At 47.8% G+C, this 279,826-nt stretch overlaps 11 protein-coding genes, 1 long non-coding RNA gene, 1 other non-coding gene and 2 pseudogenes across 28 annotated transcripts; 6 read left to right on the forward strand and 9 right to left on the reverse strand.

The window, feature by feature from the left end:
* Positions 1–2,908: 2,908 nt before the first annotated feature.
* On the forward strand, positions 2,909–18,209 carry NLRX1 (NLR family member X1). 6 transcript variants are annotated; one of them, XM_003819999.6, is made up of 10 exons: positions 2,909–3,495; positions 5,541–5,658; positions 6,537–6,606; positions 7,084–7,172; positions 7,681–8,300; positions 8,655–9,476; positions 13,892–14,487; positions 15,377–15,463; positions 16,300–16,551; positions 17,311–18,209. In XM_003819999.6, the coding sequence occupies exons 2-10, from the start codon at positions 5,589–5,591 to the stop codon at positions 17,630–17,632; spliced, it is 2,928 nt and encodes a 975-aa protein (XP_003820047.2). In that variant the 5' UTR covers positions 2,909–3,495; positions 5,541–5,588; the 3' UTR covers positions 17,633–18,209. The 6 variants fall into 6 exon arrangements, with proteins under 6 accessions (XP_003820047.2, XP_008971665.2, XP_003820045.2 ...); XM_008973417.6 differs by having other exon boundaries at positions 2,909–3,235; XM_003819997.5 differs by having other exon boundaries at positions 2,909–3,114.
* Positions 18,210–18,726: 517 nt separating this feature from the next.
* Positions 18,727–23,678, forward strand: NHERF4 (NHERF family PDZ scaffold protein 4). The gene is made up of 7 exons (XM_055094988.2): positions 18,727–20,863; positions 21,444–21,633; positions 21,737–21,873; positions 22,113–22,317; positions 22,528–22,724; positions 22,813–23,040; positions 23,178–23,678. Exons 1-7 carry the CDS (start codon positions 20,321–20,323, stop codon positions 23,406–23,408), a joined length of 1,731 nt encoding a protein of 576 aa, XP_054950963.2. The 5' UTR covers positions 18,727–20,320; the 3' UTR covers positions 23,409–23,678.
* Positions 23,679–23,864: 186 nt separating this feature from the next.
* DRC12 (dynein regulatory complex subunit 12 homolog) lies at positions 23,865–30,205 on the reverse strand. 4 transcript variants are annotated; one of them, XM_034933883.3, is made up of 7 exons: positions 30,085–30,205; positions 29,710–29,785; positions 29,209–29,280; positions 28,037–28,156; positions 27,422–27,514; positions 24,880–25,010; positions 23,865–24,617 (listed from the first exon to the last, which is right to left on the reverse strand). In XM_034933883.3, exons 2-7 carry the CDS (start codon positions 29,771–29,773, stop codon positions 24,477–24,479), a joined length of 621 nt encoding a protein of 206 aa, XP_034789774.1. In that variant the 5' UTR covers positions 29,774–29,785; positions 30,085–30,205; the 3' UTR covers positions 23,865–24,476. The 4 variants fall into 4 exon arrangements, with proteins under 4 accessions (XP_034789774.1, XP_054950961.1, XP_008971657.1 ...); XM_055094986.2 differs by having other exon boundaries at positions 23,954–24,622; positions 29,710–29,780; positions 30,085–30,114; XM_008973409.5 differs by having other exon boundaries at positions 23,959–24,622; positions 30,085–30,195.
* A 10,059-nt stretch (positions 30,206–40,264) lies between these two features.
* On the forward strand, positions 40,265–144,784 carry CBL (Cbl proto-oncogene). Its single transcript, XM_003819995.5, has 16 exons — positions 40,265–40,892; positions 67,366–67,613; positions 106,507–106,653; positions 108,640–108,796; positions 109,605–109,726; positions 110,766–110,903; positions 112,535–112,622; positions 112,944–113,075; positions 113,288–113,491; positions 119,736–119,867; positions 119,956–120,333; positions 122,618–122,712; positions 133,557–133,673; positions 134,024–134,121; positions 134,989–135,171; positions 136,129–144,784. Exons 1-16 carry the CDS (start codon positions 40,698–40,700, stop codon positions 136,413–136,415), a joined length of 2,721 nt encoding a protein of 906 aa, XP_003820043.3. The 5' UTR covers positions 40,265–40,697; the 3' UTR covers positions 136,416–144,784.
* Positions 124,349–124,464, reverse strand: LOC112441231 (U6 spliceosomal RNA; annotated as a pseudogene).
* Positions 144,785–145,162: 378 nt separating the features above from the next.
* On the reverse strand, positions 145,163–153,822 carry MCAM (melanoma cell adhesion molecule). 5 transcript variants are annotated; one of them, XR_004665267.3, is made up of 17 exons: positions 153,669–153,822; positions 151,777–151,901; positions 151,471–151,678; positions 151,317–151,387; positions 151,127–151,214; positions 149,400–149,579; positions 149,156–149,277; positions 148,895–149,057; positions 148,676–148,794; positions 148,432–148,573; positions 148,154–148,275; positions 147,904–148,045; positions 147,714–147,809; positions 147,380–147,527; positions 146,973–147,090; positions 146,246–146,535; positions 145,163–146,109 (listed from the first exon to the last, which is right to left on the reverse strand). XR_004665267.3 is itself a non-coding variant. In XM_063608838.1 (16 exons), exons 1-16 carry the CDS (start codon positions 153,733–153,735, stop codon positions 146,506–146,508), a joined length of 1,917 nt encoding a protein of 638 aa, XP_063464908.1. In that variant the 5' UTR covers positions 153,736–153,822; the 3' UTR covers positions 145,163–146,505. The 5 variants fall into 5 exon arrangements, 4 of the variants coding, with proteins under 4 accessions (XP_063464908.1, XP_034789775.2, XP_034789777.2 ...); XM_063608838.1 differs by having other exon boundaries at positions 145,163–146,535; positions 147,714–147,785; XM_034933884.3 differs by having other exon boundaries at positions 145,163–146,535.
* Positions 153,823–154,350: 528 nt separating this feature from the next.
* LOC134731260 (uncharacterized) lies at positions 154,351–160,358 on the reverse strand. 2 transcript variants are annotated; one of them, XM_063608839.1, is made up of 3 exons: positions 157,726–160,358; positions 157,205–157,332; positions 154,351–154,549 (listed from the first exon to the last, which is right to left on the reverse strand). In XM_063608839.1, exons 1-3 carry the CDS (start codon positions 158,258–158,260, stop codon positions 154,535–154,537), a joined length of 678 nt encoding a protein of 225 aa, XP_063464909.1. In that variant the 5' UTR covers positions 158,261–160,358; the 3' UTR covers positions 154,351–154,534. The 2 variants fall into 2 exon arrangements, with proteins under 2 accessions (XP_063464909.1, XP_063464910.1); XM_063608840.1 differs by lacking the exon at positions 157,205–157,332.
* Positions 159,957–160,073, reverse strand: LOC112441324 (small nucleolar RNA ACA64). Its single transcript, XR_003029253.1, has one exon. It is a non-coding gene; the product is annotated as a small nucleolar RNA ACA64 (small nucleolar RNA).
* A 10,795-nt stretch (positions 160,359–171,153) lies between the features above and the next one.
* Positions 171,154–173,963, forward strand: RNF26 (ring finger protein 26). The gene has a single exon (XM_003819994.5). The coding sequence runs from the start codon at positions 171,776–171,778 to the stop codon at positions 173,075–173,077; it is 1,302 nt and encodes a 433-aa protein (XP_003820042.3). The 5' UTR covers positions 171,154–171,775; the 3' UTR covers positions 173,078–173,963.
* A 1,624-nt stretch (positions 173,964–175,587) lies between these two features.
* C1QTNF5 (C1q and TNF related 5) lies at positions 175,588–177,043 on the reverse strand. The gene is made up of 2 exons (XM_055094990.3): positions 176,830–177,043; positions 175,588–176,494 (listed from the first exon to the last, which is right to left on the reverse strand). Exons 1-2 carry the CDS (start codon positions 177,041–177,043, stop codon positions 175,977–175,979), a joined length of 732 nt encoding a protein of 243 aa, XP_054950965.1. The 3' UTR covers positions 175,588–175,976.
* On the reverse strand, positions 175,588–183,219 carry MFRP (membrane frizzled-related protein). Its single transcript, XM_003819993.6, has 14 exons — positions 183,106–183,219; positions 182,918–183,020; positions 182,692–182,805; positions 182,419–182,574; positions 182,065–182,278; positions 181,519–181,649; positions 181,277–181,402; positions 180,960–181,036; positions 180,461–180,609; positions 179,518–179,648; positions 179,241–179,372; positions 178,502–178,629; positions 177,341–178,417; positions 175,588–177,086 (listed from the first exon to the last, which is right to left on the reverse strand). The coding sequence occupies exons 1-13, from the start codon at positions 183,157–183,159 to the stop codon at positions 178,193–178,195; spliced, it is 1,740 nt and encodes a 579-aa protein (XP_003820041.4). The 5' UTR covers positions 183,160–183,219; the 3' UTR covers positions 175,588–177,086; positions 177,341–178,192.
* Positions 183,220–192,345: 9,126 nt separating this feature from the next.
* On the reverse strand, positions 192,346–219,033 carry USP2 (ubiquitin specific peptidase 2). 3 transcript variants are annotated; one of them, XM_003819990.6, is made up of 13 exons: positions 218,599–219,033; positions 209,830–210,644; positions 197,320–197,370; positions 196,673–196,796; positions 196,367–196,478; positions 196,160–196,270; positions 195,909–195,973; positions 195,287–195,390; positions 195,119–195,199; positions 194,895–194,973; positions 194,621–194,728; positions 194,325–194,445; positions 192,346–194,059 (listed from the first exon to the last, which is right to left on the reverse strand). In XM_003819990.6, the coding sequence occupies exons 2-13, from the start codon at positions 210,601–210,603 to the stop codon at positions 193,972–193,974; spliced, it is 1,818 nt and encodes a 605-aa protein (XP_003820038.1). In that variant the 5' UTR covers positions 210,604–210,644; positions 218,599–219,033; the 3' UTR covers positions 192,346–193,971. The 3 variants fall into 3 exon arrangements, with proteins under 3 accessions (XP_003820038.1, XP_008971654.1, XP_008971655.1); XM_008973406.5 differs by lacking the exon at positions 218,599–219,033 and adding an exon at positions 213,342–214,076; XM_008973407.4 differs by lacking the exons at positions 209,830–210,644; positions 218,599–219,033 and adding an exon at positions 200,969–201,355.
* Positions 201,453–209,818, forward strand: LOC129393419 (uncharacterized). Its single transcript, XR_008620276.2, has 3 exons — positions 201,453–201,650; positions 202,678–202,795; positions 208,564–209,818. It is a non-coding gene; the product is annotated as an uncharacterized LOC129393419 (long non-coding RNA).
* Positions 219,034–227,367: 8,334 nt separating the features above from the next.
* On the forward strand, positions 227,368–235,612 carry LOC129393447 (hippocampus abundant transcript-like protein 1; annotated as a pseudogene).
* Positions 235,613–249,151: 13,539 nt separating this feature from the next.
* THY1 (Thy-1 cell surface antigen) lies at positions 249,152–254,639 on the reverse strand. Its single transcript, XM_003819991.5, has 4 exons — positions 254,095–254,639; positions 251,852–251,912; positions 251,034–251,369; positions 249,152–250,498 (listed from the first exon to the last, which is right to left on the reverse strand). Exons 2-4 carry the CDS (start codon positions 251,886–251,888, stop codon positions 250,386–250,388), a joined length of 486 nt encoding a protein of 161 aa, XP_003820039.1. The 5' UTR covers positions 251,889–251,912; positions 254,095–254,639; the 3' UTR covers positions 249,152–250,385.
* Positions 254,640–279,826: the final 25,187 nt, after the last annotated feature.

Raw genomic sequence — 279,826 nt, forward strand, 5'->3', positions numbered from 1 at the left:
CAAAGTGCTGAAGACCAGAGTTGACTAAGACAGTTGTCCACGCAATAATTCTTTTTTTTTTTGAGATAGGGTCTTGCTCTGTCACCCATGCTAGAGTACAGGGTGCAATCATGGCTTACTGCAGCCTCAACTTCCTGGGCTCAAGCGATCCTCCCATCTCAGCCTCTAGAGTAGCTGGGACCGCAGGTGCGTGCCACCATGCCTAGCTAATTTTTTTAAAATTATTTTTGTGGAGTCAGGGTTTTATTATGTTGCCCAAGCTGGTCTCAAACTCCTGGGCTCAAGTGATCCTTCTGCCTTAGCCTCCCAAAGTGCTGGGATTACAGGTGTGAGCAACCACACCCCGGCCTCATGCTATAATTTTTTTTTTTTTTTTTAGACAGAGTCTCATTCTGTAGCCAAGGCTGGAGTGTGCAGTGGCATGATCGTGGCTCACTGCAACCTTTGCTTCCTGGGTTCAAGCGATTCTCCTGCCTCAGCCTCCTGAGTAGCTGGGACTACAGGTGCCTGCCACCACGCCTGGCTAATTTTTTTGTATTTTTAGTAGAGACGGGGTTTCACCACGTTGGTCAGGCTGGTCTCGAACTACTGACCTCAGGTGATCCACCCACCTCGGCCTCCCAAAGTGCTGGGATTATAGGGTGAGCCACTGCACCGCATCCTAGGTCAGACAGCAGAGGACATGCCCACGGCATGACTCACAGTACTTCTGTCTGCAAGAGGCCAGTCAAAGTATATGTTATTAATAAAACCTACATGGTTGTCGTACCCATGGGGAAGGTGACAGGGGAGGAAAACAGATTGCTCTGAGCTGTGTCCAGGAACTGCTGCCAGGTGACTGCCTTGCATGGCTAGGTAAGTGGAATGAAGCTAGAGGAGATTACCAGGCCCAAACTGTCACCCATGAGACTACATTCATGGGGTTCCTATACTTCCCCTCCCACATCCTATTCTACTCCCCTTGAAGAACCTCTTTTAAAATGCAAATGTGTTGTTCACCCTGCTGCTGGGATGCCCTGCCTTTCCTTTCTCTGATTTATTTATTTATTGAGACAGGGTCTCTCTCTGTTGCCCAGGTTGGAGTGCAGTGGTGCAATCTTGGCTCACTGCAACCTCCACCTCCCAGGTTCAAGCAATTCTCCTGCTTCAGTCTCCTGAGTAGCTGCGATTATGGGCATGTGCCACCATGCCCAGCTAATTTTTTGTGCTTTTGTTTTTATTTTTGAGACACGGTTTTGCTTTATCTCCCAGGCTAGAGTGCAGTGGCATGATCTCGGCTCACTGCAACCTCTGCCTCCCAAGTTCAAGCAATTCTTGTGCCTCAGCCTTCTGAGTAGCTGGTACTACAGGCCCATGCCACCACGTCTGGTTGATTTTTTTTTTTTTTTTTTTTGATACAGAGTCTTGCTCTGTCTCCCAGGCTGGAGTGCAGTGGCATGATCTTGGCTCACGGCAACCTCCGCCTCCTGGATTCAAGCGATTCTCCTGCCTAAGCCTCCTGTGTAGCTGGGACTGCAGGCATGCACCACCCAGCCCGGCTAATTTTTGTATTTTTAGTAGAGATGAGGTTTCACCACGTTGCCTAGGTTGGTCGTGAACTTCTGAGCTCAGGCAATCCGCCTGCCTTGGCCTCCCAAAGTGCTAGGATTACAGGCATGAGCCACCATGCCTGGCCAATTTTTGTTATTTTTAGTAGAGACGGGGGTTTCACCATGTTGGCCATGGTGACCAGTTTGAGCTGGTCCCAAACTCCTGGCCTCAGGAGATCTGCCCTCACCCCCAGCCTTCCAAAGTGCTGAGATTACAGGTGTGAGCCACCGCGGCTGGTCCTCTGATTTATTTTTTCAGATCCAGTACAAATGTTACCTCCTCTGCATTCCCTTTTCCAGACTCTCCTAATGCCTTGCCTCTGCCACTGAAGTACATCATTTGTTTGTCTGTTTTTTATATTTTTATTTTCTATTTTCATTTTAAATAGAGACAGGGTCTCACTATGTCACCCAGGCTGGTCTCAAACTCCTGGTCTCAAGTGATCCTCCTGCCTCGGCCTTGAAGTACATCATTTGTAAATGTGGTAGTTGGTTCCATTAAAGTGAGGTGCCTGCCTTGCTGTGGTTGGCAGCCCAGGGCCTAGTGCTGGACCTGGCTTGTGGGGGTGAGGTGCTCAGTACTACCCAATACCACAGTACAACGAATGAACAGATGTCTAAATGAAACATCCACATTGTTTTCAGTAAGTCCTCTTCCCAGCCCTGCCCTGGAGAGCCTCTCTGTGGGTGCCCTAGTGCACAGCTCTGTTGTGTGAACATCGTACACTCATGCTTGCATACGAAGGCGTGCCCTGGCTGTGGGTGGTGGGTGGCTCCTCCTTCTGGGCTACGTGAGCCCAGGGTGTGGAAGTGTGTGGAAGTGTAGGGATAAGGGTGGGGGCTTTGGGAACTGGGAAGCCCCAGGGCTAGGCCATGAATGGGTGTCAGACCCGAAGAGCAGGTTGGGGTGCAAGCTGTTCTTCAGCCCCCATTCTTCCTTCTTTCTTAACCAAGGTTACCAGCGGCCACACACATAGGTCTGGGCTCTGAAGAGGACCGGATACATAAGGCAGAACCCAAGGAAGCCTTAGGCTCAGGTCTCTGCCTGAAGGTAGGCTGGGGAGGCGGAGAGGGACAGAGGGAAGAATCCCCTGGACACCGCGCCTCAGGGAGGCCCAGGGGTAAGGTAGGAAGACTCAGGCCCGGGATTTTGTTCTGGCTCATCCACTTCCTAACTGAATCAACCTGCACAAGTCATTTCACCCTTCTGAGCATCAGTTTCTTCATCTGTAAAATGGGCCTAACAAGCAGCCCAGCCTGGGAGGTGGTTAGTGAGGTCACTGGATGTCACTGGCGCTTGGGAACCTGCAGAGGGCAGTACTAGCGGCAGTGCCCGCGGGGATGGAGGCAGGGAGGCGGGGCGATGGCGGGACGGGTGGCGCCGGAGTTCCAGCCCTGCGCCTGCTCCGGGGCACCGGGCCCCTCTCGCTGATCCCCTCGTCCCAGGACCCCGCAGGCCCGAGTGCCTGGGCTCGTCCTCTTTCGCGCCCGCTGCCAGGTGCCAGGGCCGCGCAGGCGGGCGGAGGTGGGCAGGAAGCGCCACGCCGAGGAGCCGGGGACTCTGGGAGCTAGCGGGAGACGCCGGCGTCCGCCCAGCCGACCCCTCTGGGCCGCGGCCGACGGCTCCCGGAACTGGGCAGCCGCGGGTAAAGGCCTAGCGGGCTTGATAACCCCTGCGCCCTGGCTGGGAGGCCGCGCTGAGCGGGGGGCAGGGCGGGCCGGGGGAGGAGGCTGTGCAAGGGCCGCGGGGAGATCCCGGCCGAGAACGAGAGGGACGGAGCTGGGCGCTGAATGGCGGGCGTTCTGGCAAGTCTCCCCCTGCGTTCCCGAGGCCACCCGAAAGTAGGAGAGCTGTTTGGGACCCAGTTTGGTGGAGGAGCTCTGGACCTGTAGGAACACCGCCCCTGTACGTTTCCTGCAGTTCCCCCTCCTTTTCTCATTGCCCTGGAGACCTGGGTGATCACCGGAGAACTGCCCTCGGCCCCGCAAGTCCCGTCTTGACTCAGTGGCGCTAGATCCGAGGTTAAACCGGAACCTAGGCTTTCTCAGGCTTCTGGAGCCCTCTCTTAACCCTTCCGCAGCCCCTGGGACGGGCCAGCACCCAGCCAGCTCCTCCGCTGGTTGGCCGTGCTAAGGCAGGTGGCCCAATGCAGCCAGTTCTCCTTAAGCGTACCCTGCCCAAGAAGCCCCGATCTCAGTGGAGGAGACCAGGTGCCAAATAGGGGCACATTCCATTTAAGTGAGTTCAGAGGCCTCAGAAAAGACTTCCCAGGGACGGAGACTTTTGAGCAGGATCTTAAAAGATTGGTTGGGGCCCGAATGGTGGCTCGCGCCTGCAGTCCCCGCACTTTGGGAGGCCAAGGCGGGCGGATCACTTGAGCCCAGGAGTTCGAGACCACCCTGGGCAACAATGGTGAAAACCCCGTCTCTACAAAAACCAAAAGCAAAAATTAGCCAGGTGTGGTGGCACACCACTTTAGTCCTAGCTACTCAGGAGGCTGAAGCAGGAGGATGGCTTGAGCCCAGGAGGTAGAGGTTGCTGTGAGCTGAGATCGTACCACTGCACTCCAGCCTGGGCAACAGAGCGAGAGACCCTGTCTCAGGAAAAAAAAAAAAAAAAAAAAAAAAGATTGGTTGGGACTCTAACAGAGGAGAAAGGTCATTCCAAACTGAGAAGAGTGTATGAACAAATTTAGGGCAGCAAGAGCAAGAATCCAGTGAGCCTGGGGTATAAGGTACAGGCTGGGACAAACTCAGAAAAATAGCTTGTGGGAGCCCAGTGTTTGGACTCTATAAGTAACCTCGGACTTTTCGGGAGGTGCTTGGTGCTTGGGGTGAGGGATTAGAATGGGATGAGACTGAAGGCAGAAAGGCTGGTGAGAAGATCGGGTCCAATAAATGCTGGTCGGGGCAGCAACTGGCTGGCAAAGCAGTGGGGAGGAATTGCTAGGACTCTTCACACTGCCTAAAGGAGCAAGGGAAGAAAGATTTGAAGACAGAGGTCACGTTTCTAATGTAAGGCGTGGGTGGGAAGATTTGCAGCAAGGTAAATGACAAGAGGAGGGGAATGATGAGTTCAGTTTTACATGGGAGAAGTTTGAAGCAGTGGCAGGTTGTCCATCTGGAGATGTCAAGTGAGAAGTTCATTCATTTATTTATTATTTATGTCAGCCTCAAAGGCTGCTTACATAAAAGTCACAGAGAACATAAAATGATAAAGCCATTAAAACTCAGCTAAAAGGATCTGATATCTGCGGAAGAAAGGCAGAGTGGGGTGGATAATTATTACTGGAAAATCTAGGCACAGAAAAGCCACTGAAAATGAACACAGGACTCCTATCTGAGCTTGCTGGTGGCCAAGAAGGAAAAAGGACACCTAAATAAAGCAGTTTACCAGGGTGGAACTCAGGGAAAGGTGTTCGTGAAGCTTCAGGGGAGAGGCAAGACGTGGTAGGAAGGCCAGGTGTGATGGCTTACACTTGTAATCCCAGCACTTTGCAAGGCCAAGGCAGGCAGATTACCTGAGGTCAGAAGTTCGAGACCAGCTTAACCAACATGGTAAACCCCCTCTCTACTAAAAATACAAAAATTAGCCCAGTGTGGTGGTGGGCGCCTGTAATCCCAGCTACTTGGGAGGCTGAGGCAGGAGAATCGCTTGAGCCCGGGAGGCATAGGCTTCAATGAGCCACAATCATGCCTGGGCAACAGAGGGGCACTCCATCTCAAAAAAGAAAAAAGAAAAAAAAGGTGGTAGGAGATAAAATGGGATTCCTCAAGCTGGAGTTTGGGAGAGGGATGAGAGCTGAAAACCAGGCCAGGGCTTCAGCAGGGCCAACATTTGAGGAAGGGCTGATCCTCTCCTGGGAGGAAGGTCCCTCCTTGGCTGGAATGGGGTTAGGGGTGCAGGGGAGGAGTGGTGGCAGTGATCCATTCATACCATTCTTCTTGCAGGACAGAAGTCGGTCCTAGGCCCCCCAGGCTCTGACCTTCTTTCCCAGGATGAGGTGGGGCCACCATTTGCCCAGGGCCTCTTGGGGCTCTGGTTTTAGAAGAGCACTCCAGCGACCAGGTGAGCAGGAAGCAGGGGTTTCTGTTTTTACCTCTTTCTTGCTTTCCAGGGTCCACATGATGCCTCCAAGACAGCAGGGATCCAGATACCAGGTGCACTAGTCTCAGCTCCATGGTTCTCTAGCTGTTGACCTTGAGCATGTCGCTTCACCTTCCTCAGCTGCCTTTTTCCCATCCTAAAATAAGGGAGTTGGACTTGGCCCGGTGCGGTGGCTCATGCCTGTAATCCTAGCACTTTGGGAGGCCGAGGCAGGCGGATCACAAGATCAGGAGTTTGAGACCAGCTTGGCAACATGGTGAAACCCTGTCTCTATTAAAACTACAAAAAAAAATTAGCCAGGCGTAGTGGTGCACACCTGTAATCCCAGCTAGTTGGGAGGCTGAGGCAGGAGAATCATTTGAACCAGGAGGCAGAAGTTGCAGTGAGCTGAGATCGCACCATTGCACTCCAGCCTGGACAATAGAGTAACACTCTGTCTCAAAAAAAAAAAGAGAGTTGGACTAGATCATCTTCGAGAGTCTCTTGTAGCTACATAAGTCTAGGAACTTGTCTGATTTTACTTTACATACAACAGAGATTTACTGAGTGCCTGCCATACCGCAGACCTGGTGTTAAGTTCTAAGTAAATAATTGTGAACAAAAACAGACATAAGGGGGACAAAAAAATTTTAAAACACCCAAATGTGATCCCTCTCATGGAGGAGAGAGGAATGAATGTTAATCGAATAATCACACAATGAAATATAAAATTGCAAAATAACTGCTGCAAAGGGGCAGTACATGCTGCTATGAGAGCAAATACTGGGGGATTTGATGTAGACATGGGTTCTGTGTATTGCATGGGATCTGCAGATGCTATTTCTTCCTTCTCTCTGTAGATGATCGTATCCCCTTCCTGATCCACTGGAGTTGGCCCCTTCAAGGGGAGCGTCCCTTTGGGCCCCCTAGGTGAGGCCTGGGTGTCATACCTTAGGACTAGTCTGGGCACAACAGAGCAGACTGGGAAGGGTCAGGACTTGGGGCTAGCTTGATCTCTTGGGGACCTTGGGGAGGGGCTTGGTCCTTTGGGGGTGGGAGGATACAGTGGCAGCTCCAAGGCGTGAGAGGAAGTTGGCTTAGATCATCTGTGGTAGAAGGCATAGTAGTCAGTGGAGGGACGACGCTGTGGGAAGTGGGTGGAGCCTCACATGGCCAGCCTGAGTTCCAGGCGGGCAGTCAGCAGTGGGGTCTGGAGGGCTAGGGCTAAGGCCTCAGCACCTGGGAAGGGTGTGAAAGTCAGACAAGCCTCTAAACTTGGGGGTCCAGTGTGGGGCCTGTATCTCAGGAAACCAGAAGTCTAGCAGTGGAGATAGGCTTGGACCCAGAGCCTGTGAAGGGGCTGATCCAAGATACAAGTCCCAGCTCATCCCCTCTCCTTGTTCCCAGGGCCTTTATACGCCACCACGGAAGCTCAGTAGATAGCGCTCCCCCATCCGGGAGGCATGGACGGCTGTTCCCCAGCGCCTCTGCAACTGGTAAAGGGACTGGCTGGGACCCTGGTCGGGGGTGTGGTGGGCAGACGGGGCTGGAAGGAGAAGCAGGGTGAGGGAGGCATAGAGGATCCACTGCCATCTTCCATCGGTGGTCCCTCCTCCTCTCTGTCCCTCCCTCCCATCCGTCTATGTATCCCTTCCTGCAATACTCTTGCAATGCACACTTATATGTACAAAGCACTAGGAGAGCCATACCATCCCTATGCTCAACAAAGTTGGGTCAAGCAGGTTAAGACGGCACATAGGTCACTGTGAAACCAGTTGGTCCAGGCTCAGCATTACTTGTCCAGTGGCTTCCCACTTTCTGACATAGGGGTTCCAGACTTTCTGGACAGTCTATATTTTCTCAGGGAGTCTTGTGTGCCCACCATTGTGGGCCCCAGCATCTATGCCGTGATGTCCCAGCCTGACCTCACCACCGCCCTGATTGGCCCTAAGCTACATCTCCAGGCCCCTTTCCCTGACACATTTCCCTTATCTTCCCACTCAGAAGCTATACAGCGGCACCGCCGGAACCTGGCTGAGTGGTTCAGCCGGCTGCCCAGGGAGGAGCGCCAGTTTGGCCCGACCTTTGCCCTTGACACGGTCCACGTTGACCCTGTGATCCGCGAGAGTACCCCTGATGAGCTACTTCGCCCACCCGCGGAGCTGGCCCTGGAGCATCAGCCACCCCAGGCCGGGCTCCCCCCACTGGCCCTGTCTCAGCTCTTTAACCCGGATGCCTGTGGGCGCCGGGTGCAGACAGTGGTGCTGTATGGGACAGTGGGCACAGGCAAGAGCACGCTGGTGCGCAAGATGGTTCTGGACTGGTGTTACGGGCGGCTGCCGGCCTTCGAGCTGCTCATCCCCTTCTCCTGTGAGGACCTGTCATCCCTGGGCCGTGCCCCAGCCTCCCTGTGCCAACTTGTGGCCCAGCGCTACACGCCCCTGAAGGAGGTTCTGCCCTTGATGGCTGCTGCTGGGTCCCACCTCCTCTTTGTGCTCCATGGCTTAGAGCATCTCAACCTTGACTTCCGGCTGGCAGGCACGGGACTTTGTAGTGACCCGGAGGAACCGCAGGAACCAGCTGCTATCATCGTCAACCTGCTGCGCAAATACATGCTGCCTCAGGTGGGTGGCCCTTTACCCCAGGTTATCACTGCTGCCCGTTTGCTCGCCCCCTAGGTCCTGGGTTACTTTAACTCCTGGTCCCTTCACTTCCCAGTGGTGTGACCCTGAGCAGGTCAGTAACTTCCCCAGCCTTCTGTTCCTTTCTTTTTGAGTTGCTCTGATCAAATGGGGTACTGCATATAATATTAGCACAGCGGCCTGGATCACAGCAGGTGTTCAGTAATTGCTAGTTATAACTGTTATCCTCATCAATGTCTTCATCCTTGGACACTCCGTCTTCAGGGGTCCCCTGGGAATAGAGGCAGTCAACAGGACACTAAGGTCTTTCTTAACTCTCAACCATGCTCTTCCCAGGCCAGCATTCTGGTGACCACTCGGCCCTCTGCCATTGGCCGTATCCCCAGCAAGTACGTGGGCCGCTATGGTGAGATCTGCGGTTTCTCTGATACCAACCTGCAGAAGCTCTACTTCCAGCTCCGCCTCAACCAGCCGGACTGCGGGTATGCCGTTGGCGGTTCAGGTGTCTCTGCCACACCAGCTCAGCGTGACCACCTGGTGCAGATGCTCTCCCGGAACCTGGAGGGGCACCACCAGATAGCCGCTGCCTGCTTCCTGCCATCCTATTGCTGGCTCGTTTGTGCCACCTTGCACTTCCTGCATGCCCCCACGCCTGCTGGGCAGACCCTTACAAGCATCTATACCAGCTTCCTGCGCCTCAATTTCAGCGGGGAAACCCTGGACAGCACTGACCCCTCCAATTTGTCCCTGATGGCCTATGCAGCCCGAACCATGGGCAAATTGGCCTATGAGGGGGTGTCCTCCCGCAAGACCTACTTCTCTGAAGAGGATGTCTGTGGCTGCCTGGAGGCTGGCATCAGGACGGAGGAGGAGTTTCAGCTGCTGCACATCTTCCGCCGGGATGCCCTGAGGTTTTTCCTGGCCCCATGTGTGGAGCCAGGGCGTGCAGGCACCTTCGTGTTCACCGTGCCCGCCATGCAGGAATACCTGGCTGCCCTCTACATTGTGCTGGGTTTGCGCAAGACGACCCTGCAAAAGGTGGGCAAGGAAGTGGCTGAGCTCGTGGGCCGTGTTGGGGAGGACGTCAGCCTGGTACTGGGCATCATGGCCAAGCTGCTGCCTCTGCGGGCTCTGCCTCTGCTCTTCAACCTGATCAAGGTAATATCCCGATCAAGGTAACCCCCCAACCTGCTCCTTCCCTCCCCAGCACCCCAAGCCGCCCATGCCCCCACATGGTTCCCTGTTCACCCCTTGCTCCTCTCCCAGCAGGAAACTGCTGCTTCCTGCAAAGGTATGAATCTTCTCCCTGGATCTGGTTTCAGCTCTGGGCATTTTGGCTTTTAGTGGGATTACAGAGAGAGAAGCCACAAGGCTGGGGAAGGCTTGGTGGCTGGGGAAGGGAATCTGGGGACATGGGGACTTTAATAATAATGCTACATGGATTCCTAAAAATGGTTTCCTTTTTGTGTCTTTCCTCCTAGGAGGCAGGCCTATCCTCTGCTTTGCAGGTCCAGAAACTTGATTGTGTCTGTTCCTCCAGAGGTGATTAGGCTCTGAGAGTGATGACTCATCCTAACTAAATCACCAGAGACGGGTTTATAAAGCAGATGCCATTTTATTCATTTATACTAGGAAGATAAATGGCATTGGTAATTGGCTTAGGGGAGTCATCATGAGGGCAGGTCCACTCCAGAAACCAAATTACAGACCTGAGGACTGTGCTGTGAGTGGCACAGCTGAGCGAGGTCTTTGAGGGCTGGAAGGAGCCACTCTGTGTGATGTGTGCCAGGCGCGTTATCAGTGTTCATCCTTTTGTTTTTCACATCACTCCTGGAAAGGAAATACTATTATGATCCCTTTTATAGATGAATAAACTGAGGCTCAGAGAGGTAAAGTAACTTGTCCGAGATCACTCAAATAGTAAGTTTAAAAGCCCAGGGCTTTGTGATTCTGAATCCTGTGCTCTTTCTGCCAAACTATACTGGTGCATTACGGATATGTCTGTCGAGCTGTGGGACTTTGCTAGGTAACCTTTGTTTTCTCTAGGAATGTTTCAGCAACCCATTTTGAGGAGGCAGAGTGCTGGTTAGTGCTGGCAGAATTTCAACACTTTTTAAAAATTTAAATGTATTTTTATTTTTATTTTTTGAGACAGAGTCTTACTCTGTTGCCCAGGCCTAGAGTGCAGTGGTGCAATCATAGCTCACTGCAGCTTCGACCTTCTGGGCTCAAGCAATCCTCCCACAACTTCACTGAGTAGCTGGGGCCTCAGGCATGTGCCACCAACCCCAGCTAATTTTTAAAATTTTAATTTTGTAGCCGGGTGCAGTGGCTCACGCCTGTAATCCCAGCACTTTGGGAGGCGAGGCAGGTGGATCACCTGAGGTCAGGAGTTTGAGACCAACCTGGCCAACATGGTTAACCAAGCGTGGTGCCGGGTGCCTGTAATCCCAACTACTTGGGAGGCTGAGACGGGAGAATTGCTTGAGCCTGGGAGGCAGAGGTTGCAGTGAGCCAAGATTGCGCCACTGCACTCCAGCCTGAGCAACAGAGACTCCCTCTCAAAAATAAAAAAATAATAATAACAAAATTAAATTAAATTAAAAAATAAAAAAATTTGAATTTTGTAGAGATGGGGTCTCACTAGTGATCCTCTCACTTTGGCCTCCCAAAGTGCTGGGCTACAGGTGTGAACCACTGTGCCCAGCCAACCTTATTTTTATAGGCACCAAAGCATAAGGGCTAAGAACAGGGATTTGGTAACTCAGCTATTTGAGTTCAAATCCAGGCTCTGCTACTTATTAGCTGTGAGACTTTGGACAGGTTACTTAGTTCTGTGCCTCAGATTCCTTATCTGTGAAATGGAGATAATACTAGAACTTATATCACTGGCCTAATATGAAGATGAAATGAACTCATCCTCAGGGTCTAGGACATGGTAAGTGCTATTTAATTGTTTTTTGTTTGTTTGTTTTTTTGAGATGGAGTCTCGCTCTGTCGCCCAGGCTGGAGTGCAGTGGCACCGTCTCTGCTCACTGCAACCTCCACCTCCTGGATTTAAGTGATTCTCCCAGCTCAGCCTCCCAAGTAGCTGGGACTACAGGCACCTGCCACCATGCCCGGCTTATTTTTGTATTTTTAGTAGAGACAGGGTTTCTCCATGTTGGCCAGACTGGTCTTGAACTCCTGACCTCAGGTGATCCACCCACCTCAGCCTCCCAAAGTGCTGGGATTACAGGAGTGAGCCACCACACCCGGCCTATGCTGTTTAATTGTTTGTCACACATAGAAACAGACTTCGTTCGAGACCAGCCTGGCCAACATGGTGAAACCCCATCTCTACTAAAAATACAAAAATTAGCTGGGTGTGGTGGCACGTGTCTGTAATCCCAGCTACTCGGGAGGCTGAGGCAGGAGAATCTCTTGAGCCCAGGAAGTGGAGGTTGCAGTGAGCTGAGATCGCGCCACTGTACTCCAGCCTGGGTGACAGAGCGAGACTCTGTCTCACAAAAAAAAAAAAAGAAAAAAGAAAGAAACAAAGAAACAGGCTCGGGCAGCCCACCCCTTCTCACACCATCACCTCCGACAGGAGGTCACAGCTGCTGCTGAGGCCACCCCCGCCTTGAGGATGTGCCTGCCGGACCTGAGTTGCAACGAGAGGCTGCAGTCTCCCGAGGGGATTCAGAAAGCCCCCAGTTATTGAAAACCCAGCAGACTTGTCAGCCCTGCACCCCCAAGCCCTCTTGGAGGGAGGGTTGCCCTGGCAGAGCACTGAGCCCAGCTGTTTATTCACCAATCTGTGGATTCAGCTTCACAGGGTGACATATTCTGTCACAGGTTGGTGTTGGAGAAGGGGCACTATCACCTTTATGAGAGTAACCTTACATATAAACATGAAAACAAGCCAGGTGCAGTGGAGCACACTTGTACTCACAGCTGTCAGGAGGCCAAGGCAGGAGGATCGCTTGAGCCTAAGAGTTAAAGGCTACAGTGAGCTATGATCACACCACTGCACTCCAGCCTAGGTGACACAGCAAGACTCTGTCTCTAAACAAATAAAAATTAAAACATTAAAAAGTAAAAAAAACCCCAGATGTTAAAGGACGTGCCACAAAACAACGTCATGGTTTGTTGCCAGAGGAATGACCCTTCTTCCCTTTCAGAACCATTGCAGGGATGGGGGAAGATATCACAAACCCCCAACATTTATTTCTTTGTCAGATATTTGAGTGCCTGCTGTGTGCCAGGCAATGTGTTAGAATCTGAGGAAATGTCAGTTAACAAAACTACAGGTCTCTGCCCTTTCTGATCTAGTCTGAGCTCCTCTCCCAGAAGGAAACTGCTACTTCCTGCACAGTTTGAGCACAAAAATATCAATGTAACCATATAAGGAAAAATTACGGCAAATGCCTGGGAAGAAGGAGCCCCAGATGCCATGAAAGTGTATAGTGGGGGAACTGGTCTGCGGGGTCAGGAGAGCCTCTTTGTGGAAGGGCATGTCGTCTGACCCTTGTAGCATTAGCCAAAGGAAGAAGTTGGGGGAGGGGAAATGCCCCAGGAAAAGGCAGCACCCTGGAGGTTTTTTTTTTTTTTTTTCTCTTGAGACAGGGTCTTGCTCTGTTGCCCAGGCTGGAGTTCAGTGGTGTGATCTCAGCTCACTGCATCCCCGACCTCCAGTGCTCAAGGGACTACAGGCACATGCCACCATGCCTGGCTAATTTATTTTTAATTAAGAAAATTTTTTAAATAGAGATGGCGTCTTGCTACATTGCCCAGGCTGGTCTAGAACTCCTGGGCTCAAGTGATCCCCCCACCTCGGCCTCCCTAAGTGCTGGGATTATGGGCATGAGCCACTGCACCCGGCCTATGGAGGCTTTGAAGGAGGAAAAACCTTGGCACTGTTAAGATGAAAAAAGCCGAAAGGGCAGGAGCATAGCGAGTGGGGCCAAGAGGCTTGTGATGAAGGCATCGTAGTCGGCAGGGCCCAGATCACACAGGCCCTTAAAGCAGTAGGAACTGCATGTTGAAGATGGTGATGTATTTGTGATACCTAGCCCGGTCCCAAACTAAGTGTGTAATACATGCTAATTCCTTCTCACCACCTCCTGGGTTTGAAAATGTATCAGGGTGTTTGGGAAAGAGAAAGAAGTTCCTAATGTCTGCAGCACGTGAGACAGGTGTTGAGAGATGACCCTGGAAAGGTCAAATTAGGGCCAAATTATGAAAAGTTTTGGGCCAGGTGCAGTGGCTTATACCTATAATCCTAGCACTTTGGGGGGCCTAGGCTAGGGAGCCCAGGAGTTCAAGACCAGCTTAGGTGACACAGCAAGACCCCATCTCTAGTTTTAAGAAATGTTTCATATTCCAGGCTAAATGTTTGGAGTTTGCCACATAGGCAGTAGGGAGCCATGGAAGGTGTTGCAGCAGGGGAGTAGCATGATCAGACAAATTATGCTAAGTTCAAGGGGAGATCACAGGGCTGGAGCAGTCATGGGGGTGTACCTTAAGCTGAACCTTGAAGGCTGAACAGGCACATGGAAGGCCACAGTGACCCTCCCCTGCTTCTTTTTCAGGTGGTTCCACGAGTGTTTGGGCGCATGGTGGGTAAGAGCCGGGAGGCGGTGGCTCAGGCCATGGTGCTGGAGATGTTTCGAGAGGAGGACTACTACAACGATGATGTTCTGGACCAGATGGGCGCCAGTATCCTGGGCGTGGAGGGCCCCCGGCGCCACCCAGATGAGCCCCCTGAGGATGAAGTCTTCGAGCTCTTCCCCATGTTCATGGGGGGGCTTCTCTCTGCCCACAACCGAGCCGTGCTAGCTCAGCTTGGCTGCCCCATCAAGAACCTGGATGCCCTGGAGAATGCCCAGGCCATCAAGAAGAAGCTGGGCAAGCTGGGCCGGCAGGTGCTGCCCCCCTCAGAGCTCCTTGACCACCTCTTCTTCCACTATGAGTTCCAGAACCAGCGCTTCTCCGCTGAGGTGCTCAGCTCCCTGCGTCAGCTCAACCTGGCAGGTGTGCGCATGACACCCGTCAAGTGCACAGTGGTGGCGGCTGTGCTGGGCAGCGGAAGGCATGCCCTGGATGAGGTGAACTTGGCCTCCTGCCAGCTAGATCCTGCTGGGCTGCGCACACTCCTGCCTGTCTTCCTGCGTGCCCGGAAGCTGGGGTGAGGACCTATCCTCATGCACAGGCATGAAGAGGGAAGAGGGTTGGAGGTGAAGAAGTGGGAAAAGAAAGTGCCAGGGAAACCAGAGGTACCGATGAGTGACCAGAAGGTGGGATGAAGAAGTCTAGTTTAGGAGCCGGGAGCAGTGGCTCACACCTGTAATCCCAGCACTTTGGGAGCCCGAGGCGGGCGTATCACCTGAGGTCAGGAGTTCGAGACCAGCCTCAACATGGAGAAACCCTGTCTCTACTAAAAATACAAAATTAGCCAGGCATGGTGGTGCATGCCTGTAATCCCAGCTACTTGGGAGGCTGAGGCAGGAGAATTGCTTGAACCTGGGAGGCGGAGGTTGCGGTGAGCCGAGATCATGCCATCGCACTCCAGCCTGGGCAACAACAGCGAAACTCCGTCTCAAAAAAAAAAAAAAAAAAAAAAAGAAGTCTAGTTTGGGTGGAGGTGACAGGAGCAACAGAAGGGAGGAGCCAGGCATGGTGGCTCCTGCCTGTAATCCCACTGCTTTGGGAGGCCAAGGCAGAAGCATCACTTGAGCCTAACAGTCTGAGACCATCCTGGGCAACATAGCAAGACCCTGTCTCTACAAAAAATTAAAAAAATTAGGTGTGGTGGCACGTAGCTATCATCCCAGCTACTCGGGAGGCTGAGGTGGGAGGATTGCTTGAGCCCAGGAGTCTGAGCCTGCAGTGAGTTGTGATCATGCCATTGTGCTCCAACCTGGGCAACAGAGTGAGACCCTGTCTCTCAAAAAAGGGGAAGCAGGTATAGATTCCCAGAGGCAGGCTGATGAAAAAAAGGCATGGTAGATGGACAGACTGCCTGCTAAATTCCCTCCCTGGTCTCTCACCTCCCCTCTGGCCACCTTCTGCTCCAGCTTGCAACTCAACAGCCTGGGCCTTGAGGCCTGCAAGGACCTCCGAGACCTGTTGCTGCATGACCAGTGCCAAATTACCACACTGCGGTGAGTGACCTGGGAGTGGGGCATCCCGGTGGCCAGCTAAGGTCAAGAGTGAGCTCCCTGCTTCCTGACATACTTGGCACAGACCCACCCAAGGGATAGTAAATGGAGGAGAGTCTAGGCCCTGACCTGTCCCCTCCATTTCCCCCAGGTCCACTGCAAGCAGCAGGGCAGCAGGGAAACATGCCACCTGTAATGGGTGCTAAGAAACCTCTCACGTGGCTAAAATCAGCCTGGGGGAGGTGGGGAGAGAGGGTGGAATAATACCTAGGCCGGTTGCCTGGTAACAGTGCCACTGATCCCCTTCCAGGATTTTTCCTGCAGCCTCCCAAGGAGGACCCTAATGCTGGGCACTCAGTAGACACCCCTTAAGTGTTGACTGATATGTGGGGAACCTGAGCGCCTGGGTTCCAAGTTTCTGATTGGTGTAAGGGGAGGCAAATGAGGAGAGAAAAAGGAAGAGCAGGGAGAAGGATAGGGGAGTCAGAGGGGAGGGAGAAGCAGAGGCTGTGGAGCGGGTGAAAAAGGCAGAAGAAGGGAAACAGAAATGGTGAAAAGGAAGGGAATAGATACGAAGGGAGTCAGGGGAAGAGGGAAGGAAAGGCCAGCTCCCCTACTCTGACTCCTCTGCCAGGTGCCACACCCCCTATTGCTCCAGCCTTTCTCCTGGGCCTGCATTTCTATGTCCGGGTTCCTCTTGCCCCATGCAGGGCCCTCTTTGGCCCAAGTCCTGACACCCAGCACAGGGCTGCCCCATCAAGGCTGCCAATACCACCCCCAACCTTGCCTCCCCCTCCTCTCAATGAGCCCTCATAACCTTGGGTGGCACGTGGCTGTAGGCTGTCCAACAACCCACTGACGGCGGCAGGTGTTGCCGTGCTAATGGAGGGGCTGGCAGGAAACACCTCAGTGACGCACCTGTCCCTGCTGCACACGGGCCTTGGGGACGAAGGCCTGGAGCTGCTGGCTGCCCAGCTGGACCGCAACCAGCAGCTGCAGGAGCTGAACGTGGCTTACAACGGTGCTGGTGACACAGCGGCCCTGGCCCTGGCCAGAGCTGCCCGGGAGCATCCTTCCCTGGAACTGCTACAGTGAGTCCTGTCCCTGGTCCCATTGCCCCCAGCCCTTCAGACTACTTCCCTCTCTCGACTGTGCTCCTCCAATCCTAGGGAGTGCTTCTGAGCCTGGGGCTGGTGCCTGTCCTCTATTCCTGGTTTCTGACTGATCCTTGTCAACCTAGCTCTCAGCCAACCCACCCCCTCTGTGACTGGCGCTTAAACTGCACCAATTCCCTACCACCATTTCTCCTAAAGGCCTACTGTCTCTGGTCCCACTGAATTCTAGTATCAGGGTCGGCTGTGGTGGCTCACGTCTGTAATCCCAGCACTTCGGGGGGCCAAGGTGGGCACATCACCTGAGGTCAGGAGTTCAAGACCAGTCTGGCCAACATGGTGAAACCCCGTTTCTACTAAAAATACAAAAATTATCTGGGTGTGGTGGTGCGCACCTGTAATCCCAGCTACTTGGGAGGCTGAGGCAGGAGAATCACCTGAACCCGGCAGGTAGAGGTTGCAGTAAGCTGAGATCATGCCACTGCACTCCAGCCTGGGTGACAGAGCAAGACTCCATCTCAAAAAAAACAAAAACAAAAACAAACAAAAAAAGAATTTTAGTATTAGTCCCTGCCTCCCACTGGCCAGCAGCCTCCACCTCTGGCTCATTGCAGTTACCTGATCGCACTCTGCAGCCAGAAGATGAGTTGTGAGGCCCCCTGACTTTCCGTCCATCTACCCTCGGGCCCTCCTTCTCAGAGCTCTACTGAATGGCATCGACTTTCTCTCTCCTGCCAGCCTCTACTTCAATGAGCTGAGCTCAGAGGGCCGCCAGGTCTTGCGAGACTTGGGGGGTGCTGCTGAAGGTGGTGCCCGGGTGGTGGTGTCACTGACAGAGGGGACGGCGGTGTCGGAATACTGGTCAGTGATCCTCAGTGAAGTCCAGCGGAACCTCAATAGCTGGGATCGGGCCCGGGTTCAGCGACACCTTGAGCTCCTACTGCGGGATCTGGAAGATAGCCGGGGTGCCACCCTTAATCCTTGGCGCAAGGCCCAGCTGCTGCGAGTGGAGGGCGAGGTCAGGGCCCTCCTGGAGCAGCTGGGAGGCTCTGGAAGCTGAGACACTGGCGGCAGGCACCTAGCTATGTGACCACTGGCCCTAAACCTTTTCCCTCTGTGGCCTCCTGGCTTGCACTGCTCCCTCTAGAAAGATTCCTTCAGGTCTGGAGGCAGAGGAATGGGCACAGCTGAGCCAGTTGCCCTCCTAGGGCATGTTTGACCAGGACTGAGTCTGGAATCTCCAAGTTAAAGATGGTGAATCAATGCTTCGGGCTTGGAGATGGAACATGCCTCCTCTCCATTCAGCTAGAAGGACCAAAGCATGTGGCATTTGGATGGCCAGAGTGCCCTGAAGCACCACTACCAACCTTGCCTCCCCCTCCTCTCAAAGAGCCTCTGATTGTGCCACCAAGGGGCTCACATCTTATGTCTGCCATGCCAGGGGTGTCGCCATCCAGATGTGTTGGAAGCTTCCCCTCCTGCCTTATGCTCACCTGTGGACACCGAGGATGCCCTCACATTGGTGCTTTCTCCTCATCCTCATGCCCCCTTTGCCACAATGGTATGATGGCTTGGTAGCCCCTCGAGGCAGATGCACCTGACTTGCTGCTATTAAAAAGCCGTGTGCCTTCTACCAATTGTGGCCTCTTCTTTACTGCCTGGTGCTTCCAAGAAAGGGCACTGTTCTTGGTCTTTTTGGTTAAATTACCAACCATGATCTATTGCAAGTGGTTCTTGGGCACTAGGTTCAGAGGCAGTGGAGGCTGGAAGGGCCCATGAACAAGATATTGGCATGGGGGTTGGCCATGCTGGGCTGTATTAGTCCAATCTGACGCTGCTAATAAAGACATACCCAAGACAGGGTAAGTAATTTATAAAGGAGGCCGGGCATGGTGACTCACGCCCGTAATCCCAGCACTTTGGGAGGCCGAGGTGAGCGGATCACCTGAGGTCAGGAGTTTGAGACCAGCCTGACCGACATGGATAAACCTCGTCTCTACTAAAAATACAAAATTAGCTGGGTGTGGTGGCACATGCTTGTAATCCCAGCTACTCGAGAGGCTGAAGCAAGAGAATTGCTTGAACCCAGGAGGTGGAGGTTGCCGTGAGCCGAGATAGTGCCACTGCACTCCAGCCTGGAGAACAAGAGTGAAACTCTGTCAAAAAAAAAAAATTATAAACGAAAGATGTTTAATTGACTCACAGTTCCACATAGCTGGGGAGGCCTCACAATCGTGGCAGAAGGCAAATGAGGAGCAAAGTCACATCTTACATGGCAGCAGGCAAGAGAGTGGGTGCCGGGGAACTCCCCTTTATAAAACCATCAAATCTCATGAGACTTATTCACTATCATGAAAACAGCACGGGAAAACCTGCCCCTGTGATTTAATTACCTCCCACCGGGTACCTCCCATGACACGAGGGAGTTATGGGAGCTGCAATTCAAGATGAGATTTGGGTAGGGACACAGCCAAACCATACTATGGGCCATAGAATTATCACCCTTTTCACACTTACCCCCCAGGCTTGGAGTTAGTGACCAGCAATCTGCCTTTCTCTGCACAGAGGGGCAACTGGGTCAGATTCAGGGTCTCCAGAAAAAGTTGGGGCCCAGGGATAGATTCAGGAGGAACCCACACAGTTTTCCAGAGGATAAGACTCTCAGCGGGGCACGGTGGCTCACGCCTGTAATCCCGCACTTTGGGAGGCCGATGAGGGCAGATCACCTGAGGTGGGGAGTTTGAGACCAGCCTGACTAATATGGAGAAACCCCATCTCTACTAAAAATAAAAAATTAGCCAGGTGTGGTGGTGCATGCCTGTAATCCCAGCTACTCGGGAGGCTGAGGCAGGAGAATTGCTTGAACCTGGGAGGCAGAGGTTGTGATGAGCCAAGATCATGCCATTGCACTCCAGCCTGGGCAACAAGAGCTAAACTCCGTCTCAAAAAAAAAAAGACTCTCACTCCCGTTAACCATTACCCCACTGCTTCCACAGCGTCTTCAAGGAGGCGGGACCTGGGAGGGGATGGGTGGGAGGATCAGTGGCTGTGATGAACCTTGTCCCTACCCCGGGCACTGGGTTGCTGATCCAGCTATGGAGAAAGCCGCAGGTAGGAGGCCAGGAGAAATCCTCTGCAGGGGACTTTGGGACAGGCAGGGGGCCGACTTGGAGGCTGAAGCTTTGGGACCAGGGCACATTTGATTTTGGGGCTTGGAGCCCTGAGGCAGGTAAACAAGTCAGGAGAAAAGTAATGAGTTGATATGTCTGTCTTCCTGGTCCACACCCTGTACTGATATGCTCAGATTTATGTGCCAAAGACTTGGGGGGAGAGAAAGGGAGGGGACCGCACAATAGTCCTGTGTGTATGGCAGTGAGAAGAGAAGACCCCTTTGGAGCAGAAAGGAAGGGGCATGCCCTGAGTTTGGGGGTTCCCCTGAGTCCTTTTAGTTTATGCCAATGGAAGAGGCACATCTGGGGAGAAGAATGTGACTCTCCTCCTCTCACCCACTTCTTTGCCCAGTAGATCTGCAGGACACAGACTCGTTAACTCTGTAAGTGCCACGAGGATTGGGGCAAGGGGAGGAAAGAATTGGAGGCAGGGAAGCGCTTCACTGCCATTAGCACCTAAAGGAGATCCTGGGACCCAAGTCCAGCTGCCAGCTTGTACCTGCTTCCCCTGCCTCCTTGCAGGAAGTTTAAGTTTAACCCGAAGCTGGGCATTGATAATCCCGTCCTCTCCCTGGCCGATGACCACGACCCCTATGGTAACTCCCTCACCCCCTGGCAACCATTCCCTTTCCCTGGAGGCACCACGGCTCCACACGGCCTCCGATCTCCTTGGTAACCACTCACTCGGTCTCCCTCTGATGACAGCCTTGGTTGGGAGTAGAGATAGGAGGGACCGGGCATTTTCTCCTGTCCCAGTCCCTCTGCCCACGAACCCCACCACCCAACACCCAACCAGGCAGAAACTGCCCAGCACCCTATCAGGACACAGGGTCTGCCAGGCACACGGCGAACCTGTACTTGGGCTGTGCCCTCTCCTCCCCCTTTTCTGCTGCCCACCTCACCCTCCAGATCCCTGGAGCCTGGAGCGGCCTCGCTTCTGTTTACTGAGCAAAGAGGAGGGCAAGAGTTTTGGCTTCCACCTGCAGCAGGAGCTGGGCAGGGCTGGGCATGTGGTGTGCAGGGTGGACCCAGGCACCTCTGCCCAGCGCCAGGGTCTTCAGGAAGGAGACAGGATCCTGGCGGTGAACAATGATGTTGTGGAACATGAAGACTATGCGGTGGTAAGGCTGTGGTCCAGGAGAGCATGCTAGCACCTTAGAAAGAGAAGCGGGTTGCTCAGTCCCCTGGGCAGTATGGCAGCAGGGCACAAGCCTCACTCCCCCACACCCCAGGATTTAGAAGTGCCCAAGTCAGAGGGGTAGGGAAAGCATCTAGAAAGCCGATTCCCGCTGGGCGCAGTGGCTCACGCCTGTAATCCCAGCACTTTGAGAGGCCGAGGCGGGTGGATCACCCAAGGTCAGGAGTTCAAGACCAGCCTGGCCAACATGGCAAGACCCTGTCTCTACTAAAAATACAGAAATTAGCTGGGCGTGGTGGCAGGCGCCTGTAATCCCAGCTACTCGGGAGGGCTGAGGCAGGAGAATCACTTGAACCTGGGAGGCGGAGGTTGCGGTGAGCTGAGATCACACCATTGCACTCCAACCTGGGCGACAAGAGCAAAACTCCGTCTCAAAAAAAAAAAAAGAAAAAGAAAAAGAAAAAAAGCCGATTCCCTTGGCAAAAAAATGTGGATTCCAGGGAGGTCCTGGGGGTTGGCAAGAGGGTCTAGACCAAACCCACGCCCACGTGCCCTCTGTCCAGGTGGTACGCCGCATCCGGGCCAGCAGCCCTCGGGTATTGCTGACAGTATTGGCACGGCATGCACATGACGTGGCCCGAGCTCAGCTGGGAGAAGATGCCCACCTCTGTCCCACCCTAGGCCCAGGGGTCCGGCCCCGGCTGTGCCACATAGTGAAAGATGAGGGTGGTTTTGGCTTCAGTGTCACCCATGGTGAGCCCAGAGGGTGCGAGGGGGCGGCAAGGATGAGGGATCTCAGCCCCTGTTCAGGGCAGGCAGGAAACAGACTGGACCTTGCTTTTTTTTTAATTTCTAGGCAATCAGGGTCCTTTCTGGTTGGTGCTAAGTACTGGAGGAGCAGCTGAGCGGGCAGGGGTGCCCCCCGGGGCCCGGCTGCTGGAAGTGAATGGGGTCAGCGTGGAGAAGTTCACTCACAACCAACTCACCAGGAAGGTGTGACTGCCTGTCTCCCACTCTCCTCCCCCAATCCGGGCCTGGGCCCCACCTCGGGAAGACGCCTCCTTCCCCATGCGCCTAACCTCCTTATCTGGTCTCCTACCTTTATCACCATCCTCCCCCTCTACAGTTTGTGCCAGGCTCCACTTAGTGCCTGGGAGGAGGGGCTGTGGGGGGAGCATACCTCTTCTCTCCCTGCCCAGGTGTTATACTGATGCCCTGCTGGGTCCCCACAGCTTTGGCAGAGTGGACAGCAGGTGACCTTGCTGGTGGCAGGGCCAGAGGTGGAAGAACAGTGTCGCCAGCTGGGATTGCCCCTGGCTGCACCCCTGGCAGAGGGCTGGGCACTGCCCACCAAGCCCCGCTGCCTGCACCTGGAGAAAGGGCCCCAGGGTTTTGGGTTCCTGCTCCGGGAGGAAAAGGGCCTTGACGGTCGCCCTGGTGAGTGGGAGCCCTGGGGGCGGTGGGGGAAGGTGGGCCTTGGGGTGGGCACACAAGCATATATACACCTTTCAGTGCACCGAAGAGGTGTCCCTGTCTGAGCTCTGGCCCTGGGCCGCCTCTTCCCGTTCACTCTGGGGTCAGTCCCCTGGTGTGTACACAGTGGCCTAGCATAGCTGGAGAGGAGCAGTGAGGATGTCTATGCCCCAGGACAGTTCCTGTGGGAGGTGGACCCGGGACTGCCAGCCAAGAAGGCTGGGATGCAGGCTGGGGACCGGCTGGTGGCTGTGGCTGGGGAGAGCGTGGAGGGGCTGGGCCATGAGGAGACGGTGTCCAGGATCCAGGCGCAGGGCTCCTGTGTCTCCCTCACTGTCGTCGACCCTGAGGCGGACCGCTTCTTCAGCATGGTGCGTGCTGAGGGGCAGGGGCTAGGGTTGGGGCAGGAGTGGGGCAGGGCTTGGGTCCAACAGATTTGCTCTACCTGCCACCTGCCAGGTTCGCCTATCCCCACTCCTCTTCTTGGAGAACACAGAGGCTCCCGCCTCGCCCCAGGGCAGCAGCTCAGCCTCACTGGTTGAGACAGAGGACCCTTCACTTGAAGACACAAGCGTGCCTTCTGTCCCTCTTGGCTCCCGACAGTGCTTCCTGTACCCTGGGCCTGGTGGCAGCTATGGCTTCCGACTCAGTTGTGTGGCCAGTGGGCCTCGTCTCTTCATCTCCCAGGTGACTGATGCCCCATGGATCTTGAATCCCTTCGATCCTTTGCTGCCTGATCGGTCTTCCTCTGCTTCCCTCCCAGAGCCTAAAGCCAGCAAACTTTCCCCCGGTGTCCCCTGTTCTGCATGCCCCCACAACACCAGGTGACTCCAGGAGGCTCAGCTGCCCGGGCTGGGCTGCAAGTGGGAGATGTGATTCTGGAAGTGAACGGGTATCCTGTTGGGGGACGGAATGACCTGGAGAGGCTTCAGCAGCTGCCTGAGGCTGAGCCACCCCTCTGCCTGAAGCTGGCAGCCAGGTCTCTGCGGGGCTTGGAAGCCTGGATTCCCCCTGGGGCTGTAGAGGTGAGGAAGAAGAAACAGATGGGACTGTGAGTAGCTACAGAAGGGCAGGGAGGAGTGAGAAAGAAGGGCAGAGTGGGCGAGGTACAAGGTGAAGCCGTGTGGGGTATGCAGGTTGGGACTTCAGGTCGTGGTAGGTGGGGACAGAAGGACTCGTGAAATAAACCCCATTCCTGGGCATTCCAGTGCAGGGCGGGGCAAGAAAAAGGAACTCTTCTGGGTCCCACCTGGAATGACCTTCTACCTCCTCTCTCTGTATAGGACTGGGCTCTGGCCTCGGATCTGCTGTAGAGCACCCCTGCTTGGTACAGACATACTCAGGGGCTACTGTATCTTCACTCTCCAGCCCGAGGTGGTGAAGGCAGGATGCTCTCTCTAAGCCAGACCAGAGGGACTCAGACACCACCGATCACAGGCTGGCCCAGGTGCTCCCTCCCTTCCTGCAGGCCCACCTGCCAGCAGAGGGTGTGGTTGGAGGCCTCAGACAGGTCCCTGAAGGAGTCTGAGGCTCCAGAGGATGTCATATGGGAGTTTTGGAGAGCTGTGTCCCAAGGATGAAGGTGTGGCTGTGGGTCTGGCTAGGATTGAAGCCATCTGGACCTTTTCTAGATATGACTCCAGGACCCTTGAGTGTAATGCAAAAATTTGGAGACCAGCTATGCCTGCCCTCTGTGGGTGCCTTAGCATTGCGGGAGGGTGGTGCTTGGTCACCGTTGCATTTGTTATAGAAATGGCCGTTCCCCATAAATCTGACTGCCTGTGTTTGTGTTGGTGGGGGTAAGGGGCAGTGGTGTGAAGGGACCAAAAGGGCCTCAGGCTCAAGGGGTGGGATGTGGCTCCTGCAGGAGAGAGGTTGAGACCTGGTCAAATTTCTTTCCTATCAATCACTGAATCTCAGGGATAATGGGTCAACCCAGAACTGAGATGTCTGTATGACAGCCACTCCTAAAATCAACAACAACAACAAAAACAAAAAAAGAAGAAAACTAAATAAAAATAAAAATAAGATCCACTTCTCTCTGCCAAACGGCCGGAGCCCACAGCTCTATTGAGTTCTACATCAAGACACTTTATTGCTGCGGCCTCAGAGAACACTAGAGACTAGGGGCTGGTGGCCTCAAAGATCCAGGGGGGGTGAGTCCAAACTGGCGTAGCTGCTCCTTGTGCCTGGCGTGAAGTCTCAGTGCTGCCCCATCCCACTGCGGCTTGATGGCTCTCAGCTTGGCCAAGAGCCTGTCCAGACTGTCCTGCAGACATCAATATTTCAGACCCCAGAAAGAGAGAGAGGGAAGGAGTGAGTGCTGTCCCAGGTTGGTTCATAAGCTTTCCTTGCCCAGTAGACATGGTCATATCCCCTCTGTCTGCCCTCAGGATAGAGCAGGGCTCCCTTGGAGATGCTCCTTCTCCTTAACCCTGGGTTGTCAGTCATCATACGAGCTGGGGTTTGTGGGCACGGGGGAGTCCTGGGTACTGGGATGGCTGGGATCCAGGGGGTGGTGCTTACGTGTAAGATTTCCTCATACTTCGCCTCCATGTCTGCCATGTGGGCCCGAAGCTGAGCCAGGGCCTGGTCCCGCTCTCCGAGAGCTTGTTCAGCCTCTTCCCGGGCAGCTGCAGCCTCCCTTTGGCATGCCTCTGGGGGCAGGCAGGATGAAAGAGAGCAGGATGGTGACACTCTATCCTTGACCAGTCTCTCCAAAGGTATCTGGAAAGGAGACCTCAAATGGGCTCGTTCCAGACTCCCCCAACATCACCAACTTTCCCGCAGTCCCTATAAAAGCTGAAGCTCCACTGAGGTATAGCAGAGAGTGGTGGGCTTGAGATAGAAGGCTCCAAAGTCGGATTACTACCTAGGTGACCACATGCATGTCTCTTTCTGAGCCTCGGTGTCTTCATCTTTTTTTTTTTTTTTAGACGGAGTCTCACTCTGTCGCCAGGCTGGAGTGCAGTGGTGCGATCTCAGCTCACTGCAACTGCCGCCTCCTGGGTTCAAGCAATTCTCCTGCCTCAGCCTCCCGAGTAGCTGGGATTACAGGCACATGCCACCATGCCCAGCTAATCTTCGAATTTTTAGTAGAGATGGGGTTTCACCATGTTGGCCAGGATGGTCCCTATCTCTTGACCTTGTGATCCGCCCGCCTCGGCCTCCCAAAGTGGTGGGATTACAAGCGTGAGCCACTGTGGCTGGCTGGTGTCTTCATCTTTAAAGAGAGAATGACACATCCCTCAGGGGCATGCTGTGACCTTTAAACATGATAAATGGATGACAAAGCACCTAGCTAGTATACAGGAGGTGCTCAGTAAACATTGATTCATTGGCCGGGTGCGGTGGCTCACGCCTGTAATCCTAGCACTTTGGGAGGCCGAGGAGGGCAGATTACCTGAGGTCAGGAGTCCGAAACGAGCCCGGCCAACATGGTGAATCTCCATCTCTACTAAAAATACAAAAATTAGCCGGGCATGGTGGTGCACACCTGTAATCCCAGCTACTCGGGAGGCTGAGGCAGGAGAATTGCTTGAACGTGGGAGATGGAGGTTGCAGTGAGCCGAGATTGTGCCATTGCACTCCAGAATGAGCGACCAGAGTGAAACTCCGTCTCAAAACAAAAAACAAAAAACAAAAAAATCCCCAAAACAACAACAGCAAAAACAAAAACAATTGAGTCATTGATTGACTTGGAATTTGAGGCAAAGCAAAGATTAGGAAAGGAACAAAAAAATCCCCAAAACAACAACAGCAAAAACAAAAACAATTGAGTCATTGATTGACTTGGAATTTGAGGCAAAGCAAAGATTAGGAAAGGAACCCAGAGTCTGAATGACAGATAAGCAGCTCCTGGCCATCTATAGCTAAACCGAAGGCCTTTTTTTTTTTTTTTTTTTTTAGTTGGAATCTTACTCTGTTGCTGAGGTTGGAGTGCAGTGGTGCAATCTCGGCTCACTGCAGCCTCTGCCTCCTGGGTTCAAGTGATTTTCCTGACTCAGCCTCCCAAGTAGCTGAGATTACAGGCACACGCCACCATGCTCAGCTAATTTTTGTAATTTTAGTAGAGATGGCATTTCACCATATTGGCCAGGCTTGTCTCAAACTCCTGGCCTCAAGCAATTCTCTCGCCTTGGCCTCCCAAAGTGCTGGGATTACAGGGGTGAGCCACTGCACCCGGTTGAAGGCATTTTTAAGGTATGAAAACTTTGAGACCAAAATTGTGAAAGAGCTCATGTGTCACGCTGAGATATTTCAACATTATTTTGTAAGCAAGAGACAAGAGAAGAGAAGCAAAGGCTTCCTGGTTTTAAAAAATATTTTTGCTTATTAGGAGTGTTTATTCATTTATTTGGTGAACAGTTATTTAGGATCTACCAGATGCTAGGTCTTGAAGATACAGAAGTAAATAAGTCAAACATTTTCCCTTAGTTTCATTGTAGAAATCAGCTAAACTAAAAGGGAATATGTTTTGCTCACAAGAGACATGGCAGTGGTGAGGAGTTAGGGCTGGACTTGAGAGGAGGAAATGGGGTGTGAGGCCTACATCTTCTTTTTTATTTTTATTTATTTTTTTGAGACAGAGTCTTGCTCTGTCGCCCCGGCTGGAGTGCAATGGTGTGATCTCGGCTCACTGCAACCTCTGCCTCCTGGGTTCAAGCGATTCTCCTGCCTCAGCCTCCCGAGTAGCTGGGATTACAGGTGTGCGCCACCACATCCGGCTAATTTTTATATTTTTAGTAGAGACGGGGTTTTGCCATTTGGCCAGGCTGTTCCTGAACTCCTGACCTCAGGTGATCCACCCGCCTTGGCCTCCCAAAGTGCTGGGATTACAGGCCTGAGCCACCACGCCTGGAGCCTCCTCTTTACTTACAGCAGAGATTTTTGGTATCCCGAACCCTCTGCTGCAGTCCTCAGTGGTGGAGGGTCAGTGAAAGTGGGGAAAGTGATCCAAGAGCCCAGACGGCAGCTTTCTGGAGCAGAGACTTTGAAGTCTACCCCTTCATGCTGGCCCTTGCTGCAACGCTTGGAGAGAAGGGGCTTGGAGGGTGGGGAAACCTACCTAGCTGCCCCCGAAGGCCTTTGACTTCTTCCTCCAGCTGCTTGCTGCGGGTTTGCATATCCTCCTGCAGGGCATGGCACTGGCGACTCATCTCTGGGGTGGGGGCAGTGGGCCACCAGGGACCCAGGTTGGAGATGGAGGGATGGAGAAAGGAAATGAAGTTGTGGGTGGGGAAGACTCTACTTGGTCTAGTGGAACAGGAGCACAAAGGCCTTCTTGGTTCTTTTTGTGATTCTGAGAAGCTGCAGACCATGAAAACCTGAGGAAGGGACAGGAAGCCCGACCTACCTCCTCCAGTCCAGCTTTGGATGGGGATGCTAGCCCTTCTCCCCTCCCATGGGCTGATTGAGATGATGGCTATGACTGCATGTGTATCCTACACAGCATCAAGCACATGGCACCAGGCATCCTGGAAGGCCCCTGCCTGGGATCCCAGGAACCTACCTGCCTTTGGTTCCTGCAGGATCCTTCCTGATTTGTACTCTTCGGGAAAGACCAAGACCAGGCCTGGCAGTTGGAAGCCCTCCTTGTTTCCCTTCCTTGCATCAACTGACCCTGTTGGTTGTTCTCCTCCAAGCCCCTGTCTCCTGCCCACCTGCTTAACCAACCACACACCTGCATATATGGCCTTCCCTTCACTTCGGGCCCCTTCCAGCTCAGCCTCCACCCCTTGCAGCCTCTGCCTCAGCTGGTCTTCGGAAGCCTTGGCTCGACGGGCTTCATCCCTCCGTAGAGCTGTGAGCAGTCCCAGAGCCGCCGTCAGGACTGGCTGGGTCCCACTAAATCAGCCCCCATGAACTTGATGGACTTTGCCCACCTCTAGAAATCTGGTGGTGGGGTGTCCAGCCTCTTACTCTCTCTCTGGGTTTTGTTGTTTTTGTTTTTTATCCCTAGAGTCTCACAGGCTCCTCATTATTAAGAAGTAAAAACTCCCTCTATGTTCTGGCTATAAAAAATAGCTTTTCGGATAGCCTGGCATGGTGGCTCATGCCTGTAATCCCAATATTTTGGGAGGCTTAGGTGGGAGAATTGCTTGAGGCCAGGAGTTTGAGACCTGCCTGGACAACAGAGTGAGACCTTGTCTCTATAAAATAAATAGGGCCAGGCGCGGTGGCTCACGCCTGTAATCCCAGCACTTTGGGAGGCCAAGGCTGGTGGCACACAAGGTCAAGAGTTCGAGACCAGCCTGGCCAACATGGTGAAAACCCGTCTCTACTAAGAATACAAAAATTAGCCAGGTGTGGTGGCCGCGTGCCTGTAATCCCAGCTACTCGGGAGGCTGAGGCAGGAGAATCGCTTGAACCTGGGAGGCAGAGGTTGCAGTGAGCCGAGATCGCACCACTGCACTCCAGCCTGGGCGACAGAGCACAAGACTCTGTCTCAAAAAAAAAAAAAAAAAAAAAAAAAAAAAGAAAATAAATAAATAAAGTAGCCAGGCATGGTGGTGTGCACCTGTAATACCAGCTACTCGGGAGGCTGAGGCGGGAAGATTGTTGGGGCCCAGGAGTTAGAGATTACAGTGGACTATGACCATACCACTGCACTCCAGCCTGGGCAATAGAGCAAAATTCTGTCAAAAAAAACCAAACCAAAACAAACAAACAAAAAAACACCTTCCTTATCAACTCTCACTGCCCACCCCTCCCTCATCATCTTTTTCCACTAGGGGATGGTTAGGGTCAACTTAACCCCCCACCATACCTCCAACTCTCCAATCCCCCAGGATACAGAAATGCCCCATTTCACTTCCCCTGTTGCCCACCCATGTCAGCTTCTACCCTCCTTACCCAACTGGTCTCGGAGCAGCTCCTTCTCCAGCACCACCAGCCTGTGCCTGGACTCGGCCTCCACATCTGCACCTGCCGTGGCAAGTGGCAGAGCCTCAGCTCTTCATGATCTCAGCATTCCTCACTCTGCTCGCATCCTCACCCCACACCCTGCACTTTTGCCACAGCAGACCTGAGGACCACTAAGTGAGGTATCCACAGTGGCAGAGTCTACTGAAGACAGCACCGTGTCCTCACTGACCAGCACATAACAGATATGCAAAATACACATGACAAATATATTAGGAAGGCACAGAGCTAGATGGGGCTTAAAGGAGAGCGTGGGTGACCATTTCCCCACTTCCTCAGCTCCCTGGATCTGGCTGTGAGGACATGAAAGAGGTATGTCAAGAGAGCTCCATCCTGTCCTGCAGAAGGCTGAATTCTCTCTGGAGGAGCTCTGCGTGGTCTTCATGGCAGAACATGGAGAAGCAGGGGGCACCTCCACCCACCATGACTCACCCCAGTTCTTTTTCTTCTTCTGTGCCCCAGATTTCTTCCCTTTTTCTTTGTTTTTAGGTGGCATCTCCTTGCTGTCCTGGGAGAAGGAGGGGACCTTATGTTTAGGTCTGGACACAGGGATGCTTTCCTGAGCTTTAGACTGAACCAGGAGACTCTCCTGAGTCCAAATCTGTCTCTCATATCCTTCAGAAAAGTCAGTTCACAGTCTCTTTGGAACCTCAGACAGGGTTGGGGTCAGTGGGGAGGATGGAGTTTTTTCTCTCAACCAGGCTGACTCTGTACAGAAGTCATTCCTTGCAACTCTCTTTTAGAGAAACGAAATCCCTGTACCTGCTCCCCTCCCTCTTCCCATCATCCTCAACCCTCACTTCCTACCTGTAGGATCCTCTCCTGCCAGCGTTGGGGCTCCCCGTGGAGTGACCCACTCGTGGGGAGTGGCAGAGAGAAGGCCCAACTAGCGAGGAGCCTGAGGCGGGGCCTGGGTCCTGGGAGCCAATCCTTGGTGGCAAATTTCTCTTGAGGGCAGGGCTGAGGGCTGGGAGGTTGGGTTTCAGGAGGCTGTATGTTGTCCAGGCAACTGGGAAACATGGAGTTCACAGGAAGGTGGAATGGGCTAAATCAGTTCACAAAGTTTAAAATATCAAGGTCTCAAAGGGTCAGTTCTTTCCTTATCCCAAAATCCTAAGTATAGTTAGAAAAGAAAGGGCTTTGGAGGTCGATTAGTTATGATTCATTGCCATGTAGACATGGCCTGCAATTTGGAGACTTCCAAATTCAGATGTACACATCTGAGATAATATGTGGTGCTGATACAGAGGAAAAGGACTGACAGTAGCCATGTTGGACAACTGACATCCCGAGGTCCCACCAGCAAAATGACATTAGTAGGCTTAAAACTGAAGATCTAAGCTGGGGCGGTGGCTCATGCCTATAATCCCAGCATTTTGAGAAGCTGAGGCAGGAGGATTACTTGAGGCCAGGAGTTCGAGACCAGCCTGGACAACACAGTGAGACCTCATTTCTACAAAAAAATTAAAAAATTAGCCTGGTGTGGTGGTGCACACCTGTAGTCTCAGCTACTTGGGAGGCTGAAGCAGGAGAATCACTTGAGCCTGGGAGGTTGAGGCAGCAGTGAGCTATGATTGCACCACTGCACTCCAGCCTGGATGACAGAGGGAGACCCTGTCTCAAACAAACAAAACTCCCAGACCACCGAAGATCCTCTTCAGTACACTGTAGAATGAGGGTAATAAGTGCAGGAATAGGTAGTCCAGGGAGTTTCCCACTTCAGAGAAATGAGACGCAGAGGAATAGTGGACCCATGGACTCTAGGGTACTGACCTAGAGGGATGCAAGTGTGGAGGAAAGAGCTCAGGTTAGAGACAAGACATGTGAGTTTGAGTCCCAACTGTGGATATGTAAACTGAGGCGAGCCATTTGACTTTGCTCAGCATCAGTTTCCTGATCTTTAATTGTTTGATTTTGCAGCTCTTGAAAAGCCTGTGTTTTAGCTGCGTGTTTACATGGCTATCTTCTCTCCTAGTGACTTAATCTATTGCTACATTTCCCCATTCCCTTGTGTGGTTGATTTTCAGACAGGTGTTGAGACATTGCTTTGTGAGGCTCCCTGTAGCATAGAGTTGGTTGGGGCTCCCTCTAGTGGACTTGTTTGACCTTCTCCTGAGTTTCCTACATTTTTGCTTTTAAATTATTTACTGGGCAACAGTGGGGGTGACTCCCTTTGGGGATACTTCTTAGTGTCCTGTTTGAGCCAGGAGTGGCTGGAAGAATTAACATTGGGGAGAGAGTATGATGGGTGGCCCTCCCTTGTCAGGCAGCCCTCACTTTCCCTCCAGCTCTGTGCTATCCTTGAGGCTTGCCATTTATCTGCCACTTGGATCTCTGGGCACCATACTGGTTAGAGTGAAAATAGCAAAAACTTCAGGACTTTTCTCCTTTTGGATTAGGGGACCTGCAGACCCTTTCTTTTCTTTAGGTTTCTTTTTTTTTTTTTTCCGTGTCTCTCTCTGTCACCTAGGCTGGAGTGCGGTGGCATGATCACCGCTCACTACAGCCTCAGTCTCCCTGGGCTCTGGTGATCTTCCCACCTCAACTTCCTGAGTAGCTGGGACTACAGGCGCATGCCACCACACCTGGCCAATTTTTGTATTTTTTGTAGAGATGGGGTTTTACCATGTTGTCCAGCAGGGTCTCAAACTCCTGGCCTCAAGCGATCCGCCTGCCTCGGCCTCCCAAGGTTCTTGGATTACAGGCGTGAGCCACTGCACCAGCCTATCTTTTTTTTTTTTTTTTTCTTCAGACAGAGTCTCGCTCTTGTTGCCCAGGCTGGAGTACAGTGACGTGATCTCGGCTCACTGCAACCTCCACCTCCCAGGTTCAAGCAATTCTCTGCCTCAGCCTCCCAAGTAGCTGGGAATACAGATGCCCACCACCACGCCTGGCTAATTTTTGTATTTTTAGTAGAGATGGGGGTTCACCATCTTGGCCAGGCTGGTCTTGAACTCCTGATCTCATGATCCACCCGCCTCAGCCTCCCAAAGTGCTGGGATTACAGGCGTGAGCCACTGTGCCCGGCCTTCTTTCTTTAGGTACTTCTCTTCATCTCTGTCACCCTCAATATTTTTGGTCCATTGCCTATTGTCAGGAGCAGATCTGTAGAAATAGCCACAAGAGGCTGGGCGCGGTGACTCACGTCTGTAATCCCAGCACTTTGGGAGGCTGAGGCAGGCAGATCATGAGGTCAGGAGTTCGAGACCAGCCTGGCCAACATTATTAAACCCTGTCTCTACTAAAAAATACAAAAATTAGCTGGGCATGGTGGCACGTGCCTGTAATCCCAGCTACTGGGGAGGCTGAGGCAGCAGAATCGCTTGAACCCAGGAGGAGGAGGTTGCAGTAAACAGAGATTGCGCTACTGCACTTCAGCCTGGGCAGCAGAGCAAGACTCCATCTCAAAAAAAAAAAAAAAAGCCACAAGATCTGGAATTGAAAAGTCCTTCTTCTGGGTAGTGGGTAACTTCAGGCAGAGGCTGGTTCATGCTTGTCACCTTGGTGGCTGCACGGCACTTACATGAACTTCCGGGCATTTTACAGAGCAAAGAGAAGAGCCAGTCTTGACTTCCCAAGTGCTTCCAGCTCCTGTAACTCAGAGTCAACTAATCTTGTGGACATCTCCCAAATCTGGAGGATATTTTTCTTCTAATCTTTTATTTATTTATTTTTGAAGCCAGTGGAATTTAGTAGTGGGCACCTGTATACCAACTTTAGTGACTATAAACCAAAAATAAAATTCTAAGCCTGCCAGCCATCTGAGTGGACCCCTCCTCTAGGCCAAGGGCTTTCCAAAGTGAACCTGAAGAACTAGTTCAGGCTGTGATGGGAAGGGGGAGCCGGACATGCCTCAACATACCCTCCTCCCTTTTAGAATTATTGATAGAACACACTCTTTAAATCTGATAAGAAACATTTACAGGCCTGGTGGCTCATGCCTGTAATTTCAGCACTTTGGGAGGCTGAGGCGGGCAGATCATTTGAGGCCAGAAGGTTGAGACCAGCCTGGGCAATGTGGTGAAACCCCATCTACACAAAAAATACAAAAGTTAGCCCAGTTTGGTGGTGTGCATATGTAGTCCCAGCTACTTGGGAGGCGGAGGTGGGAGGATCACCTGAGCCTGGGAAGGTTGAGGTTGCAGTGAGCCATGATCACGTGACTGCACTCCAGTCTGGGAAATGCAGTGCATCCTGTCTCAAAAAATAAAAAGAGAAAAGATAAGAAGAAAAAATATTTACAATCAATTCTCTCTGAGGCCTGCTACCTGGACGCTTCATCTACATGATAAAACCTTGGTCTCTTGCCGGGCACGGTGGCTCACTCCTGTAATCCCAACACTTTGGGAGGCCAAGGCAGGCGGATTCACCTGAGGTCAGGAGTTTGAGACCAGCCTGCCCAACGTGGCGAAACCCTGTCTCTACCAAAAATACAAAAAATTAGCCGGGTGTGGAGGTGGGTGCCTGTAATCCCAGCTACTTGGGAGGCTGAGGCAGGAGAATCGCTTGAACCCGGGAGGTGGAGGTTGTGGTGAGCCGAGATTGCGCCACTGCACTCCAGCCTGGGCAACAAGAGCAAAACTCTGTCAAAAAAACAACAAAAAAACAAAAACAAAAAACCCTTGGTCTCTGCAACCCCTTATTGTAACCCAGACATTCCTTTCTATTGATTCCAGGTCTTTAGATAATAACTCTTTCAAGCAATTGTCAATTGGAAAATCTTTGAATCCACGTATGACCTGGAACCCTAACTCTAACCCTAATTCTCTTGCCCGCTTCTTCGCTTCCAGTTGTCCTGCCTTTCTAGACTGAACCAATGTACATCTTACATATATTGATTGATGTCTTATGTTTTCTTAAAATTTATATATAAAGCAAGCCAGTGCAGTGGCTCACGCCTGTCATCCCAGCACTTTGGGAGGCCAAGGCAGGTGGATCACCTGAGGTCAGGAGTTCAAGATCAGCCTAGCCAACATGGTGAAACCCTGTCTCTACTAAAAATGCAAAAAATTAGCCAAGCATTGTGGTGGGTGCCCATAATCCCAGCTACTTGGAAGGCTGAGGCAGTAGAATCTCTTGAACCCGGGAGGCGGAGGTTGCAGTGAGCCGAGATCGCGCCATTGCACTCCAGCCTGGGCAACAAGAGTGAAATTCTGTCTGAAAAAAAAATGTATAAAGCCAAATTGTAGCTTGTTCACCTTCGGCACTTGTTCTCAGGATCTCTTGAGAGTTGTGTCACGGGCCATTGGTCACTCATATTTGGCTCAGAATAAATCTCTTCAAATATTTTACAGAGTTTGACTCTTTTCTTTGACATGACACTAATGTTAATAAGTTCTGATAACCCAGTACCATCAGACCAGCTTCTTCTAATCTTGAGCATGTTTTTCATTTATTCTCCCTCCACCACCTCCTTCTCCTGTGCTGTAGTGCAGTGGGGGTACCTGTCCCTGTCCTCCTCACCTAGAAGCCTGTTTGGGAGGTTTTTCTTTCTTTCTTTTTTTTCTTTTTGAGACAGAGTCTCGCTCTGTGGCCCAGGCTGGAGTGCAGTGGCGCGATCTCGGCTCACTGCAGCCTCAATCTCCTTGGCTCAGGTGATCCTCCCACCTCAGCATGGCGGGACTACAGACGCACACACTGCTCCCAGCTGGGAGTACAGTAGCTGGGACTACAGACGCACACACTGCTCCCAGCTAATTTTTGTTTGTTTGTTGTTGTTGTTGTTTGAGATGGAGTCTCACTCTTGTTGCCCAGGCTGGAGTGCAGTGGCGTGATCTTGGCTCGCTGCAACCTCCACCTCCCAGGTTCAAGCGATTCTCCTGCCTCAGCTTCCCCAAGTAGCTGGGACTACAGGTGCTTGCCACCACGCCTGGCTAATTTTTGTATTTTTAGGAGAGACAGGGTTTTGCCATGTTGGCCAGGCTGGTCTCAAACTACTGACCTCAGGTGATCTGCTTGCCTCAGCCTCCCAAAGTGTTGGGATTACAGGCGTGAGCCACTGCGACCGGCCTATTTGTTTTTTTGAGACAGTCTCACTCTTTTGCCCTGGAGTGCAGTGGTGCGATCTCAGCTCACCGCAACCTCCGCCTCCCGGGTTCAAGAGATTCTTGTGCCTCAGTCTCCAGAGTAGCTAGGATTACAGACATGTGCCACCACATTCAGCTAATTTTTGTGTTTTTGGTAGAGATGGGGTTTCACCATGTTGCCCAGGCTGGTCTCGAACTCCCAACCTCAGGTGATCTGCTCGCTTTGGTCTCCAAGTGTCAGGGGTGTGTGAACCAGAGCAACTCCACCTTGAAGAGGAGCTGGGTAAAATGAGGCTGAGAACTACTGGGCTGTATTCCCAGAAGGTTAAGGCATTCTAAGTCACAGGATGAGATAGGAGGTTGGCACAAGATACAGATCATAAAGACCTTGCTGATAAAACAGGTTGCAGTAGAGGAGCTGGCCAAAACCCACCAAAACCAAGATGGCGATGAGAGTGACCTCTGGTCGTCCTCGCTGCTGCACTCCCACCAGCGTCATCACAGTTTACAAATGCCATGGCAACATCAGGAAGTTACGCTGTATGGTGTAAAAAGGGGAGGCATGAATAATCCACCCCTTGTTTAGCATATCATCAACAAATAACCATAAAAATGGTTATGTCTATGGAGTCACCATCCTTTTATTCCAACACTTTCCTAATAAGCTTGTTTTCACCTTACTCTATGGAGTTGCCCTGAATTCTTTCTTGTGCGAGATCCAAGAACCCTCTCTTGGGATCTGGATCAGGACCCCTTTCCTGTAACAAAAGTGCTGGGAATGCAGGCATGAGCCACTGTGCCCAGCAAATTTTTGTATTTTTTATAGAGACAGGGTTTTGCTATGTTGCCCATCCTGGTCTCGAACTCCTGGGCTCAAGCAATCCATCTGCCTCAGCCTCCCGAAGTGCTGGAACTACAGGCAGGAGCTACCTTGCTTGGTCTGGGAACTTTTTTCCCATGGAATGATTACTGTCCCCATTATACTTGTTAACATAAAGGAAAAAACTGGCACAAATTTAAGTAGAGAGTTTACTTGGACCAATTTTGAGGACAGCAATCCAGGAGCATAGATTCAAGTTGCCCTGGACAATAGGCTCAGATTATCAGATTAATAGCAGTTACAAACGTGTGTGGGTTTTTTTTTTTTTTTTTTTTTTTGAGATGGCGTTTCACTCTTGTTGCCCAGGCTGGAGTGCAGTGGCGCGATCTTGGCTCACTGCAACCTCTGCCTCCTGATTCAAGTGATTCTCCCACCTCAGCCTCCCGAGTAGCTGAGATTACAGGCGCCCACCACCACGTCCGGCTAATTTTTTGTATTTGTAATAGAGTCAGCATTTCGCCATCTTGGCGAGGCTGGTCTTGAACTCCTGATCTTGTGATCCGCCTCCCAAAGTGCTGAGATTACAGGCCTGGCCAACAAGTGTGTTTTTAAAGGAAAAAAGAGGCCAGGTGTGGTGGCTCATGCCTGTAATCTTAGCACTTTGGGAGGCCCAGGCAGGAGGATAGCTTGAGGCCAGGAATTTAAGATCAGCATGGGCAACTTGAGACCACCACCACCCCACCGAAAATAAATAAATAAATAAATAAATAGAAGAGGCAGTTCCTAAACTGTTTGCCAATCACTTACATTAACACAGCATAAGGTATTTGATTGGCTGTACGTTGTTCTTTGTGTCACAGATTCCACGAACAGGAAGATAATGGGTGAGGCAGCTAGTCGGGGACCAAATGCCTTTAAACCATTGCCCCCAGGCATGGGTCGGGGATTTGTGACTGAAGTCCCATACTCATGTCTCCCTGGGCCTGATAATTTTGCATACCTCACATAGTTCAGACTGCTTTAAGCTATTTTTCTTTTCTCATCCTGATGCATAGAATGATATTAGAATAGAGATTGCAGAATACAAGCAACTATACCTCAGAAGAGAATATAGTTTCCAAATACGTTCAGTCAATGGACTTTCCTTTTTTTGTTTTGAGATGGAGTCTCGCTCTGTGCCCAGGCTGAAGTGGAGTGGTGCGATCTCGGATCACTGCAACCTCTGCCTCCCAGGTTCAAGGCATTCTCCTGTCTCAGCTTCCAGAGTAGCTGGGATTACAGGTGCCCACCACCACGCCTGGTTAATTTTTGTATTTTAGTAGAGACGGGGTTTCGCCACGTTGGTCAGGTTGGTCTCAAACCCCTGACCTCAGTTGATCCGCCCGCCTCGGCCTCCCAAAGTGTTGGGATTACAGGCGTGAGCCACTGTGCCCGGCCCAGTCAATGGACTTTCAGGTGCAGAATGAGGATGTGGTTTGGGGTGAAGGTGAAGTGGGATAAGAAAAAGGCTACATGTTACACGATGTGATGCAGGATGAACCAACTCTAGCATAATCCAGAATGGGAATGACATTGTGATCAACGGTCCAATCCCCTCTCTTGCACATTTTCTAAAGCAAGCGAAATAAAAATTGTGGCAGGGCACGGTGGCTCATGCCTATAGTCCTAGCACTTTGGGAGGCCGAGGTGGGTGGATTGCCTGAGCTCAGGAGTTTGAGACCAGCCTGAGCAACACAGTGAAACCCTGTCTCTATTAAAATACAAAAAATTAGCTGGGCATGGTCTCAGCTACTCAGGAGGCTGAGGCAGGAGAATGGCTTGAACCCGAAGGTGGAGGTTGCAGTGAGCCAAGATTGCACCACTGTACTCCAGCCTGGGTGACAGAGCGAGACTCTGTTTCAAAGAAAAAAAAAAGGTAAAAAAAAGGGTAATCTTCCTTTTCTTATTAACTTTATTTATTTATTTGTTTACTTATGTTTTTGAGACAGAGTTTCACTCTTGTCGCCCAGCCTGGAGTGCAGTGGCACAATCTGGGCTCACTGCAACCTCTGGCTCCTGGGTTCAAGCGATTCTCCTGCCTCAGCCTCCTGAGTAGCTGGGATTACAGGCGTGCGCCACCACACCCAGCTATTTTTTTTGTATTTTTAGTAGAGATGGGGTCTCACCATGTTGGCTAAGGATGGTCTCGATCTCCTGACCTCGTGTCCCACCTGCCTCGGCCTCCCAAAGTGCTGGGATTACGGGCGTGAGCCACCACGCCCGGCCTCATTTTTTTATTTTTAGTAAAGACAAGATTTCACCATGTTGGCCAAGCTGGTCTCCAACTCCTGACCTGAGGTGATCCGCCTCCCTCGGCCTCACAAAGTGCTGGGATTACAGGTGTGAGCCACTGTGCTGGGCCGAATGGATTGGATTTTAAAGCATACTTCAGGCAGACGGAATAAGGGAATAGTCTGAGTAACGGTGATGAAAAAAGAAAGAATTGGCCAGGTGCGGTGGCTCACACCCATGATCTCAGCACTTTGGGAGGCCGAGGAGGGCAGATCCCCTCAGGTCAGGAGTTGGAGACCAGCTTGGCCAACATGGTGAAATCTCGTCTTTACTAAAAATACAAAAATTAGTCAGGTGTGGTGGCGGGCACTTGTAATCCCAGCTACTCGGGGGGCAGAGGTTGCAGTGAGCCAAGATTGTGCCACTGCACTCCAGCCTGGGTGACAGATTCTGTCTCAAAATAAAATAAATAAATAAATAAAAAAGAAATAATTGTATTTGATGACTTGGTGAGTCAGCTAGCATAAGACATGTGTACCAGGGAGTAGTATAAAACTACAAGGTTGTTTAGCTTGGAGTTAGAGCAACTTGTCAATTTTATTCCCGAGGCAATGGGAAGTGTTTAAAGTTTTTTTGTGATGCTGTCTGAACTATACTTTAGGAAGCCTATGGTGGCAGGATGAATTGAAGGCACAGGAAAAGGTTTCAATATTCAATAGTCCAGGGAAAAGAAACGGAGGACCTGCAACTAGGTGTTGGCACTAAGGATGGAGCTTTGCCTAGATTTTCCCTTTGTAGATTCTTCTCTTCCTGGATGGAAACTGATAAAAGGAAATTCTTCTGATAGTAAATTATAATGTTGACTCCAAAATCAATTCTAGATAAAGGCGATTAAATTGCAAACCCAGGATGCCTGTCTGAATGGTCCCTGCATTCAAAGATATTTTCCCCTTTACAGGAGCACCGGATAAATTTAACTCCCTAATCTGTCAAGGGCTTTGTGGAAGAGCCTGGAGGGGGATCGAAGGCGGAACTGATACTGACACACCTGGGTCTGCAAACTCCCAAAACCGAGGCTCAGAATTAGTAAATTAGGGCAGGGCACTTCCCTCTTTGGAAGGGAAGTTCCTATTTTCAAAGTTCTTCCAACGGAACTTTTACATTAGAGAAGTGTAACTGACTGAGAAGTGGAAGTGACCAGGAACAGCATTTCTGTTCCCTGGGCGGGAGAGAGAACCCCCTCGGGCAGAGCCAGCAGCAGGTCAGCTTCTGAGGGGGCCCTCATGCTGGCGGCGCCGACCTGTGGTGCAATGCTCTGAGTAGGAGAATCTTAAATACATGTTTGAGATTCAATTCCCAGAAACGTAACTAGTCTTCACAAGCCAAAAAAATAAAAATAAAAAATAAAAAAAGGAAGTGATTTCTTTTCAAGAGGTCAAAGGGCCTGGAAGAAGAGCTCCTGGCTTGAGTGTCTCAAGCCTTTCTGGGGCCTAATCCGGCTGGAATGGGCCGCAGCATTCATATTCCTGTCCTTGGTCGTGTCTTAATGAAGAATTGAAAATAATAAGGGGTGGAGAAATAACTTTCCTTTTTCTCCCACCATCCTCCCACAGTGTAAATAAACATACAACTCTAAGCTCGATTTCCTCATTTGTCAGGCGTGGGGAAAGACTTGACATCAGGACTCTTCCATTCCATCGCCACCTGTCTTAATTTAAACATTCCCATGACCCACCCCAGAAGCGCCAACCTCCCGCCCACAAGGAGCATGGAAGTCTTGGTTTCTGGCTACTGCGCAGACTCCACCTTGGACCTACTCCCCAACCCCCCGCCGCTCCTTTCCCCGTTTCTCCAGCAGAGGGCGCAGGCCCAAAGGTTCCGCCGGCCCCGCCCCAGCCTGGCCCCGCCCCGCCCCGGCGTAGGGGCGGGGGAGACGGGCACAGAAACCTGGCCGCGGCTTTTCGGGAGCTGTGGGCACGCGAGCTGCTCGAAGCCGGTGGCCCGGGGATCGTCGCTGCCCAGTCCGGCCGCGGCCGGCCGCTTCCCCGAGCTTTCCAGTAAGCCGGTCCGCCTCCGGGACGCGCCCCGCCCGCCCCTGGCTCGCGCGCTCTGAAGGGGCGCGTCCCGCGCACTCCCGGCGCCGCCCACTCCCCTCCCCACGGCCGCTCCTCCCTCCGCCCGGATAGCCGGCGGCGGCGGCGGCGGCGGCCGGGAGAGGCCCCTCCTTCACGCCCTGCTTCTCTCCCTCGCTCGCAGTCGAGCCGAGCCGGCGGACCCGCCTGGGCTCCGACCCTGCCCAGGCCATGGCCGGCAACGTGAAGAAGAGCTCTGGGGCCGGGGGCGGCAGCGGCTCCGGGGGCTCGGGTTCGGGTGGCCTGATTGGGCTCATGAAGGACGCCTTCCAGCCGCACCACCACCACCACCACCACCTCAGCCCCCACCCGCCGGGGACGGTGGACAAGAAGATGGTGGAGAAGTGCTGGAAGCTCATGGACAAGGTGAAAGGCCAGCTGAGCGCCCGCTGTTGCAGGGTGGGCGTGGGCGGAGGGCCGCGGGGAGGGGAACGAGCGGACGGAGGAAGCGGGGGAGGGGACGGGTCTGGTGAAGCCGGGGAGGCGCGGAGCCGGGGTGACCGGCCGGGGGCGTGGGGGCAGGGACGAGGCCGGGAGGGTGGGGGGCGGCGTGGGGGAGGGGCTGCCGTTGGGAGTCGGGGAACGCTGGGGTGCCGCGTTTGGGGTAGCCAGGCAAAGATGGAGTGGGGGCTGGGGCGAAGGTTAACTGGGAAGTCAGTGGGGCGGAAGTATAATGAGGGGTGCGGAGTTTGGGGCTCTGTGCAGGGTGTAGGGATGTAGGTCACGGAATTGGCCTGGGAGGTTAGCAGGGCGGGGGTGAGGAAGAGTCAGGTACCGGCTGGGGCTCTTGGCTGGGTGAGATCTGACTAGGGAATTAGGTTCATGGGCTCTGATTGAGGAACCTGGCTGGGGTCAGGACAGCTCTCAGGGAAGCTGTGCTCTGGGCGAGAGTATAGTCCTTTGTCATTAAGATGTAACACGAAGATAAAAGACATATTGATGTTTAAGTGAGGCAAGGAAAGAACCTTCCTCCACATCTAGCGCCGGCTCAAGTTTTTTGTTACCCTCAGAAACACTGGATGTGATCCATTGCTGGTGCTGAGATATGCACTGATTAAACCACAAGTTCTGGTTAGAACTATTATCTTCTGAAAGATGGACTGGCTGAGCCTGTTAAGCAGCAGCAGATTCTGACTTCTTAATAACTTCCTCCCTACTACACCACTTGAGCTGGGTTCTTTTTTTCTGGTAACGGTTCTGACTCCTTATTACAGGTCCTGACTTTAAACTTGTTCGTTGAGCTTCTTTGATTACGCTTTTTTGTTTGTTTGCTTTTTGCAAGTGCGAACAAAAATAACTCCCTTATATTTAGCCACTAAGTTTGTCATTTGGGAGAATTTTACTTCCTTATAGTTGTGTCTATATGATGAAATGTAGTTAGTCTCAAGTATTTAACTGTTTAAGCAGTCGGACGCTTTGTTAGAATTCAATACGTTTTCTTGGTATTTTTCATATTCTTTAATTAATTACTTTGACAAAATTCATATTGCGTATGAAAAGTGATTAGAAGTATCTGGCACGTTTTAAGAGAATGGTGTTATTTCCTCCAGGGTAAAATTTGGTTTTCTTTGGTTCCTCCCTGGGCCTCGGTTCCTCTTCTGTAAAGTTCTTCATGGGTTGTTTTGGACTAGAAACCGCTAATAAAATGATTATGAAGCACTTAGCCAACGTAATGTGCAATTTAAATGCTTAATAAGTCCTGTGTGTGAATTAACACTCCCGTAGTGCATGCCAGTGGTTTCATAGCCACCTTTTTAGGGCTGGCTTTTCTCATGTTAAATAATTGGTATTGTAATTAATGACACAGGTATTCGTGTGTTGATTATATTGGTGGTGGTGTACTAATTTTATTATTAGAAATTATAATAAAATCCTTACAGAAAGTTTAGGTGTGTAAAGGAAACTTTAAATGTGTCGACTCCTTTAAAAAAAACACATCGAAGATATTCAAATGCTAAAGTTTGTTAGTTTGCTTTTTAGGGATTTATCGTTAAGGACTAAAAAATTTACTCTGGCATAGAAAAAATACTTTTCTAATGAGTGTCTCGTATCAGACATGTGGGTGCAGTACAATCAAAATTGTTGATTAGTGGCCTCTACTTAAGAATAATCTGTTTACTAAAGAGTTTCTGTATTCTGTATTATTATTATTTTTTTTGAGACGGAGTTTTTCGCTCTTGTTACCCAGGCTGGAGTGCATGGTGCGATCTCGACTCGCTGCAACCTCCGCCTCCTGGGTTCAAGACATTCTCGTGCCTCAGCCTCCTGAGTAGCTGGGATTACAGGTGCGCGCCACCACGCCCAGCTAATTTTTTGTATTTTTAGTAGAGACGGGGTTTCATCATGTTGACCAGGCTCGTCTCGAACTCCTGACCTCAGGTGATCCATGCGCCACGGCCTCCCAAAGTGCTGGGATTACAGGCGTGAGCCACTGGGCCTGGCCCTGTATTCTTAAAGAATAAGAGTATTCTGTATTCTTATTAAAGTGTTTCTATAAATACAGAGTAAGTTATAGATAGTCCTATTCTACAAGGTAGCCCAAATAAAATCCTCAAGTCTTACTCCTTCATCTATTTAAAGTATGTGTATTGAATTTTGATTTATTCTGCAGAATGTTTAATTATTTGGGAAGAATAAAGAGGACTCAAAGTTTAGACTCAAATTGCTTTTCAGGTTTGATAGTTTCACGGAAAGTAGGCTTCTAGCTTTTCCATTCCAGTGTAGGGAGAGGGATGTTTTATTTTTGTATTACTTGCCTCGGAAGTTGATTTTAATACTGTCTGTTCCCCTCTTATCACGTATTTCTAGTTGCTCTGAAAACGTAGTACTTTCTAATGTGTTACTCTGATACGTTTATACTGCTTTCCAGATTTTCTGAATACCTCTGTGATGTTACTAGATTGCACCATCTCTTTTACCCTTGATGTTTTGAGCATAAGGTGTCCTCTTTTTTCACTTTATTTTTATTGTTGAAAGTCTTAAATGTGTCACCACACCTTGACTTCATGTGCTATAAGTGGTGAAGAACCTACTGTCAAATCCACAGATGTCCCACACATTTAATTCTTTTTAACAAAATTTCTGGGCCTGGCCCCGTGGCTCACGCCTGTAATCCCAGCACTTTGGGAGGCCGAGGTGGGCGGCTCACTTGAGGTCAGGAGCTCCAGACCAGCTCTGCCAACATGGTGAAATGCTGCCTCTACTAAAAAATACAAAAATTAGCTGGGCGTGGTGGCAGACGCCTGTAATCCCAGCTACTTGGGAGGCTGGGACAGGAGAATCCCTTGAACCTGGGGCAGAGGTTGCAGTGAGCCAAGATCGCACCACTGCACTCTAGCTTGAGCGACAGAGCGAGACTCCGTCTCAAAAAAAAAAAAGTCTGTTTAATTCTTTTAAATGACACACATTTAGTTCTAAGTCACCATCTCATACCTGCTTTATCTTTGTTGTTGAAGCTGGATGAATATTATTCCAGCCAACTCTTAATCAGTTTATTGAATTAGCACTGGGAGCTGTTAGTCTCTTTCCTTCCCCCAATGGTGGATATATACAGATGGAAAAAGTTGGCATAAGTCATGGGTTCTGGTTAACATAGGCCCGATTTACTAATCCATTATGGAACTTAAACTTAACTGTTGGAAAAATGTTTGTGCTAGAATGCTTGTTATTAAACAAAAGTTAGACAGAGCCACTGGTTTTCTTTTTGCCACCCCAGGATATTGTAATAAACATGTGCATAAATACTTGTATGTGAAGTGGCTTGTAAGCCAAAAGACAATTAGGCAGGGAGGAGAGGAGTGGGAAGTGGAGAGAAAAGAGAAAAAGTCACCTAAATTGGCCTTAAATGTATGCCGGGCTCACACCTGTAATCCCAACACTTTGGGAGGATGAGGTAGGCAGATCATTTGATCCCAGCTTCAGCCCAGGAATTCCAGACCAGCCTGGGCAACATGTCGAAACTCTGTCTCTACAAAAAATACACATATTAGCCAGGCGTGGTGGTGCCTTCCTCTAAGCTCGAGCTGCTTGGGAGGATCACTTGAGCCTGGGAGATAGAGGCTGCAATGAGCTGTTGAGTGAGCCACTGCACTCCAGCCTCGGCAACAGAGTGACACCCTGTTTCAAAAACAAATAAATTGCTTTAAATGTAAATTTAAAAGTATCAAAGTGTTTAATTTAGTAAGAGACTTTATTTATTTATTTATTTGCTCTGTCACCCAGGCTGGAATGCAGTGGCATGATCTTGGCTCACTGTTTCCTCTACCTCCCAGGTTCAAATGATTTTCGTGCCTCAGCCACCAAGTAGCTGGGATTATAGGCATGCGTCACCACACCTGGCTAATTTTTCTTTTCTTTTTTTTTTTTTTTTTTTTTTTTTACTAGAGACGGATTTTCACCATGTTGGCCAGGCTGCTCTCGAACTCCTGGCCTCAATTGATCTGCCCACCTCAGCCTCCCAAAGTGCTGAGGTGGGATAACAGGCATGAGCCACCGCGCCTGGCTCAATTTAGTAAGAGACTTTAAATTCCATTATGAAATAGAACAGAGGTTGGCAAACTTTTTCTGTAAAGGGAGGTTTCAGGGCCACTGTAAATGCAGTAATCCTCCATTATTCTAGGGGATATGTTCAAGACACCCAGTGGATGCCTGAAAACCCCCAATAGTACTGAACCGTTTACATATACTATGTTTTTCCTATACATACCTACCTATGATAAAGCTTAATTTATAAATTAGGCACAGTGAGAGATTAACAACAACAATAATGAAATAGTACAATTACAAAATACACTGTAGTAAAAGTTATATAAATGTAGTCTTCCAAAATATCTTATTGTAGGCTGGGCGCAGTGGCTCATGCCTGTAATCCCAGCACTTTGGGAGGCCGAGGCAAGCGGATCATCTGAGGTCAGGAGTTCAAGACCAGCCTGGCCAAAAAGGTGAAACCCTGTCTCTACTAAAAATACAAAAATTAGCCGGGCATGGTGGTGGGTGCCTGTAATCCCAGCTACTTGAGAGGCTGAGGCAGGAGAATCGCTTGAACCTGGGAGGCGGAGGTTGCAGTGAGCTGAGACTGCTCCATTGCACTCCAGCCTGGGCAACAAGAGTGAAACTCTGTTTCAAAAACAACAACAAAAAATCTTATTGTATGGTACTGCAGGTAATGGAAACCTCAGATACGGGGAGATACTGTAATTTAGACTTTGCTGGGCACACACTAAGTCTCATGTTCTTTGTTGTTATTGTTACAACTCTTTTTATTTTTTATTTTTTGAGGTAGAGGCTCCGTCTGTTGCCCAGGCTGGAGTGCAATGGCATCTCGGCTCACTGCAACCTCTGCCTCCTGGGTTCAAGCAATTCTCTTGCCTTAGCCTCCCAAGTAGCTGGGATTACAGGTGCCCACCAGCACACCCAGCTAATTTTTGTATTTTTAGTAGAGATGAGGTTTTGCCATGTTGGCTAGGCTGGTCTCGAACTCCTGACCTCAAGTGATCTGCCTGCCTCAGCTTCCAAAAGTACTGGAACTAAAAGCATGAGCCACTGTGCCCGGTTGTTGTTGTTACGACTCTTTAAAAATGTGAAAGCCACAAAAAAAGGATGCGGGTGATTAATTTGCCCACTCCTGAAGTAGAGCATCTATTTTAGGTTTGAATTTTATTTTTATTTTATTTTTTATTATTTTTGAGATGGAGTTCCACTGTTGTTGCCCAGACTGGAGTGCAATGGCATGATCTCGGCTCACCGCAGCCCCTGCCTCCCAGATTCAAGTGATTCTCCTGCCTCAGCTTCCCCAGTAGCTGGGATTACGGGCATGTGCCACCATGCCTGGCTAATTTTGTATTTTTAGTAGAGATGGGGTTTCTCCATGTTGGGCAGGCTGGTCTCGAACTCCTGACCTCAGGTGATCTGCCTGCCTCGGTCTTCCAAAGTGAGCCACCGCGCCCAGCCTTTATTTTTAATTAGCTTATATAATTGAAACATTAAGGTATTGGTGATTTTTAAATGGAGTATAATTTATTAGAAAAATACATTTAAAATCATGAGCTTAAAAAAATTACATTTTTTTGAATTAAAAAAAATATTTTATTGGCCGGGTGTGTGGTGGCTCATGCTTATAATCCCAGCACTTTGGGAGGCTGAGGTGGGTGGATCACCTGAGGTCAGGAGTTCGAGACTAGCCTGACCAACATGGAGAAACCCTGTCTCTACTAAAAATACAAAAAATTAGCTGGGTGTGGTGGTGCATCCCTATAATCCCAGCTACTCGGGAGGCTGAGGCAGGAGAATCGCTTGAACCCGGGAAGCGGAGGCTGCGGTGAGCCGAGATCGCACCATTGCATGCCAGCCTGGGCAAGAAGAGCAAAACTCTGTCTCAAAATAAATGAATGAATGAATGAATAAATAAATAAATAAATAAATTTTATTTTTATTCATTATTATTAACTAGTAGTATTTTTTAAAATAGAGACAGGGTCAGGCTGGGCACAGTGGCTCACGCCTGTAATCCCAGCACTTTGGGAGGCTGAGGCTGGGGGATCACCTGAGGTCAGCAGTTTGAGACCAGCCTGGCCAACATGGTGAAGCCCAGTCTCTACCAGAATACCAAAATTAGCTGAGCATGATGGCGGGTGCCTGTCCTGGCTACAGGAGGCAGAGGTTGCAGTGAGCCAAGATCGTGCTACTGACCTCCAGCCTGGGTGACAGAGCAAAACTCCGTCTCAAAAAAAAAGAAAAAAAAAAAAAATAGAGACGGAATCTGACAGTGTTGCCCAGGCTGGTCTCAAACTCTTGAGCTCAAATAATTCTCCCACCCCAGCCTTCCACAGTGTTGGGATTACAGGCTTGAGCCACTGCACCCAGCCAAGAAAGTATTTTTAAAAGATGATTATTTCCTTCCTTCTAACTTTTCCTGCCTTACCCTATCTACCTTGCCTTCCCTGTGCCTCCTAAAAGCACCTTAGGAAACTTCCTGTATTTTGGAAGTGAGATACACTTAGAATTTGCAAATTAGTATATAGCATTTAATTGGACTACTACTTCACTCCCTCCCTTCCTTCTTACCTTCCTGTGTTTGCGTACACAAGCATAGTGGTAGGTATTAAGTTGTCACACTCTAGGAGATTACATTATAAATGGTATATAAGTGATGTGACTATAGGAGAAATATGTCTGAAGTGATGAGGATCTCTTAAGTTTAAACATCTTTCTTCTGTGTGTGAAATGTGTCAATATTTTTTCTGTATTGATCTTAACCTCTCAGGATTGTAAAGTCCTTGAGGGTAGCACCTGTAACCTGCTTATCTCCTGCAATATCCAGTTATGGAGCCTTCTGTAATAGTAGATACTTTGTAAGTTTTTTGGTTTTGTTTTTTTTAAAAAGGGATTTATTTATTTATTTTTTAGTACACTTGGAAGAGGGCCAAGCGGGTGACTTGAGACCAAGTGCCTATTTTTATTTTTATTTATTTTTTACTTAAGAGACAGAGTCTTGCTCTGATACCCAGGCTGGAGTGCAGTGTCACAATCATAGCTCACTGCATCCTTAAGCGTCTGGGCTCGAGCCATCCTCCCGCTTTGGCCTTCCAAAGTGCTGGGATTATAGTCACAAGCCACTGCACCCAGCTAGTAGTTGGCTTTGTGTGCCCCCAAGGAATAACTGCATGGAAGAGGTATGGAGGGGGGCATCCATCTTTTCTTTTCTTTTTTTTTTTTTTGAGACGGAGTCTCGCTCTGTTGCCCCAGGCTGGAGTGCAGTTGCGTAGTCTTGGCTCACTGCAACCTCCACCTCCTGGATTCACGCAATTTTGTTGCCTCAGCCTCCTCAGTAGCTGGGACTACAGGTGTGTGCTACCACAGCTGGCTAATTTTTGTATTTTTAGTAGAGACAGGGTTTCACTATGTTGGCCAGGTTGGTCTCAAACTCCTGACCTTGTGATCTGCTCTCCTTGGCCTCCCAGAGTGCTGGGATTACAGGCATGAGCCACCGTGCCCGGCCGGGGGCATCTGTCTTAATTACATTAAACTTATTTATTTTTTGCAGTAGCCCGTTGGTATCATCCCTGTTTTATATATGAAGACATTTAGGCTCAGAATGGTTAAGTAACTTAGTTAATGGTGGAACCTGACTTGGAATGGTGGATTACCCACTTTCCTAAAATTTAGTTCTTCCATACACTACCTTCTCAGGTATACAACAAAGTGTCAGTCACAAAAGCCATTTATTTAGAAAGTGACCTGTTCAGGTCACCTGCTGTATAGACCTCTGACTTATACAGCATTTCCCCCCATTGGAGGGAAGTAGACATTCTCTGTTTTATTATTATTATTTAATTTTTAATTTTATTTATTTATTTATTTTGAGACGGAGTCTTGCTCCGTCGCCCAGGCTGGAATGCAGTGGTGCGATCTCGGCTCACTGCAAGCTCCACCTCCCAGGTTCATGCCATTCTCCTGCCTCAGCCTCCCGAGTAGCTGGGACTACAGGTGCCCACCACCACAGCCAGCTAATTTTTTGTATTTTTAATAGAGACAGGGTTTCACCGTGTTAGCCAGGATGGTCTCGATCTCCTGACCTTGTGATCCGCCTGCCTCAGCCTCCTAAAGTGCTGAGATTACAGGCGTGAGCCACTGCACTCAGTCCTGGCCGGCTAGTTCTTGTGTTTTTTGTAGAGATGGGGTTTCATCATATTGGTCAGGCTTTCCTCAAACGCTTGACCTCAGGTGATCCGCCTGCCTCGGCCTCCTAGAGTGCTGGGATTACAGGCATGAGCCACCCCGCCCGGACTTTTTTTTTTTTTTTTTTAAAGTCAGAGTCTCGCTCTGTCACCCAGGCTGGCGTACAGTCTCGGCTCAATGCAATGAGTGGCGTGATCTCACCTCTGCCTCCCGGGTTCAAGCAATTCTAGTGCCTCAGCCTCCTAGGTAGTTGGGATTACAGGCGTGTGCCACCACACCGGTTAATTTTTGTACTTTTGGTAGAGATGGGGTTTTACCATGTTGACCAGGCTGGTCTCGAACTTCTGGCCTCAAGTGACTCGCCCACTGCGACCTCCCAAAGTACTGGGATTACAGGTGTGAGCCACCGTGCCCGGCCAGTAGACATTCTCTTGAATGATACTAAGATAGTGTTTAACTAGTATTATTCAATAAAATATCTGTTGTCTACTTAAAGGTTGGTGTTTCTTCAAATTATGTGTGCTGGTTACTTTGTGTGGTGATCATAGAGGCTTTTGTATACTTTTCCAGTTATACTTAATTTATGTTGTCCACTTCATTTTTTATTTTTTTCTGATCAGATAGTTCAGATTGTAGTTCACTTTTTAGCTTCAGTTTATTAACATCTCTGTCTCTCGCCCATTAGAGCTCCTTAGGACCAAGGCTTTGTCTTAACATAGTCCCTCATTTTCTGTCTAATTAATTGAGGGGATCCGGTAGGGAATTTTTTTTTTTTTTTTTTTTTTAGCGAGTGCTCATTAAGGTAACATTTACTAAAAGAGGTTTTACCTTATAAAGGTAGTATTATAATTATTGTAAAACATGATTTGTGTTTTATGTCTATGAAAAGCTCACCCAAAGGATGTAAGATTCTTCATAATTCCTTAATGTAAAACATGAGACGGTTGAGTATTTCATGTAATCAGCAATAGGATTTTGAAAGGCATATAGAATAAAAGTAGAGTTAGACCAGGGAAGAAGATTGTATGCTCTCTCTGTTTTGTGAGTTTGGTTGAAGTTTTTGCTGACTCTTGCTATAGGAAAAACCTATTTTTAATATGTTTTCAGCCAGCAGTATACATATAATGAACCTGATAAATCATGGTCAAATTGGTCCTGGAGTCTTCGTCTTCAGCAGAGTTCAATGTTGTATTCAAACATACAATAATATTTATACTGTGATAAGTAATTTCCCTAATGATTAACCTAGAGTGCTAAGAGCAAAATGGACTAAACATTCGTTTGAAAACAGCCTAAATTTTTGTTTTTTTTTTTTTTGAGGTTGCGTCTTGCTATGTTGCCCAGGCTGACCAACATGGTGAGCTTCGTCTCTACTAAAAATACAAAAATTAGCTGGGCTTGGTGGTGCATGCCTGTAATCCCAGCTCCTCGGGAGGCTGAGGCACAAGAATTGCTTGAACTTGGGAGATAGAGGCTACAGTGAGCTGAGTTTGTGTCACTGCACTCCAGCCTGAGCGACAGAGCTAGACTCTGTCTCAAAAAAGAAAAAAAAAAATTTGTTAGAAGAGGGGCATTTAACAAGTCACTATGAAATATTTTCATGATTAGCAAATTTTGTGCTGGAAGAAAATAGGTGGGAGTAGGCAACCACCTGGAAGCCAGCGTCAGCTTTGTCCCCACAGTGCTCCTTCCTGCAGCAGTTTCCGCAAGGAGGGAGAGGGGGTGCTAATGATGGCACTGGTGGTGCACATCCACTGGGGATCCCAGCACTGGGGAGATGTGATGCCACTATCATAGATGCACCTGTGGTTCTCTCACGAGAAATAAGCAGCCCCTCTGGGTCCCCTCTCTGCTGTCTTTGGAATGGCTAGTGAGTCGTGTGTAACAGCCTCCACTGCCTGGGCACCTTCTCACAACCACCACTGTTTGCTGCCTTCCCTGTGGCTTGGATCTGCCATGGAGGAAGGACTAAAATGAGGCCAATTCATTGGTGCTTCATTGAGTGGGGATGGGATCCTAACTCCTGCCCTCCTCCTATCTTGGATTTATTGTAACTTATTTATTTATTTATTTATTTATTTATTTATTTATTTTTTGAGATGGAGTCTTGCTCTGTCGCCAGGCTGGAGTGCAGTGGTGCAATCTCGGCTTACTGCAACCTCCGCCTCCCGGGTTCAAGTGATTGTCCTGCCTCAGTCTCCCTTGTAGCTGGGACTACAGGTGCCCGCCACCATGCCCAGCTAATTTTTGTATTTTCAGTAGAGATGGGGTTTCACCATGTTGGCCAGGATGGTCTCGATCTCTTGACCTTGTGATCTGCCTGCCTCGGCCTCCCAAAGTGCTGGGATTACAGGCTTGAGCCACTGCGACCAGCCTCTTGGACTTATTTTAAACAGCAGCACATAACTGTAGCAATCTTTGAGAAAACCAAATACAATTTATGAATCATAAAAGATACAGAACGAAATGTAAAAGTCTCCTTTTACCCCCATACCCCCAAATAACTACCCTCCCAAGAGGTATCTACTGTGTGTAGTTTGGGGTCCATTCCCTCCCATCTCCCTACCTGTCTTATCCTCGGTTACTCCGAGAAGGTTGGAGAAATAGCATTGATTGCCCTGGAATTATTTATATACTTAAGCAAGTCGTTGACTTTTCAGCATGTCATCATGTTAAGACTGACAACTAAGAACTAATAATTTGTTATATTGTAGAGCAGTTTACAATTTTACATCTGCAGATAAGTTCAATCTCAAAATAATGTGTCTTATTACAGTTAAACTGAGATTCAGATAGATTAAGCAAGCTACTTAAGTCACCTAGCTCGTATCTTTTTTTCTGAGACACAGTTTCACTCTTGTTGCCCAGGCTGGAGTGCAGTGGTGCAGTATTGGCTCACTGCAGCCTCCACCTCTTAGGTTCAAGCAGTTCTCCTGCTCAGCCTCCCGAGTAGCTGGGGTTACAGGCATGTACCACAGGCCCGGCTAATTTTGTGTTTTTAGTAGATGGGGTTTCTCCATGTTGATCAGGTTGGTCTCGAACTCCTAACCTCAGGTGATCTGCCTGCCTCGGCCTCCCAAAGTGCTGGGATTACAGGCGTGAGCTACCATGTGCAGCCCATATTTTTGTTTTTTATGTGGATCTTGAACTGATGTTCAGACTGTGTCAAGTGATTTCTTATAAACCAGTACTTCTCAGATTTTATCATGAATTCAGATCAATTCAGGGGATCTTGTTAAAATACTGACTTTGAATAGGTCTGGAGTAGGGCCTGAGAGATTTTGCATTCCTAATCAGCTCTCAGGAGATGTCATTGCAGCAGGCCCAGGTACCAGACTTGATATAGGAAGGCTGTATGCCACAGTTGCTTTTATTTTGGATAAGCTTGGCGGATTTTTTTTTTTTAAATAAATGGAAGTTGGGCATCTTATTTAAGATTTTAATTATGATGTTCTTCAACTATGAAGGTAATACTTACTTTAAAATATAAATTTTTGGCTGGGTGTGGTGGCTCACACCTGTAATCCCAGCACTTTGAGAGGCCGAGGCAGGAAGATTGCTTGAAGCCAAGAGTTCAAGACCAGCCTAGTCAATGTAGTTAGAACCCCATCTCTACAAAATAAAAAATAAAAAAATTAGTTGGGCAAGGTGGTGAGTTCCTTTAGTCCCAGATACTCAGGAGGCTGAGGTGGGAAGATCACCCAGGAGTTTGAGGCTGCAGTGAGCTGTGATCCTGCTACTGTGCATCAGCCTGGGCAACAGAGTGAGACCCCGTCTCTAAATAAAGGAAAGGAAAAAGGAAAAGAAACAGCTGATTCTTAGTTACCTCAAGTGAAAATTATGTTGACACTTTTCCACAGTCCCACTTAACATAAATGTAGTAGTTGCTGGGGAGTTAAAGATGACCCGGCACTCACACTTACAATTTGTGTGATACAACTGAAGGTACGTAGAGGGCTCTGGGAACCCTCTATGCTATAGAGTCACTGGGGCTCATGAGGCAAACCGTTGATCTCTGAGGAGACAAAAAGGGAATGGGGAGGAACTTGAGACCAGTCAGTCAGGCTCTTCTGTAATACCCTCATCCACAATTGTGTCTTAATTAGTGTATGGCATCTAAAAGTGATACTAAAACATTTACAGTAGTCCCTTCATATCCATAGTTTCGCTTCCTGCTGTTTCAGTTACCTGTGGTCTGAAAATATTAAATGGAAAATTCCAGAAATAATCCATAAGTTTTAAATTGTATGCTGTTCTGAGTAATGAGGTGAAATCTTGCAATCTTATGCTGCTTCTGTCCTGGGCATGAATCATCCCTTTATGCAGTGTAGATACATACTGTGGATATAGTAGTGTATCTACACCGTCTACACTACCCACCGGTTAGTCACCTAGTAGTCATCTTGATTCTTAGATCAACTGTTGGCAGTCTTGCAGTGCCTGTATTTGAGTCACCCTTATTTTACTTAATGACCCCCAAAGCATAAGAGTAATGATGTCGGCATTTTAAATATCCAAAGAAAAGCCAGAAAATGCCTTCTTTAAGTGAACAGGTGAAAGTTGTTAAGAAAAGAAAAAACTCATATTCCAAGGTTACTAAGATGTACAGTAAGAATGAATCTTCTACTCATGAAATTCTGAAGAAAGGTCTGGGCTCAATGGCTCATGCCTGTAATCCCAGAACTTTGGGAGGCTAAGGTGGGTGTATCACTTGTGTCCAGGAGTTCGAGACCACCCTGGGCATGTGGTGAAACCCTTCTTTATTTTTAAAAAGAATTTTGAAGAAGCAAAAAGAAATTTATACTAGGGCCAGGCGTGGTGGCTTACACCTGTAATCTCAGCACTGAGGGAGGCTGAGGCTGGTGGATCACTTGAGGTCAGAAGTTGGAGACCAGCCTGGCCAACATGGTGATACCCTGTCTCTACTAAAAAATACAAAAATTAGCCAGGTATGGAGGCGGGCTCCTGTAATCCCATCTACGTGGGAGGAGGCTAAGGAGAATTGCTTGAACCCAGGAGGCAGAGGTGGCAGTGAGCCGAGATAATGTCATTGCACTCCAGCCTGGGCACAGAGTGAGACTCTGTCTCAAAAAAAAAAAAAAAAAAAAGAAAGAAAAAAAAAAGAAAGAAATCATACTAGGCTTGCTGCTGTCATACTTCATGGCCCTGGTATATGATAAGTGCTTCATTAAGATGGAGAAGGTGTTAAATTTGTAGATGGAAGACATGCACAGAAACGTTTTCTGATTGGTGCAATTGGGTTTGGTATTATCCTTGGTTTGAGGCAACCACTGAGGGTCTTGGAATGCATCCCCCTAAGATAAAGGGGGACCACTGTAATCTCTAGTTCATGCTAAGTATTTGGTTTGAAGTTGCATCGATAACTCTGGACAAAGAACCATTTTTGCCTTTTTTTTTTTTTTTTTTTTTTTTTGAGACAGAGTCTTACTCTGTCGTCCAGGATGGAGTGCAGTGGTGCGATTTCAGCTCACTGCAACCTCTGCCTCCTGGGTTCAAGTGATTCTCCTGCCTCAGCCTCCCAAGTAGCTGGGATTATAGGTGGGCACCACCACGCCTGACTATTTTTTTTTTTTTTTTTTGAGACGGAGTCTTGCTCTGTCACCCAGGCTGTAGTGCAGTGGCGCAATCTCGGCTCACTGCAACCTCCGCCTCCTGGGTTCAAGCCATTCTCCTGCCTCAGCCACCCGAGTAGCTGGGATTACAGGCGTGCGCCACCACGCCCGGCTAATTTTTGTATTTTTAGTAGAGACGGGGTTTCACCATGTTGGCCAGGCTGGTCTCGAACTCCTGACCTTGTGACCTTGTGATCCACCCACCTTGGCCTCCCAAAGCATAGGGATTACAGGCGTGAGCCACTGCACCCGGCCATGCCTGGCTAATTTTTGTATATTTAGTAGAGATGGGGTTTCACCATGTTGGGCAGGCTGGTCTTGAACTCCTGACCTCAGGTGATCCGCCCGCCTCAGCCTCCCAAAATGTTGGTATTACAGGCGTGAGCCACTGCACCCGGCCCATTTTTGCCTTTTAAAAGTAGAACTGGCTGGGTGCAGTGGCTCATTCCTGTAATCCCAGCATTTTGAGAGATTATGGTGGGAGAATCACTTGAGGTCAGGAATTTAAGACCAGCCTGGATAACATAGCAAGACCCTGTGTCTAAAAAAATATTAGCCAGGTGTGACACATGCCTGTAGTCCCAGCTACTGGGGAGGCTGAGGGAGGAGCATCACTTGAGCCTAGCAGGTTGAGGCTGAAGTGAGCTGTGATGACGCCACTGCACTCCAATGTGGGCGACAGAGCGAGACCCTGTTTCAAAAAAATAAAAATAAAATCCATATGTAAAAACTGCATGGTTAAGCTGTCAGAACATACATTGTATTGAATGTATTTTTTCTGCAGTTGATGTGGTAAGTGAAAGTAATGAGATTGGTAATGAATTATAAGTGGCATGGTGTTTTTAATAAATGCTGTTGGGTGGTATTTGAGAAGTATTCTGTAGTAACTACAATTCAAGAACCTGAATGGAGTTTTGAGAAATCAAAAATTGAGAATAATAATTACAAGTAAGGCGTTTTTCAAATTATTGTCTAATGATGGGGCTATTGTCTAGTGATGACACTTTTTTTTTTTTCCTATGATCAGTTGACTTTAAAATATGTTTGTTAAAAAAAAGTATAGGTGGCCGGACGCAGCAGCTTACGCCTGTAATCCCAGCACTTTGGGAGGCTGGGGTGGGCGATCATTTGAGGCCAGGAGTTCGAGACCAGCTTGTTCAACATGTGAAACCCCGTCTCTACTAAAAATACAAAAATTAGCCGGGCATGGTAGTGCGCGCCTGTAGTCTCTGCTACTTGGGAGACTGAGGCAGAGAATTGCTTGAACCTGGGAGGTGGAGGCTGCAGTGAGCTGACATCACACCACTGCATTCCAGCCTGGGTGACAGAGTGAGACTCCATCTCAGAAAAAAAAAAAAAGTATAGGTTTCCGGCTGGGCACCGTGGCACATCCTGTAATGCCAGCACTTTGCGAGGTTGAGGTGGGCGGATTGCTTGAGCCTAGGAGTTCAAGACCAGTCTAGGCAACATAGTGAGACCCCATCTCTATTTTTATTTAAAAATTAAACCAAAAACAAAAAAGGATAGGTTTCTGATTTGTCTTTGAAAAACAGTCATGAGTTTTCGTTTAAAAAAGCTTCACTATAAGCTGGGCACAGTGGCTCACGTCTATAATCCCAGCACTTTGGGAGGCCAAGGCGGATGGATCGCGAGGTCAGGAATTCGAGACCAGCCTGACCAATATGGTGAAACCCCCCCTCTACTAAAAATACAAAAAAATTAGCCAGGCGTGGTGGCGCATGCCTGTAATTTCGGTTACTCGGGAGGCTGAGGCAGGAGAATTGCTTGAACCCGGGAGGCGGAGGTTGCAGTGAGCCAAGTCGCGCCACTGCACTCCAGCCTGGGTGACAGAGAGAAACTCCGTCTCAAAAAAAAAAAAAAAAAAGCTTCACTATATATTTATACCTGTTAAACTTCTTCAAGTTTCTGAGATGGAGTTTTTAAAATTTGAAGCTTTAAGATACTTTAGAAATAAATTGATCTAACTCTTTCATTTACAGAGACAGAAATTGAGACCCGGAAGGGCAAATAACTTGCTTGAGGTTGTATAGCCAGTTAATGTCAGTCACCAGACTAGAGCCCAGGTCTCTGGACTTGTGCTCTAGTATCCTCCTCTCTTCTTGACAGGAGGTTAATATTCATCCTTTTAAATTATAATGACATTTTACATGTATAGCTCCACATATCGAATACTTGTTTTTGTAGCATAAAACTATTCATTTTTAACATGGGAAAACATTGAAAATGAGAAATGCTTGTATCAATAAGTTGGAGTCTTTAGAGATTAAAAATATTTAAGTTATTTTAGTCTTACATGTGTATGGTTTTCTGCCTAATTAGAAACGCAGATTCCTTAGTGTTAGAAAAGATTCTGTATTCACAACAGCATTAGGCTTAGGCATTGTTGTTCTCTATAACTTTTTGCTCTTTAAAAGTTTAGCAATTTTCAAGCATAGTTTTATTCCTCTTTATTGTGATCATAACACTTTCCAAATTTTTTCTATTGACCATTGAGTCTTGGCAGAAGCAAAGGGAGGAGCTAGGCCAGTGAGAAAGCTATTATGAATGGAGTGCATGGCAGCTGTACAAGGATACTGTTGGTTTCCCGGAGCTAAGCACGTTTCTTTTTAACATTGTTCTGAGTGATGCTGTAAATGTACAGGCAGAAGTAAACAAAAGGCAGCCATTTTTGCCACTGCAGGATTTGGAATGCAAAATAAAGTTAGCCAAATGGAGGACAGACTAAGCAGGAAAATATTTGTATCTTTTAGAAATTTTTTGGTGAATTTTTGTTTTTTGGTTCATGTTTGTTTTTTGAAGGTTAACTGTGACTGCCAGTTTAAAATTCACTAAATAATATAGGCAGATTGTTTGGGTTTTTGATGTTTGTTAACTATTGACTTGAATTATTCACACAGGGCCTTTAGGAACCATTTTTAAAAAGAGGTTATACATAATAAGGACTTTTTTTCCTTTCCAAAGAATATTAATATCGAGAGTATCAAGAGCATGGCCAGGTGTGGTGGCTCTTGCCTGTATATAATCCCAGCATTTTGGGATGCCAGGAGGCAGGATCACTTGAGGCCAGGAGTTTGAGACCAGCCTGGGTAACATAGTGAGGCCCTATCGCTGCAAAAAATAGTTTAAAAAATTATCCAGGTGTGGTGGCGTGTACCTGTAGTCCCGGCTACTTGGGAGGTCTAGTTGGGAATGTCTCTTGAGTCCAGGAGTTCAAAGCATTTGAGTTATGATCATGCCACTGTGCTCCAGCCTGGGTGACAGAGCAAACCACCCCACACCCTTCTTTTTTTTTAAAGAGACAGATTTTGCCATCTTGCCCAGCTGGTCTCAAACTCCTAGGTTCAAGCCATCCTCCTGTCTCAGCCTTTCAAAGTGCTGGGATTACAGACATGAGCCACCATGCCTGGCCTTTTTAAAATTTTTGGTTTTTATTTTATTTTACTTTATTTTATTTTGTTTTGTTTTATATTTTATTTTGAATTATGTTATTTTATGTTATGTTATTTTATTTTAAGACAGAGTCTCGCTCTGTCACCCACGCTGGAGTGCAGTGGCCTGATCTCCGCTCACTGCAAACTCCATCTCCCAGGTTCAAGCAATTCTCCTGTCTCAGCCTCCCAAGTAGCTGGGACTACAGGCGCCCGCCACCACGCCCGGCTAAACTTTTTTTATTATTATTTATTTATTTTATTATTTATTTATTTTGAGACAGCGTCTCTCTCTCTATTGCCAGGCTGGAGTGCAGTGGCGTGATCTCAGCTCATTGCAACCTCTGCCTCCCAGGTTCAAGTGATCTCCTGTCTCAGCCTCCCGAGTAGCTGGGATTACAGGCACGTGCCACCACACTCAGCTAATTTTTGTATTTTTTGTAGAGATGGGGTTTCACCATGTTGGCCAGGCTGATCTCGATCTCCTGACCTCGTGATCTGCCCACTGCAGCCTCCCGAAGTGCTGGGATTACAGGTGTGAGCCAATGCCCCTGGCAATTTTTTTTTGAGACTCTATCTCTTAAAAGATGAAGAAAAAAGAGTAGACCTACCTGTATATTCTTTGAGGTCTGTGTTAGTGTTCCATAGTTGAAGACTTAAGAGTTAGTGCAGTGCTGATTTCCCTGGTCATGATGATTCATTTTCAAAAGATCTTGAGAAAACCAGACATTTAGTATACAAATGAACTTTAAGAGGTTACATGCTAAAGAAGGACAAATAACACTTGTGGAGGGGACATGGTACTAGTTTAAAAATACTAATTCATGAAATGTTTTGGAAACATTTTGTGGTACATTGTGAGGGCTGATACATTGTCATGAACATTTATTGATTGCATATGATACAGGTTTTAGTTTAGTTTTTTGTTGTTGTTGAAGGGATGTGCGGTTGACCCTAGAACAGCTAGGAGGTTAGGGGCACAGACCACCCCACGTCCCATCCACCTCAGTCCCTGTCCCCCTCATTACCTCCAGCCACTGCCCCCCATTGAAAGTCACACATAACTTTTGACTCCCTGCCAAAAGTTAACCAGTAATAGCCTACTGTTGACCAGAAGCCTTGCTGATAACATAAAACAGCTTATTAACATGTTATTTTGTACATACATGTATTATATCATGTGTTCTTACAATAAAGTAAGCCAGATTAAAGAAAACATTATTTTTTGTATTTTTTGTTTGTTTGAGATGGAGTCTCGCTCTGTCGCCAGGCTGGAGTGCAGTGGCATGACCTTGGCTCACTGCAACCTCTGCCTCCCGGGTTCAAGCGATTCTCCTGCGTCAGCCTCCTGAGTAGCTGGGACTACAGAAGAAAACATTGAAAAAATCATAAGGAGGATGAAATATTTACGATTCATTAAGTGGAAGTGGATCTTCATCCTCTTTGTCTTCATGTTGAGTAGGAGGAGGAGGGGTTGGCTGCTGTCTCGGGTGGCAGAGATGGAATAAATAGAAGAGGTGGAGCAGGAGGCAAGGGGGCAGGCACACTTGGTATAACTTTTATTGAAAAAGAACTTCGTATAAGCAGACCCACGCTTTCAAACCCATGTTGTTGAAAGGTCAACTGTATACCTTTTTTTCAGAGATATTAGGCAAGTACTCCGTTTTATCCTAAACTCTTTGGGGTGTGTGTGTGTGTGTGTGTGTGTGTGTGTGTGTGCGCGCGCGCGCGCTTGTATGTATGCATGTATTTATTTATTTATTTGAGACAGAGTCTTGCTCTGTTGCCCAGGCTATGAGTGCAGTGGCGTGATCTCGGCTCACTGCAACCTCCACCTCCTGGGTTCATGCAATTCTCCTGTCTCAGCCTCCCGCGTAGCTGGGACTACGGGTGCATGCCACCACGCCTGGCTAATTTTTGTATTTTTAGTAGAAACGGGGTTTCATCATGTTGGTCAGGCTGGTCTCCAACTCCTGACGTCAGGTGATTCTCCCGCCTTGGCCTCCCAAAGTGCTGGGGTTACAGGTGTGAGCTACTGTGCCTGGCCTTATGTTTTGTTTTTGTTTTGAGACAGGGTCTCATTCTGTCCTACAGGCTGGAGTGTGGTGATGCAGTCTTGGTTCATTGCAGCCTCAGCCTCCTAGGCTCAATTGATCTTTTCACCTCAGCATCCCAAGTAGTTGGGACTACAGGCATGTGCACCACATCCAGTTAATTTTTTGTATTTTTTGTAGAGATAGGGTTTTGCCATGTTGTCCAGGCTAGTCTTGAACTCCTAGGCTCAAGCGATCTGCCCACCTCAGCGTCAGCTTCAGCTCCCAAAGTTCTGGGATTACAGATGTAAGACACCGTATCCAGCCAATATAAATATTTTCTTTTCTTTTCTTTTTTTTTTGAGACAGAGTTTCGTTCTTGTTGCCCATGCTAGAGTGCAAAGGTGCTACCTCAGCTCGCTGCAACCTCCGCCTCCCGGGTTCAACTGATTCTTCTGCCTCAGCCTCCCGAGTAGCTAGGATTACCGGCCTGTGCCACCACGCTTGGCTAATTTTTTGTGTTTTTAGTAGAGACGGGGTTTCACCATGTCGGCCAGGCTGGTCTCAAACTCCTGACCTCAGGTAATCCACCTGCCTTGGCCTCCCAAAGTGCTGGGATTACAGGCATGAGCCACCGCATCTGGCCTAAATATTTTCATTGGGAGCTGTACTTGGTACTTGGTTTGAACCTTTGAAGGGCTGGATTCTGTAGCTTTTGCAGATTGTTGGTCACCCAATTCTTGTGTTACCTGCTGCTGCCTTTTCTCTATTTCTTGGTTACCAGAGACCATGCAGGACTGGGAAAGTAGTTGTGTTATGGGCCCAAATGATAGGACTAATGCTACCAGGTTCTGGGAATCATCAAAGGGTGATATGAGGTCCACTATTCTGTCTTTAGTAGGTAATTCTTGCCTCCCCTGCATATAAGCCACTCAGATGGTGTGGAAATGAGAAGGGGAGCTAACATTTATTGAATGTGATTTTTTTGGAAACTGTGCAATCCTTTTATGCAAATTTTATTATGAGGCATTATCTTTGATTTTGTGGTTAAAAGAACTAAGGCTCAGAGGTTAAGAAATTTACTCAAATGACTGAAACAGGACATTTTTTTTTTTTGAGATGGGGTCTGTGGCATGTCTCAGCTCACTGCAACCTCCTCCTTCTGGGTTCAAGCAATTCTCTTGCCTCAGCCTCCTGAGTAGCTGGGACTCCAGGTGTGTGCCACCATGCCTGGCTGATTTTCGCATTTTTCATAGAGATGGAGTTTCACCATGTTGGCCAGGCTGGTCTTGAACTCCTGACCTCAAGTGATCTGCCTACCTCAGCCTCCCAAAGTGCTGGGATTACAGGCATGAGCCACCACGCCCCGCCTGAAGCAAGACATTTTGATATGGCTATTTGATTCAATCTGGTCAAAATACTAAAACGTTATTTAGTCCTTTAAAAATTTAATTGAAAAGTTAAAAGCTTATAGCTTAGGCTTTAGCATAATGTCTCTTTGGTGACTACCTGTTCCACAAATCTCTCTCATTACCTTCTCCACCTTGTTCACTATGCTTTAATCTCACTGACCTTTCTATTCTTCAAACAAATCTCAACCACTTACCACTTTAAGACCATTGAAGTACAATGGTTTGATGGTACGGTGGTTTGATTTGGGATTTTTCGACTTTATGATGGTGCAAAAGTGATAGCTATTCAGTGGAAACTGCGCTTTGAATATCCATATAACCATTCTGCCATTCTGTTTTCACTTTTAGTACAGTATTCAATAAATTACATGAGTTATTCAGCACTTTATAATAAAGTAGGCTTTGTGTTAAGATGATTTTGCCCAACTCTAGGCTACTGTGTTATGAACATGTTTAGGTAGGCTAGCTAAGCTATGATGTTTGGTAGGCTAAGTATATTAAATATACTATTGACTTATGATACCTTCAACTTAGGATAGGTTTATTGGAATGTAACTCCATTGTAAATTGAGGAACATCTGTAGTTGTTCGCTCTTTTTGGGCTACTCTTCTGCTGTAGCTGGCTTTTTTCTCTAATTTCAACTCTTAGCCTCAATGTCGCATCAGAAAAGCTTTATCTACTAGTCACCCAGCACTTTCTTATCATATTAGCCTATTTTAATTCTATAGCGAACCTTATAATTTTCTTTTCTTTTCTTTTTTTTTTATGACGGAGTTTTGCTCTTGTTGCCCAGGCTGGAGTGCAATGGTGCGATCTTGGCTCAACGCAACCTCTGCCTCCCGGGTTCAAGCAATTCTGCCTCAGCCTCCCAAGTAGCTGGGATTACAGGCATGGGCCACCACGCCTGGCTAATTTTGTATTTTTATTCCAGACAGGATTTCTCCATGTTGGTCAGGCTGGTCTCGAACTCCTGACCTCAGGTGATCCACCTGCCTTGGCCTCCCAAAGTGCTGGGATTACAGGCGTGAGCCACCGCGCCCCGCAAACCTTATAATTTTCTTGTTGAATTCATTTTTATTGTTTTATTGCTTGATTCTTCTCACATTCAGATACCTTGTCTTTTTACTTCTGTGTCCCTGTGCCTGACACATATTTGTTGAATGAATATGTTGAGAAAAATAAAAACTGGTACAACCTTTAACTTACAGCCTCCATATGTACAAATTGGTCTCTGTCTGAACCTATGCTCACTCTTTTTTTTTTTTCCTATTCTAGGAGGCGTCTTCTTCTTTTAAAATATATGTATTTTAATGTATTCTCTTTTTTTTTTGAGATAGAGTCTCATTCCGTTGCCCAGGCTAGAATATGGTGGTGTGATCTTGGCTGACTGCAACCTCTGCCTCAAGCGGCCCTCCCACCTCAGCCTCCTGAGTGACTGGGACCACAGGTGCCCACCACCATGCCTACTTAATTTTTTTTTATATGTTTTTGTAGAGATGGGGTTTCGCAATGTTGTCCAGGCTGAATTTTAATTTTTTAGAAATAGACACAAAGCATTTTGGGAGGTCGAGGCGGGCGGATCACCAGAGTTCAGGAGTTTGAGACCAGCCTGGCCAACATGGTGAAACCCTGTCTCTACTAAAAATACAAAAATTAGCCGGGCATGGTGGCGCATGCCAGTAATCCCAGCTACTTGGGAGGCTGAGCCAGAAGAATCACTTGAACCTGGGAAGCGGAGGTTGCAGTGAGCTGAGATCGCACCATTGCACTCCAGCCTGGGCGACAAGAGCAAAACTCCATCTCCAAAAAAAAAAAAAAGGAAATAGGGACAAGGTCTTGCCATGTGGCCCAGGCTGGAGTGCAGTGGCTGTTCACAGGCATGATCATAGTACACTGCAGCCTCAGACTCTTGGACTCACTCAAGCAATCCTTCTGCTTCAACCTCTGGAGTAGCTGAGACTTACACCCATACCACCACCACTCCTAGCTAATTCCTTCTCTCTCTCTCTCTTTTTTTTTTTTTGGAGACGTGGTTTCGCTCTTGTCCCCCAGGCTGGAGTGCAGTGGCGTGGTCTTGGCTCACTGCAACCTTTGCTTCCCGGGTTCAAGTGATTCTCCTCCCTCAGCCTCCCAAGTAGCCGGGATTACAGGTGCCTGCCACCACGCCTGGCTAATTTTTTTTGTATTTTTTAGTAGAGACAGGGTTTCACCATGTTGGCCAGTTGTCACTTACCTCCTTTTCTCTTCTGGATCTTTCTTAATATAAAGCATGTTTAGTTTTCAGTTTTTGCTAGATCTTAATCTCTAGTTACAGTGTCAGTCTTCCCCACTTCCTTCCACAGACTAACATAGGAAACTACAATTTTAATATTTTTGTTGTGAAATGTAGTCTGTTTATAAATACCTGACTTACTTTTGGAATGTAGCACTTGTAAACTGGGAACTGTCTGTATTTGTTTTATTAATATGAGTTATTAACTCTGTTGTACTTAGAATATAGTTATCTTCCGAGGTGGAGTCTTTTTTCCCTGGCCATGTTCTTCCCTTTTGACTTGAACACTTGATAAGAATGAAGAGCTTTCTAAAATGCCGTGAAAATATTCATGAACCAAATGTTTTTGTTGATTCAGCTTGTCTTTGTTTGCTAGGCTTATATATGGGGCTAGCTGGATGTGGTGGCATGAGCCTTTAATCCCGGCTATTCAGGCAGCTTAGGCAGGAGGGTTGCTTGAATCCAGGAGTTCGAGGTTGTGGTGAGCTATGATTGAGCTCCAGCCTGAGTGACAGAGTGAGTCTTTTTCTCAAAAACAACAACAACAACAACAACAAAACAAAAACTTAAGAAAACAAGAGTTCAAAAAATGTTGTATTGAGAATGACGTATTTAGTTTTACAATTTTCATATTATCATTTGAAGAGTTGTGTTTTGTTTTTTTTTTCTTGAGACCAGAATCTTGCTGTGGCCCAGGCTGGAGTGCAGTGGCATGGTCTTGGCTCACTGCAACTTCCACCTCCTGGGTTCAAGTGATTCTCCTGCCTCAGCCTCCCGAGTAGCTGGAATTACAGGCATGTGCCACCATGTCCGGCTAATTTTTGAAGAATTCTTGATCATTAGTCATTAAACAGGAATTTATCCTAAGGAAATAATCTGATGTATAGAAGAATGAAATATCCAAGCATGTTCATCACTGTGATGTTGCAGTAGTAAAGACTTGAAAACAAAAGAAATGTTAAAGTTGGGGGGAGATGGTTAAGATATGTTATTGTCTATCCATAGACTAGAATTATTTAAATATCTCAAAAAAGTTTATAATGAGCTTTCGGCGACGCAAGAAAATAGGTTTTTTTTTTTTTTTTTGAGATGGAGTCTTGCTCTGTCACCCAGGCTGGAGTGCAGTGGCGCGATCTCGGCTCACTGCAAGCTCCGCCTCCTGGGTTCACACCATTCTCCTGCCTCAGCCTCTCCGAGTAGCTGGGACTACAGGCGCCCGCCACCACGCCCGGCTAATTTTTACTATTTTTAGTAGAGACGGGGTTTCACCGTGGTCTCGATCTCCTGACCTCGTGATCCGCCCGCCTCAGCCTCCCCAAGTGCTGGGATTACAAGCGTGAGCCACCACGCCCGGCCTGAAAATAGGTATTTTTAAATGTGAAATAAAAACGAGAATGTTAGGCTTATGCTTCCATTAATGTTAGCTTAGGTTGTTTTGAACCAAATATACTGCTAATAGCAAGAAAAGTTAGAAGACATAGAGTTGTTATCAAGACAGTGAGAAATTATGCCAAATTTGGGAAGTTGAGGAGAGCTGTGAGAAATTTATTTTCATGTAATGTGTAGGGGATCTAGTTTTATTTTTTCTCATATGGATAACAAAGTTTTCAATAGTTTTTCTCTTGTATTCTTGATTTGTAATGTCACCGCTGATACTGAATTTCCTTATGTGCATGTGTGAGTCTGTTTCTGGACTTTCTGTTCCACTAGTTTGTCCACAGAAAAGTCCATGTAAATAGAAAGCACAAACAAGTTGTTAGGAATAAATCCAAATTTATTTGTATGACAAACACAAAATGGACTAAACTTACCAGTTAGAAAACAATGATTGTTACATTGGACTTTTAAATTCTATCTATATGATCTTTAAAAGAAACACTTAAAACATAACTCAGGAAAGTTGAAAGTGAAAGATGGTACAAAGAATTGCCAGGCAAATTCTGAGAGTCCAAATGTAGGACTCTCAGCTCTATGCTTTACTGGGTCCAAGGCCTCTCTGTTCCTGTTCCTCAAGCGGTTGTTAAAACTCAAACCCCAGGTTGGGTGCGGTGGCTCATGCCTGTAATCCCAGCACTTTGGAAGGCTGAGGCTGGCAGATCACCTAAGGTCAGGCATTCGAGACCAGCCTGGCCAACATGGCGAAACCCCATCTCTACTAAAAATATGAAAATTAGCTGGGTGTGATGGTGGCCGCCTGTAATCCCAGCTACTTGGGAGGCTGAATGAGATAGGAGAATTGCTTGAACCTGGGAGGTGGCAGCTGCAGTGAGCTGAGATTGCACCATTGCACTCTAGCCTGGGCAAAAAGAGCAAAACTCCATCTCAAAAACAAAAAACAAACAAAGGGCCTGTAATCCCAGCAAAGTGCTGTAATCCCAGCACTTTGGGAGGCTGAGGCCAGTGGATCATGAGGTCAGGAGTTCAAGACCAGGCTGACCAACATGGAGAAACCCTGTCTCTACCAAAAATACAAAATTAGCTGGGCATGGTAGTGCATGCCTATAATCCCAGCTACTCAGGAGGCTGAGGCAGGAGAATCGCTTGAACCCGGGAGGCGGAGGTTGCGGTGAGCCAAGATCACACCATGACACTCTAGCCTGGGCAACAAGAGTGAAACTCTGTCTCAAAAAACAAACAAACAAACAAAGCTCAAGACCCTAGAGTACAGAGATTTACCTCCCAGGGCAGTCATGTCCTTTATTTCTGTCCCTGGGAATTTTCTTTAGTTTATTATAGGGGTCAGGCTGGACACAGTGGCTCATGGCTATAATCCCAGCGTTTTGGGAGGCTGAGGCAGGTGGCATCGTTTGAGCTCAGGAGTTTGGGACTAGCCTGGGCAACATGTCTCTACAAAAAAAACAACAACAATTAGCTGGGTGTGGTTATGCATGGCCGTAGTCCCAGCTACCCAGGAGGCTGAAGTGGGAGGATCACCTGAATCTGGGGGTTTGAGGCTGCACTGAGTCGTGGTTGCTCCACTCCACTCCAACCGTGAGACCCTAAAAAATAAATAAATAAATAAAAATATTGTGGGGATCAGCAGTATATTTAAAAGTAATTTGCCATATTTCATCTAGCATGTCTTAGGGATTTATGTGGATGTTTTCCCCTAGTTGTTTGTTCTGTGTGTTATCTGTACCATTAGTCTCTCAAACGGATTTAAAAACACATTCTTCTGGGGGACCACTAAAAATTTTAAAATGGTTGCCTGTGGGCAATGGGGTTATGGATCTGCTTCTTATATTCTCATGTATTTTTCATATTTTGCAAAAGAGCACATATTTCATAACTTTCTTAAACTTAAAAAAGGGAGCTGTCCTTAAAATTCTCCAAGTAATAGCCCTTCTTTTTCATTTGTTGCAGGTGGTGCGGTTGTGTCAGAACCCAAAGCTGGCGCTAAAGAATAGCCCACCTTATATCTTAGACCTGCTACCAGATACCTACCAGCATCTCCGTACTATCTTGTCAAGATATGAGGGGAAGATGGAGACACTTGGAGAAAATGAGTATTTTAGGGTGTTTATGGAGAATTTGATGAAGAAAACTAAGCAAACCATAAGCCTCTTCAAGGAGGGAAAAGAAAGAATGTATGAGGAGAATTCTCAGCCTAGGTAATGGAGAAATACTACACAAATAATTATGCAGGTCTGTGACTGCCTGAATGGGTAACACATAGAAGTAGTTGAGTTGGTTTTAATTTTATGTTAGTAGGAATGGAAAGTTGACATTTGATTTAAAGGTATAGTTTATATAAAAGGTTGCCATGGATGACATTGTACTATCCCTAACTCTGATTGATTTGCTTACCTCTGAAAAATCATTTACTGATAGTAATGAAAATGAGTTGGAGGCAGTAGGTCCTTTGGAGAACCTGAAGATCATGAAAGTTTGTGGGCAGGTGGGAGTTTGGAAGAAAGAAGATTGGGGTTAAGTGGAGTTTGGGAGTAAATAAGAGGCCGATCTTGCCAAAAGCTGTAGCATATTAGGTAAATTTATATGTGGGATAATAGGGGAAAAAGCCACTAGTTTAACTTTTTAAAACATGAAGCAAAGTGAAATGACATTTTCTTTATAGGTAAAAGTAACTTTTCAAATAAAATAGGTAGAGGTGAATGCAGTTAATTCAATAAATATTTGAAGGACCACTGTGTATTCTTTTGTATTAATTTTATTATTATTATTTTTTTGAGACAGAGTCTGGCTCTGTCGCCCAGGCTGGAGTGCAGTGGTGCGATCTCAGCCTCCAGGTTCAAGTGATTCTCCTGTCTCAGCCTCCTGACTAGCTGGGATTATAGATGTGCACCACCATGCCTGACTAATTTTTGTGTTTTTAGTAGAGATGGGGTTTCACCATGTTGGCCAGGCTGGTCTCGAACTCCTGACTTCAGGTGATCTGCCCGCTTTGGCCTCACAAGGTGCTGGGATTACAGATGTGAGCCATCGCGCCTGGCCCTCTTTTGTATTAATTAAATACCAGAAACTATAGGCTATCCTGCATATTGTTAGCTTAGCTGTCGTAAATTACATACTGGGAGAGAAATAAGTTAACTGTATGTGTGGATGTAATTGTGTTTTATTTTGTTCAATTTGAACTAAATATTAACTCATCTAGAATGAGTAATAAAATAATTCCACTAGAATTTTTTAGTGAGTAAATTATTCTTGAGTAGTGACTTGAATTAGAAGGAACAGTATTTCTGAAGTCATCTGGTTACCATGCATGACTCTAGCAGTAACATACTAAATGGTGTCCTTGTTGTCTACCTTTCCTTTGGGCCTGTTGGCCTAGATTCTGGCAACCCTAGCTTTCAATTAAAATTTTATGCACATGATTATCCATATTACCGTTATTGCAACAAATTACTCAGGTGTAGTCTGAGTAATGGACTCAAAATGTCCATCTTTTCTTTCTTTCTTTCTTTGTTTTGTTTTGTTTTGTTTTGTTTGAGACGGAGTCTTGCTGTTGTCACCCAGGCTGGAGTGCAGTGGTGTGATCTTGGCTCACCGCAACCTCCGCCTCTTGGGTTCAAGTGATTCTCCTGTCTCAGCCTCCTTAGTAGCTGGGATTACAAGCATGCACCGCTGCGCCCGGCTAATTTTTGTATTTTTAGTAGAGATGGTGTTTTGCCATGTTGGCAAGCTGGTGTCGAACTCCTGACCTCAGGGGATCTGCCTGCCTCAGCCTCCCAAAGTGTTGGGATTACAGTTGAGAGCCACTTCAGCTGGCCTGTCCATCTTTTCTTAAAAAGATTCTGGTGAGTGAATTCAATCCGTAAGAGCCTTTGTAACTTCTGGTTTATTTGGAAGTGAACTTTATTCCTTTTAAATATTCAGATTTTGTAACTTTTGTTAAAACCTCGACTGTATGGACCTTTTAGCTAACTAGTCATTTTGTATTGTATTGCTGAGTTTCTAAAAAATAATTTTAATTCATGAGGTACCAAAACTTAAAAATTTTGTTTACCATGTACTGTGAACTAGGTTCTGGTTCTAGGAGGTGAAAAGGAAAGTTAAGCATTCAAATTTGAGGTAATATGACAAATGCATTAATAGAGATATGTACAAAATTCTCTTGGGAGCCGGGCACAGTGACATGCACCTGTAATTCTAGCTACTCAGAAGACTGAGGTGGGAGGATTATTTCAGCACAAGAAATTGAGACCAGCCTGGGCAACACAGCGAGACCTCTTCTTAAAATAAATGAAACATTTAAAAAGTGCTGTGCGAATACAGTTTTGTCCAGTGGCATTAGAGAAGGTGGCATAGAGGACTTGTAATTTGAATTAGAGTTTGAAGGATAAATAGGAATTTTCTAGGCAGAGAAGTCAAGAAAAGTCTTTTAACACAGTGGCATGAAAATGGAGGCTCTGGTATGTTTAAAATGAGAAGTTTGGTTTGGTTAGAATTGTGGGAGACAGATATGCTGGAAAGACGGGTTGAAGTCAGATTGTAAAGGGCTGTTTTTTGACCTCTAGACTTTCTCTTATAGATGATAGGCTGTCATAGAACAGGTTTATTTTAAAGAGCATTTCTTTTTTCTATTTTTTTTCTTTTTTTTGAGATGGAGTCTCACTCTGTTGCCCAGGTTGGAGTGCAAAGGAGTGATATTGGCTCACTGCAAACTCTGCCTCCCGCATTCAAACAATTCTCTTGCCTCAGCCTCCCGAGTAGCTGGGATTACAGGTGTGTGCATCATGCTGGGCTGATTTTTTTGTATTTTTAGTAGTGACAGGGTTTCACCATATTGGCTTGGCTGGTCTCAAACTCCTGGCCTCAAGTGATCCGCCCGCCTTGGCCTCTATTTTATATGTATTCTCACAATAAAGTGTGCTAGAGAAAAGAAAATGTTACTAAAATCATAAGGAAGATAAAACATTTATTATTCAGTAAGTGGAAATGGATCCTCATAAAGGTCTTCATCCTCATTGTCTTCAGGTTGAATAGGCTGAGGAGGAGGAGTAGGAAGAGGAGGGGTTGGCTGCTGTCTTGGTACTGAAAATTCCAGTACTGGTTTTTCTGTGGTAGAGGCAGAATAGGTGGAGGAGGTGGAAGGGGAGGCAGGAGAGGCAGGCACACTTGGTGTGACTTATATTGAAAAAAAAGTCTGTGTATAAGTGAATCCACACAGTTAAACCCATGTTGTTAAGGCTCAACTATATCTAATTTGCCGTTACCAAATGACTTCAGTACGTGTTGACAAGTTCTTTTGCCTCTTTTTAAACCTCACTGTCAGTGTGCCTGTCTGTATCAATTTTATTCCCCCTAACATGAGGCTTTTAATATTTTATGGATTTGATTTGTACAAATTATATGTAAAATGAGAGTAAACAGATTTCAAGTGAGAATCAAGGAGTTCATTTTTTCAATCAACTTTCTCAGGTTGAAAGGGTTTTTGTAAATAGGGAAAAATATATAGGCTTTTTGCGAATGATCTTTGTGGTCTTTTTGATTACTTAGAGGTTTTTTTTTTCCTATTCAGTTTTTAAATTGAGATATAATTCACATACCATAAAATTTGCCCTTTTAAAGTACAATTTAGTGGTTTTTAGTGTATTCGCAAAGTCAGGCAACCATCACCCCTCTGTAATTCCAGAACATTTTCACCCCCCAACAGGAAACCCCACTCCCATTAGCAGTCACTCTTTGTTCCTCTCTCTGGATCTCCCCTGGCGCTTGGTAATCACTAATACCTGCTTTCTGTCTGTGTGAATTTGCCTGCTCTGGACGTTTCGTGTTAAGTGGAATCACATAACGGTGGCCTTTTGTGGTTTTTTTTTTTGTGTCTTCTTTCACTTAGAATGTTTTTACAATTCACCCATATTGTAGAATGTATTGGTATCTCATTCCTTTTTATGGCTAAATCATATTTCAATGTATGGATATACCATATTTTGTTTATGATATTTTTGTCATTTCTACTTTTTGGCTACTACTGAATAATGTTGCTATGATTATTTATGTGCCAGTTTTTGTATGGCTATAGCCATATAAACATATATACATATATGTTTTCACTTCTTTTGAGTATATATATATATATACCCATAGGAGTGGAATTGCTGAGTCATATGGTAATTCTGTGTTCAACTTTTGAGTAACCTCCAAACTATTTCCACAGTAGCTGTACCATTTTTCTTTCCCCTAGCGATGTATGTGGGTTCTGATTTTTTGCTAACAGTTGCTATTGACTTTTTTTATTACAGCTATTCTACTAGGGGTAAAGTGGTGTCTTGAGGTTTTGAAATGCATGTGAATACTTTTTCATGTGCCTCTTGGATGTTTGTATATAGTTGTCCCCCTTTATCCTCAGTTTAACCTTCCTTGGATTCAGTTACTGGCAGTCAACCATGGTTTGAAAATATTAAATGGAAAATTCTAGAAATAATTCATAAATTTTGAATTGCATGCCCTTCAGAGTAGTGTGATGTAATTTTGCAACGTTCTACTTTATCCCAGCTGGGATGCAAAGCATCCCTTTGTACAGCATCTCCATGCTGTATACACTAGCACCTGTTAGTCACCTAGTAGCTATCTTAGTTATCAGATTGAGAAAACATAATATACACAGGGTTCAGTACTATCTGTGGTTTCAGGCATCTGCACATCTTGGAATGCAAAGGGGGACTATTATATCTTCTTTGGAGAAACATCTATTCAAATCCTTTGCCCATTTTAAAGTTGCATTGTTTGTCTTTTCATTGTTGAGTTGTAAGATTTTCCTTCATATTCTGGATGCTAGACCAGATACATGATTTGCAAAACTTTACTCCCATTCTGTGGGTCATCTTTTCACTTTCTTAACAGTATTCCTTGAATCACAGAAGTTTTTAATTATGGTGAAGACCAATATTTATTTGGTTTTTGTACTTTTAAGAAATTATTGCCTAATTCAAGGTCATGAGGCCTGTTTTTTCCTATTTTATAGTTTTACCTCTTGTATTTAGGTCTTTGATCCATTTTTGAGTTAATTTTTGTATATGGTATGAGGTAGAGGTCCAACTTGATTCTCTTGCATGTGGATATCCCTTTGTCTCAGCACCATCTGTTGAAAAGTCTGTCCTTTTTAATTGCATGGACTTGTTGCCATTTTAGGAAGGAAGTAAGTTGACCATAAGTGTAAGGGTTTATTTCTGGACTCTCAATTTCATTTCATTAATCTACATATCTATCTTAATGCTAGTACCACACCATCTTGATTACTGTAGCTTTGTACTAAAGCTTTGGAATCAAGAAGTGTGAGTTCCTCAGCTTTGTTTTTCAAGATTGTTTTGGCTGCTATTCTGGGTTCATTGTATTTCTTTTTTTTGAGATGAAGTCTCACTCTGTCACCCAGGCTGGAGTGCAGTGGCGCCATCTTGGCTCACTGCAACCTCTTCTTGCCAGGTTCAAGCGAGTCTCCTGCCTCAGCCTCCTGAGTAGCTGGGATTACAGGTGCGCACCAACAATCCCAGCTAATTTTTGCATTTTTACTAGAGACGGGGTTTCACCATGTTGGTCAGGCTGGTCTTGAACTCCTGACCTCAAGTGATCTGCCCACTGCAGCCTCCCAAAATGCTGGCAGGTGTGAGCCACTGTGCCCAGCCTCCCTTGAATTTCTGCATGAATTTAGAATCAGCCTGTCAATTTGATCCCAAATACAATTTTTTTTTTTTTTTTAATAGATAGAGTCTTGCTCCGTCACCCAGGCTGGAGTACAGTGGCATGACCTTGGCTCTGCCTCCCGGGTTCAAGCGATTCTCCTGCCTCAGCCTCCTGAGTAGCTGGGATTACAGACATGCACCACAACCCCTGGCTAAGTTTTCTATTTTTAGTAGGGATGGGGCTTTACCATGTTGGCCAGGCTGGTCTCGAACTCCTGGCCTCATGTGACCCGCCCGCCTCGGCCTCCCAAAGTGCTGGGATTACAGGAGTGAGCCACTGTGCCCGACCCCTAAATACAATGTTTTCTTATCAAAAAGAGCAGCAGGGGCTGGGTGTGGTGGTTCACACCTGTAACGCCAGCACTTTGGGAGGCCAAGGTAGGTGGATCACCTGAGATCAGGAGTTTGAGACCAGCCTGGCCAGTGTGGTGAAATCCCGTCTCTACTAAAAATACAAAAAATTAGCCAGGCGTGCTGGCGAGTACCTCTAATTTCAGCTACTCTGGAGGCTGAGGCAGGAGAATCTCTTGAACCCAGGAGGTGGAGGATGCAGTGAGCCGAGATCAAGCCACTGCACTCCAGGCTGGGCAACGGAGCGAGAGTTCATCTCAAATAAACAAGAGCAGCAGGAATTTTGGTAGATATTGTATTAGATCTGCCGATCATTTTGGGGATTACTGCCATCTTAACAATACTGTTTTCCGCTACATGAATACTGGATATATTTCCACTTATATTTTTATTCATTTTTGTTGTTGTTGTTTTAGACAGAGTCTCACTCTGTTGTTGCCCAGGCTGGAGTACAGTGACTCAATCTCAGCTCACTGCAACCTTCACCTCCCAAGCTCAGGTGATCCTCCCACCTCAGTCTCCCTAGTAGCTGGGACCACAGGTGCGCACCATCATGCCTGGCTAATTTTTGTATTTTTTTGTAGACACAAGGTTTTGTCGTGTTGCCCATGCCGGTCTCAAACTCCTGGGCTCAAGCAATCTGCCCATCTCTGCCTCACAAAGTGCTGGGATTATAGGCATGAGCCACCTTGCCTGGCCTTACTTATATCTTCTTTAATGTATTTCAGTAATGTTTTGTAGTTTTCAGTGTTCAAGTTTTTTGCCTTCTTAGTTAAGTTTATTCCTATTTTGTTCATTTTGATGCTATTGTAAATGGAATTGTTAATTTTAGGTTCATATATAGAAACATAGTTGACTTCTGTATGTTGATCTGGTACTCCACAACTTTGCAGAACTTACTTATTGGCTCTAGTAGCTTTTTAGTAGGTTCCTTAGGCTTTCCTAGATACCAGATCATGTCACATGCAATTAGAGGTAGTTTTACTTCTTCCTTTTCTTTCTGCATGCATTTTATCTCGTTTTCTTGCCTAATTATTCTTGGCTATGTTGAATAGGAATATCAGGAGTGGCCATCTTTGTCTTTTTGGTATTGAGGAGGAAAATGTTCAGCCTTTCACCATTGAGTATATTAGCTGTGAGATTTTTGTAAAGGCTTTTCATCAGGTTAAAGATGAAAAGCCTTACATGTCTTGTTTTTCAGTTTTTGGTTGTTTTTTTTTTTTTTTGCTTTTTTGTTTTATCATAAACAGATGTTAGAGACCTTTTATGTTTCATTCGTGGTTTTTCTTTTTTTGATAGGTGAGTTGTGGACAGCTGAGTGCTAGTTAAATATAGTACATAGAAAGAATCTTGAAAAGAAAACTAGTTTGAATAAGCCAAAGTAGAAACTTGTTGACTCATAAAATTCTAGAAAAAATGAGTATCTTAAATTGCACTAAAGAGGCTGGGCATGGTGGCTCACGCCTGTAATGCCAGCACTTTGGGAGGCTGAGGTGGGCAGATCACTTGAGGTCAGGAGTTGGAGACCATCCTGGCCAACATAGTGAAACCCCATATCTACTAAAAAATTCAAAACAATTAGCTGGACATGGTGGCATATACCTGTAATCCCAGCTGCTTGGGAGGCTAAGGCACGAGAATCGCTTGAACTCGGTTGGTGGAGGTTTGCAGTGAGCTGAGATCATGCCCCTGCACTCCAGCCTGGGTGACAGGGTGAGACTGTTACCAATTAAAAAAAAAAAGAAAAAAAAAGAAAGAAAAAGAAAAATTGCACTAAAGGCAAGAATGCAGGTAAGCCTCAGGAACAACTGAAACCAGGATTGAAATGTTGCCAGGACTCTGTCTGTTCTCTTTGATTCTTCTGGTGTTACTTCCATACTCAGTGCAGATTAATGCGTAAATTGCAGAAAAGTTTGGTCTCTATTACACCCAAGTTTTATATCTTAAGAGTTTCTGCTGTAGCAGAAGATCTGACTCTTAGTTCCAGTTTTCACTTTGGCTTGGTATAGAGCATTTGATTGTCCCTGGACCAACCTCTGGAAGGAGAGGTTAAGTACTGGGATTAGTACAGCAGAGGCCAGTTGCAGACCTCTAGACTAATCGACTGTGGCTTGGGAGACATATGTATTCCTTCATAGCCATGTGCATGGGGGAGTTTGTTCCTAGTTTTTTGGGTGTTGAGGAGCCAGTCTCTTAAATCTTCTCTATAAGAGTGTACATAATTGGCTGGGTGCAGTAGCTCATGCCTGTAATGCCAGCACTTGGGGTGGCTGAGGTGGGTGGATCACCTGAGGTCAGGAGTTCAAGACCAGCCTGGCCAACATAGTGAAACCCCGTCTCTACTAAAAGTACAAAAATAAGCCAGGTGTGGTAGCGGGCACCTGTAATCCCAGCTCCTCGGGAGGCTGAGGCAGGAGAATCACTTGAACCTGGGAGGTGGAGGTTGCAGAGCCGAGATTGTGCCACTGCACTCTAGCCTGGGCGACAGAGTTAGATTCCATCTCAAAAATAAAAAATAAAAAAGAATGTACATAATTCTATCTATTATTGTATAGTATTGTTGCTTCATGATTTTATTTTAGTTATTATTAGCTGATTTAAGTTCTCCAAAGATAAATTTGCCCTCATTTTTCTTAGACTTTATAAAAAATTAATTAAGTAAAACCATAAGCCTCTGTTTTGCCTTTGATCTTTCTGGGTTTTGCACCTGTTTTCATTTGTGTACAGGAAGTTACAGTAGAAGCCGAATGGGATTATACAGTGCAGTTAATTTTAAAAACTTGATTGTATTCATTGTGCAAGTAGGATTAAGCTTTTCTAATGTAATTCTGCCTTCTTAGAGGTAGGAAAAGGAAAAAAAATTAGTATTGAGTATTTTGTCTATGGTAGGCACTGCTCCTGAATAGTACATAGTCCCTTCTTTTCATGAAGCTTATAAGCTTATATTATCTCTTTTTCCATTAGTTTCCAAAGCATAACCTCCATATTATCATCCGGTGGAACAGTATTTAACAAGCTAGACAAAAGTGTTTGTGCAGCTATAATCTTTTCCTAGCACCCTGAAAATAGGTTTTCAATAAGTGTGCCAAATTCTTCTGGTAGGTAATGGCAGCTTAGATCTTTGTGTTCAGGAATTTGGGCTTGGCGGGAAGAGATTTTCACTTAGGTTAAAAATGTCCTTGCATTTAGGAAAGGGACAGCAACATGGGTCCTGAAAAAGATTTTCAGTCCATGAGAGAGACAATGATGGCTTGGACCAAAGTGGTGGGTGTAGAGATGGAAAGAAGTGGGCAGAATTTGATGTATTTTAAAGCTAACATAACAGGACTTGCTAATGAATTGGATAGATTTCTAGTTTGAGCAACTGGGTAGATAGTGCAATGGGAAGCCACTGAACTTTTGAACAGGTGAAGGATGTGATCCACTTGTATTTTACAGTGATAGTATTGGCTGCTGTCTGGAAAATAGGTAAGGTCTTGTGGCAATGATGGAAATAGATGGATAGGTTACTAAGTTAGTATTCTAGGCCATGTTAGATTGATGAGACTAGGGAGGAGGAATTTAAAGTGAAGAGAGGTGGGCAAATAAGAAATAGATTGGGGCTAGGCATGGTGTAATTCCTGTAATCCCAGTGATTTGGGAGACTAAGACAGGAGGATCAGTGGAGGCCAAGAGTTTAAGACCAGCCTGAAACTGGGCACAGTGGCTCACGATTGTAATCCCAGCACTTTGGGAGGCCAAGGCGGTGGATCACCTGAGGTCAGGAGTTCGAGACCAGCGTGAACATGGTGAAACCCCCTCCCTTCTAAAAATACAAAATCAGCTGGGCATGGTGGTGGGTACCTGTAATCCAAGCTACTCAGGAGGCTGAAGCAGGAGAATTACTTGAACCCAGGAGGCGGAGGTTGCAGTGAGCCAAGATTGCACCACTGCACTCCAGCCTGAGTGACAGAGTGAGACTCCATCTCAAAAAAAAAAAAAAAAAAAAAAAAATACCAGCACGGCACCATAGAGAGACCCTGACCCTGTCTCTACAAAAAATTTAAAAAAGAAAAATTGGCTGGGTGTGGTGGCATGCATACCTGAAGTCCCAGCTACTCAGGAGGCAGTTGAGGTGGGGAGGATCACTTGAGCCGCTGCACTATAGCCTTGGTGACTGAATAAGGCCCTGACTCTTTTAAAAAAAAAAAAAAAAAAAAAAAACCAGTTTGCTAGGCCTAAAATAATTGTTTCTTTTGGCTTGCAAAAGTGGCAAAAATGGCAAATCTACTTTTTTTTACTTTTTTAAAAAAAATTTTTCTCACAAATCTATTTATGATGAGTATTCCAAAAGAGGTTGCAGGGACATGGGTATTGCCATACCAGGTTGCATTAGGGGTGAAATTGGTTTAACCTTTCTGGGGTGGTGGTTATATCAAAAGATTTAGAATTTTCAGCCAGGCGTGGTGGCTCATGCCTGTAATCCCAGCACTTTGGGAGGCTGAGGCAGGCAGATTACCTGAGGTCAGGAGTTCGAGAACAGTCTGGCCAATGTAGTGAAACCTCGTCTCTACTAAAAATACAAAAATTAGCTGTGTGTGGCGGTGCACGCCTGTAATCCCAGCTACTTGGGAAGCTGAGGCAGCAGAATCGCTAGAATCCAGGAGGTGGAAGTTGCAGTGAGCCGAGATCATGCCAGTGCACTCCAGCCTGGACGACAGAGCAAGACTCAATCTCAAAAAGAAGATAAGATTTAGAATTTTGCTTAATAAGTTCACTGGTAGGATATTTATTTATTTATTTATTTTTAAAGAGAGATTGGTCTGTGTTTTCCAGGCTGGTCTCAAGTGATATGCCCGCTTCACCCTCCCAAAGTGCTGGGATTATAGGCATGAGCCACTGCGCCCAGCCTACTGTTAGGAATTTATCAAAAAGAATTGATCAAGGATGTGAGACTCCGTCTCAAAAAAAAATTTTTTTTTTTTTGGCTGATGAAGAGTAATGATATGACAATATGTTAAATAGGCTATAGAATTGTATGTTTAATAGTATTCCATTTTTGTAGAAAGTATTTTAAAATACAAAAACAACACCTAGAAAGAATGATACCAAAATAACAACGGTAAGTATTAGAATTAGAGGTGGTTTAAATTTTCTACAATGAATATGCAATTGATCAAAAAACTTTTTTTTTTTTCTTTTGGGAGGCAGGGTCTCTTGTCACCCAGGCAGGAATGCAGAGGTGTGATCACAGCTCATTGCAGCCTCAGCCTCCCAGGTTCGAGCAATTCTCTTGCCTTAGCCTCCTGAGTAGCTGTGACTACAGGTGTGTACCACCATGCCTGGCTCGCTTTTAAATTTTTTGTGGACATCGGGTCTCACTGTGTTTCCCAGGCTGGTCTCAAACTCCTGTGCTTAAGTGATCCTTTTGCCTTGGCCTCCCAAAGTGTTGGGATTACAGGTATGAGCCACTACTCCTGATCTCAGATTCTTTTTAAAAGAAGAAAAAAAATGTGGTAACTTCTTAGGTAACAGCACGGATTCACAAGAACAGTTCTGAAAATTTTCCCTTTTGCTGTAGTAATATGATCGCTAGATTATGGTGAAGCTCAGTGAACCTAGCTAGAGAGAGTGCAAAGTTCCTAGCTAGAAAGACTGGAAAACTGGGTTAGAATGAACAAGGTGAAGTTTATGAAGGTGAAAAGTCACAGTTAGTTCTCAGCATCATCCTGTACAAGGTAATAGTGCTTGTAGAGCAGTAGATCATAAATTACTATGGTTTGTTTAATTATGAAAACCTGATAATCAGATCATCTGTTTTCTTAGAAATTCTAATGTAGTGGTAGGTTATATTAGTGCTTCAAACATGGTTTGCTTTTTATTTTTAATTAATTTTTTTTTTTTTTGAGATAAGGTCTCACTCTGCCGTGCAGGCTGGAGTGCAGTGGCACAATCTTGGCTCACCGCAGCCTCAACCTCCAGGGCTCATGTGATTCTCCCACCTCAGCCTCCTGAGTAGCTGGAACAGGTGCATGCTACCATGCCCGGCTAATTTTTTTTTTTTTTTTTTTGAGACGGAGTCTCGCTCTGTCGCCCAGCCTGGAGTGCAGTGGCGTGATCTCAGCTCACTGCAAGCTCCGCCTCCCGGGTTCATGCCATTCTCCTGCCTCAACCTCCCGAGTAGCTGAATTTTTGTATTTTTTGTAGAGATGGGATTTTGCCATATTGCCTAGGCTGGTCTTGAACTCCTGAGTTCAAGCAATCCGCCCCACCTTACCTTACCATAGTGCTGGGATTATAGGTGTGAGCCAGCATGGTTGGCCTGTTTATTTTTGTGAGACAGGGTCTTGCTTTGTCACACAAGACTGGAGTCCAGTGACATAATCATAGCTTACTGCTGCCTCTTCCAGGATCATCAATTTACCTGCTTCAGCCTCCTAAGTAGCTGGGACTACAGGCACACACCCCAAGTAGCTGGGACTACAGGCACACACCACCATGCCTGGGTAGTTTTTTAATCTTTTGTAGAGATGGGGTCCCACTTTGTTGCCCAGGCTGGTCTTGAATGCCTGGCCTCAAGTGATTCTCCCACCTTGGACTCCGAAAGTGCTGGGATTACAGGTGTGAGCCACCTTGCCCGACCAGTTTTGTTTTTTTTTTTAAACCAGATATCTACCTGCTTGTCTAGAGCTTTTTTTTTATTAATGCAGTTTTTCTCTCAGCCTTTTGGTTTGAGGACCCCTTTACATTCTAAAAATTTTTTGAGGACCTCAAAGAGCTTTTGTATATATGGGTCATATCGATCAACATTTACCATATTTGATACTAAAACTGAGAGATTTAAAAATATTTAGGTTTTTAACCTTTAAACACTTAACAATAATAAGCCTATTACATGTTAACATAAAAAATTTTAATGGACCAGGTGCAGTGGCTCATGCCTGTAATCCCAGCACTTTGGGAGACCGAGGCGGGTGGATCACTTGAGGTCAGGAGTTCGAGACCAGCCTGGCCAACATGGTGAAACCCCATCTCTACTAAAAATACAAAAATTACCCGGGCATGGTGGTGGGTACCTGTAATCCCAGCTACTCGGGAGGCTGAGGCAAGAGAATCACTTGAACCTGGGAGGTGGAGGTTGCAGTGAGCTGAGATCGTGCCATTGCGCTCCAGCCTGGGTGCCAAGAGCAAAACTCCGTCTCAAAAAACAAACAAAAAAGAAATAGAGACAAGGTTTTGCTCAACCTTCTTCATAACTGGGACTATAGGTCTGTGTCACCATGCCTGGCTAATTTTTAAATTTTTTTGTAGAGATGGGATCTCACTATGTTGCCTGGGCTGGAATTTCTGTTGTTATAAATTAACCAGTCTTTGGTATTTTGTTAATAGCAGCCCAAGCAAACTAAGACAGACGCATTCTTTTACATTTTTTGCAAATCTTTTTTTTTTTTTTTTTTTTTTGAGATGGAATCTCTCTTTGTCACCAGGCTGGAGTGCAGCGGCGCGATCTCAGCTCACTGCAGCCTCTGCCTCCTGGGTTCAAGGAATTCTTCTGCCTCAGTCTCCCAAGTAGCTGGGACTACAGGCGTGCGCCACCATGCCCAGCTAATTTTTGTACTTGTAGTAGAGACAGGGTTTCACTGTGTTGGCCAGGATAGTCTTGATCTCTTGACCTTGTGATCCGCCTGCCTCGGCCTCTCAAAGTGCTGGGATTACAGGTGCGAACCACTGCGCCCGGCCTTACAAATCTTTTAAATACATAGTTTAAGAGAATACGGCTGGAGTTTCATATCTGCTGCATTCAGTGTGTTACAGTGTGATATTTTGGTTGAAGTTTATGAAGAAAATTCAGCTACCCACAAATATGTAGTTGGAAAGGGGAGGGGTATTCATACTTTACCAAAACTGAATGAGTGTTAGTTTCTTTTTTCTTTTGAGATGGAGTCTTGCTCTGTTGCCCAGGCTGGAGTGCAATGGCACAATCTCAGCTCACCGCAACCTCCGCCTCCCGGGTTCAAGCAATTCTCCTGCCTCAGCCTCCCGAGTAGCTGGGACTACAGATGTGTGCCACCACACCTGGCTAATTTTTGTATTTTTAGTAGAGATGGGATTTCACCATGTTGGCCAGGCTGGTCTTGAACTCCTGACCTCAAGTGATCCACCCACTTCGGCCTCCCAAAGTGTTGGGATTACAGGTGTGAGCCAATGTGCCCAGGCGAGTATTAGTTTCTTAAAAGGTTAGTTGCAGTGTGCAACTGCTTCAATTAACATTTTGTACTTTAAGATTCATGCTATCTTGTAATTGGAATGATTGTTTTACTCGTGCATGATTTCGTAACACACATTGGTCACTTGGAAAATATTGATTCACTAGGTTATAGAGATTTTTCCATATATTGATATATCATATATCAAAACATTAAATTCATTAATTAAATCTCATTAGAAAAGTTTGGTATTGGGAAGTTGTTGCTTATGGTTGTGGATAGAAGTTTGAAAAATGAAATTTTGCTTAAAAGCTTGAGTTTCATTATTGACAATGAAAACTGCCAGTTTATCATCAGGTGATAGGGCACTTCATTTTGGAGAAACACTCTGCCAATTATGCAAGTCTGAATAGCCATAGTTAGTCTATTCATCATTCTTTCAAGTAAAAATGACGTTCCATACCGTACATGAAAACACAGTTAATAACTTGATGGCGAAAGACTGAAAGCCTTCCTTTTAAGATCAGGAAGCAGACAAGATAGCCTACTTTTGCCACATCTCATCAACGTGGTACTAGACGTTCCAGCCAGGGCAATTAGGCAAGAAAAAGAAAAGAAGCCTAATTACTCTGCTGCAACTTCTAAGAAAAGATAGGAAAAAGAGCCATTTCCATTTGCATGTGACATAATTCTGTATGTAGAAAATTCTAAAGAATCCATTAAGAAAACACTAAAGCCAATAAATGAGTTCTGCAAAGTTGCAGGACACAAGATCAATATACAGAAATCAATTGCCGGGTGTGGTGGCTCACACCTGTGATCCCAGCACTATGGGAGGCCGAGGCAGACGGATCGCTTGAGGTCAAGAGTTCAAGACTAGCCTGGCCAACATGGTGAAACCCTGTCTCTACTAAAAATACAAAAATTAGCTGGGTGTGGTGACGGGGGCCTGTAATCCCAGCTATTTGGGAGGCTAAGGCAGGAGAATTGCTTGAAACTCGGCAGGCAGGGGTTGCAGTGAGTCGAGATCATGCCACTGTACTTCAACTTGGGTGACAGAGCAAGGGTCCGTCTCAAATAAAAATTATAGTTTTATACATAAGGAATGAACAATCCAAAAATAAAATTAAGAAAATTCCATTTGCAGTAGTATCAAAAATAATAAAATACTTAGGAATAAAATTAAGGAGGCAAAAGACTTGTACACTGGAAACTACAAAACGTTGCTGAAAGAAACTAAAGAAGACCTAAATAAATGGAGAGACATTCTGTGTTCATGGATTATAACTTAGAATTGTTAAGGTTGCAGTATTCCCCAAGTTGATACACAGTCATTGCAATACCTATCAAAATTCCAGTAGCACTTTTTTCAGAAGTTGACTAGTGGATTCTAGAAGTCATAAAAAATCTCAAGGGACCTCAAATAGCCAAAACAATCTTGAACAAGAATAAAGTTGGAAGACTTGTACTTCTGATTTCAAAGCTTTACTGCAAAGCTGCAATAATCAAAACATTGTGGTACTGGTATAAGGATAGACATACAGACCAGTAGACTAGAATTAAGAGCCCAGAAATAAACCCTCATACATATGGTCAATCGATACTTTTTGACAAGCTTCTCAATGGAGAAACAACAGTCTTTTCAACAAATGGTGCTGGGAAAAGAACTTCAAAAGAATGAAGTTGGATCCTTTCCTTATGTTGCATATAAAAATCCTGCAGAAGGATGGGCCAAAAAAATGAAAACAAACAACCCTCAAAATGTATCAAAGACCTAAATTTAAGAACTAAAATACAAAATTTGTAGAAGAAACATAAGTGAAAATCTTCATGAATCTTGGATTAGGCAATGATTTCTTAAGTATGACACCAAAAGCATAAAGATAGATAAATCGGACTTCATGAAAATTAAGAACTTTGTTCATCAAAGGACATATTAAGGAAGTGAAAAGGCAGCACACAGAATGGGTCAAAATATTTACAAGTTATGTATTTGATAAGGGATCAACATCCAGAACATGTAAAGAACTGCAAAACAACAACAAAACAAACCAATTCAAAAATGCTCAAAAGTTTTGAATAGATTTTTCTTCAGAGAAGATATACAGCTGTCCAATAAGCTCATGAAAGAATGCTCAACATCATTAAATCATTAAGGAAATGCAAATCAAAACCACAATGAGATACCACTTCACAGCTGTTAGATGGATATTATTTTAAGAATAAAACCCTCATGCATTGGTGATAGGAATAGAAAATGGTACAGCCACTGTGGGAAACAGTTTGGCAGTTCTTTAGAAAGCTGAACATAGAATTACCATAGGATCTAGCAGTTCTTCTAGGTACTTACCCCAAAGAATTGAAAGCAAGGACTTGAACAGATATTTGTACACCCATGTTCATAGCAGCAGTTTTCACAACAGCCAAAAAGTAGAAGCAGTTCAAGTGTTCAGCAGATGAGTGGGTGAAGCAAATGTGTTATAGCCATATGGTGGAATATTATTCACTCATAAAAAATGAAATTTTCGACTGGGCGTGGAGGTTCATGCCTGTAATCCCAGCACTTTGGGAGGCCAAGCAGGGCAGAACACTTGAAGTCAGGAGTTTGAGACCAGCCTGGCCAACATGGTAAAACCCCATCTCTACTGAAATACAAAAATTAGCTGGGCATGGTGGCACACCCCTGTAATCCCAGCTAGTTGGGAGGCTGAGGCAGGAGAACCGCTTGAACCCAGGAAGCAGAGTTCACAGTGAGGTGAGACGCCACTGCACTCCAGCGTGGGTGACAGAGTGAGACTCGGTCTCAAAAAAAAAAAAAAAATGCTGTCGGCACATTATAGAGAATTGAAATCAAATAACAAAAGGGAAAGGAAAGTGACTAATATTGCTATTATTTTGGTACAGTTTCTTTCTTTCTTTTTTTTTTAATTGAGACAGGGTCTCCCTTTATCTCCCAGGTGGTATGATCATGACTCACTGCAGTCTCGACCTCCTGGGCTCAAGTATCGATCCTCCCACCTCAGCTTCCCAAGTTGCTGAGAATACAGGCACACACTACCATACAGACTAACTTATTTTTTTGTACAGATAGAGCCTCATTATGTTGCCCAGGCTGGTCTCAAACTCCTGGGCTCAAGTGATCCTCCTACCTTACTCAGCTTCCTAGAGTGCTGGGATTTTAGATGTGAGCCACTGTGCCTGGCTTTTGTCTGCTAATTCTGTCATCTTTGTCACTCATAGATTTAATTCTATTGGTTTATTTTTATCCTCAGTAAGAGTCATATTTTTCTGCTTCAGTCCATGCTGGGCAATTTTTGAGTGGATGCCAGACATCGTTAATTTTACCTTGTTCTACGCTGGATTCTTTTATATTATAAATACTCCTAAGCTGTGTTCTGCGACACAGCTATGTTACATGGAATAGTTTGATCCTTTTAAACCTTGTGAGGCAGGACCAAAATGACCTTTAATCTAGGGTAAATTTCCCCTGATGTCCATTGAATTGTAAGATTTTTTTCCTCTCTTGTCCTTGTGTGAGATCTAGGGATTATTCCCTCTACCCCTTTCAGGTGGTTCTTTCCCTAGCTTCAGGTATTTTCCTGTGTTGATCAGTGCTTAGCTGAAGACTTAGAAGGTCCCCTCTGTAGCTCTTCAAAGCTGGGCTTTCTCTATGCATCTCTCTCCTCTCTTGTATTTTGCACTGTGAACTCCAGATGCCTTGGCTTTCCCAGGCCCCAAATTCTGTCTTCTCAACCCAGAGTGACCGTCAAGTCTGCCTGAATTCCCTTTCTAGTGCTGAGACATGAAAACTCTCCAGGCAGTGAGTTAGATCAATCACAGGGCTTGCCTTATTTGTTTTCCTTTTTCAGGGGGTCCCTGTCCTCTATTTCCTGGTGTCCAGTTTGTGAAAATTATTTCAGGTGCACCAGCTCATGTCTGTAATCTCAGCACTTTCAGAGGCTGGAGGTGGGTGGATTCCTTGAGGCCAGGAGTTTGAGACCAGCCTGGCCAACATGGTAAAACCCCGTCTCTACTAAAAATACAAAAATTAGCCGGGTGTGGAGGTGCGCGCCTGTAATTCCAGCTACTCAAGGGGCTGAGGCAGGAGTATCACTTGAACTTGGGAGGCAAAGGTTACAGCTAGCCAAGATCACACCACTGCACTATAGCCTGGGTAACAGAGCAAGACTCTGTCTCAAAAATAAAAAATTATTTTAAATATTTTGTCTAATTTTTTTAGTTCTTTCAGGTGAGAGAGTAAATCCAGTCCTTGTAGTTCCATCTTGGATGAAAGAAGTTGTCCCAGTCTAAAATTTAATTTGGGGTACTTCCAAATTCTGGTGCAATTAGTATTTATCATGTGCTTGCTGTGTGCCTGATATATTCAAAACTCAACCTATCCTTCTTCCCTTACTCCCTACCTCACTATACACGTTAGTTGAGCACTTTCTCTGTGTCAGGTATTCTGTATTCATTGTGGAGCTAAATAACCTGGTCTTTGCCTTTATGTAAGGACAGTATTTTTCTCTTTAGAGTTGTGGACACCGAGGCTCAGAGAGTTAGATTAACATACGTTTACCAGCCTCTCTTCCTTAGAAACACACAATGGTTCAACCCAAAAAAAAGACGAGATAAGTCTGCCTTTACCCAAGGTTTCCAAAATGTTAATGAGCAGTTCTGTTTTGTTTGAATGTAAAGGAATGGTGACTGTTTCATTTCATATTACAGAAGTGATTCTTTGGAGGCCATACTTCAAACATCATATAAAGTAGTAAACTACATAAATTTAAGAGAAGTTACACATGTCTTAATAACCTAATAACCATGCCTTTTGGACACAAAAATATTCAGTAGTGTGATTTACAGCAGGATTATATGTTCACATAACAAGAGAATTTCACTCCTGAAATTTCTAATGGAGCATAGGCTAGATGATGCAGAGAGGGGAATTACAAAGAAACCCTCCTGCACCCACCCCCAAGAATCAGTGATAACTTTTATAAAACTAGGGTATTATAGAGAAGTAGGCTGTGAATGTCAAGTAGAAAGTGCAGAAGCTTTTTCCAATCACTTTAATATTGCCAACCAAGACTTGCTCTAAAACCATAATACTTGTGAAGTCTACAACTGCATTTAAATTAGGACATCTTAAAGAACAAGCCCCAAAACTGGCTACAAGAACGCCTTTCCTGCCAGGCTTTAGTATACAAAGCCAGCAAATGCCTGCTAGAGATACCTAGTAGTGTGAAAATGTTAGCAGCATTGTAAACTTCAGTCCTGGCAGCTTAGTTTTTTTTACTCTTATTTGTAATGATTTGAATTTAATAATACATTTTCTTCAGAAAGCTTAAATCCTAAGAGTTAAATTTGTTACAGAAATGGAAAAAAAAAACACCTTTTGTTAACATTTTTCTTTTCTCTCTTTCCGTAAACCCTCCCCCTACTCCATTTACATGCAGAACACTCATCTGGTCTAGTGTCTAATATATCTAGGTGGTTGAAATCCAAGTTAAGTATTTAGATTTAGTGTTTCTTAACTTGTTTCCTTATATTTATGGTATTTTTTTCAGGGTATTTACATTTAAAATAATCAGTTGAATATTTTCTTTCTGAAGTTGAACCAGATAATAGTGATTCCTTTCCTCCTGTTCTTTTACTTCATTGAGTATGATTAAAAAGCCACTTAGGGAAAGAAAATCTTCCATTGTGCTTTCTGTTAAATAGCAATCTAAGTGCTATTGACATTAACCATTGTGCAGGGCTTTTTAGGCCTATATATGACTAAATATTAGATACTCTTAAAATCACTAGATTGAGGCCAGGCGCGGTGGCTCACGCCTATAATCCCAGCACTTTGGGAGGCCGAGGCGGGTGGATCACCTGAGGTCAGGAGTTCGAGACCAGCCTGGCCAACATGGTGAAACCCCATCTCTACCAAAAATACAAAAAAAAACACAAACAAACAAACAAAAAAACTTAGCTGGGTGTGGTGGTGGGTGCCTGTAATCTCAGCTACTTGGGAGGCTGAGGCAGGAGAATTGCTTTAACACAAGAGGCGGAGGTTGCAGTCAGCCGAGGTCATGCCATTGCACTCCAGCCTGAGCAGTAAAAGTGAAACTCCATCTCAAGAAAAAAAAAAAAAAGATTAAAAAAAAATAAAATCACTAGGTTGAGGTTTTATAAATTATCTTCCTTGCAGATCCTAAATGATTAACATATTGTTGGTAGCATAGTTTCTTAGTCATTTTACCAGTTGGCACACTTACGTGTCAGTAGATACAAAGTGTTTAGCAGTGAGATGAAGGCAGTGTAGAATAAGGTTACATGCACATATCATGGAGCTGGAAACAAGTTACTTTTAAAAACTCAGATTTCTCATTTTAAGTGTTCTCATAGTTTAATCATTTCAAAGTATAAACATGTATCAAAACATCACATTGTACCCCATGAATATAGACAATTATTTGTCATTTGAAAAAAAATTTTTTTAAAGTATTCTCATAAGATTGTTACAAAGTACTTAGAATAATGCCTGGTTCACAGAAAACAGGACATGGTATTTGATTAAAAGAAAATTAGAGCCATGCACGGTGGCATATGCCTGTAGTCCCAGTTATTCAGGAGGCTGAGATGGGAGGATCACTTGAGCCCAGGAGTTCAATCCAGCCTGCTCAATATAGCAAGACCTCATCTCAAAAAAAAAAAAAAAAAAGTCATTGATGAAAAATTATGTAAAGGAGAAAGTGTTAATAAAAGTCACCCAGGCTGGACGATGTGGCTCACGCCTGTAATCCCAGCACATTGGGAGGCCAAGGCTGGAGGATTGTCTGAGCCCAGGAGTTTGAGACCAGCCTGGGCAACATAGGAAGACCTCATCGCTACTAATAATAAATAAGGCCGGGTGTGGTAGCTCACGCCTGTAACCCCAGCACTTTGGGAGGCCGAGACAGGTGGGTCACCTGAGGTCAGGAGTTCAAGACCAGCCTGGCCAACATGGTGAAACCCCGTCTCTACTAAAAATACAAAATTAGCTGGGTGTGGTGGTGCATGCCTGTAATCTCACCTACTCGGGAGGCTGAGGCAGGAGAATTGCTTGAACCTGGGAGGTGGAAGTTGCAGTGAACCAAGATCGTACCATTGCACTTCAGCCTGGGCAATAGGAGTTAAACTCTGTCTTAATAATAATAATAATAATAAAATTATCTGGGTGTGGTGGCGCATACCTGTGGTCTAAGCTATTCTGGAGGCTGATTTGGGAAGATGCTTGAGTGTGGGAGGTTTAGGCTGCAGTGAGCTGTGATCATGCCACTGGAGTCTAGCCTGGGCAACACAGTGAGACCCCATCTAAAAACAAAAACAAAAACAAAAATATCATCCAGCCAGTCTTGTTGGCTCATGTTTGTAAGTAATCCCAGGACTTTTGGAGTCTGAGGCGAGATCACTTGAGGCCAGGAGTTTGAGTACAACCTAGTCAACAGAGTGAGACCTTGACTCAAAAAAAAAAAAAAAAAAAAAAGACATACACTGATTGATGAAAAATTATAGAAAGGGGAAAGTGTTATCAAAAGTCAGCTGGTCTTGGTGCCTCACACCTGTAATTCTAGCACTTTTGGAGATCGAGGCAAGAGGATCACTTGAGGCCAGGAGTTTGAGACTAGCCTGTGTAATAGCAAGACCTCATCTCTATAAAAAAGAAAAGTCATGTTCACTGAATTATATACTTAAAAATGCTTAAAATAGTAAATTTTGGTAAGTATATTTCACCACAATATTTCAAAAAGAAATGTCACAATTTAAAGGCCATTGAAATTTTCTTTTATGTAAGTGCAACCATGTATTGCTAACGACAGGATGCATTCTAAGAAATGTATTGCTGCCTGATTTAGTTGTTGTGTGAACGTCATAGAGTGTACTTACAGAAACCTAGATGATACAGCCTCCCACACATCTAGGCTATACGGTAGAGCTTATTGCTCATAGGCTACCAACCTGTACAGCATGTTACTGTACTGAGTACTGTAGACAGTTGTAACACAATGGTAAGTATGTATTTTAACATGTAAACATAGAAAAGGTGCAGTAAAAATGTGGTGTTATAATCTTTTTTTATCTTTTTTTTTTTTGAGACGGAGTCTCGTCCTGTCGCCCAGGCTGGAATGCAGTGGTGCCATCTTGGCTCACGGCAGCCTCCGCCTCCCAGGTTCAAGCAATTCTCCTGCCTCAGACTCCTGAGTAGCTGGGATTACAGGTGTGCACCACCATGCCCAGCTAATTTTTGTATTTTAGTAGAGACGGGGTTTTGCCATGTTGGCCAGGCTGGTCTGAAACTCCTGACCTCAGATGATCCTCCTGCCTCAGCCTCCCAAAGTGCTGGGATTACAGGTGTGAGCCACCATGTCTGGCTGCGAGTATTTTTTGAGAACGTGTTCTCAGTAGATTCATGGTGAGCATCAGTGACATCATTTAGACTGGAATTCATGGGTAGAAGTAGGAGCAGGTACACAGTTCTCCTATTCTCTTGGTGTCCTGTGGAGTGGCGTGCTTGGATTGGGGCATAGGTGGATGTACCATGAGACTGGGCTCCATGAAAGAATTCTGCCTGCCTTCCCCTAACCTTCTTTATGGGATTGAGCGTGATAAGTGAGGTTAAAAAGCGTGAGTTTGGGTACTGACTTTACAGGAGTTGCTGACAACTAATGCCCTGGTACCTAGAGACTGTGTGGGGCTTCGGGAAGGTGCTTTGGAGAAACTCCTGGCCAGAGGGAGGGAGGAGCCAGGAGCCCCAGATCCTCATTAGCTCTTTGCTAAGCAATCCAGAAAGAACAAAAAGATCAGTTGGCCAAATTTGGTAATCCAGGTGAGATCATGATGGCTTGGACTAAGGTAACAACTCGACTAAGATGGAGATAAAAAGCTGTTGGCACTGTGAGATGATTATATGTTTTTTCCCTGTATTATGTTACTGCAGTGAATTGTTCATAAATTTGCAAAGTTAAACCATCCTTGCATAAATTCTAGTCTGTAATTATATATTTATAATTATATAAAAATACATATTTTACTATTTCTCTGGATTCTAGTAATCATTTAGGACTTTTTCCATCTATATTGGTAAGTCAAGCTAGTACATATAAATTTTTTCATGGTCTTTGTCTCATTACGGAAGTAATCAAAATGAGTTATTTATCTTCCTGTATTTGTGAACAGTTTGTAAAAGAGTTTGCTTTTGCAGGGTACATTTAGCAAAATTCTATAATATATTCACAGCTTAATGTTTGTACTTATGCACAAATGAATGTATGTCTATATATGAATGATGGAGAATGGATTTTGATACCTATTCTATTTAATGGTTATTGTTTTATTCAGGGTTTAAAATGGCCCATTTCCCCTTAATTTATACTTTAAAAAAAAAAAAAAGTAGAGACAGGGTTTTACTATGTTGCCCAGGCTGGTCTTGAACTCCTGGTCTCAAGCAGTCCTCCTGCCTTGGCCTCGCACAGTGCTGGGATTACAGGCATGAGCCACTGCACCTGGCCGATACATTTAAAAATAATGCCTGCCGTCTAGTAGGCACTCAGTATTTATGGAGTGAATAAATTAATGAACGTTATTGAAATAGAATCCATTGCATTTTGTTGTTGCAGTAACGTCTATATGTTAAGCCTCCATTCTACTTGATAGTATTTGTACATTCTTTTTTTTTTTTTTTTTTAAGATGGAGTCTCGCTCTGTCGCCTGGGTTGGAGTGCAGTGGTGCGATCTCGACTCACTGCAACCTCCGCCTCCTGGGAGTAATCCCAGCCTCCCGAGTAGCTGGGATTACAGGCATCCGCCGCTACGCCCAGCTAATTTTTGTTTTTCTCAGTAGAGATAGTTTCATCATGTTGGCCAGGCTAGTCTTGAACTCCTGACCTCAGGTGATCCACCCACCTTGGACTCCCAGAGTGCTGGGATTATAGGTGTGAGCCACCATGCCTGACCATATTTGTACATTTTGAAGATTTTTACTGATTTATCATGATAGATTTAAGTTGATGCTCTTTTTTTTTTTAGATTTTTCTTTTTAAAAATTTCAGTAACTTTAGGGATACAGGTGGGTTTTGATTATATGAATGAATTATATAGTGAAGTCTGAGATTTTGGTGCACTCATTACCCGAGTAGTGTACATTGTACCCAGTATGTAGTTTTTTTTTTTTTTTTTTAATCCCTCGCTGCCCTCCCACCTCCCCGCTTCTGAGTCTCTAAAGTCCATTATACCAATCTGTATGCCTTTATGTACCCAGAGCTTAGCTCCTACTTATAAATGAGAACCTGTGATATTTTGTTTTCCATTCCTGAGTTACTTCACTTAGAATAATGGCCTCCAGCTCCGTCCAAGTTGCTGGAAAAGACATTATTTCATTTTTTTCTATGGCTGAGCAGTATTCCATGGTGTATATATTAATGTATCACATTTTCTTTATCCACTCATTGGTTGGCAGGCACTTAGGTTGGTTCCATATTTACAGTTGTGCATTGTGCTGTGATTAACATATACGTGCAGGTCCTTTTCATATAATGACTTATTTTCCTTTAGGTAGATACCCAGTGGTGGGCTTGCTGGATTGGATTGGCAGACCTACATTTAGTTCTTTGAGAAATCTTCATACTATTTTCCACAGAGGTTGTGCTAATTTACTTCACCACCAGCAGTGTATAAGCATTCCCTATTCAAATGAACAAATAACTAAATGAAGCATTCCCTTTCACTATGTACACATCAGCATCTATTGTTCTTTTGATTTTTTAAATAATGGCCACTCTGGCTGGGGTAAGGTGGTATCTCATTGTGGTTTTAATTTGTATTTCCCTGATGATTAGTGATGTTGATTATTTTTTCATTTGTTTGTGGCCACTTGTATATCTTCTTTAGAGAAATGTCTATTTATGTTATTTGCCCACTTTTTGATGGGATTATTTGTTGTTGTTTTCCTTGCTGATTTGAGTTCCTCATAGATTCTGGATATTAGACCTTTGTTGGATGCATTGCTTGCATGTATTTTCTCCCATTCTGTGGGTTCCATTTATTTTTGTTTTTGTTGCATTTGCTTTTGGGGTTTTAGTTATAAATTCTTTGCCTAGGTCAATGTCCAGAAGAGATTTTCCTAGGTTTTCTTCTAGAATTTTTGTGGTTTCAGTTCTTAGATTTAAGTCTTTAATACATCTTGAGTTGATTTTTCTATGTGGTGAAAGATAGGGATTCATTTTCATTCTTCTACATGTGGCTATGCAGTTTTCCCAGCACCATTTATTAAATAGGGTGTATCCTTTCCCTAATTCATGTTTTTGTATGCTTTGTCAAAGATCAGTTGGTTTTAAGTATTTGGCTTTATTTCTGGTTTCACTATTCTGTTCCATTGGTGTATTAGTCCATTCTTGTACTGCCGTAAAAAAATACTTGTGGCTAGGTGCTGTGGCTCATGCCTGTAATCTCAGCACTTTTGGAGGCTGAGGCAGGTGGGTCACTTGAGGTCAGGAGTTCGAGACCACCCTGGCCAAAATGGTGAAACCCCCTGTCTACCAAAAATATGAAAAATTAGCCAGGTGTGGTTGTGCACGCTTGTAATCCCAGCTACTCGGGAGGCTGAGGCAGGAGAATCGCTTGAACCTGGGAGGCGGGGAGGTTGCAGTGAGCCGAGATTGCACCATTGCACTCCAGCCTGGGCGACAAGTGAGACTACGTCTCAAAAAAACAAAACAAAACAAAAAACAAAAAGACTTGAGACTGTAATTTATAAAGAAAGAGATTTAAGTGGCTCATGGTTCTACAGGCAGTACAGGAAGCATAGTGGCTTCTGCTTCTGGGGACGCCTCAGGAAACTGACAATCATGGTGGAAGGTGAAGGCAGAGCAGGCACCATGGCCTGAGCAGGAGGAAGAATGAGGGAGGAGGTGCTACACACTTTCAAAGGACCAGATCTCCTGAGAACTCTATCACTGTATAGTACCAAGGGGGGATAGTGCTAAACCATTCATGAGAACTCTGCCCTCATGATCCAGTCACCTCCCACCAGGCCCCATCTCCAGCACTGGGGATTACATTTCAACATGAGATTTAGGTGGGGACAGATCCAAACCATTCAATTGATCTATGTATCTTTCTTTATACCTGTACCATACTGTTTTGGTTACTATAGCCTTAATAGTATAATTTGATGTTGGGTAATGTCATGCCTTTAGATTTGTTATTTCTGTTTAGGATTGCTTTGGCTTTTCAGGCTCTTTTTTGGTTCCGTATGAATTTTAGGATTGTTGCTTTTAATTCTTTAAAAAATGATGTGGGTATTTTGTTAAGAATTGCATTGAATCTATCGATTGCTTTGGGCAGTATGGTCATTTTCACGATACTGATTCTTCCAGTCCCTGAGCACGAGATGTGTTTCCATTTGTTTGTGTATTCTGTGATTTCTTTCAGCAGTGTTTTGTCATTCTCCTTGTAGAGATCTTTCATCTCCTTGGTTAAATATATTCCTAGGTTTTTATGTGTTGTTTTCTTTCAGCTATTGTAAAAGGGATTGAGTTCTTGATTTGATTCTCAGGTCGGTCATTGTTGATGTGTAGCAGTGCTGCTGACTTGTATACGTTGATTTCGTAACCTGAGACTTAACTGAATTCACTTATCAAATCTAGTTGTCTTTTGGAGGAGTCTTCGGGGTTTTTTTAGGTATGTGATGATATTATTGGCAAAACAGAGATAGCTTGACTTCCTCTTCCAATTTGGGTGCCCTTTCTTTCTCTTGCCTAATTGCTGTGCCTGGGTAAGTTGGTAGTCTTATGTGGCTTTAAGTTTCTTGTATTCTGCTTAAGATACATTTGTGATTTTTTTCTCCCATGTATTGTTTATTGTTATGTTTTTCCCCATTTATTGAATATACCTCTGCTTATTTGACAATACTGAAATTTTGTGTATTTACTTATATATTAGAGCCACTATGCAAAAGTAAACAGTATTTACTAAATTTATGTGAATTTAGTAAACACGGTAAATACTATTTACTTTTGCATAGGGGCTCTAATGTTCAAGTTCCATATAAATATAAATATTTCTGGTGGGAGAATTATGATAGATACCACTGGATGGGTGTTAGAACTCCCCAAAATTGAGAATTTTTGAGGTGCTAAGATACTAAATGTGTTTTCATCAAGCCTATATAAAAGATACTGAGAAACAAAGATTGGGTCTCAAAGAGATGGCATTAGTTTCTGCCTTAGGTGAGAACAACTAAAAAATTGGCATCTTTTTTTATAAATATAGCTCATTTGGGACATGGATTGTATTTCCAAATACCTGTCACATGGATTTATTCTGCCTTTTATAGGAGAAACCTGTAATATTGTTCTTTTGTATCCTTCCGATTCTATCTCACTTACCTCCACACTCTTCTCAAAGGGGGAAACTTAGTTTCAGCTTGATTATCTTGTACAAGGGAACTAGCAAATGGACCTTTCCATTCCTAGAGATGCCAACAATCTTACACAGATTATTCACAAATCTGTTTTCCCAAGCTACCTGCTAGTTATACTCATGTTAGTATCTTCCCACACTCAAAATACCTGAACACTGAATGTATCCTCTTCATCAGCAAACCAACTTCCTCTTTCATGTCCCGTTACTGAGTTAGTACTGTATAATGTAGTAAGTAGTGATGATGAGCATGGATTGATTATTGGCTTAGCTTCTTTTTTTTTTTTCTTTTTCTTTTCTTTTCTTTTTTTTTGAGATGGAGTGTCACTCTGTCGTTCAGACTGGATTTAGTGGTGCAATCTCGGCTCACTGCAACCTCCACCTCCTGGGTTCAATCAATTCTCCTGCCTCAGCCTCCCGAGTAGCTGCGACTACAGGCACGTGCCATCACGCCTGGCTAATTTTTGTATTTTTAGTAGAGATGGGGTTTTACCATGTTGACCAGGCTGGTCAGCTCAGCTTCTTTATGCCTAAATTGTCTCATCTGTAAAATGGGGATAATATTGGAATCTGATGGGATTGTAAGTGAGAATTAGTTAAATAACAAAATATGTAAAGTGCCTGGTACTTAGTAAGCCCTTAAAAAACATTAGTTTTTACATTTTACCAATATATTATTGGTAATACCCTAGGTTTATCTCCTCTCTTACTCAATCATACTCTTGATTTTACTGCTGCAGTCTCTCTCAAATCTGTCTTTATTTTACTGCCCCTGTTACTTTTCTATCTCAGGCTCCCATTACTTTTCTACTGCACTACTATGCTGATTGATCTCTCTGCTTTCGCAGTTTCTTCTTTCATTCACCTTCTACATTGCTATCATTTTCAGTCTTAAAATGATCAGATATCACTCCCCAGTCCCAGATCCTTAATGACTCCCCACTGCACTGCATTTGTATTTTCTTTCACTTTGGCAGTTAAATCTCTACTTTTTTTTTTTTTTTTTAATGGAGGCAAAGTCTCTAGGCTGGACACTACAATCTGCTTCCCAGGTTCAAGCGATTCTGATACCTCAGCTATCCGAGTAGCTGGGATTACAGGTGTGCGCCACCACGCCTGGCTAATTTTTTGTATTTTTAGTAGAGATAGGGTTTTGCCATGTTGGCCAGGCTGGTCTCGAACTCCTGACCTCAGGTGAGCCGTCTGCCTTGGCCTCCCAAAGTGCTAGGATTACAGGCGTGAGCCACCGCGCCTGGCCTCTAGATTCTTTTCCATGGAACATTTATTGAAGATTTCTCTAGTTTTTGTCCCTTTTAATAGTCTTATATTCAGACAGAGAACATTCCATGTTCTTTCTCAAGTTTTGCAAAGCTTAGTATTAGCTACTCTGTTTATTTGTTCAGGGAAATACTATGTTTAAATGGAAATCGATGTCTAAGTTACATACTCAGGAGTTAAATAATTAATGGTAACTAGATATAGACTTTCTACATATTTGATTAGATTCTATTAGTGCTGTCTCAGTATAATTTGTATCTGTATATTTTAAGTTGATTGCATTAGCTTTCTAAAAGGTGCTTGGTGGTGGTTGTCATTTGTTGAGGGAGAGGGTATGAGAAGTTTTGAAGATTTCAGCATTATCTTACTGATATGTTTGTATATGTCTTTAAGGAACTGGTGTAGAGAAGTAGTAACCAGTACTGAGGGTTAATATGCTTTCAATTGTGGGCAAATGCTCCAGTGCATGTAATTCTACTTATTAAAGTTGTCTTTCGGAGCTCGGGTTAAGTGAACTCAAAAGTTATTTTGAAATACAGAGAAATCTGATTAAACAGGACCATGAAGTAATATAGCTAGTGAACACTTGCTAAATGTTCACAATGATTGTTTTGAACTATTTTTGTTTTTTTCTAACCACACTGAAAACTAAAGATACTAATGTAAAATATTTGTGCTTTAATGAGAATGTATTACAGTCATTTAAAAATATTATTGACTCTTGTATAAGTGATTTTTTAAAAAAAGATATAAGAAAGAAGGTGTGGAGAAGTAAATATTTTTCACTAATAGCTTCACCTGCAGAATCATGGCATGCAAACACTAAGTGATCGAGTTGAACATTTTCAGTCATACCATGTAGATATTATGACTTGATGTGTTGAGAAGGGCACTTCACCTCTGTTATTCTTTCCATAAACTCGTAACTCCAGTCAAAATATCAGAAAAACAGACAGACACACTGAGAGACATCCTTTAAAATACTTGAACAGCGCTCAGAACAGTCATGAAAAACAAGGAAAGACTAAGAAATGATTACAGACCAGAGGAGACTAAGGAGATAGGATGAGTAAATGTAAAGTGGTATCCTTGATTGGATCCTGGAATAGATAAAAACATTAGTGGAAAAAACTGGTGAAGCCTGGATATAGCCTGGGATTCAGTTAGTACTACCATACTGATGTTGGTTTCTTAGTTTTGAAGAATGTCCCACAGTAATGTAAGATGGTAACATTAGGGGAAACTGAAACTGGATTTGGGTTTTATGGGAACTCCCTGCGTGGTCTTTATAACTTTTCTGTATATGTAGAATTATTCTAAAATTAAAAATTTGTCAAAAGTAGGTAATATTTTCCAGTTCAGTTCTACAAATGTATTGAATGCCTGTTATGTGCCCAGTGTGACCAGGGTTGCAGGGGATAAAGTGTGTAAGAGATACTTTCCCTGCCTCTGCCCTTAAGGAGTTGTCTTCCAGATTGGGGAATAAGACAATTAATATGAAGCAGAACGTGATGGAACCTGTGAAAAACTATGAGCAAGTTGCTGTAGGGGGTTCAGAAGCTGAGAGTAGACGTTAAATATAGACTGGAGAGTCCTCCCCAAGGAGGCAGTGTTTGAGAACTTTGAAGAATGGGCAGGATTTAGTAACCATAGTCATTGGAAAGGAAATGTGTCATAACCAAAGAGCCCTGGCTCTTGAATTTCATAGACCTACGCTGCCCCTTACTAGCTTTGTGACCTTGGGCAAATTATTTAATGTCACTAAGTCTTTGTTTCTCATTTGTAAGATACGGTTAGTAATTCCTATTTCAAAGCATTATGAGAATTAAATACACTTTATTTAGCTTAGTAAAGCATCTAATCCCTAGTAAACTCTTAGTGTTAACTGCTAGAGATGGAAAGAAGCATATATTGTTGATGCAGTACCAATACCACAGGCACAGAGCCTGGAAAGCGTAGAGTGTTTGGTGGAACATTGACTGGTATTGTTTAGAAAGGTGAATTAGGACTACATTGTGAGTGCTTTCATGTATCAGGTCAGCAGTTTGAACTTTTTAAGTGGTAATTGAGAAGTCATTAAAGATTTTCATGTAGGGGGAGTAAGGAGATTGAGTCTGTTTTAGGATTAATTTGATAGAAATATGAGGGGAGTGTTGGAGGCTCTCGTGGGTTGCTGCCTTCCCATTTACTTGGTGAGTTAGATGTGTCCGCTTTAGCTTTAGAATTCAGTGAAACAGTTAGCTTGAAATGCTCTGGATGATTAGTAGGAATCTGTTAATGTGTAACTTGGGAATTTCAAAAGCAGGACCATGAGTATGTAGTATCAAATACACTTAATATGTGTTTAGTAAAAAGGGCCACTGCTATTTTTAGATGTATTGGCTGAGAACTCCTTTTGTAGGTGATGGTTTTCGTTTTGTTTTGTTTTGTTTTGTTTTTTAACAGCTTAAGTCGATGATAAGAGTTAAACAGTACTTCATTGACTTCCTGTGAGGCTTTGTGGAAAGCAGTTCCGTTGTATCTATTTTTAAAGCTGATTACTGTGAGCAGAGGATGCTGCTATTGAGTTATAAATGTCATCTCAGTATGTTCTCACTCAGCATTCTTTAGATGACACTAGTGTTTGGATATAAGGTTTCTGGAGTTTATCTGATAGGAAAAGCAGCAGTTATCACTGAAATAGTACCAGTAAATGAAATACTTAAAAGCAGTGATCATGTTACCCTTCAGCAGTATAATTATCATCATCTATATGAGTCTTAAGCCTATACCATCACTGAATGGCAAAAAATTGTAACCTTATTTTGGGAATATTTTGCAACCCTGTAATGGTATTGTATAATGTTTTACAGCTTTTTTGTTAATCATTGTATTAAAAGTATTAAATCATCTTGGAATTTTCCTCTTGGGAACGATAGGATCATTTGATTTACAAATATTGTTAAAATACACTTACCTGTAAATTATTGGGGGTTTTCTTCAGTGGATTTTTTGGTTTGTTTTTAGAGACAGTCTTGCTATGTTGCCCAGGCTGGTACGAAACTCCTGGCCTTCAGCCATCCTCCCATCTTGGCCTCCCAAAGAGCTGGGATTACAGGTGTGAGTCCCTATGCCTGACCTCCAGTCTTTTATTATGATCTTTCTTTCTTTTCTTTTCTTTTCTTTTCTCTTTTCTTCTCTTCTCTTCTCTTCTCTTTTCTTTTCTTTTTTTGAGACAGGGTCTGTCTCTGTTTGCCCAGGCTGGAATGCAGCGGCATGATCTCTGCTGACTGTACCTCCACCTCCAGGGCTCAAGCCATCCTCCCACCTCAGCATCCCTAGTAGCTGAGACTAGAGGTCCATGCCACCATGCCCAGCTGATTTTTGTATTTTTTGTAGAGACGGACTTTCACCATGTTGCCCAGGCTGGTCTCGAACTTGTGAGCTCAAGCGATCTGCCTGTCTTGGCCTCCCATAAGTGCTGGGATTACAGGCATAAGCCACCATGCCCAACCTATAAGGAAATTTTTCAGTCCTACAGAAGAGTTGAAAGAATTTTATAACCACCATATACCAATCTGCAATTAGCTAAATTACTTTTCTTTGTTTTTCATTATTATTATTTTTTTAAGACAGTCTTGCTTCGTCGCCTAGGCTGGAGTGCCGTGGTACGATCTTTGCTCACTGCAACCTCCACTTGCCAGGTTCAAGCTATCATCCCACCTCAGCAACCCTAGTAGCTGGGACTACAGCTGTGCACCACCATACCTGGCTAATTTTTTTGTATTTTTTGTATAGATGGGGGGTCTCACTATATTGCCCAGGCTGGTCTCAAACTCCTGAGTTCAAGCAATCTGCCGGCCTCAGCCTCTCAAAGAGCTAGGATTACAAGTGTGAGCTGCTGCGCCCAGCCTAAATTACTGTTTTTAAAATGAAAGTTTTGTTTCCCTCTCTTTTTAAATATCATATAAACTTTTTTGAGTCTTTAAACCATTTTTAAGAGACTTTTGAAGTAGGTGAGATGATCTTTAATATTTCTGTGTTAATTCTTCAGAACAATAATGTTCAAGTAAAATAATTCTAATAGTCTGAGATTTGGCAAATCTCTGTTTTAGAATAGATAATACTAGTTTAGTAGATTACTTTTTCTGGCCCTGTATAGGGTTTATACAGTTAACTGTTCATTTAAATTCCCTAAGACATAAATTCATTTAAATTATCTGCAGACAGAAAATATACGTTAAAAAATATTTCTGCTAAGGTGTGAGGAGCCCAGGAGTTGGAGACCAGCCTGGGCAATATAGTGAGACCCCCATCACACACAAAATAGAAAAAGTGGCTGGGCACGGTAGCTCACACCTGTAATCCCAGCACTTTGGGAAGCCAAGGTGGGTGGATCACCTGAGATCAGGAGTTCGAGACCAGCCTGACCAATATAGTGAAACCCTGTCTCTACTAAAAATACAAAAATTAGGCCGGGCGCAGTGGCTCACGCCTGTAATCCCAACACTTTGGGAGGTCCAGGCGGGTGGATCACCTAAGGTTGGAAGTTCGAGACCAGCCTGACCAACATGGAGAAACTCCGTCTCTACTAAAAATACAAAATTAACCGGGCGTGGTGGTGTGTGCCTGTAGTCCCAGCTACTTGGGAGGCTGAGACAGGAGAATTGCTTGAACCCGGGAGAGAGGGTGCAGTGAGCCAAGACGTGACACTGCATACCAGCCTGGGCGACAGAGCGAGACTCCATCTCAAAAAAAAAAAAAAAAAGAAAGAAAAATTAGCCAGGCATAGTGGCCTCTGGTCCAGCTATTCAGGAGGCTGAGGTGAGAGGATCGCTTGAGTCTGGGAGGTCGAGGCTGCAGTTTCCTTGTCTTAAATGTTAATAAATGCATCTTTAATAGAAGGAGTTAATTTATCTCCTCATACTGTATTTGGTTTCCTGTTTCCTCTTTCTCTTCAAAGTACCTTATGAGCAAGAGTTACAAGATAACTTTTTCAGTATTCTATATAGTAGTGACTGTACTGGTCAAAATAGTTTCAGAGATTTTTCTGTTTACGTCATCATTCATATAAAGGCCACTTTTCAACTCCTGTCTTGCTTAAGATGGTGATTGTGATTCCTATGAAGTTGTATTTATATTTTTACTTTTGAAGCTAAAACAATAGCTATAGTTGCTCATTTAATTTTTAATATACTTGTGTATTGGTGATATGTAAATCTTAGTTCTTTATTATGTGAAGTTGTACACAGGAAAATGCATAACATTGCTTTGGGCCTGAGGCACAAAGGTACGTTGGCTTTGAAGGTAGGCCCTGAGGTAGAGAGAAAAGAAATGACACCAGTCTTGAATTAAAAAAAAAAGATACTGCATACAGAATCAGCATTTGATTATGAGGAAGTTGTGAGAGGAAAAGAGAAGAGGAAGATGGAAGCTGTAGAGTAGAATTTGTAGTTCCGTAGATTTGGATGGTTAGAGCTGAAGGCGAAGGTTAGAGTGGAAGGCGAATGACCTCCTTCCTCAGCTCTGTGTTACTGGGTTAGAGAAAAGCCAGTACTGCTCGCTGCTGCTGGAACTGAAGGAAGGAAAGTTCTGTCTTCAGGGTATTTACAAAAAGTTGAACAGTTGTGTTCCTTTGTGGATCTTTGGAGAATCGTTAGAACTCACTGTGTGAGTTAAGGTAACTGCTGACAGAATTTTTTCAAGTATTGCTTACCATGTAAACTCAAATGTCTGTATCATACCTCATTCTTTTTACATGTTAAGACAGATTCTGCTGATTAAATTCTGCCCCATATACTGTAGACACTGAACCATAAGCTTCAGATTGGTTACAAAATGCTCTGACCCATGGACTTTTGTAAATTCATTATTTCCTTTTAAGAAGTATGATGCTTACAGTGGATATCTCTGGTGGTTTTAAGAAATGTAAGCAGGCTTTTTGGAGGGATGCATTCTGGAGTAGGAAAATGTCTTAAATTGACTTCCCGTAACTGTTTCAGTCAGCACTTTGAACTGCTCTTAGGTACCTGGTGCCATTACATCTTTGTGGTCAATAACTTTTTGTGTGTGTGGCTTACTTCACAAAATAAAAATGCTTTCTGTGTCCTGTTATTTTGGTATGCGTATTTTATCTTTGATCCAACATAGTGCTAGGTACCCGGTAGATTTTCGGTAGAAAATTATTTTAAGAGCCAAAGATAAGCAGCATGGTCCAGTTATTCCAAGACCCACTCCCTGTATTCACTTCAGACTCAGCTTAAAAAGCAACACTCGATAAGGTCTCTGAGACTACCCTCCCTAAACAGCAATCCTGCATGGCTTCTCATACTCTGTGTTATTCTTCCTCACAGCACTTTTCTCCTACCATCTGATAACACTCTTGTGGGAATGTACATGTCATAAAAGCAAGAATTTTATTTTGTTCATTGCCATATTCACCCCGAGCCTAGCACATAGTAGGCACTCAAATGTTTTCTGAAGGTATATTGATCATTAGAAATTTCTGCCATTCGCTTGGCCCAGAGGGATATAAATACAAGTCAGAAATAGATTTAGCCATTGTGTACACAAATAGCTATAGTCAAAATGGGTTCAGATGATGTAAGAGAACTGCAGAGAAAACACTGGGGTTGTTGAGCATTTTATTATGTCTAGCTGGCTCCTAAAGAAATGACATTTAAACTGGGTCTTATTTCAGACCAGAGAAACAGGCAAAGGCCGAGAAACAAAGAAGAGAGGCAGGTGTAAGAAGAGGTGAAGTACTTGGTTTGGCTAGAACATACTAGTGAAGAACTAAGAAGTTAGTTAGAAAGATAGGTTAGATCCAGGTCAATAGAAAGCCTTAAAATCCAAGCTGAGTTTGGATTTTATCCCATTGGCTGTGAAAATTGATTGTTTATTTTTTCCCTTCTTCAAAAGGCAGTTAAATGTCGTAAGAATTGGATCTGCATAGAAAGAGACACTGAAGACCAAGACTGGAATTTTAATTTTAATTTTAATTTTAATTATCACCAAGGAGTTTGCATTAGGCCAATACCACATAAATCGAAGGTAGGAATGACCACAGGTTGGCAACAAATTGACTAATCAGATATGGAGAACAAGGTAAATGAAAGAAGCTAAGATTCTTCAGGTTTTGAACTTGTGGGAAGTAAGATGGTGTTGTCATTAAATACAGAAGTAAAGTACATGAAGAAAGAGCAGATTTAAGAAAGATTAGTTTAATTCTGAACATGTTGCTTTGAGGTGCTAGCATTCGAGTGGAGGAAATGTGGTAGAGTAGATAGTTGGAAAAACTACCAAGGCCTAAGATTTGGGCATTGTTTGCTAAGTAGTTTTTAAAGCCCTGAGATTGCAAAGGAACAGGAGAGAGTACACGGAGAAAGAACTGAAAATAGCAGAGAGCAGATTCTTGGGAAATACCGCTTAAGACGATGGGGGAGAAAAGCCAAGAAAGAACAAAAGGAAGTAGGAGAACCAAGAGAAGACAACACTGCAAAACCCAAGGCAAGATCGTGTTCAGGAAAAAGTAAAATTCAAACCTGTTTGCTTCAGAAAGCGCTCTGGTATAACCTCAGAAGTGTGACACGTATTTTTTCTATCATCTCATTCATTATCCTGCTATACTGTTTAGCGTAGTTCTTCACACACATAGTAGGTTCTCAATAATCTAGTTTAGGGACTACTACTTGACAGAATGTTATGTAGATGTAGATGTCTGAGCCACAGGCTGCTGATTGTGCAGTCTAGGGTCCAGCGGAACACTGGAAAGTAAATACATTGGGATTAACTTGTGCTTTGTAGGGTTTCTTTCACGTTACCTATTTCATATTCCATTTGTGATATATTCTTGATCTTGTCTATTTTCTCTTTGGTACATGGTAGAAATTATATTAAACAATAATCAAAGGATCTCAAGGTGCTAGGAAAAAAACAGTTAATGGACTTTAAAGATTGGATAAGTGCTTTTCTTTTTTTTTTTGGACCGAGTCTCACTCTGTCGTCCAGGCTGGAGTGCAGTGGTGCAATCTCAGCTCACTGCAACCTCTGCGTCAGCCTCTTCAGTAGCTGGGATTAAAGGCATGCACCACCATGCCCACCTAATTTTTGTATTTTTAGTAGAAATGGCCAGGCTAGTCTCAAACTCCTGACCTCAAGTGATGCATCCGCCTCGACCTCCCAAAATTTTGGGATTACAGGCGTGAACCACTGCACCCGGCCAAAAAAAGATTTCAATAGCATTTTTCGAACAAGTCATGGATATAAAGACTTGGATAATTTGGTGCTGCATTTTATCCACGAAAGACAAAGATAGCACTGATAGTGACCTTCCAGTATAGCATTAAAAAAGAAAAATCTGTTCCTAATAGAGGATTGTTAGGCAGTCAGTAATGGATCACGATTTGACTTGAAATTTTATAGTACATTTATGCCGGGCGCGGTGGCTCACGCTTGTAATCCCAGCACTTTGGGAGGCCGAGGCGGGCAGATCACGAGGTCAGGAGATGAAGACCATCCTGGCTAACACGGTGAAACCCCATCTCTGCTAAAAATAACAAAAAAATTAGCTGGGCATGGTGGCGGGCGCCTGTAGTCCCAGCTACTTGGGAGGCAGAGGCAGGAGAATGGCGTGAACCCGGGAGGTGGAGCTTGCAGTGAGCCGAGATTGCGCCACTGCACTCCAGCCCAGGCGACAGAGCGAGACTCCGTCTCAAAATAAATAAATAAATAAAGTACATTTATATGACAAGAATAAACTTTTGAATACATAAATACAAATTATTGGGTCAAAGGAAAATAGACACGTATTCAGTAGCTTGTTTAGTGTAATAGTATCTATATCATCTGTATCCTGTTTCTGTGGCAATAGCATTAAAGAGAACAAAGGTAATCTGATCAAAGGACACATGGAAAAGTAGAGACTACATCTGGTATGTTAAATGGTACTGTGTGACATCTTTTTTTTTTTTTTTTTTTTTTTGAGGTGGAGTTTCGCTCTGTTGCCCAGGCTGGAGTGCGGTGACACAAACTCATCTCACTGCAACCTCTGCCTCCTGGGTTCAAGGGATTCTCCTGCCTCAGCCCTCCCAAGTAGCTGAGGTTACAGGTGCACACCACCATGCTCAGCTAATTTTTATATTTTTTAGTAGAGACAGGGTTTCGCCACATTGGCCAGGCTGGTCTTGAACTCCTGACTGCAAGTGATCGCCCACTTTGGCGTCCTGTAGTGCTGGGATTACAGGCGTGAGGCACCGCTCTCGGCCTGTGTGATATCTTTATAACCATATCCATTAAACAGGTTGTGAGAACAAAATTAAGTAATTGTTAACAGTAGCATATGCACTTACGTAGAAATTTTTGTGTGGTTTGGATGTTAGCATCTCATTTTTGGTAAAGGAAGAGGAGTTTGGGTAAAATTTATCTCTTTAAGGTCTGGTTTAGTGAAAGAAAGCATTTATTAGGTCTGGATACTTAAAAATTCTTTTTATTAAGACTTATTTATCTTTTATTTAGATATGTTCTATGATGATAAATATACTTGATAAATACACCTGCAAAGCAGGAAATAATACATTGGTTTCCTAACATTTTTTCTTTTGTGATAGAGTGATTATAGCAGTGCATAAGTTCTTACACTTATTTGTTGAATTCTCTTACCGGTCATCCTAAAAAAGTAAATTTGTCCATGTTCATGCTTAGCTATTAAGCTTTATTAATTCAAGATTAAAAGCTTTAAGATATATGACTAAATTTTTTCTCTTGTTTACTTCATAATATCTATTTGAATGGAGGAGATACAAGTGGAGGCAGTGAATGCAACAGTATTTCTTCATTGTATTTGTATCTTTCATATGATCTTACAGCAAAAAGTTTCTAAAACCCTTCTTTAAATAAAGAACAAGATCACTGAATATGTAACATCCTCAACAGCGCGTTTCTTTTCTCTTCTCTACTTTTTTATATCCTTGAATAATACTGGCCAGAAAGAATATTTGAAGAGGTTCTTTCTAAATGTATTTTAATATTCATGTTAATTATACATCTTGTATGGTGAATTTGGTGCATTTAAAATAAAAATAATTTTATGTGTTTAATTATTGCATTCTGATCATTTGTAGGCGAAACCTAACCAAACTGTCCCTCATCTTCAGCCACATGCTGGCAGAACTAAAAGGAATCTTTCCAAGTGGACTCTTTCAGGGAGACACATTTCGGATTACTAAAGCAGATGCTGCGGAATTTTGGAGAAAAGCTTTTGGGGAAAAGTACGTCTCAGAATAATGAATTTGAACTATGAAAAACTAAAGCTTACGAGTTTTTTCTTTACTTTTTTACTAATGAAATATTTAAAATTTGGGAACTCTGAGAAAAGTAATATATGTGTATGTATTTCCTGGCTTTGGTTAAATATTAAGTTTTTGCTCTGTTCATTGTTTTTAAAAAATAGTTTTGCAGATTAAATTGAAACCCATGCTCTTTGAATAGTCTTCCCTTTCTCTTCCCATCCATTGTGGGTTTTTTTTTGAGACGGAGTCTTGCTCTGTTGCCCAGGCTGGAGTGCAGTGGTGCGATCTCCACTTACTGCAAGCTCTGCCTCCTGGGTTCATGCCATTCTCCTGCCTCAGCCTCCTGAGTCGCTGGGACTATAGGTGCCTGCCACCACGCCCGGCTAATTTTTTGCATTTTTAATAGAGACAGGGTTTCACCATGTCAGCCAGGATGGTCTCGACTTCTGACCCTCGTGATCCACCTGCTTCGGCATCCCAAAGTGCTGGGATTACAGGCGTGAGCCACCATGCCCAGCCCCATTCTGCTCTTAATGGACATGTACATTTCACATTATTTGCTATCAGCAGTGAGCAATATCTAAGTTGTCTTCATATGCAAGAAATTGTCTTTATTTACATATGTAGGAGTGGAATTGCTAAGTCTTGGGGTTTTACATCTTTTGCTTTGCTAAGTATTGTCCAATTTCTTTCCAAAATGGTGTACCAGTTCATATTTTACGGTAGCCCCACAATGTGGCTAACGCTGGCGATGTGAATTGGTGTAATATTTTGCTTTATATTCCCTGATGAGAAGGGAGATTGAGCTTCTTCTCACCTTTATGACCAGTCAAGATTCTTATTCTTACTTGCCTGTTCCTATTTCTGATTTACCCATTTTCTTATTGAGTGGTTTATCTTTCTCTTATTATAGGTTACTAGTTCTTTGTTAGTTACTTACATTACAAATATCTTCTCCCAGTCTGTGGCTTACCTTTTCCGTTTTGCTGTATTGTCTCTCTATATATTATATAGGTTGATTTATGCGTCAAGCTTGTATTTTTAAGTATAAATATAAATATCCTGGGTTTTGTCGTGTTACTTTTTTTTTTTTTTTTGAGACAGGATGTCACTCTCTTGCCTAGTCTGGTGTGCAGTGATACAATCAATCATAGCTCATCGCAGCCTCAAACTCTTGGATTCAAGCAGTTCTCCCAAGTAGCTGGGACTACACGTGTGTGCTGCCAGGCCCAGCTAATTTGCAGAGACAGGATTTTGCTGTGTTACCCAGGCTGGTCTTGAGGTCCTGGCCTCAAATAATCTTTCCCCCTGGCCTCTCAAAGTACTAGGATTACAAGCGTGAGCCACTGTGCTAGGCCCAAGTTTCTCTTTAAAGGCCTTCATTTTTGGCCAGGCACAGTGGCTCACTCCTGTAGTCCCAGCACTTTAGGTGGCCAAGGCAGGAGGATTTCTTGAGGCCAGAAGTTTGAGACTACTACCCTGGATGACATTACAAGACCTGGTCTTTATTTGTAAATTATTTTTTATTTTTCTTTTCTTTTTTTGCAGCAAGGTTTCACTCTGTTGCCCAGGCTGTAGTGCAGTGGCACGATCTCACTTGCAACCTCTGCCTCCAAAGTTCAAGTGATTTTCCCACCTCATCCTCCAGAGTAGCTGGAACTAATTAGTCTGGCTAATTTTGTTTATTTGTTTTTGTAGAGACAAAGTTTCACCATATTGCCCAGTCTGGGCTCAAGCAATCTGCCCACTTTGGCCTCTCAAAGTGCTGGGCCTCCTAAAGGCATGCACCATGGCTCCTGGTCCCCTTCTTTCTTTTCTTAAAGAAGTTGACCTGTATTTTGAATTACGAGAATTGAAATTGGTATTGAGAGCTTAATGTGGCTCTCCTTCCTTTCCTTGATTATGGCGATGCCTGGAATTATCTCTGTTATTTCACTTTATGCCTCCTCTCCACCCCCACCCCAGGACGATAGTCCCTTGGAAGAGCTTTCGACAGGCTCTACATGAAGTGCATCCCATCAGTTCTGGGCTGGAGGCCATGGCTCTGAAATCCACTATTGATCTGACCTGCAATGATTATATTTCGGTTTTTGAATTTGACATCTTTACCCGACTCTTTCAGGTAGGATACTAAAAAAGTTGACTAAACTGGTTACTGCTACTTTGCTGAAGAGAAAGCTTTTTTTTTTTTTTTAAATAACATTTGGGGTTTTTGTCTGTATGAAAGTATTTTAATTCATTTTAGGAACTATGCCAAAAAAAAGATTAAAACTATCTCATATTAAAAATATATGTATGTGTGTGTATGTATATATAGTGAAAATGACAGCTATACCAACTGCTTTCTTCTCCTCACATCTTTCCTTGTTATTGAATATTCTTCTTTTGTATCATTTTAATGTTTGTAGAATGGCCAGAATATGGATATATTAGTTTTCTGATATTGGATATTTATGTATGTTTGCAACTGTTTCTCCTGTTTTATTGAAATTGACTGTTAATATTGAGATGTTTAGATGCTTCAAAAACAACTCCTTTCTTTTTCTCTAAAAATAACGCTTTCTCTGGTGTAGTCTGTGCCAATTTGCATACACATTTATTTGGAACTTATTAGTTGCACCTATAGGCCCTATCCTGGTTTTCAGTTTGTTGTTGTTCAACCCCACTACTGTTAATTAGAGCTGCTTTACAAATTCTAGAATTTTCATTTTGTATCGTTAAGTTTCCCCCTATAAGCATATATTCTTTTCTTCGTAGCTTTTCAGAGTTTTTAATCTCCTGAACACGTGTGTCTTCTCTCTGAGTGATGGTATAATTAAAAATTTCTGACAATGAATTGAGAGTTGGTGTTTTTTTTTTTTTTTCTCATTGCCCTCTGAGTTGGTTGTACATCTGACCTGAATAGTCTGTGATTGATCTCGTTTCTTTAGCCCTGGTCCTCTTTGCTCAGGAATTGGAACAGCCTCGCTGTAACTCATCCTGGCTACATGGCTTTTTTGACGTATGACGAAGTGAAAGCTCGGCTCCAGAAATTCATTCACAAACCTGGCAGGTCAGTGCAATGACGCAAAGAGATTTATTCTTCTGAATTTCGTTATCTTGAGACTTCTGCTAGTATAGAAGAAACATGACCTTTATTAGTTTCGCAATAGCCAAGATTCTGCAATAGGATTGATACCTGTTTATCAGACATATTGACTTAATTCAGATCCTATAATTTGATAAATGTTTTCAGGCCACTTAAGCATTGAGTTTATGGCCGGGCACAGTGGCTCACCCCTGTTATCCCAGCACTTTGGGAGGCCGAGGCGGGCAGATCACGAGGTCAGGAGTTTGAGACCAGCCTGGCCAAAGTGGTAAAACCCTGTCTCTACTAAAAATACAAAAATTATCCAGGTGTGGTGCGGGTGCCTGTAATCCCAGCTACTCAGGAGGCTGAGGCAGGAGAATCACTTGAACCTGGGAGGTGGAGGTTGCAGTGAGCCGAGATCATGTCATTGCACTCTAGCCTGGGCAACAAGAGCGAAACCCCATCTCAAAAACAACAAAAACAAAAAAAGAATAGAGTTTATGTGTCTTTTGCTTCTGGTGTGGAGTCATGGAAGAAGTTACTCTCTTTTTAAAAATATTTTCTTTCTTTTTTCTTGTCACTGACTTGAAGCTCAGAAGTAGTTATTCTTGGCTGGGTGTGGTGGCTCACGCCTGTAATCCCAGCACTTTGGGAGGCCAAGGTGGGCAGATACTTGAGATCAGAAGTTTAAGACTGGCCTGGCCAACATGGCGAAACCCCATCTCTACTAAAAATACAAAAACTAGCCAGGTGTGGTGGCACATACTGTAGTCCCAGCTACTCAGGAGGCTGAGGCAGGAGAATCATTTGAACCCAGGAGGTGGAGGCTGCAGTGAGCTGAGATTGTGCCACTGCACTCTAGCCTGGGTGACAGAGCCAGACTCCATCTTAAAAAAAAAAAAAAAGAAAGAAAGTTATTGTTATTCTTGACGGTTCTTTTGATTTTTGTCTGTATCTTGCCTTGCCTTCCACCCTAATACCAGCATAATCTACTAAAGCTTCTGTTTATGTCTGTTCATAGTTATATCTTCCGGCTGAGCTGTACTCGTCTGGGTCAGTGGGCTATTGGGTATGTTACTGCTGATGGGAACATTCTCCAGACAATCCCTCACAATAAACCTCTCTTCCAAGCACTGATTGATGGCTTCAGGGAAGGCTTGTGAGTACCTACTGCATACCATCTGTTAGAGTCTAGGAACTTAGGGGCTGTCCAACCTCATCATTAATGACTTTATTCCAGGTTTCTTAAACTGCAGACTAAGATTGAGGAAAATATTAACAGATGATATTGATTTGACCTTCAGGTCCTGGAAGACTTTTGTTTTTCTTTTTTAGGGATTCCATGAGTGAAATTATTCTCTACCACTTCAGTTATTACCATAAATAAATTTTATCTTTCTTTTTTCCAAATGTTAACTTATTTTCAAGCCTGTGTTAGGTTTTAAAATATACCAATTAGCGGGAAATTTGACCAGTTATTTAACTAGCCGGCATTCAAGTGATTCAATGTTCCTAATGGCCATAGGCCTCAGTGGCCTTCATCTGCTTTCATCCTCACTTCGCTTTTGTTCAGCAGCATTTCTTCAGGCCTTGGGCTACTGTAACCTATGCTGCTGTTTATAACTAAGTCCTTATTTATTCCAGAATTGCTATTCCTTTGAGAATTCAAATTAATTATCAGTTGGTGAACACTTAAAAATACTAACAGTTGACCAGATGGCAGAAAACTAGCTTATGTTTTGAAGTGATTAGGAAAATACATTTTATATTATACATTATCTTTTACTTACAATAGCATTGGGACTGAAAGGAGTGCTGCCCCAAATGTCAGAACAGTTTGATGTTAGAAACTGTGGATCTCCCTGGTAGATGATCTCAGTAGCTTAATTTGCATATTGTTACATTGCTTTTAAATTGGTGTCTCTCATTTTCTTAAACCTGTAAACCTTCTTTGATCAAAAGCAAATGCAGTTTAAACTAAGAAGTTAAGCCGGGTGCAGTGGTTCACACCTGTGATCCCAGCACTTTGGGAGGCTGAGACGGGTGGATCACCTGAGGTCAGGAGTTCAAGACCAGCCTGGCCAACATGGCAAAACCCTGTCTGTACTAAAAGTACAAAAAGTTAGCCGGACGTGGTGGTGGGTGCCTGTAATCCCAGCTACTTGGGAGGCTGAGGCAGGAGAATCACTTGAATCCAGGAGGCGGAGGTTTCAGTGAGCCAAGATCACTCACTGCAACCTCAAAAAAAAATAAGAATCTGTCACACACACACACACACACACACACACACACACACACACACACAAAGAATTTCTATCTGGTGGCCATCCATTGATTAAAAATGGGTTGGTAAACTGTGACCCATGGGCCACCTGTTTGTTCTCCCGGGGAGCCAAGATAGCTTTTCCTAAGAGTCGTTTTGAAAAAAACAATCAGAGAAGAATATGTGACACAGACTAAATGTGGCCTACAAATCCTAAATGATTTTCTATCTGGCCCTTTACAGAAAAGCTTTGCTAACCAACCCCTTGATTAAAAGATAGAGCCTATGGCATTGTTACCTGGAGAAGGAATAATAGTTTTTGGAGAATACCTTTAAACTGTTCTGTGTTTTTTATTTTTTTGAAGTATTATTTTTTGGAAGTATTTTTTTTTTAAAGTAAGATTTATCTTTATACTTACACCACGTTGCCCTTTTAGAATGGAGAAACTCCCAGATTCCATTTGTCTATATTAGCAAGCACTGGTAAATTGGCTTCAATAAAACCCAGGGTTGATTACTCTTTACAGCTATTTGTTTCCTGATGGACGAAATCAGAATCCTGATCTGACTGGCTTATGTGAACCAACTCCCCAAGACCATATCAAAGTGACCCAGGTGAGTTTTGTTTCACATTATAACCATATCACTGGACACAAGCTTTAGTATATTCTTTATAGAACTGACAGCATAATTGAATTCATTGGAACCCATCGACTAGATTAGTGTATTTGTGTGTATGTGGTTTCACTTTAAACCCTGGAGCTTAAAATAGGACCCAGACTAGATGCTTTCTGGTTTAATAGAAAATAAACCACTGTTGTGACATTTTTATATAAGCAAAATTTGTATAGGAAACAAGTCTTCACTTTTTCTGTTAACATTTATAATTGCAGTTATTTATTCAACTAATAGTCTTTTAATTTTTTTTAATCAAAGGAACAATATGAATTATACTGTGAGATGGGCTCCACATTCCAACTATGTAAAATATGTGCTGAAAATGATAAGGATGTAAAGATTGAGCCCTGTGGACACCTCATGTGCACATCCTGTCTTACATCCTGGCAGGTACGGATCTAAACAGCGACTTTTTTCAGCTATGTAATCACCTTGGAAAATTCGGTATTATATAGCCTTTACTGATATAAGGGGTGGCCTGGCTTTTGGGGTTAGGTTTAAACTTTTACTTTTTTTTAATCTCTAGGAAATGTATTTTCTAGTAGATTAATATTTTAAGTATTTTCAGATGCATCTGTTACTATCTTTTGCTTCTTCTGCAGGAATCAGAAGGTCAGGGCTGTCCTTTCTGCCGATGTGAAATTAAAGGTACTGAACCCATCGTGGTAGATCCGTTTGATCCTAGAGGGAGTGGCAGCCTGTTGAGGCAAGGAGCAGAGGGAGCTCCCTCCCCAAATTACGATGATGATGATGATGAACGAGCTGATGATACTCTCTTCATGATGAAGGAATTGGCTGGTGCCAAGGTAAGATGGCAGTTTAGGAGACTGGCAAAATCCATTGTGAGTTGTGTTCTAAAGCCGTAAAACACTTAACGATATCCAAACTACAATGATAGGTAGTATTAATAGCTAATATTTATTGAGCATTTACTATATGACACATATTGTGTTAAGCACTTTACTTGTTTTTTACTCATATAATCTTTACTACAGCCCTATGAGTACATACTACTATTATCCTTATTTAACAGATGAAGAAACTGAGGCACAAAGAGGTTAAGGAATTTGCCGAAGATCACACAGCTAGTAGGTTGAAGCATCTGTGAGCTGCATCTATGACCAGGCATTCCAGCTTAAGGCCCATGTTCTTACTGTCTGTATTTTTTAGGACTAAGACTTTATTCATATCTGTTGGTGGAGAATATGAGGGAGAAATAAAAGAACTGGACCCTCTTTTGCTAATGCAACTAGAATAAGTTCTGTTCCCTTTTTTTTTTATTTTAATGGAGTCTTGGCATTAGAAGGTTGGGGCTGGGCATGCCTATAGCTCATGCCTATAATCCCAGTACTTTGGGAGGTTGAGGCTGGAGGATCAGTTGAGCCCAGTTTGAGGCCAGCCTTGGCAATATAGTGAGACCCTATCTCTACCCCTGACTCCAAAACAAAAAAAAGCTGGGTATGGTGTTGTGCACCTGTAGTTCTAACTACTCTGGAGGCCAAGGCTGGAGGATCAGTTGAGCCCAGCAATTCGACATAGCAAGACCGTATCTTTACCACCACTGCCCCCATGCCCCCCCCTAAAAAAAAAAATAGCTGGGCATGATGGTGTACGCCTGTAGTTCTAACTAGTCTGGAGACTGAGACAGGAGGATTGCTTGATCCCAGGAATTCAAGGCGGGAGTGAGTTGTGATTGTACCACTGCACTCTAGGTTGGGTGACAGAGCGAGACCCTGTCTCATAAATAAATAGTAATTGTATACAATGTGTAGTGTGACTTATTTCTGTAAAAAAAAATTTTTAAGCATATACGTAGAAAAACTGGATGACTACATACCAAACTAATCACTGTTATTTCTGAGGATAGGAATTCAGAGCACTTAAATTCTGCGGAATATTTGAATTTTTTACAATTAATACTTATTACTTTTTCAAAGTGTTTGTTGTGCTAGATGGTTGAGTGCTATATGGGATAAGTCTAAGACAAGGCTTTCAAGGAGCTAATCGTTTTATTTAGGAAAAGGACATATGTGCAGGTGAAACACTTCAACACAAGGCAGACAGTGAACATTGTTCCAAATTGTTGGGTACACTATAAGTCGGATAGGAGTTTAGAGGAAAGAAGTAAAGGAACACACTTTCCCTAGCCATCTGTAGAAATGTAAACAGAAAAAAAACCAGCCTCATGTATTTTGTCATTTGGCCATTCCATAATTTATTTTGTCTTCCTTTTAATGAACATTGATATTGTTTGCAGGCTTATGTATATTGGCCTGCTTTTACAAGTCTGTCTAGGCTAGCAGTGGGATTGCTGCATAAGGGAGTGTGTATTTCAACTGTGATAGGCGGGAGGTTATAATTAACAGAGGGGCTTATGGGAATATCACAGTGATAATGGTATTTTGTTTTTTAGCTGGATGGTAGGTAAGTATATGGATGTTTTATTCCTTGTACTTTATAGTTCATTATATATTTTGTATGAGTAAAATAATTTGAGTGAAAATATTTAACTTTTGGTTAGTTATTAAAGTTTATCCCCCTTTTTTGGTCTTGAAATCACTCTTGAAGGTATGGAAAAGAATGAGAATGCCTGTTTCTTCACATCCTGGTAGATGTTGTTTGTTGTTTTATTTTGATTTGTTTTTAATATACTGAATCTACTTACAGTTGGTGAATGCACATGGATTTTTTTTTAAGGTTTAAAAGAATTGCTAAAAAAACTTACAAAAACATTGGTTCCCTGCCTCTGCCCCCTCCAGCACCTCTCTGTCCCCTCGTTCAGAGTTTTAATTCTTGAAACTGTTTACTACCTCTGTGTTTCTTAACCATGTGCTTATACTGCTTTTTCTGGATTCTTGATCTCTTCACCTCAGATGTTGTGGGAGAGGGTTTAGGTCTCTTATATCTCCCTCCTCCCTACCCCATATCCTCCCACTACAGTTACTTGAATTTGGCTTAGTACTAATGTTTACATGATTTCACTCCTTACTGTGCCAAGTAACATACTATACAATAATTACTTTTGCTTTCTTATACAACTTGCTGCTTTTCCTGGTATAATTATTTTTATTTTCTTAGTTTTTAGTTTGTACCTGTCACTACCAAATCATATCATACTCTCAAACATCCTCTCAATATAGTTTCTATGAAATAAAATCTGTTAGTATAGTAGTATGTGATACCGTGTACTGCTTTGTAGGAAATAGGAGTCATCTGTGTTCCGCTCCAGTCTGCTCCAGTTATTCCTGTGCCACACTACTTGTCACCCTGAGGTGTCCCCTCGCCATCCTCATGGGACTTCATTGCCTCTCCTCTGTTGGAGTACCTTGGTTCCCATGTTTTCCTCTTTTTTGCTTTACTTCTTTGTTTATGTCCTTAAAGTAGCTTTCTGTGAAAGGGTGAGAGAGAAACTTCTTGAGATCTTTGGTATCTTAAAATGCCTTTATTCAACCCTCAAACGTGAATTGACTAGTTACAGAATTCTAGATTAATAAATATTCTGCTCTAAATTGTTAAGGCTTCACTGACTTCTAGCTTCTAATGTATTTTTGCTTTTCAGTGCTTCCTTTCCCTCTGTCACCAAAAGCCTCTTTTTTTTTTTTTTGAGACGGAGTCGCTCTGTCACCCAGGCTGGAGTGCAGTGGCGCAATCTCGGCTCACTGCAACCTCTGCCTCCCGGGTTCACACCATTCTCCTGCCTCAGCCTCCTGAGTAGCTGGGACTACAGGCGCCTGCCACCACGCCCGGCTAATTTTTTTTTTGTATTTTTAGTAGAAACAGGGTTTCACCATGTTAGCCAGGATGGTCTTGATCTCCTGACCTTGTGATCCGCCTGCCTCGGCCTCCCAAAGTGCTGGGATTACAGGTGTGAGCCACTGCACCTGGCCCAACAGAAGCTTTTAAGATATTTTCCTCATCCTTGATTTGATGAAAATTGTAAGGGTATTTTTGGTTTGTTTGTTGTGGGTTTCCTTTCTTTCATTGAGCTAGGTATGTAATAAACCCTTTCTATTTGGATATTTATGTCCTTTAAGTCTTGAAGTCTTGGAAATGTTCGTATTTCTCTGATCACTTATTTTCCATTTATAAATTTATAAAGGTTCCACCTTTTCTGGAGCCTTATATGCTATGATAAAAGAATATTGCGGCCGGATGCGGTGGCTCACGCGTGTAATCCCAGCACTTCGGGAGGCCGAAGCGGGCAGATCACCTGAGATCAGAAGTTCCATACCAGCCTGGCCAGTGTGGTGAAACCCTGTCTCTACTAAAAATACGAAAATTAGCCAGGCATGGTGGCGCATGCCTATAATCCCAGTTACTTGGGAGGCTGAGGCCAGAGAATGGCTTGAACCTGGGAGGCAGAGGTTGCAGCGAGCTGAGATCGCACTATTGCACTCCAGCCTGGGCAACAAGAGTGAGACTCCATCTCAAAAAAAAAAAAAAAAGACTACTGCAAGGATCCATTATGATGTTGAGACATGAATTTTAAAATATGATTAGTTCAACCCTCTGTGCCTAAGGAACGAGAGAAGGATTGATGATCGGCAGAGAGGGCCTTCCAGAATGGGGAAAGGATTTAAAGAATGATACGGAAGTCGAAATAATCATTAGAATGTGCAGGAAACACTGAGGAGATGAGCCTGAATAGAGCAGCGTTGATGTTGGTTAGGGAGTTGTGGGAAATACCTTTCTTTGGTTGCAGAGACCAGATTAGAAAGACTTGTGAAAGCTGGGCAGGAGGGTGAGATTTTGTAACAGGGCAAATTGGGAGTTACTGGTGGTTTTTGAGTTGGTGAGTGTTTAAGAATGGCTAAGCTGATAGTGGTAAGCAGAAGGATGTGGTGAGATAAACTACAAGTTGGGAAGTTCACTAGGTTGTTTTAATAAATCACGGCCACCCGCGGTGGCTCACGCCTGTAATGCCAGCCCTTTGGGAGGCCAAGTGCAAGGAGGATCACTTTAGCCCAGAGGTTTGAGTCCACCCTGGGCAACATGACAAGATCCCGTCTACCTGTGCCTTCCCCCCACCCCCCCCCCCAAAAAAAAAGCCGCATGTGGTGGCGCACAGCTTGTCCCAGCTACTTGAGAGGCTGAGGCAGGAGGATGGCTTGAGCCCAGGAGGTCAAGGCTGCAGTGCACCATGTTTGTGCCGCTGCAGTCCAGCCTGGGCTACAGAGCAAGACCCTGTCTCCCATAAATAAATAAGGTCTGGGGTTGGTAAGTAGAATGAAATGAAATATACAGGTATGAGAATCTTTTAGGGAAAAATAAGCAGGATATAGCTACTGACAAAATAATTATGATGAAGTGAGTGGAGGCTTGACTAGTAACTTTGACTTTTGTCATTGAGCTGTTTAGCTGCTCATGCTGCATTGTCAGCTAATTGGGAACCCGTTATCTTAAGCATGTGGATAAAGCAAAGAGTTAAAGATGAGAGCTTTTCTGTCATCCACCACCCAGCACTAATAACATGACTAAATATGGCTGTTTTTCTGTCAGTGTTGCTTTGCTGTTGGGGAATTTAAATGCAGAGTAGCATTTTTTTTTAATGAATTACTGTGTATCTCTTGACAGCTTACTTTGACAAGCTTATCAGCTATTCCTAAGCCTGCTATAGGCAGGGAAATGGAAAAGGTTATATATGTGTTCTTTCTTCTAATTTGGTACCTCATTTTTTAGAGCTCAAATTGACAGAAAATATTAATCCTTTTTAATTCTTTCTTTTTTTTTGAGACGGAGTCTTGCTCTTTTGCCCAGGCTGGAGTGCAGTGGCGCTATCTCGGCTCACTGCAAGCTCCGCCTCCCAGGTTCATGCCATTCTCCTGCCTCAGCCTCCTGAATAGCTGGGACTACAGGCGCCCGCCACTGCGCCTGGCTAATTTTTTGTATTTTTAGTAGAGACGGGGTTTCACCGTGTTAGCCAAGATGGTCTCGATCTCCTGACCTTGTGATCCACCCGCCTCAGCCTCCCAAAGTGCTGGGATTACAGGCGTGAGCCACCACGCCTGGCCTTAATTCTTGAATTGAAATAATTTATTTCTTTGGAAGGACTCAAGATGCTTTTTAGTGATATTCTTGATCATTTTTCTTTACAAATTCACCTTAAAAAATTTTTAGTTAAAAAAAATTTTTTAGAGGGATCTCACTATGTTGACAAGGCTGATCTTGAACTCCTGGCCTCAAGCAATCCTCCTGCCTCCCAAAATGCAGGATTACAGGTGTGAGCCACTGTACCGACTCTCATCTTCTTTCTTACCTTAATAACCCATAGAGAATTCACCGTCATCGATCTCTTTCTTTATTATGTCCCTTAAACATTGTTTTCCCAGGTACTTTGTTGAGAGGTTAATATCTGCACCCCCCGCCCCACCGCCATCCTTTTTTTTTTTTTTTTTTTTTTTGTCGAGACAGGCTCTTGCTCTGTTGCCCAGGCTGGAGTATGGTGGCCAGATTATGGTTCACTGCAGTCTCAAACTCCTAGGCTCAAGCAATCTTCCTGCTTTAGCCTCCCAAATAGCTGTGTGCCACCATGGCCCAGCTAATTTTTTATTTTATTTTTTGTAGAGATGGGGGTCTCATTATGTTGCCCATACTGGTCTCGAACTCCTGCCTCCCAAAATGTTAGTATTACAGGTGTGGGCCACTGTGCATGGCCTGCCCCTTACTTTTTATATGGATTCCTATTTTTAATCTTGAAAAGATTTTTTTCTTTCTCCAAAGATGAGGGGGTAGAAAACTGTAGTAATTTTTAAAGTTGTAAGCTAGGAAACTTTTTGTAGCCCTGTCCTTCCTAGATAGATTACCTGTAGCTTGCCATGGGTATGGTGTTTCTGTGATTGAGAGTGCCCTCTTATGGTGACACAAAAATTATTCAGGAAGTGCTAGAGTCTCTGGAAGTTTTTTAAGAGGGTGTGTGCGACCTCAAACCTAGGTCTGGCCCATTTGTAGTTTAAGTGTTCCCTTGGTATTTGCCATCCACAGCTTTAGGAGAGTTGAAAGATGCCATTTCCCCAAACGAAAGTAATCTGTTAAATTTTTTATGTACCCTAGGTGGAACGGCCGCCTTCTCCATTCTCCATGGCCCCACAAGCTTCCCTTCCCCCGGTGCCACCACGACTTGACCTTCTGCCGCAGCGAGTATGTGTTCCCTCAAGTGCTTCTGCTCTTGGAACTGCTTCTAAGGTAAAGCATTTTCCATTACTGCAGTTTTTGGATTCTTTGCTGTGTACTAGTGGGTTTTTATTGATTTGCTTTCACCCTGCTTCCACAGGCTGCTTCTGGCTCCCTTCATAAAGACAAACCATTGCCAGTACCTCCCACACTTCGAGATCTTCCACCACCACCGCCTCCAGACCGGCCATATTCTGTTGGAGCAGAATCCCGACCTCAAAGACGCCCCTTGCCTTGTACACCAGGCGACTGTCCCTCCAGAGACAAACTGCCCCCTGTCCCCTCTAGCCGCCTTGGAGACTCATGGCTGCCCCGGCCAATCCCCAAAGTACCAGTATCTGCCCCAAGTTCCAGTGATCCCTGGACAGGAAGAGAATTAACCAACCGGCACTCACTTCCATTTTCATTGCCCTCACAAATGGAGCCCAGACCAGATGTGCCTAGGCTTGGAAGCACGTTCAGTCTGGATACCTCCATGGTGAGTCTTAATTTTGAAACTATCTAACCTGTTAAGAAATATGTGTGGGCCAGGCACAGTGGCTCATGTCTGTAATCCCAGCAATCTGGGAGGCCAAGGTGGGTGGATCGCTTGAGCCGAGGATTTCGAGACCAGCCTGGGGGACATAGTGAAACCCTGTCTCTACAAAAATTACAAAAATTAGCTGGGCGTGGTGGCACTTGCCTGTAATTCCAGCTACTCGGGAGGCTGAGGTGGGAATATTGCTTGGGCCCAGGAGGCCAAGCTTTCAGTGAGCCATGATTGCACCACTGCACTCCAGCCTAGGCAATAGAGTAAGACCCTGTCTTGAAAAAAAAGAAGAAAGAAAAAGAAATATGTGTGGATAGAAGTTTATGGGTTGAAATTTTGTGATAAGTTTTATATGGAATTCAGAGATGCTATAACATAATTCCTACCCTCAAGAAATATGGCTGGGCGTGGTGGCTCACACCTGCAATCACAGCACTTTAGGAGGCCGAGGCGGGTGGATCACCTGAGGTCAGGAGTTTGAGACCACCCTGGCTAACATGATGAAACCCCGTCTCTACTAAAAATACAAAAAATTAACTGGGCCTGGTGGTGGGTGTCTGTAATTCCAGCTACTCAGGAGGCTGAGGCAGGAGAATCACTTGAACCCGGAGGCAGAGGTTGCAGTGAGCTGAGATCAGGTGATTGCACTCCAGCCTGGGCAACAAGAGTGAAACTTTGTCTCAAAAAAAAAATGTGTATATTCACAGACCAGATGAGGCAGTTTGTAAATATTGCAGTAAATGTCCTTTCATAAATGCCATTTGTAATCTAACTAGAAAACACTTAAGTTTTAGAGAAATAAGAGGTTATTCCCAGATAGGGCAATCATGAGGACTTTATAGAAGGAGTGGCATCTGAATCTGAAGTATTTCTTTGGAAAGTGGATACGGTTTTCAGATTGATAACAGCCACAATGACAGAAATGCCTAAGGTGTATTGTGGAATGATGATTAGGTTATTTTAAGTAGAGCAGAAATTTTGTCAGTAGGAGAAAGAACTGGAAAGGAACATGACACTAGATTAGAGAGAGTTGAATACCCTCTCCCAAAAGAATTTTAATTTTATATGGTAGGAAATGAAGAGCATTTGAAGGGGGTAGGTTATTGGTCCTTTGTCTAAATATGCAAGAAAGGGTCCAGAACTGAGAGGTGGGAGAGGAATATTTGATGTTTTGTTCATTTATGCACTCAACAAAAGTCTTGCCCTCACAAAGTTTATATTCTAATGGGAGGAAGATGGAATATAAACATGTTAATTGAATAACATAGTATGTTCACAGTCACAAGTGCTATGGAGAAAAATAGCCCAAAGAAGGGTATAGAGAAAGCTGGCATAGGAGTGGGAGGTATGTGAAGTTATAGAGTACAATTCTGAGCAGAAACCTGTAGCAGTAGGAGGATGTGCCATGCTGATCCCAGGGGAGATTATTCCAGGATGAAGGAAAAAGCAAGTGAGTTTGGGAGAGACTGAAGAATAACAAAGGGGTTTAATGTAGCCAGTACTAAATGAGCAAGAGAGAGAATCATTGTTTATGAGCAGAGTGGGCAGCCAGATGATTAGGTCGAAGCCTTTCGAGAGCATGAAATAAAGACTTGTTAAGGCTTGAAAAGCAGTCAGTGGGTGGGAAAAAAGGTAAGTACCACATGTGCACCGCATGCGCGTAAAAACGAAACTTTTACCTGGCTGACTGTTGGATTTGAAATGAGCAGTTGATGGAAGCATCAGCAAGTAGGCAGTCAGAAATCCAAGGAGGCAGAATGGGAAGAGTGAAGTTGAGAAGTGTTGTGGCACTAAGTGAATGGCATCTCTTGGTTGCAGAGAATGGGTAACACTCAAGTGGTACCTGTGGGGTGGATAGCCTAATTAGTGAGTGTGGATTAGGTTTGACTTTCTGGCAGCATCAGTATAGAATGACCATTTTGCGTTTGGATATAGATTATTGAAGATACTAATGGTATTTGTGTAGATAGCCAATTTACTCAAATCTTTTTAGAATTAAACCAAAAAGTTCATTTCCCTGGCTCTTTCTAGATCTCCACCTCCCTAAACTTTACATTTGAAGGTTCTTTGGAGCCTTAAGGCCCCTAAGCGTTTGGTCAGATATGATAACCCCTGGGCATGGCATTGAGAGTTAGGTTTGTATCTGTTATTGTTATTTTGAAAAGGTTCAATGAGAGCAGAGGCTCAGCTGTGGTAGGAAAGTTGTTTTTCAACACTTTTCTTTACTTTCCAGAGTACGAATAGCAGCCCATTAGTAGGTCCAGAGTGTGACCACCCCAAAATCAAACCTTCCTCATCTGCCAATGCCATTTATTCTCTGGCTGCCAGGTAAGTCTGCTAAAGCTATATTTTGTACAGTGGAGTTGTTACTTGTAAAAAGCTTACTTGCAGAAAATTGAGAAAACCCAGAAAAGTGTAAAAAAGAAAATAAAAATTAATCTCTGTTTGCACCATGTAGAAATGATGATATTTTATGTTTTAGAGTATTTCCTTCTTTTCCTTTCTCTGCATATGTGTACCTAGATCTGTTTTGCTGGGGCCTGTCAATTTTATTAATATTTTCAAGGAAGTAATTTTGGATATCTGCCATCTGTTTCATTGCTCTGCGCTCTTTATTCTTCCAGCTTTCTTTAAGTTTAATTTGCTGTTTTCCTAGCTTCGTGAAATGGACGCTGTGTTGATCTGCTCAGGCTGCCATGGCAAAATACCACCTATTGGGTGGTTTAAATAGCAGAAATTTATTTTCCCTGAGTTCTGGAGGCTGGAAGTCTGAGATCAGGGTGCCTGCATGGTGGCTTTCCGGTGAGGGCTCTCTTCCTGCATCTCACTATGTCCTTACATGGCCATCCTCAGTGTTTGCACAGATAGAGAGAGAGAGAGAGAGAGCGAGCATGCACAAGCTCTCTGGGGTCTCTTCCTATAAGGACACCAATGCTACTGGATCTGGGTCCTCCTATTCTTATGACTTCATCCAACCTTAATTACATCCTTAGAGGCCCCATCTCCAAATACAGCCACCCCTCAGTATATATGCATGCAGGGGATTAGTTCCAAGACCCCAGCATATACCAGAACGCACATGGTCGGGTCCCACACTTGGCCCTGTGGAACCACATATATAAAAAGTTGGCCCTCCCTGTATGTGGGCTCTAATGAATACTGTATTTTTGAGCCAAACTTGGTTGCAGTCAGGGAACCCAAGGATACAGAAGCCTGACTGTGTTTATTGATGAAAATCTATGCGCACACTGAGAATAAGGGCTTCAACAGATGGTTTTAGGGGGAACACAAACAGATGTTTTACGGTATTCCACCCATTTTGATATGTCATATTTTCATTAAGTTCAAAATACATACTTTTTCTATTTGTGATTTCTTCTTTAATGTATGAGTTATTCATATGTTGCCTGATTTTCATATATTTGAAAATTTTCTAGTTATCCTTCTGTTACTGCTGGCTTTATTCCAATATGGTCAGAAACCATACTGTCAGCTAGTTTATGGTAAAATTTGGTAATTTGTATCACCCTCAGTTCCTAAGAATGTGTATTTTGCAGTTTTTGGGTTGTAACATTCTGTATAAGTTAATGAGGTCAAGTTTGTTAATTGTGTTAAATCTTGTATCTCCCTAGAATCTTTTTTAAAATTTCTCTGCTATTGGATAACTGAGAGGAGAATGTTAAATTCTCCACCTATGACTGTGGTTTTTTTCTTTTCCTTTTAGTTATATTTATTTGTGTTATCTGTATATTTAGCCTATGTAATTGGGGTACATAGAAATTTAGAATTTTTGATACTAAGTAAGTTTTTATTACAATCAAATACCTCTTTTACTCTGTAGTTCTATTTCTTGCCTGCCTTAAGTCTGCTTTGCCATATATGAAAGTGGCTACATCACCTGTCTGTTAGTATTTGCATAACCTCTGTATTATACCATTTCACTCCTCTATTTTTTTTTTTTTTTTGTAATATGGAACGCTTGATGAATTTGTGTGTCATCCTTGCGTAGAGGCCATGATAATCATGGTAATCATCTCTGTATCGTTCCAGTTGTAGTGTATGAGCTGCTGAAGTGAGCACAACTCCTTCTATTCTTTAATAGTTATCAAGAGATTCCATCATGCACTCTTGACTTACTAGAGTTTGTTTCATTTATTTATTTAGAGATAGGGTCTTGATCTGTTGCCCAGGTTGGAGTGCAAAGGCTCAATCATAGCTCACTGCAGCCTCAACATACTGGGCTCAAGAGATCCTCCCGCCTCAGTCTCCTGAGTAACTGGGACTCCAGGCATTCGCCACCATGCCTGGCTAGGTTTTTAATTTTTTATTTTTAATAGAGACAGGGTCTAGCTGTGTTGACCAGGCTGGTCTTGAACTACTGGTGTCAAGAGATCCTCCTGTCTCAGCTTCCTGAAATGCTGGGAAATACAGATGTGAGCCATCACACCCAGCCTACAGAGTATTTTAAATCAGCATCTCTGTTTGTTGCCCAGGCTGGAGTGCAGTGGCGCAGTCTTGGCTCACTGCAGTCTAAACTTCCCAGGCTCAAGTGATCCTCCTGCCTCAGCCTCCCGAGTAGCTGGGACCACAGATGCGCACTACCACACTCAGCTAATTTTTGCATTTTTTGTGGAGATGGGGTTTTGCCATGTTGCCCAGGCTGGTCTCGAACTTCTGGGCTCAAGAGGTTTGCCCGCCTTGGCCTCCCAGAGTGCAGGGATTATAGGCGAAAGCCACTGTGCCCAGCCCACTTTTAATTTTTTAAAAAGCTACTTGGCCGGGTGCAGTGGCTCACACCTGTAATCCCAGCACTTTGGGAGGCCAAGGTGGGTGGATCACATCAGGAGATTGAGACCATCCTGGCTAATGCGGTGAAACCCCATCTCTACTAAAAATACAAAAAAATTAGCCAGGCATGGCGGTGGGCACCTGTAGTCCCAGCTACTCAGGAGGCGGAGGTTGCAGTGAGCCGAGATCTTGCCACTGCACTCCAGCCTGGGCGACAGAGCGAGACTCTGTCTCAAACAAAAAAGAGATACTTTCACTGAATACAGCATCTATTTTCGTTTTGTTTTGTTTCGTATGTTTTGTTTTGAGACGGAGTCTTGCTCTGTCACCCAGGCTGGAGTCCAGTGGCACGATCTTGGCTCACTGCAACCTCTGCCTCCTGGGTTCAAGCGAATCTCCTGACTCAGCCTCCCAAGTAATTACAGGCACACACCACCATGCCCAGCTAATTTTTTATTTTTTTATTTTTTAGTAGTGACAGGGTTTCACCATGTTGGCCAGGCTGGTCTCGAACTCCTGACCTCGAGTGACCTGCCCGCCTCAGCCTCCCAAAGTGCTGGGATTTATAGGTGTGAGCCACTGCGCCTGGCCCAGTGTAGCATCTGAACTGAAGTTGTTTTCTTTCAGCAGTTTAAAAATGTCATTCCACTCTCTTTTGGCTTCCACTGTTTCTGTTGAGAAATTAGCCGTCAGCCTTAATGTTACTCCTTTAAAGGTAATGTTTCTTGGCTGTGAGTGGTGGCTCACGCCTGTAATCCCAACACTTTGGGAAGCCAAGGCAGGAGGATCACTTGAGTCTGGGAGTTTGAGACCAGTCTGGGCAACATAGTAATACTCCCATCTTTACAAAAAATATCAGCCAACCATGGTGGCATACGCCTTTAGTCCCAGCTACTGGGGAGGCTAAGGTTTGCTGGAGCCCAGGACGTTGAGGCTGCTGTGAGCTGTGATGGCACTACTTCAATCCAGCTTGGGTTACAGAGCACGACCCTGTCTCAAAAAAATAAAATTGAAAAATAAATAAATAGGCCAGATAAATAGGCCAGGTGCAGTGGCTCATGCCTGTAATCTCAGCATTTTGGGAGGCCGAGGCAAGCGGATTGCCTGAACTCCGGGTTTGAGATCAGCTTGAGCAACATGGCGAAACCCTATCTCTATGAAAAATATACAAAAATGTAGCTGGGCATGGTGGTGCACACCTGTGGTCCTAGCTGCTCAGGAGGCTGAAGTGGGCGGATCGCCTAAGCCCAGAAGGTCGAGGCTGTAGTGCGCCATGATTGTGCCACTGCAGTCCAGCGTGGGCAACACAGTGAGACCCTGTCTCAAAAAATAAAAATATATATTTTTAAAAAAATGATAATGCTTATTTTCCTAGCTGCCTACAAAATGTTTTCCCCCGCTCTGGGTCCCAGCAGTTTTACTATATCTTCCTTTGTGGTTTTGTTTATATTTATCTTTTAATCCTTCATAAGTTTTCATAAGTTTTTTTTTCTTTTTTTTTTGAGACGGAGTCTCACTCTGTCACCCAGGCTGGAATGCAATGTTGCGATCTCAGCTCATTGCAACCTTTGCCTCCCAGGTTCAAGCAATTCTCCCACCTCAGCCAAGTAGCTGGGATTTTAGGCATGTGCCACCATGCCTGGCTAATTTTTGTATTTTTAGTAGAGATGGGGTTTCACCATTTTGGCCAGGCTGGTCTCGAACTGCTAATGTCAAGTGATCCACCTGCCTCAGCCTCTCAAAGTGCTAGGATTACAGGCATGAGCCACTGCACCCTGGCCTCCTTTTCTTTTTCAAACACTAACTAGAACCAAACCTCCGTAAGTTTGGTAAAGTTTATTTAGTTTGTGATATTTTTAATCAGTTTTAGGACATTGTCAGCCACTTTTCCTGAAAACAGACTGAATATTGCAGTCCCTCTTTGTCCTCCTCTTCTGGGACTACCTTTTCCGGAATGTTAGACCTTTTCACTATGTCTCCGAGAGCTCTTATGCTGATGTCTTTTTTTTTTTTTCCATTATTTTTTTCTTGGCATACTTTATTTTCTTTTTTTTTTTTGAGGTGGAGTCTTGCTCTGTCACCCAGGCTGGAGTGCAGTGGCGCAGTCTCGGCTCACTGCAAGCTGCGCCTCCCGGGTTCATGCCATTCTCCTGCCTCAGCTTCCCGAGTAGCTGGGACTACAGGCGCCCGCCACCACGCCCCGCTAATTTTTTGTATTTTTTTAGTAGTGACGGGGTTTCACCACGTTAGCCAGGATGGTCTCAATCTCCTGACCTTGTGATCTGCCCGCCTTGGCCTCCCAAAGTGCTGGGATTACAGGCGTGAGCCACCGCGCCCGGCCTATTTTCTTTGATTTTTAAATTTATTCAGCCTCCCTAGTAACTGAGACTATAGGTGTGTGCCACCACACCTAGCTAATTTTTGTATTTTGTGTAGATACGGGGTTTTGCTGTGTTGCCCAGTTTTATTTTTCGATACAGATGCTCCTCAACTTAAGATGGGGTTATGTCCCAGTAAACCCATTGTAAGTTGAAAGTGCATTTTGACTTACAGTATTTTCGACTGGGTTTATCCAAATATTACTCCATTGTAAGTAGAGAAGTGTATTTAATGTTTATTACTTTTGCACCATTGTAAAGTTGAAAAATTGTAAGTTGGGGACTGTCTGTGTTGTATTTTTAAGTTCTAGTATTTTCTTTTTTTTTTTATTTTTTATTTTTTATTTTTTATTGATCATTCTTGGGTGTTTCTCACAGAGGGGGATTTGGCAGGGTCACAGGACAAGAGTGGAGGGAAGGTCAGCAGATAAACAAGTGAACAAAGTTCTCTGGTTTTCCTAGGCAGAGGACCCTGCGGCCTTCCGCAGTGTTTGTGTCCCTGGGTACTTGAGATTAGGGAGTGGTGATGACTCTTAACGAACATGCTGCCTTCAAGCATCTGTTTAACAAAGCACATCTTGCACCGCCCTTAATCCATTCAACCCTGAGTGGATACAGCACATGTTTCAGAGAGCACAGGGTTGGGGGTAAGGTCACAGATCAACAGGATCCCAAGGCAGAAGAATTTTTCTTAGTACAGAACAAAATGAAAAGTCTCCCATGTCTACCTCTTTCTACACAGACACGGCAACCATCCGATTTCTCAATCTTTTCCCCACCTTTCCCCCCTTTCTATTCCACAAAACCGCCATTGTCTTCATGGCCCGTTCTCAATGAGCTGTTGAGTACACCTCCCAGATGGGGTGGTGGCCGGGCAGAGGAGCTCCTCACTTCCCAGTAGGGGCGGCCGGGCAGAAGCGCCCCTCACCTCCCGGACGGGGCGGCTGGCCGGGTGGGGGGCTGACCCCCCCACCTCCCTCCCGGACGGGGCGGCTGGCCGGGCAGAGGGGCTCCTCACTTCCCAGTAGGGGTGGCCGGGCAGAGGCGCCCCTCACCTCCCGGACGGGGTGGCTGGCTGGGCGGGGGGCTGACCCCCCCACCTCCCTCCCGGACGGAGCGGCTGGCCGGGCAGAGGGGCTCCTCACTTCCCAGTAGGGGTGGCCGGGCAGAGGCGCCCCTCACCTCCCGGACAGGGCGGCTGGCCGGGCGGGGGGCTGACCCCCCCATCTCCCTCCCGGACGGGGCGGCTGGCCGGGCAGAGGGGCTCCTCACTTCCCGGTAGGGGTGGCCGGGCAGAGGCGCCCCTCACCTCCCGGACGGGGTGGCTGGCTGGGCGGGGGGCTGACCCCCCCATCTCCCTCCCAGACGAGGAGGGAGGACGCTCCTCACTTCTCAGACGGGGTGGCTGCCGGGCGGAGGGGCTCCTCACTTCTCAGACGGGGCGGTTGCCAGGCAGAGGGTCTCCTCACTTCTCAGACGGGGCGGCCGGGCAGAGACGCTCCTCACATCCCGGACGGGGCGGCAGGGCAGAGGTGCTCCCCACATCTCAGACGATGGGCGGCCGGGCAGAGACGCTCCTCACTTCCCAGATGTGATGGCGGCCGGGAAGAGGCGCTCCTCACTTCCTAGATGGGATGGCGGCTGGGCAGAGACGCTCCTCACTTTCCAGACTGGGCAGCCAGGCAGAGGGGCTCCTCACATCCCAGACGATGGGCGGTCAGGCGGAGATGCTCCTCACTTCCCAGACGGGGTGGCTGCCAGGCAGAGGCTGCAATCTCGGCACTTAGGGAGGCCAAGGCAGGCGGCTGGGAGGTGGTTGTAGCGAGCCGAGTTCACGCCACTGCACTCCAGCCTGGGCGCCATTGAGCACTGAGTTAACGAGACTCCGTCTGCAATCCCAGCACCTTGGGAGGCCGAGGCTGGCAGATCACTCGCGGTTAGGAGCTGGAGACCAGCCCGGCCGACACATCGAAACCCCGTCTCCACCAAAAAAATACGAAAACCAGTCAGGCGTGGCGGCGCGCGCCTGCAATCGCAGGCACTCGGCAGGCTGAGGCAGGAGAATCAGGCAGGGAGGTTGCAGTGAGCTGAGATGGCAGCAGTACCGTCCAGCTTCGGCTCGGCATCAGAGGGAGGAGTTCTAGTATTTTCATGTGATTTTAAAAAATGTATCGATTCCATCCTTTTTTTTTTCTTTTTTGAGACAGAGTCTCACTCTGTCGCCCAGGTTGGAGTGCAGTGGTGCAGTCTCGGCTCTCTGCAACGTCTGTCTCCCAGGTTCAAGCGATTCTCCTGCCTCAGCCTCCTGAGTAGCTAGGATTACAAGCATGTGCCACCACCACGTCTGGCTAATTTTTGTATATTTAGTAGAGACAGGGTTTCACCGTGTTGGCCAGGCTGGTCTTGAACTCCTGACCTCAAGTGATCCACCCACCTTTGCCTCCCAAAGGGCTGGGATTACAGACGTGAGCCATCGTGCCCATCCCATCTTCTTTTTTTTTATTGAACACATAAATTATTATTTTAATGGCCATATGTAACTCCAACTCTGTCCAGCTTGGCAAGACAGCCAAAATATCTATTTGGCTTTTCAATTGCTGCTTTCTGCTTGTTTTCTCAAAATCTAGCCCCATGTGTAAACAGTTTAGGGATTTGCAGTAGCTCTAGGGAAAATTGCTGGCATTTCAGGTATACTTCTCTGCTATTCCCTCCTCTGTATTTTTTGGTCCCTTATACCTTGGCTGTCATTATACCCCAAAATTCCTGTCTCTTCTTAGTCTGTTTTCTGTTGTCATAACAGAATACCTGAGATTAAGTAATCTATAAAGAAAAGTTTATTTAGCCCACGCTTTTGGAAGCTGGAATGTTGAAAAGCATGGCGCTGGCATGGTGAGGGCCTTCCTGCTGCCTTGTAACAAGGCATCAGCATATGAAGGTGGTAACTAAGTTTCCAACACGTGAAACTGGGGGACACATTTAAATCGTAGCATTCTCACCAGCCCATTGAGACTACTTTAAACCCCTAGTTCAAAACCCCTAATATAGGGCTTACTCTAATGTATTCTTTCTTGAATCTTAGCCTGTTAAGTCGTGGCTGCCTGGTTGCTCTCCAGTGTCTTCTTTCTTTTAAAGCATATATTGCCAACATGCTTTGTGAGAAGGAGGTTCAATTATGTATTTTATGGACTTTATTAACAGAATTATAATTAAAAATTTTAAAAGTTAGGCACGGTGGCTCACGCCTGTAATCCCAGCACTTTTGGGAGGCCAAGGTGGGTGGACCACTTGAGGTCCGGAGATCGAGACCAGCCTGGGCAACATGGTGAAACCCTGTGTCTACTAAAAACACAAAAATTAGCTGGGTGTGGTGGCGGGCGCCTGTACTCCCAGCTACTTGGGAGGCTGGGGCAGGAGAAATGCTTGAATCTGGGAAGTGGAGGTTGCAGTGAGCCAAGATCACACCATTGCACTCCAGCCTGGACGACTGAGTCTCCGTCTCCAAAAAAAAAAAAAAAAATTATTGCCTTTTTAATGACCCTTTTTACAAAAATAATACATGTTAACTAAAATTTAGAAAATATAGGTAAGCAGGCTGGGTGCAGTGGCTCACGCCTGTAATCCCAGCACTTTGGGAGGCCAGGGCTGGCAGGTCATGAGGTCAAGATCGAGACCATCCTGGCCAATATGGTGAAACCCCGTCTGTACTAAAAATACAAAAATTAGCTGGGTGTGGTGGCATGTGCTTGTGGTCCCAGCTGCTCGGTAGGCTGAGGCAGGAGAATCGCTTGAACCTGGAAGGCAGAGGTTGCAGTGAGCCTAGATCACGCCGCTGCACTCCAGCCTGGTGCCACAGTGAGACTCCGTCTCAAAAAGGAAAAAAAGAAAAAGGAAATATAGGTAAGCAACACTGAAGAAATAAATGTTACCTGTAATCTTACTACCTAGAATCAGACAGTAGTTAGCAATTGGATACATGTTCATTGCCATTCTTCCTTGTATGAAATCATATTGTCATTGCTGGTTTTCACTAAAAATATCTTGAACATCTTTGCATGTTATTACATATTCTGTTGCAATGATTTTCAAATTATTTCACGATTATACATCAGTGTAACTAAAGTGGAATCTCAGTTTGTAAAATAGATAAGAACAGATCTATTGTAGTAGAAGCAGCAGTAGGCTTCCGTGGCTCCGGCTTGGAACCTCTAAGGCACTTGGGGACACAGTTGTGTGGTTCAGTATTTATTCAGTACATTATTATTTGGTATTTAAGTTATTGCCTAATTTTCCAGCATTATAAATAATGCTGCAATGAATGTTCTTGATGGTTTCCTTAGGGAAAATTCTCAGAAATGGAATTTCTGAGACCAAGAGTATGCATGTTTGGTAAATACTTTTGTTGAATTACACAACAGAAACGTATCAATTCCTTATTTCTACAGCTCTGTAACAAAGTACCCATTCATTTCCCTACACCTTCACTGACAGCATGTGGCCAAATACCACATTAAGAACAAACTAGGGATGGGTGGGGTGACTCAGGCCTGTAATCCTAGCATTTTGGGAGGCTGGGGCGGGAGGATCACTTGAACCCAAGAGTTTAAGATCAGCCTGGGCAACATAGTGAGACTCTGTCTCTACAAAAAAAAAAAAAATTTTTTTTAATTAGCCGGGTATTGTGGCACATGTCTGTAGTCCCACCTACTGAGGAGGCTGAGTTGGGAGGATCACTTGAGCCCAGGAGATCAAGGCTGCAGTGGGTTGTCATCATGCCACTGTGCTCCAGTGAAAAATCTAGGTGTTTCTTTCTGAATATGGATTGTCCTCCCGCCATCTCATTTTATTGTGAAAACTTACAAAGATAGTAAAGGTGAAAGAATTTTACAGTGAACACCCATATACTGATCACCTGGATTCTACTTTTAGCATTTTATTATACTTGTTTTATCAGACTATATGTCTGTCTTTTGATGTTTTCAAAGTAAATTGTAGATACCAATACACTTCTGCCTCAGAACTTCAGCATGCGTTGCACAAATCTTAAGTGGATATTTCCCATTAACGGCAAAAAACACAATTACTTTTGCACCAACCTAATAAAAGTAATATGTAGATATAAGAAAAAAACCTCAAGTGAGATTAAAGGGGACTTCTGTGTTCTGTGTTAAGTTTCTATGGCACTTAAGTGTGTATTATAAATGTGTTGCTTTTATAATTAGGAAAACTAAGCATCAAGCAGACAAACGAAAGAGATGCTCCTTGTAGCATCTTTAGGATATGCAAAAATAATAGGAAGGGAGGAGAAACACAAATTCACACTCCAAGAAGTAGGTTTTTGTGTGTCTTTTTTTCCCCCCTACAATTTAGTGGGGTGTTTTTGTATTTCTTGGGAGTTTTTTCATTTCATTTCATGCGGTGGCAGAAGTCTTGTTTCCAAAGTTTCTGGGTGAAAGTTACATGTGGATATAACAGCCAGATCCTTGATGTGGGAGTCAGTAGATCTGGGATCTAGCCTCAGAATTTACGCTAACTGCGGTCGCTTTATCTCTCTCTATTTTAAATTTTTCTTATATAAAACAAGGAGTTTGAGAAAGCTTTTGCCAAGCTATGCATTCCTTGAAACCATAGGTAGAGTTTAGAATTGGAATTTAGTTTACAGTTCTAACATTGTCAGAAAAAATCTTGCTGTTTCTCTAACTCTAGGGCCTGGGACTCTATAATGAAACTTCTGTGGGGGATTAGGACTAACCAGTATCTCAGGTGATTAGCCCAGTATATCACCTCTGAAGCATAAAAGCTGCACCTTTGGTCAGTTGAAAGTGACATTTTTAGTTAGTGTACTTTTGCTAATTACTTGTCTTGGTCAGCAGAAATAATAGTTCCCTAGGTGACATGTATTTTGCTCTGTTCAGTTTGAGTTATGTCTGTTTTTAAGCCATTTATTTTATACTTCAAAGTTTACTGGTTTGTTACTTCTTTTTCTATTTTTTATTCTTCATCTTCCAGACCTCTTCCTGTGCCAAAACTGCCACCTGGGGAGCAATGTGAGGGTGAAGAGGACACAGAGTACATGACTCCCTCCTCCAGGCCTCTACGGCCTTTGGATACATCCCAGAGTTCACGGTAGGTTCACAACAACCCTTTTTGGGCCCTATACCTTTATGTGGGTAATTGACACCCTTCACCTGCTTGGCTTGCTACCTGCACATAACTGTTATCCAGTCAGATTAAAGCAGAAAGATAAAGATAAATCTAGCCCTTAATGGTTTAAGCCTTTTGTAGCTGTAGGTAATTACACTTATGGTTTCTCAGCAACATGAGAACCTCAAAAACACATACACCTATAACTTGCCACAAGAGTCAACTTTAACGTTTATTAGTGATATTGGCAAAACGAGAAGATGAATCTTCATAAGTTTATAGATAACAGTTCTATTTCCAAAGATCATTATGGCACTTTCCTTCTGGTTCAGAGCATGTGATTGCGACCAGCAGATTGATAGCTGTACGTATGAAGCAATGTATAATATTCAGTCCCAGGCGCCATCTATCACCGAGAGCAGCACCTTTGGTAAGTTGCCATTCTGCTACTTTAAAAATCATTGATATGTCATAGGAATGAACATGTAATATTTGGCAATTGAGATAGCTTGATCTAAGCTCAAAATTCTTCTGTAGCTGGGACTACAGGTATGTGCCACCATGCCCGGCTAATTTTTGTATTTTTAGTAGAGACGGGGTTTCACTATGTTGGCCGGGCTGGCCTTGAACTCCTGACCTCAGGTGATCCACCCCTCCCAAAGTGCTGAGATTACAGGCGTGAGCCACCACGCCCAGACAAAGCTGAAAATTATTTTCAGTAATCTTTGGCAAAATATCTTTGACATGGGCAGTAAAGTATCCCCAATCCTTTATTTCCTACTCACACTGCTGGTTCCTTTTGTGCTTTTCTTTGTCCTTCCAGGGCCTAGAGACATTTGTGTTCTATACCCTGGACCTGTAAGCTCCTTTTTTTTCTCATTGCATTGATGAAATTCTTTTATGTGGGGGTGGTGAACACTCAATTCCCATGTTAACTAGCCTACCAGATTGAAAGTTCAAGAAGCCTGCTCTCACAGGATCCTTTGCTGATCTTCCAAGGTGGAATGTGGATAGAAATGTTTATTGAATGATCTGAGATGACACTGGAGTCATTGGCTATTAACCTTGTCAAGAATAACCTTTGGCATGTTCAAAAATGAAAGCTGCAGTGTTGGTGCAGATTTTATTTTCTATTTTTATCTCTGTTTACATGGTGTTTGGCCCACAGTAGATAACCAGTAACTGTTGAATGAGATAAGTGATTGCATACATGTAAAAATGAATGGCTGCCCCGTATTGAAATGTATTAGAAGATGAAGTGCGTCAGAAGAAGATAACATCACTCATTTTTCTCCAGGTGAAGGGAATTTGGCCGCAGCCCATGCCAACACTGGTCCCGAGGAGTCAGAAAATGAGGATGATGGGTATGATGTCCCAAAGCCACCTGTGCCGGCCGTGCTGGCCCGCCGAACTCTCTCAGATATCTCTAATGCCAGCTCCTCCTTTGGCTGGTTGTCTCTGGATGGTGATCCTACAACAAGTGAGTCTCCAGACTACTTTGGGTTTGTCCTGAATGGCAGTGTGGCCTGTATGTTTATATTGAAAGGGAGATGACCTTCTCTGGTGACAGTAAGTCAGTATGTAGGCTAAACATTATGTCTAAATGGGAGGAAAGTCCCAAGTTAGGAAGTTAGACTGTAGTCAGACTCTTCAGGATTTTTGCAGACTTAGAAAAGAGGTCGTTCCTTAAACTCTGGCTCTTCTTATGTTAGGGGTAGGTAGGATTTATAGTTTCTCTGAGTATGCCTTATGACACTGGTAATTAGGCTTGATGGCTCAGAGCACACATTCCTTTTTCCTGGGCTCTGTTCCATTGGAAAGAAGGCATGCTAGCTCTGGAACACACACTGAATGGGCCTGGAGCCAGCCCATGTTGGGCCTTGACTACTGGAGGCTGCTCTTCTTGCACCTGTGGCTGCCTGGTAGGGCAGCAGCCAGAGTTGCTGTCACTTTGGAATTGAAGACAGCCTTCAGGACAGACAGCTGGTGAAAAAGAATACAGCCTTCGCTTGCCCAGACGAGCAATGTCCCCCACTCAGCCTTGGCTAATGCTGCTTTATTGCAACTTATATCTGTCTTTTTCCTTATTTGTAGAAGGCGAAGTTTAGTATCTTCTCTGGTCCCCTCAGAATTAAAACAGACAATTACATGTGCACAAACATGTTGCTTAGTGTAAAGCATGATGCAGATGTTTATGATTGCAGTGGTTATTGTTCATAGGACAGGTGCATGGTATATTTAGAAGGTTGTTTTTATTGTGATGAGGAGGCTATATCTTAAAACCCTTGAACCTGTAAAACCCAGCCTTGTGACTGAAGAGCACATGTACCCAGTTTACAGGAAGTCAGTAATATCTTGATATTAGCACATTTTTATTGCTGTTGTTAAATGAGGATTTCCCCAGATTTGCAAATATTTTCTTTCCTATTTCTTCTAGATGTCACTGAAGGTTCCCAAGTTCCCGAGAGGCCTCCAAAACCATTCCCTCGGAGAATCAACTCTGAACGGAAAGCTGGCAGCTGTCAGCAAGGTAGTGGTCCTGCCGCCTCTGCTGCCACCGCCTCACCTCAGCTCTCCAGTGAGATCGAGAACCTCATGAGTCAGGGGTACTCCTACCAGGACATCCAGAAAGCTTTGGTCATTGCCCAGAACAACATCGAGATGGCCAAAAACATCCTCCGGGAATTTGTTTCCATTTCTTCTCCTGCCCATGTAGCTACCTAGCACACCATCTCCCTGCTGCAGGTTTAGAGGACCAGTGAGTTGGGAGTTATTACTCAAGTGGCACCTAGAAGGGCAGGAGTTCCTTTGGTGACTTCACAGTGAAGTCTTGCCCTCTCTGTGGGATATCACATCAGTGGTTCCAAGATTTCAAAGTGGTGAAATGAAAATGGAGCAGCTAGTATGTTTTATTATTTTATGGGTCTTGAGTGCATTTGAAGGTGTCCTTCAGTTCCCACGTAGAGAGAGTGTGGATTATATTACATGATAACCTACCTGGGGAACAGTCCAGAAAGCTATAGAACAAGTATTTTGCTGGAAATCCTAATTGAGGACTTAAGACTTCCTGGGTTAAGGATGTGGCCGTGTGTGTGTGTGTCTGCCTGTGGTTGTATGTGTCCTTGTGATTATAAGATTAACCTGCTGTGTGTGTTAATTCCAGGCAGGGAATTAGCACAAAAGGTTTAGGAAGGAATCTTTTTTTAAAGACTTCCATCTACTGTGGTATTATACCCAAGCCTAGTGTGTATTACAACTTCAACACTCCCCTTTGGCTTATATTACCATGTGCATAGCTAAAGTCTTCTATTTTTAGAACACCTTCTGTCTGTTCTTTCCCCATCAACTCCTTCCTCATCCTTCTTGGTGTTCTGTCATGGGCCATGGGCTTGCTATGGCCAGCCTTACTGAGGCCAAGCAGCTTATGGGATGTTCTTTATTGTGTGTGATGGTATTGGTTTGTTTGGTAGATAAGTGGGAGGAAAAGTACTGTTGCTACACTATTATAGGCATGTTTGATACTAGCAGCTAACACTGGTCACTCCAAAGCACTGTTTCTATAGGAACATTGAATCTATTAAGATGTTTTGATTATCCTAATACATAATGACCGATTTGAGATAGAGGCCTTTAAATACATTCCATGCCCTCCCCAGAAAATAGTCTGTGGGAGTCAGTTGCCTTGGTGCCAGGTATGTGTTCTGATGTAGGTCATGAGTCTTTCTACTTAATGGGAAGGGAAGAACATTTGTTTCCAGGATGACTTTCTGGCCAGAATACCGGAAAGCTTTTAGGAAGCTTCGTTCACATGCTATTTAAATGCACAAAATAGACAGTAAGGATTTATCTGTTCAGTTTTTCTTCCCAGTGAATTAATTTCAGCTTATATGGGTGTCTTCATTTGAACATGAGGAATATTAGGTTATATTTTCAGCAGTGGTTTTTTCCTTTGCCCTTTAAGGAGTGGGGATAGTGTCCATGGTGGCCCAGCCTCTTGCTGATGGCACCTTCCCTGCATTGCTGCCTCCCGATGATGTGGTTCTTTTCTTGTGCCTGTGGCTTTGGGAATGTAACATCTCTTTCCTCCTTTCCTTCCCTTCTCCTCTTCACCTGAGGTCCTAAATACTCTCTGTAATTACTGTGTTCTTCACGGTAATTAGACATCATTCAGTGAATAAATTACTGTAGTCAAAGACAATATGGGCTGGCAGTTTGTGTAATTGCAAGTTCATAAAGAAGATTGAGGGTCCAGTTGGGAGAACTATTAGTCAGTTCTTTTATATGCTGATAAATGATCCCTCGAGTTCAGTTAGTATTCTGTCCAGAGTGTTTAGCTGACTTTCTTAGCAGTGTGTAACCTTTCTCCATGTCAGAAGCAAGCCTGCTCTTTGATAAATCTGTCTTCCTGAAAATCTAAATCATGCTTTTGTCTTTAGATCTACACAGAAATGACCCTCCTTGGATCAGTTTTCTTTCCAGTCTAATCATCTTTGGAACTAAAACTTGTTCTAACTCGTCTCTTGGCATTCAGCTACTCCTAGATCTTTTGGTTTTATCCCCTGGCCTCAGAGCCATTTATATTCCCAGAGTAGGCAGTACAGGATCTCGTGTTGATTTGCTGTGGTTACCCAGTGTCTTCTCTACATGGCATAAAGCGGCAAAGCCCACCATTAGGTGAGGCGGTCCCGAGTTGAGGTAGAGTGGGGCAGAGGAAGATGGCAGTGAATATCAAACAGTAGACTGCCATCAACTTCTAACAGCCAGTACACACACTGTTTCATTTTGAGGTAACGTTCAGTTTTGCATTTTGTTTAAATATTGAAGGCCTAGACAAAGAACTAGAAAAAAAAAAAGCAGTTTCCAGGCCCATCCATATTGTAATTTTTCTTTATCTGCAGATATTGCCTGTAGTCTAAAGATCTCTTTGGAAGACAAAGCATTGGCTATATATCTTTTGCCTTTTCCATGCATCTAAATCTTCTCTGGAGATTATCTCCCTACTGTGTAGGCTAAGCGCAGTCTCGACTTTTCCTTTTTTGAGTCCTGTGTGGCTCTTTGAATCAGCGTGAAACTGAGGCTCCAGCTCCCTGTGTTGTGTGTGTGCCATCCATGGGCTTGGGTGTTAGTTTGTCACAGGTATCTGCCAGCATTCAAGGTTTTGGATCATTTCATGAGGATCTTTCCTTTGACTGGGTGCTCGGAGGACACACCTGGGTCTGTGCCTGAGATTGCCAGGCAAGATTAAGGAAAGTTTTCATGTGGCTTTTGTTTTGAGGTTATTCTCAAAACCTTAATTTCTTATATTTTCTGTTGACTAAGGCACCAGTAACCCATTCTTCACCCTCCATTTGTATGGCAATTTAAAATTCTTTGGCTTTGCTCTGAATTTAATTAAAACTGCCTTTTATGAACAGACTTCGAGTGTTGCCGTTTTTGGCAAGCCCTTCCCCTTGTCCCTTCCTAGTGGCTAATAAAGTAAAAAAACCCACACCACTTTGTTCTGCTTTTTCTCATATTCATTGGGCTGTTGTATTCAGCCAGTCTCATGCTTTCCCTGTGTCTTCACGGGTTGCTTTCCAAGCTGCCTTGTTGCGGGGTTGCTGCAGAGCAGCAACTGGACCTTTCCAGCTGTCCCCATGTTCCTTCCACTAAAGTAGAGGGTTCTTAAAATGGAAAAACCTGTGGGCTCTTCATATACCTCCCTTTAGTTAAGTAATAGACCAGGCAGCTTCTCATCTCAGCATTTACCTGTTAATATTTTTGTGAATAGTGCTCTCTACCTGTGGGTGGCCGCTCTCTTCCACTTGCTCGTCTCCCCCCAGCCCCATTCTACATAATCTACCATTCTTCTCCTCCCTTTCTCTTCTTACACAGACCCTCATTACCGGGGCCCAAGATGTGGGATAGTACTGTTAGTATTATTTAACTATTTTGTAGATTTAAAAGATTTCTGGTTAAGGGAGGTGGGGGTCACTGTTCATCACTCTTAAAATATGTGTTTTCTCTATAGAAAAGTAAAATGTGTTTATGGTCCCAAACAGTCAACTCACAAATTTTTATAACAAAATTTCCTTGTAAAAACTAGGGACCATCTATATATTCCCTTTAAGATCTAGTTCTTTTTGTAGGTGTTCAGCAATGGTGATAAAGCAGAATATTCTCCTACCTCATGTCATTAAAGTCAGAAGATTATAGACCTTCTCAAACTATAAGTCCCTCTTCTTGCCATTGGCCTTTCTGACTCTGGAATGACCACTGTTCATTGAAAAATAGTTTTCTGACTATTGGTCTGGCTCTAACAGTTTGTTTGTTCATCCAGCAAATGTTTATGAGTGATGACCATGTGCCAGAAATGTCAGGTATGTGTCCTTCCCTTGGCACCACATAGTAGTTTACTAATGTTTGGGGGATTGTACTTGGGCTGTCATAGCCTCTGCGTTTGACCTTAAAATAGCTCTTCCCAGTAAGATTGTGCAATTTTTATTCACAGCTCTTTCATGTAGACTTACCTTTCCTCATAGAGCTATCCTGGTTAATAACAGGCCAAGATTCTCCCATTATCCCCTGTTGTCTCCTGTAGCTTTGATAATGCCTGGGAGATTCCTTGGTGTAAGTGTCATGGATACCGACTGTTTTTATGTTGGAATTTGTTCCAACATAGTTAGAATCTGTTTGGTGAGTTGAAAGGTAAGTTGGCTCAGAGTTGCACAGTAGGGCATTAAATGTTTAAGCAAAGCATCTGCCCACACTCCCCTTTCCAATCTAGTGCCTTCCTTGAACTTTTTCCTGAGCTGCTACGTCCCTAATCCCCCTTGTTGGGAGGATTTTCGTATCACCCTTATGGGACCTGTCACCATGTCCTGTACTATTTGGAATTGGTTTTCCAGTCTTTCAACAACCGTTGTGGCTAACTATGTTTTAGAAGGGCTGGAGGTGTGGGCCCTGTCTTCGGGTCTCAGGACCCAAAGATCCTTTAGTCAGTTGTTGGGTCTTCCAAGAGCCAGACATTAATACAGATTGAACTCCATCAGTCCCCTAATTGTCAGCCTTTACCTCCCTCCCAGAGCAAGGAGTTGAGGGATTCTAAAGCTTAGTGTCCACACATCATTCTACCAGACCTTAGAGCTTTAGAAGCTCAATCTAAAATACTGTAACTCAGCATAAACTATTACTGTCACTCCTTTGAACTCAGTCTCCATGAGCAGTGTTTTGTTGGAAATACATAGAACGGCTTAATGCCTAGAGGGTGGTGGATAGTGAAGGACGATCAAGGTTATATTTTTGACTGCTTAGGGATCCTTTGGATACAAGAAACAGAAATGTTCAAGCGGAAGAAAGGAGGGAGTGGAGTCGTGGTAAGGATGCAGGGTATTTCGCAGAACCCAGGACGGGAAGTGCCTTTGGTTCTCGGGTGGAGCTGGAACTGCAGAGCTTTGCACCTAGTCCTTTCTCCCGCTTCACAGTCTGCTTATGGTATATGTGGCCCCCAAATAGGCACTCTCGTCCTCAAGTCTACACCACCTTCCAACTCTGGGGATCACCATGAACAAATTCTCAATTTCCCATACTTAATTTTTTTTTTTTTTTTGAGACAGAGTCTCGCTGTGTCGCCCAGGCTGGAGTGCAGTGGTGCAGTCTCAACTCACCGCAACCTCCGCCTCCCAGGTTCAAGCAGTTCTCTGCCTCAACCTCCCGAGTAGCTGGGATTACAGGCGCCTGCCACCATGCCCAGCTAATGTTCATATTTTTAGTAGAGACAGGGTTTCACCGTCTTGGCTAGGCTGGTCTTGAACTCCTGACCCTCATGATCCACCCACCTCGGCCTCCCAAAGTGCTAAGATTACAGGCGTGAGCCACCGCGCCCGGCCCATACTTCGTATTCTTAAGAAAAACTACACTCAGCCCAGCACATTGATCAAGTATCTATCTCTGAGCAGTTGGCCTTGCCAGGGAGAGCAGAGATGCGGCAGGCTCCTTCAGCTGGAGACAGGGAGCTTCTCAGAGAAGTGAGCAGAGACTCCACAGACACCCTAAAAAGGCTTCTACTCAAGGAGTAAAGCCACTACTGCCTTTTTGCTAGTGGACAGGAAGGCACAGGAGTTTGTCTGGGACATCATAGAAATTCTTAGGTTTAACTTAATTCTGGTCATTGTCTTCTTTATTTCCTGTTTTTCTTCCCTTTGTCAGTCTTGGCATCCAAGATTTCTTACCTCCCTCTTGTGGGCCAGCTTGTCCTGTTCCAGAGCTAGCCTGTTCCTGGGTGGCCTTCCTTAGCCTCCATTCAGCCTCAGGTCTTTTGCCTTCTTCCGTGTTTATTTAGAGAGCAGAATCTAATAACGGGTTCCACTGTAGCCACTATCCATGGACTTCTGGGTCCTCTTCAGGTTTGAGTGCTTGAAAATGTTCATTCTCTGGGCTTGTGGCCTGTCTCCTCCACTCTCCTCCTCACCCTCTCGCTCCTTCCTGTGTGAGGGCCGCTCTGCAGTAATGTTCTCAGGCAAGCCTTCCTAGGCACCTCAGAAACTACTTTGCCAGAGCCAGTAAGAATATATAATATTGGAGCAGTTGCCAGGATAGAAATTAAATATAGATTCCAGTTTAGGATAGAGTTTTTACCGAGAGCTCTTTAGACAGTATACCTGTCTCTTCTCTGGCAATTGCTTTCATTTTAGTCCTATATAAAAGCTTTCCTTTTCTGTTTTTTTTTTTTTAACTATGCTTTTGCTTGCCTAAATCTTTTGATCTTATATTTCTCTCATCTCAGAGCCTGTCCTGAGTTGTAAGGTATTTCATACTGCCTTACTTAAAAGTTTTTTAAACTACTAGAGTCATTTGATACACACAGAAGTTACCTAATAATCCAAAGATGTCCATCAAGGGAGGAAGGGTGGGTCATCAGACTTTGCCTTTGATGTTGTAGACTAGGCTCCTGAGTTAAGCAGCAGAGGGACAGCAGTGCCATGTGCCTTCACTGTGTCCCAGGAAATCTGGGTTGGTTCCAGTGGGAAATACCAGTATTTCTTGGTTCTGGAAAGTAGCAAAAGAGTAGGAGATGGGGATATAGGGATGGGGAGAGCAGGCCCCGCATGTCCATGGCGAGTCAGGTGGGGAGCACGGGTGGAAGGGCCGGTTGTTGACAGACAGACTAAGCTGTGTGGTGCTCTTGCCGCCCCTTCCTGGGTACAGAGCTTGAGAAAAATGCAGCCGACCACTCCCTGTGTTTGTACAGAGCAAAGCCCAAAAGCCAACCTCAGATCTCCTGATTTGGCAGCTGAAGAAATCAGCAGAGTCCTGATTGCCTGATTCAGTCCCAAAAATGAATGTCAGGCCCCGCCCCCTCCCCACCAACATTGCCTCTCCTACATTCTCCTTCTGCCCCTAAATCAGACAGGAGGCCAGAGAGGAGTATTGCTCAATGCGTGCTATGTGCAACTCCTCAGGCCTTGCGCCACCTCCATGCTGAGCCCTGAAGCAGGGTGTCCTGGGTGCCTGTGTGTCAGCTCCCTCCTCTCTACCTACCTCTGACCTTGTTGTGGGTGAGGGTAGCCATGCTTATGGCCATCTTAAAACCGGAGAGGCAGAGAACTACTTCTGAGTCTGTAGACCACGTGTTGTCTTCCATGGCCTGTTTCTCCTGCTGTCTGGGTGAGTGAGCCTGCAACGCAATGCCCATGAGAGTAAATGCCTCCTGACCTACCCTGCTCAGCACTGTTCTAGTGTCTTGGCCTTGAAAGAAAAGCCTGACTTCCTGCTGACACATGTGGTAGGGGCATGGCAGCTATGAGGCACCTCCTACATCTGTTTTCTGGCTGTGGTGACTTGGGATTTTTAACCTTATATATCTTTTTCCTTTACTCAAAACAAAACAATTTTTAGCACACTGAAAAAAAAAAAAAAAAGCCAAATGTTTTGTGCCTTTCTAAGGCAGCACTGTATCCCAGGCTGCATTTTAGGACTTAATATGGAAATACCAGAGTCTGAGCTCCTCTACCTTGAGTTTCATTAGTCCTTAATGTCTAGGAGACAGGAAAGAATGCTCTCTGTGACTGGAGAGGTGACATGCAGGTGCAGTGTGTCTGGAGTCCCTTTCCCCTGCTGTGAGACTTCAGTGGAGGAGAGAAGCATTGTACCCTGGGATCATTTGGTTGGTTCCAATCACAAGCTTAGTTATCAGGTTGCATGCCTTGTCTCCTGCAAAAGACAGAATGTTTCACAATTCCCAGGTAAACTCTGGACCATTCCAAGTGTCCTAGCCTTCTGATGACATTAATTACCTAGTTGTGTGGAGGAGTATAGGATGGACTCTCCTGAGAAGGGGAGGTTGGTGGCTTTGTCTTTTCTTTTTGCTGGATCCTGAACTGGTCTAGACCTCCTGCCCCCACCCCCCAGCCCCCATCAGATGTGGCTGGCCTTTCATTTGAAGGCTTCAGACTTAAAGCATTAAGCAGCTAGTGCCCTCTGCAGGGCCTGGTTTCCCCAGGGAAGGGCAGCAAGGAACATGGACCAGAAGCCTGTCCTCAGTAATGTGACTATAGTGAGCTTTAGCAAAAGTTTTTCTATATAATGACATCTTACTTATCTTTTACCCTTTCCTCAGTTTTCCCCTGCCTTTAACTAATAAAGAATTGGGAGACAGAAATTTTAAAGTCCTCCTTATTCAAGATTTTGAAATTCTTAGCCTGGGAGTGCTGGAGAGAACCTGATGCTTTCTCCAGAATGAAGAGTCCCAATTTGTATATCAGTGTTAAGAAGAAAACAAAACAAACACATAGATGAGATTTTCGTGGACTATTTTAAAAATGTGTCATTAATATAAAAAATTTATATTAGCAGTATTTAATCATTCTCACCTGTAAAGAATAAGAAAAACAGAAGGTAAATATTCTTACAGAGAATAGCAGAGCTTTAAGATTCATTTTCATTTTAAGTCCATTTTATTTTGCCAGTGTATTAATGTTTAGAAGTCTGTTTTACTAATGTTATTTATTAATTTTTTTTCATTTCCATACACAGTTAGTTAACTAAAGAGCTTTTTCAAGCACCCATGTCTGTAAAAAAATATTTTTAAATAAAGTTTCTTTTGTTGTAGCGGACTTGAGTTCTTGCTCATTCAGGGGGTTGGGAGGCAATACTCGAGTTGCCGTAGGACCAAATGCCAAGGCCCCCTTCCTCATGGCGGTGAGCCTGAGCTGCTGTCTGGAGGGCAGTTCCAAGTGGCAGGAAAGCATAGGAAGGGGACACAGCTCCTGCTAACAGCCTGCCAGGCCCTTCGTGCTGCGTCATCAGGGCAGTTTTGCTGCTGAAAAGTAGGGTGACTGTCTGTTTTGTGGTAGAACTTGAGCCATTTGCTCAGAAGCAGAGGTAACTCCTGATCTCTGCTGCCAACTGGAAACGGTTTTGTGTGCCTTTTGGTTGTAGTTTCACAGGCCCCCAGGTTCCTGTGGTACCCATGATGAATAAAAAGCAATGTATGATTTCTGGGACAATTAAGCTTTATTTTTCATATATATATATACACATACATATATAAAGGAAACAATTTGCAAATTTACACACCTGACAAAACCATATATACACACATACGTATGCATACACACAGACAGACACACACACCCGAAGCTCTAGCCAGGCCCCTGTTTTCCATCCCTAAGTACCATTCTCTCATTTGGGCCCTTCTAGGGTTGGGGCCCTGAGCTTGGTTTGTAGAAGTTTGGTGCAAATATAACCATAGCTTTAATCCCCATGAAGGACAGTGTAGACCTCATCTTTGTCTGCTCCCCCCTGCCTTTCAGTCTTACGTGATCCATCAAGAGGGCTATGGGAGCCAAGTGAACACGGGGGATTGAGGCTAATTCACCTGAACTCAAAAACAGTGCCCAGCTTCCTCACTGCAGGCACGTTTTTTTTTTTTTTTTCCTCGAGACGGAGTCTCGCTGTGTTGCCCAGGCTGGAGTGCAGTGGCACGGTCTCGGCTCACTGCAAGCTCCACCTCCTAGATTCATACCATTCTCCTGCTTCAGCCTTCCGAGTAGCTGGGACTATAGGTGCCAACCACTACGCCTAGCTAATTTTTTTTTTTGTATTTTTAGTAGAGACGGGGTTTCACCGTGTTAGCCAGGATGGTCTCGTCCTGACCTTGTGATCCGCCCGCCTCGGCCTCCCAAAGTGCTGGGATTACAGGCGTGAGCCACCGCGCCTGGCCCCGGCACGTATCTTTTAAGGAATTATACCAGTTCCTGGCTTCTGACCAAAGAAAAAATGTCACAGGAGACTTTGAAGAGGCAGACAGGAGGGTGGTGGCAGCAACACTGCAGCTGCTTCTGGATGCTGCTGGGGTGCTCTCCGGAGCGGGTGTGAACAACGCACTTCAACATGAGCAGGCGCCTGGCTCCGGTGTGTCCTCACTTCAGTGGTGCACCTGGATGATGGAAGCCAGCCTTTGGGGCAGGAAACCAGCTCAGAGAGGCTACCCAGCTCAGCTGCTGGCAGGAGCCAGGTATTTACAGCCATAATGTGTGTAAAGAAAAAACACGTTCTGCAAGAAACTCTCCTACCCGCTCGGGAGACTGGGGCTCCTTGCTTGGGATGAGCTTCACTCAACGTGGAGATGGTGGTGGACTGGTCCCTGAAAAGCGGGCCTTGCAGGGCCAAGTGAGGTCCTCAGGTCCTAACCCAGTGGCCCTCTGAAAGGGGGTGTGCAGGCGAGGGGAGCAGGAGGCTTCTCTCTAGTCCCTTTGGAGGCTTTGGCTGAGAGAAGAGTGAGCAGGGAGCTGGGAATGGTCCAGGCAGGGAAGGGAGCTGAAGTGATTCGGGGCTAATGCCTCAGATCGATGTATTTCTCTCCCTAAAAGTGGGTAGAGGAGAAGAGGGGAACACGGAGACGGTGCTGAGTTGAAGGTGTGAGCACCGAGAGGAAGGAGAGATGGAAGCAGAAGCCGATGAATTTGGTGGGCAGCGTTGGGGAGGAAGCTAGGATGGGCATGGCAGGCCAGGGAAGGAGGGCGGCCCCCGTCTGACTGCACTGGTGAAATGGCCACACCCAGAGCCACGGGCATTGGTCAGGAAAAGGTGATGGGACAGGGTCTTTCTCAGTCTTCCTCCAAGCTCCCTCAGCCAGGTGCTTGGCCCTGCCATCTGTGAGTAGTGTTAAGAAGGCAAGATGGGGCCTGCTCCCTATCTCCGACAAAGAGGGATGAAGGATAGAGAGTTAGAACCGTTAGTCCCTACTGCCCCCGGTCCCTGAGGATGTGGCAGGCTCTGGCCACAGGAACCGCCTCCTACCTGGTCTCCCGGAGCCCTCTTGTCACCGCTGCTGCCCTGCAGGAGGCCCATCTCTTCTGGGAGCTTATCTGACTTAACTTCAACTACAAATTCGCTCTTACGAGACGGGGGCAGCGTGCTGGGAGGAGGGAGGGAGGTGAGAGGTTGGTACCTCAGGGCCACAGGAAGAGAAGGGCCCGCTGTGAAGGATGTGGAATGGATGAGGGCTCCTTGCTCCAGGGCCAGCCCAGGGCAGGGAAGCAGGTCATGAGACCACGTGGCTGATGGAAGCTGGGCAGTGGGCAGTGGAGCAGGCAGCACCCTGACCCAGGGCCCCACTCCTGCTCTCAAGGGGCAGGCGGGCGCTGGGCAGGCAGCAGGCTGGGTGGCAAAACGGGCGGGGGCGGAGGGGCCGATGTTGGGCTTACATCTCCTGCTTGCCTGAGCGCCTGCACGGCAGCTTGCCCTTCTTATAGAGGAAATAGAGGACAGCGCCCAGCACCGCCAGGACCAGGATGCACACAATCACAGCCACGATGACCACGCCCCGGCTCTCCGGCTCCGGCAGCTTTCTCTCTGCGCCACAAAGACACTCCTCGTCACTCCCTGCCCCAGGCCACCTCATCACCATCGTTGCCCCAGCCAGTCCAGGGCCGACAAGATGGGGCTGCTACTCACCTTTCTGGACAGGGCTCTCTGGGGAGGGACAGGGCAGAAAGGATGCCCTGGCACAGCCCTGTTCTCTTGCCAGGCCTGGCTTACCTGTGGAGGTGCTGTTGGCTCTGGTATGAGGACTGGCAGTGGAAGTGCTGAGGCCAGTGGTTGTGTTGGAGTCTGGTGTGAGGGTGGTTAAATTGACTAGGAGGCAGAGGGAGGTGTGTTAGGAGAAGCGCAAGTTACTGCCCGTGCCTGGGCCTGCCCCTGCCATCCCCTGCAGGGATGCAGCCCTCACCCAGCTCCAGGAAGAGGACGCTGGTGTTTTTGCCCAGGTCGTTGGAGGCCGTGCATTCAACACCTGTCTCCAACAGCTCCGGGGTCACGAGGACATTCAGGGTGCTCAGGACTCGCTGTGGATCTTGGTCTTGTTCACTTGCCTGCGAGGAAAGGAAGGAGGCAGCTCAGGGGATGGGGAGGATCTCTGGTCCTGGCCACAAAGCCCAGACAGGGATTAGGAGAGTGTGGCAGATGAGACACCCGCTTACCGTGCCGTTGACGTTCCAGGAGATGGTGGGCCGGGGGTGCCCTGACGCTTCACAAGACAGATTCAACACCATATTCTCTTTCACCCGCACCTTCCTCTCCTTGAATGCCATCCAAGGGGGGCCTTGGGGAGGTAGGGAGAGGTGAGGCGGCGAGCCCAGCTAGCCTGCCTCCCCCTCCGCACCAGAGCTCCCCAGGGCAGCAGGTGGCTTTTTGTCAAAGAGCTTAAAAACCACCCCACTTGGGGTGACCTGGTCTCTACCCAGAGGGAGGGCCTCACCAAAAATGGCCACGTTGACCAGCTGTGTGCGGTTCAGGCCGGGTATGCTGGGCACAGATGCCACGCAGCGATAGCCGCCTCCTGCCTCCCGCTTCAGGTCATGCAACTGAAGCACAGGCCCCCTTTCCAGCACCTGGCCTGTCTGGGATGAGAGATGGGTCAGAGGGTCTGGGAAAGAGCACATTCTTGTCACCCCCAGCCCCACCCACCCCATCAGCCCCTTGCCCCAGACCCGCCTGGGTACCTCTTCTCTCAGCCACTGGAACTCGAGGTCCTGGCTACTCTCTGCCTCACAGGTCAGGGTGAGGCTGCCGCCTTCCTCTCTCTCAGGGGCTGCGGGACTCACTCGGACGTCAGACACATCTGGGGGTACAGCAATCATGTCACCCAGGGCAGGGCAGGGCGGGGCCAGTTCCCTATTGCCCCAGCCTGGTCCCCCTGTCCTGGGTCCCCAGCCCCTCACAGTTCACCAGTAGTTCCTGTGGTTCACTCAGCAGCGATATCATGGTGTCCAAGTCCAGGCCCTGACATTCATAGCGCCCACTGTGTTCCTTCCGGGCAGGCTCCAGCACCAGGACCCCATTGTCGTTGGTTGTCTCTTCCTCTGCCTCCCTGGTGCTGGGGTTCTAGGGAGGATTGGGGAGGTGAGCAGAGTGCCCCTCCCGCCACTCCACTTGGATCTCTGCTTGCACCCCCACCTGCACCCAGCACAAAGCCCCCACACCTGCTTGCTGATGCTGAAGTGTGGTGGAGGGTTGCCATCAGCCAAACACCTGATTTCCACGCGGTCCCCTTCCTTCAGCATTCCCACGGGCTCCACTTCCAACCACACTTTCTCTGTCGGGTCTGCATAGGCAAAGGGGGTAGCTCTTGGCCCATGAGTCAACCCTGGGCTGGATAAGGGGGAAGCCAGCAGGAGTTTCCAGCAGCCCCAGCCCCAGTAAGCAGAGAGTCAGGTTAGTACTCACAGAAAACAGGGACGGTGACTTCCCTGGACTCCTTCATGTGGTTCCCACTGGGCAGCCGGTAGTTGAGCTCACAGTAAAACTGGGCATCTTTGTCTTCTTTAACCAGCTGTGCCTTCAGAATACTCTGCAAGGTGTACAAACCACTCGACTCCACAGTCTGGGACGACTGAATGTGGACCCCTGGGCAGGGAGGAAGGGCAGGAAGACTCAGCCTCAGCCCCACCTCCGGCCCCACCCTAGGGTTGTCCACCGGGGTTGGCAGGGGACCATCTAAATAGCCCCCTGTCCCCTGTAGAAGGCCAGGTACAAATGCAAGCTGGAAACCCTTCAACCCAGCACTTTTACTGCTCAGTGTCAACCCTAGAAAAACATTTTCATGTCTGCTCATATCCAAGGATATGTGCAAAGAATGCTGCAATGATAAAAACGAGCAGCCGTCTAGAGGTCCACTAAATGGGGAATGGTGAACTCGACTACCTGCTATGCATAGTATGGAAAACTTGGCAGTAAGCAAAACGATCAGTTGATCTAAATAGACTGACCCAGAAACATTGTATAAAAGAAATTGTCTAACAATGTATACCATACACCACCACTTAGACCAGGGTTTCTCAGCACTACTGATAATTTTTTTTTTTTTTTTTTTTTTTTCAGACAGAGTTTCACTCATTGTTGCCCAGGCTGGAGTGCAGTGGTACAATCTCAGCTCACTGCAACCTCCACCTCCCTCCTGGCTTCAAGTGATTCTCCTGCCTCAGCCTCCTGAGTAGCTGGGATTACAGACATGCGCCACCACGCCCGGCTACTTTTGTATTTTCAGTAGAGATGGGGTTTCTCCCTGTTGGACAGGCTGGTCTTGAACTCCCGACCTCAGGTGATCCACCCACCTTGGCCTCCAAAAGTGCTGGGATTACAGGCGTGAGCCCAGCCAGCACTACTGATGTTTTAGGCCACGTTGATTCTTTATTGTGGGGGCTGTCCTGTGCCCTATAGGATGTTAGCAACATCCTTGGTCTCTCTACCTACTAGATGGCAGTAGCACCCACTCCATGTGTGACAACCAAAAATATCTCCAGACATTGCCAAATATCTCCTAGGAGGAGGGGGTACAAAATCACCCCTGGTTAAGAATGACTGATTTAGATAATAAAAAACAGAAGCCTATATCATTCTAGAAATATTTCTATATATAAGCAAATACATAGAAATAGGCTTGAAAGAACACACCCTGATAGCAGAGATTATTTTTGGGAGGGGGGGGTCTCAGGCAAGAAGAAACTTCTAGATTTTTTGTCAGTTTAAATTCTCATGAAAATATTTTCAAGTACCATTTGTATAATTTTTCTAAGTTAAAAGCTTAAAGAAAATGTAAGGCAGTTCCTGTGTAGTACCATAGGGACAGCTCTTTTTAAGAGATGGGGTCTCGCTCTGTCATCCAGGCCAGAGTGTGGTGGCGCAATCCTAGCTCACTGCAGCCTTCATTTCCTGGGCTCATATGATCCTCCTGCCTCAGCCTCCCAAGTATCTGGGACCACAGGCACACACCACCATGCCTGGCTAATTTTTTTATTTTCTGTAGAGACAGGGTCACCCTATGTTGTCCAAGGTGGTCTTGAACTCCTGGCCTCCAGAGATCCTCCTGCCTTGGCCTCCCAAAGCACCGAGATTACAGGTGTGAGCTACCACACCTGGCCCAAGGGTGGCTTTTGGGAGAAAGGGCTACTCACGGTTCTTCTCCTCCTTCAGAGGCCGGCCATTCTTGTACCAGATGACTTGAGGAATGGGGTACCCGTTCCTCCCTACACAGGTAGCGACCTAAAGAGCACAGGGTGTGAGTCTCCCTGCCTCCGAGCCCCCTTCAAGCCCCATCTCAGCGGCTGCGCACCAGCTGCCCAGCCCACCTGCCACACATCTCACCTCCTCAGGCTCCTTACTGTTCACAGGGATGCCCAGGGGGTTGACCTGGATGTTTGGCTCCTCCGGAGCTTCTACAAGAAAATAGAAATGAGGGGGACATCTGGCCACGTCCCACCACCCTCACTACCCTGCTGGCAGACACAGGGTCACGCACTGTAGACGCGGAGCCGGATGCGGTACTCCTGGGACCGAGGGCGCTTGCCCTGGCACAAGAAGATGCGCTCGTCTTGGGGGGTGACTTGAGTCAGGGCCAGAGTAGCCCCTCTGTCCTGGAGGCTGAGCCGCTGCTCGTACTCCCCAGGTTCGCTCTGGCCCTGGCCCTGGCGCACACGGAAGATGAGCGTCCGCTTCTCCTTGTGGACCTAATGGGAGGAGACACAGAGGAGGAGAAGGGTCCTGGGCTACAAGAGGGGCAGAGTCTCCCTCCCCGGGCTGCTCTTGCAGGAGCCCAAGCACTCACAGAAAACCAGTCGACATGGCTGAGGTTGCCTTGGGACTGGGAGAGGCCGCACTTCAGAAGGGCTGTGCTGCCCACTTCCACCTCCACCAGCTCAGGCGCAGGCTGCTCAGCCTCTCCGGGCACACCTGGGGGAGGGAGGCGGGGCCCCCGCAGCTGTGTCAGCTCCGGCTGCTGTCCGCCCCTCCCCTCGCAGCGCTGCTGCAGCTGTTTTTCCTGCCACTCAGAGGGTCTGCAGAGGGCCCTGTCCTCTGAACGCTCTACCCCCCGACCCGCGCCCCACCTGGGCCAGCCCTCTCCCCGCCCAGGAAATCCCAGGTCCTTGGAGCCGAGCAGAGATTGAGCAGAGACTGAGCACCGAACAGCTCCAGCTGAGGCTGGTAGAGGGGCAGAAAGGGGCAACCTAGGCTCGGGGCCAAGAGGAAGGCCCCTTTCCTTCCAGGCCCCCTCCTCTCCGGGTGAGCTCAGAGTGTGGGAATGCAAAGCATGTGCCAGGCTGGGGCACACAGGCCCTTTTGTGTCACCACCGCCAGGGGAAGACACCACTGCTCTACCCTCTGCCCTCCAAAATCCCTGCCCTAACTCCCCAGCGGGCTAACTCTGGCGGAAGTTCCGGTCTCATGCTCCCTCAGCAGCACCTCCATGAACACTCCGCACACACCCGCGGACCCCACCCTAGGTAGCTGGTAAGGATGGAGAGGTCAGAGTCTCCCCCAGGGGTCAGGGCAAGGGCCAGGCAGTGGGCAGGAGTGACGTCAGTGGTGCCAGCGTGCTGCCAGCCCTGTGAGGAGGTGATGTCACTCGACACCATCTGCCTGGGCTCTGGGATGCCTGGGTTGTTACCTTGGCTCTCGGACAAGGAGGGCAGGTGGAAGGTGGGGTCTCCAACCCAGAGCCTCAGACCCCTGACTCCTCCCAGAGCTAGAAGAGCAGGGCAGGGTGGAGCTGGACCGGCTGCAACTGTGGAGCCCGATTTAGCCCTTTCCCCAGAAATAAAGTCAGCCTGGGAGGCAGTAGCCTGGAATACCCCAGGGACATGGTTGGCACTGGGCACGAGGCCAGCGAGCTGGGTATTGCCTAGCCCTCCCCTTCCCCAGCCGGACAGCGGCTGGGACGGCGGAATGGGAGCCAAGAGAAACACGCGACACCGCTGCGGGCCATACAAGGGCAGCGTGGACCCGAGAGCGCCCTGCTACCAGGCGGATCCGGAGAAACGCTCCGAGGTGCCCGGGCGCACTTCCCACCTGAATGTGGTCCCCAAAATAAGCCAGCGGGCGCTTCCAGTATGGGAATCCTCCATCCCTCATCTCTGTCCCCTATGATCCCATCACTCGGGGAGGCGCGAGGCGACCCACACCGCCCCGCAACCCCTGCCAACGCCCAGCTCGGGCGGGAGCCGCCGAACCTCCCGCTCTCGCTCACCTCCAGCCTGGCGTGATGCCCAGGCAGAAGGGGGAAGGGGTGGGTCGGCGCACCCCCTCCAGCGAAGGAAGCTGCCTTTTCCAGCAACAGGCGGGCGCGGAATTCAGGCTTTGAGGATGCGCCCCAGCTGCGCCTCCTGCCCGGCTTCAATTGCGGGCCCCCAGAGTGAGCACCTCAGGGACCACCCACCCCCCAGCACCCCGAAAGGCTGAGCTCCACCCCTTCTCGTTCCCAGAAGCAGCCTCCTCCCCGCCTTCCGAGTGCTGCTCCCGGGATACTCTAGAATCCCGGCTGCAAACTGGCTGCAAAGAAGAGTTGCTCGCGCGCAAGGCGCCCGGGGATCGGGGACCCAGGGAGGAGGCTCGTCCTCCCAGACGCAACGCCCCGACCCCGCCGCGCCGCTGGCTCTGCTCCCTGGCACGCTCCACCGCAGACCCCTAGCCGGGGCGCGGCCCCCCTGAGAACTCACTCACCCGCGACGCGAGGACAGCAGCAGCAGGCGGCGAGCAAGAAGGCGCAGACCAGCCTGGGAAGCCCCATGCTTCCCGGCCGGAGGGCGAGAGCCAAGTGAGCAGCTCGAGGCTGCCGGGGGCTGACGTCAGGGGGGCGGGGGAGGGGGCCCGGAGCGTCCGGGCCCGCCCCGCCCCGCGCAGCCCCCAGCCCCCGCCCCGCGCGCCGCAGCCCTAGGGGGCGGGCCCCGGCGCCGCCAGCCCGGGAGCTGCGCCTAGGAGCGCTGCCGGAGGTAGGCCAGAGCCGGACTCCCAGGCTCCTGGCTTGGGAAGGCTGAGGGGGTAGTGACAGGTGTCTCGGGGTCTGACTGGCCGAGGTGGCAGCGAGGAGAAGCTGTCCCGGATGCCCGGAGTCGCCCCGGGTCGAAGCCAGCCAGGCTCACCGCTGCTCAGCCCCTGCCAGCCAATGTAGCCCCTAGGGTACCTCCTGGGGGAGGAGCAGTAGCGGACCTGGTCCTCGGTGTCCCCAAGGGGCCTCCCACTTGGGCTCCCCTCCCTTGCCACAGAGAATTCAGGCCGGCCTCTATCGCTTCCCAGAACGATGGCACCACTGCCGCTGCCGCCGGCCTGACACTGCCTCAGCCTCAGTGCTGGCAGCTTTGGGAGAAGAACCCTGCGCCAGTCCCACAGACCCAGAAGTACCTGTATGGGGAGTGCAGACGATGCCTTCTGGGCTGTCCCTTCAAACGCAAGCTCCTGCAAGTCTAGCCTTTGACCAGAGAAAGGAAGGAGGGGGCTGAATTCGCAGGCCCAAGGTGTTCACACTTGTCCAGACCTGGGCCTTGAGAATCATGTTTCTTCCCTCTTCACTCTGGAGCCTACCCTGGAACTCAGTTTCCCCTCACCTAAGAGAAAGAAACAGGGAGAAGAAAGAGTTAATGGGCGAGGGTCCCCAGCCTGACCCTGCAAACCTGTTGCTGTTCCTGATGATTGAAAGGATCCCGGCAGCGCTGATCTTCCCCCACCCCATGTCTTCCCCAGCCCTATTGACTGTGGGTCCATAGCTGAGGGAAGAATCAAATCAGACCTGCTTGGGTGGGGAGCTCTGCAGCTCCCCTTCTCCCAAAACGCCGGCTTCTCCCTGGGTCTTCTGGCCTCTTGAACTAAGGCTCTAGGGAGGGGGAGGTGCTCTTGCCTCACTCTGACCCCAGCAGCCTGGCCTCAGAAAAGGGGTCCACATCTGCTGATGCGCCTCCACCAGGGAGTGCCAAATAGGGGCCTGGATTTGGGGAGAGGTCTGTTGCCCAGCGGGGCCACCCCTCTGCTCGCTGGGGGAGGTGGAGGGTGAGCCAGCAAACCCCGGAGATGGCCAGGTGACTTGAGAGCATGCTCCAGGGTGGCGTTTTGATGACGCAGAGATGACTGGAAAACCACACCAGCCTTGTCTTTCAGAGCCTTCTCGACCCCTCCTCCAATGCCATTAGTCTCCAGCCAGAGGCTGTGCAGAGCCCAGGCCCACCGGGCCAGGGGCCTGGAGCCTGGAGCCTGCAGGGAGAGCAAGAGGAGGACGCTGGCTCGCCCTCCAGAGTGAATGTATGGACTGGCCCCAGGCCCAGAGCTGACTAGATGAGAATGTTTTGTCTGCTGGGCTGGAGTGGGAATGGCTGAAGGATGCCGTTTGCCCTGGCAGGCCCGGCTGGGCATGGAGCTGGCTTCCCTGCCCAACCCCCTTCCTTCACTTAACACCATTAACTAATCGTTCGCCTCTCTGGCCTGAAAACAAAGCCAGCTAACCACCAAGGACAGTCAGTTCTGAATTCTTCTTCCGCTGGAGGAGAGTGAAGCCAGGTGGGGGTGGAGGATTCGTCTCTGCGGTGAAAGGGAAATGAGGTCAGAGCCTAGAGCCCAGGGTGACGTCCCTTCGCATGGCCCCACCAAACAAGCACAGAAGACTGTCCTTTAAGGAAGCCAGTAGCCTGGGGCTGTCTAGGCTGCTCGGAAGTGGGTCATAGCCTCAGGGGACAGATAGCTTTGGGATGGTTTCATGAGGTGGGCACTTTGGGATTCCAAACTAAAGAGGGGTCAGGACCTCGGAGAGGACTCAGGAGTGGAGGCAGGGAGCAGGGTGGAGGGAGCGGAAGGTGAAGGGGATCAGCCCTCAGCTCTTCTTAGAGGCCAGAGGCTAGTGCTCCGGCAGCCCCAGGGGAGAGAAGGTGGCTGCGGGACTTCCAGCAGGACAGGAGTGACAGCCAGCAGAAGGGAGTTGGAGGAGGAGGCCATGGCCGTCTACCCTGCAGGGACCCAGCACCTGGACTGGGTTGGAAGAGCCTGGCTCAGATGTAGGCCAGGGCCAGAAGAGGCCCTGGGGGCAGAGTCCTAATTCTTCTTCTTTTTTCCCTCGTTGGGTTGCAGGCAAGAAGGCTGCTTTCCTCCAGCCCCATGGTGGACCTGGGCCCCTCACACATGAGGGGACCCTCCTGCGCATAATGCCCTCTGCGTGTCTCTGGTATAGGTCTGACCACAGGTGGAGAAACTGAGGCCAGGTGGGGTGGGGGTCCTGGTTGGGCTCCTCAGCCACAGTCTCCTGGATGGGTGGAGCTTTCAGCTCATTGTAAGGAGAAGTGGAGCCCTGGGGAGTTGGAGGTAAAAAGACAAGGATGGACCTGTCCCCAGAGGCCATGAAGGGGCAAGACTGGAACCCAAGTGTCCTCTCTCAGCTCCAGCAAAGGGAACTTAGCGACTTCTGACCCACCCTTCTGGATCCAGGGGCCTTGACCAGGATGTGAGGATATGAGAAGGGTGGGTCAGAAGTAGCTTGAGGAAGGAAGCTGATAAAGAGGTGTTTGCAGCTGCTGTGAGGACATGGGGTGGGAGTCCCAACAATCTTGGCAGTTACCGAGACTGGGGAACCCCCTGGCCAGGCCAGATAATAGGATCCGGCCTGGGTCTTTGGAGGGGGTGCGGAAGTTGGAGAATTTTTCCAGAATGTGGGTGTGAGTAGGAGAAGATTATACTGAAGGAGTGAAAACAGGGTGGAAAAGGGTAGGGGGCAGGAAACCGGATACTGTACTGGGGGGTGGATGGAAGATGTGGGGGAAGAGATTGAATCGGGGGAAGCAGCCCCGCTCCCGCCGGATGCTGTCTCACCCATGTCCTTCGCACCTGACCCAGGGCAGGAGGAAGGAGGCACAGCCGGGATGGAGGTGCACCCCACACCACCATGGGAGAGAGGGAGGGTGGCCTTCTGCGGGATGGGAGGGGCTATTTTTAAACTTGGAAAAACCGTGAGTTCATCTCCATTCTGGAGGCTGCAAAGGCCCCATTGTACAGGGGTCTAGAGAGGGGGAGCGGGGGGAGGGGGCGACGGGCACAATGGCGAGGATTATGTTGGAGCAGGCAGGGGGGTGGAGGGCGGAGAGCGGGGGAGGGGCTGTCTTCGTCACAGATGGCCTACTGAACTCTGGGGTCGAGCCAGGCTGGGGCTTGAACTGGGGGGCGGGGCCCACCCTCACAAAGATCCCCGTTGGGGAACTGGGGTCTCTGACATCCGGTGGCCCAACCTGGGGAGGGGGCTGACGGTGGGATTCCCACAGCCTGGCTTTCCCAGGGACCGCAGGGTCTGTTCCCAGGCTCCCAGCATTCCGACGACTCCCCTGAGAGCTGCTGGCCTCTTCCCTCAGCCCCTTCCCTGCCAGGGGGTGGGGGGAGAGAAGGAGAAAGAGGATGTGGATGCATCGGGACTCTTCCTGGGGATGATGGACTCTTAAGCCAGAGGCGGGGGTTGGGTGGGCAGCAGTGGGTGGTTAGGGTAGGTTGAGCGGGATCGGAGTCCCCAACCCCGCGGACCCCTCCTCCGACCGACTGGGACTGTCCCTCTCGTACGCCCCGGCCTTAGGAGCCTCCGCATGGGGGCCAGCCCACCTGCCGGACCTCAGGCCTCCGGCACCCAGGGCCTCCACCCAGGGGACCCGGCCGCGGCGGGAAGGCGCCGGCGCTAAGCTCCCCAGGAGCCGGCCTCGAGGTCCCGCCCGGCGGAGGCAGGGGGCGGGGATCCGGCCGCTCGCCCCAACCCAAACATTACCATAAATGCTCAGGCGGCTGCGGGTGGATGGGCGCGCGGGGAGCCTGGGGCTCTCCGGAAGCCCCAGCTCCAGTCTCCAGGCCCGACCCAGCGCGGGCCCGCGCAGTGATTCGGTCTGACCAGCCGTCCCCTTTACAAAGCGGTGCAGCCGGGGATGGCAGAGCTGGGGTGGGCGCGGGGACAGGGTGGAGAAAACCCAGGCCGCAGGGGGCGTCTCGGGGCTGCCTCCTGGGTAGGCAATGAGGCTGTGACCCTGGTTAAAGAAAGAGTGGGGCCCTCTAGCCAGATGGCAGCGTCGGCGCCGCGGGGAGGCGGCTCTGTCTCCCTGCAGCTCTGCGGGCCCCGCTGCTGTCAGCGGTGACACCCTGGGTCTCGGTTCCCCGGCCCCAGCACCTAATCCCCTTCCCTCTCCTCTGCCCCCAGCCTGCACCTGGGGAATGAAGGGTGATGGGGGCGGAGGGTGGTAGCAGGATGCTGGGAGTTTACACCTCTCCCCTTCAGGGAAGTTCACATCCGCTCCCCAGAATACCACCATCCAGGGAGAGGAATGTCCCCAGAGAGCTCTTCAAATCTGACTTTGAGTCGTCACTGAGGGGAAGGCCGGCTGGTCTACAGGAGGGGGCCTGTGGGAAACCTGGGGGCGCCATGTTGAGGTCTTCTGGCCCCTCTCCTCCCTGAAGGACGCTCCTGCAGTTCCTCTTCCCTGCCACACGGGGCTGCCAGCATCCCAGGGGGAGCCCTGGAGAAGGGGAGCCTTGTTCCGTCCCATCCCGGCGATGCCTGGGACCCTCACTGCTGCTGCCAGGGCTGATCTTGGAGCCGGGAGTAGAGAGGGGAGGAAAGAGGCTGGGCGCGGTGGTTTATGCCTGTAATCCCAGCACTCTGGGAGGCCGAGGCGGGCGGATCACGAGGTCAAGAAATCGAGACCATCCTGGCCAACATGGTGAAACCCCATCTCTACTAAAAATACAAAAATTAGCTGGGCGTGGTCGCGCGCGCCTGTAGTCCCAGCTACTCGGGAGGCTGAGGCAGGAGAATTGCTTGAACCCAGGAGGTGGTGGTTGGAGTGACCCGACATCACGCCACTGCACTCCAGCCTGGGCGACAGAGTGAGACTCCGTCTTAAAAAACAAACAAACAAACAAACAAACAAACAAAAAACAACTGTGTTAACAGCTGGCACAGTGGTGTGTACCTGTGGTCCCAGCTACTCGAGAGGCTGAGGTAGGAGGATTGCTTGAGCCCAGTAGTTCAAGGCCAGCCTGCGCAACATATGCAGACCCTCATCTCCAAAAATAAACAAATAAATAATTGTGAAATGCACATAACAGAATACTAACCAGTTTAAACGTCAGCGTTCCGTGGCATTCAGCACATTCACAATGTTGTGCAATTATCACCATAATCAAGTTCCAGAATTTTGTCATCACTCCAAGGAACCAAAATTTGAACCAAGTTTTACCTAACGAACTCCAAAACCTGCGCAGTCTATGTGTAATAATCACAGCTGAATTAAGAGCTCAGTTGTGTGGTAAAGACAGGAAGTGCAACTGGGATTCAGAAAAGGGAGTGTCGATGTGGACTGTGCTGGCTAGGAAAGTCTTTCTGGAAATGTGAAGCCTTCAATGAAAGGTCAGGTTTAGATACGGAGGAGTGAGGAATGATCTTTCGAGGCAGGGGAAATGACACAAGCAAAAAGAGAGAGATGGGACCCACGAAAGGGGCACGTATATGGACAACTACAGAATTTCCCTATCAGAAAGTGTCAGAGCAGCCATCCGGCTAGAAGATGGAGTTGGTGGAGAGGCTAGGTGACTTGTCTTGAGATTATATTCACATAGCAATCCCACTTTTTTTTTTTTTTTTTTGAGACAGGGTCTTGCTCATTTGCCCAGGCTTAAGTGCAGTGGCTCGACCTCGGCTCACTATAACCCCTGCCTCCTGGGTTCAAGCGATTCTTCTGCCATAGCCTCCTGAGTAGCTGGGATTACAGGCACACCACCACGCTTGGTTAATTTTTGTATTTTTAGTAGAGATGGGGTTTCACCATGTTGGCCAGGCTGGCCTTGAACTTCTGGCCTCAAGTGATCCGCCTGCCTCAGCCTCCCAAACTGCTGGGATTACAGGCGTGAGCCACCTTGCCCGGCCTAGTCCACTACTTTCATTTCCAGTATCCGTTTACTTGGAGCGCATTGAGGATAGCTTTATTTATGTATTTATTTTTACACGGCGCCTGTCAGGGCCTGGGTTTCACTGCCACACACGGGGCAGTGCATGGTGAGCTGAGGCCCCTGGAAGCTCTGGGCACTCGCGGCCACTGGCAAAGCCCGGGATGATTTTCATCCAACCCCGGGCTCCCCAACCACCAGAGGGATGTGGGTGGCTGACGCAGCCAGACCTACCTAAGTGGAGAGGGGGCTAGTTTTAGCTACACCATTACCCCTTGGCATCACCCTTGTGAGTTACATGGCTAAGTAGAAATTCAGCACGGTAGAGGGTGCATGCACGTGGGAGCTTGGGCAGATGAGATGGGCTTAGGTTATAGGGGAACAGCTTAAGATAGGGTGGGCAATGGGGAGCCACTGCAGGTTCTTGAGCAGTGGAAAAACGATGTGACATTGGAATTTAGGTTTACCATGGTTTCTTGATTTCATCTTGGCCTGAGAGCGCCCCCTGGTGCCCCTAGTTTGAATTGTTTTCTCATCCTACAGAGCAGGTGGGAGGATGGGGGACTGAAAAGCGGGATTGATGAATCGCAGAAGCCAGACTCTTGGGTTCTATTTCACTTCATCCTGGGTAATGACAGCCTTACAACAAAGCTAGGGATGATATGTGGGCAGAGAGGGTTTGAGGTCAAGAGGGGCATTGTAATTCCCTTCTCTGTCTCATAACTCGGTGCATATGTGTATTGTGATTTGGGATACAGCACACTAGTGAGGAACTAAGCTGGGGGCTGGAGACAGGATGATAACTAAAACGAGGGGTCATGTGCTTGAGAAACGTACAGTCTCGTGAGGGCGACAGACAAATAAATAATTATAACACAAAGAGCTGCGTACCAGGGTGCAAATATGCACATAAAACGGTTACTTAACCCAGCCTGAGGTGATGAAAGAAGGCTTCTTGGAAAAGTTGATGCCGAGCTTCATTTTAGGCGGTGAATAGGAGGTAGCCAGGTAAATGGGGGTGGGCTGTGCTGTCTGAAGTGTGACGGAGCTCGCTATGTGCAGGGGGCTGCTAGGAGTTGGTTAATATTCTGCAAGGGAAGGCTGAGGTTAGTGAAGGATGAGGCCAGATTACAAAGGATTTGTAAGCCATGGTCAATTACTCAGAGCAACAGGCTGTGTATAAATGGTGTTAAGCAGGGGAGTAACCATGAGTGACTTTAAATCCATTAGAGCTCAGGCCCCAGAGGGACAGAACAAAAGGCCCCTCTTACTAAGTTTCCATTTCCCTTCTCAGATCCCTCTTTTCCCTTGGGTGATGAGGTTGAAAACAGCCAATCCCTTCTGGGGAGCCTGCCTCCTGCACACAAAGTGTGGCCTTATTTTACCTCCAACAAGCCAGTTCATTTTATCATAATAGTCTCACAGTAGAATGAGAGATACGTGTGGGGATGGGGGCTCTTCCCTTATGTCATCCATATGTGACTGAGATCCCCTTGGCAACCTCTTGGAGGTGGGATACAGCACTTCACCGAGTCCACTAAAAACAATCCTTGCACCAAATCCATGCAGTGGAGTACTACGCAACTGTTAAAAGAAAGGACAGGCCGGGCGCAGTGGCTCACACCCAACACTTTGGGAGGCCGAGGCGGGCCCATCACTTGAGGTCAGGAGATCAAGACTAGCCTGGCCAACATGGTGAAACCCTCTCTCTACTAAAAATACAAAAATTAGCCAGGCATGATGGTGCGCGCCTGTGGTCCCAGCTACTCAGGAGGCTGAGGCACAAGAATTGCTTGAACCTGGGAGGCGGAGGTTGCAGTGAGCCAAGATTGTGCCACTGCACTCTAGCCTGGGCAACAGAGCAAGACTGTGTCTCAAAAAAACAGAAACAGAAAAAAAAAACAAAACAAAAAACAGTGAGGACAATCTCTATACACTGGTGTGGACTGTAATGGAATAAAACCCATTGAATTTGAATAAAATAGGAATCCATGACTCCAAACTGATAATAAAAAGATATCCATAAACAAATAGATGAGAAGGGAAGGCTATTCTTTACAGTCTTTACCAAACATGATTTTAAATTAAAAAGATAGGTATATGGCTGGGCAAGATGGCTCATACCTGTAATCCCAGCACTGTGGGAGGCCAAGACAGGTGGATGGCTTGAGCCCAGGAGTTTGAGACCAGCCTGGGCAACATGACGAAACCCCACCTCTACCAAAAACAAAACAAAACAAATCCAAAAATTAGCTGGGTGTGGTGGCGCACGCCTGTAATACTGCTATTCAGGAGGCCAAGGTCGGAGGATCACTGGAGCCTGGGAAGTCAAGGCTGCAGTGAGACAAGATGGTGCCACTGTACTCTAGCTTGGATGACAGAGCAAGACCTGTCTCAAAATAAATATATAAATAAAAAACATAAAAATAGCTACCTAAAGAGGGATAGAAGGAACAGCCCTCCACCCTCATAACATCTGTGGAGATAAGGCAGGGTATAAATGAAGGCTGACATATCATATGTCTAAATATTTGAAATATTTGAAAGCTAACTAGCTGCTCGGTATGCTCTATCCTCCTACCTTGACAAATATGCCTTCTAATGACAAAATTAAAAAATGTGTAAAGCTGGCTGGGTGCGGTGGTTCACGCCTGTAATCCCAGCACTTTGGGAGGCCGAGGCAGGCAGATCACTTGACATCAGGAGTTCGAGACCAGCCTGACCAACATGGTGAAACCCTGTCTCTACTAAAAGTACAAAAATTAGCCAGGCGTGGTGGCGCCTGCCTGTAATCCCAGCTACTCAGGAGGCTGAGGCAGGAGAATCACTTGAAACCGGGAGGCAGGGGTTGCAGTGAGCTGAGATTATGTCATTGCACTCCAGCCTGGGCGACAGAGAGATACTTTGTCTCAAAAAAACAAAACAAAACAAAAAAGTAACGCTATGGTTTTTGTATGCTCCAAAGTCAACAAAATATCCAAGATAAGTTAACTTAGCTATTATTGCATTTATTATTACATATATTATTGCCTGGGTATGCTTATGATAGACTAGCAATATTTACATGTGTAATAAAGTCATACACAATTCATGATTATATATTTATTCCATAAATTAATTTTCCTTGCCTTCACTTCAGGAAATTCCTTAATTATGTTGTTATAATAAAACATTTCTCATAATTCGTGTTCTATTGCCAGTAATGCCAAATTAATTGGCCTTTCTTGAGTCATAGTTGTTCCGACGTCTTCAAAAAAATAATTTCTTTTTTTTGAGACAGTCTCGCTCTGTTGCCCAGGCTGGACTGCAGTGGTGCAACCTCAGCAAACTGCACCCTCTGCCTCCCAGGTTCAAGTGATTCTCCTGCTTCAGCCTCCCAAGTAGCTGGGTTTACAGGCATGCGCCATCATGCCCAGCTAATTTTTTGTATTTTTAGTAGAGACAAGGTTTCACCATGTTGGCCGGGCTTATCTCCAGCTCCTGACCTCAAGTGATACACCTGCCTTGGCCTCCTAAACTGCTGGGATTACAGGCGTGAGCCACCGCGCCCCGGCCATTTTTTTTTTTTTTTTTTGAGACAGGGTCTCACTCTGTCATCCAGGCTGGAGTGCGGTGGTGCCATCTCAGCTCACTGCAACATCTGCACTGCAGTGCAACCTCTGCAACATGGGCTCAAGTGAGCCTCCCACCTCAGCCTCCCAAGTAGCTGGGATCACAGACAAGTGCCACCACGCTCGACTAATTTTTGTTTTCGTTTTTTTGGTAGCGATGGGGTTTTGCCATGTGGCCCAGGCTGGTCTTGAACTCCTGGGCTCAAGGGATTTGCCCACCTCTGCCTCCCAAAATGCTGGGATTACAAGCGTGAGCCACTGTGCCTGGCCTGGCCTTAAAAAATTAATTTTTTTGGCGGGGGGGACGGAGTCTCGCTCTGTCACCCAGGATAGAGGGCAATGGGCGCTATCTCGGCTCACTGCAACCTCTGCCTCCTGGCTTCAAGCGATTCTCCCACCTCAGCCTCCTGAGTAGCTGGGATTACAGGTACCCACCATCATGCCCGGCTAATTTTTGTATTTTTGTGGAGACTGGGTTTCCCCACGTTGGCCAGGCTGGTCTTGAAATCCTGACCTCAGGTGATCCACCCGCCTCGGCCTCCCAAAGTTCTGGGATTACAGGCATGAACCACCACGCCCGGCCAACAAATTAATTTTAATATGGAGAAACTGCTCTGCTGTGGCCTTAGCAAATGAAATTATTACTAATATGCTTAAGCAAGACTTAGACTCAGAAAGGGATCATAAATTTTATATGTCATGTTCAAATATTTTAAAGGGGTTACATATGATAAATATTTGATCCCAGAAAATATTAAAAAAATTTTTTTTTCTTATTATTCTTTTTTGAAACAGAGTCTCGCTCTGTCACCCACGCTGGAGTGTAGTAGTGCAGTCTTAGCTCACTGCAGCCTTGAACTTCCAGGCTCAAAGTGTTCCTCCCACCTCAGCCTCCCAAGTAGCTGGGACTTACAGGCATGCATCATCACACTTGGCTAATTTATTTATTTATTATTATAACATTTATAACAAACATGCACATGTGTTTTATGTATGTATGTATGTATTTATTTAGTAGCAACACCATGTTGCCCAGTCTGGTCTTGAACTCCTGGCCTCAAGTACTGCACCCACCTCGGCCTCCCAAAGTTCTGGGATTACAAGCGTGAGCCACTGGGCTCTACAGTTAGCTTGTACCCCTTCCCTTTTTGTGTGACTATATTATTCTATATGAAACACAGCTGGGTTTTTTTTTTCTATTTGCATTTTGGTTTTTTCTTTCTCATTTCTATTGATTTAATTTAATTTAATTTTTGAATATAAAGAACATTAGCATTCTTCTAAAAGTCAAAATTAGGTCAGGTGTGGTGGTTCATGCCTGTAATCCCAGCACTTTGGGAGGCCGAGGCGGGTGGATCACAAGGTCAAGGAGTTCAAGACCAGCCTGGCCAAGATGGTGAAACCCCGTCTCTACTAAAACTACAAAAATTAGCCAGGTGCAGTGGCAGGCGCCTGTAATCCCAGCTACTCGGGAGGCTGAGGCAGGAGAATCACTTGAACCCGGGCAGCAGAGGTTGCAGTGGGCCAAGATCATGCCACTGCACTCCAGCCTGGGTGACAGAGTGAGCCTCTGTCTCAAAAAAAAAAAAAAAAAAAAAGTCAACATTATACAAAAACGGTATACTCAAAGGAGTGTCACTTCCTCCCCATCCCTTCCATTCCATTTCTCCACCCACCACCCCTTGTAGTAATTAATGTTATTTCTGGTTTAACCTTCCTGTGTTTTTATTTTTTCAAAATTAAGCAGCTATCAAGAGAATAAGAAGACAAGCTACACACTGGGAGAAAATATTTGCAATAGACACATCTGATAAAGGACTGTTATCCAAAATATACAAAGGACTCTTTTTTTTTTGTTTCTTTTTAATACAGATTCTCACTGTGTTGCCCAGGCTGGAGTGCAATGGCTATTCGCAGGTATGAGCCCACTACTGATCGCCACAGGATTTTTGATCTGCTCTATTTCTTTTTTCTTTTCTTTTTACTTTTTTTTTTTTTTTTTTTTGAGGCAGAGTCTCACCCTGTCACCAGGCTGGAGTGCAGTGGCATGATCTCGGTTCACTGCAACCTCCACCTCCCAGGTTCAAGCGATTCTCCTGCCTCAGCCTCCCGAGTAGCTGGGACTACAAGTGCGTGCCACCATGCCCAGCTAATTTTTGTATTTTTTTAGAGATGGAGTTTCACCATGTTGGCCAGGATGGTCTCTATCTCTTGACCTCGTGATCTGCTCACCTCGGCCTCCAAAAGTGCTGGGATTACAGGCATGAGCCACCATGCCCGGCCGATCTGCTCTATTTCTGACCTGGGCTGATTCACCCTTCCTTAGGCAACCTGGTGGTCACCCATTCCTGGGAGGTTACCACATTGATGCCGAACTTAGTGCAGACCCCTATTGGTATAGTGCACTACAGCCCAGAACTCCTGGGCTGAAGTGGTCCTCCTGCCTTAGCTTTCTGAGTAGCTGGGACTGTAGGTCTGGCATAAAAGAAACTCTTAAAACTTAAAAATAAGAAAACAACCCAATCTAAAAGTGGGTCCCAAACCTTGACACCTTGTTAAAGAAGATATACAGATAGAAAATAAGCATATGAAATGATGCTCCACACTATATACTGTCAGGGAAATGTAAACTAAAACAGCAACGAGATACCATTACATACTCATTAGAATGGCCAAAATCCAAAACTGACACCGCAAAATGCTGAGGAAGATGTGCAGCAGCAGGAATTATCACTCATTGCTGGTGGGAATGCAAGACGGTACAGCCACTTTAGAAGACAGTTTGGTGATTTCTTGCAAAACTAAAAATACTCATGCTATATTTATGATCCAGCAATTGTGTTCCTTGGTATTTACCCAAATGAGTTGAAGACTTATGTCCACCTGAATGCACATGAATGTTTATAGCAGACCTTATTCATCATCCCCAAACCTGGAAGCAACCAAGATGTCATTCAATTGATGAATGGATAAATTAGCTAGTACATCCAAACAATGGAATATTGTTTAATGCTAAAAAGAAATGGGCTATGAAAAGATATGGAGGAAACTTAAATCCATATTGCTAAGAGAAAGAAGCCAATCTGAAAAGGCTACATACTGTACGATGTCAACTATATGACGTTCTACAACAGGTGAAACTATGGAAACAGTAAAAAGATAAGTGGTTGCCAGGAGTCTGGGGGGAAGGAGGGATGAATAGGCACAGCACAGAGAATTTTTAGGGCAATGAAACTATTCTCTATAACACTGTATGATGGATAAATGTCATTAAACATTTGTCAAAACCCATAGAATGTACAACACCAAGAGTGAACCCTAATGTAAACTATGGACTTCAGTTCATAATAAAGTATCAATAGTGGCTCATCACTTGTTTAAAAAAATATCCAAATGAGCAGTATTTTGGTTACACTTTTATCAATATTATTCATATTAAACAACCATCTCAAATATCTGTGGGTAGTGCACGTGCAAGGGTAATTTGATTTTCCATTTGAGACCATAATTTGCTCTTTGTGAATCTTCTTAACGCTGCTCAGTCTTCTAGTTTCCCCTTCCTTCCTTCCCTCCCTTTCCTTCCTTTCTTCCTTCTTTCCCTTCTTCCCCCTCCTCTCTCTCTTTCTTTGTCTCTTCCTTCCTTCTTTCTTTGCCTTTCTTTCTTTCTTTCTTTCTTTTTTTCTCTCTCTCTCTCTCCCTTTTCTTTCTCTCCTTCCTTCCTCTCTCTCTCTCTCTCTCTTTCTCTTTTTCTCTCTTTCTTTCCAGGGTCTCAACCCTGTTGCCCAGGCTGGAGTAAAGTGGTGCGATCACAGCTCACTGCAGCCTCGACTTCCCAAATTCAGGTGATTCTCCCACCTCAGCTTCCCGAGTAGCTGAGACTATAGGCACATGCCACCATGCCCAGCCAATATTTTGTATTTTTAGTAGAGACAGGGTTTCGCCATGTTGCCCAGGTTGGTATTGCACTCCTGGGCTCAAGCGATCCACCCACCTTGGCCTCCCCAAGTGCTGGAATTTCAGGTGTGAGCCATGGTGCCCAGCCCTTCTAGTTTCTTCTCTAAATTAAACCGACTTGTTTTAACAGCATTTAGCCAGCATTCCCATCATGTATCCAAGAGCAGTTGTAAGGTCAATTGTGATACAGTTTTTTCCAAGATATTTCATCTTTGGGCACATCCAGAATATTGCATATAATCTTTTTATTTTTCCAAAAATGCCATTATTATCAGCACAATTAGGCTGTGTCTTCTAATAACAAGTTCAACTATGTGCCATACAGGGGACATGTCACCAAAAAAATGCTTCCAGATTTTTGGCCAAAATCCTGGCTTGTTCATCTTTATTATCTTTACTAACCATGTCATTACTGTTATCATCGACTTGCCCTTGACAGTCTTTTAAATCAAAGACTAAAATTGCAAGTAGGTTTTTTCCTTAGTGCAAAACTAGGGAAAACTAGTTTTTCCTTAAGTCAAAACTAGAATATAGCTAGTTAAATACACATGCGTGTTTTCTCTATATTTACATATATGCAAATTTAAAGATAAATAGGAATTAATATTGAAAAATGTTCCTCAGCCACATTGCACAAACCACGTTAATTTCTTTTCTTCTTTCTTTCTTTCCTTTTCTTTTCTTCTTTTTCTTTCTTTCTTTTTTTTTTGTAAGATGTGTAGGACAGAGTCAGCACGGTGGCTCACGCCTGTAATCCCAACACTTTGGGAGGCCGAGGCGGGCAGATCACTTGAGGCCAGGAGTTCAAGACCAGCCTGGCCAACATGGTGAAACCCTGTCTCTACTAAAAATACAAAAGTTAGCTGGGTGTGGTGGTGCACGCCTGTAGTCCCAGCTACTGGGGGAAACTGAGGCACAAGAAGCACTTGAGCCTGGGAGGTGGAGGTTGCAGTAAGCTGAGCTCGTGCCACTGCACTCCCACCTGGGTGACAGAGCGAGACTGTCTCAAACAAGTGCAGAAGAGCTGAAGAGCTTCTTCGGGCCTGAACCGTGTTGTTTGCAGAGCTGACGTTTGGGGCTATAGGCTTTTCCGTACCAGTAACGAGCACTGGATCCTGACTGATAGAGGACCCAGGTGCTCCTTTATGGAGACATTTTTTGTCTATGTTTGTAATACTTGGGGTCCTCTCAAGCTTGGGTGGCACTGGGAGGGAACAGGGTGGAGGGTACAAGGATGAAAGCAAACCTTCTGTGACTGTATCTTTTTATAAAGTTTTGACTTTGGGACCCTGTAAATGATTTGCATAATTAAAAAACAAAATAAAAAAAACCAACCTAAAACATGGCAATAATATAGATTTTACTGAATGCTTGATGAGGAGACGATGGGGAGGGCCGTAATATACACAATAGCACAAAACAAAACCCCTGAATTAGACATTCTTTTCTGGTTTTTCCAATCTCTTAATCCTCAGTCCTTCATAGTCTCTAAAAATCCCTTCTATTGTCCCAGCTAGAATCTTACGCTGAGCAAAACAAAACTAAACAAAAAAACCCCTGAAGTTAGCACAACAGCAGAAACCAGCTGCCGCCAGAGCAGGCCTCCAGAGGGCTTTACACTACATCTTCCATTAGAAAATACTGCAAGGATAGGGCTTCTAGGTGTTCAGCTTTCTCAATATCTGGCTTATTTTCTTCTCAATCCCTGGGACTAACATTGTCAAACAATTTGAACTGCCTCCCCAAAGCCAGTTGGAGTCTTTGTCCCTGCCCAAAGCAGGATTACCTGCTAGGTTTCCTGGGAGTCAAGGGTTGTGGCTCATTAAAGAGGGCTTTGGATTAGTGAGTCTCAAATCACTCAAAGGGGAGGTCTTGGTCCTAAACGAATGGAAATTCTCTCTTAGAGGATCCTGCCAACTCTGAGAAGGCCTTTACATGCTTCTTGGTGTGGAAAACTGGCTAGTTAATTGCACGCAGTGCAGGCACAGCACGTTTGCCAAGTTTGACTTTGGACATATTGTGTAGGAAGCACCAGTGGGATACCCATGAACCGTTCATGTCCAGGAAGCAGCTGGAGCCTGAACTTTGCAGGACAGGTTCAGGCTGAAGACACAAATTCAGAAATCATCGTGTATACGGGAGAGGAGGCTATGATGGAAACGGAAAGAATATAGGAAAGGGTATTCTGAGGCCAAGGGTGGAGGAAGTGGTGTCAAGTGCTGGAGGAAGATTGATTAATAACAACATAGTGTTCACTGGACAAGTAAGATCCCTGAAGAGGAGATGGTACGGGTGATGGGATCAACTATCTTGAAAGGGAGGTGGGCACATTCTCCAAGATTTGACACTGGCGGGAGGATGAGAGTAGGAAAATAAAAACATCAGCAACACATCACAACACAACAAACCATAACCTGGGCAGGGCCTGAGAGCAGGGAGAGAGAAAGGGTAGGAAGAAGCCAGAGGAGTTTCAGCGACTGCAGTCCTTCCTCTGCACTATAGCGTACCCCTACCACGACCCCAAGGCCTCAGTAAAGGTTTGCTGCACACCTCAGCTTCTTATCAGTGATGCTTTGGAGAATGAAGGACTCTGAGGCAGTGTTCAGGGCAGACTGAAGGGGGACGGACACTTTCAGGAGCCCAGGAGTGGAGATGGAGAATTCAACTCAAGTAGGAAATTCGGCAAAGGTGACCAGGGGAAAGATAAGTCCACTAGGAGTCTGCTAAGCATCCTTGGAGTTAGTAGAAAACACCAGGATTCCCAATATATTTGGGATGGGGTTTCAAATATATTTTGACTATTGTTTGAGTATTAAAGAAAAGGGCAGGGCCGGACTTGGTGGCTCACACCTGTAATCTCAGCACTTTGGGAGGCCGAGGCGGGTGGATCACGAGGTTCAGGAGTTCGAGGCCAGCCTGGCCAACATGGTGAAACCTCGTCTCTACTAAAAATACAAAAATTAGCCGGGTGAGGTGGTGGGCGCCTGTACTACCCGGGAGGCTGAGGCAGGAGAATCGCTTGAACCCGGGAGGCAGAGGTTGCAGTGAGCAGAGATCGCGCCACTGCACTCTAGGGTAGGAAGGCCCAGGGTAGGAAGCTGAGCGGTTTCTAAATCTGTAGCCCCTTTTTCTCAATGACAATGAAGTAATCTTCCGAGATGTTGAAAAACCTGGTGAGGAAAGTTTGGAATAGCAGTTTGGGAATCCCCTGTAATAATCTGCTTTCCCTTGTGAACAGCAGGCACTGTCTTAAAATTTTTTTGTATCCTCAATGCACTGTAGGAGTTCAATAAATGATAGAATAGATGAATAAATAGAAGAGAATGAGGAGACGGATCTGAGCAGGCTGCGAAGGCGGTGCTATTCCAAAGCCCAGCGCAGAGGCAGTGACCTCCGACCCAAGCCAAAAAAAAAACCTCGCGTTCAGAGGCCGGGAGAAAGAACAGCTCCCAAATTGAGGGGAGTCCAAGACCCTGCTCTTTTAGAGGGTGGGGCTAGGAGAGCGTATTTCGACGCTGCCCGCCAACGAACCAATCCCCGCCTAAAGGGGGAGGGGATTTAATCTGTCGCCTCTCCTTCCCTTTGGAAAGTAAATACGTTCGGGCGCCATTCAAACGGACCAATGAGTGATCGACGTTTTTGTGGTTGCCCTTCACCAATTGGCTGGAGTTTGTCGTCCCTCCCTCCTCGTCACGCCTCTGGCTCCACCCCTTTGCACACAAGATGGCGGCGCCCAGCGGAGTAGGGGCTGCGCTTGGGGTTTGCTGAAGCTGGCTGCCTCTCCCACTCCCCTTTTGGGTGCAAAGCGCCGCTAGCGGGAAGACGGGGGCCGGGCGGGGACAGGGGCACCTGCGTAGCTGGACTGAGAGCCTGCGCCCAGCTTACATCGACCCCACCCGGCCCCGGCCCGACCCGACCCGACGCGACCCGATCTGATCCGATCCCATTCCATCCGTTCCTCGTCTCCTCCCGGTCTGACCCGTTGCCCGGCCGTGGTTCGCCACACCAGGCATCCAAAGCTGAGGTCGCTCCTACGGCCTGGGCTCGCCTTCGCTTTAGAGATGTTTGGCCTCTTCCCTCCCAAACAGCCCATCTTCAAAACCTGGACTCTTGGACTGGCACCTGGCCACCTTTCCCTCTACCAAGACTCCACTTCCGTTTTACCCACTTCTTCCTCAGATTCTTGGTACCCCCTGGGTTGGAGACTGCTCATTTTCCTTCCAAATTAATCCCAGACCCCCTAAAATATTGACAACCTTGACAACCCCCCAACCGAGGAGCCAGACTTTGTTTTGGACTAACTTCCATAGCCCTATCATGGAGGCAGTGTACCTGGTAGTGAATGGGTTGGGCCTGGTGCTGGACGTGCTGACCTTGGTGTTGGACCTCAACTTCCTGCTGGTGTCCTCCCTCCTGGCTTCCCTGGCCTGGCTCCTGGCCTTCGTCTACAACCTGCCGCACACGGTACTGACTAGTCTTCTGCACTTGGGCCGCGGAGTCTTGCTTTCATTGCTGACCTTGATCGAAGCCGTGGTCCGGTTCACATGTGGGGGCTTGCAGGCCTTGTGTACTCTGCTGTATAGCTGCTGCTCTGGCCTAGAGAGCCTAAAGCTCCTGGGGCACCTGGCCTCTCATGGGGCACTGCGGAGCAGGGAGATACTGCACCGGGGCGTCCTCAATGTGGTCTCCAGTGGCCATGCTTTGCTGCGCCAGGCCTGTGACATCTGTGCCATTGCCATGAGCCTGGTGGCTTATGTGATCAACAGCCTGGTCAACATCTGCCTCATCGGCACTCAGAACCTCTTTTCCCTGGTGCTGGCCCTGTGGGATGCAGTGACCGGGCCTCTGTGGAGGATGACGGACGTAGTGGCTGCCTTCCTAGCCCACATTTCCAGCAGTGCTGTGGCCATGGCCATCCTCCTTTGGACACCCTGCCAACTAGCCCTGGAGCTGCTGGCCTCAGCTGCCCGCCTCCTGGCCAGCTTTGTGCTTGTCAATCTCACTGGCTTGGTGTTGCTAGCTTGTGTGCTGGCAGTGACGGTGACTGTGTTGCATCCGGACTTCACCCTGAGGCTGGCTACCCAGGCACTCAGCCAGCTCCATGCCCGGCCATCCTACCACCGTCTTCGAGAGGATGTCATGCGGCTCTCTCGCCTAGCACTGGGCTCAGAGGCCTGGCGCCGAGTCTGGAGCCGCAGTCTGCAGCTGGCGAGTTGGCCAAACCGGGGAGGGGCACCTGGAGCTCCCCAGGGTGACCCTATGAGGGTATTCTCAGTTAGGACCCGGAGACAGGACACTCTTCCTGAAGCGGGGCGCAGATCAGAGGCAGAAGAGGAGGAGGCCAGGACCATCAGAGTGACACCTGTCAGGGGCCGAGAGAGGCTCAATGAGGAGGAGCCTCCAGGTGGGCAAGACCCATGGAAGTTGCTGAAGGAGCAAGAGGAGCGGAAGAAGTGTGTCATCTGCCAGGACCAGAGCAAGACAGTGTTGCTCCTGCCCTGCCGGCATCTGTGCCTGTGCCAGGCCTGCACTGAAATCCTGATGCGCCACCCCGTCTACCACCGCAATTGCCCGCTCTGCCGCCGGGGCATCCTGCAGACCCTCAATGTCTACCTCTGAAGACTCCTTCCCTGCCTGCCCACCCCTCCATGCTCCACACAGGCACTCACGCTAGGACAGCATTAACACCTCATCTCCGGGTCCTGGTCTGAATCCCCTCCTACCCCTGTGGCCATCCTGCCATACATCCAGGACATTGAGATGGAAGACTATGATCTGGGTGGGGGCAGGATAACATGGCTTCTCTTTACCCAGTGGGTCCCTTCGATGCTGAGGGTGGTGAGTATGTCACTATGCAAGGGCCCTGAGACTATTTGCTGTGGGCTCTCCTCCAGCCTGCCCAGGGCCCACCCAGATGCCTCTGGGGTTACCCCTGTCTGCTTCTGGTTTTTCTGTTGGAGGTCTATAGGTCCTTTTCCTGCCTCCTTCACATTTCCTCCCCAGCTTTTGCGGCCACAACACATCAGTGTCATTTGGGTGTTTTGGCAACTCAGGGGCCTTCGGATGATCTTAAACCTTTGTGTTCAGCCAGAGCCCCTGTGCCCTGGTAGGCTTTGGGGTTAGTATCTCTCGGGTGCCCTCAGAGCCACCTCTGCCTGTGATCGTCTGATGAGGCTCCCTCCCAACCTGATCCAAAAGCCAGGCTCAGGAGTTTACCCCTGGGATGGGGGATGCATCTGCACCTGACTTTGGGGCCACGTGCCCTGTGGCACCCCAGCTCACTGGGAGTCTCAGGAGGGATAACCGGATTTCTGCTCTTTCCCCTGTCACTCCCACATCACACAGAAAAATGGCATTCCTCTCTGTCTCTCCCTGGCATTGGAGAGGGCAGACTGTGCACATTTCACTAGGGTCCAAATACAGAAGGGCCCAGGGCCCAGGGGCTTGCAGCTTCCTGAGGGGTCTCTGGCTCAGTTTCCAATGAATAAAGTTCTCTTGACAGCTCTGACAATCTCTGTGTGCATCCCTGCAAGGGAGCAGTTGGTCAAGGCAACAGACCTTGCATCAGGGTCCTTCAGCCCCGCCAGAGTCAGAAGTGTGGGCTGTGGGGGTACCTGGGCTTTAGAGGGGGGACAGGGAAGGAGCTAAGATAGGCTGGGAAGACTATGTCATGGGGAGAGTGCATGCCAGGCATGGCTCTGTGAGCTCTCATCCCTTCTGATTTGTCCCCTCTTGCACACATGGCTTTCGAAAAGCCTTCTATTTTTTCTATTTTTTCCCAAATTAAGCCCTTGTAGAGAGGAATGTGAACCATCTCACCCCTTGAGTCAACCTTCCCAGCTCCTCCTCCGGGCCAGTCTTCCTGGGAGGGAGCATGGGGTTCCTGCTGCCTGGAGTCCAGTCTGCCCTCGGATCCCAGGAGGAGCTGGTGTGTGTCTCTGTGTGTCTTGGCATGGGGGTCTGGCGCAGGGCTGGGCTGGAGTGCGGCTGCAGGATCTCCTGGTGGAGGCTGCCTAAGGCCTGTCTCTAGCTCACATTTGGGGCTCAGTCCCCATTGGCCGTATCTGCCCTCACATGACCAGCAGAAGAGCAGGGGCACTCCCCCATAATTGTATGTTCTGTCTGGGACCACAGTGCCTGGGACTGCCTTCAGGAAGGGGGTGCCGGTAGCTCAGAAAGAAACTCTGAGGAGAGCCCCGCCCCCCCGTCCTTGGGTTGAGGCTGTGCAGATGGGGCTGGGCAGTCCTGGTTTGTTAGTCATTGGGTTGGGGGTGGGCCCCAGGGGTGGGGGGAGCCTTGAGGGGCTTTGTGGCTAGCCTCAGACACAGTGGCTCGGCCCACCCAGGCTATGCCCAGCACAGTGGGGGAGGGCTCCTCATCTCCACCTCAGAACTGGGAGGGCTTGGCACTTGCTCTTTCCTTCCCTCAATCCGGGACAGGGAGCTGAGCAAGGGGAGGCCTGGCTCCTTCCAGTCTCTGTTTAATGTGGAGATAAACATTTTATGATAGAAGATAAACTTCCTGGGTTGGGAGTAAAGGCCCCCCCTTTTCTTCCATCCGCATCTGGAATTCCTTTGGCCGACCTCAATACCCCTCCTCTCCCTCACCCCCCCATAGTCAGGAGCTCAAGCTACCCAGGATCCCTGCGGCATTCTGGGGCCAGGGCACCCCCTTGTGGTCATCTCAGAAACTGCTTATCTTTAGACGCCCGAGGACGCCACTCACTCGGGTTACAGAGCAATAGCTTTCCGCTCATCGGGGGCAGGCAAGCAGCCGGAGCAGCCATGGACGAAAGTCCTCGGCTCTTTTTTGTTGGATCAGGGCAGAGGTATGTGTGGCGCAGGCAGCCCCTACGTGGTTCAGTTGGCATCTTTGAATTAGAAAAAGGTGCTCCCTTTCTCAAAGATGGATGGAGCCCCACACCAGGAGGGCATCCCGCTGTCAGACACTCCCATTCACAACCTAGGTGGCGGCTCTGTGGAGCAGCCTCTCATTCCCCTGGGCCGGCTTCCTGTATATCTGCCGCATATCTCTATTTCATCCAAGAACCCTCCCTTCTGCCTGAACACCCCCTCCACACCATGATCCCAGAAACAGGGAGCCCCCACCACTAAAGAAGAAGCCGGTAGGAGGGTTCTTAGGTTTATTGAGTGATCTCTGAGAAAAGGGCCGGCCCCAGGAGCAGGAGGGGGTGGGGAGGATCCAGAGAAGCAGAGGACCAGGAAGAGAGCACCCCACCGTGGGCTCCTGGACCAGAGCAACTGGGGGACTTACACTTGCCAGCACAGCACACTCCTCTGGTCTTGGGCAGAAATCCAGCCACTGCCCCATGCTGCCAGACCTGATCGCAGACAGCCACTGTCCCCATTCCTTGCCAGCAGCAGGACGGAGAGGCCTCTACCCCATCTCCCTAGTCATTCACAATATTCCAGGGGGGCCAGCCCTCCTGGATGACCTGGTTGTCAGCGTCACACCCTCCTTCTAGGCGTGAGAGCATGAGCTCACTTTGCAGTGGGCACTAAGCAAAGACTGGGGAGCTGTGCCAGTCGGAGTACACCAGAAATCCGGAGAAGGTGCTGTCTGTCTTGATGCTGGCATAGATGCCAATGTAGTCACCCACACCCACCTGCACCCACACTTGGTCCTCAGGCTCCAGCCTCACCATGGCCCCCCCCGAGAGCGAGGCTGGCTTGGGCCACCCCCCGAAAAACTGGAAGAAAGAGGCAATGGATTCGCCATTCTTCACCAGATCAAACTGCAGGCTGGCCCGGTAGACGGTGGCATGGACGGCGAAGTAGTAGACCCCAGGCACCTGGCAGGTGAACTTGCCGGTGACGGCGTCGTAATGTCCCTGCTCGTTCACCAGCACGCGGTCGAAGGGCAAGGGTGCGTCAGACGGCGGAGGCACCCGGCTCTCGGAGCGCTTGGCGCTGAAGGCGGATCGCGGAGGCACCGAGCACTCCCCGGCAGGCCCGGTGGGCCCCGCGGGTCCCGCCTCTCCTCGCGGCCCGGGGTCCCCTCGAGGTCCCGGCAGTCCTGCGGGGTAAGGGGGGCGGCAGGATGAGAGTAGCGGCGGCTCAGCCCGCAGCGGGGCGGCGACTCTAAGGTCACCGTACCCCTCCCCGCCCCTGCCTGAGCTTCGGCCAGTGCCTCCTCCCGCACGGGTACCTCCTCCACCCCTTCCCGCAGGGCAGATCTGGGGGGCTGGCCAAGGGGGCTCCCGCCGCCTGGGCCCCTCCCCCGCTCAGGACTGCAAAGCGCGGGGAGTGGCGCCCCCTGGCGGGAGACCCGAGTCCCGGACACCGGGAGCTGGAGCTGCGACCGCGCCTGCTCGGACATCGCCACCGATAGCCGCGGCGGTGCCTTCTTACCCGGCCTCCCGCCCTCGCCTTTCTCTCCCGGAGCCCCGGGCGCGCCGTCGCGGCCGTCGCGGCCATCGCGGCCCGGCAAGCCCTGGCTGCCATGGTGGCCCGGCGTGCCTGGAAGGCCGGGGTGCCCCGGGCACAGGCTGGGGATCTTGTTGTCGTCCAGTGGGGGCGAGCCGGCCGCCAGGCCCAGGAGCAGCAGGACGAGGAGCGGCCTCATAGCGCTGGCACCGGGAGCCCGGACGCCGGGGTCCTCTCGCAGTCTGTGGACCAGGCAGGACTGGAGTCGGGACCCAGAATCCTGGGACCTGCCTCTCTCCCCACCCCGGCGCGGCCCAGTCGGTCCCCACCCCACTGCCGTGCCCCTGAGGCTGAGCGCTCGCAGGGCCGAGCATCCGGAGAGCACAGGCAGGCGAGAGAGGGTGGGAGCGGCCAGCCCTCCCTCCCACCGCCGGCCCGCGCCAGCCTTTCCCACAGTCCCCTCCCCAGCCCCTTTCCCCTCCTCCGCCAGACTCACCCCCCGTCCCGGCTCCCCGATGGCCTCCTTCGGGGCGCTCGCTACTCCGGACCCTCCAGTTGGTGGTGCTCCAGCCCCCGCGCTTCTCCCCGGCCAGGCGCCCCCTGCCCTGCCGTCACCCCAGTCCTGGTTCGCTCCCTGCCGGCTCCGCTTTCCTCCTCCCAGACTCCAAGAGGAAACCAGTTGTTCAGGGGCCAAGAGCTCCCGGACCGGGAAATAGCTGGGAAATAACTCGTGGTGTCGCCCGGCGGCCGGCCAAAGTTTAGGGGGAGAAAGGAGGGGGAGAGAGACTTGAGCTGGGCACAGAGAGGCAGAACTTCGAGAGACGGACACACAGGGCACCTCCTGTTCCCAGGGCCAGAGGAGAGGCGGGGCAGTGGCAGAGACCAAGGACCAGACCCCATTTCAGGGAGAAATACGCAGAGAGATGAGGGTGGAGAGTTCTAGAGGCAGACAGCCAGTTGGATCCCTAGGGCCTAGGACAGGGCCTGCCTCGTGAATAGATGCTCAGTACATTTTTGTTGAATCAAGGAAAAGGTCAGAAGGCAGGCGATGGAGAAGCTGAAAAAGCAGATGGAAAGGAGAAGAGGCCTGGATGGGAAGCGGTCTCGATTGTCCGGTGGCACAGTGTGGGGCCAGTCAGCAGCCTGGGACCGGTAAAGGGACAGGAAGGAGCAGGGAGGGTGGTAGGGTCCCATGAGCCCCAGCTGAGGACTTCTCTTCCCCCTCCCTGGGAGCCCCAGAGAAGGATGGGTAGAGACCCTGCTGGTGCTCCTTCCTTTGTTCCCCTGCGTGCCAGCCCTGACCGGCAAAAGAGGACGGGCAGGAAGAGGGCAGGGGCCGGCTTCAGGGTCAGGGCTGGGCACAAGCTTCCAGGTCAGCTGCCTCTGGCAGCCTGTTGCAGTTGAAGGGCCAGGGGGTGCCCAGTAGTGCCAGGCCAGACTGGCACTGGTGCTCTGCTTCCTGGCAGACAGAGCGGCAAGGGGGCAGAACACCGCCTAGTGGGGTGCAACGGGGCACAAGCAGCCCACACAGGAGCCTCCGGAAATGCTGGTAGCAGGGCAGGCTTGTCAGGCTCTGTGGAGGGAGAGTGGCCTTCAGGCACCTGCTCCCAGGCTCCTCCCCTCCCAGGCCCGCCCTCCTTCCCTCCACCCAGAAGACCTTGTAACCGCTGAGGACCTCTGCCACCTCCTCCTGGGTGGTCATGCCCACCCAGATGTTAGGGAAGGCCGTGGTGTTGTAGCTCAGACCGAGGCACATCTCCACCTGGACAGGCTCACAGGCCAGCTCTGCAGGGGTGGAGGGGAGGGCCACTGTGGGGACTGCTCACTGGCTCTGTGGCCTGTGGCAAGTCACCGAATCGCTCGGTCCTGTGTGTACATGGGTCCAATGGGGATGGTTGTGAGGAAGCAAGAGGATAACAAAGAGACAGGCTGTACACACTCTGAGGATCCCTGCCATCCCTGAGAGCCTGCTCCAGCATCGCTTGCCAGCCCTGGGCATCATGCAGGCATGTCTTTAATCTCAGGGAACATGGGGCACCCGCATTTGCAGGGACCGCTTGGGCATCTGGAAGAAACCCCCTGCTCTGTGTAAGAGGATGCCTTCGTCTTTGGTGTGGGCTGTGGAAAGGGGCTCTGGGGGACAGAAGGGACTGGTTCTTGAAGCCCCACCAATGATTCCCAGATTCCCATTTCCCTTGGGGTGACACTCAGTACCATTGCCACCACCAGCCGACTGTCTTCCAGGACTCTGTGAAGTGGTCCCAGAGTCAGGATGGTGAGGCCAGCTGGCCCCGCCCCCTCAGGGAGGATGGGATGGGACACTGTGCAGTATGGCAGTAGGGTTCTGTGAGGTGGGCACCCAGCCTGCTCAGGGTCCCCAGGGGCAGGCTTCTCACCTGGGGGTGGGAACAAGGGGCCGCTGCAGTTGTCATCGCTGCCATCGGTGCAGTCTCTCCACATGTCACACATCCACTGCACACCCTTACACCCTCCTGCCTGGCAGGAGAGCTCACTGGGCCCACAGGGGTCTGCAGGCACAAGGGGCATGGCAGTGCCCGGGGACATACCTACACCCCCAGTACCCCCAGAGTGTCCTGACCAGGGTCCAGAGCCCTTGTCTGTCCCCCTGGAGGTGCCTCTACTGCCCCCACCCACTTGCCCAGGGGCACCTACTCTCCGTGGCATTGAAGGCCAGGTAGGTGGCTGAGAAGCCTCCACTGCTGATGCCATGATCTGTCCTAAACAGCACAGCCAGCTCATGGTGCGAGGAGACGAGGTGGGGGGGTGGCTCTGCTCCGCAGAACCTGCCCAAAGCAGACAGCTGTTCTGGGCACCAGCCCTGGCTGACTGAGGGGGCACTGCAGCCTCCTACAGGCCTGGCTCTGAGCTGGGAGCCCTGGATGATGCCAAAGGTGATGGGAGACACAGGGTTAGGGTCTGGTGAGAAAGACACATATATTCAGCAGGCAAAGCATTAAACAAACTGTCTGAACTTGAGCCACTTCTAGATGGGGAAAAATCAGCGAAGCAGCCTGGCATTGTGGCTCACACCTGTAATCCCAGCATTTTGGGAGGCTGAGTAGGGAGGATCACTTGAGCCCAGGAGTTTGAAACCAGCCTGGGCGATATAGTGAGACCTTGTCTTTACAAAAAAATTAAAAAAGTAAATTATCTGGGCGTGGTGGCATGTGCCTGTGATCCCAGCTACTTAGGAGGCTGAGGTGGAAGGAGCACTTGAACCTGGGAGGTTGAGGCAGCAGTGAGCCATGATGGCGCTACTGCACTCCCGCCTGGGCGACAAAGTGACACTCTGCCTCAAAAAAAGAAGAAAAAGAAAAATCAATGAGGGTTTGTAGGGGAGGTGGAAGTGGCCCCTGCCGGTGGGGAGGAACTGGGGCAGGGAGAGGTTTGGGGAAGGACCTCCTGGGGACAGGGAGAGTGTGGGGTGAAGGTTTTGAGGTGAGAGCTGTCTTTAGGGTGATGGTGAAGAGACCCCCGGCCTGGAGTAGCAGAAGAAAATGAAGCTGGAGAATGGAATGTGCTGGGCCGACATGGAAGCCGGGGGTGGCAGACAGTGAGGATGGAGTTATCCGTGGCTCTTCCCTGGCTCCTGTACCTGCCCAGGAGGCTGAAGGCCCCTGAGCTGCTGGTCTCATACACCTCCACGTAGTCAAACTTGCACTCGTCCTGAGCCTCCAGGCTGAAGTTGTGGAACTGTAGTTCTATGCTGTGTCCGGCAGGCACCGAGATATGCCAGGTGCAGAGCTGGGGGAGGGCACAGGTGGAGCAATTCATGGCCCCTTCTCCTGTCTCATCCTGGGCACCCAGAAGGGTCTTCTTCCCCCACTGCTGGCTGGGGGGGTGGGGTGGCGCTTTCATCATTGGTGGCTCTTAAGGGCCTTTAATTTACCTGGTTTCAGAGGTGAGTTGACCCAGTGTGGGAACATCTGGGTACACATCAGGCATTTAATAATATTCCCCCATCCCCCGTCTGCTTGATCTCTGACCTTCCCAAGTAGAAGGTAGTGTCTACCATGCCATTCCCATTACACTAACTTGGGGGTCAGGTGCTTCCGTGTGTGCCCCTCCCCCTCTGCATGGAGCACTGTGCTTACCAGTTGGTGAGGGTACTGCTGCAGGTAGCTGGGAGTAGAGAAAGTGCCCTGGAGGCCAGTCAGATTCCCCCCACACCCTGTAGAGAGGTGGAAGGGCTCATGAGTTTGCTAGGATCTGTGCCTCCATCCAATAGAGCTGGCGGTGATTGCAGAGCGAGAGTTTTGGCCATGCCCATGGGAAACAAGTTCTGGGCCAAAGAATGACTGAGCAGGAAATGCTGACGGAGGCCCTGGTTTGAGGCTGGACCAGAGCTGGGGAGCCCAGCTTGAACCCAGATCAGACGCCTGAAGAGAGGACCCCCATGCCTGGCCCGTACCCGAGAACTTGGCACTGCAATTGGTCTCATCACTGCCGTCAGCACAGTTGGCAAAACCATCACACACTGAGTCAGGTAGCAGGCAGATGAGCTGGTCACAGCGGAACTCATCATGGGCACAGCTCCCTGGATGTGGGCACCAGGAGTCAGGGAGGCCCGGAGTCTCCACCCCTTTGACAGGACTGGGAGTGGGTGGAGGGGAAGAAAGTGGACACTCAACAGGCAGGTGGGAACACACTCACCGTGCCCAGGGGCCACAGCCTGGTACCAGGCATGGAAACCAAATCCTTCCACACTGCTGTCAGAGACGAAGACCACCAGGAGGTGGCTGGCATTGGTGTTGAGCGTGGGGGGAGGCACCCTTCCACAAACCCTGCAAGAAGCCAGGTTGGGGGTGATGGAGGCTCCAAGAGCAGGGCCAGCCAGAGAGGAGCTTGCCTGGGCCTTGCAGTCCTATTTTCTCAACCCCCAAACTGGTGACCATGTGGTCAAAAAGGCTCCTCTGATGTCCCAGGGAGCTCTGACCTTCCTAGCACCTGCACATTTATCCTTGTAACATTTACTCATGGGGAGATAGGCAGGAGATCCGTGTTACAGACTAGGAAACAGGTGAGAGAGGGGAAGTGATCTTCCTCACGGCACACAGCAAGGTGGTGGCAGAGCTGGGCCCAGAGGTCTAGTCTCTCAATTTCTTCCTCGGTTAGCCCTTCTCCCTGCCACTCCCTGATTCTGCTCTTTAGATAGTGGTTCAGGACACGGTGGGATGTCCTGGGGACAGAGGGACCTACCTGAGGAGGGGGCCTTCAGGCTCAGGGGAGAGTTCCAAGCGATCAAAAAGGCAAGAGGCCACACTCTCTATGCTGAGGGCTTCGATCTTGAGCTGTATTGCATGGTCTGTGGCCACCTGGATATGCCACACGCAGTGGGTGTTGGGGGGGTAAGGGTCTGGGTAGTTAGGGCTGCTGAAGAAGCCCCTTGGGCCAGAGAGGAGGCCTCCACAGGCTGCAGAGATGGAGGTTAGAGTTCAGAGGTCAAAAGGAGTGAGGTCCTTTATTCTCTAAGGTGCCTCTTCCTCACCCTCCCCTCAACCCCACCCCGTCATCTTGGGCCCTTCTCCCGGAAGATCTGCCCCCAGTACTCACTGGACTGTGGGGAGGGGCTCACGCCTGACTCCTGCTGCCCTTTAGGGGTCCCAGCTGCCTGAGAGGTGGTGATGGTGGGGGTGGTGGTGGTCGTGGCAAGGCCTCCGGCAGGCAGTGGGCTATGGGACGCCCCAGATGGGGCTGCAGCCTGCAGCTCTGGAGGCGAGAAGATGGAGGGTGGCGTTCAGAGGAGCTGGGTCCTGGGAGGCTGGGAGAGCGGCTCATGGAGTTTCATTCCAAAGCCCTCGTTTCAAGCTGTCCCCGGGTACTTACGGGCCAGGATGATGGCCACCAGCAGCCCAAGCAGCAGGAGGAGCAGGCTGGAGAGCAGGAGGACACAGAGCCAGGAGAAGCGGCAGTCTGGCCGTAGCCCTCGAGGACGCCGACCTGCGGGTTGGCAGGTGGGGTTTTGAAAGCCCCTTCTGTTGGGTATTCCTCATGCTGTCCTTGGCTCCTGGGCCTCTCTGTCCTCCCCCAGGTCACCCCCTGGGATGGTTACCATGCCAGGGAGCTGGGACGCTGTAGCTGGCATCCTCTGGGAAAACTGGGGGAGGGCAGGGTGGCCCAGACTCAGGCTCGAAGGCAGGATTGCAGAACTCGGTCTGGAAGGGGGAGATACTTGAGGGCTGAGGGCAGCAGCGACCACTGGTGCTGGGTCTTAGGAGCACGATTCTGTGTGGTCCTTACCTTGCTCGATTCTGTTGCCTCCATGCAGAGGATGACATCTGAGAAGTCCTTCATGGCACAAGGCTCTGCATGGCTTTCTGGAGTCCCTGTGACAGCCCAAGACCCCCAAGGGCCCACTCGCTGACCACAAACTCCCTGTCAAAGGGGCAGCCTCTACTACCCGAGGGAAAAGGCTGCCAGGCTAGATCAGTTCTTGGGCTGTCCTTGGTAGAGTGGTTTGCCCTATGGGCTACTCTGTCTCTGTGTGGGGGAAGGGATGGCAGCCAGGAGGAATTCACAAAGGCACGAAATGGTCCCTTAATCCAACTCAGCTGAGGATGCTGAGGTCAAGCCCCTGGCACAGGGTGGCAGTTCTTAAAGGCACAGGCGGTGGCTGAGAACACCCAGCAGAGGAAACTAGGTGCTCTGTGCGGGGATGTGACGAGGGGAGCTCTCCATCCCCATCACCCAAGGCACTGAGTGAGCACTTAGGGGGTCGCTGGGAGGGGAGAGAAGTTGCAGGCAGAAGGGAGCCTTAGGTGGTCTGAGAAAGAAGCAGGGTGTAGGGGTGGACAAAGCCAGCTGCCCACCTTTCCTCCCCACCAGGGTGACAGGGGTATTGGCCAGGCCGGGTCTTTGGAAGGCCCCTGGTAGATCACCGGTGTGACCAGGACAAGAGAGAAGAACATGGCATGAGCGGGGGGACTGGCTGCTCATTCCTGGGACCCCTAAGCCCGCAGGGGAAAGGACAGGGAAGGGGGAGAAGGTGCCCAGGTCTTGGGGAGGGTTGGGGTGTGGAGTCTAGCCATTGGGGCTGTTGCACAGTAGGAAACCTACACCCTGCAAACAAGATTACTTCATGCCTGTTTCTCCATGGGCGAAGTCCTCTTGGAAAATCCCAGCCTAGCCCTGCTGTCCTCAGGGAGAAAGGAAAGGGATTGGTAATCTGTTTTGTGTTAGCCATGCTTAGGCTGAGAGTTTGGCAGGGAGGGAAGTGGGGAGAGAGCCTCATATTTCTGGCTACTATTTGTAGAATGTCTGGGCAAGAGGGCTACATACAGTTTCTCTCCTTTCATAACTATGAGGTAGCGTCACCATTTTACAAATGCTGGTGCTGGCCTCTGAGAGGTTGTCACTTTCCCAAGGTCATACAGCTGGTAAGATACAGAGATGAGAGTTGAGCCTAGGAATGGATAGATCTTAGGCTCACGTTTTCTATGATGTACCTCTTTCACCCCACATTGGGGCTGAGGCATGCTGGGGGAGCAGAGGGATCAGAGTGACATGGGGGCAGAGTGAGGAACCCCTTGGGGATGGAAGCAAAGAGGACAGGCTGCCCTCCTTGCACTCAGGAAAGGAGATGCCTCCACCCACAAGTTTTTCTCCATTCGTCCCTGGAGGGCCTTAGTTTGCTTTTGTCTAGGGGGTCAAGCTGTTTCCTAGACCCTTGGAAGTCTAATGGTACTTGGTCTTTAGGGAAGAGACTTTTTGGGAGCTGTAGGGACAGGTGCTCTTGGAGAGGATCAGACAGTCCTTGACCACAAAGTACTTCTCATTCTGGCTGGATCAAGACAGAGCAGGATTCCTGCTACACTGTGTGTTAAGAGCCTGGCCACAGGGGCAGCTTCCTGGACAGAGTGGCCCTGCGCTGAGCTTTGAGAATGATGAGCTGGGAGAGCCACGCCCTTGGGTCTGCTCCTCTGAAGCTGCTCGTTCGCTGTGATCATTGAGAAAGAGGTTGCTGTGCCGGGGTCTGGCCAGGCACTGGGCTCATGGAGCCGACTGAGACAAGGTGCCCTCGTCTCAAGGAGCCCCCTGCTCTGCTGTGACAGTTCTCAAAGTGGGGCCTGGGGCCTTTTTTTAGAGGACTTGAGAGCTTAGAACTAGGCTCATAATAACACTAAGACATGATGTGCCTTTTTCACACTCATTCATGTTTTCCAGACGCTCCGTGACATGTGATATGACATCGGGTTGAATGCTGAAGGAGACGCGAGTCCAGCTGCCTTCTATTAAGCCAGATGCTAAAGAGATTTGCACAAATATAAAACCACACTGCCATTCTTACTAATTTTTTTTTTTTTTTTTGAGATGGAGTTTCGCTCTTGTTGCCCAGGCTGGAGTGCAATGGCGAGATCTCAGCTCACCACAACCTCCGCCTCCCGAGTTCAAGGGATTCTCACACCTCAGCCTCCTGAGTAGCTGGGATTACAGGCGTGCACCACCATGCCCAGCTAATTTTGTATTTTTAGTAGAGATAGGGTTTCTCCATGTTGGTCAGGCTGGTCTCGAACTCCTGACCTCAGGTGATCTGACTGCCTCAGCCTCCCGAAGTGCTGGGATTACAGGAGTGAGCCACTGCGCCCGGCCCATTCTTACTAAATTTTTTTTTGTTTCAGAAAATATAGGAGGTTTTTAAAAATTTTTAAAAATTTTTTTTTAATTTACAGTTTTAGTAGAGATGGGGTCTCACTATGTTGGCCAGGCTGGTCTCAAACTCCTGGACTCAAGTAATCCTCCTACCTCAGCCTCCCAAAGTGATGGGATTATATGGTTTAAAAAACATTATTGGCCGGGCATGGTGGCTCACGCCTGTAATCCCAGCACTTTGGGAGGCCGAGGTGGGCGGATCACGAGGTCAGGAGATCGAGACCATCCTGGCTAACACGGTGAAACCTGTCTCTACTAAAAGTACAAAACAAATTAGCCGGGCATGGTGGTGGGCGCCTGTAGTCCTAGCTCCTTGGGAGGCTAAGGCCCGAGAATGGCGTGAACTCGGGAGGCGGAGCTTGCAGTGAGCCGAGGTTGCGCCACTGCACTCCAGCCTGGGCGATAGAGCGAGACTCCGTCTTACCTTAGCTTGTAAAGGGTTTATTATATTAAAATTTATTGTTTAAAAATTAGTAAGAAAATACTTAAATTTCTCTCGGCTTTAATATTAATTTGGTAAATATTAATAGATAGAACCCACATAAAGCAAAGGTCTTTGGGGTTCTCCATAATTTTTAAGAATGTAAGGGAGGTTGGGTGTGGTGGCTCATGCCTGTAATCCCAGCACTTTGGGAGGCCGAGGCGGGAGGATCACAAGGTCAGGAGATCGAGACCATCCTGGCTAACACAGTGAAACCCCATCTCTACTAAAAATACAAAAAAGTTAGCCAGGCGTGGTGGTGGGCGCCTGTAGTCTCAGCTACTTGGGAGGCTGAGGCAGGAGAATGGCATGAACCTGGGAGGCGGAGCTTGCAGTGAGCCGAGATCATGTCACTGCACTCCAGCCTGGGTGACAGAGCAAGACTCCGTCTCAAAAAAAAAAAAGAAAAAAGAATGTAAGGGGGTCAGCCGGGTGCGGTGGCTCACGTCTGTAATCCCAACACTTTGGGAGGCTGAGGTGGCTGGATCACCTGAGGTCAGAAGTTCAAGACCAGCCTGGCCAACATGACGAAACCCCATCTCTACTAAAAATACAAAAATTAGCCGGGCATCGTGGTGAACGCCTGTAGTCCTGGCTACTTGGGAGGCTGAGACAGGAGAATTGCTTGAACCCGGGAGGCGGAGGTTGCAATGAGCCGAGATTGCGCTGCTGCGCTCTAGCCTGGGCAACACAGCAAGATTCTGTCTCAAAAAAAAAAAAGAAAAAAAGAAAAAGAAAAAAAGAATGTGAGGGAGTCTTTTGAGAAGTGTGGTTCACTGGACAGAGATGAAGACAGTTTACTGGGCCGTAAGTCCGGAGATTAAATGCTGGGTAATCCGAAGAAACAATGACTTCCTCTGATGGGGCCAGCAGGAGGACTTCCTGGAAGAGATGAGCCTTTAGTCTAAAGTTTGAGGGTTGAAAAGGATTTGAATAGGCAGAACTTGGGGGTTGGTTAGGGAATTCCAGGAAGGAGGAGAGGCTTAGCACTGTGGCCTGAGGAGCTTGGTCACAACTGGGTCTCAGAACTGTTCCTGTGAGTGGGGAGACAACAGAAGGGAGGCCAAGGGGAGGCCTGGAAGACCAGGAAGCTTCTCTCTGCTTTGCTGTTACCCACGACCATCCTCGACTACACTCAGGATGTAGTAGAGGCCGCAGAGTGCCTCTGTGGGCACAGGCACTCCTGCAACTGTCTGCGTTATGAAGGGGTTTCTGGAGGAAAGGAGGGGAGCCAAGGGCCAGCTCAGGGTTGGGGAGTGGCACACCTAAAACACACTGAGAGTGAAATCCACTGCAGACCCCTCAGCTCATCACCTCAAGTCACCCTTATTCCAGCCCTGGTGGCAAGAGGAGGGAGGTAGGTGTTTTCTTCTCATTTTCTGGATGCCACCGAGGCTCCTGGAAGTTCAGTGCCTTTGCCCAAAGTTGTACAGTTGCCCAGGGGCAGGGCTGGGTTGCAGAGCTGGGGCTGTTGGAGTCCTGGTTTCCACTTTTTTTTGTTTTTGTTTTTGTTTTTTTGAGACAGGGTCTTGCTCTGTCACCCAGGCTGGAGTGTGATCACAACTCACTGTAGCCTCCACCTCCCAGGCTCAAGCAATCCTCCTACCTAAGCCTCCCAAGTACCTGAGACTACATGTGTGCACCACCATGCTTGACTAATTTTGTAGAGAAGGGATCCCCCTATGTTGCCAGGTCTCGAACTCCTGGGCTCAAGCAATTCTCCTGCCTCAGCCATAGGCTTCCCTAGTCTTTAGAAGCATGGGAGATAGCAGCTCAATCCCATTACTACCTCCAAGAGGCAGATGCCCCCAAATATCAGAAAACTGGAAAAGCCAATTCCTTGATTTTGGAATCCGTATTTAATGGGCACTCTGTTTAGTTTGGGCAATGCTATACTTACATACATCAAGTGTATTGTTTAGGAAAAGAAGATAGAAGCATCCAGAGAGATGAGAGGAATTAAATATTTGCTAAATAGGGACAGTGTTGGTTTAAAAAAAATTTGCTGAGGATCACCCACCATGAGAATCTCAGTGGAGCTTTGATGGTGTAGTCCTGGAAATGGGAATTGAGTACAGGAAATAGAAGTTTGTTGAGTTGTTGAGTACCTACTATGTGCCAGACACCCACCCATCCCCTCCCCTCCCCTCCCCTCTCCTCCCCTCCCCTCCTCTCTCCTCCCCTCCCCTCCTCTCTCCTCCCCTCCTCTCTCCTCCCCTCCCCTCTCCTCTGCTCCTCTCCCCTCCCTTCCCCTCTCCTCCCCTCCTCTCTCCTCCCCTCCCCTCTCCTCTGCTCCTCTCCCCTCCCTTCCCCTCTCCTCCCCTCCTCTCTCCTCCCCTCCCCTCTCCTCCGCTCCCCTCCCCTCTCCTCCACTCCTCTCCCCTCCCCTCCCCTCCTCTCTCCTCCTCTCCCTTCCCCTCCTCTCTCCTCCCCTCCCCACCCCTCTCCTCCCCTCTTCTCTCCTCCCCTGCCGTCCTCTCTCCTCCCCTCCCTTCCCCTCCTCTCTCCTCCCTTCCCCTCCTCTCTCCTCCCTTCCCCTCTCCTCCCCTCCCCACCCCTCTCCTCCCCTCCTTTCTCCTCCCCTCCCCTCTCCTCCCCTCCCCACCCCTCTCCTCCCCTCCTCTCTCCTCCCCTGCCGTCCTCTCTCCTCTCCTCTTTCGTTTTTCCCTTTCCTTTCTCCCTTTCCTTTCCTCCTCTCTCTCCCCTCTTCCTTCGTTTTTGTGTGTGTGTGTGTGCGTGTGTGTGTGTGTGACAGGGTCTTGTTCTGTCGCTTAGGCTAGAGTGCACTGGTGTGACCACGGTTCACTGCAGCCTCAACCTCCTGGTCAATTGATCCTCCCACCTCAGCCTCCCAAGTGGCTGGGACTACAGGTGCATGGTGCTATGTCTGGCTAATTTTTGTACTTTTTGTAGAGACAGAGTTTCACCATGTTACCCAGGCTGGTTTCAAACTCCTGGGCTAAAGTTATCTGCCCATCTTGGCCTCCCAAAGTGTTGGAATTACAGGCATGAGCCACTGTGCCTGGCCAGACACTGTTTTTCTTAACTGGTGCCCACAACTCTGAATAGGTAATGTTATGCTCAGATTACAGATGAGGAAATTGAGGCTCAGAGAGATTAAGTAACTTGCTTGGGCTGTGAATGTTAGTCTCTTTCTGCTGCCTCCTGCATCCTGCACAGGTGCTTGTTTCTGCTCGTAGAGCAATGAAGGATAGGGACCCTCAGAGGTGTCCAGCTCAGACAGACCTACTAGGGTCCAGGTAGGAGGCAGATCAGGTGGCTTTGCTGTTGGGTATGTGTGAATGTCACACTGCTGTTTGGCTCAGTTCCTAATAGATGCAGGGTTGGAAAATTTGCTGCAGAAAGTCCTGCAAAATGCTCTCAATTATTCAAACTAAAGACAGAGTACTCAGATGGAAAGAGAACTGGGTAGGGAGTCAAGATACCCAGGTTCCATCCTGTCTCTGCTTCTGACATGCTATGTGGCCTTGAGCAAGCCTTCTCTAGGGCTCAGTATCCTCACTGCCAAATCGAGATCAGGGACAAGGTGACCTCTATGATCTAACTCTAAAGCTTTATAGAGGCTGGGCATGGTGGCTTACATCTGTAATCCCAGCAGTTTGGGAGGTCAAGGCGGGTGGATCACCTGAGGTCAGGAGTTCGAGACCAGCCTGGCCAACATGGTGAAACCCTGTCTCTACTAAAAATACAAAATTAATCACGCATGGTGGTGCATGCCTGTAATCCCAGCTACTCGGCAGGCTGAGGCAGGAGAATCGCTTGAACCCGGGCGGGAGGTGGAGGTTGCAGTGAGCCGAGATCACGTGACTGCACTCTCACCCTGGGTGACACAGTGAGACTCTGTCTCAAAAAATAAATAAATAAAAAAATATATAAAATATAGCTTTATAGAAAGAAGTAAGCATTCTGAGCATTGGTCACTTAAAAAAATTCTATAAACTGGAACCAGGGAACTAGAGTTAAGTTCCATATCTTGGGACTTCAGCATGTGTTTAGAGGAAAAGTGACTTAGAATGATTGATAACATGGGAGTGGAGACCTTCAAGATCCGCAAGTCCTAGCTCAGTAATTTGCAGATGAGGCACGGAGGCCCAGAAAGAGGGAGGTTCTTGTTCAAGGTCACACAAGAGCAGTTGCAGGGGAAGCCCCTCCCCTAGGGAGAGGCCTGCTGGATCAACAGCAAACAATGAGGGAAGAGAGCCAAGTTGCTAGGAGGCAAAGCTTGATGGACAAAAAAACGTGGGGACAGACCTGCGTGTGTTTGTGGTCTGTGTAACACTAGGACCTGTTGCCATGGGGATGAGAAAGCACCACAGATTAATTACTGAAGAGCTGGGAGCAAGGGTGGCGGGCCTGAGTGGAGCCCCTGCCCTCAATGTCTCCTAGAGTCCATCTGTTCCCCAGTGGAAGACAGCAAAAATTACAGGGCTGCTTCTACCTCCAGTGAAGAACTAGTCAGAGTACAGCCATTCACTTTGCTACAAGCCTCATGTTTTTATTTTGAGGGGATCCTGTTTGCCTGCGGCTTGGGGGCAATCATCAGGGTAAGATTTCCAATCACACCCTGGGTCAGGCCACCCTCAGGGCAGGCCAGGGAAGTTTGGGTCCCTCAGGGAGAAATTCCAAGTTTTAAGTCACTGTCATTTTCAATCCCTCTTCTTCACTCTTGGGAAATGCTTAGAAAAATGCCCCCACAACTGTCCCCCTCCATGAGGTGGGTTTGATAGCAGCACACAGGCCTTAAGTGACAGCAGGTGCTTCTGTCTCAGCAAGGATGGAATAGTCAGGCCTTTATTTTTCAGTGTCTGGAGCAGTGAAGGCAGTGAGGAAGAATCCTGATGAAACACTCCAGGCTCACCTGGTGGAGCCTTCAGCTTCCCTAGTTCTAAGACCAGCAGCAGAAATGGAAAAGCTGAACAGTGCTAATGAAGAGGTGAGACCAAAGGAGACGTGGGTCACCGAGTGCACCAAAGGCATCACCTCTTTTAGGGGTTAAATCTGAAGTCTTGAGAAAAAGCACTTTAGGGAACAAAGCCTGTAACATAAAGGTAACTGTTTCTAAGTATTAGGTGGTAAAGCTGAGATCTTTGACTTATCAAAGACTAAGCCCTGGCTGGGCGTGGTGGCTCATGCCTGTAATCTCAGCACTTTGGGAGGCCGAGGCAGGCAGATCACCTGAGGTCAGGAGTTCGAGACCAGCCTGACCAACATGGAGACACCCCGTCTCTACTAAAAATACAAAAATAGCTGGGCGTGGTGGCGTATGCCTGTAATCCCAGCTACTGGGAGGCTGAGGCAGGAGAATGGCTTGAACCCAGGAGACGGAGGTTGCAGTGAGCTGAGATCATGCCATTGCGCTCCAGCCTGGGCAACAAGAGCGAAACTCTGTCTCAAAAAAAAAAAAAGACTAAGCCCTGGTCACTCCACATCCAGGTAATGATACTCTGCTCTAAGAGCAAGTTTTGCTATATTTGACATCTGCTGGAGAGATGTATTTTATCTCATCATAGGTCTGTGAAGACACCCAAGTGTTTCTTTTTTCATAGAGACAGGGTCTCACTATGTTGCCCAGGCTGGTCTCAAACTCCTGGCCTTAAGCCATCCTCTCACTTCAACTTCTTGAATTACTGGTGTGAGCCACCATGCCCAGCCCCAAGAGTTTCAACCAAGAATTAAGAGAGTAGCCCATACCAGCATTAAAAAGTAGACAGTTCATTAAAAAAAAAAAATGGACATGTGAAAACCATGTCACATAGGAGAATGTCCTGATTCTTAGGAGATGTATGCTCAAGTATTTAGAAGTGGTGATATAACACCTCACCTGAAAATGTTTCGGCAGACAGAATAAAGTACAGTTGACCTTTGAACAATGCGGGCTTGAACTGTGTGGGTCCACTTTCACGTGGATTTCTTCAACCAAATGAGGATAGAAAATACTGCATTTGTGAGATGCAAAACCCACATATATAGAAGGCTGATTTTCATATACGCAGGTTCTGCAGGGGTGACCTTGGGACTTGAGTATGGTGCAGATTTTGGTATGTGTGTCTCTTGGAACCAATCTCCCTGTGTATACTGGGGGATGGCTGTATATTTAAATGTGTTTGTAAACAATTGGTGAATCCAGATGAAGAATATCGTGTCCAAAATATGTATTGTTTCAGTTTTTAAAAAATTAAACTTAAATGTTCAAACTAAAAAGTGGGTAACTTTTTCCAGAAACTTGGAATTTACAAACTGGTTGAAGCAATGAAATAGATGGCCCCTAATATACTAGGAGCCCTTCCTAGATTCAAACACTCCCAAATCAAGATTCCAACATCCGCCAACTGATTTCTCAAAGCTATTATTTATTCTGTACAAGGTTCCACTGTACATTAGACATTCTTCTACTCTTGCTTACACAGTAAACAAGTGTACACTTGCCCTTGGGCTCAGGTTCACAGGTCTTCTCTGGAGAAGGGTGTCAGGCCAGTAAAACTCAGGGTGTCTTTATCTGATGCCTCCTCCTAGGAGCCTGGAATGTGCCAAGCTCCACGGGGCACAAGCCGGGCCCAGCTGTGTGAGTGAACAGCTTTACTCTCCACGACAGCACAGAGTTTTATCCAATTATGTAGGGCAAAATTGAGCCCACAGGAAAGAACCATACAACTGAGGCAAGATGTCCCCAAATACCCAGGCTCCAGCTCCCAGGGCAGGACTGGAGACCAGCGCTAAGAAGAGCTGAGGGGTGGCCTGGGCATCCCTGAGAAACTCGGTCCAAAGGGCCTATTGTCTAGGAGGCTCTGAGAAGGGGGCGGGGGCAGGAAGGCCAGGGGGAAAGGGATGTTAAGAGAATAAATAAAAGGGAGAGAAGCTCTAGGGACGAGGGGCTTGTGCTATCCTTCAAACAGCTGGGGAGCAGACCAGGGGTGGGCTAGAGGACGTGGGCGGGAAGAACTTGATGCCCTGTCGGAAGGAATCTACCTGCTTTCTTCTTCGCCTCACTGCAATGCACAACGAGCCAGGGCTAAGGGCAGGATCCCTTTCCCGGACGGGTTTGAACACAGCACTGGGGAAAAGGGAAGAGGCTGAGGGATATTTCAGGAGGGGCAGTTACCCCCTGGTCCCCAAATGCTATAAGGCACAATTCTTGGAGGCAACTAAATTCCATTCAAAACATAAAAAAAAAAAAAAACAACCCAAACCCCCAAAACAGAAACTTGTTTTAGATCCCAGGTCTACTGTGGCTGTGCTTGGGGCCTGGCCAACGCCCACCTAGCACCACGGAGGGCTAGCATTAGAAAGTTGTACTTGGAAAAGCAATAAAAGGACCAGTGCAACGTCCCAGCTATGAAGAGGCCTGAAGGAGAGCACTCCAGTCTGAACACTTTAGTTATGGAAATTAAAAAAAAAAAGTTGGGCTTTTTAAAAACCAAAACCAGCGTTTTCCAAAGATGTCCCTTCGTCTGTCCCCTGGAGTTAGCAGCGTGAAGAGGGCTCTTGGCTCATGGCTCTGGACCGACGAGCGGTGCGGGTGGAGATGGGCGCCGGCTCCTCCGCGGCGCGGGCGTCCAGGCGGTGATGCTCCCAGCGAGCTCCAGAGGGCGCTGTCCCCTCGGAGGTGCGGGCGCTGCGGCGGGAAGCGGCGCAGCGAGGGTCTTCCCCCCACAGACGCGGTTGTTTCTGACACATGGGAAGACCACAAGTTTACAAATGCAAACGGAGACGCCGAGGGCACGGGGCGATGCTGGCTCCACGTCCAGGCGATCTTCCCTGCCGGGCCACAGCTCAGGAAAGCCCGGCTCCTTGCTCCAGACCCTGACCAGGCTGCATCCACTCCTGCTCGGCAGCTTCAGGTTTCTTTTTCTCTTGTCAGGTTTGTGTGTTGTTGTTGTTGTTTCGTTTTTGTCTTTTTAAAAAACTTAGGGAGCGGGGCCACCACGGGGAAGGGAGAAGGGACGTGGCTCCTGGCGCTACATTCGGGAGGGCGGGCTGGCCAGTTCGTAGAAGAGCAGGTAGGCGTCGCTGGTGCGCACTTGGCTGGGGGACATGGGAGTGACGCTGCGGAGAGAGCGGGGAGTCAGCCCGGAGCGGGCAGGACCCGGAGACCCCCCCGCCGGCTTCTTTCCGTGCCCCCGAGGCCGGCCGGCCTGCCTTTCAGGGAGCCTCCCCACGGGCAGCGGCTTCGTGGCCTTAAACTTTGCCATCCATTCTCGGTGTAAGCCGTGCGGGGGGTGGGAGGGGGGTGGGTTTGGGGGGAGGGTAGGGGAGTGGGGGGAGAGTGGGTGGCTACAGCCAGGGGCTCCTGCCCTGCCCTGGCTCTCACCTGGAGTCGTTGAAAGTGTGCCATTCTCCTGTCCCTGGACTGCGACAGTAGGCTGTATAGTGGCCACCCATGGTGGTTCCGGAGTGATTGGACACAGCGTACAGGTTGTAAACAGCATGGTCTGAGGAGGAGGCAGCCGTCAAGCCCCCGAGGCCCCCCTGCCCCGACTTCCTCCCTCCAACCTCTCCTTCTGGGTCTCTCAGTAGCTGGTGCTGGCAGCTCCCCTTCCTCCTGCCCTCCCTCCGGCCTTGCACACCTGCGTCTTCATTCTGCCCTGCCTACTCAAAGATACTCACTGGTGTTTTCTGAGGCAAATTCTCTTAAGTCCAGGTCTCTTAGGGGGAAGTTCACAAATGTTGTGAGCTTGCTGGTTCGGATCCTGGATTCTGAGAACCGCTTCAGATCTGGCATTGACGTGAGTCAAGGATAGTCAAACCAATGCAGAAGGGCAGACAACAAAAGGAAAGCCTACAAGGTCCGTTTCTTCCGACTGTTCCCCTCACCTATGGGCCCCTTGTCATCAGTCACCCTTGAAAGTCATATCCCAGCCCTGATGGATCTTAAGGATACGGAGCACCAAGATCTTTGGGAACCTCTGGATGGAGAACTTCTTTATACACCGTTTTCTGCCTCGGCAGCGACAGCATGTCTGAGAGACAAGACAAACAGAAGGAACTTGTGGGGAAGTCAGTGGGCCCCAATCCAGTCACTCCTCAACTGGATCTGCTGGTATCAGCCTCTTCCCAGTAGGTCCCACGGAAATTTGTTCTTGCTATTACCGAAGGGTGACTTACTGGCTTTTCATCTCCATCAAGCACATCCTCTTTGGTGAAGAGCCTCATGCAGTCCATTAATGTCACCTCAGGATAACCTCGCTGGGAAGGGGAAAAAAGCAAAGGTCAGAGGTCAACATGAAAGGACAGGAGAGGGAGTTCAACAAGGCGGGCAACTGGGGTGCATACCTTAGCAATGGGCAGTGAGAGGTCCCAGAAGGGGTCGAAGACCGTAGAACAGTAGCCACAATCTGTACACGTCAGCGAGCTCTTTAGCTGCCCAACAAAGAGATCTGGGGAAGAGAAGGCCATGAGATGCTGAAATACAGGAAGTAGAGCATGGTCTTCTGCACAGCAGCTTTTATTTTTTTTTGAGATGGAGTTTTGCTCTGTCCCCCAGGCTGAAGTGCAGTGGTGCAATCTCGGCTCACAACAACCTCTGCCTCCTGGGTTCAGTGATTCTCCTGCCTCAGCCTCCCAAGTAGCTGGGATTACAGGTGCCCACCACCATGCCTGGCTAATTTTTGCATTTTTAGTAGAGATGGGGTTTTGCCATGTTGGCCAGGCTGGTCTTGAACTCCTGACCTCAGGTGATCTACCCGCCTTGGCCTCCCAAAGTGTTGGGTTTACAGGCATGAGCCACCATGCCCGGCCTGCACAGCATCTTCTTTCTTGCTGTTCCTGCTTTGCTTTGTTGAACACCAGGCAGAAACAGGCTTCCCCGGGAGAGTGATTCTTAGGGCTTTTCATGCTCCACTCAGGCAAGAGCAGGCAACAGTGAAAACAGGCATCTTCCCTTTCATGCGCTTACCCCCGATCCTACTGTCTTCCCGTTCTAGATATTTTCTCCACATCTGTCGGCCTTTCTCGTCATCACTGGGAACCAGAGAGAGACAACAATTGGGTCAAAGCTCAAAACTTAAGTTTAAGGGTCTGTCAATTTAGATCCTTCATCTTCAAAAGTAAATCAGATTATTCCCAAATCATTAACCCCAAAGTGGTGGGTAAAAATCTCGAGTTCACAAAAGTTTTGCTTCCCCACAGCATTCTCCTCTTACTTACGGAAGATGATCGAGGTTCTCAGGGTTGGACTTAGGTCTCAGTGTCACTCGGTTCACCTCGTTATGGAGCCCATCCAGAAGAAAGCGAAGGAACTCCTGAGCATCCTGCTGACTGAACCCAAAGGAAGGAGGGTGAGCAACACCTCTTGTCCTAAGAACCTGCTCCTACTGCCACCCACCTGAGAGGACATGTCTGCAAGGCCCTTACTTATAGCCAACAAAGCGCGGTGCGTATCTCTGGATCTGGGTCTTGAACTCAGATGGGCTCACCACATCATTGGGGGATGAAGTCCATATAGTCTGAATTAGTTTTGCAAACTCTATTGGAAGGAGAGAGTGTACAGGACAGCTGAGATATTTTCTATAAGAAACTCTGAAACTAGAATCCCAACAAAAAGCAAGCAGAGAAAGACAGACAGGATAGGAGTGTCTAAGACACAACACCTAGAACAGCCCCAGTGGAGTGGAGGAGCATCCGGGGGTAGGCAGGGGCACATGACAGAGGGCCTCTCACCTTCCACGAGGGCTGTGTGTGCATTGCTGCCGTGGTGCAGGTCCCGCATGTAGAGCCTCTGGAGGCAGTAATCTCTCAACTCCCGAGTGTTGCTCAGGCACTGCAGAATTGAGTTCATGAAGCACTGCAAGAGATGACCAGGCAATCAGTGGGGAGACGAGAGTCCCACCTTCACCTGTGTTACTTACTACCAGAGGCTCTCTGGTTCATCTACCTAGAATCCTTTCATAGGAGGCTATCTTTTCATAGCCTCAAGTTCCTCTTTTCATAAGTGAAAGGGCTGAAGTGAGGCAAACCCCCACTCCAGGCACAGGTGACCTAATTGGTTATTTACTATAGAGGTGCACAAAAGGGCGTGATGTGATGGACAGAAGTGTGTGGGAAGTGATGGGCATCCTTTAGGGGAATGATCCAGGAGAGGAGCAGGCTGATGGGTAAAAGGGCAACTTCCTTTTAGCAGTGCTTCCTGCTGGGGGTGGGTAAAGCACAGCCCAGCAATTCTGTGAAACACCAGCCAGGAAGGGCAAGTGCCAACTGGCTGAACGGGTAGGGAGTCAGCCACAACCAGAAGGGGACTCTGGTTATATGGCTCCAGTCAGCATAGTAGGGGGTGGGCCTGGGGAAGAAGCAGGCCAGGAAAAACTCACCGTGTTCCCAAGGTTTCGAAGACCAGCCAGACCCTGGGCACTCTTAGAATTCTGTAAGCAAAGAACATATGGCAATAAGGTGGAAGCAAAGATGCTAGGCCTGTGCTGGGCTCTCTCGTGCAATTTCTAACCAGCTGGAGCCACAGGCAGCAGGCCACACATAACATCCTTTCTTCAACTTTACCCATCTATGTACTTTGTAGGAAAGAGGATTGAGGAATGCCTGTGATTTTCTTTTTTTTTTTTGAGACGGAATCTCACGCTGTCACCCAGGCTGGAGTGCAGTGGTACAATCTTAGCTCACTGCAACCTCCACCTCGTGGGTTCAAGCGATTTTCCTGCCTCAGCCTCCTGAGTAGCTGGGACTACAGGTGTGTGCCACGATGCCCGGCTAATTTTTTGTATTTTTAGTAGAGACAGGGTTTTGTCATGTTGGCCAGGCTGGTCTTGAACTCCTGACCTCAGGTGATCCACCTGCCTGAGCTTCCCAAAGTGCTGGGATTACAGGCGTGAGCCACCGCGCCCTGCCTAAATGCCTGTTATTTTCAACAACCAACAAAAATATTCTTCAGGGCTTTACTGAGTGTGTATTGACTATGTATCTCCCTGCCCCCCATCTTTATGTTATTCTCTATTCTCTGCTACAGTGGAGACTAGGAATTCATATATTTGGTACATATTGACTCCTTACTATAAGAAATGTTGAGTCCCAAATCCAGGTGCTATCTCAAATGACCTATATTTGTACTCCTAGAAGTCCAATATATAAAGTAGCTCTCATAAGAGACACTTTGAGGAGGTTTTGAAAAGTTAAACAACAAAACACCTTGAGTTTCGATCTTCAGTTGGGAAAAACTCAAGTAAGCCTGCCATTCTGAAGTGCCAGAGACAGGTGGAATTCCTTCCAGCTGAGCTCAGCTCCTAAGGGCTGATTAAAGGCTAGGAGAATCCTCCCTGCCTGGCTCAGGTTTCAACATCCTGACTGGCCACTGTCTGGGAATCCTGGAGATGGCAGATTGGGCCTGCAGAGGCAAGGGCCTGGCTGAAATTGCCACTCTTGCTGTTGGCCCTATAGCGGAGGCGGGTGAGGGGGTTGGAGAGAGAACAGGTGCTGGATCGAGGACTCTGAGCTTATTTGTCAAGGTCTCTTGGCTAATCCTGGGCATATCTCCAAGGAGTCAGAAAACCTTCAGGCTCAAAGGGTTAAAGAAACAGTTTGCAGATGAGTCTGCCACCCCCTCTCTCAGGGAGGGGACTGGGAGCAGGCAACTCTGGAGCAACACTGGGGCATGCGTGGGGCCAGCTCAGCCCTGATCAGAACAGGAGCCTGAAATAACTCAGCTAAAATTACTCATGCCGTGTGCTGACAGCCTATGAGGCTGTCAGCAGCTCAAAGCCCATGAGGTTGTCAGCTGTGGGGGAGGGGTGTGGGTGGGGGAGGAGCAGGCTGAAGGAGGGCTTTTCTCAAGAACTGCCTTACCGATCCCACAAGTAAGAGGATCCCTTCTTGGCCAGCTGTCAGGGCTAGCACTAACAGGTAGGGAAGAAAAATATACCCAGAAAAGAGACCCAGTTTAAACCTGCAGCTAGAGAGAAAGGCCAATTGGCAGCAGGTGGGATATAAGCATCCTTAGAGAACTTGGCTAGGGCTGGCAGTATATGGCCCCACACAACATCTGAATCTGACTTACTGACAGTCAGCAAGAGGGCCGCAACAGAGATAATTCCCTGGGACAAAGACCTTCTCGGCATTTTCCAGAATTGGTGAAACGCTGCAAAAGTCTCCATGTTGCGCACTCGGAACTAAATGTTAAAGCTTGCCCACAACAGAATACCCACCCTTACGTCTATTTTTGGCAGTGCTTTATTAGTTCTTAGCCCCTGTGCCTCAGATGACATCTGTCTAAACAGGCTGTAGGGGAAAGCATTCTACCACTGGTGACCGTGTCAATGTTCACCAAAGCAGGCCCTCAGCTGAGACAACAGTCACTCAGTGCTAATGGGGGTGGGGAAATGGGAAAACGGAGTCATCTGTCTACAGAAGCACTCCTGTGGTGTTTTAAGATGTTGACACTTAATTCTGACCCAGCAGTGAGGGGCAAGAAGGACACTTCGTCACCCACGATTACTATTCTTGAGGATCTAACCCCTCTATTGGCCTTGGGGGTGGGGAGATGGGAGAAGCTCCTTTAAGGCATCCTTAGGACCCTTGGTTGTTATGTTTTAGGGTGGGGGTTGATGCCTTTGTCTAAAATTTCCTCAGCTCAAAACCACATGCCAATTTCTAGGTGCTCTGTGTAGAAGGCGGGTGGATAACAGGAGTGGGGGCAACAGAGGAGGGGGAGCAGGGCTGCTCCATGCCCAGCCAGATATTCTTCTGCCAAGAATAGGAAATCAGGAGCTCCAGGGAAAGTCAGCACTTTTCATTACAGAGGGGAACAAAATGTCCCCAGAGTGACCTTTCTTACAGGACAAACAATCCTACCTCAGGGTCGACAGGGAGAAAGGGGCCAGAACTGCAGAAGGTGGGAGACCCTGCACAGCCAACCTCTTTCGGTGAAAGCCAGAGAAGGAAATGACCCCAAGTGTTATGCTGGGACACATGTGCAAAGAGTTGAGAAAGTTTGGACCCAGTCTTCCTTCCATTCAGCCATCAGCAAACCGAGTTTTGACTCAGTATCAAGCACTGTTGCAGGGAGCAGATGGCACCTCCACCATCAGCAAATAGCTTTCACCTTCTAGAGGAGAGGAGCGGGGGCTCAGGAGAGCCCTGCCTGGGTTAATGCAGAGGTAGCATCTGGGCACCCTTCGGTAGGAGAGGCCGAGGTTTGTGTCTTCACACTTGAGACCCCAATCAAGGGCTTTCCCGCCTACCTCACCTGTGTGGTGAGGGTCGCCCCAAGTCCTGGCTGCAGCTAGGAAGCCTGGTGTGGCCCTGGCACGGGGCAGGGCACGCACTGCCAGCACGGGAGCTGGTGCCTGTTACATAAGACCTGTCAAAGCTCGGGCCCCTTCTCCCTTCCCCAGGCGGGCAGCGCCCAGCCTCGGCCCCGGCATTCCCCTGGGGGCTGCTTCCGCGGAGGGACCCGCTGCCCGCTGCATAAATGGAGAGGACGGAAAGAAGGGGAAGTTGCCCTCTGTCACCTGTCTGCACCTCCTCTGCCCTTCACAGGGTCAAAGGACCCCCGTCACCAACCCTTGGGAAAGAGCCCTTGGTGGACAGTGAAGGGGAGGCGGCCCCTTTCTGCCCAGCCTTCCTCGCCGGGGTTTGGCCTCGGAGGAGTACCCTGGCACGGTCCAGCGTGCTGCCCTCGCACACCGATCGAGACCCAGTCAAGGTTATGCTTTCCTGCACCTGTCCTGATAGGTGCCAGGAATTGAGAGGCCAAGAGCCACCACCTGGTGCCGGGGCCACCGAGAGGGAGGGGGCAAGGGGGACTTCCTCGGACCTCCACCCGGGGAGGGGACCACGAGTAAGCGTGCGATCACCTGAGGAGGGGGCATTCCTTGCCAGGAGACCCTGGGAAAGGAGGGGTGGAGGCTGGGAAGAATCCGTCCCCTCCCCTAGGGGCGCGTGGCGGGCAGAGGCCAGGGAGAAGGCGGGACCCCAGGCCCTCGGCGCGGGGGTCCCGGAAAAGGGCCCGCGTACCTTGGCTTTGTTGAGCAGGAGCCCCACGAAGGTGGAGAGCAGCAGGGACGGGGAGAGAGGGGAGCGCGGCCGCAGCTCCTTGGCGAGGGCGGGAAAGGGGGCGGCGGGGGGGTCCTCGGGCAGGGTCACGGTGTACGAGGTGCGCATGCTGGGGGGCGGGCGGCGGGCTTTGGCCCTCGCTTAACGTTGGCAGCGAGGGCGCGGGGGGAGTCCCCGCGCGGTGCCACAGTCCGGACGCCGAGGCCGGCGAGACCGCCACAGGACAGCGTCCGCGGCGCCCGAACGCGCGCTCCTCCGCCTCAACCTCCCCGGCGTGCGCCGCCAACAGCCGGGGTCCCGGCTCTCGCGCTCCGGCCGACTGGCGGCCCCGCCGGCGCCTCGGGCCCCGCGACGTCAGCGCTGGGGCGGGGCCAGACCCTAAGCCCCGCCCCACCTCGCCTCTACCCCGCCCCCGGCGCCGGCACGCGGACCCGAACGAGGCGACAAGGTCGGTCCTCCCCCGCCGGGCCTTCCCCGCGCTCCCCGGCGCCCCCAGCCCGCTGACCCCCGGCCAGGCAGGCCCGCGGGGGAGGCAGGACCGGAGCCCTGAGGACCTGGCCGGCCTCGGGGTTGAGGCTCAGCTCGGGATAAGTGATCTTTGGGGCCCGCAGAGGACGTCTCCCCAAGACCCAGTGGCAACCGGGTGAGCTTCCCCCAAGGCACCATTACACTTCCTAACTCTTGAGGGGGCTGCAAACCATTTTGAGAACGTGATGAAAGCTCTTCTCTCTTCAGGGCGAAATACGTATATGCACAAACTTTTGTCTAGAGTTACGGGGGTACTCAGGCCTTCGTGAAGACCCAAACTCATGCAGTCTGTGGAGGTCAATGGGCCCAGGTTAAGAAGATGGACTTTCACGGCCTAGGGGCTGAGCTGCCCTCCTCAAAACAGTCCTGTTTGGCTTCTTTCAAGAGAGGCAGTGCTCATGTTTTATAAGGTCCAATAGGTCACCTTCTCATTTGGCTCCTGAAAAGAACCTTTTCTGGTCTCTTCTAACCAATTACCCAGCTCCAGCTCTCCCATTCTCAAATTTGACTTGTTTTGGGGAGCTAGGGAGAAAGCAATACAATAGTGGGGAAATAGGCGCTCAGCTGGCATGGGGCGAGTGTTCTACTCTGGCCTCAAGCACAGCCATGCTGGAAGATCAGGGGTCTTTAGGTTTCGTTTCTGATGCCCCACCCCTCCACCTAACAGGGAAGCTCACGAATCTGCCTAGAGAAAGTAGCTTGTTTGGAGCTTGCTGGCTATTTTTAGCCAGTATTTTTAGCATTTAAAAATACTCCAAGAGGCAGCAGTGTATGCTGTTACTCATCTGTGGGCTCCTTCTGTTCCTTCTGGTGTGCTCATCCCCACATGTACACGCACACATGACCACAGCTACATGGGGACTGTGTCCAGGACACACGTATGGCAGTACCCCAGGCCACCGACAAAGCAGCAATTTCATGCTAATGAGAGAGGGATGGGGACAGTTGCCCCCTCCCCTGTGTGCCAGCAGTGTGGTGGGAGGAGGGGGCAGGGGACAGGAACCACAGGCAGTCTGCTTGTGATCAGTGAGAGTGGGCATGTGAGGAGTGGTGATCTCTACAGTCACTGTCCTCACCCAGACTCTGACTGAATCTGGACCCCGGACAAACTGCAGCAGCCTTTCTCCAACCCTCCTTTCCAGCCAAACGCTTTCAAGCCAGCCCTACACCATCTGAAGCAATGTTTGCATCTGATCTCATCACTCTTCTGTCCTGAAACAACTAGAGCACCTGCCCTTGCATCCAGCCCCGAAGCCTCAGGTAGCCTTTCTCTAAGGCTGTTTGTCCACAGGCCCAGCACCCTCAGTCTTTGACCACTGCTGTCAACCAGCCTGTGCTTATCCTCTGCTGAAAAACCAAAACTGCCACTCATGAAGTACTTATTAGATCCCAGGCACTGGGTTAAGGGTTTTATATATATTATCCCAGTTAATTTCTATAACATCATGCTGTAGTAACTATTACCTCTATTTTATTTTATTTGTTTTTTTTTTTTGAGACGGAGGCTTGCTCTGTCGCCCAGGCTGGAGTGCAGTGGCACGATCTCGGCTCACTGCAACCTCTGCCTCCTGGGTTCAAACAATTCTCCTGCCTCAGCTTCCTGAGTAGCTGGGATTACAGGTGCGCACCACCACGCCTGGCTAATTTTTGTATTTTTAGTAGAGACGGGGTTTCACCATGTTGGCCAAGCTGGTCATGAACTCCTGACCTCAAGTGATCCGCCCACCTCAGCCTCCCAAAGTGCTGGGATTACAGGCGTGAGCCACCACGCCCGGCCTATTACCTCTGTTTTATAGGTGAAGGACCTTAAGCCTAGAGAGGTCAAATGACTTTCCAGGACTGCAAAGTTAATAAATGACAATGTGGGGCTTTGTCTTACAGCAAAACCCATGCTTTTAACAGGAAATTCTGGGATGTACTTCCTGCTCTCTGCCAATTACCTACTTGTAAATTCTGCCTAAAATTTGCATCTTCCAAAAGCCTTCCCTAATTAACTCCACCCATCTCTAAACTCTCCATTACTGCATATCGTCAGTCTATGCGCATTCAGTTTGCATGGTGTTAATTTATCTTAATATGTTTATCTTTGTTTTATAAGTGTTTCAAAGAGTCCTATAAATGGTCTTGTGTGTGGCTTGTCTTGGTTTTGCCAGCACACTGAAACCTCCTCAAGGGCAGGGTTGTGGGTTCTCTTAGTGGGTTCTTAATAAATGGTGTTGATCTTGTCTCTAAAGAGGGCCAGACCAGGCTCTGCTAGGAATCCTGGGAGTCACACTAAGCCTCAGAGGGTGGGGTGTGAGTCTGCTTTTGCATGTTGAACACATGTGCTGCTGGGCTTGGGGGGACCTGCCCAAGAGGTGCTCACCCACTATAGCATTTGGCCTGTTTCCCCATGACTTAGACACAGTGATGTAAGCACTCCCACCCAGGACATCTGGGTGTTCTGCCAGCTTGCTCTCCCTCTTCCCTGGGATTTAGGAGGTTAGAGGGGTTGCCAGGAGCAGGGAGGGCCAGATGCAGAAAGCTTTAGCGTGGGAGCACTTTGAGAAGTCTGGGGTCGGGGGAAAGAATTCACACAGGGTCCAGTCTAGTCAAGCAGGTCTGACTGCTGCAGGACACGGCCACAAAGGACCTTGGCTCATCTCTCGGCCAGCCAGGTCTCTGTGAGACCCTTTCTCTTCACTGCCATTCTCGGAGTGGGATGGATACAAAGGATAGAGGCTTCTGGCATCTGAATCTGGCTCTGGCTCAGTGACTCTCTGTGCTTCAAATACACAAAGCTAAACTGAGCTGGGCTCATTCCTGCATCCTGACTGCCGTTCCTCAGAACCTGGGCTTGGCCTGCTTCCCTATAGGATAAGTAATTTTTGTCACCTTAAATCCTTCCTGGCATGAGATGGAGTGATATAAATGAAAGTTAGGGCTAGCTCTATGAGGGCAGGGACTGAGAGTATTCTGCTTCTCTCAGATCTACGTGGGCAGCTTAGGCCAGGGTTTGGTGACACTGCTGGGGCTAAGGCAGATGTCTTAAAGCCTGGCTCCCAGCATGTGCCTGCGATTACCACCGCAAATGGACAGACCGGTGGCCTGATTGATTGATGGATGAAAAGGTAGGGGCTCTGAGTCCTTGTTAGGGGTTGGGCTTTTGCCCCACAGTGCACCTTGGGGAGAGAGGGTCAGCCCATCCTCCCCACTCTCTGTAGGAAGGTCTGCTTCCCTGCATGACGTGGACCCCAAGAGGCCAAAAGCTCTGCGCACCTTTGAGCCCAGGCAGTCTGGCCTGAACCAGCTGGATTCCAGAGGCCCACACACCTCCTTCTTTTGCATATGTCTCCGTCTGGGGCGCTAGTTTTATGTACGTATTGAGGTGAGAGAGTACAAGGGGCCACGTGTGCAGCTTTGGGCTCTGAACATGATGTTCATTTCTGCAGCTGGTGGTCAGTGGAGCGGCTCCCCCAGGGGCAAGGAACATTTTGCCAGGCTTGGATTAACTTCTGCATTGCTGAGCCCCACCCCAGCACCACATTAACTCATGAAGACATCCTGGAGTGGGGGTGGAGGAGGAGGCGGGAGGATGGTGCTGGGCACCGATTGAGAAATTGAGCCTGGATAAGGCAGTACCAAGGCTAACAGCCAGGATACAGCCCACAGCCGGTCTGCAAGGGATGGAGACATCAGTGTCTTGCTGATTCTAGTCACAAACCGCAAACCCACTGCCCTTTCCTTCGCAGCAGCTAGTACAGCTCCTGGCCAAGGGGCCCCTCTGGCTTAAGGTCCTTTAGTGACCTTCTCATGCTGCCAACACAGATTCATGACCTCAGGAAGTTCAACCTCCTTAGGGTGGCTTAGTGATCCCGGGGTGGGAGTAGGTAAGGACAGACCCCAGGATCTCAGGCTGCCAAGCTAGACAAACAAGGCAGCAGGGATACAGGCCAGTGTGGCTGCGTGAACGGAGCGAGAACACGAGGGACGAGAGGCGAGTTGTACTTCTCACCTAGGAGCTCCAGGACAGCCCCTGCTATCCGCAATTTGTTCTCTTTGGAGTAACCTCCGCTCACTGCAGGGCAGCATTCAAGTCCAAAGTCCCACCCCAGGGAAAAATCACATGACCTCAGCTTATATAATCTCCCTGTCACTGAACAGCTGGAACCCAAGGCTTCGGAAGATGAGTCAGCAGCCCCAGTGGCAAATAGGACCCAGGTATTCAGTTTCCCAGACCTTTTGCTCCTAGAAACAGGTCCTAGAGCAGAGGGCAAGGGTGTGGAAGAGACTGGGTGGGTGAGAATAGGCTGGGCCAGACTCTGAGCCTCAGCCCTGGCTCTGCCTCTGAGTTGCAGGTGCCCAGCTTGCTGACTGTGCTCTGGAGGGCCCTGGGCCAACCCCTGGCCCTTCTTGGGGAGAGGAGAGGGTGGCCTGGGCAGGGCGGGGCAAGGGCTGGGCAGAGGCCAGCGGGCAGAATGCCAGGGCTAGGGAGGAGCAGCTGGAGGGGTGGAGCAGAGGGGGATTAGGAAGGATTGTAGGGGTTAAAGCGCAGCCCTGGCAGGGCTCAATGGGAACAGCTTGTCCTTCCATAGACCCCGGGAACAGGAGAAGTGGGGCAGAGTAGGGAGATGACAGGGTTGGGACTGGGGCTCCTGGGTCTCTGCAGGGCTGAGCCACCTGAGCTGGCTTGGAGTCCCCACTTGGGTTAGTGAACACTTTTTTTTCCACCATCACCGTTCCTCCTCTCTGCATTTTAAGCAGAAGGTGAAGTCTCAGGGGAGGCCCTCATTATACAAGTGCTGAGCTGCGCCCCCCTGGCCTGGCATTTTGTTGGTGCTTACACAAGCATGGGGAGGGGATAATTCTGAATTTATGTGGCGCCCCCTGCCACCCGCCCCCGCCCCCCGCCAGCTCTGTGCTCATGCTCAGCTGAGTCTGTGATATTCAAAGTTCGTGTTGCCTGTTACTGTTAATGAGGGAAAGAAGTCTGGCTAGAACTGTTCTCCCTGGTCACAGCCTGCTGTTGACCTCCCTTAATGAATGCCAGCTGTAGCTCCAGTCAGCTACCCTGAGAATCCCCTGGGACACAGGATGTACTTTTTTTTTAACCTCTGTTTCTCCCACGGGGTTGGTGGGGAGGGGGCTTCCTACTCTAGTCAGCTGCCAAACGCCCCCTTTCTATGATCTCTTTTCTCCCCTTAAGTTTAAATGACCTCTTCCGCAGCATTTTATTGATTTCACATTCCTCCACCTTCATTATTTGCTTTGAGCCTCATGGCATGCTTGTTAGGTGGGCAGGGCGGGCGTGATTGTTCCCTTTTATAGTCTAGGAAATACAGCCCAGCTGATAGGTGTCCAAGGTTAGAGAGGCCAACTGTTCCTTCCACTGGTCACGAGCAGCCCGTCCCAGCCTCAGATGACCTCTCCCTTTCCGTCCACCTGTGACACTCAAGAACACCCAGGGCTGCCTCCCATTGTACCCATTTAAGAACTTCTTCTTGGCCAGGCGTGGTGGCTCACACCTGTAATCTCAGCGCTTTGGGAGGCCGAGGCGGGTGGATCACCTGAGGTCAGTTCAAGACCAGCCTGGCCAACATGGTGAAACCCCGTCTCTACTAAAAACACAAAATTAGCCTGGTGTGGTGGTACATGCCTGTAGTCCTAGCTACTTGGGAGGCTGACACAGGAGAATCACTTGAACCCGGGAGGTGGAGGTTGCAGTGAGCCGAGATCGCACCACTGCACTCCAACCTGAGTGAGACAGAGCGAGACTCCATCTCCAAAAAAAGAAAACAAAACAAACTTATTTCCCTAAGTGAATTGTGAAGGCACTGAAGGCAGGGACTGTTGCTCGCACACATCTCTTGCCTCCCAAAGCACCAGAAGGGTACAACAACGAGGACTAACATTTACTAAGCAACATGCCAGGCACTTTCACATACATTATCTTTTCATTCCTCAAGTAATCTGTGAAGTGGGAACTATGATCACTCATTTTACAGAGGAGGACACAGGTTCAGAAGCTAAGGGACCTATCTGAGGTCACGCTGCTAGTAAGCTGAGCACCACAAATGAGTGCCTCAGAAGGCAAGATCCCCAGATGGAGATCTAGAAAGAAACTGGACCCAGTTTTAGAAAGAAGTGGTCCAGGCCGCACGAGCAGGGTTGTTCTCACCTCAGCAAGACGCACTCTGCTCCAGGAAATGAGGATAAGAGGGGTGGAGAGATCAGGGTGAGGTTAAATAAAGGTCTTGTACTATTGACCCTGGAGAGGCCTCTGCTGGTTGGCAGTATCTTCTGGGGCATGAGCTCAGAATGAAACACTAGCTCAACTGCAGGGCATTCCCGGCTAAAGTGCCTTATGAGTTGCTTCTGGATGAGGGTGGCTGAGTTTGTCCCAGGGCAATCTGCCACTTCTTTGAGGTCCTCTCTCAAAATTCCCTTCACCTTGGCCCTGGAGCCGGGGGGAGGAGCCAGGGTTGTCCCTTCTGGAGAGTTGGAGGGCGGCAGACTCCCAGGAGGGTTGGGCCATGCCTGTGTGGGGAGGAGGCAGATTCCCAGTGGAATCTGATCCCCAGTAAAGGAGAATACTGCTGTCATGATTGGGGCTGAGGGTGGGTCTGTAGTTTAGCCTGCGGTGAGGTTTTCCATCTCAGCATGCCTAGAGATCACCCAAAGAGCTTGTGGAAAGAGCAGCTTCCCAGGCCCCATCCCGAGAGAGTTTGCTTCAGTGGGTTTGGATGAATCGTTAAGCCTTGCAGTGACTCTGACACAGGCAGTCTGCAGACCCCACTTTAAGGAGCACTGCTGACCATGAAACAACCCTTCTCTTCTGAGCAAGGGGAGGGAGCCCCGCAGAGGCTTCTAGGACCCAAGCCCCTCCGAGGAGAGCCATATTCTAATTGCCCTGGGGTTGAACAGCACCAGCCGAGTCCAAGTGAATCCTGCTCCACTCCAAGCCCAGCACACAGCACCCTGAGAGCTGATACTTCCCCGCCAGGCCAGCTCTGTTGTGACACGTCTCTCTTCTCCACTCCTTTCTACAGTGGATCCAGCCCTGCCTTGTCAAGTTCTGAATGTTCTGGGAGGCACCAGCGTTTCTATCTCCTGTGCCACTTCACAGATGGCACAACAAAGCCAAGACTCCCTAAGTCATATTATCAAAGTTGCTCTCTCAAGACCTTTAGTTATGCAAGCTTCAAGGTCCTGCCCCTATTCCTGAACCCCTGCTGCATTTGTCTGGATCAGCCCTCCAAGCAGTATTTCTTGCTGTGGCATGCTGTTGTTTTCAAAATGTATTTGTCCTAGGAGTAGGGAGGGGTACATAAGGTAATGGAGGAGACACAGCATCCAGCCCTTCTGCCCATATGCTTGCCTGTCCATCTGTCCACCCGCCATCTACCCGTGTATCCACCCACCCACCACCCACACATCCATCCATCCATTCATCCATGCAATCAGCAGGTCAGCCCCCATTGTGGGAGGCACGTGGCAGGGGATCTAGAGATAGGATTTCTTTTTCCTCCTCTGAGAGCTTGCCACCTAATGGGTACACTAATAACTACAGAAAAGGCAGATGTCGTCAGTGCCCCAAGAGAGGCGTGTGCGGGGATTAGTTGGCGAGCGAGCCCATGCCAGCCCTTGGTCAGTCTCCAGCAGAGCCTCTTCCCTCATTCCAGCTGAGGCAGGGCTGGAATAGAGGTATTGGATTGTCTCAAGCCCTAGATAAAAATTTCTCCCCTACTTTCTCCAAAGCCAGATGATAAGCATTGCTGTCTGATACCCTGGTCCTGAGTATGCCAGTGTCACTCAGAGGAGAGTCCCTCTTCCCCTGATGTCTTATGTCCAAATGTAAAGCCAGGCCTTGGGGCTAGGGAATAAAGCCTGCACAAGAGGGGAGATGCAACCACAGCAAGGAGGCCCTCCTGCCACAGGGTGCACTGGTGGTCTGGGCCCCCCCGCATCCAGCCCAGGTTGGGGCAAGGCCTGCAGGAGACACTGGCATGTCACATAGAAAAGGAGAAGGTGAGAAGAGTGGTTCATTGGGCGCAGCAGAGCATTCCTGAGAACACTACTGGACTATCCTCGAGTGCACGGGCCCTAAGTGGGCTTTCTAGGCAGAGTGGGAAGGCCCCTCCCCTCGGCACGGAGCCCCAGGGGCACCAGATGTGCCAGGATGACTTCTCTTGTTTGTCTCCACCAGGAGCAGCCCGTCAGTCATCAGTCAGGTTGGGAGTCGAGCCCTCAGCCTGGCTGTTCTCCATCAGTGGCTGCCTCCCCAGCCTATCCCCGGTCCCCAAGGGTAAACTCACCATGCCGTCTCTTCCCGGGGAGCTGGAGCGGCTGGGCCCAGGGGCCTGACCCTTTCCCGTCTCCCACAGCGTGTAGCGGCCAATGGGTCGGTAGGTTGGGCTGATGATTTCAGGGACTCGTGAGGGAGGAGCCTGGGAGGGCACCTGAGATGCACTGCCCTTGCGACCATAGTTCTCCAGGTAGTTGACCAGGTACTCAGGGCGGCTGGCTGTCTGGTAGAGCCCCTGCAGGGTACAGAGCTCCTTGCGCGTCCGGGCCAGCATGGGGCTGCGGCCCAGGTTCCCGGGGTCTATCCGGTAGCTATCTGAGGTCCGGAGGCTGGAGAAATCCCGGGCCAGGTCTGATTGGCTGTCCGACTTCTGGGTTAGGGTCACCCCCTGGTCATAGGCATTGATGGGCAGGTAGCTGAGGCAGTTGTTGGTCACTCCATAAGGGAATCCGCTGCCCCCGCTGAGGCCACTGCCTAAAGGCCGCTCAGTACCCCGGGTCTGGCTCTCTGCCCGCTTACCACCCCCAGTGATGTCGGGTCTCAGCAGGGGGCGGCCCCGGTCATAGTCCAGGAGGGAGGAGGGGCCATAGGTACGGGGACGGGTGAGGAAGCTGCTGGTGGGGACCGGCTTGAAACCAAGTTTCTCCTTCTCCAGTAAGGAGGCGGCCAGATTGGCCCCATAGGAGGACGGGGTGTAGGCACCATAGCCCGACTTGGCATAGTGGGCATCTGTGTAGCGGGCCGATTCTGTGTAGCGCTTCAGGGTGGAGGAGAGCTGGGACATCCTTCAGGGTGGCACTCAGTGGGGACTGGGAGCCTCATGGGCTGAAAGACAAGGAGTGTAGTTGTCAGAGGGCCCTGCCAGGTATCGGGCTCCCACAGACCCGCTCCCCATCCCCAGCTGGGCCAGAACCTCAGAGCTCCCAGTCCATTTCCACAAGAGGCAGGCTGGCTGCTGAGAAGCACACATGCACGCAGGTGTGCACAGGAGCTTGCTTGCACCTGTGTGTTCACACCTCGGTGAGAGTGCGAGGGATGAGGTGGCTTTTATATGCCACACAGGGAGTCAGCGCATCCTGGCCATTCAAAGACTCAAACACGCAAGCAGGGGCTATCAGACCTCCACAGCCCACCAAGCTGTGCAGTCTTCCAGGTCAAATCCCATTGCCTCAGCAGCTGCAGAAACTCTTGAGCTGGGGGAATGCCACCGACCCCTGGGTTGAGAATGCTGGATATTTCAGGAGTTAAGACCACTTCTGTCCCTTCTGACTTATGTGATGAGCAGGTTTCTTTTTGGAATCCTAGACTGTGCTGGAATGACCTGAAGATCATTTGGTCAGATCCCCTGTGAAGCCAAGGAGGCTCAGGGGAGGAAGTAATGGGGTGTGGGTGGGCAGGGGAGGCCGTGAGTGAGCATGCAACAATGAGGGGCCAGAACGTGGTCTCCAGACCCTTTCCCCAGACACCAGCACCTGCTGCATGGTCCCACAGTGAGGGACACTCACTTCACTGAGCTAAGCTTCTGTTCTAAGTGGAGTTAGGGCCCTGTGGCCTCCTAAGAGTTCCTCTACCAACACAGGCTTCCTCTACAAACAGATCTCAAATTGGTCCTGGCGATGCTTGTGCAAAGGGGGCCCCCTACAGTCCCAAATCTTGCACTGCAGGTGGCATTCCCAGTCCTTCCCTGCTCCAGTCCTGCAGCTGGGGAGGGTCTAGTGAAGGAACACAGACACTGCTGAATGTGGAGCTTTGAGAGCCCCAGAGGATCATGAATTTTAATCTATCTGTTATACAGATGGGAAAAGTGATGCTTATTTGCCCCCGGCCACACACCAGCAGAGCCAGGACTGGAATCCAGGTCTTTAAAATCCTGGCCAGTGTTCTTTCTACTTAACCTGGAGTTACCTCCCCCGCGTCAGATTTAGGGTCAGTTGGGGACCCCCAGAGGCCTTCCATCACCGTAAACGTGCAGCCTGTATCCAATGGAGCTGGAGTGGCAGAGGACCAAGTAGGGTCAGACGCCTTTCCCCGAGGGCATCAGGGGCTCTTGGGGGGCTTTCTAGGGGGATGGAAGCAGAGCCATCCAGGACTCTCAGAGTTGTGGGACTTGCCCTGTGATGGACTAGCTGGGTGATTTTGCACTAGTCACGTAACCTCTCTGAGCCCCAACTTCCTCATCTGTAAATGAGTAAAACCATCATCCTCATAATTCCTACCTCACAGGGCTGTTGTGAGGAATAAATGAGATAACAACACGTGAAGGGCTCCACAATGACAGTGGCTACCATCTCCTCCCCCAGCTACTGCGAGGCAGCATGGCTCCGCCCTCTGAAGGTCTATGATAATATCAGGGCTGGCTGTCTCCCAGCCTGGCCAGCCTCTGGCCTCAGCTTGGGATGCCAGGCCTCCCCCTGCAGCCCCCAGCGAGAGAAACAGGCAGTGGGCAGACATCTGGCCACTCAGCAGACACTGGCTTGGCAACCCAGCCCATTAGGGCAGAGAGGAACTGGTGCCAAACCCCAAATGCGAGGGCTTGGCAGAAAGCTCTAGAATCCCAGTCCACACAAGGCTTTGGGGTAGGTACAGGGGTGAGAGATGAGCAGGTGGCTTCCATATAGGCCCGGAACAGCATTCCTTGACCCTGCCTGAGAACTCCAGCAGTTTTCAGTCCAGGCTGACATCAGAAAGGCCTGGTCCATCTTACTGTCTAGCCTTTTGCCACCTGGCCCAGGGGGCCCCTGGCCCTTCATGTACACTCCTTTGCCCACTGTGCCCAGCACAACTTTCACCCCTTTCTAGGAAAAGGTAACTGGGGGATGATGTCACACAGCGTTAGAGGGAAACCATAGGGGGAGAGACAGACAGAGGCACAGGGTCGGGGTGGGGGCCCAGTCCTGCCCTATTTTGCTTTGGAGAACTCCATCAATAATGCAAAGTCAAAGAGACTCCAGGTCTCAGGAGCTGGGCTCTGGGACACCAGGCAGCCAATCAGATACAACCCCCCCAACAAGGGTATGAGCTCATGGCTCCTCCCCACAGCTCTCCCTCCCCCTCCCCCACAGTAAGGCTCTCAGGGAATTGGTATTCTGCGGGCAGCGCCCCAAGCCCGTGACATCCCTTGACCCTGCTGATGACGCAGAAGTGCTGGGGCCAAACGAGGTCCAGAGGACAGGGACAGACAGCTCTGAAAGGCTTTGGAGCCGGAGGTGGGGCCACATCTCTGGCCCACAGATTCCCAGGAGGGCTCCCAAATCCCCACTCTCCCTCCCATCTGGCAGGTGATTGCCAGACCCCTCCGCCTCCTCCCAGCAGCCCTGGGAGTCATGCCATCACTAATACTCCATGGAAGCTGCCTCTCGGCTCTGACTTCTAGCTACAGTTCCCATGCCTGCGGAGAGGGTTCCTACTGGGGCCGGGGCCTTCCACATGTCTCTCCCCTCCCGCAACCCCCAGTTTCACTCTCAAAGGTCCTAGCACCTTCCAGGTGAAAGCACAGCCTGGGTTGGTGCCCCTTGGCATTACCTGCACAGCTGTCCCTGGAGGCCACAGAATGCACTATGGGCAGGAGAGCGGGCTGGGGCCCTGGCCGGAGTCTCGCTGCGCAAGACAGGGACAGGACGGGCACTCACGTGGCTGCGAGTCTCCCTGTTGCCACAGGAACAGCCTGAACTGAATGGCCCTTTCATGGGGCAGTGGGAGGCAAGCCGATTGGCTGGGATCCCCCATACCCCTCCCTGCCCAGTGCGGGGGGCCCCTGCTGCCCAGCTCCTTTCACTGTTTACCCAGAGCTGGCAAGTACAGGCATGCAGCTCCAGGCAGCGCCTCTCCAGGTGTCCGCCAACTTGGACAATGGGGGCAGTCCCCTGCCCAGCTCCTCCTCCTGGCCATCTTCACTGAGGTGTCCTGACCCTTCCTTCTCTGTCAGAGATTCCTGTTGCTTTGCTCAGTTTCCCTCTCCTGGGAGGTGCAGCAGAGTTCCTCTGCACAGAGGCACTGGGCTTCCTGTCAGGGCATCTGAGCCAAGCAGCTGTCACTCCAGCCGGCTGGTGCTGATCACCTCTGAACCAGGCCCCAGGCATGTTGAGTACTTCACATGCAGCTTCTGAGTCCATCTTCTCTGCAGTCTCACATCAGCTCTCATCGGCCCTTGCCATGTGACGCATTCTTCTAGATGTGCTTCATACACAGAGCACCCCAAAAAGTCTTAGTGCAGGTTTAAGCTGGGATTCTTTCAGACATAAATGTCTCCAACTTACACGCCTCTTTGGACAGATTAAATTATTTAAATTAAAATTTAAAAACATTTTCACAATTAAAAAATAAATATACAAGAAATTTAAATATGGAAACTTTCAAATGAAGTTTTTAGCATTCATATTTCTGAAGTTATTAAAGCTTAAAACTGCACTAAGGCTTGGGACACAGTGTATTAACTCACTGAATCCTCCCTGCTCCTTTAAGCGGTAGGTGCTGTTATCACGTCCATTTGCAGATGAGGAAATTGGCGATGCTGGGAGTGATGTGGATTTCCCAAAGTCACACTGGGAGCAGTGGCAGAGCTGGGCTGGACTCGTGCTCTGTCTGCTATATCTGGCCTGAAGCCCAGACCCCTGCTTCACTCTTCCCTGGCTCTCCATGGGACGGGTCAGGACTGGGACCTGTGGGTGGGGTTTGAGGGAAGGACCACCACAGGATCCAGGTGTCCGTCATCCAATAACAGCATGGGGTGTACAGACTCTGGCAGGAACAGCCCTCTGGATTTTCCACTGCAGGTGAATGAAAGTGAAGCCAGGCGCAACTCGAGCCCCAGGACAATACTGATAGGCCGAGAGATGGTCCAGGAAGCCTCCATTTCACCCACTGTGCCAAGCCCCTGCATGTCCCCTGGCACCAGCATCTACCCCAGCTCGGGGCCTTGGGTCCCTGGCCTGGTTATGAGCAAGTCCCTAGCCTCCTACCCTGGCTGCAGCTTGGCCCACTCCTCAAGGTACCCATGCTGGGTGAGTCAGGGGTTAAAATGAACCCTGTCCCCGTGGGGCAGCCAACCCCTTTGCTTCAGCCACTGTCATTTCCTGTTGCTCACATGAAGGGCTCCCTAACCTGCCCAGCCAGGGGAGGGACTTGCTCCCCAGGAATTCCAGGCGCTCCTGGCCCTGGGGGCAGGGGATGGGTGATGCCCCACATCCCAGTAACCTTCATGGCTTCTCTCTGCCCAGATCTGCTTGGCTTTCTGGGGTGAAAGCCTGCTTTGCTACTGGGGCCTGGATAGAGAGCCTCTAGCTGAGTTTCAGAAGCACGCCTAAACAGGGTTAAGTCTCTTCCCTCCTACTCAGGTGCCCGGAAAAGGTGAGTGGGGAGTCCCAGCCAGTCCCGCCAGGTGGTTGGGAGCCCCCACAGTGGTGACCTCAGAGCTTCCTAAAGCCACTTGCTAACAGCATGAGAATGTGCTGACCTTGAAGGACAAGGTGGGTGAGAGGGGGCCCTGTATCCTTCCATCTGCACTCTGACCCTGCCTCCCAGCTGCTTGGGTCACCTGCTGCACTATCTGGGCACAAGTGTCTGGTCCTGGAGGATGGGATGAGGGAATCCTGGCAGGTGTAGAGGACATGGGTAGAGTAGGGGATGGGGGGGCGGGGGCATATTTATGCTCAAACAGTCCTTGAACTCCGCCTACTCGTCTCAGGCCCCAGGGCCTGGGCTGGCCTCCTCCCCTCCAGCCTGTCACTAGGCTTTGTCTATCAGGGGCTAGCACCCGCTGATCCACCAGCCTAATCCTCTTGCCTGCCCTGGCAGGGGGTCATCCAAGGGAATTTGGGTCCATTTCTCTTTCTTGTGCTCCCAGTAGTTACCCAAGAGCTGGGGGAGGGGAGGAGGTAAGATAAAGAGACTGGAGATTAAGGCAAGAATCCTGACTGGTGGAGAAGAAGTGGATGGGCCCAGGGCAGTTTCTATAGGGTGCTCCTTGATTTGGGGTTGTGAGTGGGTGGGCATCTATACACTTCCAAGACAAGGCAAAGAAATGGGCCTCCAGGCTGTATTGGGATCCTTAAATTCTCTTTTCCAAGCACCTCTGCCCAGGTACTCTCCTGGTGCCCCCTCCCAAGGGGAGAGCCCCGGTCTCCTTCCTTCTCCTCTAGGGCGTCATCTTTCCTCTGTTCTCAGCCTCCGGAGGAGCCTTTGGTCTTGCCCCTGACACCCACCAGGCCCAATGGGGTGGCCTCTCACATGCTCTCCCAGATTCACTGATGTCTTTCCTCTAGGTAGAGTCCCAGAGAAGCTCAGATACCAAAGGGGCAGCTACTGACCTGTGTCCAGGGGCACTGGATGGGAGCTGGGGGCTTCTCCTTCCCCAGCAGGGTAGGGAATGCAGTGGAAAGCCCAGAAGCTGGAGCCTGACTCTGGGCTGGGTAATCCGGAGCTCAGGTTACTGACTCCGATATATATAGTATCTTATCTGACCTCGCAGACTCGCAGAGATGGCGAGTGCAACTCACTTGCATTCCAAGCCCCAGGAGAATTAAAGGGGCAGTGGCGTGCTCACCTTGAGGGGCTGCCCTTTCGGGCCAGTGCCAGCCAAGGAGGTCTGTGAGGACTCTTGGAAGGGGGGCATTTTGAAGGGGAACAATCGGGAGATTCAAGAGGAAAGAGGATTGAAAAGAGCACAGAGGGGTGGGGGTGGAACTTGAGACAAAAATATGGAGAAAGTGGATTTTCCGGAGCAGTCAGTCACAGAATTAGAGAACAGGAAGAAGCCATACAGTTAGCCCCACTCTTAATTTTGAGATAGAGTAGACCTAGAGAAAGAAAGCAGCTTGCTCAAGGGCATGTGCAGATAGCGAGAAGCAGAAAGGGGACTAGTACTCAGGTTTCAGTCCAATATTCTTTTCTAATGGACTTCTAGGCCTGGGATTGGAGGCTAGTTCTTTCCCTTATTGGCTCTGAAATAGTGGATAAGTCACTTAAGTTCTCTGAACCTTAGCTATTTAATCTGCAAAACAGGACTAATAGTAATAATAGTGGTCTATCTCAGTTGTGAGGATTAAATAAAATAATATTTGGAAATTTCATGGCCCATAGAGTTCAATAAACATTGATGATTATATTGAATACTTCCACTTCTTATTATAATTAGTGGTATTATTAATAATAGCGCCTTACCAGGTGAACCTTCCTAGGGAGAAAAGGAGGGTTACTCCTGGGGAAGTGTTCCTTTCTCTTTTTTTTTTTTTTTTTTTTTTTTTGAGACGGAGTCTCCGTCGCCCAGGCTGCAGTGCAGTGGCGCGATCTGGGCTCACTGCAAGCTCCGCATCCTGGGTTCACGCCATTCTCCTGCCTCAGCCTCCTGAGTAGCTGGGACTACAGGCTCCCGCCAGCACGCCCGGCTAATTTTTTTGTAATTTTAGTAGAGATGGGGTTTCACCGTGTTAGCCAGGATGGTCTCGATTTCCTGACCTTGTGATCCGCCCGCCTTGGCCTCCCAAAGTGCTGGGATTACTGCACTTTGAGCCACTGCTCCCGGCCGGAAGTGTGCCTTTCTAATGCCAGAGAACAGTCCCTTGGTTTTCTGAACTGACCATGTCCCATAACTGGGAAGGGCAAACAAGGCTTGCCATCTTCCTAGACGTCCAGTCCACCAAGCAGAGAAAGGCCAAGCCCATCTGGGCTCCTTCCCCCTTTGCCTAGAAAAATACGGCAAGCGCAGCTTCCCCCAGGCCACCAGGAGAATGCTTGGCCCCTCTGGGGTGGTTCCACTCTACCTGTGGGAGGGCTCAGGATTCCAGGGCCACAGAGCCGGGCTGGGCAGGGTCACAAGAGGAAGGAACGGGGTTCTTAGCCTCTCTGGCCTTGGTGCACTTGTCTGCTCCCAGGACGTTTCTCGATGGCTCTCCCCGAGGACTGGGAGTACCCAGCCTGGTGCCTCCACCCTGTCTTAGCACAGGCTACTGACTCAGCCCAGGTCCTAATGATGCACTTCAGAGGACGCCCTCATTCCAGTCCTCATTCTGACTCCAGTCTGACATGCATCTACAGCATCAGAGGAGGGGGCCTGCCTCGACCTTAGCCCAATCAGCTCTCCTTTCCTCTGCTTTAGGGGGGTCCATCTGGGGAATGTTCTCATGCCCATTCCAGGGGAGGTGAGCAGCCCCTACCACTACCTCCAGCTCAGTCCCATTCTAAAGGCAGCCAGGTCAGGAGGTAGGATGTTCACTCTTCAGGGAAGGGCTAGAATGGGGTGGCTAGGGCTTCCCTTGACTGTTGAGAAGTTGCTCTCTCCGGAGCACCGCGTGCCTGCTTCTGGTTTGGGACTGGTGAGAATTTCAAAGCTGCCTCTTTCTGGTTTGGGATTGGTGGAAAATCTCCCCTTCCGCTTAATTGTTGCCCACCCCCCGCCCCTAACCCCCTTTAGCAAACTGACCGGGGAGCTTTAAGAGCAGCGAGTGAGCTGCACGCACACGTGGGGAGGGGGTTTGTCAGTGTCGCTCTCAGGCCACATACCACCGATATACACGGGGCACAGCGAGGAGGACCCGCCAAAGCAGCATTTCCTTAGAATACACTGATCAGCACACAGTTGGCTCTTCCTGGCACCCTGGGCTGTCAGCAGGCAGCCCTCACACAACTGGCAGACACAGCTGGAGCGTCCCTGCACAGCCGGCTCTCTCCCTATATTTCTAGTGTCCACTCTGCCCAGAATGTCGTGGACACCTTACTTTCTGAGCTCCAAACTGGCACTGATCCCCGAATCCCCCCTCCCGGATCCCCGACAGGTGGCACGTACCTGCCTCTTCTTGGAGGATGGACGAGTCGAACCGGGCACAAGCATGGAGCTGCGGGTGAGTCCCGGCTGGCGCTGGCGCGGCGCAGTGAGCACCAGCTGACGAAGAGGGCTCCCCGGCCTCGGCTCGTGCCTGACTCTCTCCCACCTCCGCCGGGGGCCCAGAAGGGACCTCCCCGGGAAATCGGCGCCACCCAGCGGGCAGCCGCCTCATCGCGCCTGGGCCGGCAGAGCCACACCCCGCGTCTTGCGTCACTGAGTCGCGTCACGGCTATTGGCTTGTTCCTATTGTGGCGTCATTAGAGCCCGGCCTCCGGCTGGGGCCACCCAGGCAACCGATATACACAGAGAACCACGTGGAGGAAAAGCACGCGAGTTTGGAGGGGGTGGAGCAGGAACAGAGGTGGACTGGAATGTCACACGACGGGGCAGCTGGAAGGTATTGGGAAAGAAGAGGGGTCAATGGGAGAAGGCTCGGAACTTGAGCCCTGGGGCGTATCAACTTTCAGTTTTTAGGGAAGACTAAACGTCCCCCACTCCCCTTCTCACTGGGCTGGGGAGGTCCTGTTCCTCAGCCTCTTCTCTTTTTCTCTGCTGTCAAAGACACTCTCCGCTCATTTTACTTTCATGGGACCAGTGATTAGTGATGAATGCCTGAGTGGGTAAACGGAGGCACTGAGTCAATGAAAGAATTCTCTTTGGTCTTTTCAAGAAAAAGCCGAGACAAAACTTGAATTTTTGCTGCTCCCATTCCTTTTATGTAACCTTCTCCCGACTCCCCCGATGTTAATGAGGAAAATCGCACAACCAGGTAGCTGGGTACCAAGGCAAATCCAGGTTTTCAACTTCAGCTGCTCCATCAACCCTTGCAGCTGCCGTTAACTCCTCCCATCTTCACCATAGATCTCTCTCTCCATCGCTACTCTCCTCAAGTCCTTCCTTCTCTTCTATTTCCCAGAGAAATCAGACGCAATCAAGAGGGGAATTCTTAAATTTCTACCTACAAACATGTCTGAATCCATTCTTATCAGGAGCAGTGAAAGAGGCACCCCTGTTCTTGTCCAAGGCACGATTCCCTTCTTGATTTCAACTCTTGTTTTGTTTTTATTTTTGTTTTTGTTTTTTGTTTTTTTGAGACGGAGTGTCGCTCTTGTTGCCAAGGCTGGAGTGCAATGGCGCGATCTCAGCTCATTGCAACCTCCAGGTTCAAGCAATTCTGCCTCAGCCTCCCAAGTAGCTGGGATTACAGGCGTGCGCCACCACACCAGGCCGATTTTTTTTTTTTATAGAGTCTTGCTCTGTTGTCCAGGCTGGAGTGCAATGGCATAATCTCGGCTCACTGCAACCTCCTCCTCCCGGGTTCAAGTGATTCTTGTGCCTCAGCCTCCCCCGAGTAGCTGGGATTACAGGAGCCCACCACCACGCCTGGCTAATTTTTGAATTTTTAGTAGAGACAGGGTTTCACCGTGTTGGTCAGGCTGGTCTCGAACTCCTGACCTCAGGTGATCCACCAGCCTCAGACCCCCAAAGTGCTTGGATTACAGGTGTGAGCCACTGCACCCAGCCCCAGCTAATTTTTTGTATTTAGTAGAGATGGGGTTTCACCATGTTATACTTCCTTAGGGCCCTCATTCCATCACTTCATTTTACAGATGGATATTGGACATGCCAGTCACTCTTCTAGAAACTGGGGATATAGCAGGGAACAAAACAGGCACAATCCCTGCCCTCAGGGAGCTTACATTCTAGTAGAAGCAGGACTAAATAAGTAGAGTATGTAATATGTTAGATGATGCTAAGAGCTATGGGGCACATCCAGCAAGGAGGAGGTGTGTTCGGAGAAGGTAACATTCAAGTGACCTGAGGGAGGCTAGGCGTGAACTACACATAAATGTGGGGAAAGAATGTTCTAGGCAGAGAGAAGAGTAAAAATAAAGGTCCTGAGGTGGGAGCGACCTGCCACTTTCGAGGAAGAACAAAGTCAATGTGGCTGGAGTAAAGAGAGAGAAAGATAGGGAAAGAGTGGGAGATGCGATCAGAGAGGTCAGAGAAGGACCCAGCCTGTAGGTCCCCAAGGCCATTCTGAGGACTTTGGCTTTTATGAAGCTACTGGAAGGTTTTGAAACAGGGTTGTCCAATCTTTTGGCTTCCCTGGGTTATGGTAGAAGAAGAATTATTGTTTTGGGCCACACATAAAATACACTAACACTAAAGATAGCTGATGAGCTTTAAAAAAAAATCACACAAAAAAACTCATAATGTTTTAAGAAAGTTTATGAATTTGTGTGGGGCCACATTCAAAGCCATCCTGGGCCACATGTGGCCTGCATACTGTGGGTTGGACAAGTTTGTTTTGAGCAGAGGAGGGACACGGATCTGATTTTTGTTTTAACAAAATACCTTTTGCTACTGTGTAGAGAACAGCTCTGAAGAGAGCAGAAGCGGGAGACCATTTAGGAGGTCATTGTGAGCGTCTGGTTAGTGTGGTAGCAGGACAGGTGATGCAAAGTGGTGGATTTTGGAAGTATTTTGAATGTGGACTAACAGGATTTTCTGATGAATTAGGCAGTGTGGGGAGGAGGGAGGAATTTTTCACCTGAACTTTAACTGAGGAGGGGAAGGGTATGGTAGGATAATCGCTTGAACCTGGGAGGCAGAGGTGTCGGTGAGCCGAGATGGTGCCACTGTACTCCAGCCTGGGCGACAGAGCGAGACACAGTTTCAAAACAAAAAACAAAAAACATATGTCTACTAGGCATCAAAATGGAGATGTCAAGAAAGGAGCTGCATATGCAAGTTTGGTGTGGTCTGGGCTGGCGATAAAAGATTGAGAGTCATCAGCATATGGAAGTTATTTAAAGCCAGGAGATGAGAAGAATTACCAAGGGAGCAAGTGTAGATAGAAAAGATGTGCAAGGACTTAATTCTGGAGCTCTCCAATATGAGCTTGAGATCAGTTGGAACTGTCAGAGAGATGGAGGCATAGGACCAGTGTAGAGAGGAAAAAATCCCAGGAGATGGTGGTATGCTAAAGGCCAAGAGAAGGAAACTTACCAAGGAGGAGGGAAAGGTCAATTGTGTCAAATGTGGCCCATAAATTATGTAAGATGAGTTTGAGAATTGATTGATTGATTTTTTTTTTGTTTTATGTTTTGTCCCTCCCTTGCCCCCCTACTGGAAAGTATATAGAGCAAAGATAATTGATTGAAGGTCATTGGTGATTTTGACGAGAACAGTTTTGGTGGAGTGGTGGGGGTAAAAGTCTGATTGCGGATGAGTTTAAGAAAGAATGGGAGGAGAGGGATGGCAGCAGTATAGACAACTCTTTGGAGGAGTTTTCTTGTAAAGGAAGGAGAGAAATTGGATGGGAGCTAAAAGGAGAAGCGAGGTCAAGAAAACTTTTTAAGTGGGAAAAAATAGTTATATGTTATATGCTGATGGGGAAGAGGCAGTAGAGAGTGAAGATTGACAATGCAGTGGGGAGTGAGGAGAATGTCTGAAGAAATGTCCCTGATGAGGGGAGAAGGGATTGGACAGAGTCCAGAAGCAGAGGGGCTGGCTTTGGTTAGAGGACTGATGGCTCATGAAAAGTAAAAAGAGAGAAGGCACGATATTTGGGCACAGATGTGGGAAGGCGGATTGATGTGGGGGAAGCTGGTGGATATTATCTCTTTGTAGCCTTTTTTTTTTCTCTTAGTGAATTAGGAAGCAGGGTCAGCTGACTGTGAGGATGAAGGGGAAAGGCTTAGAAGTTTGAACCTAGAGGTGGAGTTCTAAAGTCACTGAGAGCAGTGATTCTCAAACTTTAGTGTGTATCAAAACCACCTAGAGAGCCTATTAAAGCCCTCCCACAGCCTGGGCAACATAGAGAGACCCCGTCTCTACAAAAAATAAAAAAATCAGCCAGGTGTGGTGGTGTGCGCTTGTGGTCCAGCTACTCAGGAGGCTGAGATGGGAGGATTGCTTGAGCCTGGGAGCTCAAGGCTGCAGTGAGCTGTGATTGTGCCACTGCACTCCAGCCTGAGCTACAGGGTGAGATGCTATCTCAAAAGAAAAAAAAAAAGCCCTCCTTTCCCCCAGACGTTCTGATTCAGTAGGTCTAGGATGGGCCCAAGAATCTGCATTTCTAACAAGTTCCGGGTGATGCTGCAGTCGCCTGTATGGGGATGACCCTTTGAGAACTACTGTGTGAGAGAGTGGGGCAGTGACTGGACTCGAATTCCCACAAATGCAGTGTGGTTGTCAGGCAGCATCAGGGGCCCAGCTGAGGTTAGAAATCATGATTCGAAAGTGTCTCCAATCACATCCCACTCACAATTGCTTGCACATGTTTGGAGTCCTATCTCTTTAAAACTTCCATTTTCTACTGACTTTTCCTTTGACATATAAAAGGCTCCACACCCTTCATCTTTAAAAAATGAAAATCTTTAACTTAGGTTCTAGCTCTCCCCTCTTCACAATTCTCTTGGCAGAGTTGTGCATGCTATATTTCCTACCTCCTAGTCTATGCAGCATCCACAACACATCTGCTCTCCCTCCAACCTCAGGACTCTTCTGTTAGGCATCATTACTGATCTAGATGCTAAATCCAATGGGCACTTTTTAGTTGTAATCAGGCACTTGACCACCTACAAATCTGATACCTCCAACCATTTCCTCCCTCAGCTGTGTCCTCCTTTAGGTTTTGTGGACACACTGCTTTTCTGGTTTTCCTCCTGACAGCTGTCACCTCCTCATTCTCCTTTTCCCCTGATGTTCCTTTATCCTCCTTTCAGAGCAGCGTATAGCACAGTGGTTGTTATATGTGAAGGTTGTAGATTTACTGGGATAACTTCTGATTTCTCTGGCTCCTAGCTGTGAGACATGAAACATTTATATCTGTTGCTTCATATATTTACAAAAGTGAGGCTGGGCATGGTAGCATGTGCCTGTGGTCCTAGCTGCCTGGGAGGCTGAGGTGCGAGGATGGCTTGAGCTCAGGAGTTTGAGTCCAGCTTGGGCAACATAGGGAGACATTGCCACTTAAAAAAAAAAAAAAAGATAGGCCGGGCGCGGTGGCTCACGCCTGTAATCCCAGCACTTTGGGAGGCCGAGGTGGGCGGATCACAAGGTCAGGAGATCGAGACCATCCTGGCTAACACAGTGAAACCCCGTCTCTACTGAAAATACAAAAAAATTAGCTGGGCGTGGTGGCGGGCGCCTGTAGTCCCAGCTACTCGGGAGGCTGAGGCAGGAGAATGACGTGAACCTGGGAGGCGGAGCTTGCAGTGAGCCAAGATCGTGCCACTGCACTCCAGCCTGGGCCACAGAGTGCGACTCCGTCTCAAAAAAAAAAAAGATAGTAGTAGTACCTGCTTCACAGGGTTCTCATTTGAGGATCCAATGAGTCAGTATGCATAAAAAGCTTACAACAATGCCTGGCACATAGTGAGTATGTAAGGTCATCACTCCGAGCTACTACTCATCTGTCAGGTGCTACTTGTGTAGGCTGATGATGCAAAAAATCTGTATTTTCAAGCAGGCCTCATTCCTGAGCAGCAGTCATAATTATCCACCTGCCTCCTGACATCCCTAGATGCCTCATCAGCATCTCAGCCTTGACATGCCCAAACCTTCAACTCAGCATTTTTCACTCAGTTTTCCCCCTTTCTTTATTCCCCACATCCACGAATGGCACCACCATCTGTCCAGTTCCCTGGTCAGAAATTTGGTAGTTTCTAGCTTCTCTCAGTCCCTTGATTTCTTTCTTTTTTTTTGAGACAGAGTCTTGCTCTGTTGCCCAGGCTGGAGTGCAGTGGTGTGATCTCGGCTCACTGCAACCTTCACCTTCCAGATTCAAGCGATTCTCCTGCCTCAGCCTCCCAAGTAGCTGGGATTACTGGTGCTTGCCACCATGCCTGGCTAATTTCTGTATTTTTGTAGAGATGGGGTTTCGCCATGTTGGCCAGGCTGGTCTTGAACTCCTGACCTCAGGTGATCCACCCGCCTCGACCTCCCAAAGTGCTGGGATTACACATGTGAGCCATTGTGCCTGGCCACAGTCCCTTGATTCTTATAGTGGTATTATCTTATTCTACAGACTCAGATATGCAGGAGCATACACATAACATTGTTTTTTCTATAATATAACTACATTTATAATATTTTTTACACACTTTTTATTTTTCTGAGACTGTCTTGCTATGTTGCGCAGGCTAGTCTCAAACTCCAGGGCTTAAGGGATCCTCTGGCCTCAGTCTCCAAGTAGCTGGGACTACAGATGTATGCCACAGTGCCTGGCTCTTATGTTTCTATTCTGAGCCAGCTTCTATTCTCCTGGAATGTTGGGTGCTTCATTTTAATCCATTGGTGGAATCTCCCCTCCTCTCTCCAGGGATTGCCTTAATTCTGGGACGGTGTCTCTTATGTATATAGTTTGCCAAAGCACTGGTGGAAGTGGGTCCTGTTATTAAGTGGCCACTCAATGTCCTCTGAGATATCCTCTGCCTGGCTCCTGCTTGTATGGCCTCTTTAGGTCTGGTGTCTGTGTGCTACCTCTCAGTTGCTCTTGGACACAGGGTTCATTCTACTGCTCCCATGCCCTGGAGTAGCATGAGAAAGTGTGGCACTGTCTATGGTTCAAGCTGCCTCCACAATAGGCTACCCTCTGCAGCCATGTCTTCTTTTGGGGGGTCTTGTCTCCTTCCTAAGGCTCTGCCTTGGATATAGTTCTGGGGCTCCACTGCCATCAGGTCTCAGAAACTTACTTGGGGGTTTTGCTGTCTCTCTGCACTCAGGTGCCTGAGGACAGAACCCACCACTGTCTGTGCTGTCACTACGTTCCCGCTGGCTCTTGCCTGCGAGTTGTGCTCATGTCATGGAACTGGGGTGAAATCAGTGCGAGGCCTTGCTTTATCCAGAATATTTCCTGCACATCTTCTATCCAGACTGGGAGTCCTTTCTGTTTTCCTAAGGGCCTGCCTAGGCGATTGAAATTCAAAAGTCAGAAGTGGCTTTCTGTTTCCCCTCGTTTTTGTTGCATCTTTTCACTGAGACATCAGCGCAAAAGCTGGGCTGCTCAAGCTGAGGCCATAGGAGAGAAGGGGAAGAAACCACAAATAATATTGTAAGATGTCATCATATCCCCTATATCCAGTGGGCGCCATGGATTCTACGTCTTTAGCCCCCCTAAAATTTCCCCCTTTTCACCCACATTGCTTCTGTCGTAGTTTGGGGTTTTATTGTTATATTTCTTCTGGTTTGAGAGTATTCCCTTCCTAATCACAGGGTTAGGTTGCTGAAACAGTGGGAGGTTTTGCAGATGAAGATCCTTGATAAAAGATAAGATTCAGAAAACTGAATGACCTATGAAATGCCTGATAAATACCGTATCTTCACTAGAATCACAACTAAAATTTAGCACACTAAATAAACTATCAACAACAGATCTGAAATTAGTAGTAGTGTGTATTGTGTAATTTCCACGTATCCCTGGGTGATTTAATGTTTTTAGGATTTCCCTGCAGTTCCAACAAGAGAGTGGTAAATCCAGTTTGTTTTGATGCAGATGATGTATTGTTAGATATTCTCTTTGGGTCAAGTTGCTAATCCAGACATCCAATACCTTCTGATTTGAGGATTTCCAGTTATTGCCCTCACTGGCCCCATCGTGGTCTTCAAAACAGCTTTGGGGGACCTGGTTTGAGATTAGATCCTGAGATTTTTGAAACCTTGGTAAGTGGAAGCAGGAAAAACTATTTAAAAGTTGCAGGCCAGGCATGGTGGCTCACGCCTGTAATCCCAGCACTTTGGGAGGCCAAGGCGGGTGGATCACAAGGTCAAGAGATCGAGACCATCCTGGCCAACATGGTGAAACCACGTCTCTACTAAAATTACAAAAAATTAGCCGGGTGTGGTGGCGGGCACCTGTAGTCCCAGCTATTCGGGAGGCTGAGGCAGGAGAATCACTTGAACCTGGGAGGCAGAGGTTGCAGTGAGCCGAGATTGTGCCACTGCACTCCAGCCTGGCGACAGAGCGAGACTCCATCTCAAAAAAAAAAAAAAAAAAAAGGTTGCAGCCAGGTGTGGTGACTCACGCCTACAATCCCAGCACTTTGGGAGGCCGGGTTGGGTGGATTGCTTGAGCCCAGTAGTTTGAGGCCAACCTGCGCAACATGGAGAAACCCTGTCTTTACAAAAAATTAGCCAGGAGTGGTGGCACAGGCCTGTAGCCTCAACTACTTGGGAGGCTGAGGTGGGAGGATCACTTGAGCCTGGGAGGAAGAGGTTGCAGTGAGCCGTGATCATGCCACTGCATTCCAGCCTGGATGACAGAGCGAGGCCCTGTCTCAAAAAAAAAAAAAAAAAAAAAAAAAAAAGATGCAAGCACTTTTCACTTTCTAGAAAAGGAGACTTCAGTTTCAGTTCTTCTTGGGGCTGACTGTTCTTTGCTTTGGGAAAATCACTACAAACGGCTTTATTTCCTAAGTACAAAGCCATATCCATCAGTGACCCGAGCGCGGAATGTTAAATGTGTGAGTGGGAATTGTGTTTTTATGGCATCTTGCTTTTTAGGGTGACGGGGGAGAGAGGCGTTTCTTCTCCCCGAGTGTCCAGTGCGCTGTGTGGAACACTGTTGCTGGGGCTTGGTCCAGCAGGTGTTCACAGGAACTGAGGAGCAAGACAGAGGGCTAGGGAGGGCTTTGCCTCGTCAGAGGAACAGAGGTGAGAAGGAACTGGGTGGGCTCTAGACATAGGGGGCCCGATGGACATTTCTGGCTGTTCTGACTTGACATGTGCTGTGAGCACGTGAGTGGTTTGCTGGGGCTGGGGGCGCTGTGGGTGTGCGATGCCTGTGCTCCTCTGGAGGAAGTGGACTTCCGCTGTCAGCTGTGCTGAGGCAGGAAATAAGGAATGGGGGAGTGGTGGGCCTTGGACGAGCTGTAGAGAGAAACCTCCCCCTCTCCGGGCCTCATGGCGCTGTGTCCCGGACTCTGAGGTTGGGGTGTGCTCAGAGCATTCCTGGGCTGAAGGTAAGCTGACTTTTGCCTCAGGGAGCCAGGCAGAGAGGTTCCTATAAGGGCCCTTCCTCTTGTTCCGCCTCCCTACATGAGTGCAGCAACTACGGAGCAGCTCCGCCTTGAGAGGGCAGTGGTTCAGACACCCCATATGCACGGTCCAGTCCAGCGCTGTCCAGTAGAACTTTCTGTGATGACAGAAAATGATTTCTGCTTCTATCCAGTACGTCAGCTACTAGTCTCATGTAGCCACTGAGCGCTTGAAATGTGGCCAGTGTGACTGAGGAACTGAATTTTAAATTTATGTAAATTTAATTGGTTTAAGTTTAGTCTCACGTAGCTAGTGGCTACCATATTGTACAGCAATACGGACGGCAGGAAACTATAAAGCTGTAAAGTTCCAAAGTCTGAGCTCAGAGCAGTGACAATGGCTGTCATCATGAGATCACAGAGGATCAAAGAGGCTGAATCACAGCTGGTTAAGTGGTGGAGCTGCCCTAGAAGGCCCTGCAGCAGGAGGGCGCAGTCTCCTGACCAGGCCAGGGCCCCTCTCTGCAGGTGACCACACCATAGAAGGCGCAGCGATCCCCACATGGTGGAAAAAGTATCAGGCCTGTACTGGAAACGGATTACCTGTCCTCTCAGTAACTGTCTGACTTGACTCTGTCATACCAGTCCTCCCTGTCCATCTCAGTCACTATGAGTCTGGAGAGCCCAGGTAATCCCTCATCACCACAGCTCACGTCTCTCCTGTTGCATCTCCTTATTTGAGCCAAGGCCTCACCCTTTCCTCTCCCCCTGCACCCTCTTGTGGCCCTGGCACTGCTCTGGGCTGAGCAAGCCCTGCTTTGTCCTCAAGCCCTCCTCCAAAGCTTCTCTTGATTTTCTTGGCTTAAGTGAAACTCGCTTTCCCCTAAGGACATCATTCCCCCTGAAGCCCTCTGAAACAGAGCCTGCTTTTCTCTTACCCTCACATGCTGCAGAGTCAGGAGGTGGGATATTCGTTTGCATGGGCTGCCATACAAATTACCACGACCAGGTGGTTTAAAATAACAACTTCATTCTCTCCTAGTTCTGGAGGCTGGAAGTCTGCAATCAAGGTGTCAGAAGGGCTGTGCTCCTTCTGAAGCCTCTAGGGGAGATCCTTCCTTGCCTCTTCCAGCTTCTGGAGCCTCAGGTGTTTGTTGACTTGTGACTGCATCACTCCAATCTCTGCCTCCGTCTTCACATGGCCTTCTTCTCTCTGTCTCCTGTTTCCCTGTGTCCAACTTTCCCTTGTTTTATAAGGACACTAGTCATTAGATTAGGGCCCTCCTCATCTTAACTTGATTACACCTGCAGAGCCTGTTTCCAGGTGCGGTCACTTTGACAGGTGGTGGGGATAAGTGTCTTGCTTACCTCTCTTCTGGTAAGCAGCCCTGCTCTCTGGAGCTCCTGGTGTCTGGTTTTGGTATCGCCATCTTTTGTTGCTGGCAGCTGCTGGCTTCAGGGAACTTCATCTCCTTTACAACTGGCTACTGGCCCATTGTCTTCCTCTCTGCCCTTCTCCTTCATCATCTTGGGATGTCAGCAGCCATGTGGATGATCCTTCCAGCTCTCTGGCCTGTCACTTTGGACCTCTTGAGTCCCTTTCTCATTGTGGCTCATCTGCCCACCCGCCAGCATCTTCACGTCCTTACACAGTAGACTCTACGATGCCTCATTAGACTCTGTCCTTTGCCAACTTCCTTCAATTTTTTGCCCCTCCTTCTTTCTGCTGCTCTTGCCTGGAAACACCTGGATCTTTGCTGAAGCCATCTTCTCCACCTCCCTGTGCCTGCACTCACACAGTTGGAAGATACAGATCACCTGATTAGGTCCACTTTACGTTCAGGACCACAGACCTCAGATGGACATACTCAGCACTGCCCAGCATTTCTATTATGTTTCCCTGGTATGTTTATTTTCCTGCCATATTTTCTATTGCTGTATAACACATGCCCCAAAATCTAGTGGCTAAAAAAATACCCATTTATTTTATTATTATTTTTAAAAAAATGATAGACATGAGGTCTCATATGTTGCCCAGGCTGGTTTCAAACTCCTGAGTTCAAGCAATCCTCCTGCCTCAGCCTCCCAAAGTGCTAGGATTACAGGCATGAGCCACTGCACCTGGACAATATCCATTTCTTATCTTATAGCCTGTAGGTCAGAAGTCCTGGTGGGCTCAGCTGGTTCTCTGGTCAGGGTCCCACAAGACCAAATTCAAGGTGTCAGCTGGGCTGGACTCATGTCTGGAGGCTTGGGGCAAGGATCGACTTCCGGGTTCATTCAGGTTGTTGGTAGACTCCAATTCCTCATGGCTGCAGGTGTGTGGCCCCTATTTCCTTGCGTTAAAGAAAAATCTGAGGTGCAATAATGTTTTTGAGTTTATTTGAGTAAGAAGCAATTGATGAATTGGGAAACACCAAACTGAAGAGGTCTGTTCTGGCGGCAAGCCATCAGGGGCAAGTATTTATGGGGTAAATACAGAAGCAAAATCAATAAATTATTTGGTTGGTTGCAATTATACAATTGCCTTATTTGGCCTATCCTGTTGGAAAGTCCTTGGTTATATAGTATAACTGTGTTGGCTATTTCTGACTGGTTGAACCTATGATTTGTTTTTCCTTAATATAGGCATTTATAAGAAAAAAGTCAAGTTTCACTTATGTTTGCAAATCAAGCAAGGTTTAGGTCTCGTTATGAAGCCTCACTGGTTTTGTCTGCTCAAGGATTCTTCAGGCCTAGTATCCCTTTAAATTTACTCTAACAGCTCCCCGCTTTTGGTCATTCTCCCAGCAAGCTGAGAGTGTGACCAAACAGTATAGCATTACTCTCGGTAACCAGGTTACCATTATTGACTAGTTACTGGAACAAAGAATCGTGTAGATGTTGTCATTCTCAACAGTTGCATTGGAATGTAAGGTCAGGAAGTTATCATTATCTGCAGTTGCAGAGTCATCATAGGCTTGAGTGGTGGGGTTGTTGCGTTCTTCTAGTTGCCTAATCCTGACGGCAATTGTTTGATGTGTGAGTGGTTAGGGTCTCACACCTGAATGCTGCTGGAAAGCATTCAAATCCCTTGAGAGGATACAGTGGACTACAGAGATGAAAACCATGATTATAAGGAGAATAATAGCCAAGAATTGAAAATTCTCTGGAGCAGACATTGAGCTCAGGAGTTCAAGACCAGCCTGGCCAACATGGTGAAACCCCATCTCTACTAAAAATACAAAAAGCCAAGAATTAACCCATTAAATAAATCAGTAGATCAGGTAGATCGCACCTATCTGATGAGGAACTTACATTTGTTTAAGATCATTTGAATTGGGGGCAATAATTTCTTTTTTTAAAAATTATTTCCATAGGTTTTTAGGGGAACAGGTGGTATTTGGTTACATGAGTAAGTTCTTTAGTGGAGATCTGTGAGATTTTGCTGCATCCATCACCTGAGCAGTGTACACTGAACCCAATTTATGGTCTTTTATCCCTCACCTTCCTCCCACCCTTTTCCCTGAGTCCCCAAAGTCCACAGTATAATTTTTACGCCTTTGCATCCTCATAGCTTAGCTCCCACTTATAAGTGAGAACATATGATGTTTGGTTTTCCATTCCTGAGTTACTTCACTTAGAATAATAGTCTCCAGTTCCATCCAGGTTGCTATAAATCCATTAACTCCTTTTCATGGCTGAGTAGTATTCATATATATATATAAATATATCGCAGTTTCTTTATCCACTCATTGATTGATGGGCGTTTGGGTTGGTTCCATATTTCTGCAGTTGTGAATTGTGCTGCTATAAACATGCATGTGCAAGTATCTTTTTTGTAAAATGACTTGTTTTCTGGGTAGATACTCAATAGTGGGATTGCTGGATCAAATGGTAGTTCTACTTCTATCTCCTTAAGGAATTTCCACTCTGTTTTCCGTAGTGGTTGTACTAGTTTACATTCCCACCAGCAATGTAGAAGTGTTCCCTCATCACTGCATCCACACCAACATCTATTATTATTATTATTGTTATTATTATTATTATTTTTTTGAGATGGAGTCTCTCTCTGTCTCCCAGGCTGGAGTGCAGTGGCGCGATCTCGGCTCACTGCAAGCTCTGCCTCCTGGGTTCACGCCATTCTCCTGCCTCAGCCTCCCGAGTAGCTGGGACTACAGGCACCCACCACCACGCCTGGCTAATTTTTGTATTTTTAGTAGAGATGGGTTTTACTGTGTTAGCCAGGATGGTCTCGATCTACTGACCTTGTGATCCACCCGCCTTGGCCTCCCAAAGTGCTGGGATTACAGGTGTGAGCCACCGCACCCGGCCCCCATTATTTTTTGATTATGGCCATTCTTGCAAGAATAAGGCTGTATCACACTGTGGTTTTAATTTGCATTTCCCTGATCATTAGTGATGTTGAGCATTTTTTCATATGTTTGTTGGCCATTTGTATATCTTCTTTTGAGAATTGTGTATTCATGTCCTTAGCCCACTTTTTGATGGGATAGTTTGTTTTTTTCTTGCTAATTTGTTTGAGTTCCCTGTAGATTCTGGATATTAGTCCTTTTTTGGATGTATAGATTGTGAAGATTTTCTCCCACTCTGTGGGTTGTCTGTTTACTCTGCTGACTGTTCCTTTTGCTGTACAGGAGCTCTTTAGTGTAATTAAGTCCCACCTATTTATCTTTGTTTTTGTTGCATTTGCTTTTGGATTCTTAGTAATGAAGTCTTTGCCTAAGCCAATGTCTAGAAGAGTTTTTTTCCCCAATGTTATCTTCTAGAATTTTTATAGTTTCAGGTCTTAGATTTAAGTCCCTGATCCATCTTGAGTTGATTTTGTATAAGGTGAGAGATGAGGATCCAGTTTCATTCTCCTATATGTGGCTTTCCAGTTATCCCGTGGGGCAATAATTTCTAATTTATTGACATAGAAACAACATTTTTTTTTGAGACAGGGTCTCACTCTGTCACCCAGGCTAGAGTGCAGTGGTGCAATCGAGGCTCACTGCAGCCTTGACCTCCCAGGCACAAGGGATCCTCCCACCTCAGCCTCCCAAGTAGCTAGGACTATAGGCATATGCCACCACACCTGACTAATTTTTGTATTTTTTTTGGAGATGGGGTTTCTCCACAGTGCCCAGGCTGGTCTCAAAACCCTAGGCTCGAGTGAACTGCCCACTTTGGCCTTCCAAAGTGCTGGGATTATAAGTGTGAGCCACCATCCCTGGTAAAACATTTTTTTAATCAATAAAAGCACAAGCTCTTCTTTGTTAAACTGTGAGGTATCAAGCACTTCTGTTTTGGAGTATTTTTGAGGCTAAATTGTTCATTTCAGATTATATTGCTCGAAGAGTATTCAAGTTATCATTCTATGAAAACAAAGGAAAAACGAAGATTAATATTTGGAGCAAATTATGATCTTAGTCTTTGTGTCTGGAGGGTCAAGATTTGTAGATTTGACTTTGAAGTATCTTTAGATGGTGGAATGAAGATGGCATTTGAGAGCTGGTTATATCATCAGGTGGTGTTCTGGTGAACTCACATAGCAGCAGGCATAAAGGTTGTCTATACATGGTCTGTTGCAGTGATTTTTTTCTGAAGTTTGAAGTCATCCAGTTTCAGCTTTTAGGACTTGAGAAAAGGGCAGTTTTAGTTTTTAATGAAACTAGAAAACTTGAGGATTCAATCCAGTTTATAGATGGATAACAAATCTCAAAGAAAATAAACAGGACTAGAATTTGGTAATTGGTGCGCTACAGTTTTCTATTGAAATGTAATCTTTTTAATAGTCACTCTCATTTTTATAAAAAATAGTCACAGTTAAATTTTTTAACAAAATAAGTCTTGTTTCAATAAGGTAGATCTGATTATATAAGTGCAACACAGATATTAATTCCATGTAAGTTTTAAAATATGATATTTTAGTCAGTGCTTTGGTAATATCCAAGGGGCTTTACTGACTTTGTATCCATCGACTTTAGTTTTTTAAAACTATCTGGTATCAGCACTCCCTTAGCCACCCCGGCTGATGTCTCAGTAAGTTGTGTGCCTCTACAGTCCACTGGCTTTGGGCTCAGTTCAGCACTAGGACTCGCCTAGGAGTTGCAGTCCTTGTGACCTAGACTGCCTTTCAAGTTTCTTTAGAGCCCCAGAGCACTTTAGCCCATGGTGGCGAGGCTTGTGGGGAACTCAAGTTCACGCTGCTGGGATTGGCAATTCCCCTCTGGCTAGGGCTGCTTTAAATGCTCCCCCCATGGGTGGGCATTAATTGAATTTGGTCTGGTTTTGTTTTCTGCTATAACAGGGCACCACTGAGTTCAGTACTTCAAAATTGCCGTGCTCTACCTCTCCCCAGTGCACAGAAACACTCTCCACACCAAGCTGCTGCTGCTGGGGGATGGAGGGATGGCGTCAGCGATTCAAGACTGTTTTTCCTACCTGTTCAGCACTTCTTTCAGCGATATGAAGTTAAATCCAGGTATTATGAGTGCTCACCTGATTTTTGGTTCTTATGAAGGAGCTTTTTGTGTGTGTGTGTGTGTAGATAATTGTTAAATTGGTGTCCTTGCCAGGGAGGAGGGGACAATTAGTGGAGTCTCTTATTCTGCCATCTTGCTCTTCCTCAATATGCTCTTTCTTGCAGATCTTTTACAACTCTCTGTATTTGTTCAGTTTGCATCTTACTTGTTTTCTTCTTTATTATTCTGGAACAATCCTCTTGTTTTTAAGATAACATCATTCTCTTTTTCCTTTAAAGGAAACACATTCCTTATATATTTTTTCTTGCTAAAAACTCATCTACTTTTTATCTCATGCAGGTCATAGGTTTTGGATCTGTTGAAATTGCAGCATTCATAGCTATGGTAGAAATTGTTTGTTATGGCTCAGATGGTCTTTCTTACCATCTTGATGAGATCATTAGGGAATAAGAATATTGTCTTCCTTGGCATGGGCTTTTAGAGACTCCAGTTAGCGCAGTATGCTTTTGGATCTGAAGCCTGGATGATGTGGTCAGTGGGGACTGTGGCCACCATGTTCACCATTACATTTCCAGTAATCAGTGCCTTTGTCTCTCAGAATGCAGAGTCAGATTGGCAAGGAGTTGCCTAAGAGATCGTAACTGGAATAAGAGGACTATGCAATGGTCTGGGGCCAGCACTGTATGGCTTCATATTCTACATGTTCCGTGTGGAACTGACCAGATCGGGCCCGAAATTGAATACTAACGATGTTACCCTGCAGGGAGCTGTCATCCCAGGCCTGCCATTTTTACCTGGGCATGTACAGTTCCTATGTCTTTTCTGGTTGCCTTATTCGTCCCTGAATACAGGAAAGGCAGGGGAGTTCAAAAATATAGCAGCAGTGGCAGTGACAGCCTGACCAACATCCCAGAATGGGGCAGTGATGAGGACAGTGAGCCACTGCTGCAAGACAGCAGCATCTGGGAGCTCTCTTTGTTCAAGGAGCCTGAGAATCAGTGCACTGAAATATAACTTGGCAGAAAAAGGGGATCCCGTCTCTGAGAGCCAGGTGGGAACCACACCACATGGAGACTTTGTGGTGCTGGATGGGAGGGCCAACTTTTGTAAATACCCACTCTATCCTTCTCCACTTCCTCCTCTCCCTGCTCTTATTCTTTTTCTTTCTGTTCGCACATTAGAATAAGGTAAGGTTTGGAATACTTCCCTGCAAATAATGTGCAACTCTCAAGGTAAAACTCAAATAGAAAAGTCATGTCTCTGGGAGAAAGGATGGCTTTTCTGTAATGACTCTGAAGTAAGAGTGACAACAGTCTTTCCATGCCCTTTCCAGCAGAAGGTGCAGGATTGGAGGGGGACTGCCATATTTGGCAAGATTTCAGGTAAAGAATCCCTTCTTATATTCTTCCTTCTTGTTTCTCTTAATTAGTCCATAGGTGCTGAGTGGCCACTCTTAAGAGTCACTCAGGAATCTATTGCCTTTGTTCAAAGGTCAAATGAAAACCTAGTTTTACTCTCCTTTTACTTTCTCTACTTCCTATTCTTGGCTAGAATGAAATTCAACATATATACATCTCTGGACATTAATAATATTTAATAGTGATTACCTTTATTATATGAAGGGGCTTTTTCTTATAAATTTAAATCGTGTAGAACTTGCAACTCAGATTTATGAACTTAGTAACCTGATAGGATCCAAGGTGATTTTACAGAAGGAAAAAAACCCCTCAAGCATTCTGGTGGCAATATAGAAAGTGGAGGGTGCTTCCAAGAAAGTTTTTAAAATTTTGAAATTCCTAAGCGAGAATGAGAGTTAGTAAGTAGATACTAGTTGAGTTTATATCCAAGTTCAGACTCACAATGCATTATTATGATTTGCTCCTTCCCATGTCTCCCATGTCCTGCTTCTCAAGCAATTTTTCTCATCTGTCACACTCCTGCCTTAACTGCTCTGTGGTATGTGTTTGTTTTCAATTAATCTTTATTTCAATCTGTTTATCTGACTTTTGAATCTCATGGAATGCTGCACATCAAATTCCTTTCCGAAATATTGTGGTTTTATGAAGCTCAGTTTCACAATGAATGTCTTGATAATTTCTTGAGATGTTTTGTGGACAAAGAAAACTACAAATTTATATGTATTTTGCTGCACCAGTAAATGGACTGCTAGCTAGGGCCCACCTTTAACAGAGCACTCCTTTGAAAGTTTTATGGATATAAAATATATATAGATATTTGTAAGGGGTTTTACTTTTTTTTTTTTTTTTTTAGACAGAGTTTCGCTGTTGTTGCCCAGGCTGGAGTGCAATGGCGTGATCTCAGCTCACTGCAACCTCTGCCTCCCGGGTTCAAGCGATTCTCCTGCCTCAGCCTCCCCAGTAGCTAGGATTACAGGCATGTGCCAACATGCCTGGCTACTTTTGTATTTTTTTTAGTAGAGGTGAGATTTCACCATGTTGGTCAGGCAGACCTTGAACTCCTAACAAGTGATCCACCTGCCTCGGCCTCCCGAAGTGCTGGGATTACAGGCATGAGCCACCGTGCCCGGCCAGGGGTTTTAATTTTTGATGGGGTGCTGTGTAAATCTTGTTTTTATAAATGTAATGAAGGTATTTTTAAATTTTTGAGACAGGCTATCACTCTGTCATTCAGGCTGAGTGCAGTGGCACAGTCTCTGGTCACTGCAACCTCTGCCTCATGGGCTCAAGCTATCCTCCCACCTCAGCCTTCCAAGCAGCTGGGACTACAGGAATGTGCCACCACTCCCGTCTAATTTTTGTATTTTTTGTAGAGATGGGGTTTCACCATGTTGCCCAGGCTGGTCTAGAACTCCTGGGCTTAAGCAATCCACCTGTCTCGGCCTCCCAAAGTGCTGAGATTATAGGCGTGAGCCATTGTATCTGGCATAATGAAGGTATTAACAGAAAAAAACAAAAAACAAAAAACAACTTTTATAAAAAAAAAAAGACATACAAATGGCTGACAAAAACATAAAAAATGCTCACTATCACTAATCACTAGGGAAATGCAAATCAAAACCACAATGAGGCATCATCTCACCCAGTTAGGATGGCTATAATCAAGTAGACGGAAAATAACAAATGCTGGCAAGGATGTAGGGAAAAGGGAACTCATATGCTGTTGGTGGGAATGCAAATTAGTATAACCATTATGCTGTGGGGAGTGTGGAGGTTCCTTAGAAAACTACAAATAGAACTACCATATGATCTGGCAGTCCAACTACTGGGAATTTATCCAAAGGAAAAAAAATCATTATATTGGAGAGACACCTTGCACCCCCATGTTTATTGCAGCACTATTTATGATAGCTAAGATATGGGCTCAACCAAGGTGTCCAACAACAGATGAATGGATAAAGAAAATGTGGTATATAAACACCATGGCATACTATTCAGCCATAAAAAGAATGAAATCCTGTCATTCATGGCAATGTGGATGGAACTGGAGGATATTATGTTAAGTGAAATAGGCCAGAAACAGAAAGTTAAACACTGAATGTTCTCATTCATATGTGGAAGCTAAAAAAAGTTGATCTCCACTTTGGGAGGCTGAGGCGGGCGGATCACGAGGTCAGGAGATCGAGACCATCCTGGCTAACACAGTGAAACCCTGTCTCTACTAAAAATACAAAAAATTAGCCGGGCGTGGTTGCGGGTGCCTGTAGTCCCAGCTACTCGGGAGGCTGAGGCAGGAGAATGGTGTGAACCCGGGAGGTGGAGCTTGCAGTGAGCTGAGATCGCGCCACTGCACTCCAGCCTGGGCGACAGAACAAGACTTCGTCTCAAAAAAAAAAAAAAAAAAAAAAAAAGTTGATCTCATAGAAACAAAAAGTAGATAACAGAGGATATTAGAGGCTGGGAAGGGTAGAGGGAAGGTGGGGATGGAGAGACTTCTTAAAGGATACAAAATTACAAGCTACACAGGAGGAATAAGTTCTAGTGTTCTATAGCAGCTGTCCCCAACCTTTTTGGCACCAGGGACCAGTTTCATGGAAGACAGTTTTTCCATGGACTGGGTGAGGGGCTGCGGCGGATGGTTTCAGGATGAAACTGTTCCACCTTAGATCATCAGGCATTAGTTAGATTCTCATAAGGAGCATGCAGCCTAGATCCCTCGCTTGCACATTTCACAATAGGGTTCACGCTCCTGTGAGAATCTAATGCTGATGTGACGGGAGGCGGGGCTCAGGTGGTAACGCTCGCTTTCCTGCTGCTCACCTCCTGCTGTGTTGTTGGGTTCCTAATAGGCCATGGATTGGTACAGGTCCATGGCCCGGGGGCTGGGGAACCCTGTTCTATAGCACTGCGGGATGACTATAGTTAGCAACAATATTCTCTATAGTTTCAAATAGCTAGAAGGAGGATATTGAATGTTCCCAACACAAATAAATGATTAATGTTTGAGATGGATATGCTAATTATCCTGATCTTATCAGCATACATTATATGTATCAAAATATCACTATGTACTCTATGAATGTATGCAATAATCATAATAATAATTATTATTCGAGACAGGGTATTGCTGTGTTGCCCAGGCTGGAGTGCCCAGGCTGGAGCCATCATAGCTCACTGGAGCCTCGAACTCAGGCTCAAGCTATCCTCCTGCCTTGGCCTCCCAAAGTGCCAGGATTACAGGCATGAGCCACCATGCCCAGCCTGTATAATTATTATTTGTCAATTAAAAATTAAAATAAATTGAAAAATTTTTAAAAGAGCAAGAGATCACAGAGGTTAGTGAGTTCAGAATAATTTTTCATTAGCAGGCAGTAGAGATTCCTTTAGAGGGCCTACTTTAAAAAAAAGTCATTCTCTCTTTTAGAAACCTCTGTATACTAATAAAAATGTGTCTCATTGTTTCTGAGGCCTTCAAGATCCTCCCCTTTTTTTTCTAATGCACACATAAATGAATAATTTCTTCTTTCTTTTTTGTTTTTTTGAGACAGGGTCTTGCTCTTTGCCCAGGCTGCAGTACAGTGGCACAAACACAGCTCACTGCAGCCTCGACCTCCTGGGCTCAAGTTATCCTCTCATCTCAGCCTCCTAAGTAGCTGGGACTACAGGGGCACACCACCACACCCAGCTAATTTTTGTATTTTTTGTAGAGACAGGGTTTCACCATGTTGCCCAGGCTGGTCTCAAACTCCTGAGCTCAAGCGATCTACCTGCCTCGGCCTCCCAAAGTGCTGGTATTACAGGCATGAGTCACTGCACTCAGCCCAAATAATATCTCATCTAGAATAAAACTTCCCCATTGTGGTTGCTGTCATTCTGCTAATCTTCCTGAGGTCCACCTGTTTCTCTAGAAAGGCACAGGTTCTGGGCCCATAATTTCTGAACATAAAATTAGCTGGAGTTCTAGATGGAGGAGTCCTAGACTCCTTAGATTCTGACAATCTAAATTCTGTCCTAAAATTGTGCTTTCCTGAGGTCTCCAGCTAGATCCAGTTCAGTTCCTGTTGAACACCCCGTTTGATTTCTGGATTCCAGGCTGGATTCCAGATGTAGACTGAATACAATCCAGTTCCTGTCAAACATCCAGGTCAACCCTTGGATCCAATCATAAATAAAATTACTTGAATTCAGAGAGTTCAGGATGCAAATTGCTGAGGCAGAAATCCAAGAGGGACTTATCTGGGACCTCCAGAAGCTGTGAGAAAGCAGGGAGCTCAAGGGGTTCCGTGGGTACCTTTTGCCTGGTTCCTTGATGTTCCCGGAGGCCCTCTGCTGCCATTAGCCAGAGAAGTTTCTCTGCTTTTAAGGGCTCATGTTATTCAATTATGACTACCCAGATCATCTTATCTCTGTCTCTGAGGATCAGCTATGCCATATAACGAAACACAGTCATGGAAGTAAAATCTCATCACATTCAGTTTCCATGCATTGGATGTGGAATCTCAGGAGGCTATTTTTAGAATTCTGCTACCACTCCCACTTTCTGATATGACTATTTTATATTATCTCTTTTTATCAAACCTTCCCCCGCCTCCCCTCCATATTCCCACCATCTCATTCGGCTTATGACTTTGCCATATACTTCCTTGAGAAAGGAGAGACCACTTATATGAAAAGCCAAGAAACTTCAACTTCACAAAATTTCCACTTCCTTACCCATCTTCTTTAACTTTTTTTTAAATAACTTTTGTTTTTTTTTTTTTTGGTAGAGATGTGGTCCTGCTATGTTGCCCAGGCTGGTCTCAAACTTCTGGCCTCAAGTGATCATCCCATCTCAACTTCCCAAAGTGCTGGGATTATAGGCATGAGCTGCTGCACTCACCTTTCTTTGCCTTTAATTCTAGCTCTTGCCTTTCCAAAGACTCTAATTCTTCGCTTTCTTCTCACTCTTCTTCATCAGTCTTTCCCTGTCTCCAGGCATCATCGCCATCAACATACAGCCATACTCCAGAATTGCCCGTCTTCAACATAAACGGACTTTCCTGGACTCCACTTCCCACATCAGTCACAGCCACACTTCCTGAGAAAGAAGTCTACACTCTTCATTCACTTTCATTCACCCACTTCCAACCTGGCTCCTGTTACCACTGGACCGTCAAAAGTGACTCTTGTCAAAGTCACTATTCTGGCTACCTATTGCTGTGTAATAACCTCCTCAAAATTTAGTATCTTTAAACAACAATTTATTATGTCTCATACTTCTGTGGTTGACTGGGCTCTGCTGGGAAATTCTTCTTGGGGTCTGTTTCTCATGAGGTTTCAGTCAACAGCTGGGACTGGAGTCGTCTGAAGCCTCAGCTGAGCTGGACATCCAGGATGGCTCACTCACATGGCTGGCAGTGGATGGTGGCTGTTGGGTGGGAGCTTAGCTTGTGCTGGCAACTTGAGTGCCTATATGTGGCCACTCTGTGTGGCTTGGGCTTCTCAGAATGGCAGCTGGGTTCCAGGAGGGAGTGTCCCAGGAGTGAGCATTCCAGGAGAACCAGGTGGAAGCTGCAAGACTTCTTATGAGCCAGGCTTGGAAGTCATGCCATGTGACTTCTACTATATACTGTTGGTCATAAGCAAGACAAGGCCACGCCAGATTCAACAGAAGGGATTACCCAGGGGCCCAGTTTACATAGGAGGCCATCTTTGGAGACTAGCTACCATAGTCACCTGCGCATTGGTCCTCATCTTACTTGACTTCATAGCAGTTGACCCAGTTGATCACTGTTTTTCAAAACTCTCCCTTCTTTGGCTCCACAGACCCCTGGATTTCCTCTTTCTTCACTGACTGCTCTTTAATCTCTTTTGCACCCTCAAAAGCCTAAATATTGGACTGTCTCAGATTCTACTCTGGGCCTAGAATTATAGAATTATTCCTCTGTCATGTCTGCCTGCATGATCTTACTCGTCCCATGGTCGATGTCTACCATCCAAATAAAATTTCCAGCATACTTTTGTTTCTAGCCTGGACCTCTTACCTCTTGCTCAGGACTGGGATATCCAGCTGTTTTCTTGATGCTTCCATTTGGATGTCTAATGGGCATCACAGATTTAATATATCTGCTTTCCCACCTCAATGCTTCCCCAGCCTTTTCTTTCTCAACAGATGTCGTCATCATCCACTTGTGCAAACAAGAGCCCAAGGATCATCCTAGATTCCTTCTCACTTCCTCTCAATCCATCCCTGAAACAGCCAAACCACCAGTAAGCAAGTCCTGTGGGTTTTTTTTTTTTTTTTTCCAAACATTTAAGGTATTTCTTTAGATATATTTAATTTATATTGTTTAGCAAACCAATATGTTTATAGTGACAAAAAAGTATTACTAGTTTTATAATATAAAAGCAGTCTGTTACCCCATCCTAAATTCTTACTCCCCAAAGCAACCCTCTCAACTCTAGCTATTTCTTCTGCTATTTACTTCTATGTTTAAAAATTTCTCTCATATATATGTATATATATAAAGTGTATATATAAAGTATGTAACATATAAAAGTATATAAAGTATATTTTATACATATAGAACTATTTCTTGATTTTTTTCAGTGTTAAGTAGGATCTATTGACATTTCTTTTTTTTTTTTTTTGAGGTGGAGTTTCGCTCTTGTTGTCCAGGCTGGAGTGCAATGGCATGGTCTCAGCTCACTGCAACCAAAGCTCCCGGGTTCAAGTGATTCTCCTGCCTCAGCCTCCTGAGTAGCTGGGATTACAGGCATGTGCCACCACACCCAGCTAATTTTTGTATTTTTAGTAGAGATGGGGTTTCACCATGTTGGCCAGGCTGGTCTCAAACACCTGACCTCAAGTGATCCACCTTCCTTGGCCTCTCAAAGTGCTGGGATTACAGGTGTGAACCACCATGCCCAGCCTCTGTTGACTTTCAACTATGGAAAATGTGGTTTTAGCTTTCTTATATGCCCATTTTCTCCTTCACCAAATACATACACTTAACCTTTTCCCATCATCCAATATATCGTCATCATAATTTTTGGTTAAAATCCCTATTTAGTGTTACCTTAGTCCATTCATACTGCTATGACAAAATACCACAGACTGGGCAGCTTATAAACAACAGAAATTTATTTCTCAGAGTTCTAGAGGCTGGGAAGTCTAAGCTCTAGGTGCTGCAGACTTAGTACCTGTTGAGGGCCCACTTTCTGATTTATAGACAGCGTCTTCTTGCTGTGGCCTCATGTAGTGGAAGGAGTATGGGATCTCTGTGGGGCCTCTTTTATAAGGAGACTAATCTCATTCATTAGGGGTTCCCCCTGATGACCTAATCACCTCCCAAAGAGCCCACCTCCAAATATCATCACCTTGGGGTTTAGGATTTCAAAAGATGAATTTTGAATTTTGAGTGACACAAACATTCAGACCAAAGCGAATGTTTATATCAGTATGACTACGTAAATATTATTCACAGTAAATCCATCTAACCTGTTATGAGCATTCTTTTCTCCTCCCTCTGGAGTTAAATATTTGCCATCTTTTTTTTGGGGGGGTTGTGTTGAAAATTTAAAATATTTAAAAATATTTAAAGTAAATTATAGGTTTACAAGAAATTGCATAAATAGTACAGAGAGGTCTTGTCTGTACCCTTGGGGTGCAGAGGTTAGAGGTCTCATGTACCCTTCACCCAGTTTCCCCCAATGGCAACATTTTGTATAATTGGAGTACAGTATCAAAACTGGAAATTGATATTGGTAAAATCCACAGACCTTATTTAGATTTCCCCAGTCCTCTCTGTTTTAACTCTAAACGTATCTTGAAGTCACCGCTTCTGTCTATCTTAACCACTACAACTTTTGTCAAAGTTGCTGTCATCTATTTTAGGACCATGGCAATATCCTCCTGATTTCTTGTTCTACTGTCATTCTCCTTTATGTTTCTACAGAGCAGCAAGAGGGATCTTATAAAAATATGACCAGATCACATCCTTCAACACTTCCCTGTTACCCTTACAATAAAATTCAAACTCTTCACCATGACCTCCAAGGCTCCTATTGAATCCGGCTCTTGTCTGCCTCTTCAGTAACATCATGGACCACTCCTTACCATTCCCTCCATCTGGCTGTGCTTCCTGCATCTCTTCCAATGGCTGGCTTGTTCTCACCTTTGAAGTCTCAGCTCAAAGGACACTCCCTTGGGCTCTCCCTCATCACCCTAACTAATAGGTCACTTAATATTGTTATTATTTTTTAGAGACAAAGTCTCACTATGTCACCCAGGCTTGCCTCAAACTCCTGGGCTCAAGCAATTCTCCCACCTTGGCCTCTCAAAGTTCTAGGATTACAGGCGTGAGCCACTATGCCTGGCTATGTCACTTATTATTCTTTATTATCTTCTATATATAAATGATCCCAATCTATAATTATTTGATTTATTGATTGGTTTACTTGCTTAATATCCAACTCCCATACTAGAATATAAATGTTATAGAACAAGAGATTGTCTGTACCATCCACTGTTCTAGTCTCATTACCCCACATAAGGCCTGGCATGGAGTGTGCACCTAATAAATGTTTGAATAAATATTGACTGGATCAGGGATTCTTCTGATGGGCCTGTGTGCTCTAAGAGCTGTTATATCCACCAGCAGTTGTGTGTTAACCTAGAGAGGAGCTAAGTCCTGTCCTCAGGCTGAACCCACGATGGCTTCCTCTCCCTTTTCCCTGGTTTTGCAGAGTATAGAAGAAATAACATAAAATTTCTTTTTTTGCAATTAGTTTGCAAAATAGTAGAGGCTGCTTTTTGCACTCTTACTCATGACTCCTCCTCTGGGAAGCCGCTGTCGCCTGGCAAAAGGGCCCTACATATGTGTTCCCACAGCACTTTGATAAGGTGTAATTTATATTCAATGAAATTCACCTATTTTAAGTGCACAGTTTGATGAGTTTTGATAAAGGTAACCACCCCAAAGAGTTTCCTGGTGCCTTGGCTTCTTCTATTTCTTTAATATTGTGATAAAATACACTGAATATAAAATTTACCATCTCAGCCACCTTTAAGTGTACGATTCAGGCTGGGTGTGGTGGCTCACACCTGCAATCCCAGCACTTTGGGAGGCTGAGGGGGGAGGATCACTTCAGCCCAGGAGTTTGAAACCAGCCTGGGCAACATAGTGAAACCCCACCTCTATTTTTAAAAAAGTGTATGGTTCAGTGGCATTATGTACATTTGCACTGTTGTGCTGCCATCGCCACCACCCATCCATGGAACTGTTTTCATCTTGCAAAACCAAAACTCTGTGCCCATTAAACAATAACTCCCCATTCCCTTTCCCCACAGCCCCTGGCAACCACCATTCTATTTTCTATCTCTATTAATTTGACCTTTGGCTTCTTTTAAAAAGTTGTGGTTAAAAAGTCATAAATTACAATCTTAACCATTTTTAAGTGTAAGATTCAGCAGTGTTAAGTAGCAGCTTTTTTTTTTTTTTTTTGAAGATAGGGTCTCATTCTGTTACCCTGGAGTGTGGTGGTGTGATCTTGGCTCACTGAAGCCTCAAACTCCCAGGCTCAATCAATCCTCCCACCTCAGCTACCTGAGTAGCTGAGACTACAGGCATGTGCCATCATGCCCAGCTAATTTTTGTATTTTTTGTAGAGATGGGGTTTTGCCACCTTGCCCAGGCTCATCTTGAACTCCTGGGCTCAAGCAATCCACCCGCCACAGCCTCCCAAAGTGCTGAGATTACAGGCGTTAGCCACTGTGCCGGGCCTGCAGTTTCTTTTTAAGGTAGTTTTAGGTTTAGTTAGCGATGAATGCAGAAAAGCCCAAATAACAGTCACTTAAATAAGGTTGTCCATGGCTGCCCTGACAGCTCCACCATCATGGAGGACTCAGGCTCCTATCTTGTGCTTTGTCATTTGTAACACACAACTTCCATCTATCTCATAGTACAAAATAGCTGCTCCAGTTCCAGCCATCACCTCCACATTCCAGCTAGCATAAGGTGAAAGTGGGAGAAAGGCACACTTTCTCTCTTTTAGAGCCCTTCACAGAAATTACACATACTATTTTGTGCTTATATCCCATTGGACAGAACTTAATCACATAGGCCCATCTCACTGCAATGGAACTGGGAAATAGTCTTTCTTCTGGATCACACATTTCAGTTCTAGTTTATGGGTCCCATTGCTGAGAAGGAAGAGGATAATGCATGTTGGGGAACCCCCACTGGTGTCTTCCACAACTTCCCCTCCTCATAGTGCTGATCACTGCACTGAAATTGATTCCTCTCTCTTATTGGACTGTGGACCCCTTCAGTTAGGGGCTTGTGTCTTTTATAGCTTAGCACAGAGCCAGGTGCATTTAGGTGCTTAATGTCTGTTGTACAAATACATGATTTCAGCCCAGTCAGCTTATTTTAAGAATTATTGTTTTTATTATTTTTTTGAGACAAGGTCTCACAGTGTTGCTTAGGCTGGCCTCAAACTTCTGGGCTCAAGGGGGGCCTCCCATCTCAGCTTCTCAAGAAGTTGGGATTACAGGTGGCTGCCACTGCACCAAGCTCTAATCCTTTTTTTTTTTTTTTGAGACTGAATCTCACTCTGCCACCCAGGCTGGAGTGCAGTGGCATGATCTCGGCCCACAACCTCCGCCTCCTGGGTTCAAGCGATTCTCCTGCCTCAGCCTCCCAAGTAGCTGGGATTACAGCCGTGCACCACCACACCTGGCTAATTTTTATTTATTTACTTATTTTATTTTTATTTTTAGTAGAGACAGCGTTTCTGCATGTTGGCCAGGATGGTCTCAAACTCCTGACCTCAAGTGATCCACCTGCCTTGGCCTCCCAAAGTGCTGGGATTACAGGCGTGAGTCACCACACTCTAATTTTAAGACTTACTGAAGTGAAACCCTAAAGGGGGAAGAGGCTAGAGTCCTCTAGTCCATGTTCTCACCAAATTCAGGAAACTGCTTTATTGCAAACTTGACAGGTGGCCTCCACCTGGCCACGCCACTGCCAGGCGCTCCCCACCTGCACTGCTGGGCACCTCCAGCCATCACAGCCCCTTCCTGGTGCAGAGCCACACTTGGCCTCCATGAAGCTGCCACATTGGTCCTACCCACCCTCCATATGATGTGTCTACATCCACAGGTCCCACCGACCCCAGCTCTTCCTTGTGCCGGGCAAAGATGCCTCCTGTGGGTCTGCACAGGACATGTTTCTCCTTGAGTGTGTTGGGGACATTCCAGGCCTGAGAGTGTCCTGAGGCTGAGAGCCCCTGTTGAGCAGAAGAGAGCTGATGGCCCTCTTGCCTGGCCAGGACTCTCTGAAGGACTCCAGCTCCAACATTTTCTCACTAGTAAATGAGATGATTTACTCTTGACTTGGGGTTTGTTTGTTTCACATGTAAAGACACCTTCACAGCACGAAAGCTGCAGATTCAGAGAGGGACATCAGGTTGAGGAGGCGGGAGGGATGTGTGTCACAGGTCCCCGGACGCTGTGTAGATTTCTTGGTTGGCCAGTGAAAGTCCCCACATCTCACGGAGATCCCCATGCCCTTCCCGAGGAAGCCTCTAGATGTCAGAGATGCAGACATTGCGCGTCTCAGTGGACAATCCAATCCAGAAATGGGGGTGCAGAGAGGGGCTTCTGTTGCTCTTGAGCGGGAATTCCACAGCCCTAGGTATGGACTTAGGTGCTGAAGGGGGGGTACCCAGGAGAGAGGTTAGGACTGGCGAGGGAGTGGATGGGGATGGGGTTGGGGCATGTGTACACGAACCAGGGCTGGGGCCAGCCCTCTATAATTACCTGAGTCACCACAGATACCCCACAGCCTCCACAAGGCCTGCTGACTTGACCAGGGAGGGACCCACGGCTGTCGCGGCCTGTGGCTGAAAGTCTGCGAGCTCCCAGTCCTCAGCATGGTCATTCCGGGTAGGTTTATTTTATTTTTTATTTTTTTGAGATGGAGTCTCACTCTATCTCCCAGGCTGGAGTGCAGTGGCGCAATCTTGGCTCACTGCAACCTCCGCCTCCCAGGTTCAAGTGATTCTCCTGCCTCAGCCTCCTGAGTAGCTGGTATTACAGGCGCAGGCCACCATGCCTGGCTAATTTTTGTATTTTTAGTAGAGATAGGGTTTCGAGGCTAGTCTCGAACTCCTGACCTCAAGCGATCCGCCTCTTCCCAAAGTGCTGGGATTACAGGCATGAGCCACTGTGCCCATCTCTGGGTAGGTTTGCGTTGTGAGGCTTGATGCCCTGTTCTTCTCTTCTCCTTTCCGAAGTCTGTGGCCCTCTGGTGGCCTCTGTGGCTTCTTGAGCTAATCTCACCCACTGTGGGCCTCAGGTTCCGCTCCCCTAAACATAGCTGCAGAGGGCAACACCATCTCCCAGCACCCTTCTAAGAGTGTGGCTGCTAAACTCTTCAGGGACATAGTACTAGAGTGTGACAAAGACCCCATAGGAAGTGTCACACAGGTGCGAGGCTTCACACAGTGCCGCTCATTTCCTTCCAGAAATACCTCCATACTCTTTTACTATCCTGAGGGTGGGGCACCCCACATTTCTCTGGCATTTGATCTCCCTTCCCCCACAGCAGCTCTTCTCACCAAGACGCCGTTCCTTGGCACGGCGCTTGCAGCCCAAGCAGGGCTGAAGGAGAGGGGCCTGAGTCTCAGGGGTGTTCCTCCCCTTGGAGAGCTCTGGGCTGGCAGCATCTTGCTAAGGGGTTGTCAGCCTCCCAACCTGGGACAAGGACAGCTCCTCCTCCTCTCTTTGTGTATGGTAACTACAGGGGTGGAAGGCAAGGCAGAGAGGTTGACGGGAGGTAGCAAGAGTGGGAGCCGGTGGCATAATTTAGATCTGAGGCCTTTAAGAAAAATGCTCAGAAACAATCATCCTACCCAGTGCTAAATATCAGATGAGTCAGCCTCTGGGCAGCTGTCACCTTCCTCCCCCAAATTCCCTGGCAAAGCAGGGAGGCTGGCTTGGGGCTGCCTCTCTGACTCTGACAGCAGTTGGAACCCACAGCTACCCTGCGGTCCCCCTCTTGCCCCTAATCCCAGGATGCTCGCTTCCATTTTACTCTACTTTTAGGGAAGGAGCCAGGGATGGGCCTCAGTGTTCCCTCCCTACTCCCGAAGGGACAGTATTTGTCCCCAGTCCTTTCTCCTGCCGATGCTTTTGGATTTAGGAAGTGATGCCTTGAGGACATGGGCATCTCCCGCCCTTCGTGCTCACCCTCGCAATAGTGGATGTGCCTGGAGGGGACATTTCTGAAGAACTACCAGAGCTGAGAAGAAAAAGCAGACTGCATAGCTTAGCGCAGATTCACGCAAAGCCACTTGTGCATTCCAGAGCCAGGGCCACGTGGTTCGGCCCATGTGTTGGCAGTAAGCATGTTGTTCCAGCCAGGTGAGTCAGCAGACATGGGATGTTCGTTTATTTGGGCAAATGTGTCTCGTTAGGGTCATTCTGAAAAGAAGCCCAGTGTGCAGTCATTAGCCCCTGGGGTAGCGTCGCTACTAAGTGGTTGGGGAGAAGTCAGGGAAGAGGAAGAGGTGGCGTTCCCCAGCCTCACCTGTGGAGACCCCAGCGAAGCGGGGGCAGGCAGGCACTGCTGGAGGAGCGAAGGCCAGGTGGACACGAGGACAGATTCCAGAGGCTTGGTTTTATTGTGCAGTTTTCTTTGTCCTCAATGAGATGCCATAAGCTGTGGTGGCACTATACACAGTCACAGAACAGGAAGAACCACCGGGTAGGGGCTGGGGGTTGGGAAAAGCCATTTCCCGAGAAGTGTCCGGCTCCTGGGTCTCACTCCATGGCTTGCCTCAGGCCCCGCAGAAGTCCCTGAGAAGGCAGGCCTGCGGGGCAGGGGGCTGTCTGAGGGGCTCAGGCACCAGCCAGCAGGGGCTGGCACTGATGGGCGAGGGGAGGAAGTGCCTCCCTTAGAAACTTGGGCCAAACCCTGTGCAGCTCTGGGACTCCACCCCACCTGACTTGGAGGCTGTGGGTCAGAGCTCTGGAAGCTCTTGGGAGCTTGGGACAGCCTGAGAGGGTCTTGTCCTCCTTTGTAGCCCTCTCCACTGTGGGTGGAGGCAGGGAGGGGCAGCAGGGCCATGCTTTTAGCTTCCTTAGGCAGGGAGGGATGATGAACCCTCATCCTTTACCTCCTTCTCCAACCCTCCACTAGCGCTGCTTTCCTGGTCAAACCTGCATCTTCACCGGGTCATGCCCCAAGGCCTCTGGGGGACTTCCACAGTGGTAAGGAGGGCTGCCCTTTTTTTTTTTTTTTTTTGGTTGTGGCTGAGAATGCTGGAGATGCTTAGTTCTCTCCCTCACAAGGTAGGCCACAAATTCTTGGTGGTGCCCTCACATCTGGGGTCTTCAGGCACCAGCCATGCCTGCCGAGGAGTGCTGTCAGGACAGACCGTGTCCGTGCTAGACCCAGGCACAGCCCAACCACTCCTCATCCAACTCTCTCCCAGGTCTCTGGTCCCGATGGGCAAGGATGACCCCTCCAGTGGCTGGTACCCCACCATCCCACTACCCCTCACATGCTCTCACTCTCCATCAGGTCCCCAATCCTGGCTTCTCTCTTCACGAACTCTCAAAGAAAAGGAAGGATAAAACCTAAATAAACCAGACAGAAGCAGCTCTGGAACAAAAAGTACAAAAAGACAGCCAGAGGTGTGCGGAGAGGGTGAGGTGGCCGCGTGGACGTGGGTAGATAATCGCATGCAGCACTGGAACTCCTGATGAGGGGTGGGGTCCCCACTTCTCCTCAAAGTTTGAGGGATTGGGGGGAGGGGGTCAGCTGACTCAGAGAAGTAGGATCTCTGCACTGGAACTTGAGGCTTCCTGTCTCCTCCATGGGCCCCACCAGTCACAGGGACATGAAATCCGTGGCCTGGAGGAGGGAGAGGGAGAGCAGGAGCAGCAGCAGCCACGAGGTGTTCTGAGCCAGCAGGCTGATGCCCTCACACTTGACCAGTTTGTCTGCAGAAAGAGAAGGGGGCCAGGGGCGGGGTAGGAAGGAAGACGGATCAGGACTCAGGCAGGCACAGGCCCAAAGCAAGGGTGTACTCCCTTTGGGAGGTGGGTACTGCAATGTCTTAGCTGGGACCAGGAGCAGCCCGGTCTCACAGAACCAGCCATCTTTCCCATTTGCAGATTACTGATCTCTTGCACACGTGTCATCTTATGAAAACCTTACTAAACATCATGACAAGAAAACTGGCTGAGGGAGGTGGTATCATCCCTGTTTTCCCGCTGGGGAGAAGGAAGATTAGGGAGGCCAAAGGCCTTGCCCACAGTTCTGGTGGAACCACACTACTCTGCCTGTCTGACTGGCCCTGAGCTCTTCACCCCATTCACACCGAAGGCAATGGTTCCCCAGTTGACCAGGCAGCAGTTGGGAGAGGGTGAGAGCGTTATGGGGCTATTCTCCTCTCTAGTCCAGCCAAGGGAACTGCCTGCTGTCCCCGAGCCTGGCTCTCCCAGCTCACTTGACCTTGTTAGGGGCTTGTCTCACCTCTGAGCACTGTGACGTTCTGGGAGGAGATGGGTGGGGAATGGCCAGAGTGGTGGAGTGCGCACGTGTAGGTGCCCTCGTCCTTGCTAGTGAAGGCGGATAAGTAGAGGACCTTCATGTTGTATTTGCTGGTGAAGTTGGTTCGGGAGCGGTATGTGTGCTCAGGCACCCCCACAGTGCCAAAGAGCACGTGCTTCTTTGTCTCACGGGTCAGGCTGAACTCGTACTGGATGGGTGAACTGCTGGTATTCTCATGGCGGCAGTCCAGACGAAGGCTCTGGTCCACTAGGCAGGCCGTTAGGCTGGTCACCTTCTGCCCCCGGGAGACCTGCAAGACTGGCACCAGCAGTGCCTCCTTCAAATTGGAGGGGCCTGCGGCGCAGGGGCCTCCCACCCACCTGAAGTGGAGAGATGGGCCTGGCTAGGGAGGGGACCGGGGTCTGCTCTCTGAGTGCCTTTCCCCACCCCAGGGATCCCACTTCTCCTTTGCAGACCCCAGCCTCCCTCCCCAGTCTGCTTGAGCCTTGGATCCTATCAATGTGTTTCAAGGACAGGAGATCTTAGGGAGTTGATGCAGGTTCTGGATTCTCAGTTGGGGATTCTAGTTCAATAGTGTGAAGGAGGGCTCCGCAAACTGTGTTTCCAAAAACCACCTCAGGCCGTCAGAATATCAGCGCGGTGGATTGGCTGACTTCGGGATGAAAAAGAGCCCTCTCTTTGTCACCTGCGCTTTTCTGAGACTGTGAGGGAGAAGCTGCTTCTCTGGAGGGAAGGAAGCCAGGGTGCCTGGAGCCCCAGTCCTGCCCCATGCTGGGTACCTGTTAGCAGGAGAGCGATGCTGATAGCCAGGTTCATGGTTCTGGGATCTCAGTCCTGGATCTGGGGTGGGAACAGGATGGGAATCAGCCAAGCTGTGCCACACTTACCGCCAGGGCTGGGGGTCCCTGGGAACATGGCATAGTGGCTATAGCAGTCATCTAAGTCCCTCTCTCCATTCCCCCTCTCGTCCCTGCATCTCACTGAACATGATACTGCCACTGGCTCTTTCCTGCTCAGGGAAAGCAAGGAAGGAGGGAGAACAAGCCCAGTCATGGTGTGTTTCTGCGCTTGGCCATGGAGCACTTACTAGCTGGGTGACTTTAAGTAACTTTACCACTCTTTCTCCTCTTCTTACATTAACATAGTGTATGGTAATGTAAGACCTATGAGGGCTGAGGCTTCGTATTTTTAAAAAAAATTTAATCGTGGTAAAATACAAAAAGCATAATAATTACTATTTTAACCATTTAAATTCAGTACTTAAATTCAGTATATTCAGCAGTGCTGAATACATTCACGTTGCTATGCAGCCCATCTCCGGAACTCTTTTTGTCTTTCAAAGTAAAACTCTGTATCTGTTAAACAAAGACTCCCCATTTAGGGACTTCCCATTTCCTGTTCAGAAGAAAATCCCCAATGCTCAAAACCGTTTCCATTTGCAGATTACTGGCATATAGCATACATTCCAAAGATATTTATTGTGAATGAATGAATGAATCTCTCTGAATCTTACATACCCACCGGGTTATGATGGGGGTTAAGAAAAACAACCAACAGCTGGCGATGACTGCTTCATATACGTGAGACACAAATCCCTAAGTCACTCGCCATCCCCAGTGGATGGCTAGAGACCATTCACCATAGCTAAGGATGCTCCCAGATAGGGAGCATCTATTCCTATCTGGATAGGACACAAGCTAATCGTGTTCCTGGAGGAGAGAAAGCCATAGTGATCTCCGATTGTATGTGAGCCAAGGATGCTTCCCAATGTCCAGCTCTCTGGAGTTCCTGGGACTGCAGTTTTCCAGCCCAGTTTCAATCGCCACCCTGGATAGGCTGTCTGCCTGGTCTTTTTTTTTTTTTGCAGCCTCGGCTGAACCAACCCTTGGCGAGGCGACGCGGAGCCGGTAGCCTAGCCTATCTGCAGAGCAGTGCTCGCCCAGGAGAGGCCACAGAAGGGGCGTGCACCCGCGAGAGCGCGCAGGGCATTGCCTCGGTTGAGTGCGCCCGGGTGCGCAGGGCGCGCCACTAGACGAGTTCAGGGTCCCTGGCGCTCAGCCCCTTGACGGGTGAGGCTAGGATCCCGCGGCGGCTGCAGCTACAATCAATGCTCTCTCTGTCCCGGGGTGGAGCTGCTGCCCTGAGCCAGATCCAGGAGGAAGGGGGGTCGGCATCTGGCTTTTGATTCGAGGACTCTTGTTTGAGATGTTGTGCGGGCTTGGGATCTAGGAGGGGAAGGGGGAGCAATGGCCAGAGCAAGAAAGGGAAGAAATGGGTCTGGGGCTGGAGAGGGTAGAAGAGCCAGGGGAGGGGTGGAGAGCGGCTGGGGAGGTGCAGTCTGTATTCATTTCCTCTGGTCTGTGTCCTCAGGCGGCTCCAGACCCAGAGAAGGTCTGCTCTTCCTCCCTCTCAAGCCCCCGGCTGGCCTCACCCTTATTCCATTTCCGTATTCCAATCCTCTCCTTTCCCAAATGAGTCCCCCTTCCCCCTCTCTCATCCTTTTCCAGCTCTCCCCTCCCCCCTCCGCCCGCCTTCCACCCAGTCCCCGCCTGCGGCACTGCGGCTTCCTTCTCCTCCGGTGCCCCGCACCCAGCCCGCCGCGAGGTCACCCGGCAGATTCCCTCTAGCTCGCCATCCTCCGTCCTCTCCCCGCAGTTTCATCCGTCCTCCTCCCCGCCTCTGCGAGCTGGGTTTAGGGACGTCTGGGTGGAACGTAGACCCACAGGCTGTCCTTGGTGCCCTTCCTCCCTGTTCTCCAGCGCCCCAGCCCCAGACACCAGTCCCCCAGCGGGCGAAAGCCCGGGAGCGCCCTCCCCGAAAGACATCGGGGTGCCACGCGGCCCCTGCCCTGCAGTAGCATCCCCCTCCCGCCCCTGCCTGGAAAGCAGGCCCCTCCCTAAGCTCTGCTCCCTTCTTCCCTGGGCGCCCTCGGACCGTGGCCCGAAGCCTAGTGTTGGGAAGTCTTGCATGGGCGCCTGACGGCGGTCCCCGAGCCCCAGGTCCCACCGGCTCCAGTTCCCACCTGGACTGGGGTCTTCCGCTGCTGCAGCCTCCTCCAGACGCGCCGCCGCCTCCGGTTGCTGCACCCAGCTCGGAGCCCGCAGTTTTCACCGGGGATGGAGGAGAGGGGGAGCGGGGAGCCGGGGGCTCAGCCAATCAGAGGCGGAGATTGGGGGAGAAAGGATGGCAGGGTGGGGTGGGGGGTGGGGAAGGAAGAGAAGGCGGTCCCGCATTGGTGTGAGAGTGGCAGGTTGCGGCGGAAGGGGGCCCTCACCCTGTGGCTGGCAGGCCTGGCCAGGGACGGGAGGGTTCGGGACCCCGGGGATCAGGGTGCGGCAGCCCAAAGAACATTATCCTCCTCCCTGAGTCCCGCAATGGTTGTTCCCCTTTTAAGGCTTTAACCCTTTCTTCTGACCTATTCTTCAGGAGTCTGTGGGAAAACCAAAGTGTAAGAGGTGCAGGATGCCGGCCGGGAGCGCCCACGCCTCCGCATTTCCTTTTCAGCTGGAGCCCACCTCCTCCGGAGCCTCCAGTGAGAAGTTTTGGAATATTCCAGTCTTTCTGAAAGGAAGCTGGTTGGGTGTTTTTCAATGTTGGAGCAGCCCTTCGGAAGCAAGGCAGGTCCTGGACCCACCCTGTCCCTGTCCGTCCCTGGTCCCCAGCCCCATTTCGCCCCCTCATCTATTCCAGAGCACCCAGCCCTTCAGGGGGCTGCAGGCGCTTTTTGCTCTGGGCATTACGTCTTCTTCAGCCCCTGGGCTGGCACCTTCTGGTCCAGACAGCTGGAAGGTTCTTCTGGCTTTCCTGAGTACAGTCTGCTTGTTTGGTCTTCAGACCAGGAAGGGAGTGTTGCCTTTTAGCAGGCACTGTGCTGGGCACATTACATTCATGGCGACCTTTAACCCATGGCCGCCTGCTGGGTTCATCCCATCTCAATCCTCACCTCCTGTCTTGGCTGGTAAGTGGGAGAGCTGGAGAACTGACCTGGGCTATGGACCCCAGCTCTCAAGGGTGAGCCATTCCTCTTGCTCATCCCTGCCTAGTGGGAGAAGAGAGAGAGGAACTCTGGGAAAGAGGAGGAGACAGCACAAAAAGGACTGAGTCGAGGCCAACTCCTGATCACCTGGGGCACTCCTGATAACCAACCGATTGGATGTCACCAGAAGCCCTAGGCTCATTTTTAGAGACAGTGCTGATGACTTTCTCTCACTCACAGGTGTGGTGAATTTTTTTGAACTAACGTTTATTTGATTGATTTGTATCCTGCCGACCTCTTTATGAATTCTGGTCACGACATTCTGTGGGCTGGCCCTGCCTCCCCAATATCTGCCTGCCCGTTCTCCTATTTCTTCATGGAAGTCAGCCCTGGCACCTTCCCTGCAGTTTCTGATACTGCAGTGGCACTGTTGGAAGCCACTGTTGGAAGCTTGCAAGTGGGAGGAGATTCGCTTGGTTTCCCAGCATTTAGGGTGATGGAACACTCTAACTGGAATGAGCCTTGCAGACGGTTAAGTCCAAAGGAGCTATTCACTTTGGTAAACCGAGAGGTTTCTAGGGCATTTTATGAAAAATGCAGCTGGCCTTGCCCACCTAGGACCTCCTTAATCTAGTACTAGAGCCAGCTGAGTCTGCACTTTTCTCACGCTCCCCAGGATCTGGGGACTCTAACACATGATCTGGTAAGACTGTCCCTCTTCATAGGTGAGCTAACCTGGCTTCTTGTTTGTAGGGTACTTTTTAAGGCCATGAATGTCCTGGCCCCTGGCTGCTGACTTCCCTCCTCCCTCCAACTCCATCCCAGCCATCTTCCCATTCATCTATCTGATGCATTCCAGACACACTGGCTCTGGCTTCTGTCTGTCTCTTCATGGCAGCGTGCTCCTTCCTGCTTAACAGCTTTCTGATTCTGAGTCCAGGGTTCTTAACTGCAGAAGGCATCTGGGCTCTGCTGGCTGAGGCCCTGGATGCTCCGTTTCCCACTCTTTGGCCCTGTCTCTGAGTGTTGCTGGGTGGAAGGCCTAGCAGTGCTATTTTGATAAGGTTATGAGGACCTGGCCTAATTTCTGGGTCCCCAAGCACCTTACTTTTAGGAAGGGGAGGGGAGTATAGACTGTAGAAGGTGTGGCAATTCTGTGTCTGCCAAGCAAGATCTCTGATTGGATGGAATTAATGGCTCTGATTAGACATCTGAGGTCAGGGGATAGAGCACAAGGTGGTGGAGGGAGGAGATTTTAAAACTCCATTTACTGTGGATAGGATCGGAGTGCTGAAACCAGCAAGGCTTTAAAGGAATCCAGCTAAGGCAAGACTTCCTGCCAGAAGACTGTGGCTGCCCTGTTGGTCTCTTAGATCTCTCTTTTCCCACCATCTCCTGTTGTCCCACCCAGAAACATATGGGGATAAAAACTCTTCTAAAAACACACAGTCCTTTAGCATGACCTAGGGACTGCTAGCCATTCCCTCATTTCATCAGATTGTCTTTGTAGAATCACAGAGGTGACTACAGTGGTCCCATCTTTTAAATTTTGTTTTATTTTATTTTTGAGCCAGGGTCTCACTCTGTTGCGCAGGCTAGAGTGCAGTGGTGCAATCACCACTCACTGAAGCCTTGACCTCCTGGGCTCAAGCGATCCTCCTACCTCAGCCTCCTGAGTAGCTGGGACAATAGGCACTTGACACTATGCCCAGCTAATTAATTTTTTTTTTTTTTTTTTGTAGAGATAGGATCTCACCATGTTGCCCAGGCTGATCTTGAACTCCTGGGCTCAAGTAATCCTCCCGCCTGGCCTCTCAAAATGCTGGGATTACAGGCGGGAGCCACTGCACCTGGCTTGCCCCACTATTTTATAGCTGGGACTTGAGGCCCGAGAAAGGTAATGATTTGTCAAGGTCAGACAAATATTTTGAAGCATGGTCTGGACTATTAGATCTTAGGTCTCCTGACTCCATGTTCCCACTGTGCTCTCCAGTGCTCCCAGGGCGGACCCTCAGATCTCTGCTAGACTCATTTCCCTGGTTCACGGTGAAATAAGTAAAACGAGGACAGTCCGGGGTACTCTGAACATAGCTGTCAGGTTATCACCTTGTTTTGATTTTATGTTCTTCACCCTGTTGATGAAGGAGAGATTCCCATCCCCTAAAGTTAGGGGGATCACGACATGACCTCAACACTGGACGAATGAGAGCAATAGCAGTTTATTAGTCACATATACTCATACCCGGGAGGATAACACTGCATGCCATGAACTGCTTCATGGGAGTTGCACTCAGAAACAGGTATTACCAGGAGCTGTGGGAGGCAGGCTTTGTAATGTCAAAACGGTGGAATGCCCCCGTTTCCTGTAAGAGAATGTGATTGGCTGTTTGCACAATTCTGTGGGCTGGCAGGGTGCTGAAGCCCAGTACTCAGGGATAAGCAGAAATTGTGCCTGGCCCCCACAATAAGGAGGGTGGTTTGGCTGGGGGACCTCATCAGCAAAGTAGGGAGGGGATCTTGTAATTAGGCCATTTGAGGTCTCCCTGATATCAAGGCAGCCATAATACTGAGCTCTAATCTTTGACTAATTGAGACTATACACCTGCCTTTCCTATACTTTCATTCTAAGGTTATACCTTTCCATTTTTCTGAAGAGATGATGGTATTGATATGTGTGTATGTGTGGTTTTTAATGTCCTACTTTATATATAAAAAAAAAGAAAATTGGTAACTTCCGGTTAACCCTCACACTTCTTTGGAAATATGACTAAGTCTATGAAATTAAAATATCTTGACTTTGGGAGGCTGCAGCAGCAGGATCACTTGAGGCTAGGAGTTTGAGACCAGCCTGAGTAAAACAGGGAGACCCCAACACTACAAGAATAAGTTTACTCCCCCCTCTCCCCTCTCCCCTCTCCCCTCTCCCCTCTTTCCACGGTCTCCCTCTGATGCCGAGCCGAAGCTGGACGGTACTGCTGCCATCTCAGCTCACTGCAACCTCCCTGCCCGATTCTCCTGCCTCAGCCTGCCGAGTGCCTGCGATTGCAGGCGCGCGCCGCCATGCCTGACTGGTTTTCGTATTTTTTTGGTGGAGACGGGGTTTCGATGTGTCGGCTGGGCTGGTCTCCAGCTCCTAACCGCGAGTGATCCGCCAGCCTCGGCCTCCCGAGGTGCCGGGATTGCAGACGGAGTCTCGTTAACTCAGTGCTCAATGGCGCCCAGGCTGGAGTGCAGTGGCGTGATCTCGGCTCGCTACAACCACCTCCCAGCCGCCTGCCTTGGCCTCCCTAAGTGCCGAGATTGCAGCCTCTGCCTGGCAGCCACCCCGTCTGGGAAGTGAGGAGCGTCTCCGCCTGACCGCCCATCGTCTGGGATGTGAGGAGCCCCTCTGCCTGGCTGCCCAGTCTGGAAAGTGAGGAGCGTCTCTGCCCGGCCGCCATCCCATCTAGGAAGTGAGGAGCGCCTCTTCCCGGCCGCCATCACATCTGGGAAGTGAGGAGCGTCTCTGCCCGGCCGCCCATCGTCTGAGATGTGGGGAGCACCTCTGCCCTGCCGCCCCGTCTGGGATGTGAGGAGTGTCTCTGCCCGGCCGCCCTGTCTGAGAAGTGAGGAGACCCTCTGCCTGGCAACCGCCCCGTCTGAGAAGTGAGGAGCCCCTCTGCCTGGCAGCCACCCCGTCTGAGAAGTGAGGAGCGTCCTCCCTCCTCGTCCGGGAGGGAGGTGGGGGGATCAGCCCCCCGCCCGGCCAGCCGCCCTGTCCGGGAGGTGAGGGGCGCCTCTGCCCGGCCGCCCCTACTGGGAAGTGAGGAGCCCCTCTGCCCGGCCAGCCGCCTCGTCCAGGAGGGAGGTGGGGGGGTCAGCCCCCCGCCTGGCCAGCCGCCCCGTCCGGGAGGCGAGGGGTGCCTCTGCCCGGCCGCCCCTACTGGGAAGTGAGGAGCCCCTCTGCCCGGCCAGCCGCCCCGTCCGGGAGAGAGGTGGGGGGGTCAGCCCCCCGCCTGGCCAGCCGCCCTGTCCAGGAGGTGGGGGGGCGCCTCTGCCCGGCCGCCCCTACTGGGAAGTGAGGAGCCCCTCTGCCCGGCCAGCCGCTCTGTCTGGGAGGGAGGTGGGGGGGTCAGCCCCCGGCCCGGCCAGCCGCCCCGACCAGGAGGGAGGTGGGGGGGTTAGCCCCCCGCCTGGCCAGCCGCCCCGTCGGGGAAGTGAGGGGCGCCTCTGCCCGGCCGCCCCTACTGGGAAATGAGGAGCCCCTCTGCCCGGCCAGCCGCCCTGTCCGGGAGGGAGGTGGGGGGGGTCAGCCCCCCACCCGGCCAGCCGCCCCGTCCGGGAGGTGAGGGGCGCCTCTGCCCGGCCACCCCTACTGGGAAGTGAGGAGCCCCTCTGCCCGGCCAGCCGCCCCGTCCGGGAGGGAGGTGGGGGGGTCAGCCCCCCACCCGGCCAGCCGCCCCGTCCGGGAGGTGAGGGGCGCTTCTGCCCGGCCGCCCCTACTGGGAAGTGAGGAGCTCCTCTGCCCGGCCACCACCCCATCTGGGAGGTGTACTCAACAGCTCATTGAGAACGGGCCATGAAGACAATGGCGGTTTTGTGGAATAGAAAGGGGGGAAAGGTGGGGAAAAGATTGAGAAATCGGATGGTTGCCGTGTCTGTGTAGAAAGAGGTAGACATGGGAGACTTTTCATTTTGTTCTGTACTAAGAAAAATTCTTCTGCCTTGGGATCCTGTTGATCTGTGACCTTACCCCCAACCCTGTGCTCTCTGAAACATGTGCTGTATCCACTCAGGGTTGAATGGATTAAGGGCGGTGCAAGATGTGCTTTGTTAAACAGATGCTTGAAGGCAGCATGTTCGTTAAGAGTCATCACCACTCCCTAATCTCAAGTACCCAGGGACACAAACACTGCGGAAGGCCGCAGGGTCCTCTGCCTAGGAAAACCAGAGAACTTTGTTCACTTGTTTATCTGCTGACCTTCCCTCCACTCTTGTCCTGTGACCCTGCCAAATCCCCCTCTGCGAGAAACACCCAAGAATGATCAATAAAAAAGAAAAAAAAAAAGAAAAAGAAAAAAAAGAAATTAAAATATCTTGGAACTGCTGCTCTACACTCCGCTACCTCTCCTAACCTCTAGTCGAGGTCAACTTCCTGAGCGAGGTCAGCTCCCTGAAGAACTGCATATTTGGTTGGAGAATGTGACAAATACAAACTAAACATTATTTCTTGGAATGCAGGGCAGAAGTTGAGAGAAAGCACCAATGGAGACACTTTAATATTTGATAGTTATTTTAAAAACTTTATTCATGGATGGTTTAATTGATCAAATAATTAAGACATTATTGGTACCAATAATGTTCCAAGGCACGGGGCTAGACGCTAGGTATACAAAGATTAGTAGAACACCATCTCAAAGGCTTGTTCCAATGGGGGAAACAGAAATGATACATAGATAATTAGAAAAAAGAGGGTAGACACAGAGGTACAGATGTGTAAAGGGTACTGTGGGAGTCCAGAGGAGGGACAGGTGATGACCCAATCTGTCAGAGAGGGCTTCTTGGAGGCCAGGCATGAACTGAGCTTTTAAAGATAAATGGGAGTTGCCCAGGTATGGTAGACTGTCACATCAATGGCCTCCAGTGAGTCATGCCCCCCCCCCCCCCCCCGGTGTCCATGCTTTTGTGTAATCCCTTCCGCGCTGATTCTGGGCTTGGCCACGTGCCTTGCTTTGGCCAATGGGCCATCAGCAAATGTGATGAAAGCAGAAGCTTGTGAAATGTTTGTACGTTGGAGCTTGCTTTTTTGGAGTTCAGTTGCCACTTGAGGGAGTCTGAACTATCTCAGTTTACATCAATCACCATTTGGGATCTGCCAGCCCCCAGTTGACCTGCCATGGGACCACACAGGCATGTGACCTGCCATGGGACCACACAGGCATGTGACCTGTCATGGGACCACAAAAGCATGTGTAATTCCAAGTGATCCATACAGAAGAGAAATGAGCCACCCAGATAAGGCTACTGTGGTGATTCTAAAATGTGGACACAAATTCTTTGACATTCCTTCATTCAAGAGGTGACATCTAGGCCGGGCGCGGCGGCTCATGCCTGTAATCTGAGTACTTTGGGAGGCCGAGGCGGGCGGATCATGAGGTCAGAAGATTGAGACCATCCTGGTTAATACAGTGAAACCCCGTCTCTACTACAAATATAAAAAATTAGCCGGGCGTGATGGCGGGTGCCTGTAGTCCCAGCTACTCGGGAGGCTGAGGCAGGAGAATGGCGTGAACCTGGGAGGCAGAGGTTGCAGTGAGCCCAGATGGCAGCCACTGCACTCCAGCCTGGGCGACAGAGCGAGACTCCGTCTCAAAAAAAAAAAAAAAAAAAAAAAAAAGAGGTGACATCTATGTCCCCTTGTCTTAAATCTCAATGGGCTTGTGACTGCTTCAGCTAATAGAGTAGGACAGATGTGATGCTAAGAGACTTCTGCACTGAGGCCTTAGAAGGCCACATCGCTTCTATCCTTTTTGCCAGAACACTCACTCTTGGAGCCAACATGGAAAACATCTGGCTATCCACCTGTAGCCACCATGCCTGGCTCCAGGCAATTTCAAGTAAGGAGAGACTCTTGGGCGGCTGGAACAAGGGTGACTCAGGTAGTGGTGAAACAATTGGCAAAAACAAAATTTCTTGTGGCAACTTAGACAACAGAAGAAGTGCTTAATGAATTTGTAGATTTGGCTAAAGGGACCTGGAGACAGAATGCTCAAAGTGTCATTTGGGTGCTTCTAGTTGGCATGATAAAGTATTACAAGAAAGCTGAGCTACAAAAGGACCTGCTCAGTTTGTTAGGTGGAAAAGAAAACCAGATCTCATTGCCAGTTTCAGTATCAGGCAATGGGCTCTCAAAATTAGAACTGGCCTAAAGGTAAAGATTAAATCAAGGGTATGATTTTACAACCTTTGTTAAGACCCCAGGAGATTTAAATGGTGTTCATTAGACCTTCTTGACAAGACAGAAGGGTTTCTAAGAATGTTAAGGACATTGTCCTTGCCAGGCACAGTGGCTCATGCCTGTAATCTCAGCACTTTGAGAGGCCAAGGCAGGAAAATCACTTGAACCCAGGAGTTTGAGATCAGCCTGGGCAACATAATGAGACCTCATCTCTACAAAAAATAAAAAACTAGCTGGGTGTGGTGTCACGTGCCTGTGGTCCCAGATACTTGGGAGGCTGAGGTGGGAGGATCTCTTGAGCCTGAGAGGTTGAGGCTTCAGTGAGGCACCCCAGCCTGGGCAACAGAGCAAGGCCCTGTCTAAAAAAAAAAAACACATTGTCCTATAGCTGAAATGGAGTCTTTTTGAAATTAATTATGTATGTGGCTTTGGGTGCATGAAGTAGATCCCAGTAATATTCACAGAAAACCCATAAAGTTTTAAGGAGTATTGTATTGGCAAAAGCTCCGCCAGTTTGAAGTAAAAGGAACTGAAACAGTTCAAAATGAAAAGAAGCCTCTGGGTGTCCAACTTTCTATGGGCAGGAAGCTGGCCCCTATACAGAGGTCCTTCTCTTAGGGAAAAGAAGGATCTCTTGGAAGGCAAAACCAACAGCCCAGAGAGTGTAACTAAGAGCCAGGGAGAACTGGGTCCTGTTCAAGTAACATTCCCTGCCTCTAGCATAGGGATCCTGATGACATGTGCCTGCCTGGATTTCAGAATTGCTTTGAACTAGTGATTGCTATCTATGTGCCTCTCTTTTCTCCCCTTTTGATGGGAGTATCTATTGAGCTTATCCTGTCCCTGTGTCACCATTGTACATTGGGTGTGTGGTCTTGTCTTTTTAGCTCACAGGTCCCTGAGTGAAGAGGAGCCACCCCTGAGGAGTTGTACCCAAGGAGACTCAGCCACAGCCAGACCTACTGCACATTTTGAGATCATGGTCTTGGAGCCTGATGTCGTGATTGGGTGCTTTGGGAAGGGTGGGTGTATTTTACAAGTGGGAGGACAGAGCATCTTTAGGAGTAGAGAGCAAACTGTGGTGGAGTGCCACATTAATGCCCTCAGCCAGTCATGCCTCTTTCACATTGACTCTGGACTTGGCCATAAGACATGTTTTGGCCAATAGGAGTTCAGCAAATGTGGTGCAAGCGATTTCCTCAGTGCTTGCCATCTTAGGCAAGGACCCCGGGGCTCTGTGAGGAAGCTCGAGCTGGTCACAATGGAGAGACCTGAACAGAAGTGCTGTGGCTACCATCCCCCGCCCCAATCTGGGAGTTGCCCATCACTGAGTGAGCCTTTCCAGGATCACCCAGTGTCCAGCCCACTTGTCACCTGGCCACACATGCAGGAGTGAGCCCAGCAAATCCCGTATGGAGCTGTTCCCTGACCAAACTGCTGACCCACAGAAAAGCTGCCTTTGGTTACTAGTTGGGGTGATTTGTTACAGAACAATAGCTAACTAAGAAACCAGGCGAGGAGAGGGGAGAGGATCTAAGACAGAGAAGGCAGCGTGAGCAAAGGAACAGAAATACAGCAAAGCAAAGCAGAGGCAGGAAAAAACAGGCAGTTTTATTTCTCGTGGCAGTGAAGGCTGAGAGAGGATGATGGAGAAATGGGGAAGAGGCAGTCGAGGAAGTCCTTGTCTCTCTGGACTTGGATAATGAGGCATCATGACAGGTTTACAGGAAGAGTGTGAAATGGCTGGATAGGTGTATTTTTTAGAAAGATTACTCTGGGAGGTTGGGTGCAGTGGCTCATGCCTGTAATCCCAGCACTTCAATAGGCCGAGATGGGCAGATCACCTGAGGTCAGGAGTTCGAGACCAGCCTGGCCAATGTGGCGAAACCCCATCTCTCCTAAAAATACAAACATTAGCCAGTTGAGGTAACAGGCGCCTGTAGTCCCAGCTACTCGGGAGGCTGAGACACAAGGATCACTTGAACCTGGGGGGCGGAGGTTGTAGTTAGCTGAGATCGCACCACTGCACTCCAGCCTGGGCGACAGAGTGAGACTCTGTCTCAAAAAAAAAAATTAAAAATAAAAAAAAAGAAAGATTACTGTGGGGGCAGCATGGCGAGTGACTGGAGGGCCCCATGAATCCTCTCCTGCCTGTGGTTCTTTGCCCTGCAGTGCACTCAGCGCAGAGGTGGGGAGGCAGAAGGTGGCTTCTCGGAAAGAGGGTGGTGTGATGCACACTTCCTTGGGGTCAAGACCCATATCCGTCTTATTTGCTGTTGTAGCTCTGGGGCTTCCAGGTCCTGGCACAAAGTAGAGTCACACAATAAATATTTTTGGATAAATCTAAGGAGTAAGGGCATTCAAGTATCATAGGTGCTGCCCATGAGGCAAGAAGGAGGGAATTCAAAGAAGGGTTTGGGAGAAAGCAGTGGTTGTTTTCTGGAAAGGGGAAGAAAGGCATTCCTGACAGAGGGAGCCCCAGAAACAAGGGTGGAGGTGTGAAGTGCACCTGGGAGCTGCATCAGTGAGGGGGATGAGGGTCTGAGATGGGGCAGGAGCAGTGGAGGTGGAGAAGGTGGGGCAGATGGGAGAGACCCAAGTCGGGATGTTCAGTGCCTTCCTGGATGTCTTTGGGAGGCATCACAAGGACTCTGAGATTTTGGGGTTGGCTACTTTGAAGGATCAGAGAGAGGAAGCAGCTTCAGTGCAAAAGATCATGTATTCAGTGCTGGCCACGTTGAGCTTGAGAGCCTGTGGGATGTGCACATGGAGAGGTTCAGGCCAGAGCTGAGGAGCGAGGTCGGAGGAGAGGAGAGGTTAACTGCTGGTTGTTGGCAAGTAGGTGGTAATGAGCACCCCGGGAGCATGTGTAGACCTAGAAGAAAACAGAACCCAGGACAGGACCCCAAAGAGCGCTGACACTTAAGGGAGTGGTTGCAGCTGAGGAATCTGAGGAGGTGGCCAGAAGGATGGAGAATGAGGAGAGGGCGAAGCCACAGAAACAGGCGAGTTCAGTGAGGGTGTGGTCAGCGGTGTGAAGTACAGACAAAAATGTATCCTATCCATTAGATTTGGCAACAGGAGGTCACCTGGTGAGGACAGTTTCAGAACAGTGGGAACTGAGGTCTGAAGTCATTGTTTCAAGATACAGTTTTTATTATTAGGTACAGCAAGGGCCGCAGGGCAGGAGACGGCCTCCATTGAAAAGATGATTTGTTAAACTCATAGATCCCGAGTAGGGGGCACGCCACATGGTGGGGGCCCCTGGGAAGCACTGGGTCGGTCAGGAGGCACAGGGGGAGGGGGCAGTTGTGGGCGGGCACCTTCGTTGTGGTTTTCAAGGGAACAAATGGGCAAGGCAGGGTGAGCAGGCTTAGGATTGGCTATGTTGAATAATTGCAGTGGGCTCTGGGCATAGGGGCTGTCCTAGTTGTGTGGAACCTGGGCTTGGGCAATCAGGGCAGGTGGCTGGTGGCTCTGAGTGTGAGAGTCAATAAAGGAGGTGTTTGGAGCGTGCTCTCTGGACTGGTTGGGTGGGAGAGTTATCTCCGATCTCTATGAATTGGCTAACCGTGGGAGGGACAGTCACTTCAGATGTTAAAACATCATAATAGAGAAAATAAAAGACATGGTTAATATAGTCATGGGTTGAGGAGCGAGTGGGGAGACAAGATGGAGGCTGCAAAGCAAAGAGGAGCTTTGTAAATGAGCAGCGGCTGCTTGAGGCCCACAGGGTCCCTTCTTCTCCCGAGGGGCTGGCCTGGGAGGTGTGTTGCAGGGTGGCTGAGAGACGGCCAGCGTCTTCTGTGGAAACCGGGGCCTGCCTCCTGGTGAGATCCTCCTTGTGCCTGCCGACTGGGCAGCAGCATCTGGCATGGACACTCCAGGCATGAGGTGTGGGGCGCTCGGACTGTCAGCTTCAACCTTGTGGTTTCGGCTTGGCTGAGCTCAGCTGTTCTCAGTGTGCACCAAGCCAAGGGAGAGCCAGACAGGGCTGTGTGAGAGGTAAGGATAGCCCCCCGAGACTGATTCAGTCTCTCCAGCAAAGAGAAAATGAATTAGCTTTTTTTTTTTTTTTTTTTTTTTTTTTTTTTGGCGGGGACAGCTACGCCTAGGGAATAAGCAAGACTCATCCTTGTGGAATGTGAGGAGTTAGCTTTTTTTTTTTTTTTTAATGTCTTTTGAAGAAAAAATATACAAGCAGAGATCCCACGGTTGTCCGAGGCCACTTCCACCTCAACTGTCCAGGACCCATCACCAGCAAAAGTGCTTTGTAAGCAAGCCGCTGCTCCCTGATATACAAGCTGTAGCATCCCCACCGCCTTCCAAAGAATCCGACAATTCCCCCAAACGTCCCTTGCCAGCTGGCTTCAATTAGTAGTTGCAGAATGCAAATGAAGCATGCTGCAGCTACTCTGGGTCGGGCTGCTCCAAAGTGAGGGGAAATTCAACTCCCAGATAGGGAAGAGGAAGAAAGTCAGAAATACTTTCTTTATGATAGAGGCATTTCTGCTGCTCCTTGGCAGGAAGGAAAGGAGAATGTCGTGGGTGTTCATTTTTCCAAAGTGCACTGTGTAGGAAAGCATGTGAGTTTCAACTTCTGTGGGTGAGAGCATGGGGAGCAGCCTGAGAGTCCACGTGCTGGTGTGCATGTGTGTGTGTGCACGCATGTGCGTGTGTGCACATGTGTGGGAGGTGGCAGCAGTCGGAGCTGTCTGCTCAAGTAGGTACAACCTCAGCCTTGGATACCCCTGTCTTCAGCTCACCCAGGCAGATCTCTGTCCTTTGAGCCTCCCAGAAGGTATTGGAGGAAGAGGCAGACCTGAGGCAAGTGACTCCAAGCCTGAAATCTTTCTCAGCCAAATCCTGTGAGTCATCCTTTCTCATCTTCACCCCTATATCCAGTCATTCATCCGAGTTTGGATTCTATCTGCAGAATGCTCCTTGGAGCCAGGTCTTTCTCTCCATCCTCACTGACACAGCCTTAGCCCTAGTCTTTATCTCTCTTGCTTAGACCATTGCAGTAGCCTGCTAGCTGGTATCCTGTCTCCAGTCTCTCCCTCCCTGCTGCTACTAGAGTAATTCACCATCTCCCAGCCATTTTATTTGTTTTTTTTTTTTAAGAAACTGTTTACTCAAAAAAATTCTAATACATGTATGTGGTTCCAAATACAATGGAAGAAAGAACATAGAGTAAAAAGTAAATCTTTCATCAACTCCTGTCCTCTAGCTATTGCTACAGTTGTTAGCAGTTGTGTAACTTCCAGAAACCTTCCATGCATGTAACAATATCAGCAAATCTGTTTTATTGGTGGGTGTGGGGAGCACACAAATGTAGTCTATTATACACTTTATTTTGCCTCTTGCTTTTTTTTCACTGAACAATGTCTCTTGGGGGTCGTTCTGTATGAGGACATATGAAGTAGACTTATTTTTATCAGTTGTATAATATTCCATTTTATGGACATATTACTATATATTTGATCAGTCCTGTATCAATGGCTATTAAGGTGATTTACAAACTATATTATTACAAACAATGCTCTAATGAATGATTTATGCAAATGTAATTTCATGTGTTTGATCTATCTGTAGGACAAATTCTTTAGAATTTGAGTGCCATTATTATTATTAGTAGTATTAGATAGGCTCTGTCACCCACACTTGTGTGCCATGGCACAATCATAGCTTGCTGCAGCCTTGAACTCCTGGGCTCAAGTGATCCTCTACCTCAGCCTCCCAAGTAGCTGGGACTACAGGTGTGTGCCACGACACCCAGTAATAATTTTTCTTTTTTGAAGAGATGGGGTCTCACTGTATGGCCCAGGCTGGTTTCAAACTCCTGGCCTCAAGCAATCCTCCAGCCTCAGCCTCCCAAAGTGATGGAATTACAAGTGTGAGCCACCATGCCCAGCTCCTTTGACTATTATTACTAAATATTTAATTCAAATTAAATTATTTAAATGTTTTCTTTGTAAAAGATGAAGAGCAGACCTCTATCTTCAGTCCAGAACTCTTCCCTGAGCTCTGACTCATCAATTAGCCATGACTTAATATATCCACATGGGTATATCAAATCATTTACTATGTCCTAAATTGACCTCCAATCTTTCCCATCACATAAATGGCACCCCCCCATGCATGCAATTGCTTAAGCCAAGCCCCTGAAGTTGTCTGTGATGTCTTCATCTGCACCTGCTTGTCTAGCCCATTGTGGTTCCCATGTGCTTCACCTCCTATTAGCTTTTTTTTTTTTGCCTACTTCTCTCCATGCTCTTGCACCATCAGTAACCCTTTTAACTCCACAGTCCCTTCAGCTGTAGCACTCCGCAGGAGTGATTTCACTGTCCCACTCAGAGCCTGCATCATCTCCTTCTGGACTAGTGCAGTCATAATAAGAGCATGGCGTCCAAAGTGCTTGCGGTGTGTCAGCACTGTGCTGGGTGTATTGCCCACACCAGCTGCTTTTCACCCTCACAGCCACCCTCAGGGTAGCTGTACTATCACCATCCCCCTTTCACAAACCAGGAAGCTGAGACACTGAGAAGTTCACCAGCTGGTAAGGGGCTGAGCTCTTCAACACTATTCTTGAGTGTTCTTTGAACCTCCTAAATGATCCTCTGCCTCCATTCACACCCCTTACAGGCCATTCCCCAGCATTCAGCAGATCATGGCCTGCCCAACTTTAAAACCTTCAGTGGCTCAGCCTCCCATTTCTCTTAGAAGGAAACTCAAATTCCCACAAGGGGCTGCATGTGGAGACCTCACGCCCCTCTCTACCTCGCCACCATCTTCCTCACCAGCATCACACCTGACAGCCTTTCTTTTGGTCCCTAGAGGTTTCAGCCATTTCCCACCTCAGGGCCCTTGAATACAGCCTGTTTTTAGGGAACAGTGCTTCCCTGCTTGGGTTATTCTCCCACCCTCTGCTCCCCTCCCTTCCTCTGGGGATATTTGGCCATGTCTGGAGACATTTTTGGTTGTTGCAATTGGGGTGAGTTGGGGATGGTATTGGCCTTTAGTGGGCAGAGGCCAGGGATGCTGCTAAACGTCCCACAATGTGCAGGACAGTCCCCAGCAAAGAGTTACCTGGCCTAAAATAACAACCAATAGTTGGTAAACCCTGGTCTGGAAGCCACTGCATCTTTGCATGCTTCATTCATTTCCATGTGGCAGATGTTGGCTAAAAATATCACCTCCCCAGAAATGTCTCCCTGACTCTTCTATTTAGAAGAGAGCCAGCCTCAAGCCCTATGCAAGTTATCACTATCATTTTCCTAATGATTAGTACTTTTGCTTCATTTTGTTCTTTTTTCTAGTTTTCTGGGTTCAGTGCTGAGGCACTGTTTCTAATCTTCATTAAAAAAAAAAAACAAAAAAAAAAACAAAAAAAACTCCTTAGTGAGCTATTCTAGGTTTCCTTAGTTGGAAACATATATTTACTGTACCTTTTCTACGTTTAGATATGTTTCGATGCACACATAATTACCATGGTGTTACAGTTGCCTGCAGTGTTCAGTACAGTCACAGCCTGTACAGGTTTATAGACTGGGAGTAAAAGGCTGTATCATACAGCCCGGGTGAGTAGTAGGCAGTACCATCTAGGTTTGTATGAGTACATTCTGTGATGTTCCCACAATGATGAAATTGCCTAACGTTGCATTTCTCAGAATGTATCCCCATCGTTAAGTGATGCACGACTATATACTTACTTAAACAGTTTCTGTTTCATCCAAGGGAAAGTGACACAGTCTTAAAACTTCCCTTCATAATGAGCGGATCTAATTCCATAAATGAATCCTCCAGGAGTACAAGAAAGAGAGTGGGTGCTGAAGAAGTACTGCCACATCCTCCATTTTGCCTTCTTCTGAAATGCACACTCAGGATGCCTGCCCTTATCTTTGTCCACTCAGAAAACAAAAGACCTGTGCAGAAATGAATGTTGCTAAGGATTATGGAAATGGGATGTGCCCATCTATTTGGGCCCTCCCTAGAGCCCCCATTCCAAGCTCTGGCTACTACTTTGTATCCAGCTCCTTTGCAGGTAATGTGGGGCTCTGAGCCCCTGCTACTGAGTGATGCATCCTCACTCCGGGGGCCAGGAGACTGCTGGGTTTTGGAGACTGAGTGGAGTATCAGGGAGAAGGGCAGGCCTGGGATTGTGCTGTCTAAGGCTGAGTTTGCCACTTCAGGAAGCACCTTACTCTGCAGGAAGCACGCTCACGTGTTTGTGTTTCTCAGTCTGCTCTGGGGTTGGAGCCAGTGAGAGGAAGATGAGGGCAGGCTCCCCCTTGATGGCTAATCAGGCCACACTTGTGATGGTTTCCCAATGTTGCTGTGTTGAAATTTAGAGCCAGGACTAGGGGGAGGTGAGTGAGACAGTTGCCTGTGGTGCAAAATTGAAGAGTGTCTTAGTTTGGGCTGCTGTAACAAAATACCTTGGACCAGGTAATTGATAAATAACAGAAATTTATTGCTCACAGGTCTGGAGGCTGGAAAGTCCAAGGTCAAGGCATCAGCAGATTCAGTGCCTAGTGAGGGGTCTGTTCCTCATTGATGGTGTCTCCTTGCTGTGTCTTCACATGATGGAAGAAGCAAACAAGCTCCCCGAGGCCTCTTTCATTTTTCTATTTAATTTTTTTCATTTTTATTTTTAATTTTTTTATTTTACTTTAAGTTCTGGGAACATGCAGGTTTGTCACACAGGTATACATGTGCCATGGTGGTTTGCTGCACCTATCAACCCATCATCTAGGTTTTAAGCCTGGTATGCATTAGGTATTTGTCCTAATGCTCTCCCTCCCCATGCTCCCCACCCCGCAACAGGCCCCAGTGTGTGATATTCCCCTCCCTCTGTCCATGTATTCTCATTGTTCAACTCCCACTTATGAGTGAGAATATGTGGTGTTTAGTTTTCTGTTCCTGTGTTAGTTTGCTGAGAATGATGGCTTCCAGCTTCATCCATGTCCCTGCAAAGGACGTGAACTCATCCTTTTTTTATGGCTGCATAGTATTCCATGGTGTATATATGCCACATTGTCTTTATCCAGTCTGTCATTGATGGGCATTTGCATTGGTTCCAAGTCTTTGCTATTGTAAATAATGCTGCAGTAAACATATATGTGCATGTGTCTTTTTTTTTTTTTGAGGTGGAGTTTCATTCTTCTTGCCCAGGCTGGAGTGCAGTGGTGCAATCTCAGCCAACTGCAACCTCTGCCTCCCGGGTTCAAACGATTCTCCTGCCTCAGCCTCCAGAGTAGCTGGGATTACAGGCATGTGCCACCATGCCCGGCTAATTTTGTATTTTTAGTAGAGACAGTGTTTCTCTATGTTGGTCAGGCTGGTCTCGAACTCCTGACCTCAGGTGATCCGCCTGCCTTGGCCTCCCAAAGTGCTGAGATTACAGGTGTGAGCCACTGCACACAGCCATGCATGTGTCTTTATAGTAGAATAATCTATAATCCTTTGGGTATATACCCAGTAATGGGATTGCTGAGTCAAATGGTATTTATGGTTCTAGATCCTTGAGGAATCACCACACTGTCTTCCACAATGGTTGAACTAATTTACACTCCCACTAACAGTGTAAAAGCGTGCCTAGTTCTCAACCGAGGCCTCTTTTATAAGGGCAGTAATCCCATGTACGAGGGCAGAGCCGTTACGACCTAATTGCCTCTCAAAGACCCTGCATCTCAATGCAATCACCTTGGGAGTTAAGTTTCAACATGAATTTTGGGGTGACACAAACATTCAGACTATATATAGTAAAGGGGATGCCAAAAACCTCAATAACCAATATAAATACTATTATGAAAGCCTGGGGAATAAAATATCAATATTCTTTTTTTTTTTTTTTGGAGACAGAGTCTCGCTGTGTCGCCCAGGCTGGAGTGCAGTGGTGCAATCTTGGCTCACTGCAACCTCCACCTCCCTGGTTCAAGCGATTCTCATGCCTCAGCCTTCCAAGTAGCTGGGACTACAGGCACACTCCACCATACCCAGCTAATTTGTGTGTGTGTGTGTTTCAGTAGAGACAGGATTTCACCATGTTGCCCAGGCTGGTCTTGAATCCCTGAGCTCGGGCAATCCGCCTGCCTCAGCCTCCTGGAGTGCTGGGATTACAGGCGTGAACCACTGAGCCTTGGCCAAAATATCAAGATTCTAAACAAAGACAGGATCTGACCCTGCACTTGTGTGAATCGTTTCATGTTACCCTCACCCTGGCCCTGTCACTGGATAAAAGCTACTGTTACCATCCTAAATGCAGCAGGAAGAACTTCCTTTTTATAAAAAGACAAAACAAAACTTCCTTTTGTTGGAGTTTAAAACACATAGACGGTATGTGCAGATCACCGGTATGTGGCTTGATGACTTTTTGCAAATTCACACAAGTGCAACCAGAACCCAGCCCAAGAACCTGAGTGGACCAGCACCCCCAGGAGCTACCCTCAGGCCCCATTCCAGGCACTAACCCCACTGCAAGGTGAGCTAATCCTTAACTTGGCTTTTTTTCTTCATTTTTTTCATTGAAGTGAAATTCACATAACATATAACCTATTTAAAGTGTACAATTCAGTGGCATTTCGTATATTCACAATGACCACCTCTGTCATGTTCCAAAACATTTTTATCTTTAAGAAAACTTAAAAAATTTTATTTTTTATTATTGCTTGGGAATGACTCTTACAAAAGGAAAACTTTTATCACAATTTTTTTTGAGATGGAGTCTTCCTCTATCACCCAGGCTGGAACGCAATGGCACGATCTCAGCTCACTGCAACCTCCGCCTCGGAGGCTCAAGAGATTCTCCTGCCTCAGCCTCCCAAGTAGCTGGGATTACAGGAGCCTGACACCATGCCTGGCTAATTTTTGTATTTTTAGTAGAGATGGAGTTTCAACATGTTGGCCAGGCTGGTCTCAAACTCCTGGCCTCAGGTGATCCACCCACCTCAGCTTCCCAAAGTGCTGGGATTACAGGCGTGAACCACTGCGCCCGGCCTTATCACAAAGAAAACTTTGTGTCCATTAAGCAGTTACCATTTATTCCCCCTACTCCCGGCCCCTGGTAATCACCAGCCTCCATCTATCTGTAGGAATTTGCCTATTTTGGATATTTCTTGTAGGTGAAATTACAATATGTAAACTTTTATGTCTAATTCTTTTACTTAGCATAATGTTTTCAAGGTTTACCCATGAAACCAATTTCCCGGTTTATCCATATTGTAGCACGTATCAGTATCAGCACCTCATTCCTTTTTATTGCTGAATTATAGCTCACTGTATGTCTACAGCACATTTTCATTTGTCCATTCATCTGTTGATAGACATTTGAGTTATTTCCACTTTTTGGCTATTGTGAATAGTGCTGCTAAGAGCATTCGTGTACAAGTGTTTGTTTAAATAGCTGTTTTGGCCAGGTGTGGTGGCTCAAGCCTGTAATCCCAGCACTTTGAGAGATCGAGGCGGGTGGATCACTTGAGATCAGGAGTTCAAGACCAGCCTAGCCAACATGGCGAAACACCGTCTGCACTAAAAATACAAAAATTAGCTGGGTGTGGTGGCATGTGCCTATAGTCCCTATAGCTACCTGGGAGGCTGAGGCAGGAGAAACGCTTGAACCCGGGAGGTGGAAGTTGCAGTGAGCCGAGTTGCACCACTGCACTCCAGCCTGGGTGACAGAGTGAGACTCTGTCTCAAAAACAAAAAAAAAAAAACAAAAAAAACCCCCAAATAAATAAAAAGTAAATAAATAAATAACTGTTTTAAATTCTTTTGGGTATATACCTAGAAGCAGAATTGCTCAGTCACATGAAGATTTGATGTTTAATTTTTTGAGGAAATGCCAAACTATTTTGCACAGAAGTGGCATCATTTCATATTCCACCCTCAATGCACAAAACTTCCAGTGTCTCCATATTTTCACCAACAGTTATTCCTTCTTCTTTTTTTTTTTTTTTTGATGGAGTCTCGCTCTGTCTCCCAGGCTGGAGTGCAGTGGCACCATCTCGGCTCCCTGCCAGCTCCGCCTCCCGGGTTCACACCACTCTCCTGCCTCAGCCTCCTGAGTAGCTAGGACTACAGGCGCCCGCCACCACGCCCGGCTAATTTTTTATTTTTAGTAGAGACGAGGTTTCACTGTGTTAGCCAGGATGGTCTCGATCTCCTGACCTCGTGATCCCCCCAACTTGGCCTCCCAAAGTGCTGGGATTGCAGGCGTGAGCCACTGCGCCCGGCCTCCTTCTTCTGTTTTTTAAAAATTACAGTCATTCTAGTGGTTGTGAAGTGGTTTCTCACTGTGGTTTTGATTTGCATTTTCCTAATGACTAATGATGTTGAGCATCTTTTCATATGCTTATTGGCCATTTGTATATCTTCTTTGGAGAAATGTCTATTCAAGATTTTTGCCCTTTTTTTTTCTTTTTTCACCTCCATCCTCTCAGATTGTGAACCCCTTCCCCTTTTTATTGGGTTGGTAGTCTTTTTGTTGTTGAGTTGTAAGAATGCTTTATGTATTCTGGATACTAGACACTTAAAATACAGGATTTACAAATATTTTCTCACATTTTGTAAGTTGCTGTCTTAGTCTGCTCAGGCTGCCATAATGAAATACCATAGGCTGAGTGGTTTAAACATCAGAAATTTTATTTTTTCACAGTTCTGGAAGCCATAAGTCCACGATCAAGGTTTCAGACAGTTGGGTTTCTGGCGAGGGCTTACTTCCTGGCTTGTAGACTCTTATCTTCGCCCTGTGTCCTTATGCAGCCTTTCCTCACTGGGGGTGGGGTAAGGAGCAAGAGAGCTCTCTGGTGTCTCATATCTCTTTGTACTAGTGTTTCATGTAGCTATAAAGGAATACCTGAGGCTGGGTATTTTATAAAGAAAAGAGGGCTGGGTGTGGTGGCTCACGCCTGTAATCCCAGCACTTTGGGAGGCTGAGGCGGGTGGATCACTTGTGGTCGGGAGTTCAAGACCAGACTGGCCAACATGGTAAAACCCCGTCTCTACTAAAAATACAAAATTAGCCGGGCGTGGTGGCACATGCCTGTAATCCCAGTTACTCGGGAGGCTGAGACAGGAGAATCGCTTGAACCCAGGAGGCAGAGGTTGCAATGAGCCAAGATCATGCCACCACTCTCCAGTCTGGGTGTCTTAAAAAAATAAATAAAAGAGGCTCACAGTTCTGCAGGCTGTACAAGCATGGCACCAGCATTTGCTCAGCGTCTGCAGAGGCCTCAGGAAGCTTTTACTCATGGAGGAAGGTGAAGGGGGAGGAGGTGCATCACATTGGGAGAGCGGGAGCAAGACAGGAAGGGAGGAGGTGTCAGGCTCTTTTAAACAACCAGCTCTCACATCAACTAATAGAGCAAGAACACATTACCACGGGGGAGGGCACCAAGCCATTTGTGAGGGATCCACCCCCATGACCCAAACACCTCCCGCCAGGCCCCACCTCCAACACTGGGAATCACATTTCAACATGCGATTTGGAGGGGGACAAACATCCAAACTGTATCACTCCATAAGGACACTAATCCTATCAGATTAGGACCCTACCCTTGTGACCTCATCCAGCCTCTATTACTTCCTTAGAGGCCCCATCTCCAAATATAGCTATACTGGGGGTTAGGGATTCAACAGATGAATTTGGGGGGACACAAACATTCAGTCCATAACAATTGTCTTTTCACTTAAAATTTTTTTCTTTTAATTGTTTTTGATTTAAATTTTTTGTGGCTAGGTGTATATATTGTAGCAGGTGTATATATTTATGGGGTATATGGGATATTTTGATATAGGCATACAATGTGTAATAATTTCATCGGGGCAAATGAGATACCTGTCACCTCAAGCATCTATCCTTTGAGTTACAAACAACCAGTTATACCCTTTTGGTTATTTAAAAATGTACAATTAATTTATTATTGAATAATAATCTGTTGGCTATTTTTTTTTTTTTTGGTTACTATTGACCATCCACCCTTCCTCCCCACCCCCACACTATCCTTCCCAGCCTCTGGTAACCATTCTTCTACTCTCTATCTCCATGAGTCAATTGTTTGAATTTTTAGCTCCCACAAATAAATGAGAACATGTGAAGTTTGTCTTTCTGTGCCTGGCTTATTTCACTTAACATAATGGCCTCCAGTTCCATCCATATTGTTGCAAATGACAGGATCTCATTCTTTTTATGGCTGAATAGTACTCTATTGTGTACATGTACTACATTTTCTTTATCCATTCGTCTCTTGACAGACCCTTGGGTTGTTTCCAAATTTTGGCTATTGTGAACAGTGCTGCAATAGACATGGGAGTACAGATACCTCTTTAATATATTGATTTCTTTTCTTTTGGTTATCTACCTAATAGTGGGATTGCTGTATAATATGGTAGCTCTATTTTTAGTTTTTTGAGGAACCTCCAAACTGCTTTTTATAGTGGTTGTACTAATTTACATTCCCACCAGCAGTGTATGAGGGTCCCCTTTTCTCTACATCCTCTCCAGCTTTTGTCATTTCCTGTCTTTTGAATAAAAGCCATTTTTAACTGGGGTGAGATAATATCTCATTGCAGTTTTGATTTGCATTTCTCTGATGATCGATGTTGAGCACCTTTTCATATACCTGTTTGCCATTCGTATTTCTTCTTTTGAGAAATTTATATTTTTTAACATGATATACTTTGATGCACAGAAGTTTTTAATTTTGGTGAAGTCCAACTTGCCTGTTTTTTCTTTGGATGCTTATGCTTTTGGTGTCATATCTGTGAATCCATTGCCAAATCCAAGGTCGTGAAGATTTACCCTTATGTTTTCTTCTAAAAGTTTTATAGTTTTAACACTCACACAGGTTGTTGATTCATTTTTAGTTAATTTCTGTGTGTGGTATGACAGAGCTTCATTCTTTTGCATGTGGATATCCAGCTTTCCCCCTACTGTTTGTTGATGTTTATTTTTCATCCCTGAATAGTCTTGGCACACTTGTTGAAAAATTCATTGGGTGTAGGTGTATGAGTTTATTTCTGGACTCTCCTTTCTGTTTCATTGGTCTGTATATCTCCATGTCTATCTTTACGGCGGTACCTCACTGTTTTGATTACTGTAGCTTTGGAGTAAGTTTTGAAATCGAGATGCGTGAGTCTCATAGCTTGGCCTTTATCACCAGGAATTAATTTTGCCTAGTTTAGCAATTTATATAAATGGAATCCTATAACATGTATTCTTTGTATCTTCTTCTTCCACTTTATATTATGTTTGAGAACTACCTTTTCAAGTTAAGTAAAAAAAAAAAAATCACTTTAATTAACACATTTAAATTATTTTAAACATTTAAATAGGATGAAAAGATTAAAGTGAAAAGCAATGCTGAGTACCCAGTGTGAGCAGTTTCTTGAGCATTTCTGGAGGGAAATGGTAGGCATGAACAGGCCTCTGACTGTGTACCTCCCCGCAACAAAGAGATGGCAACGCATACTATACCTGGAAGAGAGCACTTCGTTAGACTTGCTTTCTACATCTTTCCTCTGTTAACTTGCTTTCTCTCCATTCCTATTGCCGTTTTCAGTCCATTTTTTAAAGAGTGCAGGGCTATTACTTTGTAGCCTGTCACTCAATTTTGGGGTGTCTGGCATTTCCTCATAATTATATTCAGTTTACGCATTTGGGCAGTGCGAACCACAGAAGTGACTGTTTGTGTTCTTCTCAGTCTGTCATATCACAGGCACCTCATGTCAGTTGCTGCTGTTATAGGTGAAATGAATTTTAATCACTTGGTTAAGGGGGAGTCTACCAGGTTTCTCCACTGCAAAATTATCAATTTTTCTTTTGCAATTAATAAGTAATCTGTGGGAAGACTTTTTGAGGTAATGTATTTCTTGTTCCTCATCAAACATTCACTTAAAGGTTTTAACCTCCACTGATGATTTTTGCCTGAATCAATGATTACCCTGATGATGGCAAAATGGTTTGTATTAATTACATTTGCATGGTCTTTGAGCTCTCCTGAACTCTACAGCCAGACGGGGTCAATAGCTCTATGAGGTGCCTCTTGCAATGCTTCTACATGTCTCTGGTTCCTGAAACCTGGCCTACCATCTCCAGAAGGCTCAGCTTCTAGGTCCAGGGGGGAATTGAAGGCCCAGGAAGAGTGAAAGAGAGATCTGGAGCCCAGGGCAACACCGTCAGATACACTGAACTTGCCTCCATGCTCCCACTCCTGGCTCCAGAGAAATCTGATGCCTGAGGGACAGAAGCTACACAAAATGGTGTATCTTGAACCGTCTCATCTCAGAGGTCATGTCTCTTATTTTTGGTCTAATTTTTCTTCTAAGGCTTGATCAGGATCTCTTTTTCTCTGAGCCAGGAATCTAAATCTTCAATTTTGAAACCAAGTTTGTACTCTTGGCTGTAGGACCCCAATTTTCAGAGCAAGTTGTCCTCTGGAATCAATCCCAGAGTAAGGGTTGTTCTCACACACCTTGATTAGGGTATGTAATTAGGAGAAGGTGTGTTTGGAACAACACCATCTGGCTTCTCTACCTTGAATCCTGTCTTCCGTCTTGTCCATGGTCTTGGCTTGGTTCTAAGGCCTCTGTAGGCCCTGGCCTTTTCTGGAGTAGGTACCCATATCTTCAATTTTGAAAACAAATTTGGGTTCTGGACTCTTCAGTGGTGCTTTCTAAAGTGAGTTAGTTTTTGTTTAGAAGCATAACCTGGGGAAAGTTTTTGGTTGAATATGTCGATGTGGATTTTCAATGGATCCTCCGTGACTTTGGTGAGACTGCGCCTACCACGTGTAGCTGCATTCTTGTTTACAGAGTTGTCCTGGGGCATGTGGGAAGAGCGTCCTGGCATCCGTCGTAGGATACAACTAGCCAGAGCGATCTTTTAAAAGTGAAAATCCGACCAGTCCTGTGCGTGACTGAAGATCCTTAGACAGCTGCATCCCTAACTTTAGGCCGCCAGCCCCTGGGATCTGTGAATTCACGTGCAGCATCAAGCACTGTCATGTTGGCCTTTTTTTGGCCCCAAAGATATGAGATGTGAATTTGAAGGTGACTATAGTCAATAACACACGCAGCATGGCAGGGTTCATTGTCATTTCTGTTGTGCATTTCAATCTGGATTCTAAAAATGTGATTGTTATATCAGGGGGATATCCAAATTATTTCAACATTAAAAAGGGGATTCTTGTTCAGGCAGTGGAATGTTACTCAGAATAGAAAGAAATGAGCTCTCAAACCATGAAAAGACACGGAGGAATTTTGAATGCACATTATTTAGTTAAAGAAGCCAATCTGAAAAGGCCAAACACTATATGATTCCAACTGCGTGACATTCTGGAAAATGCAAAACTATGAAGACAGTAAAACATCAGAGGTTGCCAGGAGTTGGGGGTAGGGAGGAATGAACAGACAGAGCACAGAGGATTTTTACAGCAGTGAGGCGACTCTGTCTGACACTGTCATGGTGGATGCATGTCAGTACATATTTTTCAAAACCCATAAAATGTACACACCAATAGTGAACCCTAATGTAAACTATGGACTTTGGGTGATAATGATGTGTTAATGTAGGTTCATCACCTGCCATAAATGAACCCCTCTGGTGGGGGATGTTGATGGTGGGGGAGGCTGTGTGTGTGGGTGAAGAGGGGAGTACGTGGGAACTGTCTGTACTTTCTGCTCAATTCTGCTGAGAACCTAAAACTGCTCTACAAAATAAATGTATTAATTTTTTTAAAAAAGGATTCTCGTGATCAAAAAATGTTTAGAAGCCCCAGCATTCTGGGTCAAGTCTAGACTCCTCCGTCTGCAGGGCTGTGATGATTAGGCTCTGTGCCCACA

Source organism: Pan paniscus, chromosome 9 (assembly GCF_029289425.2).
Source record: "Pan paniscus chromosome 9, NHGRI_mPanPan1-v2.0_pri, whole genome shotgun sequence".
Taxonomy (NCBI): domain Eukaryota; kingdom Metazoa; phylum Chordata; class Mammalia; order Primates; family Hominidae; genus Pan; species Pan paniscus.

Excerpts from the sequence above, each read along its gene's own strand:
- NLRX1 (XM_003819999.6), top strand. The coding sequence starts at position 5,589 with ATGAGGTGGGGCCACCATTTGCCCAGGGCCTCTTGGGGCTCTGGTTTT. Across the intron at positions 7,173-7,680 it reads CCCCAGCGCCTCTGCAACTG|AAGCTATACAGCGGCACCGC; the intron begins GTAAAGGGACTG and ends CTTCCCACTCAG. Across the intron at positions 15,464-16,299 it reads TGCCAAATTACCACACTGCG|GCTGTCCAACAACCCACTGA; the intron begins GTGAGTGACCTG and ends ACGTGGCTGTAG.
- NHERF4 (XM_055094988.2), top strand. The coding sequence starts at position 20,321 with ATGACCACGACCCCTATGGTAACTCCCTCACCCCCTGGCAACCATTCC. Across the intron at positions 21,634-21,736 it reads TGGCTTCAGTGTCACCCATG|GCAATCAGGGTCCTTTCTGG; the intron begins GTGAGCCCAGAG and ends TTTAATTTCTAG. Across the intron at positions 21,874-22,112 it reads ACAACCAACTCACCAGGAAG|CTTTGGCAGAGTGGACAGCA; the intron begins GTGTGACTGCCT and ends GGGTCCCCACAG.
- DRC12 (XM_055094986.2), bottom strand. The coding sequence starts at position 29,773 with ATGCCACCTAAAAACAAAGAAAAAGGGAAGAAATCTGGGGCACAGAAG. Across the intron at positions 28,157-29,208 it reads GCTGCTCCGAGACCAGTTGG|CTCTACGGAGGGATGAAGCC; the intron begins GTAAGGAGGGTA and ends GACTGCTCACAG. Across the intron at positions 27,515-28,036 it reads AGGGAAGGCCATATATGCAG|AGATGAGTCGCCAGTGCCAT; the intron begins GTGTGTGGTTGG and ends CCCCCACCCCAG.
- CBL (XM_003819995.5), top strand. The coding sequence starts at position 40,698 with ATGGCCGGCAACGTGAAGAAGAGCTCTGGGGCCGGGGGCGGCAGCGGC. Across the intron at positions 113,492-119,735 it reads AGGAATTGGCTGGTGCCAAG|GTGGAACGGCCGCCTTCTCC; the intron begins GTAAGATGGCAG and ends TATGTACCCTAG. Across the intron at positions 133,674-134,023 it reads GATACATCCCAGAGTTCACG|AGCATGTGATTGCGACCAGC; the intron begins GTAGGTTCACAA and ends CTTCTGGTTCAG.
- MCAM (XM_034933884.3), bottom strand. The coding sequence starts at position 153,735 with ATGGGGCTTCCCAGGCTGGTCTGCGCCTTCTTGCTCGCCGCCTGCTGC. Across the intron at positions 148,276-148,431 it reads GGTCAACGTGGCCATTTTTG|GCCCCCCTTGGATGGCATTC; the intron begins GTGAGGCCCTCC and ends TACCTCCCCAAG. Across the intron at positions 147,528-147,713 it reads AGCCAACAGCACCTCCACAG|AGAGAAAGCTGCCGGAGCCG; the intron begins GTAAGCCAGGCC and ends TTTGTGGCGCAG.
- LOC134731260 (XM_063608839.1), bottom strand. The coding sequence starts at position 158,260 with ATGGTGGTATTCTGGGGAGCGGATGTGAACTTCCCTGAAGGGGAGAGG. Across the intron at positions 157,333-157,725 it reads CAGCCGCCTGAGCATTTATG|GGAAGGGGCTGAGGGAAGAG; the intron begins GTAATGTTTGGG and ends ACCCCCTGGCAG.
- RNF26 (XM_003819994.5), top strand. The coding sequence starts at position 171,776 with ATGGAGGCAGTGTACCTGGTAGTGAATGGGTTGGGCCTGGTGCTGGAC.
- C1QTNF5 (XM_055094990.3), bottom strand. The coding sequence starts at position 177,043 with ATGAGGCCGCTCCTCGTCCTGCTGCTCCTGGGCCTGGCGGCCGGCTCG. Across the intron at positions 176,495-176,829 it reads AGGCGAGGGCGGGAGGCCGG|GACTGCCGGGACCTCGAGGG; the intron begins GTAAGAAGGCAC and ends CTTACCCCGCAG.
- MFRP (XM_003819993.6), bottom strand. The coding sequence starts at position 183,159 with ATGAAGGACTTCTCAGATGTCATCCTCTGCATGGAGGCAACAGAATCG. Across the intron at positions 183,021-183,105 it reads AGGCAACAGAATCGAGCAAG|ACCGAGTTCTGCAATCCTGC; the intron begins GTAAGGACCACA and ends TCCCCCTTCCAG. Across the intron at positions 181,403-181,518 it reads GGCTGTGGCCCCTGGGCACG|GGAGCTGTGCCCATGATGAG; the intron begins GTGAGTGTGTTC and ends GCCCACATCCAG.
- USP2 (XM_003819990.6), bottom strand. The coding sequence starts at position 210,603 with ATGTCCCAGCTCTCCTCCACCCTGAAGCGCTACACAGAATCGGCCCGC. Across the intron at positions 196,479-196,672 it reads ACACACAGCCCTCGTGGAAG|AGTTTGCAAAACTAATTCAG; the intron begins GTGAGAGGCCCT and ends TCCTTCCAATAG. Across the intron at positions 196,271-196,366 it reads CCGCGCTTTGTTGGCTATAA|TCAGCAGGATGCTCAGGAGT; the intron begins GTAAGGGCCTTG and ends CTTTGGGTTCAG.
- THY1 (XM_003819991.5), bottom strand. The coding sequence starts at position 251,888 with ATGAACCTGGCTATCAGCATCGCTCTCCTGCTAACAG. Across the intron at positions 251,370-251,851 it reads CATCGCTCTCCTGCTAACAG|TCTTGCAGGTCTCCCGGGGG; the intron begins GTACCCAGCATG and ends TGCTGGTGCCAG. Across the intron at positions 250,499-251,033 it reads GAACGTCACAGTGCTCAGAG|ACAAACTGGTCAAGTGTGAG; the intron begins GTGAGACAAGCC and ends CTCTTTCTGCAG.